Source organism: Gorilla gorilla, chromosome 22 (assembly GCF_029281585.2).
Source record: "Gorilla gorilla gorilla isolate KB3781 chromosome 22, NHGRI_mGorGor1-v2.1_pri, whole genome shotgun sequence".
NCBI classification, from domain to species: Eukaryota; Metazoa; Chordata; class Mammalia; order Primates; family Hominidae; genus Gorilla; species Gorilla gorilla.
Genome location: NC_073246.2, coordinates 45,315,692 through 45,600,811, shown reverse-complemented (window position 1 = coordinate 45,600,811; position 285,120 = coordinate 45,315,692). Strand labels below are relative to the sequence as shown.

Below are 285,120 nucleotides of genomic sequence, written 5' to 3'. Positions count from 1 at the left end.
TCACCATGTTGGCCAGGCCAGTCTCGAACTCCTGACCTCAGGTGATCCACCCCCTTCAGCCTCTCAAAGTGCTGGGACTACAGGCGTGAGCCACCACTCCAGGCCTAGGTTTTGTTTTTTTGAGACAAGGGTCTCACTCTGTTGCCCAGGCTGGAGTGCAGTGGGGCCATCATAGCTCACTGCAGTCTCGACCTCCCCTAGCTCAGGTGATCCTCCTGCCTCAGCCTCCTGAGCAGCTGGAACTACAGATGCATGCCACCTTGTTCTGCTAATTATTTGTGTTTTTTGTAGCGATGGGGTTTCGCCATGTTGCCTAGGCTGGTCTTGAACTCCTGAGCTCAAGTGATCCACCCACCTCAGCCCCAAAATGTGGTGGGCTTACAGACGTGAGCCGCTGTGCCCTGTGCCTGCAGGTTTTGCCGGCCATGTGTTCCCGATCTGGCAGAACAGGGCAGCCAGGCTCTGTGTTAGCTGAGGTTCTGTCTGTGTAGACAGGGTCTGGGTGGGGGGAGCCAGGCAAAGCCAACAGTATCCTTACCAGCCCAAAGGAGCTGGGAGATGCCACCACAGCCTCACTCAGTCTCTCCTCTAACTGCTGTCAGGAAACGTGCGTTATGAAGCAGGGCCAACTGATGGAGATGAGATTAGATTCGCACTAGATTAGAGACAGAATAACATACTTGGATGCAAATTGTGCAAGAGATAAAATTGTAGGCTTGAGTAATCTAATCATTCCACTACCAGGTAGAGCGTCTAAGATTTCCTAATTGAGCTGCCCAGAAGCGGTGTTAATTCCCATTTTCTATCCCATAAAAGTCAGGGTCAGGACTCCAGCATTTGGATGCTCAGAGTTCCGAGAGCACCCCACGGCACAGCCAGGCCCTGGTTGGGCACAGTCCCTGACCATCGACTGAGCTCACACTCATTCCTTTCCAGGTCGTCTCTCCCTCCTCCCTCCTTCCCACATCTGAATGTCCTCATGCCAGGCACCCTGCAGGTCTGCTTGCAGAGCGAGGCAGGCATGGCCGCTCTCTAAGAGGCTTACAGTGTCATAGGTGGCCAGAGATGGGCCGGGCCTTCCCTGCCCAGATCCTTCTCCCCACCTCCCTTAAGGGTGAGAAAAACTATAGAATTTCGCAAGGATGGAAAAGACACTTCCCAGGCTCCTTTGCAGCACGTGTAGCCACATAACCAGGGGATGCTGATGCAGGCCCAGATCAAGGAGCCGTGCAGAGCTGTGGTGGGGACACTGGGATCTGAGGGCAGGGAGTGCCGTGGACAACGTGGGGCAGGGAGAGCTACGTGTGTGGAGCTGCCTTTAGAGAAAGCTGACCGCAAGGCTGACTGTGGGGGTGGGGAGAGGGTGAGCCCCTGAGAGCCGGCTGGAAGGACAAGAGCGGGGCTCGGTGCTGCTCAAGAGGCTGCTGCCCGGCCTGGGAGCAATGGGAGGGGCAGTTCAGACTAAGCAGAGCTGACTCGGCCACTGTTGGCCCTTCTTCCTTCCCTATTCTCCCCCATGGCTACGCTCACCTTTGTGCTCCTTGAGAAAATCACAGGACACAGATCCTAAGGGCTGCTGAGTCATGCCTGCCCAGCCTCGTGTGTCTGGGTGCGGCCCTGAGCCCAGGGATAAGAAAGAATTGCAGCCTGAATGAATGTACAACTGGCTAAATGTGGCCGGCCTCTGCGCCCACACTCCAGGGGTGCACATGTTGTGGCCGGCCTCTGCGCCCACACTCCAGGGGTGCACATGTACTTGACAGGGTTTCTGGCACGGGCAGGATGACCTCTTTTGGGGGTACAGGGTGTGGTCTCAGCCAGAGGGCCCCCTCCATGGCCCGACCACAGCCCTGGCCAGGGCGCTGCCGACGCAGCCTTGCCCAGGAGTGTGTCGTGAAGCCTGGGTATGACACAGAGTCAGGGCGGAGGGGGTCTGTCGAGAGGCCAAGATGCTGGTGGGGTCAGTGGCAGCCAGAGATGTAGGCAGACGGAGCTCAGGGATGGTGGGGCCTGGCCCACTTTCTGGATGGAGAGGCCACGGTCTCCATCAGAGACTAGTGTGCCAGCAGGGGAGGCAGCGTGGCCTGTGCCGTTTCCGTATGGAAACCTGAGGCAGGGCCCAGGGCAGCACATTTTGTGGCTACAAGCAGGAGATGGGGGAAGAAGGCAAAGGACTCGCAACTCCCACTCAGGGAGGGATCAGCCTCCGTGTCCTGCCTCCAGGAAGGGTAGCACCGAGGCAGGGAGGGTCACGGGGCAGAGCACAGGGTGCCCTCACTCAGAACACTGGGGCACAGAGCGTGCATGGGGGCCCCATCCCCCCAACAAGGGAAAGTGAAGACTGGACCCTCAGAGGCCACACAGTCAGGCCAGCCTCGGGGTCGCTGTGCTGCTCCTGAGAGTAACAAGGGCGTGAAGAACTAGATGTCTGGACACATCTGTGTGAGTGTGTATGCTTGTGTGTCCACGAGTGTGTGTGCCTGTGCATCCGTGTAGTGTGTGTGTCCGTGCATGTGTGCCTGTGCTTCCGCGTGTGCGTCCGCATGTATATGTGGGTGCGTTTGCGTGTGCGTGCATCTGCGTGTGTATGTGTGCGTCTGTGTGTGCATCCGTGTGTGTGTGTGTGCATCCGTGTGTGTGTGCCCGCATGTACGCATGTGTTTGCATGTGTGTGCCCACAAGGCTCCCATGTCCAGACGCAGAGAGGGTGGTGAGGAGGCTACACACACAACTGCTTTCTCAGGGCCATGGGTGTGAACTTGGGGCCACTAGCCTTCTGCGTCACTTTCACACTGTTCAGAGAAAATCAACCAGGTGGTGTCTGTGTAAACAGTCGGCACAGCCAGGCAGACGCGTCCTTCCAGTGAGCTCAGGGACCCGGCCCGGCTCTGAGGGAGGCCTATGATGCTGGGTCCTTGGAAGCCAGTTCCAGCCAGGCCATTCATCGTGACCTGTGAGGTCTTGGGAATCCCACCCGACCTCCGAGAGCCTGTAAAAAGGGGGTGTCATCCCAGTGTTGCTGGCTCGGCTGCTGACACCTGAGCATGCCCAGTGCACACTGGGCGTGAGCCTGCTCGCACCCCCAGGCCCTCCCCTTTCACAGAAAAATTTCCCGAGCCTGTTCAGTCTGCTCTTCCTTGGCGGGGGGGTCACAGGAGCTCAGGAAATTCACCACTTGCTGGATAAGGCATAATTTTCACGTTATTGAACCCAAAACATTATTTCTGAGATGTAGTCTCACTCTGTCGCCCAGGCTGGAGTGCAGCGGCAGGATATCAGCTCACTGTAACCTCTGCCTCCGGGGTTCAAGCTATTCTCCTGCCTCAGCATCCCGAGCAGCTGGGATTATAGGCGTGCACCACCACACCCAGCTAATTTTTGTATGTTTAGTAGAGACAGGTTTTCGCCATGTTGGCCAGGCTGGTTTTGAACTCCTGGCCTCAAGTGATCCACCTGTGTTGGCCTCCCAAAGTGCTGGGATTACAGGCGTGAGCCACTATGCCTGGTCCTCAGACCCTCGCTTTGAAGCAGCTGTTGTCTTGGTCTCCAGGGTGTCGGCGGTCCTCTGCCTGGAGCAGCTTCACTGCGATCGATCGACCTCGTGGTCACACGGCCTCACAAGGCCTTCTTCTTAGGAGTACACCAGGCCCTGGATTTAGGGTCCTCACCTGGGGCGACTGCATTTTATGTAACTAATTACATCCACAAAGACCTCATTTCCAAACAAAGTCACATTCTTTTTTTTTTTTCCAATTGAGATGGGGTCTCACTCTGTCACCCGGGCTGGAGTCCAGTGGTGCAATCTCCGCTCACTGCAGCCTCCGCCCATCCCCCGCCTCTCCCCCCCCCCCCCACCCCGCCCCCGCCCAGGCTCAAATGAGCCTCCTACCTCAGCCTCCTGAGCAGCTAGGACTACAGGCACATGCCACCATGCCTGGCTACTTTTTTTTTTTTATTTGAAATGGAATTTTCACTCTTGTTGCCCAGGCTGGAGTGCAATGGCATGATCTTGGCTCACTGCAACCTCTGCCTCCCAGGTTCAAGTGATTCTCCTGCCTCAGCCTCCCTAGTAGCTGGGATTACAAGCATGTGCCACCACGCCAGGCTAATTTTTTGTATTTTTAGTAGAGACGGGGTTTCTCCATGTTGGTCAGGCTGGACTTGAACTCCTGACCTCAGGTGATCCGCCCGCCTCGGCCTCCCAAAGTGCTGGGATTACAGGCGTGAGCCACCACGCCTGGCATCATGCCTGGCTACTTTTTTGTATTTTCAGTGTAGACGGGGTTTCACCATGTTGCCCAGGCTGGTCTTGAACTCCTGAGCTCAAGCAATCCACCCACCTCGGCTTCCCAAAGTCCTGGGATTACAGGCATGAGCCACTGCACCTGGCCTAATAAAGTCACATTCTGAAGTGCAGGGTGGACGTGAGTTTTTGCAGGACGTCAATGAATTTGGGGGGACACCCGTCCAGACTTAGGGTGGACATTTTTGCAGGACATCATTGAATTTGTGGGGAACACCTGTCCAGGCTCAGTGTCCTCAACAGTGCTACCTTTATAATCACAGCCTGAATGTACCCTTCGAATGGCTGAGTCATATGGAATGAATTGTAACTCAATAAAGCTGTTACCACAAAAAACAGAAATAAGAGCCAGGAGTGGTGGCTCACGCCTGTAATTCTGGCACTTTGTGAGGCCGAGGAGGGAGGATCACTTGAGCCCAGGAGTTCGAGACCAGCCTGGGCAACATGGCAAGACCTCATCTCTACAAAAAAATTGTTTAATTAGCTGGATGTGGTGGTGTGCCTGTGGTCCAGCTACTCGGGAGCCTGAGGCGGGAGGATGGCTTGAGGCCAATTGCTTGGACAGAGGTTGCTGTGAGTTGAGATCACACCACTGCACTCCAGCCTGGGTGACAGAGTGAGAACCTGTCTGAAAAAAAAAAAAAATAGAAATAAGGAAATAGAAGTCTGTCTCCCCTCCCTTCCCCCGGCTCTTTGGCAGGGGCACGGGCTTGGTGGGAGCTGGCATGGATGGGGGCATGGGCAGGGCAGTGCACAGGGGCCCAGGCCGGCCTCGTGGAGGTGACGGCTGTTTCAGGGCCAGCCTGAGTCCACACCTTGTGAGGGAATCTCCTCGATGCAGTAATTTAGGCAGAATTCCAGCTGGGGTGAGGTGGCCTGTAATCCCAGAGGCCTCCGGAAAGTGCAGCCTACCGGATGCTGGCCAGGCCCGACCTGTCCCCACAAGTGTCTTGGAAAGGCCCTACCAGGGTGGAGGACAGGGGTGGCAGCAAACCCTGAAGGTCAGTCCATCCCAGCGAGTGTGTGACGGGTGTTCACTGGGGCCAAAGGAGGACCCCGAGTCCCAGGGAGGTGTCAACAACCGCACTCTGCTGGTGGTGTCCCCAGAGAAGCCCCGGGAGCCTAACTGCCCATCAGGTTCCTTCTCTCCCTTCCCAGCCTCCCTCCCTCTGCCATCCCCACCCCCACGCCATTGGAGCCCAGCCCCTCTTTCCTAGGAACCCAGATTTGAAGCCCTAAGCCAGCATGGCCTCGAGGGCAGGTCCTGGACTTGAGGCCGGCCTTTCCCACCCATCGGGGGAAGAAGGCCCAGCCAGAGTCCTCACAGTGGCTGAGGCTTCAGGGCCGAGCATGCTTTCTGCTGGATATTTGGCTCAGACCCTCGGAGGGGGAGATGACCGAGCCAGCACATGCCCCACCCCTGGACATGCCACAGCAGTTCCAGCTTGGAGGCTAACCCACCCTGTTGGTGTCTGATGAACCCCAGTTCTAGGAAGGTCTCTCAGATTTTCAGCTCATCTATTGTTCCTTGTGTAAAGGCAGGTACTTACCCTAAATCCTGCCCTCAGGGCAAATGACTGGGATGCTGTCTGCTTCAACTGTCCAGCACATCCCTTCTGAACCACACGCACCCCTCCCCTACGGTACATAAGCCCTCGGCTTGGGGGTGATGGGTGGGCCCCAGACACAGACATGGCTTCTGTTCCGAAGTCCCTATTAAATGTTTCTTTCTGAGAAACTGGATTGGGCAGCTTCTTCTTCTTCTTCTTTTTTTTTTTTTTTTGAGATGGAGACTTTGCTCTGTTTCCCAGACTGGAGTGCAGTGGTGCGAACTCGGCTCACTGCAACCTCCGCCTCCGGGGCTCAAGCGATTCTCCTGCCTCAGCCTCCCGAACAGCTGGGATTACAGGCGCCCGCCACCACGCCCAGCTAACTTTTGTATTTTTAGTACAGATGGGGTTTCACCATGTTGGCCAGGCTGGTCTTGAACTCCTGACCTCGTGATCCACCTGCCTCAGCCTCCCAAAGTGCTGGGATTACAGGGCTGAGCCACTGCACCTGGCCAAGGGCAGCTTCTTTCTTCGGCCTCTCTGCTTCCCTGAACTTCGGGACAGGTCTGCACAGGCCCCCACTGCTGCAGAACACACTCCATCCCTCATCACCAGTCGTGGTGGGCTGGATCATGGCCCTCAAAGAGGCCCACATCTTCATCCTCAGACCCTGTGAATTTCTGACCTTACCTGGCAAAAGGGACTTGCAGGTGGGATTAAATTAAGGTTCCTGAAATGAGAGACGACCCTAAATTATCTAGGTAGGTCCAAAGTCACACAGGGTCCTTCTAAGAGAAAGGGCGGAGGTCAGGGTCAGGGAGAGGTGGAAAGATGTGACACTACTGGCTTTGGTGATGGAAGGGGCCATAAGCAAGGGGACGCAGGCGCCCTCCAGATACTAGAAAGGGCAGGAAACGGATTCAGCCCCTCTAAGCCTCCAGGAGGAACCAGACCTGCTGACTGTTTTTAAGACTCTTCTGGCCCCTGCAACTGTAAGAGAACAAATGTGTTCCTTTAAGCCACTCAGCTTGTGGAAATTTGTCACAGTAGCCTCAGGACATTTTCATGCCAACCAGGATTAGGCCTGTAGGCTAAGTAGGCCCAGAGTAGCCACTGCAGGGGACAGGAGCAGCGCAGGCAGCAGTGTGCTAGACGCGGAGCAAATCCCATAAACGAGGCAGCAGACACCCTGCCCCGGCCGCCCCGTGCCCTCCCCTGTGTGCTCTGTGGTCTGGGGTCTGTGGCTCCTGGTGTTCTCCATGGGGAGGGGCGTCCAGAGGGGGGCCTCGTTGGGGAGGGGCTGGTTCTGCAGCCCCTGGTTCCGCCTTCTCCTTGTTCTTGGCACACAGCAACCAGCCTGGCATTGCTGGAGATGGTCTGTGGGTTTATCGCACAGGTGCACATGAGTCAGGGAACACGAGATCTGCCCAGCCAGAGGCACTACAACGTCACCACCCAGGTGTGAAGGAGCCAGGTGGATCCCAGGAGGAGCAGACACCCTTGGCCAACACCCAGAGCTGGGCCTCAGAATTGCACAGGGAGGGCGGGGAAGGGAGCCTCCTATCCCTGAGGGCTCTGCCCTGGGAAGTCCTGCAGGAAGCCCATGCTGAGGCACCCAGGCCAGCCCCCAAGGCAGAAAACAGAGTGCAGGACGGGAGGGGGCCTGGGCCCAGCAGGCAGGGGCAAGGCATGCTCTTTCCTCCAAGGGGGAGGTTTTTAGGGAGTCAGCTGCCACCATTTCCAGCAGCAATCCCTAGCGTGGCTGGCGGGGTACTGGGTGTTCAGCCAATCACAGGTAGGGAGCTCCTGGGATGGGAAGGAACCATCACGCCTCAACACGACCGCCATGAAAATATTTATTTGTGGATATCATACAAGTCAACAGGACCAGCACGAAACAGATGCAGCCTACACAGTGCTGTAGGACCGAGGCTCACAAACATCCACACGGCACACGCAGGGCCAGCCACTCCAGGCAAACGAAGCCACCCCCGAACCTTGCAGAGGCCGCACTCCCTCAGCAGTGGGACCACAGAGGCGACAGGTGCTTTGATGCCTCCGAAGAGCTGAGCTCCATTCCAGGGAGGGAGCGGGCTGCGCCGCCGTCCTCCCGTTGGTCCAGTTTTGCAATCACTAGATGAAGCTCCGGTTAAAGTTCTAAATCAGGAATGATGCAGCCATGAAGTTAAAGGCATCCAGAAGGTCACCACACACCTGGCACCCTCCAAGGGCCCACGTGGAGCCAGCTGAGGACTCACGTCCATGCTCCAGAACGTCAGCACCTCTGCCTCCCATCACCAAGAAGGGGCTTCAGACACCTCATGTGGACCTATGACGGCTCGAGCTTGACACAGGCTCTCCCAGCTGCTCGACACGCCGTGGGATGTACTGGAAGGGTCTGCCAGGCCTGCTGAGGCCTCTTTTTGTCCCACCAGCCCTGCACCCACCCTCCTCCTGCCAGGGGCTGGGTCTTGGGTTAGAAAGTCACTCGAGGGCTTCAGAGCCGCTGACCCAGCTTGCAGCTCAAAATGAGGACAAAGGCGCTTCCATCCACCTTCATGGAGATGCTGGCTTTGCAGGCCAGTGGGCGAGGCGAGGCCCATAGTTTTACTTAGGACAGGTTTCCCAGGCAGTACCCAGGTCGTGTGGGGGATCCCCAAGCAGAGGCTTAGGACGGCATTCTCCCCTCTCTGTTCCCACCCACCTATCCGCCAGACACTGGGCTTGCCCTTGCTGTCCGTCCCAGCACTGACGGGCAGGACAGAGATGCATGGGGTGAGTGGCCCTGTGGCACTGGAAGGCATATCCCATCAGAAATGGGTTTCCTGTTGCACAAAGACCAGAAATGGCCCCGCAGTGAACTGGTGGATGGGAAGAAAGGAGAGGCTGGCATTTGGGGGTGCTGTTCCCACCACAGCCCTGAAGCTGGGGCCCCCCATCAAAGCTTGTCCCAGGCAAGGGTCAGAGATGGAAGGGGACATCTCTTGCTCTGGGACAGGGTCCTACTTGGCTCAGACAGTGGGAAAACTAAAAACATCTGTTTATTCTGCCAGAATTGAAAGAAAAATTCCGGGAAGAACTTCTTACTAATATAAATTTTTAAGATATTGACCAGTCATCTAAACTTACTCATTAAACTCTGTTTTAAACAAATGAACACACCATGTTGCAATGAAAGGCAGGAACGTGGTTTTAGACGCTGATTGAAAACCAGTGTCTTTGCGCACTGAGAACAGGAAACATTCTGCTCTGAGAACAAACTGCAGAGTCGACAGGAGACACACATGTGACAGAAAGCCCTCAGCAGGAGAGACCGTGCACCCTGGTGGGTGATGGGATGCCCGGGCAGTGGCTTGGACACAGCTGTCACACCACGATGCCTGCTGGGTCCTGCAGGGACAGGGGACACAGGCCACACACAGAGTCCAGCCACGCACTGCGGAGCGTGGCACAGGCCACACACACTGGCTCCTACCACCTAACAGAGACGAGTCGCACACTGAAAAAAGTCCCCTAGAAGGATGGCTCACGTCCATCCTACCGGGGGGGGTGGACGCAGGGACCTGGCCCTGGCTCTGGTCTGGTGGCAACCCCTGTTGGTAGAGGCAGGAGGTGTGCGGCTGGAGTCAGAAACTGAGGTGCTGTCTATAAAAATTCCAAGATTCCGCCGGGTGCACTGGCTCACGCCTGTAATCCCAGCACTCTGGGAGGCCGAGGCGGGCAGATCACTTGAGGTCAGGAGTTTGAGACCAGCTTGGCCAACATGGTGAAACCCCATCTCTACTAAAAATACAAAAATCAGCTGAGTGTGGTGGCGCATGCCTGTAATCCCAGCTACTTGGGAGGCTGGGGCAGGAGAACCACTTGAACCCAGGAAGCGGAGTTTGCAGTGAGCCGAGATCACACCATTGCACACCAGCCTGGGGTCAGAGCGAGACTTCATCTCAAAAACAAACAAACAAACAAACAAACAAACAAAAATCCAAGATTCCCACCTCCTTCCACCTGCAGATGGCCAGCACCTGCACCTGCCAGGCAGGAACACACGACAGGCCCAGCTCTGCCCAGGGCTACATGGCCACACAGGCTCAGGTCTCCTCCCCTGTGCTGGGAGTCCGGAGTAGGGACGGTGTCCACCCAGACCCGCCAGGCCACGCTCCAGGCTTCCCTGGCTTATGGCTGACAAGACTTCTGGGCAGTGGACTTGGCCTCCCACAGCCACCCTCCCCAGGGCCTGGGGTCCTTCTGGGAGCCCCCTCGGCCCTGGTGATCAGCATCCATCTGAGTGCTTGGTGGACGGACACGGGAGCCGCCTCTCCAGCGAGTCTCAGCGGAAGCCGCTGGCCTGGCAGTGAGAGGCGGCGTGGAAGGAAAAGGCTCAGCAGGCACATCCCTCTGGCGGGCAGAGTGGCATCGGGGGGCCACACAGCTCTCACCTGGACTCAGAAAGCCAGGTCCAAAGTTCTTGTTTCCCTGTCTGCACATAACCTGCTCTGCTCACTCACAAACTCCAGTTCCCCTGCTCTGGGCCCAGGCAGGCGATCCACAAGGAGGGGTGTGTGAAGGAGGCCCATGAGACCAGGCAGGCGGCAGGGGAGAGAGGGAGAGACTCCTGGCTACCCGGGCAGCAGAGTACAGTCCAGCCACACAGTGGGGGCACCTCTGATCTCCATAAACATGGACATGGCTGCCCCGACACAGGTGGCCCCATCGGAGGGCAGGAAGGACAAGGAAAAGAGCTCCAGCTGCCAGAACACTCTCAACCTCCTCTCTTTGCATAGTTAAACTAAAGAGAGAACGAGGTTGGAGCCAGGGCAGGTGGACGGGCAGAGTGGGGAGCTGCTCGGGGCCCTGCAATCTGAGGGCCATCTATACCACCTTCCCTGGCCAGTGCCCTCCCAGGGCCTTGCACCCGGCACCTACTGTGGGCTCTGCCTTCTCTGACACCAGGCACGAGAGGCCTGAGCTCAACCACATAGCTTTTATTGTCTTACCTCGGGTGGCGGTGGGGACTATTACCCCAGGGGCTTCGGCCTCTCACCTGGTGCAGGCAACTCTCTTGCCTGGTGATCTCAAGATGGAGACATCCCTCACTTACTCATCAGCGTGGCTAAGCCAAGCCAGCCTCCGTTCACGGTAAGACCAAATGTTTCAAAACTGGCTCTAACGAGCTTAAGAACAGGACATTAAACAAAGCATCATGCTGCAATTGTTTACATGTATTGGAAAAATAACAGATGCACATAATAACCTTGGCAGGACTAGGCAACAATTTAAAATCGATTTTAAAAAGGATCCTATTGTGGAATTCATCCTTACGGTCTACAAGGAGAAGTTTGAAAAACTGGATTAAGAAAGTATTAAACTTCTGTACCCTGATAATAAGCAGGCAATGTTGGACGAATATAGCTGTCACCTTAAAATAAATTCTTCTCATTATTTTGCATGTTATTAACTATGGAAAGTGAAAACAAAGATCAATTCTAATTTGGATCCAAGCCATAGGGAAACCCACTGCCAATGCCCATGGTTACCTTCCTGGATGAGAAACTGAAACTCAAGGCCACCAGGGGCCTCTGCCCAAGTCATGAGAGACGAACATGCCCGGGTGGAAACAGGCCGTGGACAGGGCAGGCTCCAGCTGCTCCGTGGTTTGACAGCAGGCAGTCTGGGGAGGGGATGCCGGACTCTGCCCGTAGAGGCTGACAATTTCCACAAAAGCCCTGCACCCACAAAGGCACCATCTGCTCTCAGAAACCCCCGATTTCTTTCTCCTTAGTCGCGGCCCAGGCCTCTCCTGGTTCGGCTGATACAGCCAAAGAAAAGAGAAGAGAAGTTTCAGATTGCGCCAGAGAGCTCAGGATTTACGGGAGGCGCCTGCAGGGACAGCCATTCTCCTAATTCTTGCTTAATACAGGGAACTCCAAGAACTAAAACTGATGTGGGGACTCAGCCTCTGAAACGAGCTCAAAGAACCAAGAATCAAAGCTTGCTCGCCAGGGCACACCGCCCGTAACACCCACTGCACGGGCAGAAGGAGCCCCACACCTGACACTGCGTTCTCATGCTGGGTTTTTCACCAGCTCACAAGAGAGAGAGACATTTAGGTTCTTTCCCCCATGCTATACGTGCTCTTGGTGTTTAAAAAAAAAAAAAAAAAGAAAAGAAAAAGAAAAGCTTTCCTGGTGGCTGGCAACGTGGCACACGCCCCAGTCTCCACTTGGCAGTGAGGGTATTTCCAGTTAAATGCCCTACAGAGGGCCAGGTGGTTCTGGCGGATCCCTGCACTCACATACTGGGGAGGACGCCTCCCCGCCAGGCTCCGGACACAGCCATCCTCCTTCCTGCTGGTGTGGCAGCGCCCTGTAGGGACGAGTGGCTCTGGGCTGCAACGGGCCTGCCACCCGTGTCCTCGGAGCCAGGAAACATGGCTGCGAAACCCGTGTCTGACTCACTGGCTGAGGTGGGGGAGCCAGGCGCCCTGATGCACGCTCGTGAAGACATTCAGAACGAACAGAGTGGGAGAGTGGGGGCGGGGGTGGGGGTTCCATATAAACCTGCATCTTTTCGCTTCAGGGCATTTTTCAACAAAGAACGCACTCCTGGCAAGCGAGTCTTTCCAGAAGACACTGGAATGGCCTCACAGGAGGGTGTGGGCTCCAGGAGGGGCCCGTCTGTGGGGAAGGTAGCGGGGTGGGGGTACCCCTTGGAGAGTCCGCTTCCTAGGGGCCCCATGGGCCCCCACTTCCTGCATCTCCCTATTTCTCTCCAGCCATGGGTTCCCTGGAGACACAAACCTCTGCACACCCCAGAGCTGGGATGCAGGGCTGCAGGGGTGTGGCTGAAATCAAGGCAGGCCAGGGACAGGCACTGCAGCCTATAGCTATACCTGGGGGGACCCCAAACTCTGGGCAAAGTGGGGCCAGGGAGGTCACTGCTGAGCAGAGGATGATGGGACTTGTCAGAGCTGGTGCTGTGGCCTCTGCCATCACCCCAGCCTGCCCAAGGGCCTGGGAGCTGCCCGCCCCCACCGTGCCCCACACCCACCTTGGAAGATTGGCAGCTTCCAGGGTGGCCTCTTGCCCCTGGGCATTTGGTGGGGCACAGAACTGAGGTCAGGGGACAAGGGTTAAATGTGCCAGCAGGGGCAGGGGGCAGGCACCCCTCTGTCCTGTCTACAAATGCTGTGGCTCAATGTGCTGTCACGGGCAGCACGTGGCAAACGCACAGTGCTCAGCCTGCTGCACCACGGATGAGGTGAGCTTCCACAAGGAACCTGACAAGGTGGTTCTCGGGAGCTTCAAAGCTGCTCTTGGCCCAGCATGGACCTTACTGCGTTAGCATCTTCCTCAAGTCACTCAGCGGATTCCTGGAAGATGCCGATGGGTTACAGGAGGTCCCGCGGATAGCTGAGAGGTCTGCAGACCGACTTGAATTTGCTGGGGCCTGGGAAGGTCCCTGACGCCGCACCGTGTGCCTCCAAGCAAGCTCAACCCTCCCATACGGTGAAACAACAGCCTAAGATCTGAAATCCCCAGGAACTAAACGAGCAGCAAAGTAAGAAACAAAAGTTCGAACGCAGGAACAAAGAGGCTATGGTCAGAATGACAGTAAAGATACTTGGCAGAATTCTTCCTGACCCCAACCGTTACCACCCGACTCCTCAGAGATGCAAAGACAGAGGCCACCCAGGCCCAGCCCACGCGCGACACGGCCTCTGTGCGCTAGTGGCAGCCAGGGCCCACTCGAGGCTCCACGCGCAGCAGGCTCGGCCTCACCCACTCACCCTCCCACATGGAACACCCCCGAGATGGCAAACAGGGGCCCGTCTTCCCGGAGGCCCAGGAGCCTTGTGGGGAAGGGAGCCGGGTTTTCAGATCACAAATTTCTGTGACCACTTTGTTATTTTTCACAAAGCACGACTGGCACGTTTCACAATGAAGACCAGCAAATGCCGGACACTCATGAAAGAAAAAAATATCAAGTTTCGGTCATGGCTCTAAGGCAGACGTTACATGTTTTCACAGGGACAAACACGGAGACACCAACGCGCTGCGTGTCACGGGCGAGCGGCGCGGCCCTCACAGCACCGTGGCCTGGACGACGATCTCTGGGTCCTCAATGTCCCTTTTGCTCTGCACCATCCGCAGCTCCAGCTGCATGGGGCTGGGCCTCACTCCTTCCCCGGCCTGGGCTGCGGGGCAGGCAGAGAGCACTGAGTTCCCATCTCAGAGGGGCTCCCGCTGCTGCCCCCACTCCCAAAGGCGAGGTCAGCAGGAGACACCGATCACACCTTCAAAACCAGCACGTGCCAGCTCTTCTCTCCCACCCACTTCGGGAGCCAGGAGCCCATGCAGCCCACGCAGCCCGGCCGCTGTACCTTTTGCACACCGGATGGTCCTCTGCAGAACGTGGTGCAAGGTAGACACGGTCTTCTCACAGGCCACCTGCAGGGAGGAGAGACTTGCTGTGCCCCTGGCCCACTCACAACACCCGACGTGCCCACTGCTGCCAGGAGGGGATTTCCAGTGAACACAAGGGCCGTCCTGCTCTCCGAGCCACCAGGGAGCCAGCTCTGCCAATGCACGTGCTGAACCCTGGAGGACAGGCTGCGGACTGCCCACCACGGAGAGCCCGGAGGGCTGAGCAGATGCCTGGTCCCAGCTACCTGCTCTGGACAAGAGATGGCTCACAGAAGGGACAGCCTCGTGACCTGCATTGAACTTGGCAGGCAGCAGGAGCTTGGTAAGAGTTCCCAGAATTAACTCCTTATAACGAGTCTACAAGGGGAAGTGCTCCTGCCGAAAGCCCAGCCAATCATCACTCAGTGATGCCTCAGAGTCAAAGGTGCTGGGGAAGCACGGGGAACTCGCTCCCCGACTCCACAACCCTGGGCTGGCCAAACCCAGAATGTGACCTTGGGCAGCCTGGCAGTGAGGCCTCCTCGGGGCGCCAGCTGGCACTTTTCCACTGCCCTGCACCACCAATTAAACACGGCAGGCCTACTTAATGGCCCTGTTTAATTGCCCTTGAGGGGCCAGAAGGGATGGAATGAGGGGGCTGTGCATTCCAGCTCAGGGTGTGCAGAGGGCTAGTCCCATGGGAGGCAAAGGGCCTCAGTCCACCTCTTCCATTTTACATACCAGGACACTCAGCTGAAACTGACTTGTTGGGGAGGAGGTGTACCCTGGGGGACACGTGGCCCCTTAAGCGGCCCGGCAAAGACAGCACAGGGAGAGCCACCTGCAGGTCCTGACCTCTGAACTCTTCCTTCCCCAGCGCACCCGATAGTGACAGAGGTGTCCTGTCTTCCTCCTGTCACTCCCATGGCACCCCCACCCTGCCCCACATTCCAAAGGGATGGCAGGCCCCTCCCTCCCACCTGAACCCACTGCGGACGCAGTGGGAAGCACCCAGGGGAGTTTTGGGGGCTGAGCCCAGGGGCTGGGGACCACCTCAGAGCACAGCAAGGCTCTGGACGGTGTTGTAAGAAGACACACTCCAGGGGTCCGCGGACTCAGCTGACAAAACCACCTGCCGAGGCCACAAGCAACTCTGCTGCATGCAGCACAGGAGGTCACGGATCTGAGCACCACAGTTGCAACAAAACTCCTCCGTCCCCGCTGAGCTGTGTGCTTACCCATGGGACACACGAGAAAGGCTCACGAGACCCCACATCCCAACCTGCCGTGTCAGTCGCCCAACAGTCCCACTCCCCCCAGTGTCTAAGCAAAGCCACCCGATCTCTACAAACTTGAAAAGCAGGCAGACATCCAGACAAAACGCCCAGAAAGACGGCTCTCCACACCTGCCTGGACCCCTGTCCTCAGCTTCCCACCTACTGTCCCCGAAGGGTGGCTCCGGCCTTTCCGTCCCTCAGGTCACTGCCGTGGTCACACTGTGGGAAATGCTGCAGGGTGCCACTCCTCCGCAGCAGCCCCCAAGTCACCAAGGACACAACAGCTCCATGCATCCCACAGCCCTGCGCCAACGCCAAGCGGGTGGCATCTGAATCCTGGTGGGACCCCCGTGGGTCTGTTCTGAAACATCTGTCACCCAAGCCCTCACAGACTCTGATCATCCCTAGCTCCCAAATAAGGGGAGATGGGAGGTGATGTGAGAGTGACAGGTGCAACTCCTGTCATGGCCCGGCCACTGCCCTCCCCCGCAACTGGGGCCAGCACTCAGGGCCATGCCATGTCAGCTCAGCAGGGACCCCCCACCAGGACTCTCATATCCTGCTCCCCATGAGGTGCCGTGGGAGTGGGCGAGGAGGGGAGCGGTGCGTGTGGCTGACCTTGAGGTTATTGGGGTGCTTGTGTGTCCACGCCAGGAGCATGGCAGCAAACAGGTCCCCAGTGCCCACAAAGACGGCGTCCACCTTGCGAATGTCCATCCGGATGCGTTCCATCACGACGGAGCCAGCGGGATTCCCTAGGGGGAGAAGATGGGCAAGGTCACTGAGATCTGCCGCTCCTCTGCCAGGGCCAGCCTCCCGTCCCTGATCCTCTCGGGCACAGCGGCAGGGAGGGTCACAGGGCAGAGTACAAGGTGGCCTTGCTCAGGACGTGGGGGCTCAGGGCATGCATGGGGTCCCCATCACCGCAGCAAGGGAAAGGGAAAGACTGCACCCTCAGAGGGCCACACGGTCAGCCCGCCTCGGGGGTCGCTGTGCAACTCCCGAGATTAACAATGGCGTGAAGAACTAGGATGTACCTGGACGCATCCGAGTGTGTGTGTGCATGTGTGTGCGTGTGCCCACGTGTATGCATGTGTGTCCGTGTGTATGCATGTGTGTCTGTGTGTCTGCATGTGTGAATCCATGTGTATGCATGTGTCCTTGTGTATGCATGTGTCCGCATGTGTGCGTGTGCCCATGTGCATGTGCCCGTGTCCATGTGCATGTATGCCTGTGTGTGCCCGTGTGTATGTGTGCATGTATGCCTGTGTGCCCATGTCCACGTGTGTGCCCGTATGTGCATTTGTGCCCGAGTGTATGTACATTTGTGCCTATGTGTGTGCCCGCAAGGCTCCCATGTCCAAACATAGAGCAACAAGGTCACAGCTGTTGTTTTGGGCCCATGGGTATGAACCCGCGGCCACTGGCTTAGTGCATGGCCCCAGCCTTCTGCGTCATTTTCACACTGTTCAGAGAAAATCAACCAGGTGGTGTCTGTGTAAACAATCAGCACAGCCGGGTGGACGCGTCCTCCCAGTGAACTCAGGGATCCCGCCTGGCTCTGAGGGAGGCCTATGATGCTGGGTCCGTGGAAGCCAGTTCCAGCCAGGCCATTCATCGTGACCTGTGAGGTCTTGGGAATCCCACCTGATCCCTGAGAGTCTGTAAAATGGGGGTGTCATCCCGGTGCTGGATAAGGCTTAAATTTCATGCAATTGAACCCAAAACATTCTTGCAGCCCCAAAGAACACCTTCCTCTGGGAAGAGCAGAGGCGGCCGCGGTGCACGATGGGGGCACTTACTCCTCCTCTGACTCCCCAGCACAATCAGGTAGTCGCTGCCCCGCGGGGAGGGCAGGTCGGAGCTGGTGATGACCACGGTGTCGGGGCCCATAGAGTGCAGCATGTCCATCACCTGGCAGTGGCACGGGGAGCGTTAGCCACGGCCGGTCACATGTCAGCCACGGCTGGTCACACCCCACTCCCCGATCCATCACCTGGCAGTGGCACGGGGAGCATCAGCCACCGCCGGTCACACCCCACTCCCCCAGAGCCCGTTCCCAATGGCGGCACTCCCGGAGGGAAGACAGCCACCTGGTCAGCCACCATCCCCCTCCAAACTGTCAGCCCAAACCGTGTGGCTCCCCACAGGTGACTGGCAAGGGCCTCCCCATCAGGGGGTGGACAGATGTGTGCCTGTCCTGCAGCGGGGAGGAGCTGGCCCCTCTGTACGTTGGCTTTTCTGTAACTGTCGTAGAAACTGTCTCCACTGCATGGTTGCCTCAGAGCGGGCAGCACGCGTGCGCGTGCGCGCGCGCGCACACACACACACACACACGCACACACACACGTGCTGCATCGCCACCCAGCACGTGTCCATAGCAGAATCTGGACCCTGCTCCAGGGTCAGCTGACTCTGCAGTCCCAGGACCCAATACCAGGTGAGCGAAAGGCCTCCGAGTGGGAGGAGTGGCTGCTGCAGTGGCCCATTCTCAGGACCAGGCTCCTGGGCTGTGAAGACAAAACTCAGGGCAGCGCCAGGCTGCTTGGGAACGCAGCCCAAAGCACATGGACTCCTGCTGCAGTCTGACAGTGTCCGCTCTAAAATGCATGTTGAAACATGGCACCCATGTGGCAATATTCAGAGGGGGTACTCTGGGGCATGATTAAGTCATGAGGGCTCCCCTTTCTCTGTGCCTGATGAGAGGGCTGGAGGGAGCAGCATGGGCCCCTTGAGCCCCCCGCCATCCACACATGAGGACGCAGCAACAAGGTGCAGTCCGGGTAGCAAAGTAGCCCCCGCCAGACCCTGAGCCTGCCAGTGCCTTGACCTTGGACTTCCCAGCCTCCAGAACTGTGGGGAACAAAGTTCTGTTTTTGTTTTGTTTTGTTTTGTTTTGTTTTTTGAGATGGAGTCTCGCTCACTCTGTTGCCCAGGCTGGAGTGCAGTGGTGCAATCTCAGCTCACTGCAACCTCCGCCTCCTGGCTTCAAGCGATTCTCCTGCCTCAGCCTCCCAACTAGCCGGGATTATAGGCGTGCACCACCATGCCCAGCTAATTTTTGTATTTTTAGTAGAGATGGGGTTTTACCATGTTGGCCAGGCTGGTCTCGAACTCCTGACCTCAAGTGATCTGACCGCCTCAGTCTCCCAAAGTGCTGGGATTACAGGCGTGAGCCACTGCATCCGGCCAAAAGTTCTGTTTTTTATAAATCATCCAGTCTCAGGCATTTTGTCACAGCAGCCCCAACAGACTAAGATGACTCAACCAAGGTTCAATGCTAGCAAGACACGCACGGGTCTCCAAGTCCCAGAGAAAAAGGACTTTGAAGAAACTGCACCTTGGGCTGCTGCATCTGCTCCTGTGTCCAGCCTCCAGCCTGCCCTTCCCAACAGCCGGCCCTGCAAATCCCAAACATGCCCAGGAGCCCCCACACAGCTCAAGCCACCGCCTTACAATAGCTCTTCACACACACGTGCACATGCACACACACACACACACACACATACACACAGGCACACACAGGCACACGCACACGTGCACATGCACACACATGCACAAACACGTGCACACATATGCGCACACACATGCACACCCATGCCCACACACGCCCATGGACACACATGCACACACATGCACAGATGCACATGCACATGTGCACACATGCACAAACACGTGCACACATGCACACATGGGCACGCACACACACACACATCCACACACAATACGCGCGCGCACACACACACATGCATGCACACACACACGCACAAACATGTCCACACATGCACACACACACACATATCCTGCTGATCTCTGGAGGCCCCTGACTGGTACAGACTGTTCAGTCACTGCTGGGGAGAAATGACGCAGTGGTGCCACTCAGGCAGCCTGTCTCCCGTCCCCACCGTGAGTGGCACATGTGCTCCGCATAGGCCCCAGAGGGCCTCCTTACCCGCAAGGCTTCCTCCTGGCTGTGGATCTTCCGGCCACTCAGTAACCTGGAAGACAGGCGGGGACAGGCGGGTGGGGACAGGTGAGCCTCTCCTCTCCGGGTTGTGTGTTGACATTCCCCAAACCGCAGCGGCTCTGGAAACCCCCATCCCCACACGCAGCTAACTCTTCGTCCACTGGCCACCATGGGCCGGGGCCCCTGCAACATGTGGGGTTTGGTTCTAAAGGGGACCCTCACATTACAGGAGTCACGTAAGGCCCAATCATGGCTGCTGTTTATACGTAACCGTGGTGATGGACAGCAGCCACGGCCCCCACTTAAGGCCCATGCCGCAGCGCAGGGTCTCAGCATGGGTGACTGACATCCATACAAAGTCAAAGAGCCGCTAGCGATTAATGCACGCATGGGCCACCCATGGCTCAGGGGCCTCGAGTGAGATGCCACCCCCAAGTTTGGACAGGCCCAGGTCAGGGATCCCAGGCCTCCAAGAGTCCAGGCGCCCCCACCCCTGCATGAATGGGGGGGCTCGAGACCTGGCTCAGGGCCAGGTAGAGCTAAGCTGTGACAGGCACCAGCCCCCTCCGCGGGCAGCTCCACTCTTCATGGCACTGGGGCGCTGGTGGCTTCCCCTGGTGTGTGATTCTTCAGCTGGGGGGAGCCATGCACCCAAAGAAAGACCTTTTCAAACTCGGTATCAGACAGGCAGGCCCAACACACTCCTCTTCCCCTCACAGGGCAGCAGGTGACCTGGCCGCCTGTGCTGCCCCCACACTCCCTCTGCTGTGGTGGCCCCGACAAGCCCACAGCTCCCCAGGTCGCCCCTCCTCTTCCTCTCCCAGGGGCCCTGCCGCTCAGGAAGGCACAGGGGCAGCAAAACCATCCCCATCACCCATGGCTGCCTACACCAAAGAGAAGACGTGAGCCTGGGACCCAGGTGGGCAGGGGCTTCTCCAACCCAGGCGCCCCCACCACATCCTGCTCCAGTATCAAGGGGCACTCGCCCCATGGCAGGACCTTCCTGAGAACCACTTCGTAAGCTAAACAGGCAGCCCGAGGGCAGAGTGGAGACCCTTCTGGCATGTTCTCTGCAGCTCTCCCTGGGGAAAGACTGGTAGCATTTGCCATTTAAAATAACTTACTCTGCTGGGCACGATGACTCATGCCTGTAATCCCAGCACTTTGGAAGACTGAGATGGGTGGATCACCTGAGGTCAGGAGTTCAAGACCAGCCTGGCCAACATGGTGAAACCCCGTCTCTACTAAAAATACAAAAATTAGCCGGGCGTGGTGGCTCACGCCTGTCATCCCAGCTACTCGGGAGGCTGAGGCAGGAGAATTGCTTGAACCCCGGAGACAGAGGTTGCAGTGAGCTGTGATCGTGCCACTGCACTCCAGCCTGGGCGACAAGAGCGAGACCCGTCTTGAAAAATAAATAAATAAAGTAAAATAAAATAAAATGACTTACTCGGCCTCAAACTGGTTGGGCGTGATAATGTCTGCAAGCGGCACCACTTTTTCTTTGTAGACGGGAAGGAGGTCCTCCGGGACATACTGGCCAACAAAGGAGACAGGAGGAGAGGCCGAGTCACCGGGAGGGAAGCCCGCCAGCGGCGCGGAGGGAAGCCCACCACGGAGTGCTCCCCCAAAAGCCCCCTGAAGTCCAGGCTCAGGGGCCAGGCCTCCCCGACTGTAGCGACAAGTTGTTCCCACCACGGGGGCAGCGTGTGGCCGAGGCACACTAGAGCGGGGAAGCCTAAGTGCTCTGAGGGGCCGAGGGAGGACTCAGGGCGCACAGTGGGTCCCCGCAGTGTCTGGGAGGAGAAGGAGGTGAAGGAGAGAGGGAGGGAGGGAGGAGGGAGACGAGGAAAGGGAAACCCCACAGGTGGATGGAGCAGCCCTGGTCGTCTGGGGAGGGCTGGGGGGTGCTGGCCATGCCCATCTGCGACTGGGAGCCCAACCCGCCAGCTCTTCCTGGCTGAGTCAACGCACCCTTCATCTACTTGTTTTTGTCTAAGTTGCCTGACAAACAATTCAACACTTTTTTGTTTTGTTTTGTTTTTTGAGACAGTTTCGCTCCTGTTGCCCAGGTTGGAGTGCAATGGCGTGGTCTTGGCTCACTGCGACCTCCACCTCCTGGGTTCAAGCGATTCTCCTGCCTCAGCCTCCCGAGCAGCTAGGATTACAGGCGCCTGCCCCCAGGCCCGGCTAATTTTTTTTGTATTTTTTTTAGTAGAGACGGGGTTTCGCCATGTTGGCCAGGCTGGTCTAGAACTCCTGACCTCAGGTGGTCCACCCGCCTCAGCCTCCCATAGTGCTGGAATTACAGGCGTGAACCACTGTGCCAGGCAACACATGGTTTTCTTTAGTGATCAAATTTAAGCCGGAGCCAGTGCGAAGCTCTGGAAGAATTTTGTGGGCTTCATGGAACATTTCACCAGCCCCTGCTGGCTGAGTGGCCTGAGTTTCCAATCCCTTCACTTCACTTTGCTCCCGGAAACCTCCCTTGGAGATCAGAGGCCCCACAGGAGGCACGTCTGCACCTGGTGCTCAGAGCACACAAGGTGGTCACACGCCGGCCGCTGCTCCAGACATGGCTTAGGAGGCACTAAGGATGGGTGGGTGGCACGTGGACGTCCCCAATCCCTGGACCAGGAAATCGAAGGAAAGCTCTTTAGAGCCCCATTTTGGGTAGGGAGGGCCAACACACCCCTTTAACCTCACGGAAAGGGGAGATACGGGGTGACCGCTCATCTGAGACAGGAGCTCGTGTTTCGGCCACTCTTGTTCAGGAAAACAAATGTGATCAAAATCGAGGGGCCAGATCCCGTAGCCACACTGAACTGGACAGTGGCCCCAACTCTTCGTGATCCAAACGCGAGTGTCTGCCGAGGGTCAGCAGAGCCCACACCAGGGAGCACCATGAAGGGAAGGCAGAGAGCTGCAAACTGGGGTCCTGTAGGCTGAGCGCAGGACAGGGAACCTTCCAGAGAACAAGCATGGGAGAAAGTGGACAGACAGACGCCGAGCACACCAGCCCGCCCCACCCAGTTAGATGCCCAATGACAGATATCCTGACTTCAACCACTGACCCAGCGGGGCAGGGAGGGCACAGGCCCAGGCGTGCCCTGTGCCAGTGGAGAAGCCCGCTGTGCTCAGTGAATATACAGCAAGCAAACAGACACCCTAGACACAACGACAAAGAAGGCAGATACTGAAATCGCCTGGGCGCTGAATGGCTGAGTTAAAAACCCACAGGCAGGATCACCTTTGGGTTCCTTCCGCCTCTAAAGTCTAGGCTTCTGGACTGGTCACAGTGGATTTGTTCTCCATCCACTTGATCCGACGTCCAGGTCTGTGGGCTGCAGCTGCTGCTGTTACTACACAGCTCATGGGTTAAGTGGTTTCTAGATTTTTCTTTTGTTTTTTGAGATGGGGTCTTGCTCTGTGGAGTGAGTGTAGTGGTGCAATCTCAGCTCACTGCAGCCTCCACCTCCTGGGCTCAAGTGATCCTCCCACCTCAGCCTCCCAAGTAGTTGGGACTATAGGTAGGTGCCACCACACCCAGCTCATTGTCTTGTATTTTGATTAGAGATGGCGGGGTTTTGCCATGTTGCCCAGGCTGGTCTTGAACTCCTGGGCTCAAGCCAGCCACCCGCTCTGGCCCACCAAAGTGCTGGGATTACAGGCGTGAGCCACTGCACCCAGTCTGGTTTCTACATTTTTAAATGGTTAGGTGAAAAAAGTCAAAAAAAGAATGACATTTTGTGACACATGAAAATTATAGAAAATTCAAATTTCAGTGTCCACAAATGAAATTTTATTAGAAAACAGTCATCCATGGCTGGGCGTGGTGGCTCATGCCTGTAATCCTAGCACTTTGGGAGGCCAAGGCAGGTGGATCACTTGAGGCTAGGAGTTCGAGACCAGCCTGGACCACACAGTGAAATCATATCTAGCAAAAATATACAAATTAGCTGGGTGTGGTGTTGCGCACCTGTAATTCCAGCTACTTGGGATACTGAGTATTAAGAATTGCCTGAGCCCAGGAGGCAGAGGTTGCAGTGTGCCGAGATCGTGACACTGCACTCCAGCCTGGGTGACTGAGTGAGACTCTGTCTCAATAAGAAAAGAAAGAAAAGAAAAGAAGTCATCATGTTTGTACACCTCTTATCTGTGGCTGCTTCTGTGCTCTAATGCGAACAGCTGTGGCAGGGCTATGCGGCCGGCAAAGGTGTCGATATTTATCTACCGTCAGGCACTTTACAGAAAACATGTCGGTCCCCTTTCTCCTTCCTAACAAGGTTTGTCTTTTTACCCCTGGACAGAGGAGTCCCACAGAGTTAGATACTTAGAGATGTGGGCCTGTCTTCCGGCTGGACAGGAATAGCTCCACTCACCACACTTTTAAATCACACACGTGAAACTACTCACCATCGAGCCTTCGCCGTCCCACTTGTCACCCAAGACTGGATCACACACTGCAGAGACACAAGGGCATCTTATCAGCAAAGGCTACAGCTGACGAGTAAGAAACCCTCCACATTTCTTTCTTCTTTTTTTAAGACAGGGTCTTGCTCTGTTGTCCAGGCTGGAGTGCAGTGGTGCAATCATGGTTCACTGCAACCTCGATCTTCCAGGCTCGGGCGATCCTCCTGCCTCACCCTCCCAAGTGGCTGAGACCACAGGCATGTAGCAGCACACTTAGCTAGCTTTTAAATGATTTGTACAGATGGGTTCTCACCATGTCGCCGAGGCTGGTTTTGAACTCCTAGGCTTAAGCGATCCTCTCACCTTGGCCTCCCAAAGTGCTCAGATCACAGGTGTGAGCAACCACATTTGGCTTTTTTCCTTTTTCTTGTTTTTTAAGCTGCCAAGTTGAAGTAGATATCTTCCCTTTTTAAATTTAACTTTTTAATATAGTAAAAAATATATACCATAATCTTTGCCAGTTTAAGCATGTTTAAGCGTACAATTCAGGAGCATTCAGGACATTCTCGCCGTGTATAACCACGACCACCATCCACCTCCAAAACATCTCATTTCCCAAACTGAAACTCTGTCCTCACTATACACTCACTCCCCACTCCCCCTGCCCTAGGCCCTGGTAACGTCTAGTCTGCTTTCTTTTTTTTTTTTTTTTTTTTTGAGATGGAGTCTCGCCCTGTCACCCAAGCTGGAGTGCAGTGGCGCAATCTTGGCTCACTGCGACCTCCGCCTCCTGGGTTCAAGTGATTCTCCTGCCTCAGCCTCCAAAGTAGCTGAGATTAGAGGTGTGCGCCACCAGGCCTGGCTAATTTTTGTATTTTTATTAGAGATGGGGTTTCACCATGTTGGCCAGGCTGATCTCGAACACCTGACTTCAGGTGATCCGCCCACCTCAGCCATCCAAAGTGCTGGGATTCCAGGCGTGAGCCACCACACCGAGCCTCCGTCTGCTTTCTACCGTGATGAACTGGCCTTTCCCAGCCACTCCGGGCCTTCGTCTGCTTTCTACTGCGATGAACTGGCCTTTCCCAGCCGCGATGAGCCTTCGTCTGCTTTCTACCTCTGAACTGGCCTTTCCTAGCTATTTCAGATAGCGGGATCATGTAACAGTCGCCCTTTTTGGTGTTTGGCTACTTTCACTAAGCATCATGTCCTCAAGCGCCATCCACATTGCAGAGTGTGTCAGAATTTCCTTCCTTTTCCAGACTGAGTAATACTTCATTGTATGTACGGACACTTTGTTTGTCTATCACCCATCAACGGACACAGCCTGTTTCCACCTTTGGTCACTGGGAACAATGCTGCTACAGACGTGGGAATACGCACATCCGCTTGAGTCTGTGTTCAGCTATTTCGGATATGTACGCAGGGCGGAACTGCTGGGTCACATGGTGACCGTGTTCCACTTGTTGGGGAACTACCAACGTGCTTTCCACAGTGGTCGCACCCTTTCATACTCCCAGCAGCTGTGCATGAGGGTTTCTGCATCCTCGCCCACACTTGCTATTTTCTGTGTCTTTGAAGACAGTCATCCTAATTGCTGTGAGGTGCTATTCATCACTGTTTGTCACCCAAGCAGGTGCAGCAGCTCCCTTCCTCTTCCTGGCCTCGAGCACACACAATCCGGGCCTCACACGTCTGTACCGACAAGCACTCTCCTTTTGGGCAACAGCACACAGCGTGGCAAACCATGTGCTAGGCCAGGCCTGTCCTTCTGCCACCCGGGAGACCTGTGCCCCAGAGAGAGCCTGTCTGCAAGGTTTGGTGACGCTGCCCCTTCTCCCAGGCGGCAAGATGGATCCAGCACTGCCTGGCCTCTAACGAAAGACCGATCAAGGCAGATGCCCCAAAGACTTGGCCACTCCCTAGCGGGCCCAGCCTGGGTGTGACCCTCCCACCCCCCACTCCCTAGCCTGGCCCTGCCTGGGTATGACCCTGCCCTCCCCCACTCCCTAGCCTGGCCCTGCCTGGGTGTGGCCCCTTGCCCCTTCCGCCTTTAGGGTGAGTGTAGTCACACAACAGTGCTGCCTGGGCCCCAGGCGTTCACACAGCAGCCCCGCTATATGAGCACACTGACACCCCTTCCTGTCTCACGCCAGCCACACAAGACACCAGTGTCACCTGCAAACGCTTCTAGCCCAGCGGACTTCAGCAGGCTAACATCTTCAGAGGCCCAGCAGGCACAATTCACTGGCCCGGAGAGGCGGGGCACGGAGGCGTGCAGAGGAGGAAGGAGGCTAAGACGTCCCTTCCCGGGCTCCCAGGCCAGCCCCACCCATGTGGGGCCACACAGCCAGACCCGAGGGTGGGCCCCTGCCTACCGTACACCAGCCTGGGGTTCTGCTGCTTCAGCTCCTGCACAATGTCCACCACCATGGCCAGGAACGACTTGTCCCTCGTATAACCTTTAGGGGGAGAATCCAGGTCACCCTCAGAAAACAGGAGACTCACCAAGATCAACTGTGGCACAAAGAAAGAGAAGCACCAGCAGACCCTGCAGAGGGGTGGCTGGGGAGGGAGGTGGGTGCAGGCAAGGTGTCCCCACAGTGCTCAGGGGCTGGGGGGAGGGAGGTGGGTGCAAGTGAGGTGTCCCCACAGTGCTCGGGGGCTGGGGGGAGGGAGGTGGGTGCAGGCAAGGTGTCCCCACAGTGCTCGGGGGCTGGGGGGAGGGAGGTGGGTGCAGGCGAGGTGTCCCCACAGTGCTCGGGGGCTGGGGGGAGGGAGGTGGGTGCAGGCGAGGTGTCCCCACAGTGCTGGGGGCGGGGGAGAGGGAGGTGGGTGCAGGCGAGGTGTTCCCACAGTGCTCGGGAGCTGGGGGGAAGGAGGTGGGTACAGGTGAGGTGTCCCCACAGTGCTTGGGAGCTGGGGGAAGGGAGGTGGGTGCAGGTGAGGTGTCCCCACAGTGCTCGGGGACTGGGAGGAGGGAGGTGGGTGCAGGCGAGGTGTCCCCACAGTGCTCAGGAGCTGGGGGGAGGGATGTGGGTGCAGGCGAGGTGTCCCCATAGTGCTCGGGGGCTGGGGGTAGGGAGGTGGGTGCAGGCGAGGTGTCCCCACAGTGCTCAGGAGCTGGGGGGAGGGAGGTGGGTGCAAACGAGGTGTCCTCACAGTTGAAAGACACGGAGGGCAGACCCGGCAGCATTTCTCAACAGAAACGCTGTGCTTCACAGGAATGAACCCACGGGCGAGAGGTGAAGGAGTGATCTTTCCTTTATTTATATTTCTACTTTCAGTAATAAGCATATGACACTTTAATCTTATTTATTTTGAGACAGGGTCTCATTCTGACCCCTAGTCCAGAGTGCAGTGGTTCAACCATAGCTCACTGCAGCCTGAACTCCCAGGCTCAAGCCATCCTCCCACCTGAGCTTCCCGAGTAGCTGGGACTGTGCCCAGCTAATTAATTTTTAAAAATTTTTTTGTAGAGACAGGGTCTCACTATGCCGCTCAGGCTGGTTTTGAACTCCTGATCTCAAGCGAGCCTCCCTCCTAGTCTTCCCAAAGTGCTGGGATTACAGGTTCAAGCCCCTGTGCCTGGCCTTATATGTGGCCTTTAGACATGTAGAGAGGCTGGGCGCAGTGGCTCACGCCTGTAATTCTAACACTCTGGGAGGCTAAGTGTTTCCCCTAACCATTTAAAAGTGTAGAAACCAGGCTGGCTGCAGTGGCTCACGCCTGTAATCCCAGCACTTTGGGAGGCTAGGGTGGGTGGCTGGCTTGAGCCTAGGAGTTCAAGACCAGCCTGGGCAACATGGCAAAACCCTGTCTCCACACACACCCACAAAAAGTTAGCTGGGCATGGTGGTGCACGCCTTTACTCGCAGCTACTTGGGAGGTTGAGGCAGGAGGATCACCTGAGCCTGGGAGGTTGAGGCTGCAGTGAGCTATGATTGCGCCATTGCACTACAGCCTGGGCCACAGAGTGAGACCCTGTCTCAAAAATAATAATAATAAACATGTATACAAATACAATTTTTTTTAAACCAGAAGGTTGACAAAGGATGGCAGTGTACCAGGTAGCAGCCCGTCACCTAATTGAGTGTCCCACCCACCTGTCCTGCCCCAGTCAGCGTTCCCAACACCCTGCCTGCACCCTCCCCTGGGCACTGGAACCCCAGTGTGGTCACAGGAGTGGGGGTGACTTGGCACAGCCTGGGCAGTCATTGTCCCGGCAGGCATAGTGTGGCCAGGAACCCCCAGGCTACCGGGGGTGTGATGGTGGCTTGGGCATGCCAAGGCCCTCCTTGAAGGGGCAGGGACCCGAGACAGGCCCAGGGTGGGGGTGCTCTGGACCTCCCTGAGCCCACCCTGGCTGGAATGGGGTGCGTAGTCCCCTGCGGCAGCTCGCTCCAGCACCTACCTGTGAGCACGTAGTCATATTTATTCATGTTGTTCAGCCTCAGGCCTTCGTACAACTCCTGGAGCTCATCTGAATTCAGCACTTGGCCCTTCCAGTGGGCATAGCCTAGAGGCAGAGGAAACCATGGGGGCTTAGACACAAGGGGGCCAGCTGGGGCCGCGGGCTTCCCTTGACACCCGCCCACTCTCCCTGAGGCTGCCTGGTGGACGGCTCCTCCCCATGGACTGGCTCAAACCCGAAGGAGATCACCAGGCGCAGTGCTTGGCAGGTCCCAACGGCTGCCCACATGGGATGCCTCGAGCCCCCTGCGAGCCCCCTGCGTGCCCCCTGCCCCTACACTGTCAGGGATTGTTACTACGACCTCCGTGGCCCCCACACTCCCACTGCCAGTTCCTGTGGGAGCTGCGTCCCAGGTACAGGAGGAGCGTGGGGAGAGACACACCAGCTCACAGCTGCTTTGCTCCCCCATTGCTGTCCGGAAGGCCCCTGGCTACTCCCTCCCCACAATGTCACAGCCTCTTGTTTCCCAGCGTCTCCTGCATTAGCTCCCAGCTATTCAGGCCGGGGTGCTCGGCCACTGGCACCCGGATACCCTGGCAGGTAGGGCTTGTTATGTCCCCACCCCCAACTCCTCCCCAACAAGCTTATTAAGGTGCAATTAGAGCCTGTCTTAGATCAACTCCTGAGCAAGAGATAAATGTGAATGAGAAAGAGGCCTCAGCCCAGGTGTATACAACCTGCCCTTGGCCCGATGGGTAGCCAGGGTGAAGTGTCCGTCCCAGGCAGACAGGCATATCAATGTGTGAGGACAGACGCATCGGCTTCCTGCAGGCGGGACCACCAGCCTCCTGGGAGCCCTTCCTGCACTGCGGAACCTGACCACAGCTCCAGCTCAAAGCACTGCTCAGGGGGCAGCCATCCACACAGGGTGGGGGTCCACCATGGATACCCCACATTCGCCCATGAGAAACACCTCACATCGAGGGGCTCCTGGCCTCCTCCCACATGAATCACCCCTCTAATGCATGCCTTTTTCAGCAAATAAGGAAAACTGATGTATGGGTTCCTAGAATAGCAAAGTACAAGTATTATGCACTGGTGGGTCACGGCCGGCTCTGCGCCCACGCGCCATGCCCTGTGGCTAAGATCCCCTGAATTCCCACACCAGAGGAGGGCTCCATGGCTCCTGCCCCGAGGGCCCTCCTGCGTACCAGTCGCTGGCTCCTGCTGGAAGGGACGCCTTTGGCTTTCCCCAGGAGCCGTCGCACGGGAGGACGTGTGGCGCAAAGGTCCTGAGACTGCCATCAGAAGCCACGCTCCAGGCACAGTGCGGCATCTGGGGGGTGCACCTGGGGGCGCCTAGCCACGCTCCAGGCACAGTGCGGCATCTGGGGGGTGCACCTGGGGGCGCCTAGCCACGCTCCAGGCACAGTGCGGCATCTGGGGGGTGTACCTGGGGGCGCCTAGCCACGCTCCAGGCACAGTGCGGCATCTGGGGGGTGCACCTGCCCTGTGCTCTGCCTGGGACACCAGAGTGTATGCACTGAGGGGTGGGTCTGCCAGAGACCAAGCCCCTGATGGACTCTGGGTTAACAGTCACTGGGGGTCAGGAGGGGCAGGTGGTGTCCACTGCGGGCGAGGTCAGTGCCTCACACAGCAGCCTGCCCCTCCGGTGGAGCGTGTGTCCTGGGGAGGCTTCTGCCAGGCTGGGGCGGGGTTTGGGGTGAGGGGTAGGAGGAGGGAGGCAAGCAATGGTCCCTCCTGGTCCTTTCTGCCCTCAGATTTTGAATATCTTTCCAGGCAGGGTGGGACTCACCACTGCTGCACATGTGCTCCTTTCCTGGGGAGGTGACATGGCCTGGCTGTGTCCCCACCCAAATCTCATCTTGAATTGCAGTTCCCATAATCCCTACATGTTGTGGGAGGGACCTGGCAGGAGGTCATTCAATCATGGGGGTGGTTCCCCCATCTTGTTCTCATGATAGTGACTGAGTTCTCACAAAAGCTGATGGCTTCAAGGGGCTTTTAAAACCCTGGGCCCCTCACTCTGCACTTCTCCTTCCTGCCGCCAATGTGAAGAAGGAGGTGTTTGCTTCCCCTTCTGCCATAACTGTAAGTTTCCTGAGGCCTCCCCAGCTCTGCTGAACTGTGAGTCCATTAAACCTTTTTCCTTTATAAACGACCCAGTCTCAGGTATGTCTTTATTAGTGTTGGGGACCAGCCTCAACACCATCCGTGGTGTACCCAACGTCCGGTAGTGACAAAGGAATGAGAAGAGACAGGTTAAGAGTTCATAAAGGTGGGGCCGGGTGCGGTGGCTCACGCCTGTAATCCCAGCACTTTGGGAGGCTCAGGCAGGCGGATCACCTGAGGTCGGGAGTTCGAGACCAGCCTGGCCAACATGGCAAAACCTCATCTCTACTAAAAAATACAAAAATTAGCTGGGCGTGGTGTGTGAGGTCAGGAGATCGAGACCAACCTGGTGAACACTGTGAAACCCCGTCCCTACTAAAAATACAAAAAAATTAGCCGGGCGTGGTGGCGGGTGCCTGTAGTCCCAGCTACTTGGGAGGCTAAGGCAGGAGAATGGCATGAACCAAGGGGGCGGAGCTTGCAGTGAGCCGAGATCGCGCCACTGCACTCCAGCCTGGGCAACAGAGTGAGACTCTGTCTCCAAAAAAAAAAAAAAAGAAAAAGAAAAGAGTTCATAAAGGTGGGAGCCAGGGGGCCAGTGGCAAAATGGAGGCTGCAAAAGGCACTGAGCTCTGGTCTCCACGCTATTTATTGAGTACAGTCACTTAGATCTGAGAAGCAGATGTTCAGGGCGAAACAGTGAAAGGCAGGCAGTACGTCACAGGCGTAATCTACAGCAATAGCGGTTTCAATGAATCTCCTTTGTGCTCAAACAGCGTATCTTTAACTTATCGGACAGGAGCTGGTGGGAGCGGGCTTAACCAGGAGCTCGTGTGTCTGTCCACAGTCCAGTGCTTCAAAGGAGTGTCCTTCTCCTTGAACACAGTGTTTACAGATAAGAGAGCGGGTCTCACTCTGAGCATGCGAACATGATGGCGATTAGGAGGCTTTCCTCCTCAGAGGCCTCTTGTGGCTTTCCACAACTTATTGTCCCATATTTTCATGGCCAGTTTATACAGGCACCCCACAAGCCCTTTTCCCAACAATTAGCAGTGTGAGAACGGACTAATACAGGGTGCCATCGGGAAGGACTGCAGCCAGGCGGCTCCAATTCTCCTACTGTCCTGGGCACTGGGATCCAAGGTCCAGGCGTCACCAGTGCTGGTTCCTGAGGCCTCTCCCCTGGGCTTGCAGACGGCATTGCCTCCCTGTTTCCTCATGGGGCTGTCCCTCTGTGTGTGTGTCTGTGTCCTCATCTCGTCTTCTTACAAGGACACCAATCAGCTTGGATCAGGGCCCACCCAGAGCCCTGATGGCCTCTTTTAACCTGCTGACCTCTGTAGGGGCTCCATCTCCAAACCCAGTCCCACACTGAGGTGCTGGGGTTAAGGCTGCAACATGAGAATTTGGGGGGACGTAATTCAGCCATAACAGCCATGAGGAAGGGGAGACGTCCAGCACTTGGCCGGGTCTCAGACACAGGCCCCAGGCCCCTCTGAGGCCCAGCTTCCTATCAAAACAGAGGGCATGGTCTTGCACCTCTTGGTGGCCTCCTGCCCACTGTGGGATGTGGGATGGGCCCAGAGCCCACAAGAACCTTCTCAAACAGGGGAGGGCACTTGGATCTTGTGTCCAACTCATTCCGTTTACAGATGAAAAAACAGAGGCAAACAAGCGGTTCCTCGGGCAGCCCAAGGAGCCTGGCACTCCTGTCAGACCCCAGCCGGCCAGGGAGTCTGGGCTGGCCTGGCCCCTCGCTGGTGTCCGTCGGCAGGCTCCTGGCCCCGGCCTGGCCCCTCGCTGGTGTCCGTCGGCAGGCTCCTGGCCCCGGCCTGGCCCCTCGCTGGTGTCCGTCGGCAGGCTCCTGGCCCCGGCCTGGCCCCTCTCTGGTGTCCGTCGGCAGGCTCCTGGCCTGGGCCTGGCCCCTCGCTGGTGTCCGTAGGCAGGCTCCTGGCCCGGGCCTGGCCCCTCGCTGGTGTCCGTCGGCAGTCTCCTGACCTGGGCCTGGTCCCTCGCTGGTGTCTGTTGGCAGGCTCCTGGCCCTGGCCTTCTCCAGCCCTGCAGCTCCTTGTGTTCACACCAGCTGCCCCTTCCCTGCGGCAGGGACCACCAAGCCCAGCAGCAGGGCACCTGTCCCATCCCCTCTGGCTCTACACTCCGAAAGCCAGGACAGCGCGACCCGTCCACACGCTGATCTCCAGCTCCGCAGGCTCCTTCCCAATGCCCTCAGTCCGGGAAGCTCAGACAGGGAGCTCCAGGAAATCCTCTCAAAGGGGCCACTGGGAATACTGGCCACAAGGCGGCTCTGCCAAGCCCAGCTCACGGTGTGGAAAAATGAACACACCTTGTGGTGCGGCCTCAAGGAACGGGGGCCTAGCCGGGGGAAGGGGCAGAAGTGCGAGCAGCAGCCCCGAGGTGGCGAGGCCTGCGCCAGGTGGGTTCTGCAGGCACTTGGGGACTTGGCTTTCCCACCTCCCAGCCTGAAGGGCGTCAGGGAACCAACAACGCGGCTTGCGTGGAACACCCGTGTCCCCGCCGGGAGTCTGGCTTTGTGGCCCATCCCAGGCAGAAGCTGCCCACGTGACCACCCCAGTAACAACCCTGGGCAGGAGGTGGGCGTGGTGGTGCACAACTATAGTCCCAGCCACTCGGGAGGTGGAGGCAGAAAGATTGCTTCGGCCCAGGAGGTCAAGGCTGCAGTGAGCTGGTTGCGCCACTTCACGCCAGCCTGGGCGACAGAGACCGACCTTGTCTCTAAAAAAGAAAAAAGAAAAGACTGGGCGTGGAGTCTCACACCTGTAATCCCAGCACTTCGGGAGGCTGAGGGGGCAGGATCACTTGAGCCCAAGGAGTTCAAGACCACCTTGGGCAACATAGTGAGACTCCGTCTCTATGAAAAATAGCAAAATTAGCTGGGTGTGGTGGTGCACACCTGTAGACCCAGCCACTTAAGAGGGTGAGGCGGGAGGATCTCTTGAGCTCAGGAAGTCAAGGCTGCAGTGAGTCATGACCGCAGGACTGCACTCCAGCCTGAATGACAGAGCGAGACCTTGTCTCACAAAAAAAAAAAACAGAAAAAGGAAAAGGAAAACCCTGGGCAGAGTCGCGAATGAGCTCCCTGGCAGCGTCATCCCAGCTCCCTGCCAAATCAGGCACAGCCTGTGCAACCCCACCTTCGACTCCTAGGTGCTCACTGGAGAACTGAGACAAACGTTCATGGCAGCATGACCCCAACAGCCAAAAAGTGGAAACGGCCCGAGTGTCCGCACGGCTGCTTGTGGCTGGGCTCACGTGGCCGGTCACACAGGGCATGAGCTGGTCCTGGGCACGCATGATGGGCCACGCAGCAGGAGGAACATGACAACGTGGCCCCTGAGACAGCCCGGGGAGTGCAGCCCCGGAACAAGGGTGCCCGGAGCAGAACAGCCCCTACAATGCGGGAGGCCCGTCGTGCATGCAGACATCTTTCTTTGTGCATAATCAGGACCAGTAAAATGCTTCCTGGAGGTGAGTTTGGTGAAAAATAAGCACCTCTAGCCCTTAGACAGAGGGTAGGGGGAACAAAAAGGAAAAACAACGACAAAAAAACTCAAAAAACAAAAAGCGCCTCCAGCTCTGTCAAGGTCTGCAGAACAGACAGTGTCATCATGGGCACTGCACTCACAGTGGGCGGCACGGGAGCCCAGAGGGGCTGAGGGGCTGCACAGAGTCCGAGTCCCCCGTCTTGACCACCAGCTCCCGTGGCACCCAGGGCAGGTACATGATGCACCAGCCTCACTCCCCAGCAGCACAGTGTGGCAGGGGTGAGGGAAGGGGAGCAGGCAGAAGGGCCCCGGTGCAGGGGAGAGTGACGCCTGCCCTCACTGCCCTAGGGAGTTGCCCCTGAGCCACAGAGACGGCCTTAGGGAAGCTACCCGGGGGCCTCCTGATCAGGCCGCACAGACAGCTGACCCCGAGAGTGTGGGTACAGGGGGCTGGGAGCCAGCCCACAGCCACAGACTGAGCTGGCTAAGGGGTCCTAAACCAGCAGGCCCCCCATGGCATCTGGAGGAGGCTGGAGTCGGGGCTCCCAGGAACCACAGGCTGGACCCCATGGGAAGGGACGCCCCCAGGCTGTCTGCCTGGCTCTGCAACTGTGGAGGCTCCCAAGCGCCTGGGGTCCTGTCCTCATCCCAGCCCCCTGAGGGCAAGCCAGAGACCCCTTTTCTATCTCTGGGCCCTCGGGTCAGCCAGCCCACCACCCACTGAGAAGCTTCCACCAAGCCTGGAAGGCATTGCCAAAGCCCGGGGCCCTCCCCGCAACCTGGAATCCATGCAAGGGCAGCCGGGTCGGTGTGGATGTTGAACCAGCACTGACAGAGCCCAACACAGTCCCCAGAAACACACTCAACACCCTGCTTTAGTGTCCAAGCCCACCAGCTCACTCACTGAAAAATAAATCCTAAAGGAGGATGGCGAGAGCAGCCAGGAAGGACATGTGGGTTCAGGGAGGCTTCTGGAGGGCCTGAGTCTTTGGGGACGTCTCCAAATCTCACATCACCCAGTGTGCCCCGCAAGCAAAGGCAGGAAAGGGTTTCAGCAAGAGCTGGAGCCTGTCCATCTGCACCGCCAAGAGCTGGAGCCTATCCGTCTGCACCGGCCGAGCAACTCTTTCCTCTCACTTAGCACGTGTCATGCCCGCCTCAAAAGAAACCACAGCATTCCTTCCCACTCCCAAGAGTAGGGGCCAGGCCCCTCCCCACCCCCCACCCCCACATATCGCACTGATGCTCTGCCAGGCTGTTTCTGGGACGTTCTGTGCTCCCAAGGTTCCGCCTGGGTTCAGAGAAATTTCAGGGGAAGCAAGGTGGGGTTTCAAAGAACAGAACAGCTTTGTTCTCCCGCCGACGAAGCAGTATACAAACCACAGAGAGGAGGGAGGACTCCACGCACCTCCATCTCCAGGCCTTGGGGCTGGGGGCATGGAAAGCATGGCCTGTGAGGGGCTTCTGAGGCCGGCCACTCTCAGTCCCCTGAGCCAGCAAAGTCCTCAGAGTACCAAGGCAGGGAGACAGAGGCACACACGGGCCCCTGCAGCACTGCTGTTAACAGAGAAAACCCAGAACCACCTACACATCCCCCAGCACGACCACCCCATGGGGGACCCTCCTCAGCTCCAGGAGGCAGGTGGACAGCAGGAGTCACACGGCTGTGCTCTGAGCCAGGCGTCGGTCCAAGCACTTTATGCAAGCGATGTAATGAACTCTGGCAACCTCACGGCAGGTGTTAGGATTGCCCTCCTGTCTTACAGAGAAGGAAACTGAAGCACCGAGAGGTTCTGCCACCTGCACTGGGTCACACAGCCTCAAAGCAGCCAAGCTGAGTCAACACACCCCCTCTCAGAGGCGAGGCCACCCAGGCCTACACCCTGATATGCTGTGCAGGCTCTGCCCGAGCGACGCCCAGGACTCCAGGTCCCCGTCCACATGAAAGCCCCGTGCCTCACACCCACACTCCGCCCCGTGCCTCACATCCACACTCCGCCCCGTCCCTCACACCCACACTCCGCCCCGTCCCTCACACCCACACTCCGCCCCGTCCCTCACACCCACACTCCGCCCCGTGCCTCACACCTACAGTCTGCTCTATGCCGGCTGCTGGAGCCAACGCCTTACCTGTGTGGTTTGAAAACTGGACAGAGTTCACTGCGTCAATCTCAAATCCCAAAACCTGCAAGACAGAGAAGGAACAGGTAGGCGTAAGAGAGCCAGGTATGGGGTCCCACGAACCCCAGCAGGTGCTGACTCAGAAGAGGGGAGTAAATGAGTCCCGGCTGGCACGGGGCCCCCAGCTGCAGGCTGGAGGGCTGACGCATCAGAGCAGGAGGCTCTCCCCGAGTCACACATGACATGTGCACAGGCAGGGCCTCGTGTGTCTGGAGCTGCGCTTCCCTCTCTGGGGAGCAACCAGCCCGGGAGGGCATCGCCCAGCCCACAGGACCTCCATGGGGAAGCACTTCACGCATCATTCCAGAAATCGCACCCAGCGAAAGCACTCAATAAGACTAATAAACAATAAAACGAAGGCAATACCCGTCTGTCCACACACTGAACAGAGGCTGGGAGGCTGTCTCTGCTGTGAAAATGCGGGCGTCTACCCCACCCCTTGGAAGAAGTCAGGCCAAGGGCCCCGCGGGCAGCACACATGCCTCAAAAGCTTGAGTGAGAGACAGGGAGTGGGTGCGTGAGGACAGAGAGGGAGAGGGTGAGGGTTCGAGACAGATGGAGAGGGAGGACGGAATCCACGGAGTGGGGGCCTCCTTCCTGTATCTCCCAGGGCCAAGCCCGGCCTCCGCTAGTTTGGGGGGCCATCCCCACCCTCTCCCGTGCACCAGCAATGCCCCAAACCCTCTCTTCCTGCTGCATCTGAACAGCCAACCACACTTGAGTTCCACCTTCAAGTTCAAAGCCAGGCAGTGCCACCTCTGGTGTCAGCACCAGGACAGCGGCTATTTCCAGGGCGGGGGGGGGGGGGGGGTGGGGATGGGGAGGGGCTTCCGGGGCTTCCCAAATTTGTTTCTTCACTGGGTGGGGTTTGCTTTGTGATGATGAGTTGAGCTATCTGCTTAGGATTTGTATTTGCCAAGGTTTTTCTTTGAAGCCGGTATTATCACTAAACTAATGAAACACATTAGCAGTCTTACTAATCTAAAAAGTTAAAGTTAGCACTTTAACTTCTTTTGCGGCCAGGTGCAGTGGCTCATGCCTGTAATCCCAGCACTTTAGGAGGCTGAGGTAGGAGTACAGTTTGAGGCCAGGAGTTCAAGACCAGCCTGGGCAACATGGCAAAAACCCTGTCTCTACAAAAAATACAGAAATTAGCCTGGCGTGGTGGCACATGCCTGTAGTCCCAGCTACTCGGGAGGCTGAGGTGGGAGGATCACTGAGCCCAGGAGGTGGAGGCTGCAGTGAGCCCTGATGGCACCACTGCACTCTAGCCTGGGTGACGGAGTGAGAATATGTCTCAAAAAACATAAAAATAAAAAATAAAATGGGCACTTTGCAAATGTACCAGCCCGAATCCACAGCCTCTATACACAGATAGCTTGCAGTATTTCAAATCCTTTAAAATTCTAACCGACTGTGAAGAAACAGATATTAAGCAACGATGACACAAATCCTGAAAATCCTGCCAAAATATTCTGCTCCACTGCTTCTGGGTGTGTAGATAATTAATCCTTTGGGGCTGGCAAACGTATCCGAGAATGAAGTCGCTATTTTCTGCTTTTAAATGAGAGCACGAGCGAGCTGAGCCCCTGGGCTGGCATCTCCGTTTCGCACACCCCATCAAAATCAGCTTATTCATCAGCATCGCAAGCTGGTCTGGACGCTTCCAGAGTCTACCCATCCAACTTCATGTGCCAGACAAAGCCAGACTCAGAAGACGACAATGCACGGGGGGCGGGGTGCCAAGGTCCAGGACGGGAGCCTGGGACCCCAGAGAAAGGCATCTCCTGCTGTTACACATGTCCTTCAGCTGGAAGCCACCGCTCTGTGCCGGACCATGCCTCTGGAATTGGCATCTCTGTACAGCAGTGGCTCCCTCCCAGGCACCACCAGGAGGTACCAAGAATGTGAAACTGAAGCCTGCGAAGAGAATGGGCTTCTGCCAGCAGTGCTCTTCTTCCCCCAGGGCTCTTCTCCCCACAGGGGCAGCGGTAGTGACCGTCCCTTCCCATAGCAGCAGCAGAATCCACTTTGTGGCTTTCCCTCCACCAGCAGAATTCCTCATCGCATGCCCCCCCAGACTCCCAGCACCAGCCAGCCGGCAGATACCTGCCTTCCCAGCTCCAGGTTCTAAAGAGTCCAGCAATTCTCTTATCCCAGGGTCAGCTGTGTGGAGCCGATGCTGGCAGGGGTCTCCTCCACGACACCTGTGTTCCCTTTTTGCCTTCTCTATTTTCTCAATACCTGGCTGAACAACGACCTCTACGATCGTTGCTCTGGTTTCTGTTTCTGGACTGGACCCTGCCTGATACACCTCATCTTTCCCCACCCACAAGGGAGCCAAGGACAGACTGGTTCTTGGCCCAAGGTTCAGCCCAGCGGGCTGCTGGGCTCTCCACAACGCTCACCTCCCACCCGGAGCTCCTCCACTGCCTTCACAGGAATCACCTTCAACAAGGACAGGCCAGGTGCCCTGTGAGCAGCCCTGCTGACTGATGGGATCAGCTTGGGCCCCTTTAGGAACAGCATTACTGGTCTGTGTATGTGAATCACCTTGTTTTACAGTAAACCCTGTCCCTATAATGGCCTATGGGGCTCTTCCGTGGCAGAATTCTAAGAATGACCTTCAGGGACCCCGCTCACCCTCGGGCAACCCCCTGAGTGTGGGTGAAACCTGTCAGTGTGATGAGATCTCTCTCCCATGAGGATCTTCTTATCCAGGAGAGTTTAATTGAATGAGATGAGCCCTTCAAAAGCAGAGTTTTCTCAGGCTGAAGGGCAGAAGGAAAAATCAGAGATTGGAAGTTAAAAGAAGGACTCAACGACTGTTGCTGGCTTTGAAGACGGATTGGGCCACGCGATTGCCAGATGCAATAGTGCAGGTCAGTTTTACAGAGTCATTATTAAAAACTGAGTCATATGGCCAGGCACAGTGGCTCACACCTGTGATCGCAGCACTTTGGGAGGCTGAGGCTGGAGGATTGATCACTTAAGCCCAGGAGTTCAAGACCAGACTGAGCAACATAGCAAGATTCCCATCTCTATTTTAAAAAAAAATTGAGACATAAAACTTACAATTATGTAAATTATATTATTATTTTTTGAGACAGGGTCTCACTCTATCACCCAGGCTGGAGTGCAGTGGCACAATCATAGCTCACTACAGCCTTGAACTCCTGGGATCAAGGGATCCACCCTCTTCAGCCTCCTGAGTAGCTAGGACTACAGGTGCGTGCTGCCACACCTGGCTAATTTTTATATTTTTTTGTTGAGACAGAGTCTCACTATGTTGTCCAGGCTAGTCCTGAACTCCTAAGCTCAATCAATTCTCCTCCCTTAGCCTCCCAAAGTGCTGGGACTACAGGTATGAGCCACTGCACCCAGACTACATAAACTATATTAAAAGTAAACATAATATATATTCTAGCCTCACCACTTCCTAGTTTACTAGCATTTTACACTATCTGTTGTCTACTCAGCTATTTGTGTCTATTGTGTCTGGAGGGAAGAACGCTACATGACAGAGGCTGCTGCACAACTCTTTCCTGCTCAGATTGGTAGTTTACGTTCAGCTATAGTGGAAGTATTCACACCACGGAGCTTGGCAGTACATACTCTAAATCAGATATGAGGGCTGGGCACAGTGGCTCACGCTGTAATCCCAGCACTTTGGGAGGCCGAGGTGGGAGGATCACCTGAGGTCAGGAGTTCGAGACCAGCCTGGACAACATGGCAAAACCCCGTCTCTACTAAAAATACAAAAATTAGCCGGGTGTAGTGGCTCGTGCCTGTAGTCCCAGCTACTCAGGAGGCTAAGGCAGGAGAATCACTTGAACCTGGGAGGCGGAGGTTGCAGTAAGCCAAGACTGCAACCAGCCTGGGTGACAGAGAGAGACTCTGCCTCAAAAAAATTCAAATCAACAAACCAAATCAATCAATCAATCAATCAATCAGATATGAGCAAGACTCTCTGATGTCCATACCTGCTGTGACGGTCCACTGAGGCCTGTGGACTATCACCTCATCCCCCTTCCTGGGATGGTCTTATTAGGCCGCCGTGCTACCGTTTTTTGTTTTGTTTTGTTTTGGTTTGGTTTGGTTTTCTTTTTTTGAGACAGGATCTCACGCTGTTGCCCAGGCTGGAGTCCAGCGGCACAATCTCAGCTCGCTGCAACCTCTCCCTCCTGGGCTCAATTGATTCTCCTGCCTTAGCCTCCTGAGTAGCTGACACTACAGGCATGTGTCACCATGCCTTGCTAATTTTTTATGTTTGATTTTTTGTGGAGAAATATTGCCTATATTGCCCAGGCTGGTCTTGAACTCCTGGGCTCAAGCGATCCTCCCACCTCAGCCTCCCAAAGTGCTGCAATTACAAGGCGTGAGCCGTCGTGCTTGGCCTGTGCTACTGTTCTGCTCCTAGCTCCCCTCAATGTGCATTCCCCACCCGCACCTCCAGATGTACCCCTCTAAACCCAGCCCTTGAGGGTCTGCTGCGCCCACAGGATGCAGCTCAGACTCCCGGAGCGTCCCACTCCCACGGCTGATGCCCCTGGCTGCTGGGTCGCCCACCACTCTGTGAACTCCTCACTTGGCTGCAGAACCCTGGGCACCTTCTGAACCCTGTAAAGCTCTGAAACCCCTGTGCCTGGCCAACTCCCCTCTCTCAATTCAGACCGTCCTTCTTCCAGCCTCCAAGACCCTGCTGCAACCGTGCCTACGGAGCCTCCGCGACAGCACGCGAAGAACCAGGGTTCTTCAGGATTGGGGTTCTCTGCCGGCCCTGGCCAAAGCCCCTGGCCTCTGGCAAACCCACTGCTGCCACAGGACAGCCTGGCTGTCTCCGCTGAAAAGTCTGAAGGACAAGCTCCTGCTCAGCCTCTACCGCAAGGTGTAACTCCGTAAACGGAACAAGGGCCGAGCACCCAGGGGAGCCAGGGTGGGAAGAGCCGCGGGGGCTGCAGCCAGGGGGCAGGATTGCGGGGGTCGGGTGCGGGATGGGGGGGCTGGGCTTTGCCCCGCTCATCCGTGTGACGTATTGGGGCTCCCCCACCTGCAGGCGTGCGCCCCGTCTCCCGCCGAGAGAGAAAGCCAGTCAGACGGCTACACTCTGCCCTGGCGGGTCAAAATAATCCCAGCAGAGTCCAGGCCAGTGGGATGGCTTAGAAAGGGTTCCACCTTCCTCCTGGGAACTTCCTGCGTGGGCCACAGCGGAAGCGCTTTCGACCTCATTAGTCAGCCGGCTGGACCGCAGGAGCAGCGGCGGCAGGACCAAGGCCGAGGAGCTCTCCGACTCCCTTCTCCCTGCCGCCCGCCACACGAGCTCATCCCCTGCCCAGGCGCAGCCCGCAGTCCTCCTCCCTCGGCCGGTGGTGTGAGCAGCCCTCCTCCTGCCCACGTGCGGGAGTGGCTGCCTCGGGCTCCTCCCAGGGCCCACGTGCGCGCCTTATCGGCAGCATCCCACTCTGCTCACAGTGAGGCAGACAGCGAGACACTACGTGAGCGCGGCGGCTCAGCTGATCCTCCTCCTCCTCCGGGGAGGCAGGGTGACTCAGAACGGCAGGACTGGGGGAAGCTCTGGAACATTCCAGCGCAGCTCCTCCACCCCAGCCTGACCACCCTAGTTCCAGGCGTTCCAGGGGAGAGCAGGGTGAGCGCTGCACAGAAGCCGAAGCCACCCACCCAGCAGAACCCTCCCTTTAGCTTATTTTGCAAAGAGACCTCTGACCACTTTAGGAAACCAGAATGAGGAAAGAGGACAGGAGAGATCATGTGACTGCTTCACCCTGATCAACCTGGGGCACAAGTCCCTCCCACCGTCTGCCACTGGTCAGCCCTACGATCCACATCAACCATGTCCTTTGTCCTACAAACTCCCAGGGGGAACTTCTGGTGGAAATGGCCCCGAGCCCCCCAGAGCAGTCTCCCCTCATCCCTGACCCACCCCTGCCTCAGCCTTCACAGCTCCAGGGTCCATCGCCTGGGCCCCCAGCCCTGCTCAGAGCACACGGACACCCAGCTCCCTACTTCCAGGCTCACAGTGCCGCAGAGGGACCGTGCACTAGCTGGGCAGGGGCAGAGGGACCGTGCACTAGCTGGGCAGGGGCAGAGGGACCGTGCACTAGCTGGGCAGGGGCAGAGGGACCGTGCACTAGCTGGGCAGGGGCAGAGGGACCGTGCACTAGCTGGGCAGGGGCAGAGGGACCGTGCACTAGCTGGGCAGGGGCAGAGGGACCGTGCACTAGCTGGGCAGGGGCAGAGGGACCGTGCACTAGCTGGGCAGGGGCAGAGGGACCGTGCACTAGCTGGGCAGGGGCAGAGGGACCGTGCACTAGCTGGGCAGGGGCTGCCAGGTGCTGGGCTCACTGCAAAGTGCTAAGGGAAGGCAGAGGTCATGGCTGGCTCAGAAGTGCCCAGATGGCCAGACAGCTGGGGGCTGAGTCCAGGGATTGCCAAAGCAGCATTCCTGACCCAATATGGGCTCCCTGGTGTGACCTCGGGCCCCGTCCACCCCCACAGCGTGCAGCAAAAATGCCACCTTATTCTAGCTCCAGAGTCCGCTCCACAGGGCCTCACACCCGCTGCACCCTCCTCCTGGATGCTGTTCCTCGCTGTGCCCCGGCTGGCAGAGCTCCACCTAGTGCTGGCTCCCTCCCACCCCTTGGAACTCGCTCCCACGCACAGCTACTGGCCCTTGGGGTCAGCCAAACCTGTGTGCACTGCACAGCTTCCTCGTTTAGCTGTCCTAGGGTGACCACATTCCCAGAGGCTTGGTGACTGTCACAGGTAAGGAGATGGGATAAGAGGCTAAGCAGGGCTAGCCACCTGCTTCAGGAATGGGGAAAGCTGCCGGAGGAGTGGCCAAGGACAGGGACAGGGGCTGGCAGGCTTGTCCTGGCCACAGAACCCTTTAAAACAGAGGCCCCATGCAGAGCCAGGGAATAGACGGGCACAAGGCGGCTATTCTGTGGGCAGGAAGGGAGGCGCTGCCGGCCCCTCTTCGGCTGATCGCGCGGTTTTTTGCTCAGCCCATCTTTGATAACTCCTTTCTTCCTTTCTCCTTGAGAAGTTCCCTCTGTTCTTATTCCTTAGTGTCACTCACTCTGAACTGGGCACGCATGATTCCATTTCAAAAGCTCTGTGTGGGTGTGCACCTGCAGACACCAAGGCCAACAAGCCACAATGCCAATCAGCAGCCCGTGTCCCCGAAGCTGCCCGTTCTGCGGATCCGCCCCTCCCTTTCCAGAGAATGCCAGTCACACCAAGCCTCCTAGGAAGGAAATCACTTACAGGAAAGACGGGGGGGGGGGCCGGCCAACACTGGGGCCTGCAGAGCAACACACCGTATACACACACATGCATGCCCATGACACACACATGCATGCCCAGATATGTGCCTACATGCCATGCACACATGCCCCATACACACATGCATCCCACATGCACACATGCATGCCATGTACACACAAGCACACCCACATACACACACACACCATGTACACACGCACACCATGTACACACATGCACACCCACATACGCCATGTACACACACACACCATGTACACACATGCACACCCACATACACCGTGTACACACGCACACCATGTACACACATGCACACCCACATACACACAGAGTACACACACACACCATGTACACACATGCACACCCACATACACACACCATGTACACACACGCACACCCACATACACCATGTACACACGCACACCATGTACACATGCACACCCACATACACACACAGTGTACACACACACCATGTACACACATGCACACCCACATACACACACACACATGCACCGATGTGGGCTAGAGCCAGAGGCAAGAGGGAAAAATAGATCAGAAAATGGGACCAATAGGCTGGGCGCAGTGGGTCACGCCTGTAATCCCAACGCTTTGGGAGGCTGAGGTGGGTGGATTGCCTGAGGTCAGGAGTTCAAGACCAGCCTGGCCAACATGGTGAAACCCCGTCTCTACCAAAATACAAAAATTGGCCGGGCGCGGTGGCTCACGCCAGTAATCCCAGCACTTTGGGAGGCCGAGGCAGGCAGATCCCGAGGTCAGGATATCAAGACCATCCTGGCTAACACGGTGAAACCCCGTCTCTACTAAAAATACAAAAAAATTAGCCTGGCGTGGTGGCAGGCGCCTGTAGTCCCAGCTACCTGGGAGGCTGAGGCAGGAGAATGGCGTGAACCTGGGAGGAGGAGGCTGCAGTGAGCCGAGATCACGCCACTGCACTCCAGCCTGGGTGACAGAGTGAGACTCCGTCTCAAAAAAAAAAAAAAAAAGAAAAAAAAAAAGGAAAACGGGACCGATAAGTTCTTGTTTTTCTCCATGACAGCCAAACAAGAATAACAGAAACCTCAGTCCCAAACTAAGGGAGTCAGAAAAGCAAAAAACTAGCCAATTTTGCTCCTTCTTGGAGAAAGATGAAAGAAAAAGAAGAAATACCAGAAACAACACCTGTTTCCTGGATTGGGACACATTCTGGCTCAGACCCAGGGACTGGCAGAGGCCAGAGAGAGAGAGAACCCCAGCTAGACGGGAGGAAAGCCAGCTGCCCAGCGTGGCCTGGAGAGCATGTGGGAACGTTCCGAGGACACTCAGAAGCGTCTCCAACATGCAGCATCAGCATCATCACCTCTAGGGAAGTTAGTGCGGGCCACTGGAGGAAGGAAGGAGGCACACTTTTCAGCACTGGCTCTTTTTCCTTTCCTTTTCTTTTTTTTTTTGTTTTGAGGCTGAGTCTTGCTCTGTCGCGGGGGCTGGAGTGCCATGGTGCAATCTTGGCTCACTGCAACCTCCACTTCCTGGGTTTAAGCAATCTCCTTCCTCACCCTCCTGAGTAGCTGGGATTACAGTAGTGTGCCACCACGCCCGGCTAATTTTTTGTATTTTTAGTAGAGATGGAGTTTCACCATGTTGGCCAGGCTGGTCTCGAACTCCTGACCTCAGGTGATCCACCCACCTCAGCCTCCCAAAGTGCTGGGATTATAGGCGTGAGCCACTGTGCCTGGCCCAGCGCTGGCTTTTTTGTACTGTTTGCAAATGCATGTCACCTTGAAAAATGTTAAGGCAAAAATGATGTCTTTTAAAAGGCAGGGTGGTATTCTTCCAGGATCTTAACAGTGCAGTTCTGAAGACAAAGAAGACTCTTCTATCCTAGGAATTCTAAGAAAAAAATGTAAAGATTTTTCAAAACACCAGGTGTTTTGTTTTGTTTTGAGTCGAGAGTCTTGCTCTGTCCCCCATGCTGGAGTGCAATGGCACGATCTCAGCTCACTGCAAGCTCCACCTCCTGGGTTCACACCATTCTCCTGCCTCAGCCTCCCAAGCAGCTGAGACTACAGTCGCCCACCACCACGCCTGGCTAATTTTTTGTAATTTTAGTAGAGATGGGGTTTCACCGTGTTAGCCAGACTGGTCTCGATCTCCTGATCTTGTGATCCGCCTGCCTCAGCCTCCCAAAGTGCTGGGATTACAGGCGGGAGCCACCGCACCCAGCCAACACCAGGTGTTTTAACCATTTCCCCAAGAGAACCCTCCAGTGATGCCACATCTCTGAAGAAGAGGCCACCTTGCAGAGCAGGGGATTTTTTTTTTTTTTTTTTTTTAAACAGGGTCTGCCTAGTGCATCGGTGTTCTCTGTCAACTTTCTGGTTAAAAATACATTGTATTTCCATACATGTTTATTTTTTACTTTTTTTTTTTTTTTGAGACAGGGTCTCACTCTGTCACCCAGGCTGGAGTGCAGTGGCACCATCACAGGTCACTGCATCCTCCACCTCCTGGGATCAGGTGATCCTCCCACTTCAGCTTCCCAAGTAGGTGGGACTACAGATGTGAGTCACATAGCCAGCTTTTTTTTTTTTTTTCTTGTAGAGCTGGAGTCTTGCTATGTTGCCCACGGTGGTCTCAAACTCCCAGGCTCAAGTGATCCACCCACCTCGGCCTCCTAAAGTACTGGGATTATAGGTGTGAGCCACCACACCTGGGCTCGGGGATGCTTAAATATTTGAGGATAGAAATCAGCTCCTGACTTGAGGGCCCTCAAGCAACCCCCTTGGGACCCCGTCACACGTCTCTGGGAGCCTGGGGTTACTCGCTGCTCGCGTCCACATGCTGCTGAAGTGCTGAGGTCCCAAAGCTCCACAGCTTCTGCTCCTGTCCGGAGAAGCGGGGCCCAGTAAGCAGGTGGGACCCTCGGCCTCTGCCACAGCTACTTTTGCCAACGTCACAGCAGGTAGGAGTCAGGTGCTGACATCCAGGGTTCCAGGGCAGGGAGCCCCCTGCCTCTTCCTGTGGGGCATTTGAGCCACAGTCCACCTGCCTAACGGGCATGGCGTTGAGGCCCCTGGACAGAGAAAAACAACCTCCACCAAGCCCCCTCAGCTGTCTCAGGTCTGCTCCGCACCGACGGACCAGGAGAATGAAAGCATGCGGCTGCCTGCAGGCCCCAAATGGAGCCAGCCACCTCACAGGGTCTTCTGGTGGGGGCTGCAGGAGTCCCATGGTCTTGCCTTCTGGTCTCTGCAATGTGGTATTTAAATGAGTCTTGAGGTAAGGCCCCAAGTGAGATTCTCAGAGCCATGGAATTCAGTCATTGAAGGTCTGATGTCCACGACCTCCTCCCTAGGAGCGGCCCTGTGAAAGCGCACCTGCACTGTGGTCCTACAGCACGGAGGTCACATGTGTCCCAGGTGGCAGTGCCTGGCACCCAGCCTCGGCGGCTCCAGAGGCTGACAGATGAAGGACACGGATGTCACCCAGCCAGCGGGAGTCTACTACCTCTCCATCTGGACGGGATGCACAGTGACAGGACAGGCTTGCCTCTCCCCACAGGGCAGCTACTGGCCTCAGACGTGCTTGGGACGATCTCTGCACAGCCCAGTTTGGAGACTCACAGCTGTGCTGCTCCCCTCACTTCCAAAAAGGACGGCTTGACGTCATCAACTTCTGGGCCTTTAATTCACCCCCTGGTTTATGCCACTTTCAAATTTCTCTGAAGGCTCCTTCCAGATTGAATGCTGGACCCTCGAAGGATATGTTTAACTGAAACCTGTGAAGGGGACTCTATTTGGAAAAAGGATCTTTGGGCCGGGCACGGTGGCTCACGCCTGTAATCCCAGCACTTTGGGAGGCCGAGGCAGGCAGATCAGCTGAGTCAGGAGCTCAACACCAGCCTGGCCAACATAGTGAAACCCCATCTCTACTAAACAGAAATACAGAAAAATTAGTCAGGTGTGGTGGTGCACACTTGTAATCCCAGCTACTCAGGAGGCTGAGGCAGGAGAATTGCTTGTACCTGGAAGGGGGAGGTTGCAGTGAGCCTAGATCGCTCCACTGTACTTCAGCCTGAGCGACAGAGTGAGACCCTCGTCTCAAAAAAAAAAAGAAAGAAAAAGAAAAAGAAGGCCAGGCGTGGTGGCCCCATGCCTGTAATCACAGTACTTTGGGAGGCTGAGGTGGGCGGATCACGAGGTCAGGAGATCGAGACCATCCTGGCTAACACGGTGAAACCCCGTCTCTACTAAAAATACAAAAAAATTAGCCGGGTGTGGTGACCGGTGCCTGTAGTCCCAGCTACTCAGGAGGCTAAGGCAGGAGAATGGCATGAATCCGGGAGGCAGAGCTTGCAGTGAGCCGAGATCACGCCACTGCACTTCTGCCTGGGCAACACAGCAAGACTCTGTCTCAAAAAAAAAAAAAAAAAAGAAAGAAAGAAAAAGTATCTTTGCAGATGTAAGATTCCAAGATGAGATCATGCCAGATTATCCAGGTGGGCCTGAATCCCATGTCAAGTGGACTTTTAAGAGAGCACACAGGGCGGAGGCCACGTGAGGACAGAGACAGAGACTGGAGTGTTTCGGCTATGAGCCCCGGAAGCCTGGGGCCACCGAGAGCTGGAAGAGGCCAGGAAGGACCCTTGTATGGAGGGAGCATGGCCCTGCCCACACCCTGGTCTCAGACTTCTGGCCCCCAGACTATGAGAGGTGAATTTCTGCTACAATGAGCCACCTGGTTTGTGGTACTTTGTTATGGCAGTCCGGGCAAACTCCTACATGACCCTAAGGCTGCATATGGTATTTTCAATCCAGCAAACTCATACGTAACCCTACAGCTGTGTACCTTAGGGTTACGGAAGCAATAGAGCAAAAGGGATTGGGAGGCTGCCCTGAGGGCCCCAGGATCTCCCCCATGCAGTGAGGCCTACAGAAACACGTGAGCTGCTAAACTGATGGCCGGGAAGGCTTTCCACACATACACACCTGGGGCTCCAAAGAGCCAAACCTCCCAGCCCTGGAAGAACCTAAGGTTTCCTACACCCAAGAGGAAACAGTCCTAGCAATGTGGAAGGGCAGACGGCCGCAGCCACTCGTTCCCTCCACTCCTTCCTGTCTAGAATCCAAGCCAGAGCAGCGGGGAAGTGCCCCACCCCAGGGCGCATCCCATGGCCTGTCTTGGGCAGGTCTGTACTTGACTTGGGCAGCCCCCCAGGTCCTCTTCTCCATGCACCCCCAAACCTCAAGCCTGCCCTTGCCCTCCGCGTTCTATCTGCAAACCCCAATCATGCTGCCTGACACAATGCACCTCCTGCCAGCACTGGTCATGCCAACATGTTCCCTCCTTTAGTTCCCCACCGCTAAAATGTACCTTAGGCTTAGGCCCAGAAACAAAATCCAAACACAGGCTCAGGGTTTTGCTCTGCCCAGGGAAGGTGGCTGCCTCCGAGAGGACCTGGCAGAAAACAGCTAGGGAGAACAGCTCTGAAGCCCAGATGTGCAGATGGTCCAGTCACAACAAATCTGTGCTACACTCACAAGGAATCAGTGGGAGCTCCCTGGCAATAGGTGTACCCTGAGCCTGGCATGAAGGGCACAAGGAGCCCTGGTGCTATCTTGCAAACAGGTATTGTGCCTAGTTTGCAGGTGGGACTCCGGAAGGCTCAGAAACCAGGGCCAGGTCCCTCAGCTGGAATTCCAAGATGTGGAGACACCTGCTTTGAGGTGGGACCCCCAGACACCTGGGTCAGTCCCCATAAGGAGCCTCTCCAGCAGCCCTGCTACATGCCACACCCCTGAGGCATTCTCCAGTCTCATTCCAAGTAGCCTTGAGGCAAATCTCTGGGGCCCGGCCAGAGGCTATGTTCTGCCAGTTTCTAAGTTTTCTTCCCTCACATTCAGCTATGTGAACAAGGCTTTGGAGTCCTAAGCCATATGGTGATGATCAAAATCAAGAACAAACTCTTGCAAGAGCAGCTCTAGACTCTGGGGACACGTCCCCTTGGAACTGCAGCTAGAAGCGGCAAACACTGGCCCCAAGGCCACTTCCAGGCTCTGTCCCCCAGTCCCTCCTGTGCCCACTAAGGCTGGTCCAGGCTCGCTGGGTCTCCAGCCATCTCAGCCCCTCGGTCATCACATTGCTTCTCCTTGTCCAGCCAGGCTTGGACATCGGGGTATGGGAGCAAAATGCCTGCATGGAACCCTGTGGAGCCCACAGGTAAGGATGCCGTGCACTGGGGAGACCCCAGGTAGGAACAGCAGCGCCATCCTTTTGAGGCTTCACCCGAGGTGAGCAATCAGAGGACACCCCTCCCTTGAGTCACTGGGAGTTCGAGAACAAAGAACATTGCTGGGGGATCCCGAGTGAGCCTAAGAAGGAAACAGTTTGCCCAATGAAGTAGGAGGTGGATGGGAGGAGGGACGGGACAGACACAGCAGGACCTGCACACTTCTGCCAAGAGAGTGGACGCTGTCCTCAGAGCCCCCTGGTTCCACACTGCCTGGCTGCCCCTGCTTCAGGCACCCTGCACCTTTCTTCCCAAGCCCAATCCTAACTCTGACTCTGCCCAAGCAATCCGCCAGCCTGTGGTGACCTCCCCCAACCCCCTCAAGCTAGGAGTGGTCCAGAGCAGTGCTTAAGAGCCGGGGCCACAGAACCGGTGCACCCTGACTGTCCCAGGCAGGGTCTGCCCGCAGCTGGATGGAACAGGGTCTCAAGTGAGACCACCTGTGAAGCACCGCATCCTTCCCAACAGGACCTCCACTTAACTTCGGACTCGAACCCCCTGCCTTTCCACGCTCAACTCTGCTCAGCTTGGTCCTCCTGGGGGCACGCCTAGGTCAGCCCTCAAATTCCACTGAAGCTCTGCTCCCCTCTTCCTGTCCTCCTCCCAGGCCAGCCCGCACCGCAGGCCCCGCCGTGCCCAGGTGGCCCTTCTTTACATCCCGTGGGGCCCAGCACAGGGACCAGGCATACCTGCTCCCATCCCCAGTGACCAGGCCGCAGGTGGGCAGCACAGGAGAGCACCACCCGGCAGGGCACCCCCAGCCCTCCTGCTGACTCGACAAAGCCAGGAACTGCCCGTCGTCCTGGTTCTGCCTCGGCCCTGCGTGACACCCACGCCACTGCACCCAGGCCTCTCCTACCCCTCCACGGGCCACTTAGCTGCAACCAGGAAGCCGTGGGCTAACGCGTTTTAAAAGGTGGCTCCCTAAAGCCAATCCGCACAGTCCCGAACTGCTCTCTGGGGCTTCTCCTCGTCAGAGCAAACACCTGCAGGGATGCCGCTCTGCTAGAGGGTGCAGAGCAGCCCCTGCCCCACCCTCTTCCCTTCGGCCACCTCCTGGCGTGGTCAGGCCGAGTGGAATCCACCCTCGTGGGCACCGTGACCTCACTCGGCGTCTTCTTCCTGACTTCCCCACCCACAGGGGCCCAGGAGGTGAGCGCGCGAGCGTCTCGAGCTCCACGGCCGCTTCTGCGTTCCAGCGGGGCAAGGTCCCGGCTCGCGTGACTGCTCCGGGACTCCTCGGGGCTCTGCGACATTTCCTCGCCTCCGGGAGCCGCACCGCCCGCCCGCCAGCCCGCCCCCGCGGCAGTTGGCCCGGTCGGCGGGAATGGGCGAGGACGAGCGGCTGCGCCATAGCTGGTGCACAGGGCTCCCTCCTACCCGCGCACCCCGACGCCGGACCCGTCCCACCCGCAGGGGCCCCCAGAGCGCTCAGCCCTCCGCTTCCGCCCCCGCAAGCCAAGCAGAGCGGGAGGCTCATCCCGCGCCTGCCTCCAGGGCGCCCGCGCCAGGCTCTGCCCGCAGCTCCCGAGCCTCCCTCGGGGAACTGAGGCTCGTCTCGGGCAGCCCCGCCAAGGTCACGGGCTCGGGTTACGTAAGCCCGGGCTGCGGGCGGATGCGTACCTGCAGCGGGAACGTGGCCGCCCGGTTGCCCACGTAGCCGCGGATGACGTGGCTCTGTATGGAGAGCACCCGGCACTCCTCCTCCATGCCGGGCCTGGCCGCGGCGGCGCGGGGCCGAGGCGGGGGCACGGTCTCCGCCGCTCGCTCGGGCTCCGGCTCGGCTCGGGCTCCGGCCCCGGCTCCCCTCGGCTGCGACTTCGGCTCTGGCGCGCGGCGGCCCCGATCAGCGCAGACGCCTCCTTCTGACCTCAGCGGGCGGCTCCGAACCCGCGAGTTCCGCGCGGCGCCGGGGGCTGGCCGGGGGCGGACCGGGGCGGGGACAGCCACGCAGGCCCCGCCCCCGGGCTGGGAGGAAGCGAAACCGGACCCTGGCCTCGCCGCCACGCCAGGTGGCCCCCGCCACTCTGCCGCCCGAAACGCTGGGTTTGCACTTTCATTCCGCCTGGAGAGGGCTCTGCAGCGCCGTTCATTCGTTCGTTCATTCATTCATTCATTCAACCAGCGTGCTCCGCCTCAGCCCTGCGCCCCGCGCCCCGCGCCCCGCCGCACGCAGGGGAGACTCGGGGGCCCGGGCTCCACGCCCCTGACCTCCGGGCGCGACACTCTCGCAACGCGGATGGCCACGAGAGTGCGCGCGGGCGTGGGAATAGTGCGGAGGCGCGAAAGTGACCCCGGACCCCGGATACCCAAGGGAACCGCGCTCTCAACTGCCTGCAGGGCCCGGAGCCCGCATCCGATCCGCGTCCCTTCCCAGGGGCCGCGCGGGAGCTGACAGACACGGGGCCGGTGGGACCCAGTCTCCCCCGCACCGGCCTGGGGCGGCGGGCTTCTCTGGGGGCGCCCCAGACCCTTGCGGACCCTGAGTACCCACTCTGGTGGCGCGGCCTGCAGAGGCCCCCAGCCGCTGGCCACATGCCCGGCCGTCCATCCACAGGTGCCCGGGCCTGGGCCGCGTGTCCGATCCCACCCCTACCCGGTTTTCCTGTGGAGGGCCTGCCTTCGAGGACGAACCTGACCCCCTAGGGGACCCCACAGCCTTCACTTCCCACCCCTACGCTCTCCACAGCTGACGCACTCCCTGCGGCTTCCCTGCACCACCCCGGGGAACGGAGGCCTTTGGGTTCCAGACTTGCAGACATGGTGATTTGGGGCCCTGGGGTCAGTATCACCAGACTAAAGTCTTGGTGACCTAACACAGCGCACCTAGGTCTCTGTAGCTTGGTGAGACCCAATGCCAGACCAGGCGGGTGCTGAGGACTGAGGGAGGAAGACATTACTTAGAGATCTAGGTTTTTAAAAGAAAGTACTTCATAATTAGTCATAATTGTCCATTAATAATAGCTAACATTGGCCAGGCGCGGTGGCTCACGCCTATAATCCCAGCACTTTGGGAGGGTGAGGCGAGCAGATCACGAGGTCAGGAGTTCAAGACCAGTCTGGCCAACATAGTGAAACCCCATCTCTACTAAAAATACAAAAATTTAGCTTGGTGTGGTGGTGTGCGCCTGTAATCCCAGCTACTTGGGAGGCTGAGGCAGGAGAATTGCATGAACCCAGGAGGCGGAGGTTGCAGTGAGCCAAGATGGCGCCATTGCCCTCCAGCCCGGGTGACAGTGAGAGACTCCGTCTAAAAAAAATAATAAAATAAAATAAAGAGAATTAATTGTAACACACCCCTAGATGCTACCACGAGGCTGGAGTCCAAAAGCGCTTGTCCTGGCCCTCGAACCCACTCGCCTGCGTGCTTCCCCTCCCACAAGGAGTTAGAGCGTGGTGCCAGGTAAGCAAGCCACACCCCTATCACAAGTCCAGCAAAAGGCTCCAGGGAACTCTCCCGTCTCATCACCTTAAAGGCTGTAACCCTTTGTAAGAAATAAAGTCTCCTGTCCTTTCCCAAACTTATAGATTGTGAAGTTAACAAACTAAGGAGAAGTCAGAGGTTACGGAGTTGGTGACAAGCAGTGCTGGGTGAGAGCCCCAGGAACCTACAAAGGCAGCACCAACAACTGCCCTTACTACCCTTTGCTCATCCTACTCTGTGACTCTCTCGTCCTTGGCTCTTAGGAGCGCCTGATGAATCCCTCCCTCTCTCTGCAGTGGATTTCGTCCTTCCACACTTTGATCCATCATCCATGGTCCCTTCCCCATCCCCAGCCCCCACCCCCCCATCCTATCACACCTTTGGTCCCAAGCACTAAGAGGAAAGAGCAGGGGAGGCATGGAAGAGAGCTGACCAGCCTCCAGGCCCGTGGGCTCCAGGACCCTCCTTCTCGACAGAGGGCTCTGATCCAAACTCTAAAAATGTCATTGTGGTGAGTACATTTTTGCCTGTGGTTTCTTGGGCTTTTCAAAGATCTGGTTGCCCGTTCCCAGCTGTTGTGCAGATGGCCAGTGCCTGTGGTTCTCACACTGGTCATTTTAGAGTCACCCAGGGAACTGGATACACACACCTAGGCCCAGCCCTGTCCTACCTCACTGAGCCTGGCGCTGAGCTCCTTTTTAGCTCTGCAGGTGCTTCTGAGACCACCCAAGGGTGAAAGGCACTGTGTGGGCAGATGAGCTAATTTGGTGTTTTTATGAGCACGTGTCAGTTGCCACTAATTATCAGTCTAAGAGCAAAGCTTTTTCCTTGATGACTCAGATAGTAAAGACCTTCTAGACACTACGAGTCTACTGAAAAGATGCCCAGTCCAGGAGACGAATGGGATGCCTTGCTTCAATTGGGTGGGCTGCCACCCCAGCCTGTACCCCTAGGTCAGCCTTTCCAGGGAGAGAGCCCTGGAGGGGTGGCCCTCAGCTGGGTAGTGGCCAGGGAGGCTCCCCTAGGGAGCAGGTGGTTGGAGAGACCCAGAGCTGGGTTCCACCTGTGGAGGCAAGTGGATGAGGTCCCGGAGATGGTGTCCAGGAAGTCATTCACTGAGAAAGAAAAGAGGGGACCTGAGAGGACTGACACCAAGCTGGTCTTCCACCAGAGCATTCGAGGCATGACCAGCTGAGTTATGGTGGCAACACAGTGTGCCCTCAAAGGACGGTGAACCTTGGAAAATGTCAACAAAAAGAGTCAAAATCTGTAAAATATTGAAAGAAATTTATTCTAAGCCAAATATGAGTGACCATGGCCCATGACACTGAAATGGGAGAGTTCCCTGACCCCCCTTGTAGGATGTGCAACGAGGGTGTGACTTGTCTGTTGAGCCGCCATGCATGTTCAAACCCCTTACAGGAGGGGGAGCACAGAGACGGGCAGGTGCAGGAACGGGGATGAGTGCCTCTGGGCTCCAGCCCTACAGCAGCATCCAGGGGTGGGTGTCTGCGACTCCCGAAGCCCAAGCAGACATGTGTTACAGTGCACTCTTTAGGCTTGCCATCTGCAGATGGCTTAAGTCTTAACCAGCCAGTGCCCTCTTGGTACCCAGGTCCTCGTCCAGCATCCAGGAAGAACCAAGTCGCACACAGACTTGAAGGATGAATGCGGGGGTTTTATCGAGTGGTGGAGGTGGCTCTCAGTTTGATGGATGGGGAGCTGAGAGGCGATGGAGTGGGAAGATGATCTTCCCTTGGAGTTTGGCCGTCCAGCGGCTGATCTCCTCTCTGACCGTCCCCCAGCTGAACTCCTCTTGGTGTTCAGACACTCCTTCTCTCTGCCCCACCATTCTGCCATCCTTCTGCTCTTCTGTTTGTCTCCTCATGGAGACAGGGATTTGGGGTTTATATGGGTACAGGACGGGGGACATGGCAGACCAAAAGGCAACATTTGGGTGCAAAAACAGGAATGTCTGTTCCCATTTAGGGCCGTGGGTTTCCAGGCTTGAGGGCGGGGGCTTTCCCAGGGAACTGCCCTCTTCTACCCAGTATTTCCCTGTCTCCTGTCCATATCAACACAGGCCTCAGGAGGTCCTGAGAACATGTGCCCAAGGTGGTCAGGGTGCAGCTTGGTTTTAGACATTTTAGGGAAACATGAAACTTCAATCAAATACATTTAAGAAATACATTGGTTTTGGGCTGGGCGCGGTGGCTTACACCTGTAATCCCACCACTTTGGGAGGCCAAGGTGGGCGAATCACCTGAGGTTGGGAGTTCGGGACCAGCCTGGCCAACATGGTGAAACCCTGTCTCTACTGAAAATACAAAAATTAGCTGGGCATGGTGGTGCATGCTTGTAATCCCGACAACTCAGGAGGCTAAGGCAGGAGAATCACTTGAACCCAGGAGGCAGACGTTGCAGTGAGTCGAGATCACGCCACTGGACTCCAGCCTGGGTGACAGAGTGAGATTCCATCTCAAAAAAAAAAAAAAATTGGTTTTGCCAGGAATGGTGGCTCATGCCTGTAATCCCAGCACTTTGGGAGGCCAAGGCAGGAGGATCACAAGGTCAGGAGTTCAAGACCAGCCTGGCCAATATGGTGAAACCCTGTCTCTACTAAAAATATAAAAATTAGCCAGGCATGATGGCGGGCACCTGTAGTCCCAGCTACTCAGGAGGCTGAGGTAGGAGAATCACTTGAACCCAGGAGGAGGAGATTGCAGTGAGCCAAGATCGCGCAACTGCACTCCAGCCTGGGTGACAGAGCGAAACTCTGTCTCAAAAAATAAATACATTGGTTTTTTCCAGAAATGTGAGACAACTTGAAGGGGGTTGGGGGGATTTCCAGCTTATAAGTAGATTTAAAAATTTTCTGGTTGACAGGGCAGATGCGGTGGCTCACGCCCGTAATCCCAGCACTTTGGGAGGCCGAGATGGGCGGATCACGAGGTCAGGAGATCGAGACCATCCTGGCTAACATTGTGAAACCCCATCTCTACTAAAAATACAAAAAAATTAGCCTGGCACCTGTAGTCCCAGCTACTCGGAGGCTGAGGCAGGAGAATGGCGTGAACCAGGAGGCGGAGCTTGCAGTGAGCCGAGATCGCGCCACTGCATTCCAGCCTGGGCGACAGAGTGAGACTCCCTCTCAAAAAAAAAAAAAAAAAATTCTGGTTGACAATTCGTTGAGTTTATTTGAAGACCTGGGACTGGCCGGGCGCGGCGGCTCACACCTGTAATCCCAGCACTTTGGGAGGCTGAGGTGGGCGAATCAAGAGGTTGGGAGATCGATACCATCCTGGCTAACACGGTGAAACCCCATCTGTACTAAAAATACAAAAAATTAGCTGGGCGTGGTGGTGGGAGCCTGTAGTCTCAGCTACTTGGGAGGCTGAGGCAGGAGAATGGCGAACCCGGGAGGCGGAGCTTGCAGTGAGCCGAGATCACGCCACTGCACTCCAGCCTGGGTGACAGAGCGAGACTCCGCCTCAAAAAAAAAAAAAAAAAAAAAGACCTGGGATCAATAGAAAGGAATGTCTGTGTTAAGATCAACGATTGTAGAGATTGAAGCTCTTACTTTCAAAGAAAGCCTTCAGGTAGCAGGCTTTAGAGAGAATGGGTTGTCAAATGTTTCTTATCAGACTTGAAGTCTGCATTGATGTTAATGCTGGAGAGGTAGAATAAGGCACATCCCATCCCCACTTCCCATCATGGCCTGAACCAGTCTCTCAGGTTAAATTTTCAGAGTTCCCTGGCTGAGGAGGAAGTCCATTCAGATGGTTGGGGGGCCTCAGAATTTTATTTTTGTTTTACATGACCATGGTTATGGTGACCACACGTCATGTTATCAATACTTTTTTTAAAAGCTTGCTTTTGCCTGGCACGGTGGCTCATGCCTATAATCCCAGCACTTTGGGAGACTGAGATGTGCAGAGCACAAGGTCAGGAGTTTGAGACCAGCCTGGCCAACATGGTGAAACCCCATCTCTACTAAAGATACAAAAAATTAGCTGTGTGTGGTGGCACGTGCCTGTAATCCCAGCTACTTGGGAGGCTGAGGCAGGAGAATTGGTTGAACTGGGGAGGCAGAGGTTGCAGTGAGCTGAGATGGTGCCATTGCACTCAAGCCTGGGGCAACGGGGCGAGACTCCATCTCAAAAAAAAAAAAAAAAAAAGCTTGCTTTCAACCAGTGGTAGTAGTTCATGGCTGCAATCCTAGAACTTTGGGTGGCTGAGGCAGGAGGACCGCTTGAGCCCAGGAATTTAAGACCAGCCTGGGCAATATAGTGAGACCCCATCTCTGCTAAAAAAAAAAAAATTAGCCAGGCGTGGTGGCACGTGCCTGTGGATCCAGCTACTTGGGAGGCTGATGCAGGAGAATCACTTGAGCCCAGAAGATTGAGGCTGCAGTGAGCCATAATTGTGCCATTGCACTCCAGCCTGGGTAACAGAGCAAGACCCTGTCTCAAAAAATAAAATAAAATAAAATACAAAACAAAATAGAAGGCTTTCCATTTGGACACAGGAATGGATATGTTACCAACCATGAGTTCTCGGGCTCTCAATTCAATGGAAATTGACATGGGGCCAAAAGAGTTTTCCCAGACAAGGCTTCATTGGAGCTTATGTCCAGGCATAAGGGAGGCGGCCCAAGGGAGAGAGAGTCCCTGACTGAGTCCTGGAAAGGAGCTGGTTAGGACTTTTTGTCAGGCAAAGGGTGGAAACTGATATCAGGGTAGGGTGTGCAGGCTGGGCTGGGGAAGTCCTCCGAGGACTAGGACAGGCTGATCAGCACTTCTGGTTGTGACGGTTATTTTGAGTCATGGGCCAGCTGGCTGGCTGGCTGGGGCAGCGAGGCTGTAAATCTGTTGCTCAGCATTCCTTTCCAAGGTGGGGACATTCTACAACCTTGGTTGATATTCTGGATCTTTTAAGGCCAGTTCCTGAAATTCTTTAAGTAAAAGGCCTGGTTAAATCTTACAAGAGCACAGAAGAGCACTATAAACGGCTGTTTTCTTTGTATGACCAAAGTCTCAGGGTTAGCGAGTTTGGTGTCAAGCCAGGTAGTGGTGTGGGGCGTGTGATCCGTGGAAGGCATGAGAGAATGCTTTAGTGGGAGGTTAACCGAGCCAGCCCCGTCCCTACTCTGTCTCAGGTATGACTTTGTAAATAAATGTCCGTCCACACCCTGGCGGCAAATGAAATGCCCTTGCCAGGAGACCATGCCCAGAGGTTGTTTGAGCAACTGCCTCCCAGCACCACAGGGTTCCTTAATTACCATAAAGGATGTTAAAAGTCATTCAGGATTTGTGTTTGGCCAGAAGTTTGAGCGGTGTCTCTTTTTTTTTTTTCTTTTTCTTTTTCTTTTTTTTTTTTTTTGTTTGAGACGGAGTTTTGCTCTTGTTGGGCAGAGGCTGGAGTGCAATGGCGTGATCTCGGCTCACCGCAACCCCCGCCTCCTGGGTTCAAGTGATTCTCCTGCCTCAACCTTCTGAGTAGCCGGGATTACAGGCATGTGCCACCACGCCCAGCTAATTTTTTTTTTGTATTTTTGGTAGAGATGGGGTTTCTCCGTGTTGGTCAGACTGGTCTTGAACTCCCGACCTCAGGTGACCCACCCGCCTCGGCATCTCAAAGTGCTGGGATTACAGGTGTGAGCCACTGCGCCCGACCCTGAGCGGTGTCTTAGTTAGCTGGGGATGCTTTAACAAAATGCACAAAGTAACAAAAGAGCCAAGCCATGAAAGAGAAAGCAACAGGAGAAGCAAGGAAAGCACAGATTTACTGAAGACATTTCAGAGTGGGAGCAGGCTCAAGCAAGCGGCTCAGGTGCCTCTTCTTTTGGGTTTTGCTTTGTTTTGTTTTGTTTTGTTTTTTGAGACTGAGTCTCTGTCGCCCAGGCTGGAGTGCCAGTGGTGCGATCTCGGCTCACTGCAAGCTCTGCCTTCTGGGTCCATGCCATTCTCCTGCCTCAGTCTCCCGAGTAGCTGGGACTACAGGCGCACGCCACTACGCACGCCTAATATTTTTGTATTTTTAGTAGAGACGGGGTTTCACCGTGTTAGCCAGGATGGTCTCCATCTCCTGACCTCGTGATCCGCCCGCCTTGGCCTCCCAAAATGCTGGGATTACAGGTGTGAGCCACCGTGCCCGGCCTAGGTTTTAAAGAATGTAGTGACTCAGGCAAGAGACATGGGCACCATGTGCTCCATCCTGTTGTGTCTTCAAAGCATCTGTCTGGAGAGCCGCATGGTCAGAGCCAGGGGCTCTGTGACATTTTGCAGGCAAGTGAGCACGCACGGCTCCTTCCGTCTGCTGCTTCCTCAAGCCACCTCTGACCTTTCTTTCTGTCTCAGGTAAGGGGCTAGGGGAGAAAAGACTAAGAAAAGAAGTGTTTCTAAGGGTCACAACCCAAGGAGAGCTCCTTTTAACATTTCTTGCAAGGTTGGTCTACTGACAAAAAATTCCCTGAGTTTTTGTTTGTTGAAGAAAATTTTATTTCTCTCTCTTTCTCTTTTATTTATTTATTTATTTTTTTTTTTGAGACAGAGTCTCGCTCTGTTACCCAGGCTGGAGTGCAGTGGTATGATCTTGGCTCACTGCAACCTCCACCTCCCGGGTTCAAGTGATTCTCCTGCCTCAGCTTCCTCAGTAGCCAGGACTACAGGAGCCCGCCACCATACCCAGCTAATTTTTTGTATTTAGTAGAGATGAGGTTTCTCCATGTTGGCCAGGCTGGTCTCGACCTCCTGACCTCTGGTGATCCGCCTGCCTCAGCCTCCCAAAGGGCTAGGATTACAGGCATGAGCCACCGCGCCCGGCCTTCTCTCTCGTTTTTGAAGGATAATTGTGCCGGATACAGAATTCTAGGTTGATGGGTTTTTTTCAACACATTAAATGTTACTCCACTCTCTTCTTGCTTGGATGAATTTTTTTTGTTTGCTTGTTTTGTTTTTTTGAGACGGAGTCTCGCTCTGTCCCCCAGGCTGGAGTGCAGTGGCGAGATCTCGGCTCACTGCAAGCTCCGCCTCCCGGGTTGACGTCATTCTCCTGCCTCAGCCTCCCGAGTAGCTGAGACTATAGGCACCCACTGCCACGCCTGGCTAATTTTTTTGTATTTTTAGTAGAGACGGGGTTTCACCGTGTTAGCCAGGATGGCCTCGATCTCCTGACCTCGTGATCCACCCACCTCGGCCTCCCAGAGTGCTTGGATTACAGGCATGAGCATGAATTTTTTTTTTACATGTAGCTTCCAGTACCCAGATCACATGATTTTTGATGGAAGTCCAGTGTGATCCATATTCTTGTTCCTCTATAGGAAGGTACTTTCCCTCCGACATCTTTCAAGATATTCTGTCTCTGGTTTCCTGCAGTTTGAATACGACATGCCAAAGTTTCTATTTTTTGGCATCTGTTGTACTTAGTGTTCTCTAAGCTTCCTAGATCTGTGGTTTGGTGTCTGACACCAATTTTGAAAAATGAGAAGCCATTATTACTTCAAATATTTCTTCTATCCCTTTCTCTCTCTCTTCTTCTGGTATTGCCATTATGAGTGTGTAAATTACCTTCTATAATTGTCCCGTAGTTCTAGGATATTCTGTTCAGTTATTTTTACTCTTTTTTCTCCTTGCATTTCAGTTGGGGAAGTCTATGGACATGTCCTCAGCTTGCAGATTCTCTCCTGGGCTGTGTCCAGTCCACTGACGTCCCAGGCACAATCCCCTGTGTGACCCTGCCTGGCGGCGGCCTCTTGTTGTAGCTGTAAGTCACACAGGCTTCTGCCTCTCCTCTAGCTGAGTGTCACTGTATTGCGTCCCACCACCAAAAGAATCTTTAAATCTTATAAAACATCAATACACAGGCTTCTGCCTCTCCTCTAGCTGAGTGTCACTGTATTGCATCCCACTACCAAAGGAATCTTTAAATCTTATAAAACATCAATAAAGGATTTGAGTCCTAAATATACAAGGATTTCTTTCTCTCTCTCTCTCTTTCTTTCTCTCTTTTCTTTTTTTCCCTTCCTTCCTTTGCTTTCTCTCCTCTCTTTCTCCCTCTCTCCCTCTCTTTCTCTCTTTCTTTCGTCTTGCTGTTGCCCAGGCTGGAGTGCAGTGGCGTGATCTTGGCCCACTGACACCTCCACTTCCCAGGTTCAAGTGATTCTCCTGCCTCAGCCTCCCGAGTAGCTGGGATTACAGGCGCCTGCCACCACACCCGGCTAATTTTTGTATTTTTAGTAGAGACGGGGTTTTATCACGTTGGCCAGGCTGGTCTCGAACTCCTGACCTCAAGTAATCCGCCCGCCTCAGCCTCCCAAAGTGCTGGGATTACAGGCATGAGCCACTGTGCCAAGACTTTTTTCCTTTTTTTTTTCTAAATAGGGTCTTGCTCTACCACCCAGGCTGGAGTGCAGTAGCACACATCAGCTCACTGCAACCTCTGTCCCCTGGGCTAAAGTGATCCTCCCGCCTTAGCCTCCTGAGTAGCGGGTACTACAGGCATGCGTCACCATGCCGGGCTAATTTTTGTACTCTTTTTCTATTTTGTAGAGAAGAGGTCTCACCATGTCGCCCAAGCTGGTCTCAAACTCCTGAGCTCAAGTGATCTGCCTGCCTCGGCCTCCCAAAGTGCTCAGATTACAGGTGTGAGCCACTACAACTGGCGAAAGAATTCTTAAAACTCAATCATAAGGGAACAACCTAACCAAAAAATAGGCAAAAGATGTAGACACCTCACCAAAGAAGATATACAAATGGCAAATACACATATGGAAAGTTCTGAACGTCATACCATGAGAAAAGTACAAATTCAAACAACAAACATCGCTAAGCACTGCTTACAATGGCTGAAATCCAAAACACTGACAACACCGAGTGCTGGCGGGACATGGCACTCTCCTCCATTGCTGGTGGGAATGCTGTAATGGTGTAGCCACTTTGGAAGGCACTTTGGTGGTTTCTTAGAAACTAAACATCTTGGCCGGGCGTGGTGGTTCACGCCTGTAATCCCAGCACTTTGAGAGGCCGAGGTCGGGGTGGATCACCTGAGGTCAGGAGTTTGAGACCAGCCTGGCCAACATGGTAAAACCCCATCTCTACTAAAAATACAAAAATTAGCCGGGCATGGTGGCAGGCACCTGTAATCCCAGCTACTTGGGAGGTTGAGGCTGGAGAATCGCTTGAACCCAGGAGGCAGAGGTTGCAATGAGCAGAGATCATGCCACTGCACGAGTGAAACTCCGTCTCATTAAAAAAAAAAAAAAAAGAAAGAAAGAAAAAAGAAACTAAACATCTTACCATATAATTCAGCAGTTGCACTCCTTGATCTTTACCTAAAGGGTTAAAAACTTAACGTCTACACAAAACCCTGCACACCAATGTTTATAGCAGCTTTAGTAATTGTCAAAAACTGGAAGCCACCAAGGTGCCTCTCAGTAGGTGAATGAATAGACAAACTGTAGTGTACATTTGCAATGGAATATTATACAGCAATGAAAAAGAGTGAGCCATCAAGCCATGAAGCGATAGTGAGGAAACGTTAGGTGCACATTACCAAGTGAAAGACACTGATCTGAAGAGTCTGCCTACTGTGTGACTCCAACCAAGTGACATCCTGGAAAAGGTAAAACCATGGAGATAACTAAAAGGTCAGGAGGCTGGGCGTGGTGGCTCATGCCGTCATCCCAGCAGGCGCGGTGGCTCATGCCGTCATCCCAGCAGGCGCGGTGGCTCATGCCGTCATCCCAGCAGGCGCGGTGGCTCATGCCGTCATCCCAGCAGGCGCGGTGGCTCATGCCGTCATCCCAGCAGGCGCGGTGGCTCATGCCGTCATCCCAGCAGGCGCGGTGGCTCATGCCGTCATCCCAGCAGGCGCGGTGGCTCATGCCGTCATCCCAGCAGGCGCGGTGGCTCATGCCGTCATCCCAGCAGGCGCGGTGGCTCATGCCGTCATCCCAGCAGGCGCGGTGGCTCATGCCGTCATCCCAGCAGGCGCGGTGGCTCATGCCGTCATCCCAGCAGGCGCGGTGGCTCATGCCGTCATCCCAGCAGGCGCGGTGGCTCATGCCGTCATCCCAGCAGGCGCGGTGGCTCATGCCGTCATCCCAGCAGGCGCGGTGGCTCATGCCGTCATCCCAGCAGGCGCGGTGGCTCATGCCGTCATCCCAGCAGGCGCGGTGGCTCACGCCTGTCATCCCAGCACTTGGGGAGGCCGAGGCAGGTGGATGTTTGAGCCCAGGAGTTCAAGACCAGCTTGGACAATATAGTGAGGCCCCATCTCAAAAAAAAAAAAAAAGAAAAAAAAAAAAAAAAACCAAAAATTAACCGTGTGTGGTGGCACACCCCTGTAGCGTAGACCTAGCTATTTGAGAAAGGCTAAGGCAGGAGGATTGCTTGAGTCCAGGAGGCAGAGGTTTCAGTGAGCCAAGATCATGCCTCTGCACTCCAGTCTAGGAGTCAGAGTAGACCTTCTCTCCAAAAAAAAAAAAAAAAAAAATGGTCAGGCATTGTCAGAAGGTTAGGACAAGGGGGAAAGGAAAGGATAGGAGAAGCACGGCGGGCTTTAGGGCCAGAAAAGGACACTGTGATGGTCTGCACATGAGATTAGCATTTGACAGACCCAGAGAAGGGCCCATCACGAGTGACCCCTGATGTGAACCAAGTGAACTCTCCTGTAAATAATCACATAACAGCAGGACGGCACCACAGAGCTGGAATCGGCTATAGGGTGTGCACCAACTCACCTGCTGAGAAAAGAAAAATAAACAGCAAAAGAAAGTAGAGATATTCATATGCTAATACGTTTAATTTTATTTTACTTTTTTGAGACAGGGTCTGCTCTGTCACCTGGGCTGGAGTGCAGTGGTGCCATCAGGGCTCACTGCAGCCTCAACTTCCTGGGCTCAAGTGATCCTCCTGCTTTGGCCTCCCAAGATGCTAGTATTACAGGCATGCTCCACCACGCCCAGCTAATTCTGTAATTTTCTTTGTAGAGACAGTGTATTAGACTGTTCTCATATTGCTATAAAGAAATACCTGAGACTGGGTTATTTATAAAGAAAAGAGCTTTAATTCGCTCACGGTTCTGCAGGCTGCACAGGAAGCTTGGCTCTGGCATCAGCTTCTGGGGAGGCCTTGGGAAGCTCGCACTCGTGGGAGGCGAGCAGGGAGCAGGCGCCGCAACAGGGCAAAAGCAGGAGAAAGAGAGTGAGGGATGGGGGTGCCACACACTCCTACACACCCAGTTCTCCTGTGAACTCAGAGCAGGGAGCTCAGTTGTCGCCAAGGGGATGGCCCCAGCCATTCTTGAGGGAGCCGCCCCCATGACCTCCACCTCCCATCAGGTCCCACCTCCAGCACCAGGGATCACATTCCAACATGAGATTTGGGCAGGGACCAATATCCAAGCTATATCAGACAGGGTTCACTCTGCTGCCCAGCCTGTCTTGAACTCCTGGCATCTCGGCCTCCCAAAGTGCAGAGAGTACAGGTGTGACCCACCGCGCCCAGCCTGTGACTGCATTTTACTCCAATATATGACTATTCTGTGGCTGTCTTCAGCCAGCTCTGCAACCTCTGCCTCCTGGGCTCAAGCAATTCTCCTGCCTCAGCCTCCCAAGTAGCTGGGGTTACAGGCATCGGCCACCCTTCTGGGCTAATTTTTGTATTTTTAGTAGATATGGGGTTTTGCCACATTGGCCAGGCTGGTCTCAAACTCCTGACCTTAGGTGATCCGCCTGCCTCGGCCTCCCAAAGTTCTGGGATTACAGGCGTGAGCCACCACACCCAGCCTATTTTTTTCTTTTCCAACTTTTATTTTTAATTCAGGGATGCAGGTGCAGGTCTGTTTCCTGGGTATACTGCGTGATGCTGAGGTTTGGGGTGCGAATGATCCCGCACCCAAGTACTGAGCATAGTCTCCGGCAGTTGGTTTCTCAGCCCTTCCCCGCTCCCTCTCTTCCTCTCTGCTGGTCCCAGTGTTTACTGTTGCGGTCTTTATGTCCATGGGCACTGACGTTTAGCTCCCACTTGTAACTGAGAGCATGTGGTCTTTATGTCCATGGGCACTGACATTTAGCTCCCACTTGTAACTGAGAGCATGTGGTCTTTATGTCCATGGGCACTGACGTTTAGCTCCCACTTGTAACTGAGAGCATGTGGTCTTTATGTCCATGGGCACTGATGTTTAGCTCCCACTTGTAACTGAGAGCATATGGTCTTTATGTCCATGGGCGCCGATGTTTAGCTCCCACTTGTAACTGAGAGCATGTGGTATTTGGTTTTTAGCTCCTGTATCGATTCACTCAGGACAGTGGCCTCCAGCTGCATCCATGTTGCTACAAAGGACATGATCTTGTTCTTTTTCGTGGCCGGGTCTGTGTTTGTGACAGCAGGAGTGCTGTCAAGCTGAGAGGCTCTCTCATATTTAAAGTTTTTTTTTTTTTTTTGAGATGGAGTCTTGCTCTGTCGCCCAGGCTGGAGTACACTGGCGCGATCTCGGCTCACTGCAACCTCCACTCCCCAGGTTCAAGGGATTCTCCTCCCTCAGCCTCCCGAGTAGCTGGGAATGCAGGCGTATGCCACCACGCCCAGCTAATTTTTGTATTTTTTAGTAGAGATGAGGTTTTGCCATGTTGGCCAGGCTGGTCTCGAACTCCCAACCTCAGGTGATCCACCTGCCTCAGCCTCCCAAAGTGCTGGGATTATAGGCTTGAGCCACTGTGCCCAACCTAAAGATGTATTTTTTTAATAACATAGCCTCTACAAAATACAAGTCAGATATTTTTTCTTGGCACTGGACCCAATAGAGAGCGCCTCCCAAAGGAGCTCCTGAGGGCAATCTTGGGTCTACCCAACTGCTAGAGACTGAGTGTGTCCCCCCAAATGCATAGGTTGAACCTAACTCCCAAGGTGAGGGTATCAGGATGTGGGGTCTTGGGAGGTGATGAAGTCGTTGCGGGGAGCCCTCAGGAATGGGATTTGTGCCCTTGTGAAAGAGGCCCCAAAGAGCTGCCTGGCCTCTCCCAGACACCAGATCTGCCGGTGCTCCATCTTGGACCTCCAGCCTCCAGAACTTTGAGAAATCAATTTCTGTTGTTTATAAGCAGTTTATGGTCCAGTCAAGTGCCACAAGTCCCATAGATAGTCCCATACATGATGACACCGTATTTTTTTTTTTTTTTTTTTTTTGAGACGGAGTCTCGCTCTGTCACCCAGGCTGGAGTGTAGTGGTGTGATCTCGGCTCACTGCAACCTCCGCCTCCCCAGTTCAAGGGATTCTCCTGCCTCAGCCTCAGAAGCTGGGATTACAGGCATGTGCCTCCATGCCCGGCTAATCTTTGTATTTTTAGTTTAGACAGGGTTTCACCATGTTGGCCAGGCTGGTCTCGAACTCCTGACCTCAGGTGATCCAACCGCCTCGGCCTCCCGAAGTGCTGGGATGACGGTGAGAGCCACCGCGCCCGGCTGGCACGTTATTTTTTACGCCTTTTCTGTATTTAGATACACAAGAGCTCACCACTGTCAAGGGGGCCCACGGTATCTGGTGCAGTGACATGCTTTGCAGGTTTGTAGCCTGGGAACAGCAGGTTACAGCACAGGGCTGAGGTGTGTCACGGGCTGTGCTAGCCGGGTTTGTGTGAGTGCATGCTGTGAGGTCTGCACGACGGTGATATCGCCCGAGCATGCATTTCTCAAAACAGATCTCACTAAGCGACCCATGACCGTACTTGCTATAGCAGCCAGCACAAACCAAGCCACTTCTGGGAAACCCCATCGCCAAATACCATCCCTCTGGGGATTAGGTTTCAACACATGCATTTGGAGGCCTAACAGCCTCCATGTGGCAGGCCTGGGGGCCCTTCCGGGGCCAGAGCTGGGCAGGAAGGGGGAAGGGCCTTCTGGCTGAAGGGTCCCCACAAAGAGGCCAATGAGCGGGTCAACAGCGTGGCGGTTTGAGGAACTGAAGACAAGCCCCGGCGAGGTGGGGCTGTGACTGGGGCTGAGCAGGCAACAAGTGGGGACTTTGTCCAGCAGGTTCAGAAAAAGCTGTCACGCAGAACACACCTGGCGGCCACCCCCGCCCATGCCCATCTTACAGCGTTTTCCTCAGCAGATTTCAGCACATAATCATTTAAGATAAAGTTGCCTGCTCAACTGTGTTAAAAATAAGTAGCACTGCCTGCAGTTGCTTGTGGGGAACAAAAGCGACGTCTCTTTTCACCCGCAGAAAGCCCGTGATAGGGGGCGGGGCTGAGTGTCAGTGCTGCACCTCTGCTGAGTTCTCAAGGTCGGCGTGAATGATTTGCCAGGACGTGGCGCTGCGGTGGCGATCGGGGCCACTCGGGAAAGGTACGAATCAAATAGGAATCAAATCCGGTAGCTGTCAGTTCAGTACATTTTCAACTTTTATTCTTAAAGACCTGGGTGGAGACATAATTGTAGGATTTAAAGATCGACGGACTGAAGCCTTAATCACCAGGCAGTGACTAACGCCAGAAAGAGCTGCGGCAATTTTTAGACTGGGTTCAGAAAGGCACCGAGTCCTAGGAACAAAAGGCGGGCGCGGGGCCCTCCGGGAAGACACAGGGGCTGAATCGCAACAAGACGCAGGCGGCTCACCGTTCTCTCCACACGGACTCTACTTCCTAAAAGGGAATCGCACCAGCATAACCTGCAGAGAAGGGGCTTCAGCTGCCGTCTGCGGACCCCCTACACCCCCACTCAACGCCACCTCCAGCCCCCAGGTAGGGCTGGCCTCCCTGCCTCAGCCCCTGCCAGAAGCCCGGGGCTGCCCTTTCCTGCAGCTGGGCCTGTCCTCCTGAGACAGCTGCCTGCTGGGCGTCGTCGTCCGTGCCAGCCACGGAGGCAGTGTCTCTTCTGGCACGTGCTCCCAAAGGAGCAGTGGAGAGAAAGTCAGAGGCTGCAGGGTGCCAAACCCCAGGGGGCTGGCCCTGGAAGCCTGGGATGCCTGCAAGGGCCAGGTTAGTGGAGGTGAGGACAGAGGCCCGCCTGCTGATGGGCTTCCCAGCTCTTCTCAGAAGGAAAATGTGCCCATGGAGATGAGGTGGATCAGGAAACGAGGAGGAGAGAGGCCGACACGCTCTAGAAGCCTCCCTGTCTTCTTTTCCCCATTCTCCCTGGGCCCTCCCCACATCAACCAGAAGCCGGTCCTCCGATCCTGCCCGCTGAGCCCAGGTGTGGGCCCCAGGCCTGGCTGCCCTCCTGCCTCTGGTCCATCCGGGCCTCTGACCCTTCCTTCCCCTGCTGCCTGGTGGGTGCTCTCCAGTGCACTCTCCTGAAGTGTGCACACGACAAAGCCCAAACCCTGCCCACGGCCCCCACGGCCCCCATGGCCGTCCCTGGCCAGCCCCCCTGCATCCTGGCTGCACTGGCTGTTCCCTCCTTTGTGCCTCTACTCAGGTGCGGTTCCCTCTACTGAGATCCCCACCCCGACTTGTCCTCTGGACAAACTTCCTCTCAGCTTTAGCTGTAGAATCGCCATGACCAATATCATAGCTGCAACCACATGTGACTCCAGAGTGCCAGGTGACGCACGCCATCAGCATACACGCCTGGTTTTGGATACTTACTACAGAAAAAAAGCCTGCAAAATATCTGAATACTTTTTAATATTAATTACGTGTTGAAATTATATTTTGGAAATACATTATTTAAAAAGATTGACAGTTTCTTTTTCTCTTTTAAAAAATGTGTCTACAGCCGGGTGCGGTGGCTCACGCCTATAATCCCAGCACTTTGGGAGGCCGAGGTGGGTGGATCACGAGGTCAGGAGATCGAGACCATCTTGGCCAACATGGTGAAACCCCGTCCCTACTAAAATACAAAAAAAAATAATAAGCCAGGTGTGGTGGTGCGCACCTGTAATCCCAGCTACTCGGGAGGCTGAGGCAGGGGAATCGCTGGAACCCGGGAGACGGACGTTGCAGTGAGCCGATTGCGCCACTGCACTCCAGCCTGGCAACAGAGCAAGACTCAGTCTCAAAAACAAAACAAAAAGTGTGCAGGGAAATTGAAAGTGACAGCTGTGGCTTGCATGGTGTCGCAGGTCTCATCTCCTCTCTGGTCCCTGGACTCCAAGCAGTCCCTGTTGTCTTTCTGGCCTGTATCCCAGCGCCTGGCACTGCCTGGGTACTCGGCGGGTGTGCCAAGCATTTTTATCAAAGGAGAGAGTGCCTGGGACTCCTTGATCTGCACCCACCTTCAGTGAGTCAGTGTGTGGGTGCGTCCGAGGATGGGGCCCTCACCTGGCTGCAGCTGTGTGTGTGTGTGGTTTTTTGTTTTTTTTTTATTTTATGAGATGGGGTCTCAGTCTGTCACCTAGGCTGGGGTGCAGTGGTGCGATCTTGGCTCACTGCAACCTCTGCCCACTGGGCTCAAGCAATCCTCCCATGTTAGCTTCCTGAGGAGCTGGGACTACAGGTGCGTACCACCATGCCCAGCTAATTTTTTGGGATTTTTGGTAGAGTTGGGGTTTCACCATGTTGCCCAGGCTGGTCTAGAACTCCTGAGCTCAAGTGATCCGCCCTCCTCAGCCTCCCAGAGTGCTGGGATTGCAGGCAGGAGCCACTGCGCCCAGCCATCTGCAGCTGTTGCATGTGAGTGTGCATGTGCGTTCTGGTCGGGGCACTGGGGGTGGGCGTTCTCTAACTTTGCAGGCAGCCCCTCCTTTCCGGAGTCCCTGGGAACTTCAAAGCAGGAACGGAACATTCAGAGGCAGCAGCAATGTCCTGGTTCCTGCAGGCTTTGTAGGCTTAGAAAACAAACCTAAATCCAGTCACGTTTCTGCATTTAGCTTTATGTTTTTAAACAAAACTTTGGCTTGGCTTATGTTTCATTTATAGAAAAGTGGTACGTAGCTGGGAAGTTGGTACAATAATAGTTTATTCTCAGGCGCTGCAAAAACCAGCCATGTGTCTGCTGCCTGCTGTGCTAACCCTGGAATTTACTGATCTCTGTGGTCCTAGGTAGATCCACAGTTTAGAGACTAAAGTTAGATGACAATTTGTGCTTGAGAAGCAGGAGCTTTGGGGAGAAGATGATGTCTTCTTGGAGTCTGCTGTGTCCCCAGGGTGCCGGCTCAGCACTCTGGCTGGGTTAGAACAGGCCTCCTCGGGCTGCCTGCCCGGACACACAGGAAGACGCCAGCCCATGTGCTGCCCTGAGCTGCACTAGGACCAAGTTGGGGAAACCAGCCTGTGAGCTCTGGATTTGGGTCCTGATGCTGGGCCAGGGGGGTTATCCCTTCCTAGAGAAAGCTGGAAAGCTGAGGTTGGAGTTGTCATAGCAACCAGGCCGTCAATCAGGGGCTGAGCACTGTCAGGGGCGTTGGATGTCCAGGACTTCCCACACAGGGGTCCCTGTGACAGAGTGGACAGGCCACAACCCTGCTAGATCATCCCTAGGGCAATCAGAGGCAACCCACTGGGCTGCGGGGTCAAAGTTAGACACACTCTTCAAGAATGCAGTATCAGAAGAAATGAGGGGCAGACGCTCTGGAAGAGAGACTTTAGACAAGAATCACTGCACATCCTTGGTTATTCCCCGGTAAGAAAAAATGTTTTGAGAACAACTAGGGGGAAATTTGAACGTGAACTTGTGTGAAGATGTCCTTGATCTAAGTTGGTTTCCTGTAACCATGGCGATGTAGTTATAGAGAGGAATGTCACCTGGTAATGCAGGCTGGAGTGTTTGAGGACACAATGCCATATTGCCCATAACTTATTTTTATTTTTTCCTTCGAGACGGGGTCTTGCTCTGTTGCCCAGGCTGGAGTGCAGTGGTGCAGTCATGGCTCACTGCAGCCTTAACCTCCTGGGCTCAAGCGATCCTCCCATCTCAGCCTCCTAAGTAGCTGGGGCTCTAGGCATGTGCCACCACGCCCAGCTAATTTTTGTATTTTTAGTAGAGACAGGGTTTCACCATGTTGGCCAGGATGGTCTTATCTCCTGACATTGTGATCTGCCCGCCTCGGCCTCCCAAAGTGCTGGGATTACAGGCATGAGCCACCGCACCCGGCCGGGAATGGCACCTTCTGAAACGAAACATGCATATCCTCTGCCAGCCCAGTCTCTCAGGAACCTCAGAGACATCCTCACACCAGGGGGCACAGGTGACGCGTTTGGCAAAACATTAATCCACATAGAGCACGAGTCCACGCTCATGAAATATCTAGAAACACAAAGTGCTGGCTGCCAGGTGCTGGCGCGGAGGGGAGCGGGGCTGACTGCTCAGTGAGTGCAGGCCTTCTCTTGGGGTGGTGAAATGCCTGCAGTAGATGGAGGTGTGGTCTCACAACACTGTGAATACACTAAATGTTGGAGACCAGCCTCAACAACACCCACAGGGTACCCGAAGTTCGGTGGCAACAAAGGAATGAGAAGAGACAGGTTAAGAGTTCATAAAGGTGGGAGCCAGGGGGCCAGTGGCAAAATGGAGGCTGCAAAAGGCACTGAGCTCTGGTCTCCACGCTATTTACTGAGTACAGTCACTTAGATCTGAGAAGCAGATGTTCAGGGCGAAACAGTGAAAGGGAGGCAGTACGTCACAGGCGTAATCTACAGCAATAGCGGTTTCAATGAATCTCCTTTGTGCTCAAACAGCGTATCTTTAACTTATCGGACAGGAGCTGGTGGGAGCGGGCTTAACCAGGAGCTCGTGTGTCTGTCCACAGTCCAGTGCTTCAAAGGAGTGTCCTTCTCCTTGAACACAGTGTTTACAGATAAGAGAGCGGGTCTCACTCTGAGCATGCGAACATGATGGCGATTAGGAGGCTTTCCTCCTCAGAGGCCTCTTGTGGCTTTCCACAACTTATTGTCCCATATTTTCATGGCCAGTTTATACAGGCACCCCACAAGCCCTTTTCCCAACACTAAATGCCACTGAACTGTACACTTTAAACAATGATTATGCCACTTGGCACGGTAGCTCACGCCTGTAACCCCAGCACTTTGGGAGGCCGAGGTGGGCAGATCACTTGAGGCCAGGAGTTCGAGTCCAGCCTTGGCCAACATGGCAAAACCCTGTCCCCACTAAAAATACAAAAATTAGCTGGGCGTAGTGGCGCATGCCTGCAATCCCAGCTTCTTGCGAGGCCAAGCCACAAGAATTGCTTGAACAACCCAGGAGGTGGAGGTTGCAATGAGCCGAGATCACACCACCTCACTCCAGACTGCGTGACAAAGACTGTCTTAAAAAAAAAAAAAAAAAAAGGTTATGTGAATTTCACCTCAATTTAAGAAAGGCTCTTGGCTTTTTTCTTTCAGCGTTTTGAGTATCTCATCCCTGCCTTCAGTGTATTTTTTTTTTTTTTTTCTGATGAGAAGTCAGAAAAAATATCTGAATCAGTTTTAAAAAAAATCTTAGTCTTCCTGAGGTTCTCTTGTATGTGATGAGTCCTTCTCCGGCTGCTTTGAAGTTTTGTCTTTCAACATTTTGAGTTTCATCATTTCAACTGTGTTTGGGGGAGGGTGTGGAGTTACTTAGATGTGTGCAGTTTTTGATCAGTGTACACATCTAAGAAACTCTACACACTCCAAGGAAGATAAACTCAAAGCTGGCAAGTTTTTGGCCATGATTTTTTTGAGTATTTTTTCTCCTGCGGTCCTGCTGCTGTGTGTGCTGCGGCATTTGGCGGTCCTGCATTTCTGAGGCTCTGTTCATCAATTTTTTTTTTCAGATTACATAATTTCTATTAATCTACAAGTTTGCTGATTCTTCTACCGCCTCAAATCTACAATAACTGAAATAAAAACTTCACTAGAGGGTCTCAACTCTATTGAAGTTTTGATTTCTCTTACTGTGCTTTTTAACGTCTATATCTCTATTTGGTTCCTTTTAAAAATACCTATTGGTATTATTTAATGAGACACTGTCATCATACTATCTTTTATTTATTTTTATTTTTGAGACAGGAGTTTCACTCTTGTTGCCCAGGCTGGAATGCAGGGGTGCGATCTCGGCTCACTGCAACCTCTGCCTCCCAGGTTCAAGAGATTCTCTTGCCTCAGCCTCCCCGGCTAATTTTTGTATTTTTAATAGAGACGGGGTTTCATCATGTTGGCCAGGCTGGTGTCGAACTCCTGACCTCAGGTGATCCACCCGCCTCGGCCTCCCAAAGTGCAGGGATTACAGGCGTGAGACACTGCGCCCGGCCCCATCTTTTATTTCTTTAAATATAGTTTCTTTTAGTGATGGGAACATATTGATAAGGGCTGGTTGAAGTTTGTCTGCTAAGATCAGCACCTGGGTGCCCTCAAAGCCAGTCTATTGCCTCTCTGCTCCTTGTGTATGTGACACTCTTTTGTTTCTTTGAATGTCTTACCTTGTTTTTGTTGAAAACTGGACATTTTAAATAATACATTACAACAGATTTCCTTCTTCCTCTAGGGCTTGTTTTTTTTTTTAAAGACAGGGTCTCATTTTGTCACCCAGGCTGGAGTGCAGTGGTATGATCATAGCTCACTGAAGCCGTGACCTCCCAGGTTCAAGCAATCCTCCTGCCTCAGGCCCCCAAGTAGCGGGGACTACAGGTGCACGCCACCACGCCTGGCTAATTATTTGTTTGTTTTTTTTTTTTGTAGCGACACGGTTTTGCCATGTCGCCCAGGCTGGTCTCAAACTCCTGGACTCAAGCGACTTGCCTGCCTAGGCCTCCCAAAGTGCTGAGATTACTGGGGTGAGCCGCCGCGCCTGTCCAGGGTTTGTTTTTGTTTGCTTGCTTGTTCAGTGTCTGTCTGTGGACTTGTCTGGGATCCAAAGTACAGGTGAAAAATTTGTTTTGGGGAACATGTGCCTATAAAGACTCCGCCATGCCTGTACTCTGCTTGCCCAACACTGACCATACCCACTGCCAATACCCAGAACAGGCTGTCTGCTGGGTACCAGCCCCCCTGTGCCCGTCTCACCCTAGCTGCAGCCTCCCTGTGCCCGCCTCACCCTAGCTGCAGCCTCCCTGTGCCCGCCTCACCCTAGCTGCAGCCTCCCTGTGCCCGCCTCACCCTAGCTGCAGCCTCCCTGTGCCCGCCTCACCCTAGCTGCAGCCTCCCTGTGCCCGCCTCACCCTAGCTGGAGTCAGTTTCTGGGCTGCAGTGGGAGATCTCCACCCGGGACACTGGCACTTCTCCGCTCGTCGTCACAAGCGTAGGCCTGTGGAGTGATGTTTTAGACACGATAGCGAGCATTTGTGCGCAGTCAGGCCTGCTTCAAGCACTCGGAGAAGATCCCCGGAGCAGCGCCCCCACCGGCTCTGGCAGCAGCAGAGAGGTGAAGAGAATGGTACCCAGAGTCTTGTTTTCAAACCCAACCAACACCAATCTTCCAAACTCTGCTGTGCTGGAACAGCTCCCAAAGAGGCCTATTTTTACCCATACTGAAAGTCAACATCAAACACAAATTGGAGGGCAAAGACTTTTTTTTTTTAATTGGAATTGGCTTTGACGAGTACTGACAAACGCTGCAGACACTAGTACAATTTGATCGTAAACAAAGTCCTTGCCAGCATAGTCCAGCAAATTCTGATAAAACACATACAAAAGTTAAAAGACAGCTCGATTTCATCTTCCGCCCAACACCTGCAACTGTTTCCAGATTTTCTGTGTAGTCTTCTTTGTGCTTTCAGTTCAGTAAAAATTAGAAAGGATAACAAACTTGTAAAGTCAGATACCTAATTGTACAAAATTGACCAGACCATGGAGAAGGGGGAAGCATCATTTTACAAAATATTATTAAGATCACCAGCATTAATTTAAATTATTTTCTTTTCTGGACTTCCAAGTCCACTTGGCAATTTTACTTAGGAAAATATCATGCGTAAATAGAAAACCGGTATTCTAAACACATTTTCTTTATGTGACATATTCTTGTGCGTCTATGTAATGAGAATTTTTAAAAAATTGTTTTCTTCCTGCTGTCAAAACTTAGGCATTAAAAATAAGGGACTGTAAACCTAGTTGACTTACCCATAAAAAGGAGTAAGTTCGGAGAATGAGAGAAGGACCAATAGAATCTAAGAAGCACCCTGTCACTCCCAGCCAGGACCTCTCAGGCGTGGTTTTGACAGGAGGTGCGTTTATAGGACATTCACTGGTTCCTCAGAATGGACAAATACAGAAATGCTAGGAAGAAACATTCCTGCAACAGTCTGCAGAACAAATGTGCCAGTTTTGCCTTAGATGTCCTAAGACATCTCAACAATGTTGGATTATATGGCCCGTTTGGCTATATGACCCATCTTTAAATCTGAAATAAAAATTGTTAGAAAAATATTCTAGGAAGAATGAAACTTAAAAAAAAAAAAAAAAAGAAAAGTTAAAACTATTTGCTCACCTTAATTGTTTCACTGTATCAGTTTTGGTTCTGAATGGGATGTGAGGATCCTATCCCGTGCAGCCATTAAACCATGCAGCCACCACAGGTATGCTGCACATAAGACTTCTCATTACAGTGACGATTAACAGCACAAGTTCATTAATTTTTTCATGGCTCATTACGACAAAACGATTACAGAGTAGGCGAAGAACAGAGTGCTTTCTCCTCACCAGGGCCTTCATCAGTGAGTCAACTGCTCTTGACGCCAGCAAGTCAGTCTGATGTTCGCAGGTGAAACCCCACCCTTGGCTCCATGAATGAATGAGACCGAGGTAAACCCAATGCAGCTCTGCAACTGCCCAGGGGCCGAAGCCACGTTGTCCAAAGCCATAGCTGGGACCTTGGAGAACCTGGGGCCCTCTGCTGGGAGGCAGCAGTGGAGAAGGGGACTGGCCGGGTTTTGCTGAAAAACCGAGGCTCCTGTATGGGGGGCATAACGGGAAGGAGGCGGCTTTCACTTCCAGGCCTGAGCAGAGCGTGGCTGGCTGGGAGAGCTGCACGCCAGCCCGAACCGTGTGCCCGTGCCCTCTCACCGTGCAGACGGTAGCTGCGGAAGCCACGGAGAAGGCGAGCAGCCTTGGCGGCTCTCCTCAGGAGCCGCTCACTTTGAATCTGCACCTTCTCCCGCTCTCAGGCCCAGGTCAGACACTTCCTCAAACAGATCAATGATCCAGCAATCGCTGCTCAAAAGAAGGCCTTATTTCTGTTTCTCCAACTAAAGCCTGAGTGCCTTCCGCCCGTGTTGGTAATGAACTTACAGGAGAACGGTCTAAACTGTAAGTGCACGCTTCCGCATTTGAGAGGAAAGGTCGCTGAGCCGGAGCGCAGGCTCCAGATGCGCAGGCAGCCTCTAGGGAAGATGGGGAGCTGCCATGGAGCCGGTCAGGCAGTGACTCGGCTGGAACGTGGACGGAGAGAGAGAGAAACGGGAGCGCAAGGGCTTGGAGGAATGAGTGTGCTCCACGCAAGGACCTCAGCAGAAGGCTCAGCACGGGGCGGGGTCCTGGGTAAGAGCCGGGGGCTGCGCTGGGCTCCCGAGAAGACACTTTGGGCTTGCCGTAGAGGTAGGAAAACAGGGAGGGAAACCGGGTAGGGGGAGGAGAAGAAAAAGCCCCCAGAACGCAGAGCCTCTTCTTTCCCCACCCCTACCTGTCCACACCCCCAGCTGAGCACATGTAGAAAAACTATGGTATTGCTGATTCTGTGACAAGAATCTTCCCCATCGGTAACCTGCCAAACACCCACAGAACATGGCAATGAAGCCCTACATGCTTTTAAAAGAAAACAGACTGTTAAGACTAACAGAAACCAACTTAGTACGGCGAATACGGTAATGAGTACCAAATTCCGCAGAACTGAGAGCTCAACAGAAGTGCAGTTCCACCTTTCATTGTGCCAACAGCACTGATTGATTTAAAGTTCAGATCAACGTGCTCTCCTCAGCTTCAGAGAGGGTCTCATTTCCTACACCAATGGGAATCACTGAGGTTACCCAAAAATGTAAAATCCTGGAGAGCTCAAACACAAACATGGTTTGTAGCAAAAGATTCAGCCAAGACGCCCGCAGCCACTACAGAGGGGCCAGGACGCAGCAGCCTGCGGGCACTCTCAGAACCTCCTGCACACAACTTATGGGAACTTATAAAATCATAAAAAAGGCCCCACATTCTTAAAGGTATAATTTATAGCGCATTCTGTACAAAAGCAGTCTTTTACAAGGGACTCTGCTGCTCCTCAGAAGAAATCCATAGCCCTGGGCCTTCTCCTTGGTGTGGTGGTCAGGGGCTTCTTGGCCACCAGGGGTGAGCTGGCAGGTGAGCTGGTGGGGGTCTTCAGCACCCCGTGGAGGGGCTTCTGTTCAGGGTCGAAGGCCACTCGAGAAGGGCCCGTGGGACTGACCAAGATACTCTTGTCTGTCTTCTTGAATTCTGTCCCAAATGAGAGCAAGGCCTCATATTAAGTGGGTCCGACAGCTGTCCCTTCAACAGCTTAGACAGCGTCCTGCCTGGGTGCCGACCCCGCCCACTTGCTAGGACGAAGCAGGGCCATCTCAAGGCCCTGCAGAGAGCAGGCCCAAGAGCCTTCTGAGGAAAGGAGGGCAGTGAGGCCACATCCCATGCCTCAACTCACCCTCCCAAGGGAGGGCCCAGGGCTGCCTGCACAGACCAAGGGGAGCTGCTGGTAGGGTGGCTCCTGGAAGGGTGAACATTGGGGGTGGGGGTGTTTTGGACAATGAGTGAACCAGGCATTTGTGTCTGGGACAAATCTGTGCTATGTGGAGCTGCAGGATTCGTACTGTTCATTTTCTCCAGTTGTAAAGGCTGGGTGAGCTCCTCAGGCTCTCAGAGAGTCTCTTCTCCCTAAACATACACACTCACGCATGTGTGCATGCACACGCACACACACATACTGGTGCGTGTACACACACTCACACATACACATACTCTCTATTACTTGCAGTTCCCAACAAGAGTCAGGTCCTAAATTCGTTGTAATACTTTTTTTTTTTTTTTGAGATGGAGTCTCACCCAGCCTGTCACCCAGGCTGGAGTGCAGTGAAACGATCTTGGCTCACTGCAACCTCCATCTCCTGGGTTCAAGCAATTCTCCTGCCTCAGCCTCTCGAGCAGCTGAGACTACAGGTGCTTGCCACTGCGCCCGGGTAATTTTTGTATTTTTAGTAGAGACGGGGTTTTACCATGTTGGCCAGGCTGGTCTCGAACTCCTGACCTCATGATCTGCCCACCTTGGCCTCCCAAAGTGTTGGGATTACAGGCGTGAGCCACCGCGCCTGGCCTATACTACTTTTTAAAATTTTGGTTTCCTTTGTAAAAGCAACTCGAATGGATGGCACCAATATGAAAAGTAGGAAGATAGGGGTTACCCTTCTCCGTCGCCTAAGAAGCAAGTGGTTCCGAAGTTTCGCAGAGAGACAGCTACAGCTGATGGACCACTATGATCTCAAATGGCCTCTCTGTGGGATGGCTTTCAGTATTTAGAAAGACACTTGGGAAAACGGCTTTTTGGATCACATCTCACCAGGTAGCCTCTCTTAACAGGTCCCAGGCAATTGGCTGCCCACTCACCACTGGCACCCCACTCACAGCCCTTTGAGGACGAGGGACAGACACATAGGTGCTTCCTTCTGACTCAGAAATGGGCAGTGAGGGGCCGAGCTCGGTGGCTCACGCTTGTAATCCCAGATCTTTGGGAGGCCGAGGCAGGCAGATCACCTGAGGTCAGGAGTTTGAGACCAGCCTGGCTGACATGGTGAAACTCCATCTTTACTAAAAATACAAAAATTAGCTGGACATGATGGCGTGCACCTGTGATCCCAGCTACCTGCTACCCGGCAGCCTGAGGCAGGAGAATCGCTTGAACCCGGGGGGGGGCGCGGAGGTTGCAGTGAGTCAAGATCTCGCCACTGCACTGCGGCCTGGGTGACAAGAGTGGCGAGACTCTGTCTCAAAAAAGAAAAAAAAAAAAAAAAAAAAGAGAAATGGGCAGTGAGGAGCTAGGACCCCCCCCCCCGCCTTCCCCGACTGCCTTGCAGAACCAGGCTGCAAACTGCGCCAGGAGCCGCAGCTGTGCTCCAGAGAAGCTTGCCGCCGGCAAAACCCCACTTACCGGCAGTCATGTTTCTGTTCAGCCCAAAGGTGACTTTCTTGGAGCTGGACGGTGTCTTGTTTAGCTGCAGAAGAGAAATAACAGGAACAAAAGGAGTGACGCAAGTGCAGTGGAGGTGCTTAGTCAGATTTTTCTGGAGAACCTGCCCTGGAGGGTACGCCGCCCACACTGCTGCTTACTGAGTGGCACATACAGAGAGGCCAAAGGGACTGCGGCCAAGACTGAAACCGACCCTCCTGTCGGGGCTTCACCAGGACCGCCCTCTGTCCTTCCCAGCATCCCACACACGCACCCCCACCCAGCCCAGGGTCAGTGGTGCCCACACTCTTGGCCCATCTGCGGTCACTGCCTCATCACCGCTGCAGGGTTCTATAATCCAGGGAAGAAAGGCAAACAGAGAGGATGCCTGAACTGTCCTAAAAACAGTTCACCACTGAGAACCCGTGAGGAAAAATGCCAAGACTCCCCTGCCTTTTGCTGGAGAGTTCTGAACTTCTAACTTGAAGACTCTATGACATCGATGAGACGATGCCTATGATGGAATCTCACTGCAATGGACAATGGACACACAGTTTCCAGCTTTTTGTGCACAAGGACTCCGAGCTATCTGCATATCCCAACAGTTCACCACAATCAACTATCTTCTTTCCTACTTACATTCCTGGAAGTGGATCCAGCCTCCATCAGGAAGCACTGCCTCAAGTTCCTGCTCTGACCCACATTTCTGTGTGGACCTCCTACTGCTGACTTGCACCACTTGTGTTTAACACTGTGACATTTCACGAGAGAAAACTGGTTTCTGCAAACCCTGAGCCGGAAGCCCTGGGAGGCAGAATGTGCGGATCAACCGCCTCAAAGTCCCCTTCCTGACTGTGATCCCTCAGGGTGGGTCCCAGACCACTCAGATCTTATGCTACCCTGGCCGCGGAACCTGTCCACTGTGGACAGGCTCAGAGGGCCACAGTGGGGCTCCAGGCCCGGCATGGGAAGCACCGTCAGCTCAAGCCCATCTGTGCCCTTGTGGTGAAATGTGCTGTGCCATTCTGGGGAGGGTGCGTACCTGGACGGCAGGGCCTGGAGGGTGAGTGGCAGTGCTGCTTTTGGCTCTTCTGAAGAACAGGGGCTTTGGTAAGAAGGGGGTGTCAAACTTCACAAAGTCGCTCTCTGCCCTCAGCTTCTGCTTCTTCAGGGAACTGCAAGTCCCACTGCTTCCCTATGTGAGCGAGGGGTGAGAAGTGGAGAGGAGGGGTCAGACGACAGAGCCTCCTGGGCTGCCCACACACACAGGAGGGGAAGGCAGAGCCCCAGGCGGATCCAGCCCACCCGACGGCCCGCGGTTTTCCGCACCGTGCTTGCAGACAGCCCTTCCATTCAGCAGAGCTCAGGCTTCACGCACAACACGACCGCTATCACGGCACCATGCCAAGAGGGGCGATGAAAACGCCTCGTCAGAGTAAGGACCCACTTTTATCTTCATCTTCAAAATGGGGATTTTGGCCTTTCAAAGCCGATCTGTTAATAAGATCGGCTCTCCCACTTGTAGCTGAATCGTCACTGCAGTGGCAGTCTGGTGTGAGGACAGTGATGCCCATGTGGGGCTGTGGGTCCCTCACAGGCAGGCCCAGGACACTCATTGCGTGTGCAGCAACTGACAGCCACCCAGAGAGAGACCGGGTCTTGTACTTGGCTCTCAGAGATGTGGGCAGCCCAGTGCCGCTGCCGACACATGGGTGGCTCCGGCAGGTTCAAGTGTGCCGCCTGGAGGGCAGGGAAGCCCGAGGAGCTTCTCCTGTGCGCCTTCCCTGTGCCATGACAGATGGCAGGGGAAAGCTTCCCTTGACCCTGGGACTTATTGAGCAACACCCCATCCTCTTTACAACAGGCTGCCAGGGGCCTGAGACAACAGCAAGAAAGGCAATGTCTCTGGCCCTCTTAGTGAGGGAGCAGCTCTGAGGGTACGAGGGGCAGGCTGCAGTCCAGGGAGGAGATGGCGGCACTGTGAGGTAGGAGAGACTCGAGGCTAGAAATGGGCCTCCTGCCGTCCAGCTCAGTGCACTGCTGCCCCTGGGTAAGACTTTCCTGACCATAAACTCACTCACTTGCAGATACTCTTAGCCCCAAACCAGCGCTTCACCAGGCCCACACATGTCCACTTAAACAAGAGATGTCATAATCTCCGCAAAGCGGTGTATGCAAAGCAAGAGCTGACCAAGGTGCGCAAACTCCGTGAAGGGCAGAGTTATTTTCTGCTTTACAGACCGCAGGTCTCTGTCTCTGCCACTCCCCTCTGCCGCTGCAGCATGAAAGTGGCCATGGACCTGCACATACAAGTGGATGTGGCTCTGTTGCAGTGACACTACGTTTGCCGGCCCTGGCCTGGAAGCCCAGTGCGCCCAGAGGTGGTGTGAAAAGCGGATCAGGGCCAGGCGCAGGGGCTGTCGCCTGTAATCCCGCACTTTGGGAGGCTGAGGCAGGTGGACTGCTTGAGCCCAGCCTGGGCAACAAGGCAAAACTCTGTCTCTACAAAAATAACAAAAATTAGCTGGGCATGGTGATGTGTATCTGTAATTCCAGCTACTTTGGAGGCAGGGGCAGAAGAATCGCTTGAACCTGGGAGGTGGAGGTTGCAGTGAGCCGAGATTGTGCCACTGCACTCCAGCCTGGGTGACACAGCCAGACCCAAGACCAGATCAACAGCTTGGTTCCTCATTTATATCTGGCTCTAGAGATCAAAGTGGAAGGAAAGTCTTTCCATTAAGAAGATAAGTGGTCCTGCTAGTGAAGTTTCTTGAGCGGGGGCGGTGGGGGGAAGCTAAGAAAAGAAAAGAATATAGAAAAGAAGGTGAGTGAAGCAAGAGAATTTTGGGCTTCCTCTTTTGCCTAAGGGGCCTGGACTGGCCATGCGCTGATGAAGAAAACCAGACCTGCCTTTGACGGACGCCCAGACTGGCCTGAACACGCCTGGGGCAGGAGTGCCTGGCCCAAGGGATAACCTTCCCAGCTTGGAGCGGGCCCTCCTGAACCCAAGCATGTGGCCTAAGGGAGTGAAGGTGGCCGATGAGGAGGACCGAAGTACTGGTCACCTGTGATTTCCTCCTTAGTGAAGGCTGTTATGAACACACCCTATTCTAACTGCTGCTGAGTCCAGAGGCCTTGCCGCCAGCCCCCACCCTTCCTCTCAGGAGGCAGTGGAGCCCCCTGGACGCGAGTGAGTGCCTCTGTGGCGAGCTGGCCTGTGGGTGTTCCCACCTTACCAGAGCCTGGGGTTGCCCAGCTTCGGACTCCAGCACCCCGTTGTGCTCTACCAAGTTTGACATCGCTCTCATTTTCTTCCTCTTTTTCAAACTTGCTGTTTTCTGGCTGGGCAGGCCACAGAGCTCCAGGCTGCCGGGCCCTGCCTTCTTCTTCTGCAGCCTCCTGCGCTGGGGCAGGGTGGTGTGGCTGTTCGCCCCCTCTGCGGGGCCTGTGGGAGGGCCTTCCTGCTGCAATGGAGGCCAGGCCGGTGTGGACAGGCCACTGCCATTGACGGGCACAACTCCAAGTTTCCGCTTCCTTTTTAGGAGTTGGGCTCCACCTGTCGGGGACCCTCTAGGTCCCTGAGGATGACTGCCACTCAGGCCACTCTGAGACATGTCCTCTGGGGGCAACACTGCTGATTCCAACATTTCCCTGTGGGCCCTCGGGCTCTTCTTCCGTGGCCGTTTCCTTTTATTGTGCATGGGGACGGCTGGAGGATGCTCGGAGCCACTCTCCTCCCCAGTGCTGGATGTGGCCTCTGCACCTGGCTCGGCCACACGTGCCTTCAGGGCTTTCGGCCCAGAGGCCTCGGGCTCCCTGCCCCGGTTCTGTTCCAGGGACGGGGCTGCACCCCCTGGGCCTGGATTTTCAGGCTGCAGGTGGTGCTTCTTCTTCTTCTTCCTTCTTCTCTTTTGAAGACTGCTTTCACTGTCCTCTTCCTCTACACAAAAGACTCTGCTTCCTAAAAAGACAGAAACCCATCAACAAGCACCCAGTGCCGGCTGGGCCAGAGTCCTGCTGGCGATTCTCAGGCAGTATGACTGGCGGATGCAATTTCCTGACATTCTACCACCAGGAAAGTTCCTGTCTCCCTTGAGGTACTTGGTGCGCCCACTACCTTTGTCGTCTGGTCCCACTTCCTCCATCCCCAACTGTGACTGGAAGCTTTCCTTCTGTCCGTTTATAAACACATATGGAACTGAAATAGTCCCATTTCCACTAATTTTAGGGCTCAAGGGTAAAAACCATAGACCTAGAGTGGTCATCAAACAGCCGCCCCCCAGTGCTCCCTGCAGCTCCTGCTTCCCTGCAGAGGTGCCGTGGAGAGCAGGCGGACGTGAGCGGGGTGAGGTGGGGACGCAGCTCCATCAAAAACAGCACAACACTTGGAAAACCGCCTTTACCTCCCAGCCATTAAAGACTGAAGCTTTGGGCTCTGCTAATGCTTTATGACGGCACGAGCTCAAGTCTCCGAGGCCTCCATGGTGCACGCCACTCCCCAAGGGCTGAGTCGTGCCCTTCTTTTTAGCTTTACAGCTTACCTTTCTCCTTTTCCAAGTTAGTTTTCTCTAAAAGTTTATTTCCTTTCTTCTTATGCTTTCCTTGACTGAGGATTTGGTCATCTTCATCAGCAGAAATGTCCTCCGCAAAACTGAGTTGAGATATACTGCTTCCTAGATGCCAGAGTGACACACTGTTAGCTTCCCCAGGTGCTCAAGACTCTGCCCCAGGGGCCTAAGAGCAGCACCCCTCCCAATTTCTGCCTCATCATCATTGTTCCTCACCGTTTCTCCCACCCAAACCTGAGCGCTGCTGACACAGGAATTACAGACTTAAAAAAGCTTTGTGGATTTCTCAACCAAGGCAAGGCAAGGGATCACAAGCCCTCGGTGACACCCTCCATGGCTGGACCCCGGATACTTGGCTAATGCGGTCTCTGCATTCCAACCAGCTTGCTGGTGCCTTTCCCAATTCCAAGTGTCCCTAGTGAATGAGGGGTATGGGGTAACTTCACTGACTTGTCCAAATGTAACGAAGCTTACAGCATCAGCCTTTCCCGGGGGGACCACTGACCATAACAGCAAATGAAAGGGATCCTGAGAAATTACATTTTTTACCTTCATAGAGTATCCAATTAAAACCTTCCTAGGCCATTGAAAATCCATCTAGTTAAAATAATAAAAACCAAATCAAAACATTGCAGTACCCACACATGAGAGCGGTCTGCCCTCTTGCTTTGGGGGTTAGGGAGAGCCCGGGATAGGAAGGTGGGCAGGCTGCAGGGAGCCCTAGGCTTGCATCACTTCCCACGCTGTACTGCGGTATGACTAGGTAAGGGCTGGTCTGTCTTTCTTAAAAGTTGGGGTCTTGTTGTGTCACCCAGGCTGGAGTGCAGTGGTGTGATTACAACTTACTGCATCCTGGACCTCCTGGGCTCAAGCGATCCTCCCCTCTTAGACTCCCAAGTGACTGGGACTACAGGATCACGCCACCATGCCTGGCTAATCTTTTCATTTTTAGTAGAGATGCGGCCTTGCTATTTTGCCTGGGCTAGGGACTATTATTTCTCATTAGAGGTTTTCAGTAAAGTTCTTTCAATCTTGTTTCTCAGCGTTTGGCATCAACACCCCCAGTGGGGTCCATATTCATGAAAAACATCATGAATGATGATTCTTGGCGCGCCTCACCTTCAGAAAGGTCTTGGAATCTAAAAATAAAAAAAAATAAAAAATAAAAAATAAATAACAAATGTTCATAAAGAAATCCCTTCTGTCTTCTGTAGACACATGTATTTAATTTTTAAAATACAAGCCATAGTTAAATAGTTGTTAATTCACGTTCTCCTCCAGGAGGGGAGGCTAGACAGGAAATTCTGTGAGGGAAGGGTGGTGCAATACAAAAGCCAAAAAGCTCAAGGCCAGTGCCACCCTCGGTTACCATCAATACCAGCAAGGACACGGCGGGCCAAAGATGCATCTTGGCACACCCAAATCAAACTAAGAAATTCAATTTTTGTTTCTGAAGGCAGAAATAGCTTAGATCTCTCTCATATTCAATTCTCCAGTGGACAAAGGCGAAGCCATGTTTTGCTTCACACAATTTTTGTGCATTAGAACAAACAAGACGCATCGAAGCGCAGTGTGGGGAGGTGCATGGGGGAGGAGACACTGGATGGCAGGGACCTCAGGCAAGCTAGGACCATCCTGTGCCCTAAGAACCAGCTGGGAAATGGGCAAAACTACAGGAGCTACTTTCTGGGGGCTTAACATGGAATACTTGAATGTATACAAAGTGCTCAGAGCAGTGCCCGGCTCTTAGAGTGTGATCAGACAGTTGTTGTCACCAATGACAGCAAGCCACACGAGGCCCTCCATGAATTCCAGGTCATCATGTCACTATGGTCAGAGTGACGTCAACACTGACAGCTGAATTAACTAACACTTTTGGCATAGCCATATGGGAGGGAGGGGAGAGGTAAAGAATTAACCCTATCTATCTCAGCAGCACACCAGCAGAAGACACCTAAATAGCAGATTCACATCAGTTTCTGGTTGGTTCATTTTAGACATGAATAGACTTCACATCATTCTAAAGCAGCTAAGAGATGAGTATGGCTGCACTGGAAGAATGGAACCTGAGGGGTGGGACTGCTGTTTCCATTGAGCTTTTCAGTTTACACGTGTCTATTACATTGCTATACACAAAAGCATTAAAGGACAAAAAAAGAAGAAAGAAAAAAGATGAGCATGCAGATGGCTTGTCCCACACCAGGAGATGAGAACTAAAGGAATGATGATGTCAGAACCCTCTCCCCAGTTACTGACTTCTTGATGAGTTTGGAGAGGCGCTTCCTGTTGAAGTGGGGCGTGTTCTTCCTGCTGGTCATTTCCAGGAGTCGATCAGCAACAGCCTTATAGTCAAACTAGGCAGGAAGAGAAACTAAACATAAGTCTGCAGCCAAACAACACTGCCTGACTTGGCCATTTACATCTGCTAGTAAGAGAAACCCTTACTGAAGCATTTGGCAACAGATAGGCTAAACAAGCTTGTGCTGGGACTTGGCAACCAGGAGCACAAGCACTACCTTTGAAAAATGCATGTTCAGGCCGGGCGCGGTGGCTCATGCCTGTAATCCCAGCACTTTGGGAGGCTGAGGCGGGTGGATCACAAGGTCAGGAGATCGAGACCATCCTGGCTAACACAGCGAAACCCCGTCTCTACTAAAAATACTAAATATTAGCCGGGCGTGATGGCGGGTGCCTGCAGTCCCAGCTACTCGGGAGGCTGACGCAGGAGAATGGCGTGAACTCAGGAGGCAGAGCTTGCAGTGAGCCGAGATTGAGCCACCGCACTCCAGCCTGGGCGACAGAGTGCGACTCTGTCTCAAAAAAAAAAGAAAAAAATTATTCTTGGGAAAAGCTGGGTAAGTAATTCTTAAAAAAAAAAAAATTGTGATAGAGTACCCACAACAAAATTTACCTGGGTGTGCTTTTTTTTTTTTTTTTTTTGAGCCAGAGTCTGTCACCCAGGCTGGAGTGCAGTGGCATGATCTCAGTTCACTGCAACCTCCACCTCCCGGGTTCAAATGATTTTCCTGCCTCAGCTGCCCGAGTAGCTGGGATTACAGGCGCGTGCCACTGTGTCGGGCTAATTTTTGTATTTTTAGTAGAGACGGGTTTCACTGTGTTGGCCAGGCTGGTCTCGAACTCTTGACCTCAGGTGATCTGCCCGCCTGGGCCTCCCAAAGTGCTGGGATTACAGGCGTGAGCCAATGCACCCGGCCGGAGGGTGTGCTTCTTTTTAAATTTAATCTAGATTTGCAATCTGTACTTGGCAAACTTTTTTTTATTTGAAAAGTGCCACTAGAGCTGGCTCTGTGGTAGAGAACAGAGCAGAGCTTAGCCATTCAAAATAAGTGCTACTATCTCTTTCAAAACTCCATCATATTTACATTTCCTTGTCTCCAATAAGGTTATTCTTCGGAAGGTGACATTTAGTGACTGAAGGGATTAAAAAGGAGTTTACACTTCAGGCCTTAGAGCTTAACTAGCTGTGACCCTAATTCTCCAGTCAGGCTACTCCGCAGCAGATCTATAGTCTATAAAAAGCAACAACTGCCACCCACCTGGAGAAGGGGCCCTGTGTCCTCAAAGGTTCCGCAGTCATCTCTTCCTCTTTCATCACTGAGTCCATCTTTTCTGGAATGATTTTTGCCCAGTGCTGTCAAAATATACCCAAAGACCAAATTCTTGACATATCAAATACACAGAAGTGACTACTTCCACAGGAGCCACTGTCTAATTAGGTGTCTCTTAGCAAAAAAAGAAGGTTGGGCATGGTGGCTCACGCCTGTAATTCTACCACTTTGGGAGGCTGAGGTGGGTGGATCACTTGAGGCCAGGAATTCTAGATCAGCCTGGGCAACATGGCGAAACCCTATCTCCACTAAAAATACAAAAATTAGCTGGGCGTGGTTGCGGGTGCCTGTAATCCCAGCTACTTGGGAGGCTGAGGCATGAGAATCGCTTGAACCCAGGAGGCAGAGGTTGCAGTAAGCCGAGATCATGCCACTGCACTCCAGCCCGGGCGACAACGAGACTCCGTCTCAAAAAAAGAAAAAGTGAAAGAAAATTTATTTAAGGAGAAAAACTCTGCAAAGCCATTTATAATTTCCCAGGACATTTTGATTGTTCAGGCTATGGGAATGAAGATAAGTCTGGAAAAAGCACATGTTTTGCCTTTTGTACCCATAAAACCCCAATTCCCTGCTGCCTTCGATGATTCCCTCCCCCACACATGGTCCCGTTAGGACGAAGGCTGTGGTGAATGGGAAGCTCCTGTCCAGGGACGTAGGCAAGCGGATGGGACACTGCATCGCCCTGGACCACCAGGGGTAGGAGCATGGACGCAGGAATCCGGCCCTAGTCTCAGGTCAGTTTAGGACCTTGGTGAGAACCTGTCACAGCAGTACAGTCACTTTTCACGAGCATGCTTCAGGAAGCACAAGTCAATATTAATGCAACTTTTAGCACTTAAAAAATTCAGAGTGTTACAGCCTATGAAGAAGCAGATTAAACAGACTCAGGAGAACTCAAAATTATCTTAAACGTGTACCGTTTCTGGAACCCTCTAAGCTTATTAGTGGTGCGACATCAGGGCAAGGCCTGGGGAGGATGGGGCAGGCGCAGCACACATTTCATGAACGCAACTGGGAGGGAATGTCCGGAACTGCACTTGGAAGAGAGTCTGTGTCCAGGTTAGGCTGACAGCAATGTGGGGAGCGGAGGGACCCAGAGACTACGCCCATGACCACATAAAATTTGCTCCAGGTCCTTAGTCAACTCTGTTATCTACACCAAATTTAAAATCAGACTATTTCTTTTTTTTGTTTTGTTTTAGAGATGGGGGGTCTCATTATGTTGCCCAAGCTGGTCTCAAACTCCTGGGCTCAAGTGATCTTCCCATCTTGGCCTTCCAAAGTACTAGGATTATAGGCATGAGTCTCCACACCTAGACTAGACTATTTCTTTTATTCTTTCTTTTTTGAGACAGGGTCGCTGGTAGCTCTGTTGCCCAGGACGCAGTGCAGTGACACGATCATGATTCACGGCAGCCTCACCCTCCCAGGTTCAACTGATTCTCCCAGCTCAGCCTCCTGAGTAGCTGAGACCACAGGCATGTGCCACCACGCTTGGCTAATTTTAAAATTTTTGTAAAGTCAAGGTCTTCTTATGTTGCCCAAGCTGGTCTCCAACTCCTAGGCTCAAGCGATCCTCCCACCTCAGGCTCCCAAAGTGATGGGATTACAGGTGTGAGCCACCATGCCTGGCCAGAGTATTTTTTCTTTCTTTTAAAGATTCTTGGCCGGGCACGGTGGCTCACGCCTGTCTGTAATTCCAAGACTTTGGGAGGCCCAGGCGGGCGGATCAACTGAGGTCGGGAGTTCGAGACCAGCCTGACCAAAAGATAGATACAAATTTTGCTAAGCATGGTGGCGCATGCCTGTAATCCCAGCTACTTGGGAGGCTGAGGCAGGAGAATTGCTTGAACCCGGGAGGCGGAGGTTGCAGTGAGCTGAGATTGCGCCACTGCACTCCAGCCTGGGCGACAAGAGTGAAACTCCATCTCAAAAAAAAAAAAAAAAAAATTACTTCCCGTCCACCAGGTCTAAAAATTAAAAAGAAAAAAAAAGGTTCTTGATTCTATCTATCTATCTATCTATCTATCTATCTATTTATTTATTTTTTGAGACAGGGTTTTGCTTGGTTGCCCAGGCTGGAGTGCAGTGGCATGATCTCGGCTCACTTCAGCCTCCACCTCCTGGGTTCAAGTGATTCTCCCACCTCAGCCTCCCAAGTAGCTGGGACTACAGGCGCACGCCACCATACCTGGCTAATTTCTGTACTTTTTGGTAGAGACTTGGTTTCACCATGTTGGCCAGGCTGGTCTCGAACTCCTGACCTCAAGTTATCCGACTGCCTGGGCTTCCCAGAGTGCTGGGATTACAGGCATGAGCCACTGCAACCGGCTTGATTTTTTCTGATTAAATATAATATATAATCACTGTAGAAAATAGAGAAGTACAAAGGAAACAGAAATCACCCATAATTCTGCCACCTACAGCTAACTATACTAACATTTTGGGCTAGGTGTGGTGGCTCATGCCTTTAATCCCAGCACTTTGGGAGGCTGAGGTGGGTGGAATGCTTAAGCCTAACAGTTTAAGATCAGCCTGGGCAATATAGTGAGACCCCTGTCTCTACAAAAAATAAAGAGGTGTGTGCTTGTGGTCCCAGCTACTTGGGAGGCTGAAGTGCGAGGATCACTTGAGCCCAAGAGGTTGAGGCCGCAATAAACCATGACTGCTCCACTGCACTGCAGACTGGGCAACAGAGCAAGACACTGTCTCTCTCTCTCTCTCTTTTTTTTTTGAGATGGCGTCTCCCTCTGTCGCCCAGGCTGGAGTGCAGTGGCTCGATCTCTGCTCACTGCAACCTCCGCCTCCCAGGTTCAAGTGATTCTCCTGCCTCAGCCTCCTGAGTAGCTGGGGTTACAGGCATGTGCCACCATGCCTGGCTATTTTTTTTTTTTTGTATTTTTAGTAGAGACAGGGTTTGAGCATGTTGGTCAGGCTGGTCTCGAACTCCTGACCTTGTAATCCGCCTGTCTCCGCCTCCCAAAGTGCTGGGATTACAGGCCTGAGCCACTGCGCCCGGCCGACCCTGTCTCTAAATAAATAAATAAAACATTTTGGTTTATCCTTCCAGATTTTTTAAAAGCACGAACAATCCTAGCCAGAGCAATCACACAAAAGAAATAAACGGCATCCAAATTGGTAAAGAAGAAGTCAAAGTCAGTGTTTGCCGATGATACAATCATATACCTAGAAAACCCTAAAGACTCATCCAAAAAGCTCCTAGAATGGTAAATGAATTCAGCAAAGTTTCAGGATACAAAACCAATTTACACGAATCAGTATGACGGCTATACACCAACAACGACCAAGCTGAGAATCATATCAAGAACTCACTCCCTTCTACAACAGCTGCAAAAAAACCCCTACCAAAACAACGACAACAAAAAACAAAACAAACAACAAAACCTCAAAAACCTTAGGAATATACCTAACCAAGGATGTGAAAGATCTCTACAAGGAAAACTACAAAACACTGCTGAAAGAAGTCACTGATGACACAAACAAATGGAAATACAGAAGCACATCCCATGCTCACGGATGGGTAGAATCAATATTGTGAAAACGACCATACTGGCAAAAGCAATCTACAGATTCAACACAATTCCCATAAAAATACCATCATCATTCTTCACAGAACTAGAAAAAAACAATCCTAAAATTCATATGGAATCAAAAAAGAGCCTGCATAGCCAAAGCAAGACTAAGGAAAAAGAATAAATCTAGAGGCTGGGAGTAGTGGCTCATGCCTGTAATCCCAGCACTTTGGGAGGCTGAAGCTGGTGGATCACTTGAGGTCAGGAGTTCGAGATCAGCCTGGCCAACATGGTGAAACCCCATCTCTACTAAAAATACAAAGACATATTAGCCGGGCGTGGTGGCGCCCGCCATTCCAGCTACTACGGAGGTTGAGGCATGAGAATCGCTTGAACATGGGAGGCAGAGGTTGCAGTGAGCTGAGATCGCACCATTGCACTCCAGCCTGGGCGACAGAGCAAGACTCTGTCTCTCCCCCCTCCCCCCCGCCAAAAAAACCCCAAAACACCAAAACACCAAAAAACAAAAAACAAAAAAACCCTCAAAAACCCGGAGACATCAGAACACCCGATTTCAAACTATACTATAAAGCCATAGTCACCATAATGGCATGGTACTGGTACTGGTATAAAAATAGGCATGTAGACCAAGGGAACAGGAGAACCCAGAAAGAAACCCAAATACTTACACTCAACTGATCCTCAACCAAGCAAACAAAAACGAAGTGGGGAAAGGACACCCTATTCAAAAATGGTGCTGGGATAATTGTCAAGAAGAATGAAACTGGATCCTCATCTCTCACCTTATAGAAAAACCAACTCAAGATGGATTAAAACCTTAAATATAAGACCTGAAACCATACAAATTGTAGAAGACAGCATTAGAAAAACTCTTCCAGATGTTGGCTTAGGTAAAGAGTTCATGACCAAGAACCTAAAAGCGAATGCAATGAAAACAGAAACAGATGTGACTTAATTAAACTAAAAAGCTTCTGCACAGCAAAAGAAATAATCAGCAGAATAAACAAACAAAATGGGAGAAAAGATTTGCCAATTATGCAGCCAACAAAGGACTAATATCCAGAATCTACAAGGAACTCAAACAAATCAGCAAGAAAAAAACAATCCCATCAAAAAGTGGGCTAAGGAAACGAACAGACAGTTCTCAAAAGAAGATATACAAATGGTCAACAAACACACGGAAATGCAAATGAAAACCATAATCAGATACCACCTCACTCCAGCAAGAATGGCCATAATTTAAAAAATCAAAGAATAATAGATGTTGGCGGCCGAGCGCGGTGGCTCATGCCTGTAATCCCTGCACTTTGGGAGGCCGAGGTGGGTGATCACCTGAGGTTAGGAGGTTGAGACCACCCTGGCCAACATGATCAAACCCCATCTCTACTAAAATGCAAAAAATTAGCTGGGCTTGGTGGCGGGTGTCTGTAATCCCAGTTACTCAGGAGGCTGAGGCAAGAGAATCGCTTGAACCTGCGAGGTGGAGGCTGCAGTGAACTGAGATGGCACCATTGCACTCCAGCCTGGGCGACAAGAAGCAAAACTCCATCTCAAAAAAAAAAAGATGTTGGCACAGATGTGGTGAACAGGGAAGACTTCTACACTGCTGGTGGGAATGTCAACTAGTACAACCACTACGGAAAACAGTGTGGAGATTCCTTAAAGAACTAAAAGTAGATCCACCATTTGATCCAGCAATTCCACGGCAGGGTATCTACCCAGAGGAAAAGAAGCCACTATATGAAAAAAGACACTTGCATACGCATGTTTATAGCAGCACAATCCACAGCTGCAAAAAACATGGAACCGGCCTGAATGCCCATTGACCAATGAGTGGACAAAGAAAACGTGGTATATATACCGTGAATACTACTCAGCCATAAAAAGGAATGAAATAATGGTATCCACAGCAACCTGGCTAGAGTTGGAGACCATTATTCTAAGTGAAGTAACTCAGGAATGGAAAACCAAATATTTTATGTTCTCACTTAAAATAAAAGCACAAATAAACGTTTAAAAACAAATCAGATGCACAACTATTATACAGCCATAATAATTAAAGAAAACCCAAACAATAAATCAGACTCCTTCTACGTAGAGTTTGTGCCCTGCTTTAAAAAAAAAAATATATGTCTGTCACATTTCCTTTGGTCCTTAGTTTTTAGGAGCTTTGCTTTTAAATGGGTATATAACACTTCAAAAGCATGGGTAAGCTGTGATCTAACCATTTCCCTCATTTTGTGCATTCGGATGCCATAAAGCACTGTGGTGAGCGTTTGGACGGGCCTGCAACTTCAAATGCACATTCTACATTAAGTCCAGACATAAAACAGTAGTAAGAATGATGTCAGTACACAGTAGGCATTTAAACATCCCAAGAAAAAGAAAAACATTCCCTGAAGGAAGCCATGAGTTGAGAAAGGACAGACACAGAAACAAGCGTACGTCCCTCGAGTAACCTGTAGAAACGAGGCCATGCTAAGGTGTTAGCGTGTCAAACAAAAAACAACAAAGCAAACAAAAAGCACTAGCAGTGACAATGGTAAAATCCTCGAGGAGAGTCCTGAGATGCTGGGAGGTACAGAAATGTGTGTATGCCACATGGGACAGATCTCAGGTCTCCCCAGAGCCCCGCTAGGCACCCCCCAGGCACAATGAACCCACCTCTGCTGCCTTTCTTGGGAGGGGCTGAGGCAGAGCCATCAACTCTAGGTTGCATTCAGTAAGATGCCAACAAATGTATTAAAAACTGTTTGTCTGAGGAGGATTTTAGCAGAAAGAAAGCTACACTGACCAAGAACATCCTCCTACCTGTCTTCTTTTTACTGACAGCTCTTCTCAAGGATACCTCATTTTCAGGTATCTCCTCAGCAGAGAGGTCACCATCACCCACTTTTGTCTTCTGTTCCTCCATCGTCTCTTCAGGCACAAAAGGAGACTGATCTACGATAGCTTCGAAGACACCCCGAGCTATGGTCTGCACCAGGGTGTGGCTGAGGGTAGAAGCACAGCAGAGAGCATGTGATGAGAACAAACGGCCTGGCCTTCTGGCTTCAGGGGCGCAGAGGGAAGCCCTGCACACGTTGCTGTGGTCTGGAGTGGCCCCCATGGGCCAGCAAGCATCTGAGAGGAACTGCCTAAGTGCCACCTGACAGGCATGGGATGCCCAGCGGTCAGATCTTTGGGTGTGGGAGGGCATTCCTGGAATGAGTGAGGCAAATACTGAAGCTAGAAGAGCCAAATCACTGCTCAAAGCTTCGGCTGTCTTCTCCAGCCGCTCTCTGCTGTGAAGCAGTGTCCTGGGTACCCCGCGCCAGGCTGCACGACCGCAAGCAACTCCCCATGAGCAAGTGCCACGGAGCAGGAGGAACGAACAGGGGAATCACTTACTCCTTCGTCTTCGCAGCGATTTTGCAGAATGGATCGATAAACTTGAGATTCTGATCTGCTAAAAGCTGTAATTTAGAAAAAGGGAAAAACTGAGAAAGAGCCTTTCCCTTCTTGACGTGTCCTTGAAAAAGGGACCATTCCCATCTTTTACAAAGGTGGAGTTAGACCAAGCAATGCCTGTCTCACACAGCCCCAAAGCGCCCCTGTGGAATGCCACAGAAGCCTGGAGCCAGGCTGAAGATTGAGGCCGCCCTCCAGCTACTTGGTATCTTAGTGCAGTGGCTGGAGGAAGCCACCCAGCCTGACCTGCACTATCCTATATGCCTAACATATACCACACGGGTGTCCAATCTTGTGACTTCCCCGAGCCATAATGGAAGAAGAACTGTCTTGGGCCACACCTAAAATACACACACACTAACAACAGCTGATGAGCTAAAAATAAAATAAAATAAAATAAAATGCAAAAAAAAAATCTCATACTATTTTAAGAAAGTTTATAAATTTGTGTTGGGCCACATTCAAAGCTGCCCTGGGCCCCACGCAGCTCTCAGGCCGCGGGCTGGACAAACCTGATACAGGACATACATATACTTCCTCTACAAGGGGTAACAGGGACAGTGCCTCCAAGTGTGAGACAAAAGAATTATTGTTTTGAATATAACATATTTTCTTTTAATCAAAAAAATACATGTTCCCTGCAAAACACCTGTGAAAGAAAAGTAAAATCTGTGCACATTCCCACATTCAGAGAATCATTTGCATACTAAAAAATGTATGTTTCCTTTCCAGCCTTTTGTCTATTTATGAGTATATACCTTAAAAATGTCTACCATTTGCATAGCTTTTCCCAGCGCTTTATAAAGCTCCCTAGATCCTGAGCACTCCCCTGTGTTAGTGAGTTCTTTATTGGAGTCTGTAGGTTGCTTTCAATTCCATTTTACAGGTAAGACTGTCATGTACATCCTCAGTGCACAAATCCCATCCCACCAGCTGCTTAGGACACATTCCCAGACAGGACTGAAGCAATTCATGCTGCTACAGTCGCTGGTCATGCGAAGGGCCACCCCACAGCACTTCACTGGCGACTACTGCAAACACTGGCGGCCCCCTCACCCCGTGGGCAGCCTGTCGGCAGCTGCTTACCTCCTTCCCCCCGACTTTGGAGAGTTCATCCAGGTAAATATCAATGAAGTGGAATCTCACTCCATTAGGAGACTGACTCTCAGGACACAGGACCTCCTTCATCAGGACATCCAAGAAAACCTTGATTCGGCTAAAGAACCAAACGCATGCTTCTGTGAATGACAGTATGCCAACACGTCCCACTTCCCAAAGAGAAACAAAAATACTCCGTCTAGAACCTACACAGCCTAACAATCAATGCAAGGCTGAAATCATTTTACAAGGAAAAAAGCAATCACTTAAATCAGGATAAAATGTTAACTGTCACATATACTTAACTGTTTTATGCCTTCTACTGGATTTCAATTCTCTATAGGTAACGATGTATCGAGCTTCTCATTGGTACTCTACAAGTTCAGAAAACTTGACACTCTACTACCTTTTAAGTTTTAAGGCTACCACATGCTAACTCAAATGGTTTACTGACCTTTCTTCCCAGCCATTTCGCTTCAAGACTTCAAAGGACTGCCTCAGGACCAGACGAATCAGCTAAAGAAAGGCAATTTTTGTTAAAAAAAAAAAAAAAAAAAAAGGAAAGGTAAGAAATATTAATCAGCTCAGCAGAATGAAGGGACCAATGAAATTGTTATGGCCTGGATCCCAAAAGTAAAAAAAAATTCACAACAGTCATATTTAACTTCTAGATCAAAAAACATATTCATAGCCAAGAACAGTGGCTCACGCCTGTAACCCCAGCATTTTGGGAGGCTGAGGTGGGCAGATCATTTGAGGCCAGGAGTTCAAGACCACCCTGGCCAACATGGCAAACCCTTATCTCTACTAAAAATACAAAAATTAGCCAGGCATGGTGGTGCACGTCTGTAATCCCAGCTACTCAGGAGGCCGAGGCATGAGAATCACTTGAACCCAGGAGGCGGAGGTCGCAGTGAGCTGAGATCGCACCACTGCACTCCAACCTGGGGAACAGAGCAAGAGAGACTCTGTCTCAAAAAATACCCAACATATTCACTAATGCTCCCCAAACTCATCCTTAAGAACTGCAAAAGCCAAAACAGAGAAGCTTTCCAGGACACATTCAAATTCTTCCTTCACACTAAGCCTGTGGCTTGTTTTGCTTCACAAATAAACCTTCCCATTGTTTTTAAGATAAAGGACATTCTTTTCTTCCCAGGAGTTTTTGAAGTCACTGTGGCAGATCTTACCATATAGTATTTGTCCAGGCGCAGCCTGTCTATTCCTTTCCATTCTCGATTCATGGTTTGCCAAAAGGTCTGAATGAACAGGTGTTCTGCAGTGAACAAAAGGCTCTAAATACTTGGCTTCCACATCAACATACTACCATACAGCAAGAAAATAATGAAGAGGAACAAACTAGCATTATTTATTATTCACTTTTCTCAGTAATTCTTGGGCAGCTAGAAAATCTGTTGATAATTAAATATACTCAATCATTTCTTTTACACTTATTTATTAAACATCACTTAGACTGTGCAGATCTTTTACTTTTTTTTTTTTTTTGGAGACGGGGTCCCACTCTGTGGCCCAGGCTGGAGTGCAATGGCACGATCTCAGCTCATTGCAACCTCTGCCTCCTGGGTTCAAGTGATTCTCCTGCCTCAGCCTCCGGAGTAGCTGGGATTACAGGTGCGCACCACCACACCCGGCTAATATTTGTATTTTTAGTAAAGACGGGGTTTAACCATGTTGGCCAGGCTGGTCTCAAACTCCTGGCCTCAGGTATTCCACCCACCTCGGCCTCCCAAAGTGCTGGGATTACAGGCATGAGCCACCACGCCTGGCCTTGATCTTTTGAATTTAAATAAAAACAGAATAATAGGAAGGGCTGGCAACACTGTAATGTCAGATTTGAATGCTCTCTGGAGCATTTTTCCTTTATCCATTGCAAAGCCACGTTTCTTTTAAAATCAAAAGACTCCTTGTTCCACTTCTAGTAACTCTTCCTACTGCATTGGTACCTAACAATCAGTTCAAAACCATTAATTCTGACACTTATATAATCCATATAGAAACTCATATTTTTGTCTGATTATAGGTGTCATCTGGGTGAGCTATAGTACAAAACTGAATTTTTCTCTTCTGACCCACAGAACTAGCACTTTTTTATTCAAAAACAATTTTTGTTGATTTTTCGGCTTTATTTCTTTTTGCACAATTCTTTTCTCATCTTTGCAAATCTATTATACATCATATGTAGAATTTTGTTCAATATGAGTCAGCTAATATTCAGAGCACCACTGGGGGTGGTTGAAATCATTAGGATGCTTTTCTGAAGAGCATTAAGCAGAACAAACGAAGTCTGCTACCTTTTTCTTCCTTTACAAGCAATCAACGCCTGACACAGAAGCACCCTAACTAATTTCTTTTCTCTATGGTTGAGAGGAGTTACTTCATAGTCTGTGACCGGTGGTGTCTTCTATGTATTTATTACCAGTGACGGCTCTGCTCTTGGGGAAGACGAACCTGGCATCCAGAGGTCACCGTGGACCCTGCATCTGGCTCTCCAGGCTCCAAGTGTTAAAGTAACTCAGAATTTGAAGATTCTGGAGGATTGTTATTTCTAAAAGCATTTTCTGAAATCTTTGAGATGTCAAATTGATTCTCCCCAAGACACTTTGCCCCCTCACCAAGTCAATGACTAAGTTTATCACAGCTTTTAAAAACAGGAATGGCTTGTCCCCTGACATCTACACAACACCGGCACAAGGTTCCCATTAAACTAGCAAGTCGGAAAACCTGGAAGGAAGCAGAAGAAACAACAGGACTTACGAGCCGCTGAGTTGTTAACAGCATGGACTAGCTGTGCAATGGTGTTGGCGAGCTCTTCCTGCAGAGGCGGGGTTGGGGAGAAACATGGGGGTTATCGTGGGGCAACATGAGATGCCTGTGCTGCGGCCTGCTTCCTTCTCCCACTTCTGCTGGTGGGAAGGTCTGCCCCTCTTGTCACTTCCACTAAGAAGTATGTATCCGAATATCTGAATTTTATCAAATGTGTAAGTTCCAATATTGACGGACTATTATGCTAACTTGGTATGTCTGCAAGAACTGTGTTAAGCTACATGTTTAAAAAAGCATCTCTAATTATCAGTTCAGATGAACTAGAGATGAAATAAATTAGTTATCAGTTCCTGGCTTTATAATATCTGGCCGTGTGCAGTGGCTCATGCCTGTAATCCTAGCACTTTGGGAGGCCAAGGCAGGTGGATCACCTGAGGTCAGGAGTTCAAGACCAGCCTGACCAAGATGGCACTCCCCACATCTCTACTAAAAATTCAAAAATTAGTCAGGCGTGGTGGCGTGTGCCTGTAGTTCCAGCTACTCGGGAGGCTGAGACAGAATTGCTTGAACTCGGAGGTAGAGGGTGCAGTGAGCCAAGATCATGCCATTGCACTCCAGCCTGGGTGACAGAGCTAGACTCCATCTCAAAACAACAACAACCACCAAAAAACCCCCATCTAAGCTGGGCTGGGCAGCTCATGCCTGTAATGGGAGCCCAAGCACTTTGGGAGGCCGAGGTGGGTGGATTGCTCGAGTCCAGGAGTTCAACGCCAGCCTAGGCAACACAATGAGACCCAGTCTCTACAAAAAATACAAAAATTAGCCAGGCATGGAGGCGTGCACCTGTAGTCCCAGCTACTCGGGTGGCTGAGGCAGGAGGATCAGCTGAGCAATAGGGAGGTTGGGGCTACAGTGAGCCATGATGGCACCCCTGCACTTCAGCCTGGGCAACAGAGTGAAACTCTGTAAAAAAAAAAAAAAAAAAAAGAAAACTTCATCATAATCCCAGAAATGATGTGAAACACAAAGACAGCAGGGCAGACCCCACAGAGGTGAGATGCTGGGGATGCTCACTGCACGCCATGGGAAAGTCCTCCCTACAGCTTGCTCAGAGACAAGGTGGAATGTGAAGGTAAACTCAGCCTTCTGGGCTCTGTCCTGGGTGAAGGGGTCCCTGAGAGAGCATGCCCTGCTGAGGTGCAGCAGGTTCACTCTGGGGAGACGCCCTCTGTTCCTGAGGTTCCGTGAGAAAAGCACACTCCTCATCAGTCTGACTCACACCACACCCGGTCTGTTTTCCTTCGTGGGAAAATGAGATTTCTGTCCATTGGTTTTATTCCTCCACTAAAGCTGCTGGTTGTTACTTTTGAATGTAATATAAAAATATTTTGCCCTGCTCCTACTCAAAATATGTTCAGTAAAATAAAAATAAATTAAAACAAGTTATTACGCAGCACGGGAGGAGTGGCAAGGCTGCACATTAAAACCCAGAAAAGTAAAATCTTGCCCTGAGGACCTGTCATCTGCATCAGAGACTTGCAAGCACTTCTCTTCAAGGCTGGTTCCTGTACCTCAGGGGTGTCCAGTCTTTTGCCTTCCCTGGGCCACACTGGAAGAACTGTCTTGGGCCACACACAGAATACACTAACACTAGTAATAGTGAAGAGCTTAAAAAAAAAAAAATCTCATAAGGTCCTAAGAAAGTTTCCGAATTTGTGTTGGGCTGCATTCGAAGCCATCCTGGGCCGCATGTGGCTGTGGGTTGGACAAGCCTGCTCTCCCTCTACAGAGGCAGATCGGATCTACTTTCATGGGTCAGAACAAAGCTTTTAAAAAGTGAAAGTCACTTCTTTACTGTTGGCTTTGGTGGTGGGCTCAGCGGGCTCAGCAGGCCCCGCACAGAGAGACCGAGCCTGCTGCGCGTTTGGGTGACTGCGCAGGCGCACTCGGCTTTAACAGGGAGGCTTTCGCTGAGCGCTACCGCTGCTCTCCATGGAACCCGAAGCCCAGTGACGCGGCTGCCCTGTCCTGGGTTTCACAGGGTCTTGACTAGTTAGTGCTCCTGTCATGCCATCCTTGACCACAAAAAATAAACTTAACAGAAGAGAGAAACTTTAAGTAATGTAAAACCTAGCGTGGAACCTATGAAATATTACAGAGAGATAGTAAATTGACAACGAATGCATATCTTTCGTTTTATTTGAAAAGACAATTCACCTAACTGTGTTGACCCTGCATCCCTTTCTGTACGGACAAGAGGTACGAAAATGACTCCTTGAAGCATGACTGTCAGTGTGCGTCAGTGTATCGGGGGACTGGCACAGCATGAGTGATCAAGTCTCTTATCCATCCACAGCAAGAACCCGGGAGCATGACAAAGGGAACGCATGTTACCTGTAGAAGGGGTTCATCCTGCACCCACATGCAATAGAAGAGCCCCTTCCAGATTTTCAGAAGTTCTTCCTGACTGAAACCTCCTGGAAGGCAAAACAATACAAACATCTTAGAGTCTATGCATCTCTTTTCTTCAAGTTTAGAAAGTGGTGAAGTATCACATACATTTTAATTCTCTTTCGTTTGCACGTCTTTTTAAAAAATTGAAGCAAACGTTTCCTTATTGTTATAAAAGAAACACAAATAAATTACTACTGTACCTGCAGCTTTATCAGCTACAGGGTAGGGTGGCAGTGGTGGCCCGGCCTCAGCGTGAGGAAGCAAATGTCATCACAACACAAAATTCATGAACAAAGTGGCCACTTATGAAATCAGCTTCTCATCAAGGCCCTCCCCGCCCACCACATGCAGCCATCCTGCACACCGACATTTTCGCCGATCTCGTGAAATAAAACTGCAAATCTTACAAGAGATGCGGGGGACTTGCTCAAGTCATAATGAAGCCCCAGCAACGGGCAGCCCCACTTCTGAGGAACAGAAAACCAGTCAGGCTGAGGACACAGGAGCTCCAAACAGTACATCTGAAAGTCAAAGGCCTAGGAAAGGGCCCGGGGACACTGACGCTGCTTTGGAATATTTTTGCAAAAATTACCTTTTAAGGATCCTAGTATGAGGTCAAAAGTGGCTGCCTCCCAGTCACCCTCCCTGCAACGGTGATCATTTACTGTGGTATCACCAAGTTGGCTTTGTCAATCACCCTCCCTGCAACGGTGATCATTTACTGTGGCATCACCAGGTTGGCTTTGTCAATCACCCTCCCTGCAACGGTGATCATTTACTGTGGCATCACCAGGTTGGCTTTGTCAATCACCTTCCCTGCAACGGTGATCATTTACTGTGGCATCACCAGGTTGGCTTTGTCAATCACCCTCCCTGCAATGGTGATCATTTACTGTGGCATCACCAGGTTGGCTTTGTCAATCACCCTCCCTGTAACGGTGATCATTTACTGCAGCATCACCAGGGTTGGCTTTGTTCTGACTCTAGCTACTCAGGGCTCTATCTCTGCCTTCATGATCTATGATCGAGTGACCAGTCTCGTTCAGCCTTAGATCTCCTGAGTAGGCCCGAGGTGTCATAAAGTATTTGCTGACTGACATAAAGAATCACAAAATGATAAGGTAGGTGTAAACTCTTGGAATTTCCGAGCCTATGGATACATGAAATTAGAACACAAACAGAATCCTCAAGTCTTGATGTGTGTTACAAATGGTTTTTATTAGGATTTTACTAGGAGATCCTAGGAGAAATCTTTTGGAGCAACAAAGTGCTATAAACTAGATGAATGCAAACAAATATTTAGAATCAATGTGATCTTAATACTCCAAAAGATGCTTAAAAAGTGACAAAAAGGGCCGGGCGCGGTGGCTCATGCCTGTAATCTCAGCACTTTGGGAGGCTGAGGTGGGCGGATCACGGGGATCAGATGATCAAGACCATCCTCACTAACACAGTGAAACCCCGTCTCTACTAAAAATACAAAAAAAATTAGCTGGGTATGGTGGCGGGCGCCTATAGTCCCAGCTACTCCAGAGGCTGAGGCAGTAGAATGGTGTGAACCCAGGAGGTGGAGTTTGCAGTGAGCTGAGATTGCGCCACTGCACTCCAGCCTGGGCAACAGAGCGAGAGTCCGTCTCTAAAAAAAAAAAAAAAAAAAAAAAAGTGACAAAAAGACCTTTTAATGGACCAAAGTTTATTTAGTGTATTCAGAGTACATTAACCTTAATTTACAGGTATTGATTTCCACTTTGCTAAGGGTCTTTCTCCCATCAACAATTTTATAATGGTACATTTTGATTCTTTTTTTTTTTTTGAGATAGAGTCTTGCTCTGTTGCCCAGGCTGGAGTGCAGTGGCACAATCTCGGCTCACTGCAACCTCTGCCTCCCGGGTTCAAGCGATTCTCCTGCCTCAGCCTCAAGAGTAGCTGGGATTATAGGCGTGTGCCATCACGCCTGGCTAATTTTTTGTATTTTCAGTGGAGACAAGGTTTCACCATGTTGGCCAGGCTGGTCCGGAACTCCTCACCTCAGGTGATCTGCTGGCCTCGGCCTCCCAAAGTGCTGGGATTACTGGCATGAGCCACCACGCCCGGCCTGCATTTTGATTCTTTCATGATAGTTTTCCATGTAAAACCAAGATATCAGGAACTAACATAAAACTAGTTTATTAAAGTATATTTCCTTTCACAGTTGGAGAGAAGATGTACCAACTGGTTCTCTTGCCCTCTTGTTATGAACAAGTCATGCCTGGGGATCCTCACGTGGATAACGTAAGTATGGTATGAGTAATAAACCCCACTAGAGCTGAGCCAACTGCGGTCATGGTTGCAGTAACTTTTTTTTTCTTGGCCACAGTGACCTGCACTTATATTTAATCATGTTCAAAGACCACATATATCCCCAGTGAATTGAAGGCTTTGGGCAAGGATCATAAATAGCTGCTAAAACATTAGATGAAAAGATATCACCCAGGCGTGGCGGCTCACTTGAGCTCAGGAGTTTGAGACCAGCCTGGGCAACACAGCAAAACCCAGTCTCTATAACATTGTACTCCACGGAGCTTGGGCGACAGAGCAAGACCCTGTCTTAAACACACACACACACACACACCAACAACAAAACCAAAAAATTGGCAGAGCATGGTGGCATGTGCCTGTAGTCCCAAGTACTCAGGTGGCTGAAGTGGGAGGATGACCTGAGCCCAGGAATTTGAGGCTGCAGTAAGCTATAATCATGCCACTGCACTCCAACCTGGGCAACAGAGCAACTCTGTCTCTCAAACAAACAAACAAACAAACAAACAAACAAACGATATTAAGAAACTTGAAAGTGGATGTGTCAGACCATCAACACCCAAACCCACCGACCGATCATTAACATGCACAGGCAATAATCACGCATCAGATGCCAGAGGTGATGCCAACAGGAAGAATGCTGCACCAACCTATGAAGTATTCTTACAAAAGTAAGTGTCAAAAAACAAACACCCAACTGTGTCAAATCTTAACTATTAATACTAGTTTATAGGAAATACAGGAGACAGAGGAACATGGTAAGTGAGACAATAGGATGCAGTCAACAAACCCCAAATATGTGAAACTCTACAAGGCATATGACCCAAGTCCTCCAACAAATAAACTACAGAAAAAGATGGGTAAGAACTGTTAGATTTTAAGAGCGTCTTGGCAGACATATTAACCAAATGCAGTGGGTGGTCCTCATTTGGATTGCTCATAAAAAACATTTGATGAGAAAAACTAAACAGATTGGATATTTCATGCTATTAAGGATTTTTTTTTTTTTTTGAGACAGTTTCACTCTGTCGCCCAGGCTGGAGTGCAGTGGTGCAATCTCGGCTCACTGCAACCTCTGCTACCCGGGTTCAAGCGATTCTCCTGCCTCAGCCTCCCAAGTAGCTGGGATTACAGGCACCTGCCACCGCACCCAGCTAAGTTTTGTAGTTTTTAATAGAGACGGGGTTTCGCCATGTTGGCCAGGACGGTCTCAGTCTCTTGACCTCATGATCCGCCCGCCTTGGCCTCCCAGCCTGTAGTGCTGGGATTACAGGCGTGAGCCACCATGCCTGGCAGCCATGCTAGTTTTAAGGGGGAAAGTGAAGCACAACTTTGTGCAGGAGCTCAACTGCTGGTGCCAGCACCTTTTTTTTCTCCACTGCAACCTCTGCTGCCCCAAAGATTGTCTCCATTCTCAGACAGTCTCCACCTGTGTTACAAGGTGGCTGGGAGCAGGTACAAACTGTGTGTTCTTTTCAAGTCCAGTACGGAGAGAGCTAGAAACTCCTAAGGACTGAGCAAGAAGATTTTTACCTGCAGAGGGTCACTTGGCTTTTCTTGAACCTGTCCTGTGGCCAAGGGAATTCTGCTGAATTGGCAGAAGCCCCCGCCTCTCCATGTGGGGTAAGCCCCACCCAGACCACAGAGTCCCTCCACACCCTGCTTGAAGGTGGAGAGCCTTGGAGGGAAATCCCAATGTAGCTGCCCAGCAAGGACAAGGAGTGCCCTGAGCCTGACCCCATGCAGTAACCTGGGTCCTTCAAATCCTCTTTTTGTGTTTAAGTTGGTTAATGCTCCTGCCCTTCCAGTTGCATCACTGTCTTAGTCTGTTACGCTGCTATAAAGGAACACCTGACGCCAAGAGGTTTATTTGGCTTGAGGCTCTGCAGGCTGTACAAGCATGGCTCCAACATCTGCTTCTGGTGAGGACCTCAGGGAGAGTCCCGTCTTGGCTGGAGAGGAAGGGGAGTTGTCATGTCACATAACAAGGGAGGAGGAAGGTGCCAGGCTCTTTAACAGTCAGATCCCACAGGAACTAGGAGTGTGCACTCATTTAATCCCAAGAGAATGGCACCAAGGGTTCCGCTGGAACCCAGGAGGCGGAGGTTTCAGTGAGCCAAGATCGCACCACTGCACTCCAGCCTGAGTGACAGAGCGAGACTCCATCTCAAAAAATAAACAAATAAATAAAATAAAATAAAACTAGCATGGCGTAGATGTTCTGTCAAGTTGCAACTGAAAGAGTCCTAACTAATAAAACCACGTTTATTGCAAAGAACCTTACCACCATCAAAGTGATATAATCACAAGCTTGTCTTGCTCCCTGCCTCCTGAATCCCAGGCTCTGAATCAGAGGGACTGATGCAACCTGTCTGATGTGCATCTTTCCAGATCTTTCCTGTGCATTTATTTACAGAACAGTTACAGGTAGTGCAGAAAAGCACAGTTGTGTGTGTGACCTAAATGGCATAATATTCTGTATTCTGGTCTTTCTCACTTAAAAACAGCACATTTATTTCCAGATGGTTTTGTAAGTATACCATTGGGTCAAGCCAACAGTAAGTGATAATGTGGTCTGCCCAGCATCTGCTATGGATAGCCCACACCTATAACAGGCAAAGGCACAGTATGATGTGCTACAGAGGCGTTCATAATGGAAAACAGTAGATTCTGACAGAGTGACAATAGACCCTGGACAGTGGGTAGCAAAGTGGGCTGAGTGAGTAATATGGGTTGGCTGTGTCCCCACCCAAATCTCACCTTGAATTGTAATAATCCCCACATGTGGTGGGAGGGACCCAGTGGGAGGTAACTGAATCATGGGGACGGGTTTTTCTCATGCTGTTCTCGTGAGACTGAATAAGTCTCATGAGATCTAACGGTTTTATAAAGGGGAGCTCTCCCGCACATACCCGCTTGCCTGTCGCCATGGATGACCTGCCTTTGCTTTGCTTCTCCTTTGCTGTCTGCCATGATTGTGAGGCCTCCCCAGCCATGTGGAACTGTGAGTCCATTAAACCTCTTTCCTTTATAAATTACCCAGTCTCCGGAGTGTCTTTATTAGCAGCTTGAGAACAGGCTAATACAATGAGAAAAGATATTCTGATTGTCTCTTTTCTAGGAGGCAGCAGAGTAGCACGGAAACAAATCTTGGCTCAGGCCCCAGCTTCCTGCTGACAGGGGCCCAGTATCAGAAAACTGTCAACTGACTTTTGGGCCTCAGTTCTATCACCTATACTACATGAAAGACTTATTGTTAGGGTCAAGCCCAAGACGTGTGAAACACTGTAAGAACAAAGCACTATTGAGTTGGTGAGAGATTACAATAATAATTGTCTCACTTTCTATTTCTAGGAATACATTTTACATTTTGTTCCCTTTTTTCTTTTTCTTTTTTTTTTTTTGAGACAGAGTTTTGCTCTTGTTGCCCAGGCTGCAGTGCAATGGTGTGATCTTGGTTCACTGCCTCCCAGGTTCAGGTGATTTTCCTGCCTTAGCCTCCCAACCTCAGGTGATCCACCCGCCTCGGCTTCCCAAAGTGTTGGGATTACAGGCGTGAGCCACCGCGCCCGGACCATTTTGTTCCCTTTTAAAATATCTATTTTCCATTTATGTCTGTGTGTGTGTGTTCACCTAGGAATCTAATAAAAACAAGCCACCAATTTTTGAAGTATTCAAAGTAAAGGAGAGAAATGCTCATTACTGAATTACTTTCAAAGCTCTGAAAGGCAAAGTACATTATCTGAAGCAGTTTGGTTTCATCAGTCTTGTCTTCTCTATTTCCTTCTTGGGGCTAAATTTCTTAAACTTAATACAACTATGTTTTTACAACAATACAATATAGGTTTATTTATTTCGAAATGAATGAGGTAAGCCAGGTACAGTGGCTCACTCCTGTAATCCCAGCACTTTGGGAGACCGAGGTGGGCAGATCACCTGAGGTCAGGAGTTCAAGACCAGCCTGGCCATCATAGAGTGAAACCCTGTCTCTACTAAAAACATACAAAAATTAGCTGGGCATGGTGGTGCACGCCTGTAGTCCCAGCTACTTGGGAAGCTGAGGCAGGAGAATTGCTTGAACCTGGGAGGTGGAGGTTGCAGTGAGCCGAGATTGTGCCACTGCACTCCAGCCTGGGCGACAGAGCAAGTCTCTGTCTCTCAAAAAAACAAAAACAAAGGCTGGGCACGGTGTGGCTCACATCTGTAATCCCAGCACTTTGAGAGGCCTAGGCGGGCGGATCATGAGGTCAGGAGCTCAAGACCAGCCTGGCCAACATGGTGAAACACCGTCTCTACTAAAAACACAAAAATTAGCCAGGCGTGGTGGTGGACGCTCCCAGCTACTCGGGAGGGTGAGGCGGGAGAATAGCTTGAAACTGGCAGGTGGAGGTTGCAGTTAGCAGAGATCGCGCTATTGCACTCCAGCCTGGGTGAAAGAGCGAAACTCTGTCTCAAAAAACAAAAACACACAAAACAAACGAGGTAAACATCAAAGTGAGACATGTAGACATGTGAAATATCAGTAAGTTTTGAAATGAGCAAATCCAACAGCTACTCTCACCATGCAATGAGCCCAGGAGCCATTTTAGATGGGGGTAAAGTGTTATACTTGAACACACCCCAGCGTCAGAACATCCACAACTCCTATTTATTATAACTCTTGGATGGAGAGAACCCTAACCCCATCATTATAAAAAAACTTATTTCCTCCATCATCTACACTGAATCTAATATAGCATCAACCATAAGATGTACTGTTATTTTGTATGCTGCCAAAAAGAAAGCAATGATACAAATGAAATTGTCACCGGGTTGATTTTGGGATGCCTCCCCATTTTAGTCAATATTTTTAAAGTTGCAGAACTGATAAGATAGGCAGGGATTGTCTGTTTTGTTCACTGCTATATTCCCAGTGCCAAGAATAGCATACATAATAGTACGCAATTGGCACTCCATAAATGTTTGCTAAATATATGAATGAATGAATGAATTGGGACAAATAAGCTCTTATGAATGAAAGCCATGGAGAGTGATCATTTTATGACTGTGAGCACCCAACTTGGAACAGTTAAAGCATGAGCGCAACACTCTGTTACTTAAAGCAATACAAAGATTTCCAATTTATTTTTAAAATGACAAAGCTATCTATTGATGTTGCTACAGAACAGCTCATGTTTCAGGAAGAGTGACAGCTCACATTTCCTTTATGATGCCTAAGACAAGATGCAGAAAAGTTGGAGCCTGTCATCGGGAGTCGAATGTCAGGCCAAGTTATTTCCAAACTTGTGTTGTAATTGTGATGGGGCATAGCTGTGGTGGAGACCTTGTGTTTTCTTGTCCCATTATCACTGTCCACAACGTTCACGCTGCAGAGTTATTTTCTGAAGGCCCACTGTACTCCATGCAATGTGGTGGTGAACAAGACATACAAGACAAGTCACTCTGGGTGTGATAGGCACTAACCAGACAGGACTCTGGAGCACTGGTGTAAACTGGTCTTAGGCCCCCGCATAACCTCTGCATTTGCAAATCCTGGGCTGGCTCACCAAAGGGTTTGAGCAAAAGGCTCTGTCTAGGCTGTCTTAGCACCATAAGTATTGCCTCTGGTCTTCCACTCTTGGATAGGCCAAGACCTTTTACGGTTGCATGTACTCCCACTTCTGGCTAAGAAAACAGATGGAAGCTTACGGTGTTTCGGGAGAAGGATGACACATTGATAATTAAGAAGCAATGAAGCTAAGTGCTACAACAGAGACACAATGGATGTTTTAGAACCCTGGAGGAATAGGGCAAGATGCTAGGGGAGGCTTTTTGAAGGAAGTGATACTGAACTGAATGCTGGCAGTGAAGAAGGTGTGGGATTCTTTGCAGAGTGAACAGGAGAAGCAAAGGCAGAGAGGTGAGAAATTGTGTGCTGTACACCAAGAACCATGACCGATTCTGTTGACGGAACATGAAGCAGTTACACGGGGCTTAGGCAGGAAGAGCACCTGAGGACAGATCATGACTTGCAGACACTGAATTTCAAAAAATATTGGTGATGTGGGATCAGATTTGTTTTAGGAAAATAACCCTGGGCTGGTCTGTGGAGGACAGATTCCTGGGGACACAAATGAAGTTAAGGAGACCAGCTGGGGAATATGCGGGCGCAGAAGTTTCGGTGAGATACAAAGAGCCCACGGTCAAGAATTTATTTCATCAGGAGGTGAAGGAGGGAGGACGGGGGTACACTGGATGTGGGCCAGGGGAAGAGGATGAGGAAGACAGAGGAGTCCAGGACAATCCCGTGTGTCCAGCTGGAATCTGAATGGCTGGTGGGAACCAGCAACCAAAAGAAAAGAAAACAGGTGGCAGCGGAGCAGCAGCAGAGAACAGGATTTCGGGGAAAGAAAACAGAACCTTTTTTGGCATCCTGAGTGTGAGGTGCCAGGTAGAGAAGCCAGGCTAGCAAGGCACATCTGAGCTGCAAGTAGGAAAGGGCTGGGTCAACAATTTAGGTTTAGAAACCACCAGCATATATGGGGTACCTGGAACTGTGAGAGTAAACAAAATCTCTTGGGGAGATTCTTAACAGAATCAAAGTCAGGAATTTTGGTCTTTATTCCTTTTTTCTATCAGACTTCCCAGGAAAGTGTATTTTCTTTTTTTGGGTAGTCTGGTGATTTCTCTTAAAAATAAAACAAACTGAGAATGTCAGTGATGGGGGAGATAATATCTGTTCTTTTAAGCAGATTCTAAATGTATTAGTACCATCAGTAACTAAATCAAACTTTATCTTAAAACCTCTATCACACATTGTAGTTCATATTGTATGGGCTCACTCAAGAGTTTCTAGAAAGTATTTTTGGATCAGGTAAATGAAATCATTCAACAGCAGTGCCGTTAAAATCTAAACTACAAAGCCCTGTGTGATCTGGCCACTGCCTACATCTCCAACTTCATCTCATAACACTCGCCCCCCCAACCCCAACTTATTGGTCTTTCAAACCACTCCTAGGGCACGTGAAGCTCTTTCCTGCCTCTGCATAGGCGGTTTCCGCTCATTTCTCTTCAGATCTGAGCTGAACATCACCCCAGAGAGGCCTTCCCAGAACAGCCTATCAAGAAGAGCAACCTCCTTCCGTTTTTGCTATTATCTGGTTTTCTTTTTCCTTTCCTTTTTTCTTTTCTTTTCTTTTTGAGACGGAGTTTCGCTCTTGTTGCCCAGGCCGGAGTGCAATGGTGTGATCTCGGCTCACCGCAACCTCCGCCTCCCAGGTTCAAGCGATTCTCCTGCCTCAGCCTCCCGAGTACTGAGATTACAGGCATGCACCACCATGCCCGGCTAATTCTGTATTTTTAGTAGAGCCGGGGTTTCACCATGTTGGCCCAGCTGGTCTCGAACTCCCGACCTCAGGTGATCCGCCCGCCTCGGCTTCCCAGAGTGCTGGGATTACATGCATGAGACACCGCGCCCGGCCTACTACCTGGTTTTCATTTCCTTTACTACACTTACACAAGGTCTACTTTATTTGCCTGTTTGCCTCCTTGCTTTATTACTAATAGATCCTCGAGGGTAGTGATTTTGTCTGTCTTCTCTCCTGCAGCCCCGTCACGTAAAGGTGCTGGTCAAAGGAAGGCGGCAATCACCGACCGGACACCAGGGCAAATCAGGGCAGCCCAGTGATTCGAGATGCCGGCTGGGGAATCGGACCCATGTGGGTCTTTTCTCAGCTTCCCCGCTTACTGTGACTTTCACAAGTAACGGAACCCCCTCAACCCGTTTCCTTAAGTGTAAAAAGGCACTAGACACAGCAAGAAGCGGTTCCGGCAGCGCGGAAACCGAAGCACACGCTGGGTGTCACGACAACACGTGGAAGCCGCATTCCGTGCCTGGGCCCTAGCCCCAGCCCCGGCCCCCGGCCCGCCATGTGGCGCGGCTGACCGCGGCCGTGCGCCCACCTGTCTCCCTCTGCGTCTTCACGCTGATGTACTGGCGCAGCTTCTTCACCGCTCGGTCCCGGATGCCCTTCTCGCTGGACGCCAGCCGCTGGGCAAATTGGATCTCGGCCGGCTGCATGGCGGGGGCCATCGCGCCCGCTGGAGCATCCCCGGCCGCGCAACCCGCGGTGCCGCTGCCGCCAGCCGAGCGCTGCGGAGCAGCCAGCCACCGTCCGCCCGGGCCGCGACTGCACAGAAGGCGGCGGCGGCGGCGCGCGGGCTGATGGCGTCACAAAGGCGCCGCGGCTCGCAGCGCGCTCTGGGAGTGAGCGCGGCAGTGGCCCTGGCAGCTGGCGGAGGGGCCCAGCCCGTGTGCACGTGGCGCCGGCGCTGCCTTTCGGTTGCCAAAATTCAGGCTGTAGACGGCGAGGTTAGCCAGGGTTAGGACTTGTCCAGGAAGAGACGGAAGGCTGTTTGTAAACGGTCTAGGATTTTTTGTTTGTTTTTGAGACAGGGTCTCCCTCTGTCGCCCAGGCTGGAATGCAGTGGCGCGATCTTGGCGGTGATCCTGGCTCACTGCAGCCTCGACCTCCCAGACTCGAGCGATCCTCCCATCTCGACCGCCCAAGTAGCTGAGACTACAGGCGCGCGCCATCACGCCCCACTATTTGTTATTTTTTTTGTAGAGACGGTGTCTCGCTATGTTGCCCAAGCTGGTCTCAAACTCCTGGGCTCAAGCAATCCTCCCGCGTCGGCCTCCCTGATCGCTGGGATTACAGGCTTGAGCCACCGCGCCTGGCCACGGTCTAGGATCTTTAATCCCATTTAGCACACCCCGTTGAGCCAGCAGCTCACCTGCGATCTCCGTGGCATGGAGTTTTAAACTGTGGAGCCCCCGGGCCCCCGGGTGGAGTTGAGACTGGAAGGAAAGGCCGGCACTGGGGCCTGTTGAGCGGGTGGAGGGCTCGCCTTCCTCCAGTGCCTGCAGAGGCTTGGGCAGATCGGTGCGCCCCTACCCCGGAGCCCTGGTGCCAGTGCAGGGGCGCCCGCGCAGGCGTCCCGAGGCCTGGCGAGCACGCGCGCTTCCAGGGGAGTTGGGCAGGGCGGGCTGCTTGCTAATTCCAGAGAGGGAAGAAATCTTAGCTTTGGGTTCATCTAAAACCCGAGGCCATCCTATATTTTGCGGACTCAGCGGGCGTGCTGGGGCAAGTTAATGGACTAGGTCACTCCACACGTAGCGGGGGTTATCTCAGTTGCTCCGCTCAGTTGTCTGGGCGACCTCCCGAGGTGCCTGTTGACACAAAAATTCAACCCTTAACGTAAAAGCGCCTGAATCCGAGCGAGGGAAGGCGAACGGCGGAGGCGAGGTTTCCAGCAAAGACTGCCCGTTTGAACGCAGTCCCCCTTAGTGTAGCATTCCTCGCCAAACAGGAAAGGACCCATCCGATTTATTTTACTTGACACTTAACATCAGGGGCTGACTTTCCTTCTGCTTTGCAGATAACAAGTTTAAAACCCCGGCTAAGCCAGAAGAGCCAAAGAGGGACCTCGCCAAGGCCACTCCTCGCTCTCTAGGCCGAGATTACTGCGCAAATTTTGTGAGGTTTGGGCCTGGCGGCTCTCCGTTCCCGACCCCCGGCGTGGATTCGTTCCCGCGCTTTCTGGCGTGAGGGGTCAGAGGGCGCGCCGACGCTCAGGCGAACGGAGCGGAGGCGGCAGCGGCCATGGGCGAAGCGGGCGCCGCTGAGGAGGCTTGCCGGGTTAGTGAGGGAAGCCCTGGCCGACGCCAGCATGTTTGAACCGTCGCCATTCGCTCCCCTCAGGGACTTGCCCCGTGCGCTCGGAGACGGCTCGCTGTCGCGTGCTTGGGGGAAGCCTGGAGACTTTCTCCCCTAACAGCGTGGGCTGGGCCGGAGCGGGGTGGAGACCTGGGCGGGAGGCGACTTCGCATCCAAACCCACGCGGGGACCCGGTCTGTGAGGCTGCGCGTGGTGGGGGCACTCAGTGGCGCCAAAGCGGGCATGGGAGCGTGGGATGGATGGTCACTCTCCTCTCTGCCCTGTGGAAGCCCAGTTCCCTTCCGAAGGCCCTGGCCCCCTGCTTCGGGACTTAGCGTCAGGCTTAGAGAGAATCTGCCCTCCATCGATTTTATAACTGTAACTGATTGCATGCGATGGAGAAGGCGTTTGGACTGGGGCCAGATCCGTGTTCACATCCTGCTTCCACCCGTTATTGATTGTGCTGCATTGACAGTCATCTAGCTCCCGTGCCTTAATTTCCAACTAGACAATCTTGGAGGCTTGGGGTGAATAGTAGATGAGATCATGGGCGGAGGGCTTGGCAAACCCAGTAGGAAACCAGATGACTTCCTTTTCCTCCTGATTGGTTTGGTGCTGCAATGATAAAAAGTTGCAGGCGTTTTCTTTGACTTTTAGGAATAGAGCTCTTGTATGACTTTTCTTTTTCGTGGTCTTGCTCTGTTGCCCAGACTGGAGTGCAGTGGCACGATCATAGCTCACTGCAGCCTCCAACTCCTGAGCTCAAGCCTTCTTCCCGTGTCAGCCTGCTGCGTACAGGCGCCGGCCACCACACCTGGCTAATTTTTGTATTTTTAGTGAGATGGAGTTTCACCATACTGGTCAGGCTGGTCTTGAACTCCTGACCTCAGGTGATCCACCCGCCTCGGCCTCCCAAAGTGCTGGGATTACAGGCGTGAGCCACTGCGCCGGGCCTCCTGGGCACGTTTTCATATTTTTGTAGTGACAGGGTCTCTCTATGTTGCTCAGACTGGTCTTGAACTCCTGGCCTCCCAAATTCCTGGGATTTCAAGTGTGAGCCACCATGCCTGGCCTGTTTGTCCTTATTATTTTTAACATCTGGCTCCCTTTTTGAAGGCTGAAGCTTCAGCTTTCAAAATGTTTATATGTACATAAAATATATCTATAGAAGAATATACAGTAAGTAGAGACATGATTTGAAACAACGATGCACATAAGAGGTGTGAAAGAAAAGCAAGTTAACTTGAGCTGTTGTTTTTTTTGTCATGTGAAGAGAAATATAATAAGATCTGCTTGTTCTTTTAGCACATGGGAACTAAAGAGGAATTTGTTAAAGTCAGAAAGAAGGATCTGGAACGGCTGACAACTGAAGTGATGCAAATACGGGACTTCTTACCCAGAATACTAAATGGGGAGGTGCTGGAGAGCTTCCAGAAATTAAAGATTGTAGAAAAAAGTGAGTCTTCATTTTCAGCAGTCATTGGTGGTAACAGTAATTTGTTCGAGCAGATTTACCCTAGGTAAATAATTGTAAACGAATTTTAAGGTACTCTTACAGTCCTTGTGATGTTATTTGGGAGAGTCTGATGACCTAAGAAAGGGAGGTTTCCTCAGTGTAGTGACTTGGACATATGTAAGTTGGTATAAGTTGGTTGCCAGTTTTCTGAGCATCTATTAACAGCTTCTCTTTCTCTCTCACTCTCTTCATTGGCAGAAGAATTTTATACTTTTGATAACTGAAAAGCTCTATTCTGAAAATTAAGTACTTACTGTGTAAGTTAAGGATCTTGCCAAATGGAAACCTTGCATGGAGTTTACTTGTCAGTAGAGATAGCTGGAAGTGTGTTCACTTATCTTTAGGTGGATGGGTGAGCCAGTATCTAGAACTGATTGAAGTTTAGGCTTTCTGGTGTCCATTCAGACTTTTGAGATTTGAGCTGGGCTGTTATGTTGAATACCAGTTTAGGAGCCTATTGAAGTTCCTGGACATACTCTGAGATTGTCTCAGCACTTGCTTGATTGAGGCCAAATCATGATTAAATCAGCCTTTGACGGTAAAGGCCAATTTACTGCATGACATTTGGTTGTTATCCCTCACTGTGTGCCCTCTAGAGAAGGTGCATCCAGGGGGCCCAGGTAGGTGTAGCACTCGTCCAGACAAGAAGATAGCTCACCCCAAGAATATGAGTTTCTGGCATGTGCAAACGTATCTGGTCAGTGGGCCAGCTACATCCAGTTAGAAGGGACAGTTCTCGTCCACCGTACCTTGTCCTGTTTATATTCTCTCCGAAGTCCTTGGATCCAGTCTTCTCTGCCCTGTTGGTGTGCTCTGGGAGGTAGATCCCTGCAGATGTGGCTCTCCTGGTTCCCTTGCTGGCTGCTAGTGGGGCTCACCAATGGAAGGCATTGCTGGGTGGAGAGAGAGGTTGGGGTGTTTCTTCCTGCTCGCTCCCTGCTTTGCTGCTGTTTTGTGGCAGTAGCTGCATCCCTCCACAACAGAGACTCCTGTCTAGAGGCCTCTTCCCATAGTCCTAGCTCTTGCTGGACTGCCCCTGCTCCTGTGGCTGTAGGGCTGTTGCTAGTCCCTGGGTACCTCGCTGTCCCTTGGTGGTTCTGTTATCTCTGCTCTCCCCTCTGTAAGTGGTCCCTTCAGAAAAGTCTCAACATCTGGGTTGATTTCTCTTTCCCACTGGGACTCTGCCAGATACATGGCGTGTCTTTGGTTGCCAAAATGCCAGGTCATTGACTTCGAATTTCTCTAGTTTTGATTTCATGCTCATCCAGCAACTTTCTGAGATTAGTCATTCCTTGTGCATTTATCTTCAGGAAAGGAAGGTAAATAGGCATACACCAGTAGCAGCGTATGGCAGCCTGCTGGTTGGTTATATTCTCACTGTAAATTAATAAACTGGCATTCTAAAAAATACATCAGGGTCTCATGAATTAGTTAACATGAGTGTCTTTAGTGATCAGTCCCGCTGCCAAAATCAAACCGAGTGAGGGCCACAAACAAATCTGTGGTCACTTGATCACAGTCTGACTTTGGGAGATCTTATCTCATAGTCCCGGCCTCTCCCAGGCTATAGAGTCACCTTTTTTCCCATAGTCTCTCTGGCAATTCCTGCTTATTCCCCTTTGCTGAAATTTATCCCTCTCTGCTTTGCAGCCTTCAAAGAGGGCTTGAGGCTCAGGCCTAGGCCCCGCTTCTTGCCTCACCCCATGGCTTCTCCCTAGGCAGTCTCATGCACACTCACAGCTTCAGTTACCATCTTGATGCCAGTGGCTGCTGGATTTACTCTCTAGCCCAGAACTCTCCAAGCTCACGGCCTTGTGCCTGACTCCTACTTGGCATTTCTTCCTGCTTGTTTCATGATTATTTCAAATTCTAAATGTCTGCCCTAGCCTAATCAGTCTAAGGTCACCAGGAACAGACCCACAGTCTGACAGAGTGAGGTTTATGGCTCTTTGCAATGAGGAAGACCATACCAGAACACCGAGAAACTGTGGGGCATCTCAACAAAAAAGAGGATAGAGTTGTTGTAGGACTTGGAGACAGAGTGGTATTAGGTGAAGCATAAATGAAGCAAAATAGAACTGTGTCTAAAGGGACCAATACTAAGTCTGACTGCGAAGTGGACCCAGGTCCCGTTTCCTTGAAAACTACAGCGTTCAAATAGACGTGAAACATTGTTCTAGAAATCCCTTACTTGAAGCTCTGCAGTAGCTGGAAATAGGGTTCTTTTCTGTGTCACAGTGACTTAGATCCTGCAGGCAAGAGTGGGATCTTCTTACTTGTATAATATCAAACAACAAAATTTCTGCGAGTCTGGGATTTTACAGAATAAGGCTTCTCAGTGAATAAGAAGTTAGCAGTCACTCAAAGAAGAGGTCATTATGACACTTTACAGTTGCATTGTCTTTGAGAGATATTTTCTGTTAACTTGGCACCTGACTTTATCTGTGTTTGTTATTCCAGCCTGACAGAAGTCAGGACAGACTTTTGCTTTCTCGGTGCAAGCTAATTTTTACTTCCTGTTGTCATATCTGCCTCATGCTATCTGTTCCCTGCCCCTGTCTTACACTGGTCTGCCTCAGTCTCCCCAGAGCACCAACACCCAGACTAGAGACCCAGGAGTCTTCCTTGTTACCTGTCTCTCTTCCTCACTACTCCCCATGAAACCTGTCCGCTAGTAAGTCTTGTGAGTGTTACTTCATGGATGCATCCTGAATCATCAGCCTGCGTCTGTCTCCACTGCTGTGTTCTGCCTCCTGGCGGTCTCCTCACTGCCACTCTCCAGTCCCTCAGACACACTGTAGCCTGAGTAGTTTCTGGCAATTCAATCTGATGATGCCATTCACCTGCGTAAGTCTTCAGAAGCTTCTCTTTGTTTTTAGGATAAAGAACAAAAACCTAAAAACCCCACCCAGACTCACTATCATCCAAAAACCTAAACAAAACCATACTACGGCTTAAAAGGCTTTATATTATTGGGCACAGCCCTGGCCCAGAGTCACTGCCTAATCTGACTACCTCGACATGATCAATCTTCCTTTGAAATGTTGTCATGGTACCCTATGCTTCTCCTTCAGACACATGGTTTTATTTCCATTTTACTTTATAAGCTGTTGGGAGTACAGGGCCCCTGATTTTATCTATCATTATCTCGGCCCCGATTTTGTCTGTCATTATCTCCCTGGCTGATTATTTGGTCTTGAGGGAGCACCCTACTGTCTCTGCGTGCCCTTCTTTCTTTCTCTCTCTCTCTTCCTTCCTTCTCCCTTCCCTTCCCTCCCCTCCCCTCCCCTTCCCTTCCCTTCCTTTCCCTTTTCTCTCTCTCTCTCTCTCTGTGTCTCTCTTTCTCTCTTTCTTCCGAGTCTCAATCTGTTGCCCAGGCTTGAGTGCAGTGGCATGATCTCAGCTCACTGCAACCCTGCAACCTCTGCCCCCTGGGTTCAAGCGATTCTCTTGCCTCAGTTTCCCGAGTAGCTGGGATTACAGGTGTGCGCCACCACGCCAGCTAATTTTTGTATTTTTAGTTAGAGACCAGGTTTCACCACGTTGCCCAGACTAGTCTTGAACTCCTGACCTCAGGTGATCTGCCCGCCTCGGCCTCCCAAAGCACTGGATTACAGTTATGAGCCACTGCGCCTGGCGTGATGCCCTTCTTTCTAGTTTGCAGTCCTATCTCATGAAACTCACATGTGCTCCAGGAAACGTGGTGTTAACAGAAAGGAAGGATCAGATTGGGCTGGGCTGGTTCCAGGAGGGTTACTGTGGCCTCCTAAGGCATCTTTTATCTGATTTTGGCTTTTGAGTTTTTACCATTTAGCCAACATCAAGAAAAATAAAAATTCTTCTTTTTATAAGGCCTAGATCTGATGGCCCTCCCCAAGCCTTCCCACGAGCCTGTCTTCCTAGACTAATCATGCTAGACATGACTCTAAGAATAGAGCTCTACAGAGGAAATTCACGATTGTACTGTGGCAGCAAGAGCCGTTTGACATACTGATTCTTCTACTCTCCCACTAGCCCTATGGTCCAGTATCCACTCCTTTTGCTTCTAGAGGTTAATGTGCGCTTCCAGTTTTTTTTTTGTTTTTTGATGGTGTCTGGCTGTCTCCCAGGCTGGAGTGCAGTGGTGTGATCTCAGCTCACTGCAACCTCTGCCTCCCGGGTTCAAGCTATTCTCCTGCCTCAGCCTCCAGAGTAGCTGGGAATACAGGCACCTGCCATCACGCCTGGCTAATTTTTGTATTTTTAGTAGAGGCAGGGTTTCACCATATTGGCCACGCTGGTCTCGATCTCCTGACCTCAAGTGATCTGCCCGCCTCGGCCTCCCAAAGTGCTGGGATTACAGGCATGAGTCACCATGTGCTTCCAATCTTAAGCAGTGACTAAAGGAAACCTGAAGGTAGGAATGAATACAGGCAGGGAAGGAGTAGACCTGACTTGAGAAGTTTCTTTTAGAGTGTGGATATAGTTTTGTTTGGATGGGCTTAGGCTATACAGTAACTTGTAAGCCAGCTAGAGGATTGAGGTGACACATCAAGTAGCGAATGGGGCTTGATTTTGATTCTAGCCCAGCATCTACCTTTGGGAGGACTGGGCAAGGTAAATGGCAGTTTGCAATAATACTGATGAAGGTGTTGCCTGAGAGTCTTAGGGAGTTGATGGGTACTGGGGAGAGGCATGATTTGTTAGGAGGAGAAGGGGAGATATTCTAGGCCAGGGTGGTGGCATATGAAAGTCACACATGGGATTGAGCAGGACCGATTGCAGGTTCATCAGCTAGTGTTTGATTGCTGTATGGAATAAGGATTGGGGGTATAGCAGAATTAGGGATGGAAAATGAGCAGTTTATGGAAGACAATCATAGATTGTTTTTAATTTGAGATGAGAGACAACTGGAAATTACCACATGGAAATAACCATCAAAATAGTGATCAAAATGACGTTTTTTAGGAGAATGGTTTTTATAGGTGAGTGTAGGATAGGTTTGAAGAATTGGGTGGAAGATGAATTAGAGCATTCGTCAAGGAAGGTCGTGAGTTCCATTAGTGTGTGGGACTGTGGCTGTATGGATGGAATGGAAGGGACGTTTGATTAGTCTCGGTGGTTAAGTCAGGACAAAGTGTCATGATTTATGATCGGCAGTGAGAGTATGGAGATACAGGATCATCTATATACTGCCTGCTGATTAGTATCTACAAAATGTGGACAGTAATGCTTACCTCATAGGCTATGGCAAAGCTTAAAATGAGATAAGCTCTGTAAGGTGTGTGCCACTGTGACTGGCTCATAGGAGTCCCTGGTAAATAACACCTCCTCAGATGGTGTGGGAAACTATGTGAACCCTTGGGGAAATGAAGAGAGACTCCAATTCACAGCCCAGCAGCTTAGCTTCTGGCTCGGCCATTGTCACTTCATGAGTTTGGGAAAAGTTTAGGGAGGTTTGAGTAAGACTCACCTATGTTTGCAAGAGATGTAAACCAGGCCGGGTGTGGTGGCTCACGCCTGTAATCCCAACACTTTGGGAAGCCAAGGCTGGCAGATCACTTGAGGTCAGGAGTTCGAGACCAGACTGGCCGACAAGGTGAAACCCCATCTCTACTAAAAATACAAAAATTAGCCGGGTGTGATGGCATGTACCTGTAATCCTGGCTACTCAGGAGGCTGAGACAGGAGAATCGCTTGAACCCAGGAGGCAGAGGTTGCAGTGAGCTCAGATCATGCCACTGCACTCCAAACTGGGTGACAAAGTGAGACTCCATCTCAAAAAACAAACAAACAAACAAACAAGCCTGAAAACACTATAGGAACCTCCATTTGACTTGTTAAGGTAGTGGCACTTAAGTACTTGGTAAGATATCACCCTCTGTTTTCTTTCATCCCTTCTTGTGCTTTATTCACCCAACAGTGGTGAATAAATCAGTGGGTATCAAAAATTTGTTTAAAACTAGGAAAATCCTATTTTTTATAAATAAAATTTTAAGGGCCGGGCATGGTGGCTCACGCCTGTAATCCCAGCACTTTGGGAGGCCGAAGTGGGCGGATCATGAGGTCAGGAGATCGAGACCATCCTGGCTAACATGGTGAAACCCTGTATCTACTAAAAATACAAAAATTAGCCAGGCGTGGTGGTGGGCGCCTGTAGTCCCAGCTACTTAGGAGGCTGAGGCAGGAGAATGGCATGAACCCAGGAGGCGGAGCTTGCAGTGAGCCGAGATCGCACCACTGCACTCCAGCCTGGGTAACAGAGTGAGACTCTGTCTCAAAAAAAAAATTATATAATAGTATGTGATGGTTCTAGATGTAAAATAGATGAAAACTGTATTTTCTGGATATTTGTTTTTAAAATTAAGTTTTAGAACATTTACTTATAAAATCAGTAAGTACAATGAAGGTGGTGTGATGAAAACAAAAATTTAGTATCAGGGATTTTGGAAGATATTTGGATGATCACTTTGAGCATCCAGTTTGTTTTTAGTTTTGCTTGTGAAGTCGCAAGAAGACACAATCCCACAGATAAGGAGTTGCAGATGGTGGGTTTGAAATAGTTCACCTAGCAACATGAAGACACTTTCTAATTAAACTGATATGAAGCTTGAAATAAGAGGAGTCAGATATTTTTGTTTTACAATTAAATCGCTAAGATCGAGCAATTCTTTGCTTTCCTTGATTGGCAATTGTTCATTTTGGAGAGAAATAATAAGAAAAGCCATTCAGTCTGTTTAAATCTTCATTGTCTTACAGAAAACAGTTTTCATGCATTATGCTGCATTTGACAATTTGGCACCTTAGTGGCAGTCAGATATTCACTGACAGTCTCAGAGGAGCTGGAATTATTTTTGTATGTTGACAGCACACCTAAAATTTTGTCCTCATTTCTGAAATAATTAAAATGTTAAATAATTTTAACCTTTTAAAATTTGTTTATATGTTTTTTGATGTTAATGTGAACCAGCCTTGTTTTGGTCATTGAAAATATCAGCAGTGAATGCAAACTAGTGCAGCCATGATACGCTGGTGAGATATTTGACCAACAGATTTTTCTTTCTTTTTTTTTGAGATGGAGTCTCCCTCTCTCACCCAGGCTGGAGTACAGTGGCATCATCTTGACTCACTGCAACCCCAGCCTTCCTGGTTCATGCCATTCTCCTGCCTCAGCCTCCCGAGTAGCTGGGACTACAGGTGCGCGCCATCATGCCCGGCTCATTTTTGTATTTAAAATTTTTTTTTCAAAAAAAAAAAACCCCAAACTGAAAAACAAACAAAAGGCCAGGTGCGGTCAGCACACCTGTAATCCCAACTACTTGGGAGGCTGAGGCAGGAGAGTCGCTTGAGCCCAGGAAGCAGAAGTGACAATGAGTTGAGATCATGCCACTGCACTCCAGCCTGGGCAACAGAGGGAAACTCCATCTCAAAAAATTTTTTTTAATTAAATAAATGAATAATGAGCAAATGAGGCAAACAAAATGTTAATAGTAGGTAAGTCTGGTTAAAGAGAGATAACAGGAATTTTTTTTTGGCATTAGTTTTTGTGAATTTGAAATTACTTCCAAATAAAAATTGTAAATAACATTGTAAAATGGAGATATTAATTGAATGTTTATGGGACTGTAATTGTTCCCCAGGTACTCTTAGATTCTTAGCAGTAGGATTTGAAAACCACTGTGCTATGTGATTTCTAAAGTGTAGGATATTTTGAGATTAATTTCCTGAGAGTTTGATATGGGGTACCCCCATTTCAGTTCTGGGAAGAATTATTTGTAGTCTGTAGAAATAAGAACTTGAGAAATATCCATGAAGAGTAGAACCAAAGAGTCAGCACCAAAAAAGGATTATTACTTTGACTTGGAGTTTATTGTGGCCCAGATGAAAGAACATGAAGAGTGTGTCACATCCATATCCTGGCAGGGAACAAAAGGAGTAAACAGTAAAGTGAAGAGATTAAAGTGTGATCAGGGTTGGGGGAACCAGTGCCTGGAGAAAGAAGCATCCAGGAACTAATGAGTGGAGCGCCATTGCCTCCCCTGGGCTGAAGGAGCAGAAGGGAGAGAGGTACCAGACGTGGTGAGAGGCGTTGCTCCAGACAAGATGCTTGACAGCACCTGTGACCTCACCCAGAAGGATGAAGCCCAGCAGGGAGGATGGAGTGGGGAGACATGTCCCATCCTTAGTCATCTTCTCCAGTCCTCCAGTTTCCTGCGGGGCTGCTACTGCATCCAACAGGAAGCCATAGGACGAGGGAGCCTTGTTACTGTGGGTCTTCACATCTGCCTCTTGGGGCACAGATCAGGGTGGAGATTGTCCAGAGCATAGGAAAGTAGAGGAAAAAAAAAAACTTGGGGAGCTTATGGACAGAGAAGGTGGAAAGGTGGTCAAGATGGAGGGGGAAGAGGTGTGTAGTGTTTTAATATCACCCGTGACCGCTCTGCTATTCATGTCATATATGTGTGTCAGTGAATGAAAAGCAAAATTCCCTGATTCTGGTTTGGGAAATCAACAGAATTAATTTGAGTTCAGCAAGATTTTTTTTTTGTTTTTTTTTTTTGAGATGAAGTCTTGCTCTGTCGCCCAGGCTGGAGTGCACTGGCGTGATCTTGGCTCACTGCAACTTCCGCCTCCCAGGTTCAAGCAGTCCTCATACCTCAGCCTCCCAAGTAGCTGGGACTATGGGTGTGTACCACCACGCTGGGCTAATTTTTGTATTTTTAGTAGAGATGGGGTTTTGCCATGTTGTCCAAGGCTGCTCTTGAACTCCTGACCTCACATACCAGGTGATAAAGAAATGGTAAGATAAATTGACGCCGTTTGTGCAGTTTTCTTTGATTAGTGTTTTAGAAACCCTTATTTTCGTTTCTAGCTTTCTGTACCCTCCCGGTGAATAAGTTGAGCATCAAGAGACACAGCCACTCATGTCATTAGACCTGTATTAAGAAAGGATTATGGACTGCGTGCAGCAGCTCACGCCTGTAATCCCAGCACTTTGGGAGGCCAAGATGGGCAGATCACTTGAGGTCAGGAGTTCAAGACCAGCCTGGCCAACATAGTGAAGCCTCATCTCTACTAAAAATACAAAAATTAGCCAGGCGTGGTTGGTGGCGGGCGCCTGTAGTCCCAGCTACTTGGGAGGCTGAGTTAAGAGGATCACTTGAACCTGGGAGGCGTTGGTTGCAGTGAGCTGAGATCGTGCCACTGCACTGACAGAGAGACACCGTCTCGGGGAAAAAAAAAAATTGTTGTTTCAGAAGATACATAGATGTTTAAATGGTCTATGATTTAGGTTGTTTGTAATATTCACTGTTCATATTATTTCTGTCTCTGGGCTTAAAAAAATATAAAAGTAATATATTCTTATTGTATGAGAATGAGACATACAGATAAAGTAGCCATGTGTTTTTTTTGGTTCAAAGATTAGCAGAAGGAATGTATAAATAAGTGAAATAAATTTATGTGACAAATATTTATGTATTGCCTACTATATTCCGTATAGACATTTGGAGGGTAGGCATAGAAGAAAACCTATGCAAATCCCTGCCTTCAGGGTGCTTTTAGGTAGCATGCATGCAGTGGGGCCAAGTTGAAAATGCAAGGTCAGGGTTCTGTTCCGAGGCAGCAGCAATGCTCCTATCTGGCCACAAGGTGGCGGCCTCATACAGCAGAAGGGCACTTGTCACCTCCCCTGGAGCCTGGCGTAGATGGGTGTGGCCTCCCTGATGACTGACTGGAATTCTGAGATTGCCTATCGTAGAGTGGGATGTTTTAACCCTGTCCCTTTGGTATGTTAACTTACACTAGGGTTGCGTACAGCTGTCTGGAACAAGTGATTATGAAATTACCGTAATGCAAGAGAGCCCTTTTGGGTGGTCAAAGTTAATCCCCACAGGTTTTTACACATGATAAGGCTTGTAGAGATTTCCTATCGCTTTTACCATGTTTGAGTAATATACAGTTTAATAGTAGAAGACAAATTTAACAGTTAAATGCAAAGAAAAAATTTTAAATCACAAATTTCATCTTAGTTTTTCAGTTTGTTCATTTTTGTCTATGACCATAGGTGGTATTTCATATGATTGTAGTGTGTATGTGTGTAAATAATGTATTTCCATTTAACTTTGTTACAAATAATGCAAGTATGTAGTTTTTAAAGCATAGTGCTTCCTAGTTGATTTTTTGGCTGGGATTAGGATAAAATCAAGAATTCCAGTGAAAGTCATTGTGGCACAATATTTCTTAAAAGAACAGAAAATGAAACTGTGATTTGAGGGAGAGGAAATAGTCCAAAGGCACTTTGCTCTATTTCTGAGAACCACTTTTTTTTTTTTTTTAAGAGACGGGAGTCTTACCCTGGCTGGTCTCGAACTCCTGGCCTCAAGTGATCCTCCCACCTCAGCTTTCCAAAGTGCTGGAATTATACAGGCATAAGCTACCGAGCCGGGCCCCTAAGAAACACATTTTATGAGAAGCTTTGCCAGCCAATTTTATGATGTTTAGCTGGTCTGAATATTTACTTTTAGGTTCTAATTTTTCTTCTAGGACGGGGTCTCTAGAAAATTTAGAGACTAGCTTGCTTTCTTCCTTCCTTTGTTAACGTTTCCTTTAGAGCTTTGGGGATACACGTGTGGTTCTAAGCAGTCCCCAGAAGTGTCTTATTCTGGCTTCCTCTTGTCCTCTCAGACCCCTAGATTCGAAAGCCCTACCCGCTTCTCGTTTGTTTGCACATAGTTGAGGAAGTGTCTGTGAGCTTTTTCTCCGCTAGGGTGGAGTAATGTTCCGTTTTCCAGGCGCCTTGCTCTGAGGCTTTCTCACTCATCGCAAGTGTCAGTAGAAGAATGAAACAGATAACCAGAGTTGCCTTGTGTTTTTCTCAGTTCAAGGATTAGGAGAGGGAATGTGTAAAGAAGTGAAATTCCTTCATGTGACAAATATTAGGTAGCTGCCTTCCATTACTCTCCATTTTTTTGCTTTTTCACATTCCTGTGGATGGGTTCCCTTGTTTGCTGTTGCTGGTCATGTGTTGCATGTTCATTTTATTTTATTGGTGGTGAGAGACCAGGTTATTGCCCAGAAGTAGTTCTCAAAGTGTGGGTCCCAGACAGGCAGCATGAGTCTCATCTGGGAACTTGTTAGAAATGTAAATTCTCAGGCTCACCCCAGACGTTCCAAATTGGAAACTGTGAATGGGACCCAGCCGACTCTGTATTATCAAGTCCTCCAAGGATTCTGATGTATGCTAAAGTTCGAAAATCACTGTCCTAAAGCATCGCTACTTTAATCAAAGAAGTTAGACCATTAGCTCTTAGCACCCTCAAATCTTGGTATATGTTGGCATAAAAACTGATAATTTCCTAGCTTTTGAGATCAAACACTTAAAAATTTGTATTATATATTTGTTTTTTTGAATGTCAGTATTTCTGCAACATAATATTTTAAATTTAAAGTTGATAATACTTTTGCTTGATTTATTGACGTGGATTTTTTTAGGATTTTTGTTGGCTGTTGTTGACTCATCAACTAAATGAGTGCGGTGGAGAGGAAGTATTATGTAGTTTCCACTCTTTCACTATAGCATTTTCTCATTTTTATCACTGTTCTTTCCCTCCTCCAGTGCCTACTACTGCAGTTGTTCCCATTGAGTCAGTCTGCCAGTGGGTGACACTAGCTTTGTGAATCAGCCTGTGCTGGCGCCGTGCACTCCCTGAGCTGCCTTCTGCTTTTCATGGAGTAGCGACAAGTCTGTGCCATGAGACAGTCGAGCTTCTCAGCTCTGCCTTCCATCCTTTAAATAACATGTTTTCTTGAAGCCTTGAGTACTAGTCTGGGCAGTAAAGTGAAACCTTAAAAACACAAAACAGAAAACAACCAAAGTCCTTTGTGCTGTGGGCTAAAAACTGAGATGAACTTAGTGAACAGGGCTTTTAGAATATTGGTTATTCAAGGACAGGCTAGAAGTCAAGAAATGCAAATATTCTCACCTAAGAAATCAGTACACATTTTACTAAGTCAAGACTGGGCAAAATAGATGCTTAGGGAGAGATTAGTGACTTGAAATATCTTGAGTAATTTTATGTCTTTCTCCTAGACCTGGAAAGGAAAGAGCAAGAATTAGAGCAGCTGAAAATGGATTGTGAGCACTTTAAAGCCCGCCTGGAAACCGTGCAGGCCGACAACATAGGAGAGAAGAAGGTACCATGCTCAGGGACAGACTCTCACCAAGCCAGAAAGTGGGGCTGGCTTACAGCCTTTCACTTATGATAAGCAGTGGGACTGAATTTTTTACTCTTAATCCTCAATAAATTGTATTTGTAAATGTATGTATTCTGAGTGGGTTGGAATGTAGTTGAACAGATGGATTTTATAACCATTTAACACGTAGATCATTCACTTGGTATCTTTTAACTTTTATGTTTAAAAATCTGCCCTACAACATAAAGGTTCATAATTATCTTAGTTCATTTTGTGTTGCTATAACAAAATATCTGAGACTGAGTAATTAATTTTTTTTTTTTTTTTTTTTTTGAGACAGAGTCTTGCTCTGTCGCCCAGGCTGGAGTGCAGTGGTGCAATCTCGGCTCACTGCAAGCTCCGCCTCCTGGGTTCACGCCATTCCCCTGCCTCAGCCTCCCGAGTAGATGGGACAGGTGGCCGCCACCACGCCCAGCTAAGTTTTTGTATTTTTAGTAGAGACGGGGTTTCATCGTGTTAGCCATGGTCTCGATCTCCAGACCTCTTGATCTGCCCGCCTTGGCCTCCCAAAGGGCTGGGATTACAGGCGTGAGCCATCACGCCCGGCGAGGCTGAGTAATTTATAAAGAAAAGAGGTTTATTTGTGTCAAGATTTTGGTGGCTGGAAGGTTCAAGATTGGGCATCTTTTTCTGGTGAGGGCCTCGGGCTGCTTCAAATCATGACAGAAGGGGAGCAGGCTGTGTGACGAGATCACATGATGAGAGAAAGCAACAGGGAGAAACTGAGGAAGCCAGACTCTTTACCAACCTGCTCTCAGGGAAACTAATCCATTCCTGTGAGAGCAAGAACTCACTCACCCTCCAGAGAGCACATTAATCGCTTCATGAGGAATCCACTCCCATGACCCATACACCTCTCACTAGGCCCCACCTCTCAAGGGTGCCACATTGGGGATCAAATTTCAACATGAGTTTGCAGGGGGACACGCCATAGCGATGAGAGTCTTGGAGGAAAAAATCGTGTACGTAATATCTTATAGTTGGACATAGATGTATTAAATCAGAAGTACATGTAGTTAATTTGGGGATTATTATATTTTAGCCAGTTATAGTTTATATAAATATTAGAGAAACTAATATTTCTTAAAAATTGCTTAGTTTAACTTTTTGTGTGGCATAACTTCCTTTTCCATAGAGCTAGAACTATTCTGACACTTTTTATAAAATTTGGGGCCTGGATATATTTTTATTTTGGATAATAATAGTAGTAACAGGCCAGGTACAGTGGCTCAAGCCTGTAATCCCAGCACTTTGGGAGGCCAGGGTGGGCGGTTCACTTGTGGTCAGGAGTTCGAGACCAGCCTGGCTGAGGCAGGAGAATTGCTTGAACCTGGGAGGTGGAGGTTGCAGTGAGCCGAAATCGTGCCACTGCACTCCAGCCTGGGCAACAGAGCGAGACTCTGTCTCAAAAAAAAAAAAAAAACCAAAAAAAGAAAAGAAGCCATTCCAGTAAATGCATACTGAGAAGAAGGAAACAGCCATGGTAAAGTAGCATTGAAATCGCTAGGGTTTTGTTGCCCTGGAACTTTGACCTTAAAATGTGGGAATATTTTACCCAACTATTCCCTATTTATAGTTAAAAATCTTGTTGAATAGTCCAATTTAATATAGAGGGAAGCCCCTGCAAGGTGAATACAGAGGGAAGCCCCTGTAAGGTGAATACAGAGGGAAGCCCCTGTAAGGTGAATACAGAGGGAAGCCCTGCAAGGTGAATACAGAGGGAAGCTCCTGCAAGGTGAATACAGAGGGAAGCTCCTGCAAGGTGAATACAGAGGAAAGCTCCTGCAAGGTTGCTGTAACAAGGCCATTTCTCTTCTAGCAGCTGCCTTATCTGTAGCCTTTGCTGTAGTCTCTGTCGAGGCCTGTACAGATCATGAGGAGGGACTCTAGAAACTTATTTTATTTATTTATTTATTTTTTGAGACAGGGTGTTGCTCTGTTGTCAGGCTGGAGTGCAGTGGTGCAATAATAGTTGCGGTAGCTTCGACCTCCTGGGCTTAAGCGATCCTCCTCCTTGGCCTCCAGAGTGGCTGGGACTACAGAGATGTGCCATGACATCCAGCTAAATTTAATTAATTAATTAATTTTTATTTCTTACAAGAACAATTCTATTGTATAATTTTTAAAACAATTTTTAAATTTTTTTTATAGAGATGGGGTCTCACTATGTTGCCCAAGTTGGTCTTCAACTCCTGGGCTCAAGTGATCCTCCTGCTTTGGGCCTCCCAAAGTGCTGGGATTACAGGCATGGGCCACTGCACCTGGCCCTGGAAACTTATTATAGAATTGAGGACCCAGGAAAGAATCCAGAGACTAGATCCTAAATTAGATTACTGCTAGTAAGTACTTTTTTTTTTGAGACAGAGTCTTGCTCTGTCATCCAGGCTGGAGTGCAGTGGCACAATCTCAGCTCACTGCAACCTCCACCTCCTGGATACCTGGGATTACAGGCACGTGCCACCATGCCTGGCTAATTTTTGTATTTTTAGTAGAGATGAGGTTTCGCCATGTTGGCCAGGCTGGTCTTGAACTCCTGACCTCAGGTGATCCATCCACTTTGGCCTCCCAAAGTGCTGGGATTACAGGCGTGAGCCACCGCGCCTGGCTGCTAGTAAGTACTTCTGTATGAGTGAAAAATTACTAGGAAAAGGCAGAAGTTATTGAGTTCAATATGTAAGAAAAGGTCAGAAACAAAGTATGGAACCCAAATCATAAAGTGTGATGTATGAGCAAGCAGCTTCTGAACCCCTAGAGAAAGGCTACTCAAACAAGGAAGACTTTGTTACTGGCCATGGTGGAGATGTTTCCTCCACAGAGATTTTGTTGGGTCAGTGGAGGAGGTGCACTGGGTCTTGATACCTGCTTATGATGTGAGGAGGCTGGGCCAGGAAAGAGTCCTGGCAGTAGCAACGTTTGAACTTTAGAGGAAAAAGATCCCAGCTTCCTGGTAAAGGCACAACTGTTGGAGAATATTGGCCGGGCGCGGTGGCTCACGCCTGTAATCCCAGCACTTTGGGAGGCTGAGGTGGGCGGATCCTAAGGTCAGGAGATCGAGACCATTCTGGCTAACACGGTGAAACCTCGTTTCTACTAAAAAAAGAAAATACAAAAAATTAGCCAGGCATGGTGGTGGGCGCCTGTAGTCCCAGCTACTCGGGAGGCTGAGGCATGAGAATGGCGTGAACCTGGGAGGCAGAGCTTGCAGTGAGCCAAGAAACTTTTAAAAGAAAAATTGTAGTTAAGCTAAAATACAGAATGAACTACAGAAAGATATTGAGGAAATCTTGGGAGTTTTGTGCTTGATAAACTGTTATGTATGAGTATTCCTTTAAACAGGAAATATATCAGGGTTTGATTATTGTTTCTTTAAAACAGCATTATTGAGGTATATTTTGTACCACAAAAATTTTTTTGCATTGTAATTGTATAGTTTGATAGTTTTTAGTAAATTTATACAGCTTTTTTTTTGGTTAACATTTTTTGGTCCAATCCCACTGGAAACAAAAAAATTTTTTTGTGTTTACTTATAGATTCACTAGAAGTTTCAAAAAGTCCAGGGAAGTTACCTATACCCTTCACCCAGTTTCCCCTAGTGGTGATATCTTGCGTAACTATAGTAGAAGATAAAAACCGGGAAATTGGGATTGGTACAATTAACAACTTTCAGGTTTCACTAGTTTCACCTGGTCTTCTTTGTATTTCATCAATTCTGTATGTACTCATTTGTGTGTGCACGTATGTACATAGTTCTGTGCAATTTTATGACATTTGTAGATTCATGTAACCGCCACCACACTCGGAACTGTACCATTGCCATAAGGCTCCTTGGTGCTACCCCTTTATAGCCACATCCACCCCATTCCCTCTGCCTTGCCCCTGGCAATCACTAATACATTTTCCATCTCTAATTTTGTTATCTCAAGAATGTCATAACGTAGAATAACCTTTTGCGACTGACTTTTCCTTGAGACAGAGTCTCACTGTGTCACCCAGGCAGTGACAGGCAGTGGCAGGATCATGGCTCACAGCATCCTTGACCTCCTGGGCCCAAGCAATCCTCCCATGTCAGCCTCTCAAGTAGCTAGGTCCACAGGCACATGTCACCATGCCCAGCTAATTTTTAATTTTTTTTGTAGAGACAGGTTCGCTATGTTACTCAGGCTGGTCTTGAACCCCTGGGCTCAATTGATCCTTTGGCCTTGTCCTCCCAAAGTGCTGGGATTACAGGCATGAGCCACGGGTGCCTGGCAGAGACTGACTTTCACTCAGATACATCCAAGTTGCATGTATCGTTAGTTACTTTTATTGCCTCATATTCCATGGTATGTATATGTTGCAATTTGTTTGCAATATGTTGTAATTCCTCCACTGAAAGAAGTTTGAATAGTTCTTACGGTTTTTTTTTCTATTACTGATAAAGACACTAGTAACATCCATGTATAGGTTTTTGTGTGAATGTGTGTCTTTATTTTTGTGTGATAAATGCCTGAGAGTACAATTACTGGGTTGTATGGTAAGTGCACATTTAGTTTTGGAAGAAATTGCCAAATTGTTTTCCAGAGTGGCTGTACCATTTTATAGTCCCACCAAAAATGTATGAGTGATTCACTTTCTCCATGTCCTAACCAGCATTTGGTGTTATTCTATTTTGAATTTTAGTCATTTTGATAGGTTTGTTGTGGTTTTAATTTGCATTTCCCTAACAGCTAATGATGTTGAACATCATTTCATGCATTTATTTTCTGTCTGTGTATTCTCTTTTATGAAATGTTTTTTTCATGTCTTTTACCCATGTTCTAATTGGATTTTTTCTTTTTTTACTTTTGCGTTTGAGCTCTTGATATATTCTAGATAGAAGTCCTTTGCTGAGTATATGTTTTGCAAGTCTTTTCTCCCAGTCTGTAGCTGCTCTTCTCATCTTCACAGGTTCTTTCAAAAAGCGAATGTTTTAAATTTTAATGAAGTCCAATTTACTGACTTCTCCTTTTATAGACTGTTTTCTTGTTGTTATGTCTAAGAATTTTTCACATAGCTCTAGGTCACCACAATTTTCTCCCATTCTTTTTTCTTAATGGTTTTATAGTTTTACATTTTACATTTAAGTCTATGATTCATTTTGAGTTAATTTTTGTAGAAGGTATGAGGATTAAGTTCAAGTTAATATTTTTTTCCTTTGGCTTATCGTTGTCCAGTTGCTTCAGCACTGTTTCTCAAAAAGACTCTCTCTCCTTCATTGAATTGCTTTTGCACCATTGTCAAAATTCAGTCATACTGGCCTGGGTCTGTTGTGGATTCTCTACTCAGGTACTTTGATCTGTTCCTGCACCAATAATACATTATTCTGATTACTGTAGCGACATAGTAAGCCTTAACACTGGATAAAATGATTCTTCCCATTTCATTCCTCTTTTTCAGAGTTGCCCTAACTATTCTAGCTTCTTTGCTTTTCCGCATAAATTTTAGAGTAAGCTTGTTTATGTCTACAAAAACCTTGCTGGGATTTTAATAGAAATTGTGGTACATTTGTAGATCAGTTTGTAGAGAATTGATATCTTTACTATGTTGAATCTTTCAATTCATAAACATAGCATGTCTCTCCATTTCTTTGTCTTTAATTTCTTTCATCTGCAGTTTATAATTATATTTTCAGCATCTAGATTTGTGTTAGATTTTTACCTAATTATTTTCAGCATACACATTTGTATTAGATTTTTACCTAAGTATTTAATTTTATTTGGAGTAACCGTAAATGGTATTGTGTTTTTAATTTTGGTTTCCATTTTTTAGTTAGCACATAGAAATGTGGTTGCTTTTTGTTTGTTTATCTTGTCCCCCAGGCTGGAGTGCAGTGGTGTGATCGCAGCTCACTACAACCTCCGCCTTCCAGGTTCAAGCAATTCTTCTGCCTCAGCCTCCTGAGCAGCTGGGATTACAGGCGCACGCCACCACACCCAGCTAATTTTTGTATTTTTATTAGAGACAGGGTTTCACCATGTTGGCCAGACTGGTCCTAAACTCCTGACCTCAAGTGATCCGCCTGCCTCGGCCTCTCAAAGTGCTAGGATTACCATCGCGCCCGGACACATTTATATGTTTTCTTTGGTTAAATATCTCTTCAAATCTTTTGCCGATTTTTAATTGGGTTGTCTTATTGATGTGTAAGAATTCTTTAATCTGGACACAAGTCCTTTTTTAGATATGTGGTTAGAAGTACTTTCTCTTAGCCTGTGGCGTGTCTTTTTACTTTCTTTATAAGGTATCTTTTGAAGAGTAGAACTTTTAAGTTTTGATGAAACTTACTTTATTATTATTTTTTAATAGGTCATGATTTTGTGATATCTAAGAAATATTTGCCTAACCTATGGTCATAATGATTTTTTTGAGAAATTTTACATTTATGTTTATGATTCTCTTTTTTTCCCCTTCCTTTTTTCTTTTCTTTTCTTTCTTTTTTTTCTTTCTTGAGATGGTGTCTTGCTCTGTCACCTAGGCTGGAGTGTAGTGGTGTGATCATGACTCACTTCAGCTTCGACCTTCCAGGCTCAAGTGATCCTACTTCAGCCTCACCATGCCTGGCTATTTAAAAAAAAATTTTTTTTTTTTTTTTTTTCTGTAGAGATGGGGTCTCACTATGGTGCCCAGGATGGTCTTGATCCTCCCGTCTCAGCCTCCCAAGGTACAATTAGCCACTGTGGCCTATGATTCTTTTTTTTTTTTTTTTTTTTTTGAGATGGGGTCTTGCTCTGTCACCCAGGCTGGAGTGCAGTGGCACGATCTCGGCTCACTGCAATCGCCCCCTCCTGGGTTCAAGCGATTCTCCTGCCTCAGCCTCCCGAGTAGGTGGGATTACAGGTGGGATTACAGGCCCGTGCCACCATGCTCAACTAACTTTTGTATTGTAGAGACGGGGTTTTACCATGTTGGTCAGGCTAGTCTTGAACTCTTGACCTCAAGCAATCCACCCACCTCAGCCTCCCAGAATGCTTGGATTGTGGGTATGAGCCACCGCACCCGGCCCTATGATTCATTTTGAATTATTTTTTTTTTGCATATGAATATTCAGTTGTTTTAGCATCAGTTGTTGAAAAGACTATCCTTTTTCCATTGAATTGCATTGGCACCTTTGTTAAAATCAGTTGACATGTCAGTGTTTCACTGATCTATATGTCCATCCTTATAGCAATGCCACAATGGTTCTATTTTGGTAGGTTTATAGTTAGTTTGTTTTTTCCTCTAAATCAGGCACTGTTAGTCTTCTAACATTGTTCTTCTTTTTCAGACAATTTTTTAGATATTCTGTCTTGAATTTCCATAGAAATTTTAGAATCAGATTATCACTTTGTACAGAAGTCTGCTGAGATTTTGATAGGGATTATGTTGAATCTGTAGATCAGTTTGGGAAGAATTGACATCCTACCAATTTTTGAACATGGTATATCTCTTTATTTAGCTCTACTTTCTCTCAGTAATGCTTTGTAGTTTTCATTGTATAGGTCTTGCACCTTAAAAAATTATTCTTATTTTTGATGTTACTGGGAATGCTATGATTTTCTTTGAGGTTTGTTTGTTTTTTTTGATATTATTGTACTATGTGTGGAACCCTGCGTTGGGGAATATCCTCCTGCAACTACCAAATGTGACTGTAGTGAGCAAAGTCCTTCCTGGTTCTTCTCAGTAGTCTTTTTATGGTCATGCAGAAGAACCACCATATCCTGACTAATTGAGATGCAGACAGCTTAAGTTGTGAGAAAAGCTAGAATTCCAAAAGGAAGTGCTGTGACAGTTTTCTTTCTGTGTCACCATGACTTGTGTTCAGCTACATACACTGGAAGGATGAATCTAGGAGTCCAGATTGTTGCTGTAATGAAGACATTAAAAACCCAGAGTTGACAGATCACATGATGCAGTATTAGCACGTGCCAGAGGCTCAGTGGCCATTTTTGTCTTAAATACATGTGTGCATATACGTATGAATGTGTATGAATCTCTGTGTGCCAAACGCATTGTCTCCAGGTAACTATGAGTGGGCCACCCTGATCCAAGTTATGAGGTCAACAGTTTTGATTTGTGGCTCCAAAGCTCCCTTTTTCCTCCAGGGGGTGAAAAGCCCCCTCTACTTTGTCTTGTATTTATCTCTCTAAAAGAAAATCTATAGCATTTAATATACTTTAACTTTGTGGTTTATGTAACTAATTACATTTGGTATGAATGAATTTAACTGGGGTTTTATATTTTTCAGTTTTTGTCTTATTAAGTCAGGAAATGCTATCACCTTTTAAGGGAATTTCAGGTACCTGGTGCTGGTGGTTGGAGAGGACAGGAAGCCCCCCATCACTCTAGCAGTACACTCAAGGTGAATCCTCGAAGTGTGCTTGTGTTGTCAGGAGGGCCATCAGGACGGCCTTTCCTTGTGTTTCCCTTGTGAAGAGTGCCATGGCGGAGACTTGCCCAGCTACAGGTCACCTCAGACACTGCTGGTGGGAGAGTAGGAAACTCTTCCTAGCCTCCGTCTTCTTCTTAGACTGGCACTGGCTTGCTGCACCAGGGCATGAATAGGACTCCCAGCCTTCACACTTCTTTTTGCCCCTCCTCCCATCTTTCCTACCTGGTCTTAGGTTTTAGGTTTTCTTTCCCTGTTTAGCTTCACAGATTGTATTTTATATTTACTGGCACCTTTGGCAATATTCTCATGAGGACTTAAGGATACGTTTATACAGAATGAGTTTTTCTAAAGTACTTGTTTTTTTACAAATCCTGATGTCCAAGTGCCTTTTATTTGGTGTCTGCCTCTGGCAGATGGCGTTTTTTCAATGGAGTGAGCCATTTGGAGGAGGCAGTCTCCTGTCTTAGAAATGTTGCTTTCTGGGTAAATTGCTTTGTGAGGTTGTTTTTGTCCAGAAGCCTCGGTTGGTACTGGTTCTGGGTATAGTTACTTGGGGCTTGAGATATTTCATGTAGTTACTTAAAGCAGATGAATTCAGCTCTGTGGGTTTATCAACCATAATGTGGTAGTATGTTCTTTCCTCAGATATTTCTCAAATATTTTTGCCTTTGAAATTTCTTTTGTAGATACAGATTATGGCTCTCTTAGGACTAGCTTTCATTTGCAACTATTTTCTATAATTATACATGCATTTCTTTAATAAATATCTTTGTGAAAGAGGAAATGTAATAAAGATATATCAAGGTTGAATGCTATTATTTATTTTTCAATTTTGTTTCGCTTTTAGGAGAAACTGGCTCTTCGACAGCAGTTGAATGAAGCGAAGCAGCAACTCCTGCAGCAGGCAGAGTATTGTACAGAAATGGGAGCAGCAGCGTGTACCCTCTTGTGGGGTGTCTCCAACAGTGAGGAAGTTGTCAAGGCCATTTTGGGAGGAGTAAGTATGGTCAGTGGGCTCTCTAGATATTGTTGATTACTGCTTGTGTAAATTAGAGCATATAGCTTATTAAGGCATTTAAAGACTAAGTCCATATCTTTCCATTTTCTTTTGTTCATTCATCAGCTAGTTATTGAATACCTATAGTATATGGTTCATTGTAACCTGATGCAAAGTGAATGAAATAAGATCCCTTCTCTCCAGGAGACCTTGTGGTATATGTGGACATATTACCACTTCAGTATTAATACTTTACAAGTGTTTAAGAAGATCAAAAGTGCTTTTATATATATTATTTCATGGTTAATATAGTATTTGAATATTATGTTATCTAACATATACATGTATGTAGATGTGTGTGTGTTTATACATACACAAACACACACACACACATATAGATGCAGAACCTTGAGCAACATGGAGGTTAGAGGCGCTGACCCCCTGCACAGTCGAAAAGCCACATAGAACTTTTGACTCTCTCTACTGTTGGCTGGAAGCCTTACTGATAACATAAATCGTTGATTAACACATTTTTTGTATGTTAGATCATCATGAAGGTCTTCCCCCTCATCATCTTCAAATTGAGTAGGCTGAAGAGGAGGAGGAAGGGGAGTGGTTGGGTTGGCATTGCTGTCTAAAGGGTGGTAGAGGTGGAGGAGGTGGAAGGGGAGGCTGGAGCAGCTGACACACTTGGTGTAACTTTTACTGAGAAAATTCTTGTGTAAGTGGACCTGTGCAGTTCAAACCCTTGTTTTCAAGGTTCAACTGTGTGTGTGTGTGGCAGCGTGTGTGTGTGAGCGTGTGTTTGAGCATGTGCATATGTGTGTGTGTGTGTGAGCGTGTGTGTGGGAGCGTGTGTGTTTGAGCATGTGCATATGTGTGTGTGTGTGGGAGCGTGTGTGTGGGGGGAGTGTGTGTGTGTGGGAGCGTGTGTGTGTGTGGGAGCGTGTGTGTATGTGGGAGCGTGTGTGTGTGGGGGGGAGCGTGTGTGTGGGAGCGTGTGTGTGTATGTGGGAGCCTGTGTGTGTGTGTGTGGGGGGGAGCGTGTGTGTGGGGGAGTGTGTGTGTGTGTGAGCCTGTGTATGTGGGATCGTATGTGTGTTTGTGTGTGTGTGGGAGCATGTGTGTGTGTGGGGGAGTGTGTGTGTGTGTGTGTTTGTGTGGGGGAGCGTGTGTGTGTGTGGGGGAGCGTGTGTGCGTGTGGGAGCATGTGTGTGTATGTGGGAGCGTGTGTGTGTGTGGGGGGGGAGCGTGTGTGTGTGTGGGAGCGTGTGTGTGTATGTGGGAGCCTGTGTGTGTGTGGGAGCGTGTGTGTGTATGTGTGAGCCTGTGTGTGTGTGTGTGTGGGAGCGTGTGTGGGGGGGAGTGTGTGTGTGTGTGTGTGAGCCTGTGTATGTGGGATCGTGTGTGTGGGAGTGTGTGGGTGTGTGGGAGCGTGCACACGCACATGTATGCATGCGTGCAGGCGTTTGTCAGGGAACTTCACAGAAGGGGATAAATTTGAAATGGGCCTTGATGAATAGGTAGAAATGGCAGAAAATGGGTGGGTTTGTTTTAGGACAGTGAGTAGGTCAGTTGACACAGTGGAGAGTTAATGTCATAGAGTAGTGGGGAGGTAAAGCTTAAACGTAGGTTGGGATGTGACTTTGGGACCTTGAATACCAGGTTGGTGATTCATCCTGTAGGTGGGAAGACTGGATTTTCCCTAAGGGTTTTTCAGTAAAAGAGTGATAGGATAAGAGCAGAATTTTAGGAAGATTCACCTGACAGTGGGTGAGGATGGATTAGGAGGTGGAGTTGTGGCACATCGCGTCTGGACAGGATGACTGATGAGGTGGTCATTCTAGCTGGTCTGGCTGGAGTGAGCTCGGTCCTCTGCAGGGGAGATGGGAAAGAAGGAACATGTATGAGAGCTGTGGCAGTTGAGGCAGATGTGATGGCCGGGCAGAGTGGGCACCTGGAGGGGACAAGAGGAGCCAAAAAAGATTGGTGTTTGACTCTGGGAGCATGGCGTGATCATGACTGGAAATGAAGGTGAAGAGGGGGACGTGTGGCAGGAAACCAGTGAGAAATTACTTACTGCTAATAGAAAGTTGTGTTTGACTTTAGGTGGAAAGACTGTGTTTTTAAAAGTTTGTTGAGCTTTATTAGGTTTAATTTATATACTGTAAGATTGTAAATGTACAATTTAGTGGTTTTTAGCAAATTTTTAGAGTTGCATTAACCATCACCACAACCCAGTTTTAGATTATTTGATCATTCATGAAGTTTTCTTATATCATTTGTAAATGCAAATATTTCCAATTTTTTAACCGGGTTAAAATGTACATTGGTTTTAAAATTCTTCTTCAGAACTCTAGCACCCCAAAGGAAGTAACTCAAAGGTTCAAACTTGGAAATGCTTTTTGCCAAGTGATGAAGATCTAAACTACCAGAGGAGCCAGTCTTTACCTCTTTTACATGTTTTCATTAAGATTTTTTTTTTTTGAAAAAAGTTATGCTAAAGGTTTGAACACCTCTGGTTTAATGCCCAGAGCAAATAGACAGCATGTTTTTCTAGTATATTTTTATTACATTTTGAGTGAATTCTTCCCATTTACTTTCATCATCATGTACATTTGTCCTATTTCATATTTATGCGTGTGAAGAGTCCACCAATCTTCAGGGTAGTTTTTGTTGTTCCTGCATGCCTCAAGCTGCTTTCTCTGTTCTTTTAATGGGAACTTTTCATGAGGGAATAGATTTTACAATATTCTACAATTAAAACTAGAATCTTCTGTATCCTGCACTTTTAAAATGTTTTCACACTAGTGTCTGTAAAAAGATATGACACTCTGATTTTCAAACTTTCAGGATAAAGCTTTGAAGTTTTTCAGCATCACTGGTCAAACAATGGAGAGTTTTGTGAAGTCGTTAGATGGTGATGTCCAGGAGCTGGATTCGGATGAAAGTCAGTTTGTTTTTGCTCTGGCTGGAATCGTCACGAGTAAGTGCAGGCGCACTCGGGAGATGTTGCCTGTTTGCTTCCAGACCACTGCAGTAAAGCAAATGCTGCAATAACACATGAGTCACATGAATGTTTTTGGTTTCCCAGTGCATATACAAATTATGTTTACACTATACTGTAGTCTGTTGTATGTACAATAGCATTATGTCTAAACAATGTACAAACTTTAATTAGAAAATTTGTTATTGCTAAAAATGCTAATGATCACCTGAGCCTTCAGCAAGTTACAATTTTTTGCTGGTAGAGGGTCTTGCCGTGTTATTGATGACCGCTAACTGATCAGGGTGGTAGTTACTGAAGGTTGGGGTGGCTGTGCCAATTTCTTAAAATGAGGCAACAATGAAGTTTGCCACATTGATTAATTCTTCCTTTCATGTAAGATTTCTCTGTAGCATGTGATGCTGTTTGATAGCATTTTTTCCGCAGTAGAACATCTTTCAAAATTGGAGTCAGCCCTCTCAAACTTTACTGCTGCTTTGTCAACTAAGTTTATGTAATATTCTGAATCTTTTGTTCTTATTTCAACAATGTCTTAGCATCTTCACCAAGAGTAGATTCCATCTCAAGAAACCACTTTCTTTGTTCTTCCATAAGAAGCAACTTATCTGTTTTTTCTACCACCACGTCTGTAGTTACTTACTCCACTGAAGTCATGAACCCTTCAAAGTCATCCATGAGGATTGAAATCAACTTCTTCCGAACTCCTGTTAATGTTGTTATTTTGACTTCCTCCCATGAATCATGAATATTCTCTTGTTGCCCAGGCCGGAGTGCAATGGCGCGATCTCGGCTCACTGCAGCCTCCACCTCCTGTATTTAAGCGATTCTCCTGCCTCAGCCTCCCGAGTAGCTGGGATTACAGGCATGCACCACCGTGCCCGGCTAATTTTGTATTTTTAGTAGAGACGGGGTTTCTCCATGTTGGCCAGGCTGGTCTTGAACTCCCGACCTCAGGTGATCTGCCCACCTCTGCCTCCCAAAGTGCTGGGATTATAGGCATGAGCCACTGCGCTTGGCTGAATCATGAATATTCTTAATGGCATCTAGAATGATGAATCCTTTTTAGAAGGTTTTCAGTTTACTTCACCCAGATCCATCAGAGGAATCACTGTCTATGGCAGCTGTAGCATTATGAAATGTAGTTCTTAAAAAAAATAGGACTTGAAAGTTGAAATTTCTTTTTGATGTATGAGCTGAAGAATAGGTATTGTATTAGCATGCATGGAGTCAACATTACTCTCCTTGTACCTCTCCATCATGGCTCTTGATTGACCAGGTGCATTGTCAATGAACAGTAGTGTTTTGAAAGAAATCTTTTTTTCTGAGCAGTAGGTCTCAACAGTGGGCTGAAAATATTCAGTAAACCATGCTGGAAACAGGTGTGCTGTCATCCAGGCTTTGTTTTTCTATTTCTAGAGCATAGGCAAGAGTAGATTTAGCATAATTCTTAAGGGCTCTAGGATTTTCAGAATGGTTAAATGAGCATTGACTTCAATTAAAGTCACCCGCACCATTGGCCCCTAACAAGAGAGTCAGCCTGTCTTTTGATGCTTTGAAGCCAGGCATTGACTTTTCTCTAGCAGTGAAAGTCCTAGATGGCGTCTTCTTCCAATAGAAAGCGACTTTGTCTACATTGAAAATCTCTTGTTTAGTGTAACCACCCTCGGCAGTGATCTTAGCTAGATCTTCTGGATAACTTGCTGCAGCTTCTCCATCAGCACTTGCTGCTGCACGTTGTTCTTTTATGTTATAGAGACAACTTCTTTCCTTAAACCTCATGAAGCAACCTGTACTAGCTTCCAGCTTTTCTTCTGCAGCTTCCTTACCCCTGTCAGCCTTCACAGGATTGAAGAGCATTAGGGCTTTTCTCTGAATTAGGCTTTGGCTTAAGGGATTTTTGATGATTTTTGATCTTCTGTCTAGAATACTTGGGCTTTCTCCATATCAGCAATAAGGCTGTTTTGCGTTCTTATCATTCATGTGTTCACTGGAATAGAGCTTTTAATTTCTATCAAGAACTTTGCATTTGCAGTCATAACTTGGCTGTTTGGCACAAGAGGTCTAACTTTCAGCAGGTCTCAGCTTTGGCCATGCCTTCACTAAGCTTAATCATTTCTAGCTTTTGCTTTCAGATATGTATCTTTTCCTTTTGCTTGAACATTTAGAGGTCATTGTAGGGTTATTAACTGGCCTAATTTCAGTATTGTTGTGTCTCAGGGAATAGCAAGTTCCTAGGAGAGGGAGAGAAATGGGAATGACCAGTCATTGGAAAAATCAGAAGATAAGTAGCATGTATTGATTAAATTTGCTGTCTTATATGGGTGTGGCTCATGGTGCCCTAAAACAATTACAATGGTAACATCAAAGATCATTGATCACAGATGACCATAACAGATGTAATAATAATGAAAAAGTTTCAACTGTTGCAAGAATTACCAAAATGTGACACAGAGACATGAATTAAGCACACACTGTTGGAAAAATGGCACCAACAGACTTGCTCAATGCAGGGTTGCCACATTCCTTCAATTTGTAAAAAAACAGTATCTGCAAAGCACATAAAGTGAATGCAATAAAACGAAATGTGCCTGTAATTCTTTTCAGCTGTAGTGACTGTTATAGAGACTGGTGTTTACAGTCAGGGTTGAGAGTGTGTAAACATCTCTCAGGAGTGTTTTCAGATATTAATGCTGGGGAGCACCCTGGATAATCTGATTCCATAGATCTGGGATAGGTACCGGGTATGTTTATTTTGGAAAATCACCCCAGGTGATTCTGATAAGTATCAGTTATTAAGAATGAATGATCTGAAGGAAACAGATGAGTTTGCATGTTCTGTGTAGTTATGTACCTTGACAGAAAAAAACAACTAAGTTTAGCTGCTTTTATTCAGAATCATAATTTTACTGTGTGGCTAGCTAAAGTAAAAGCCTTAAGCTAAGCTTAAGCTGAGCTCTTTGCTATTGTTTTAGTATAATAATTATATAATTCCAAAAACCTAAATTGCCTCTTCAGTAAAATTCTCCTAAAAGATAATAAAGTAAACCTTTCCCTGAGAGTTATGATAAAATTCCATATCAGAACTATCATAAGGGATAAAGTCCAGGGACTAAATAATTTCTCAGTATGGAAGCAAGGCATGGTGGCTTACGCCTGTAATCCCAGCATTTTGGGAGGCCTGAGGTGGGTGGATCACTTGAAGTCAGGAAGAATTCGAGACCAGCCTGGCCAACATGGGGAAACCCTGTCTTTACTAAAAATACAAAAAAATTAGCCAGGCGTGGTGGCGCACACCTGTAATCCCAGCTACTCAGTAGGCTGAGGCAGGAGAATCGCTTGAACCTGGGAGGTGGAGGTTGTAGTGAGCTGAGATCGTGCCACTACACTCCACCCTGGGTGACAGAGCAAGACTCTGTCTCTAAAAAAAAAAAAAAATTTCTTGGTATAGAAAGAGGTGGAATGTACTAGTGAGTATTGAGGCTCTTTGTTCTGAAGTCAGTGAAATGGTTCAATACATTGCTGTGACTTATCAGCCTTAAACAACGAGATTCAGAAAATATGACTAAGTACAGAGTTTATTTGTGCACAGAGCTTGACAGTGGCCACTCAGAAACACCAACTTCAAACCAGTGGGGTCAGGGTTCCAAAGTGAAGAAGATATCACTGATATAGGCAGAGACAGAGAAGTCCCAGCAGGATTAGAACATTTTCCATACAAGACCAGTGTGTGTGCCACAGTGATTTGACTGTTTATAGATTGCTACATTCCAGGGAGGGTTATCTGAGGAAGTCTTATCTTCAGCAGTTTGGTCTTAATTATTTACAGGAAAGAAAAATGCAGAATTTGCAGCCGCATAGCTACATTCCTCACAATGGTTGGGATAATTCAAAGTCCCAACAGCTTTAAGTTTGAATTATTTAATTTCAGACTTTTTTTTTTTTACATTGATCTTTAATCTCTGCTTTATTTGCTTTATTATTATTTTCCCATGCTGTTCTTAGGAAAATTCTCTGCTGTTAAAGTGAGAGAAAATTTTATTTTTCTTTTGGTGTTATTCTTTTATTGAAATCCTAATGGGGTAGGTCTGTGTAGACATTTGTTTCTTAATCCTTTAAAACTTGATGATAGTTCTTGCGGGATGGATGCTGAGACTGTGATGTTTTCTGGCTATTCCTTACTCCAGTGCAGGGCAGCATTCTATACGTTCATCATGACACCTACAGTTGTAGCAGGCTTGCATTGCCCTCCCTTTAAAAACATTGTTTGAAGGTTGTCTTTTAACAGAAGGCATTTGCAAATTAAATAATTTGCGTTTTCTTCTCTTTGCAAGTGACCCCAAAGGCGTATGACCTATGTGACTTGTCGTGTTGCTGGTTGTGAATTTGAGCTGCCTGAATTGCTGGCTGACATGCTGGTGAGGCAGTGGGCTGTGAGTGAAGCCGCCCTGTTGCCCAGCATTCAAGCTCCGCGCGGCTTTGTTTTCCTGTGTTTGTGGTGGTTTACATAGGAACTCTTATGAAGAGTTGGATAGTGGGCACTTATATTTGCATGTTAATGAATTTGACTGGGAAGAATATTTTATTAAAGTGCTGATTTGCAGAGGCTTGGGGGCTTATGAGTCTCAAATACCAAGACTATTCTGTGGGGATAGGTAATAGAGACCATGGGTTAGCTCTCAAATGGATCCTTTTCCTTCTGAAACAAATGTTCTTTTTAAAATTTTACATACAGTGAATTCATTCTTTAGTTTTTTTTTTTAAACCTTTTGCAGTTCTGTAAATTTCTACAAAAGTATACAGTCATTTACCCACCACAATTAGGTTGTGGAACTAATTCATTCCCCCAGACTTCCTGCACCCCATCCTTCTGTAGTCCAGTTCTCCACTCATCACCAGCCCAAGGCAACCACTGATTTTGTGATTTGTTCAGTATCTTAGCTGGGGTTTTTTTTTTTTTTTTGCTGCCTTGTATGGTGTCCAGCATATGCCCCAGGTGAGCAAGTGCTTGCTTCATGTATCTGCTTGGAGGCTGTTGCCTTTCGTCATTTTTCAGATTGGTTGGCTGATGTCCAGCCTTAGCTCTCTAATGTGTTCAAGAAGACCTGTGATTTTGGTAAATTATTCTCCCTCTGCCCCCGGAAAGAATGGGGTAGCTGTTACCAGTTTTCTGTATCCTAAGCTAAAGCTGGAAATCAGGAATTTATTTAAACCTTGAAATTGTTAAATTTCTACTCAACTGTAGTCACTGCTCTTTAATGATAGGTTAGTGTAGTGCAGAGGAGGTTTGGCTCAGTGAATCTACTTCCCAGGATGTCAGTTCTCTGGACATCTGTAAGGTGGAATAGTAACATCTGCTCTAATTACTTTACATATTGTGAATTTTCTACTGAACCGTAGTAAATGATAGCACATTGATATCAATGTGATTGTTTCCAGTAACTTCGATAAGAGGGCAAATGAAGAGCGTGAAAGAGATGGAAATCTTCACAGTCCTGTGAAGATTAACTGTTTAACTTGCTAGTGAAATCTTTTAAATGCTTTTTCTGCTTTTCAGTGATTTGAAAATCATGATTGTACTCCTTGTCTCTGGTTTATGTATTCAAATAATATTAGATAATAATTGCAGCATCAAAATTACTTTTTGATGATGGATAATTTGGGGGCAGGACTGGATCCAGCTTAGTCTTCCAGGGACCTTCCTAGTTACACAAAGTTACCAGCAGAGCACCTTTGTGTCAGTGACCGTGGCTGCTCTTGGCCTGCCAATCCCTCCTCCTCCACACGTTCACACCAACACATGGAGGCAGTGTGGTGTGCAGAAAAGGCCAGGTGGGGCTTGAGGCCTCATGTCCATTGCTGCTTCTGCCACTGACTAACCCTGTATTCTTGAATATATGACCTTTGGTTTTTGTCTTCTGAGAAGAATCTGACACTAGATGACAATTATGGTATCCCAGTCCTAGAATTGTGTGACTCTGCATGTGGAAGAATAAGGTGCCAGTTTTGAGCTTAAACTTACTGGTCTTCTGTTGTCAGAGTCTAAGTCAGCAGTGAAGGGTCAATAAACAGGCATTTGGGTTGTTTCCACCTTTTGACTGTTATGGATAATGCTGATACGAGCATTTGTGCAGAAGTTTATGTGTGGATGTATGTTTCAGTTTTTCTGGGTATCTACCTCGGGGTGGAATAACAGGGTGTAGTAACTCTGTTTAGCTTTTTGAGGAACTGCCAGACAGGTTTCCACAGTGACTGTACCATTATGTGCTGGTGGCTCCCTTTCCCCATGTCTTCAGAACAGCCCATCTTTTTCTAGGTGTGCAGGAGTCTTTGTTGCTGTTTTTGGTTCTTTGAGCCCCCATTTGTTTCTCATGTACCTTGATCTCTAGGAGAGATCATTAGCATTGTCCTGTTTCCCCCATTGTGGTTGAACCTCCTGAAAGGTGAGGTTAGTTTGGAGAGAGTTGATTTACAACTTGAGCACTGATCAACATTATTTTTTCGTCTTTTTTTGCGGAATCACCTGTTGAATCATCTGTCAGGACAATAGCTGAACAGAAACTTTTAATGCAACAGGTAGCAAACAAATATAATTTGAGGCACTATAAGAAGGAAGACCACTCTGGAACCTTGACCCAGGTGACTTCATCACCAGCCTTGTATTGACTCTGTACTTTTAAGATGAGACCCTCTCAACAAACAGCATAAAGTCAGGCTTTGGTATGGGAGTGTCGTCTACAAGATCTCTTCCGGGCATGGACACTTGTTGGACTATGGAGATAACCTTGAGGCTCTCGAGGTTTCATTAATCTTCTGCATTTTTTAGTTTTAATTTCATGTATTTATGGTCTGATCTTTATTATTTCTTTCCTTCTAGTATTTTTGAGTTTAGTTTGTTCTTACTTTTCTATTTCCTTGGTGCATCATTAGATTGTTTATTTGGAGTCATTCTACTTTTTTGATACGGCATTTATTGCTATAAACTTCCCTCTTAGTATCGCTTTTGCCATGTCCTAGAGATTTTGGTATCTTGTTTTTCCATTTTCATTTGTTTCAAGAAAATTTTAAATTTCTTCCCAATTTTTTCATTGACGCATTTGGTTGTTCAGGTGTATGTTGTTTAATTTCCATGTGTTTATATAGTTTCTGAGGTTCCTCTTGTTATTAATTTCTAGTTTTATTGTATTGTGGTCAGAAAAGATACCTGAGCTGGGCATAGTGGCCCATGCCTGTAATCCTAGCACTATGAGAGACTCAGGTGGGAGGACTGCTTGAGGTCAGGAATTTCAGACGAGCCTGGGCACATGGCAAGATCCTATCTCTACGAAAAAAAAAAAAAAGAAAAGCTGTTTGATATGATTCTACTTTTTGAATTTGTTGAGACTTGTTTTGTGGTATAAGATGTTGTCTGTAATGGAGAATGTTCCATATGCTGATGAAAAGAATGTATATTCTGTAACAGTTGGGTGAAATGTTCTGTGAAGATTCAGGTCTATTTGGTCTAGTGTGTAGTTTACCTCTGATGTTTCTTTGTTGATTTTTTTTTTGGTCTGGACCATCTGGCCATTACTGAGAGTGGAATGTTGAAGTCTCTACTGTTATTGTACTGCAGTCAATTTCTCCCTTTAGATTTATTAATGATTGATTTATATACTTGGATACTGCTTGTTGGGTGCATAGATATTTACAATTGTTATATCCTCTAGCTGAGTTGGTCCATTTTTCATTATATAGTGACTTGGTCTCTTTTCACAGTATCTTTGACTTGTAGTCTATTTTATCTGATATAGATGTAGCTACTCCTGTTTTTTTGGTTTCCAGTTGCATAGATATCTTTTTCCACCCTTCACTTTCAGTCTGTATGTGCCTTTATGGGTGAAGTGGGTTTCTTGTAGGCAGCATGTAGTTAAGTCTTGTTTCTTTCCATTCAGCCACTCCATATTTCTTTTAATTAGAAAATTGAATCTGTTTATATTCAATGTTACTATCGATAAGTAAGGACTTATTACTGCTAATTTGTTGCTTGTTTCCTGGTTGTTTTGTAACTCCTCTTCTTTTTTCTTGCTTTCTTACTGTCATCCTTTATGGTTAAGTGATTTTCTCTGGTGTGTTTTTAGTTCATTGCTTTTTATTTTTAGTGCATCTATTACAGATTTTTGCTTTGTGGTTACCATGAGGCTTACAAAAAAATCTTTAGATATAACAGGTTATTTTAAAGAGATGACTTATCTTTGATCACAAAAAATAATAGAAACAAAGAAAAAACTAAAAATACCTCTATACTTTAACTCCATCCCCCATATTTTGACTTTTTGTTATCTCAATTTACGTGTTTATATTACCTGTCTTTTAATAGGTCGCTGTAGCTCTGATTGTTTCTGTTTCTAGGCTTCACACTAGAGTTTTGCGTGGATTGCACATCATGAGTACAGTATTCGAGTATTCTGGGGTTGTCTCTGTACCAGTGTGTTTTATATTTATTTTATATATTATTTAAGTATTTCTTTTTCCAGTGGGTTTTATACCCTCAATTTTTTTTCTTTCTGCATGTTAGTGTGTTTTTCTTTCAGTTTGAGGAACTTCCTTTAGCATTTCTTCTAAGATAGGTCTGGTTGGTGTTAAATTCTCTCAGTGTTTGTTTGGGAAAGACTTTATTAGTCCTTCATATTTGAAGGATGGCTTTGCTGGATACGATATTCTTATATAGTGTTTTCTTTCTTTCAGAACCTTGAAAATATCATCCCACTCCTTCCTGGCCTATATGGTTTCTTCTTCTCCTTTTTTTTTTTTCTGAGACAGAATCTTGCTCTCTTGCCCAGTCTGGAGTGCAGTGGCACAGTCTCGGCTCACTGCAGCCTTCAGCTCCCAGGTTCAAGTGATTCTCTTGCCTTAGCCTCCTGAGCAGCTGAGACCACAGGCATGTGCCACCACGCCTGGCTAACTTCTGTTTTCTTAGTGGAGACAGGGTTTCACCATGTTGGCCAGACTGGTCTCAAACTCCTAACCTCAAGTGATCTGCCTGCCTTGGCCTCCCTAAGTGCTGGGATTACAGGCATGAGCTACTGTGCCCAGCCTGGCTTGTATAGTTTCTGTTGAGAAGTCTGTCGCCAGATGAATTGGAGTTCCTTTGTTACTTGTTTCTTTTCTTTTGCTGTTTTTAAGTTTCTCTCTTTATTTCTGAATGTTGAGAGTTTGATTAGTATGTACCTTGGGGTACACACTCATTTAAGCTGACTCTGGTGTTCTGTGGTTTTCCTGTAGCTGGATATTTGTATCTTAAGTTTTGGAAGTTTTCTGTTATTTCTTTGAATAAGCTTTCTACCCCTTATTGTTGCTCATCACCTTGTTGAACACCATAATTCTTAGATTGGGTCTTTCGAGGTAATTTTCTGTATCTTGTAGGTGATCTTCATTCCTTTGGTTTTTTCTTTTTCTCCTCTCTGTGTTTTTGATAGCTTGTCTCTGAGCTCAGTGATTCTCTGCTTGATCCATTCCGCTGTTGAGAGCCTCAAATTAATTTTTCAGTTCAGCAAATGTGTTTCTCAGTTCCAGGATTTCTGTTTGATGGTGATGATGGTGATGATGGTGGTGATGATGATGATGATGATGATGATGATGATGATGATGTTGATTTTTTAGAGATGGGATCTTGCTCTGTTACCCAGGCTGGAGTCCGGTGGTACAATTCTAGCTCACTGCAACCTCGAACTCCTGGGCTCAAGCAGTGCTTCCACCTCAGCCTCCTGAGTAGGTAAGACTACAGGCGGTCACCACAGTGCTTGGCTAATTTTTTATGTTTTTTGTAGAGATGGGGTCTTGCTGTGTTGCTGAGGCTGTTCTCAAACTCCTGGCCCCAAGGTCCCTATCTCAGCCTTCCACAGTGTTGGGATTACAGTCATGAGCCACTGTGCCCAGCAGTTTGATTGTTTTAAGTTTCAATCTCTTTATTAAATTTCTCTGACAAATTTCTGAATTACTTTTCTATGTTATCTTGGAGATCACTGAATTTCCTTAAAACTACTATTTTGAATTCTTGGTAAGAGAGCTCATATATTGCCATCTTGTTAGAGACAGTCACTGGTTCCTTGCTTTATCTGTTTGGGGAGGCTGTGGTTCCCTGTTTCCTGTTGTTTCTTATGGATATATGTCTATGTCTTTGCATTGAAAGAGTATTTATTCCAGTCTTGTCTGTCTGGGTTATTTTGGTTTTTATTGGATATGTTTACTTAGAGATTCTTTGTAATTTACTTGTTGAATTTATTCCTTTTTTTCTGCTAGGTTGCTGCCTCTTTATAGGCACTAGATGGTGCCTTAAGCCCAGGTTTACCTTGGCTCTAGGGAACCATCAGAGTGTTGCCCATCCCGAATGGGGGAGTTCACAAAGAGGATAACCCGGCAGTGTGGGAATACTGGCAAGGCATCTGTGCCCAGGGGACCTGTGGGACATACCTTCTACTGTGTGCATCTGCTGAACAGCCACTCTGATTTGGTGTCTTCTCTGGCCAAGTTACAGAGCAGCGTTTCCAGGGCTGGGAATAGTAGTTCTGCTTCCCCACTTTGCCTCTGGCTATCCTCAGGGGTAGTTTCCCTTCAGGTACTTACAGTGGTTCCCATGGGTTGAAGCAGGGACAGGTCTTCCGCCAGGGAACCTAAGATGGTGGGACAGTAGTTGTTCACCTCCATCTGCTTTTTCCAGTGCAGCAACTGAGTTGTGGACATTTTCCTCACGCTTGGTGCTGGGCACATTATGGAGACGGGTGTCACAGGTATGAAAGTCCGGTTGTCTTACTGTCCAGAGTTTTTTTCACTTGTCTGTTGCCGTGAGAGCTGTCTGAGCCTCATATTTAGAGTTCTGGGATATTGCTGCTGATAATCTTGGAGCTGCTGTATGTTCGTTTTTGGTTTTCTTTTGGGAAGCAGTGAAGCCAACTTGCTTCTATGCCACCATTTGGAACCAGAAACTCCTTGTTGCCCATATTTTGATTGGGTTACTTTCCTTTCTGTTACTGAGTTATAAGAGGTATTTGTAATATACTAGTACCTTATCAGAGATATGATTTTGAAATACAGCCATACCTCAGAGATACCGTAGGTTTGGTTCCAGATTACTGCAGTAAAGCAAATAGCACAATAAAGTGAGTCACATGAATTTTTTGGTTTCCCAGCACATGTAAAAGTTGTGTTTACAGTGTACTTTAGTCTGTTAAGTATGAAATTAGCTGGGTGTGGCGGTGCAGGCCTGTAGTCCCAGCTACTCAGGAGGTTGAGGGTGCAGTGAGCTGCGATTGTGCCCACAGCACTCCAGCCCAGGTGACAGCGTAAGATTCAAAAAAAAAAAAAAGAATTTTATAGCTTTAATTCTTTCTTTTTTTTTTTCTTTTTTTGAGACGGAGTCTTGCTCTGTCACTCAGGCTGGAGTGCAGCAGTGCGATCTCCACTCACTGCAAGCTCCGCCTCCCAGGTTCACGCCATTCTCTTGCCTCAGCATCCTGAGTAGCTGGGAGTAAGGCACCTGCCACCGCGCCCGGCTAATTTTTTTTTTTTTTTGTATTTTTAGTAGAGACGGGGTTTCACCATACTAGCCAGGATGGTCTTGATCTCCTGACCTCATGATCCGCCCGCCTCAGCCTCCCAAAGTACTGGGATTACAGGCGTGAGCCACCGCGCCCGGCCAGCTTTAATTCTTATATTCAGATCTTTGATCCATTTTGAGTTAATATTTGTATATGGTGTGTGGTAGGTATCCAACTTCCTTCCTTTGCATGTGGATATCCAGTTGTTTTAGCACCATTTGTTCAAAAGATTATTCTTTTATCATTTCTCCATTGATTTGTCTTGGCACCTTTGTTGGAATTCAGTTGACTATAAATGTGAGGATTTATTTCTGTACTCTCAATTCTATCATTGATTTATATGTCTATCATTCTGCCAATACCCTATTATTACTTTTTTTGCTCAAAATAAGATGAAACTATTACAGTCTAAAGCAAAAGTATCAGACATAGTACGTCTCAACTCTGTATATCCTTTTCAGCACGAATAATTGACACCAGATTCTTTTTTTTTTTTTTAAATGGGGTCTCACTTCAATTGCCCAGGCTGGAGTACAGTGGCGTGATCATAATTCGCTGTAGCCTCAAACTCCCGGGTTCAAGCAATCCTCCCACCTCAGCCTGGGTAGCTGGGACTATAGGCATGAGCCACCACACCTAGCTAATTTTTATTTTTATTTTTGTAGAGATGGGGTCTCATTATGTTGCCTAAGACTCATCTCAAACTTCTAGACTCAAGTGATCCTCCTACCTTGGCCTCCAAAAGTATTGGGATTATAGGTGTGAGCCACTATGTTTGGCCCAGATTTATTTCCTTTTTTGTTTGAGACTGAGTTTTGCTCTGTTGCCCAGGCTGGAGTGCAGTGGCACCATCTCAGCTCACTGCAGCCTCTGCCTCCCGGGTTCAAGTGATTCTTCTGCCTCAGCCTCTTGAGTAGATGGGATTACAGGTACATGCCACCACACCTGGCTAATTTTTGTATTTTTAGTAGAGACGGGGTTTCTCCATGTTGGCCAGGCTGGTCTCAAACTCTTGACCTCAGGTGATCCACCCGCCTTGGCCTCTGAAAGTACTGGGATTACAGGTGGGAGCCACCGTACCTGGCCCCATTTCTTGAATTATGTAATTACTATACTAATCTCTAGAATTACCTATAAGCACTTTTAATGAAAAATGAACCTAGAAAAATCATTTTAACAGAAAAATTAACTGGCAGTTTTTTAGTTTTGGTAGATGGTAACAAAGTCAATTCTGTAGGCCTTGAATTGACTCACAAGCATTCTAGATAGATTAAATATCAGTAAGCAAAGTACAAATTACCATGTAAAACAAAGAAATTCCAACAGATTGACAAATACCAAAGCTGTGTAGGAATTTATTCACATTTATTTTACTTTGTAGTTCATGTTTTAGTGATATTTAATGAAATGCAGCACTGGCATTTGCAGTTAAAATACTGGATATATGATACAGACTTCATTTACCAGTACATTTGTTGTGTTGGGCATTGTTGCTTGCTATGATATATATATATATATATATTTTTTTTTTTTTTCTTCAGCGATGTATTAGTAATGTTTCTATTTTCTATTGCTGTGTAACAAACCTCCTCAAAATATAAAGTCTTAACATTTATCTTGCTCGTGGGTCTACAGTTTGGTCAGGCTTGGCAGGGACAGTTTGCTGCTGCTGCTCTCCAACATCTGGGGCCTTAGCTGGGATGTCTCAAATTGTTGAGGGATGGAACAGCTGGGGGCTAGTGGGGTGTCTTTCTCTCTCTTCTTTCCTCATAGAGTCTCAAGGCTTCTTCACTGTGCTATTTCTTATCCTTTTTTTCCTTTTTTCTTTTTTTTTTGAGATGGAGTCTTGCTCTATCACCCAGGCTGGACTGCAGTGGTGTGATCTCAGCTCACTGCAAACTCTGCCTCCCAGGTTCACGCCATTCTCCTGCCTCAGCATCCGGAGTAGCTGGGACTACAGGCACCTGCCACCGCGCCCGGCTAATTTTTTGTATTTTTAGTAGAGACGGTTTCACCATGTTAGCCAGGATGATCTTGATCTCCAGACCGCGTGATCCGCCCGCCTCGGCCTCCCAAAGTGCTGGGATTACAGGCGTGAGCCACCGCGTTTTTTCTTTTTTTTTAAAGACAGAGTTTCGCTGTGTCTCCTAGGCTGGAGTGCAGTAGTGCAATCTCGGCTTACTGCAGCATCCGCCTCCTGGGTTCAAATGATTCTCCTGCCTTAGCCTCCCAAGTAGCTAGGATTACGAGTGTGAGCCACGACGCCTGGCTAATTTCGTGTTTTTAGTAGAGACAGGGTTTTGCCATGTTGGCCAGGCTCATCTCAAACTCCTGACCTCAGGTGATTCACCCACCTTGGCCTTCCAAAGTGCTGGGATTACTGGTGTGAGCCACCACATCTGGCCTTCACTGTGCTATTTCTGTGTGGTCTCTTCATCATGGCAGCCTTAGGGTAGCTGGACTCTTTCATAGTGACTCAGGAATCCTAGAGCAAGTGGCAGGATACCAAAGTGGAAATCTTAAGGCTTCTTCCTGTCCCTCCTTGGAAGGCTCATGGTGTGCATTCTGCTGCGTTCTACTTGTTACAAGTGAGTCGCAGTGTAGGTGACTACTCAAGGGTCTGAACATGAGGCCAGGCCCACCTGGTAGCCATCTCTGGAGTCAGGCTACCAAACAGTTCTATGTTGCTTGCTATGATATATATATATATATATTTTTTTTTTTCTTCAGCGATGTATTAGTAATGTTTCTATTTTCTATTGCTGTGTAACAAACCTCCTCAAAATATAAAGTCTTAACATTTATCTTGATCGTGGGTCTACAGTTTGGTCAGGTTTGGCAGGGACAGTTTGCTGTTGCTGCTCTCCAACATCTGGGTTTCTGCTGGGTTTCAGTATATTATCTGAAGTTATTTACATGAATAATGCTTTCCCCTGAAAGGCTATCTAAAAGCTATCTTTTATGTGTTTCTGATGCCAAATGCTTACTTGCTTTGTTTTTCTCCTAAAATATTTCCTTAGTAAAACTAGAATGTGTCATATTCTGGAAAATGTACCTATCAGGTTAAAATTCATTGACCAAAGAAGGTAAGTTTATGTCATTGAAAGGTTCTGTCAATAAAGTTATGGCTGTCATCAAAGCGTGTACTTGAAGACACTGCACCAATGATATGGTTAAAATGCTGCAAAGACAAGTAGAAAGGGGGAAACAGCTGTTAGGTTTAGTAGACTTTACTATCCCTCTTGTGGTCCATCTGAGACCAGGTGAACAAAAGTAAATAGTAATGTCAAAGATCTGAGTTCATGAAGCTGGCTTGGTAACATGAAATTTTATATTCTGCCATCAGATTACATCCAGTCAAAGGCAGAAGAAATAAGTGATAAAATTCAGCTTCCATTTTTGATAATTCTTAGCAAGCCAAAAATAGAAGAAGACTTCTTTAAACTGATAAAGGGTATCTACCAGAAACAGATCAGACATCACACTTAACTGTGAATTTTTAGAAGCGTTTCCATTAAAATCAGGAGCAAGGCAATGCTGCTGCCCCATCTCTTTTCCACCTTGGTCTCGTCATTTGGCTTAGAAATCTTAGTCAGTTTGAATCATGCTTTACTGTCAGACCCAACTAAAGAAAACTCTTAACAAACACATACATAAATGCACTTGGATCACTGGATACTTCGAGGTATTTGGAAATGTTGATGGAGCCAGTAATGGCTGCAGCACTGCCCATTGGGAGCAGTGTAATTACTCGGTCTGGTCTTCAGGCCGATTCGCAGGGCCTCAGGCATGAAGAAATGGGATACTTGCTGTTCCACAATGGGACATACAATTGACAAAATAAGTTTTCTTCAAAATCCATTTTCATACTCTTTTTTGACTACATATAATTTCAGTTTGTATCATGGCTAAAAGTTATTAGCAAATATAGATTGAATATTCCTTATCTGAAATGCCCGGGACCAGAAGTGTTTTGGATTTTGGAATACTTGCATTATACCTACTGGTTCAACACTCTAACTCAAAAATCTGAAATCTGCAATGCTCTGTGAGCATGACCTTTGTGCATCTTTGTCAGTGCTCAAAAATTTTTAGATTTTGGAGCATTTTGGATTTTGGGTTTTCAGATTACGGATGCCATTAAAAGTGAATTTTCACATCCTCAGTCCCAGATAAGATAATCAGCCCCCACCTTATGTTTGGACCCTGACTGCCCACAGCTGTTTAATGCAGCACTCTAGAGCATAGTGACTGCAGACTTGGTTAGATTCCAGGGCTCTGTTTCCCTCTTTCGGCGCTTGCTAATCACACTGCACATTACTTGATATTTTGGTAACTCTTGTGGTTGTCAGTGATTCTTTCTGAGCTGTCATTTTTGTTGATAATACTTTTTTTTTTTTTTTTTTTTTTTTTGAGACAGGGCTTTGCTCTGTCACCCTGCTGGAGTGCAGTGTCATGATCATGGCTCACTGCAGCCTCTACCTCCTGGGCTCAAGCAATACTTCTGCCTCTACCTCCTGAATAGCTAGGACTACAGGTGCAAACACCATGCCTGGCTAATTTTTAAATTTTTTGTACAGATAGGGTCTTGCTGTGTTGCCCAGGCTGGTCTTGAACTTGTGGTCTCAAGCAGTCCTCCCACCTCAGTCTCTCAAAATGTTGGGATTACAGGTGTGAACAACCATGCCTAGCAATTTCATTTGTAAATGCCTCATTGTCAGCTGTGTTTTCATTAGGTCTTTTAGGAGAAAATACTCTGTTCTGCACAAAATTGTCTAGGTTCTGAGTCATAATGATCTTGATGCTTTGTTTCATTTTCTGTTGCAGATGTTGCTGCTATAGCATGTGGTCGTGAATTCTTGGTTAATTCAAGCCGGGTGCTCTTGGACACCATATTGCAGCTTCTGGGAGACTTGAAGCCAGGACAGTGTACCAAACTCAAAGTGTATGGTGGATAATGTTAAAAAGTTAATTCTATTTACATATTAATTAGACTGTGCTGATTGGGCCTCTCTTCAAGTAAACACAGTTAATTTTGGTGGTAGTTTTAAAAACTAGAAGAAATAAATTCCTGGAGAAGTTAAGGGCGTGCACTGTCTCTTAAATAGCATTTTAGAAAATAAATTTAAGGAAGGAATGTTCTCACCTTAGAGCAATCAGTGAGTCCCAGTACTATCACATGGTACTTCATGGGTATGTCAAAATGAATTTAAATAGGTATCTGTTATGGTAGCACCACACTTCCAGGTACTAAAATCTGTATGTGTTTTCTATTTTTATGTAACAAATTATCACCAACTTGGTGGCTAAAACAACACCATTTATTATTTCATAGTTTGGCAAGTCAGAAGTCTGAGTGGGTTTGAGAGGTTCTCTGCATAGGTCAAAAGTGAGGTGTTTTCCAGGGTGGGATCTTTTCAGAGAATCTGGGGGAGGAATCTGCTTCTGGGCACTTTGAAGTGGCCGGTGGAGTCCAGTGTCTTGGTTTCTAGGAGCGAGTTCCCTGTTTCCCAGCTGGCTGGTCAGCTGTGGGTCAGCTGCTGAGGCAGCTTGCATTGCTTCTCACAGGGACCCCATCTTCAAGCCACAGTCGCTCATTGAATCCTTCCCATGTTTCCAGTCTCTGAGACTTCCTCTTCTGCTACCAGCAAGATGAAACTCTCTCTGCTTTTATTCTTTTGTTAAAAAATTTACTTCAAGAAGGCAAAAACTCTGCTTCTTATAGATTTGTGTGTTTAGATTAGGCATACCTGGATAAACTCCTTTTGATTAACTCTTGAGTCAGCTGGTTAGTAACCTTAATTACATCTACAGAATCCTCTTTTCCAGGCAATGACATAATCAGCGTGTGATAATTTATAGTCCCAGAGATTAGGGCAGGAAATCTTGGGGAGAGGGGCAGTGTAGGATTCTGCCACTCACACTGTTCGTTCTGAGTGTTGCCTTTGACTTCTTAGAGCATCTTTATTTTTTAATTATTTTTTTAAAGAGACCGAGTCTCTACAGACCTTGCCCAGGCTGGCCTCAAACTCCTAGGCGTTCAAATAATCCTTCCACCTCAGCCTCCTGAGTAGCTGGGACTACAGGCATGTGCCACCATGCCCTGCTGTGGAGCACTTTTTTTTTTTTTTTTTTTTGAGACGGAGTCTTGCTTTGTCACCCGGGCTGGAGTGCAGTGGCGTGATCTCGGCTCACTGCAAGCTCCGCCTCCCGGGTTCACACCATTCTCCTGCCTCAGCTTTCCAAGTAGCTGGGACTACAGGCGCCCGCCACCACGCCCAGCTAATTTTTTGTATTTTTAGTAGAGACGGGGTTTCACTGTGTTAGCCAGGATGGTCTCAATCTCCTGACCTCATGATCTGCCCGCCTTGGCCTCCCAAAGTGCTAGGATTACAGGCGTGAGCCACGCGCCTGGCCTAGCACTTTTAAAAAGTAAGAGCTTCTGTAAAGTCTGTGCCAGGTGCTTCCAACACCTGTGTCATCCTGGCCTCGGTATCTCTTGATTGTTTTTTCCCATGAGAGTTGAGATTTTCCTGTTTCTTCATATGCCAAGTAATTTTGGATTTATCCTGGACATTTACGTGATCACTGGTCTTGTTTAAATCCTTGGGAAATGCTGGTGTTTATATTTTCACAGGCAGTCAACCCCTTTGGGTCAGATTCCAGCCAGCCTTTTCTCTGTTTGGTTTCAGTGTGTCGTCCTGTTTTCAGTCTTTACAGTGCTATTGGAACTGCCCCTCGTGAGTGCCGCCCAGTGGCCAGTCTGAGGCCTGGGTGGTCTGGATCTTAGGTTCAGAGTCTTTCAGATACTGTTTATGATCAGATCCACACAGGCACAACTTGGGATGAGGCCAGGAATTTATAAACAACTTTTTGGGGTCACTTTTCTGAGCTGTTAACTCTCTGGGTACACTTTAGTTACCTGGGACTGCCTTTTTCAGTCCCCCACCTGGAATGCTGGGGCTTCATATACCCTGCTGTGTCCAAGTGCCTGCAACTCTGCCCTCATCCCGCCCTGCGGCAGGAGTTGAAAAGCTCTTAGAGCTTTCAGGTGTAAGGAAAAAATGCCTTTCCCCCAGAGTTTGAGTTACCTGGGGGATGTCCCCACTGCTACCGTGCTTGGTTGCTGGCAGGAGACCCCTTTCCCACTCCTTGAGCCTCACTAGAGACCTTCTCCTGGTGCTCTCTGTGTGGCTCAGGGCTACTTCTGGGTTTTGGAGCTCCCTCGAGTCCAGGCCAGGGACACTAGAGGAAAAAGTGGTAAATTCTCTGCTGGTTTAGTGGTTCTTAAAATTTTGATCTTCTTCCCCTATCTGCCTGCTACTGTTTACTTTTCAGAGTCCTCAAATAGCTGCTTCATGTGTTCTCTTTGGAATTTATAGCTGCATTCAGTGGAGGCGAGACTGGAGGGTGTGTTCAGGCCATCTTATCCAGAACCAAGCTTTCTAGTCCATTTTAATATTTTGTGCTAACAAATATATATACATACATAATACATATAATACAGTGTAACATATATGCAAAAAAAATTTTTTTTTGAGACAGAGTCTTGCTTTGTAACCCAGGCTGGAGCACAGTGGTATGAACATGGCTCACTGCAGCCTCGACCTCTTAGGCTTAAGTTATCCTCCCAGCTCAGCCTTCTGAGCAGCTGGGACTGTCGGTGCATGCCACCATGCCTGGCTAATTGTTAAATTTTTAAAATTTTTTTGTAGAGACGGGGTCTCTCCATGTTGCCCAGGCTGGCATAGATGGTTTTGTTTGGGGGTATAATTTTACAAATTGCTTGTGGATCTAGTTCATTCCTTTTAAGTACCTTGCATCAAAGGAGATGTAATATTTGGATTATCCTTTCCTGACTGATGGGCATTTAAGTTACTTTCGGGTTTTACTTGACAAATATAATGCCGTAGTGAGCATCCTTGATAAACTCTTTGCTAACCTGTCTGAGAGTTCTCCAGGAGTTTTCCCAGAGGAAATATTTGAGAAGTAGGACATGGACATTTTCAATTTGATAAGATACTGCCAAATTGGTCACCATAGTGTACATTTCTACCTACACCATGTCAGTGTTTGTGTTTCCCACGTCCTTGTCAGCACTTTGCTATTTATTATATTCCTCTAAAGAAAAAAAATATATGTGTATATGGAGAGAGAGAGGTGCCGGGGGAAGAGGGGGAGAAACAGGGTCTTGCTGTGTTACCCAGGCTGGAGTGCAGTGGTGCAATCACGGCTCACTGCAGCCGCGACCTCCGAGGCTCAAGTGATCCTCCCATCCCAGCCTCCCAAGTAACTGGGGTCCCAGCTACTCTGCACGCCATCATGCCCAGCTAATTTTTTTTTCTTTTTTTGGTATTTTTTGTAGAGACAGGGTCTCACCTTGTTGCCCAGGCTTGTCTCAAACTCCTAAGCTCAAGTGATCCACCTGCCTCGGCCTCCCAGAATGTTGGGATTACAGCGTGAGCCACTGCACCTGGCCTTAAAGAGTATTTTTATCATCCATCTATCATCTGTCTGTCTTTGTCCTTCTCTCCCTTCCTTCAGATTTAGATTGCCAGTGAGGTTGAGGCTCTTCACATGTTTGTACCATTCCAGTTTTTCCTTTGAGTTACCTGTCTGTGTCTTGTGCCCACTTTCCTGTTGGGCTGCATTTTTCTTAGTGATCTGCTGTAGGTCTTTGTGTGTTCTGGATACTAATCCATTGCCTCTTTTGCTTCTGTGGTCTGTACAAGGTCCATATTTATGGGCCAGCTAAAGTCCCCCTTCAACTTCCAAGGCAAAGCTGTGTGTGAGGGCTGGGTCACTTCTAGCCTCTCCGGTTCCAGTCCCTGGAGCTCTGTGCCTTTGGGTCCTGGTGAGCTCTTGTTGATTGCAGTGGGAGATGGGGAGAATTGCCTTCAGAGCCATTCACTGACTTTCTTGGCAGTCTTCCATTTGGCCACTGAGCAAAGCCGCGTGTTTAGCCTCTATCCTGACTCGGGATCTCAGCATGCACCAGCCTGAGAGGGGCCTTCCCCCTGGGATCTTTGGCTGCCTTCCAGCATGCTCATGGCTTGTTCCCTCTCACCACATCTCCAAGGCACTCTTCTCCCCTCTTTTCACCTCCCCCACTTCACTAATGCCCACCCTTGAGTCCTCTGGAGCCCCAAGACCTTTCTCATACTATAAATCAGCCTCTTTTCTTCCTGGCCTCCCCCTGCCTTGTGTATAGCTTGCCTCTCTCTGGGGAGCTACACTTTCACTGCCACTTTCATGATCGAAAGTCACTCATTTTCAGCAGTTAGTACCTTAGACCCAGAGATAGGGGTTATTTTTTTCCTAGTTGCCCATTTTTTTTAAAAAAATTAAATTTAAATTTTAGATTCAGGGGGTACATGTGCAGATTTGTTACAAGAGTATATTGTGTGATGCCAAGGTTTGGGCTTCTGTTGAATCTGTCACTCAGATAGTAGATATAGTACCCAATAGGAGATTTTTCAGTCCTTGTTCCTCTCCCTCCCTCTCTCCTTTTGGAGTCTCCAGTGTCTCTTGTTCCCATCTTTATGTCCGCGTATACCAAGGGTTTAGCTCCCACTTATAAATGAGAACATGCAATATTTGGTTTTCTACTTCTGGATTAATTCACTTAAGATAAGTGGATGCAGCCGGAGGCTGCATCCCTGTTGCTGCAAAGGACATGGTGGTGGTCTTTCTTTCTGGCTGCGAAGTATTCCATGGCTTGTATGTACCACATTTTCTTTATCCAATCCACTGTTGATGGACACCTGGGTTGATTCTATGTCTTTGCTATTTTTGTTTTGTTTAGTTTTATTTTTGAGACAGGGTCTGGCTGTTCCATTCACACTGGCATGCAGTGGTGCTATCTTATCTCACTGCAGTCTGAAAATCCTGGGCTCAAGCAATCCTTCTGCCTCGGCCTCCCAAGTACTTGGGATTACAGGCATGTGACATCACGCCTGGCTAATTAAAAAAAATTTTTTTTTTTTTTTTTTTAGTAGCGATAGGGGTCTCACTTTCTTGCCCAGGATAGTCTTGAACTCCTGAACTCAAGTGATCCTTTCACCTCAGCCTCCCAAAGTGCTGGGATTTCAGGCATGAGCCACCACTTATCTTTGCTATTGTGAGCAGTGCTGTGATAAACTTATAAGGGCAGGTGTCTTTTTGGTAGAACAATTTTATTTTCCTTTGGCTATTTACCGAGTAATGGGATTGCTGGGTTGAATGCTAGGTCTGTTTTTAGTTTTTTGAGAAATCTCCAGACTGCTTTCCATAGGTGCTGAATTAATTTACATTCCCACCAACAGTGTATACGAGTTCCCTTTTTTCAGTGGTTTTGCCAACATGATGTTTTTTGACTTTCTAATAATAGCCATTTTGACTGGTGTGAGATAGTACCTCATTGTGGTTTTGATTTGCATTTCCCTGATGACTAGTGATGTTGGGCATTTTTTCATGTTTCATTGGCTGCTTATATGTTTTCTTTTAAGAAGTGTCTGTTCTTGCCCTTTGCCCGCTTTTTAATGAGGTTGTGTGTTTTTTTCTTGTTGATTTGTTTAACTTAACTTCCCTATAGATTCTGGATATTAGACTTTTGTTGGATCCATAGTTTGTGAATATTTTCTCCCATTCTGTAGGTTGTCTGTTTACTCTGTTGATAGTTTTTTTGCTGTGGAGAAGCTCTTTATTTTAATTAGGTCCCAATTGTCAATTTTCGGTTTTGTTGCAATTGCTTTTGAGGAGTCAGTCAAATTCTTTGCCTAGGCCGATATCCAGAAGACTATTTCCTAGATTTTGTTCTAGGACTTTTATAGTTTGAGGTCTTACATTTAAGTCCTTAATCCATCTTGAGTTAATTTTTATCTGTGGTTAGAGGTAGTGGTCCAGTTTCATTCGTTTACATATGGTTAGCTATTTTTCCCAGCACCATTTATTGAACAGGGAGTCCTTTCCTCGTTGCTTATTTTTGTCAATGTTGTCAAAGATCAATTGGCTGTATGTGTGCAGCTTTAATTTCTGGGTTCTGTATTCTGTTCCATTGGTCTATGTGTTTATTTTTGTACCAGCGTTATGCTGTTTTAGTTAGTGTAGCCTGGTAGTATAGTTTGAAGGTGGGCAGTGTGATGGCTCTAGCTTTGTTCTTTTTGCTTAGCGTTGCTTTGGCTATTTGGGCTCTTTTTTTGGTTCTATAAGAATTTTAGAAGAGTTTGTTCTAATTCTATGAAAAATGATGTTGGTAATTTAATAGCAATAGCGTTGAATCTGTAGATTGCTTTGGGCAGTTTGGACATTTTCATGATATTGATTCTTCCAGTCCATGAACATGGAATGTTTTTCCAGTTGTGTCATCTATGATACTTCTTTCAGCAGTGTTCTGTAGTTCTTCTTGAAGAGATCTTTCACCCCCTTGGTTAGATGTATTCCTAGGTTTTTTTTGTGTGTGTGTGTGGCTGTTGTAAATAGGATTGTGTTCTTGATTTGGCTCTCAGCTTGAACCTTTTTTTTTTTTTTTGAGACAGGGTCTCACCCTTTTACCCAGGCTGGAGTGCAGTGGCATAATCACAGCTCACTGCAGCCTCGACCTGCCGATCTCAAGCGATTCTCCTGCCTGAGCATCCTGAGTAGCTGGGACTACAGGTGTGTGCCACCACACCTGACTAATTTCTGTAGTTTTTTGTAGAGACAGGGTTTCACCATGTTGCGCAAGCTGGTCTTGAACTCCTGAGCTCAAGTGATCCGCCTTCCTTGGCTCTTCCCAAAGTGCTGGGACTACAGGCTTGAGCCACCACACCTGGCCTCCAGTTCTGTGTTGAATAGGTGCGATAAGAGTGGATATCTCTATGTCTTATTCCAGTTCTTAGGGGAAGTGTTTCTTCTAGCTGCCCATTTTTATTTTTAATGAAATGTCCCAGAATGCTCATTTTTAAAAGGCTGTTTCTCTTCCAATCTCATGCAAATTTTTTTCCTCCTTGAAAATTCAAGCAACCAGTTGCTCTCTTCACATCCAGCCTTTCTCATCACTGTACTTTTCTGACCATCCAGGCATTTCCCTTGTTCACTGAGTGCTGGCTTGTTGGTGTCCCCCTCCCCATTTCCTGCTATCTTGAATGACTTGAACATGTTTAGGGGTGATTCATTCAACAATCTAATTTCAAGGTCACCTGCCTTTCTCAGCTCCCAAGATTTGCTGTGCCCTTCACTGTGGCAGTAGTCTGCCTTGGGCCAGACCCTGCACATTGTCATCAGGTGGACTGTCTGGTAAACATTGCTGTAGCACTCAGGCCATACCTCCTCTCCTCCCTGCCTCCTTTTCCTACCATTGTTCCCTCTAAACTGCAAGACCTCCTGCTCCTCCTCCCTCCTCTTTCCTCCTGCTCACACCGTTGCCTCCATGGCCTCCCCTCCCTCCAGCTCACCCAGCCCCAGTGTGCATCACATTTCCCGATGCTTTCAACCTTGGATCGGCCCAGCCATCCTTCTTCTCTGTTCCTACAGCTGGGGCTGTTTAGTGAGGTTTGGGAAGAAGCTTTCTTGTGTGCACGGACTCTAGTCATTTCTCCTGGTTTCCAGCACCCTGGAATCCTCTTCTATATCCTTTCTCAGCTCCCACTCATTTCCACATTGGTGGAGGCAGACCTCGGGTGTGACCCTCACGGCCTCCCTGCTCTGCTCTTCCTTGGTAGGTGGGTGTCCCAGCAGGCGGCTTTACTTCCTGCCGCACAGAGTCAAGGGTGTGAGTGTGGCCGCCTCAGCTTGGCCCTCCCTTGTTTATTCCACTCACCTTTGCTTTTTCTTCTCACGTGTCAGAGGCACATATGGCCTGGATGTGTGTGTGTGGTGTGGGTGTGTATATGTGGCGGGGCGTGGGGAAATGAGGATGTATTTGGGTGTGGTGTATGTGTATGTGGGTATTTTTTGGGGTGTCTGGTGTGTATGGTGTGTATGCGTTTGTGTGGGGCATGTTTATGGTGCGAGTGTGAGGGAATGTGTGTGGTGTGTGTGTATATATGTTGGGGGGAGGTGGGTGTCATGTGATGTGTGTGACTGTGGTGTGTTTGTATATGTGGGACTATGAGGGATTGGGATGTGTGTATTTTGTGTGTGGGTGGAGATGTGGGTGTGGTATGCATGGTGTGTGTGGCTATGTGAGGGGGATGTGTGTGTGTGGTATGTGTATGTTGGGGGATGTTTGTGGTGTGTATGTACATGTGGAGGGTATGGGGTATGTGTGTTTGTGGGAGGTGCGTGGGGGATATGTGTGGGTGTGTGTGTGGTGTGTGGGTGTGGCGTGTGGGGGTGTGTGGGCTGCATATGTGGGGGTGTGTGTATGTGTGTGTGTTGGAGTGTGTGTGTGGTGTGGGGAATGTGTGGTGTGTGTGTGGTGTGTGTGTCGGGGGATGGGTGATGTGTGTTTGTGGGCTCTTTCAGCCAAGGCTGGGGCAGTTAGTGCAGTCAGCTGGTGTGTTGTGTGTGGGGTGTGATGTGTGTGTGATCTGTGGTGTGTGATGTGGGTGTGTGGTGTGTGGTGTGTGTCTGGTGTGTGGTATGTGTGTGGTGTGGGTGTGTGGGCTCTGTCAGCCAAGGCTGGGGCAATTAGTGCAGTCAGCTGGTGTGTGTGTGGTGTGTGTGATGTGTGTGTGGTATCTGTGTGGTGTGTGTGTGATGTGTGTGATGTATGTGTGTTGTGTGTTGTGTGGTACGTGTGATGTGTGTGGTGTCTGGTGTGTGTGTGGTGGGTATGTGGTGTGTGTGACGTGTGGGTGGTGTCTGATGTGTGTGGTGTGATGTGTGATGTGTGTGTGGTGTGTAGTGTGTGTGTGGTGTATGGTGTGTGATGTCTTTGGTATGTGATGTGTCTTTGTGTGTGTGTGGTGTGTAGTGTGTGGTGTGTATGTGGTGTGTGGGTGTGGTGTGTGTGATGTGTGGTGTGTGTGGTGTGCGATGTGTGTGGTGTGTGTGGTGTGTAGTGTGTGGCATGTGTGTGGTGTGTGGTGTGTCATGTGCGAGTGGTGTGCGTATGGTGTGTGAGTGGTGTGTGGTGTATGTGGTGTCTGAGATGCGTGTGCAGTGTGTAGTGTGTGTGTGTGGTGTGTGGTGGTGTGTGTGTGGTGCGGGGTGTGGTGTGTGTGGTGTGTGCTGTATGATGTGTGTGTGGTGTATGATGTATGTGTGGTGTGTGTATGGTGATGTGTGTATATTGGTGTGTGTGCGATGTGTGTGTTGTGTGTGGGGTGTGTATGGTGTGTGTAGTGTGTGTGGTGTGTGTGTGGTGTGTGTGTGGGGTGTGTATGGTGTGTGTGGTGTGTGTGTGTATGGTGTGCGTGCTGTGTGGTGTGTGTGTGGTGTGTGCGTGGTGTGTGTGTGGTGTGTGTGGGGTGTGTGTGGTGTGTGTGTAGTGTGTGTGGTGTGTGTGGTGTGCGTGCTGTGTGTGGTGTGTGCGTGATTGTGTGTGTGTGTGTGTGGTGTGTTTGTGGTTTGTGCGTGGTGTGTGTGGTGTGTGGTGTGTGGTGTGTGGTGTGTGCTGTGGTGTGTATGTGTAATCCTCCTGCCTCTGTGTTGAGCCTTCCTCTGGGATGTGCCCTGTTGCCTGTCATTTCTTGCTCCAGTATTTCCAGCGCTCCTGCTCCACTGGCTCCTGTTTAGCCTTTTGTCTTTCCAGGCCACGGCTGCCCTTTCAAACCACTAGCCAGCCTGGGTTTACCATGACATGTTGCATTTTCCCAGAATGCAGAGCTGGCTCATGGTGTGTTCTTTTTGCCTCCCCGAGAAATCCCTGTGGGCCCTGCAGGTCAGTGGTGGATCAGACTGGATTCTGCTATTGGGCCACATGTCCATGTCTTTTGTGGCAAACATTCATAGGGTTGTACATGGGACATTGTTGTGACTCAGCCTCTGTGAGTTTTTTCAGTGGCATAGCCTCCCCAGCCATATGGTTTCGGGCTGTTCCTAGTTTATCTGCCTTTTTTGTGAAGACCCTGTTTTTAACTCTCCAAATCTAGGAATTTCCAGCATATGGTGGCCAGACACACCAGTTGACCTTGGAGGCCCCTCAAGGTGGTTGGTGCTGCCAGCAGGATGACTGGATTCTGTTTACTGTAGTGGTCGTAGCTTTTCAGTCTTAGCCATACCTCGTGGGTAATTTTCCCCATTCCCATCAGCCTCTCAGGTGTCTGCTGGAAATGGCCACTTGACAGAACTGTGTGCAGGGTGAGCTCTGTCAGCCAAGGCTGGGGCAGTTCAGTGCAGTCAGCTGGTGGCATGCCCCTGGCAGGGTTCTGTCTGTTTTGTCTCTGTGTGTTTCTCCTTAGTCATTCAGCCATGGAATGACATGTGTCAGGAGTGTCCCCCTTCGTCACCACCTCAGTCCATTTCCTTCCCCTCTGGCCACTGGTCACCCAGGCTTGTGTTCCCAGGGCCTGGTGTGGGCAGGATCTGTGCTGTGCCTGGACCTTGGGATTGCGGGGGGCCCTGAGCGCTGTCCTAAAACTGAGCTGCATGTGGAGGGCCCAGAGTCTCCTTTCTGTGGCTCCTCTTTCTCCGCTGCTGTGACATGACCCTGGCGTTTCCATTCTCCTTGATACTTGGTAACACTTAGGCAACTGCAATTATTATTTTTTTTTATTAGACTTGTGGATTTCTCCAGCGTTTAAAGTTTCCCTTCCTTTTTTTGTACTTCCTTATGGAGGCCGGGTTATTTTTTTTCCTCACTGCCCACGCTGCCTATGATTTTACCAGTCCTTGAGTAGGCCATGAAAGGCCTTTTCACATCTACACTAGCGGCTTCTCAGGTCAGACCTGCTGGAGGTGTTATTGAAGGGGATGGCAGAAGGCCCAGAGTTTAAGGTGGTTCTTCATCCTGAGTGAGGAGAGAGGCCTCTGGGGTGGGAGCTACCCACATTCCTGAATGGTCACTTGGTTCTCAGGATAACACTCTCCTTGGATTTCCAGTTGGGGTGTAGTGTCTGTGATGAGAACACCTCTGCTTTTACTAAGCTGAGGTAACTGACACAGTGCATTTCACTGTCAATGGGCCAGAGAATATTTGGCATGTGTGGGAGAACAGTGTCTCAGCAAGGTTTTCTCATCCAGGCACAGGGTAGAGGGTTACAGAAATGCCTCTTGGAGTTTGGGCTCTATGTGGTTCCTGTTTCTCGAAGTTACTGTTGGTTTATCCTGCCCAGCATCTTCCCCAGGTGTTACCAGTTGAATGTCATCAGTGAGAGTATGGCTTGTGAAAGTTTCTGGGTTCTTTGTGCAGATGACTTCAGAAGCAGCTCTGAGCTCTGCAGGAAAACCAGCTCACCTTTGTGGGCAAATGAGGGTGATGGTATCGTCCCATTTCTCTGTGGAGTAGCTGTGTGGCTGCATCTGCAGGTTGGAGCCACCCACAAGCTCCCGTTTTCCAAAGAATTCGTCTGGAATAGTCACAGTGCAGATTGCATTTTTCGAAGATGCTTCTAGAAGTGTTTCCACAAAATGTCTTAAGACAATAGCAGCCTTTTAGAACTAAGTGTGGAGAGGAAGCTGTGAAGCTTGTACCACACTTTGTTCACTAGTTGCTTTGTTTGTCTCTCTCCCGTTTCCTGTAAACTTCTGGAGAGTGTGGAGTCCAGGACAGAGAAGATGCTCAGTAAATGTTACATGATGAGTGAGAGCAAATCCTCACTTTCTGGGTGTGGTTCTCCCTTGTTTGTTATTAAAAGTTCTACAGAGTGTTACTGTGCATTTTGGTGGCCCGATCCCTTTTTCACATAAGTATTGGCTGAAAAGAAATCTTCAGACATGATGGGGTTTCTAACCAGTTTCCAGTCAAAGCTTTAGTAACTCTAGATAGGAAAGTTATCATTAGGGATCTTGTAAGATAATTTTAAGACATTGCATTACAATTAATTGTCCTAATGAAGGAAGTATGTTTTCAAGACAAACTCTATCTAGATAATGTTCAAATTCCTAAGTTTAGAGTCCTCATCATTTCCAGATATTAACAAAAGTCAATATCTGGAAGTCATTTGGGGCCTGTGAACTAATGTGTATTATTTCCATGTGGTACAGCTTTCAGCTACAATGTGCTTACCAGCCATTGAATTAGTCTCTGTTGAGTTATAAATTGGTAGATGGTGCTGTGAACATCGGCTCTTCTGAAAGGCATTTTTGGGTTTTACCCTGTCTAGTTTGGTCATTCTGTGTACATTTTAAGTAAAAACAGGTATAACTAAGTAATTTGCTTATTTGGCCTTTTCAATAAGGAAAAGGCAAATAACCAAATACACAAATAGGCAAAAGAAAAAAATCAGGCAATTTACAGAATAAAACACGCAGCAGCTTCATAAACATGGGAAAGATTCTTGCTCTCCATAGTAATCAGGGGAAAGCAAATTATAACCCTAATAAGATGCCTTTTCGGTGCCTCTCATTGAAAAAAAAATCACAGTCTGATGATTACAAGCTTCCGATTGGACGTGAAGCCACAGTGAAGCTTACACCTGTCCATGTGCTGCTGGAGGGTACGTGGAGCCAGCTGGCCTGTGTCTGTGGAGGCTGTGTCTGCACATGCCGAGGACAGAGTCCCCGTCTGCATGTGTACTCCAGAGAACATTTTCCTTAGGACACCAGGATGCTTGTACAGAAAATGTTATAGCAGTGGTGTTTGTAATAGCACAAACTAGGAAATTACCTAAATGTCTACAAGATGGAGAATAGATAAATAAATTGTGATTAGTTAAAATGTTGGCATATATCAGTGGAAATAGGTTGGAGCTATAGAAATCAACATAAACAAATTTCACCATGGCGTGGAAGATTGCCTGCAGTATGCTGCTGTTGATGCAGACGTGCAAAGAAAAAAGATTCCATACCTAAAGTATTAGCAATGCGTGGCTAGTTTAAATATCAGACATAGCTGTGGTTATACCTCCCTGAAGCACGCCTTTGGGTAGCGTTCACCAAGGGAATTCAACTCTGGTTATAGGGTTTCTTTCTTAACCAGGGAGGTGGGTATTGTATTATTCTTTATATCTTTTTGTATGTCTTCATTGTAACATAATAGATACAAATTGACATACAGATATTTGAGGATGACATGATATAGCCCACAGGTTTTTAGGTTCTAACTTGACTGAGGAAAGAGGCACAGAATCTAAAGTCTGTTAAGTCATTAGTTACTGTACTCTGTCTAATGAAAAATTGGTAGGCCTCTTAAGTTTCTGTCAAGAATAATTTGGTCTAAAAATGTAATATTGCTGTGCCAATTGCTTTCTCAAATTACATGCAGTCTTTTGTAAGAATTTTATTACTTATTGTACTGTAGAATTACTTTATGGTGCTAATTTGACTACCTTAGATTTTGGTCAGTTTAGCATCACTGATTGGCTTGTTTCTGGGCAGTGAACTTCACAGATACTCCTTTTTCTTGCTTATTTTTATTGCTAGTTTGTTTTGAAGTACTGGGCGTGTTTATTCTGTTACTCATAGGTTGCAAGTTATATTTTCTTTTAAGATGAAGAATAAGGTGGTCAAGTTGTCACTTTTACCTTTAGTGACTCAGTTGTGTTGGCCTGTGGAGGAGTGCTTTCTTGCTTTTCACACCTTGTGCTTGTTCAGCCCTGAGACCTTGTATATTTAGGTAAAGAGAACTTGCTTTTTATCGAAGATGAGTTACTCGTGTTGCTTATTAGCATTTCGAGTTCACCAGTACCTTTATTTTAGCCATATTTTCAGTCCTTTTAAATGTCAGATGTGTCTTAGATGATCAAGACTGCAGAGACTGGGAAGTTGCTCTTTTGGAGCCCATTAGCCCCATTTATAACAGGTTTTCTGCTGAGGTTTGTGGCAGGAAGCAGAATGTGCCTACTTTTTTTTTGTCATTGGAAGAAAAAGTCTAACACTTAGTACACTAGTTTGAGAAATAACATTTTCTTTCTTCCTTTGTTTTTTGAGACCGAGTCTCACTTTATTGCCCAGGCTGTAGTACAGTGGTGCCATCTTGGCTTGCTGCAACCTCTGCCTCCCGAGTAGCTGGGACTACAGGTGTGCGCCACCACGCCCAGCTAAGTTTTGTATTTTTAGTAGAGATGAGGTTTCACTACGTTGGCCAGGCTGGTCTCGAACTCCTGACCTCAAGTGACCTGCCCGCCTCAGCCTCCCAAAGTGCTGGGATTATAGGCATGAGCCACTGCATCTGGCCAAGAAATAACATTTAATATTTCAATACTAGAAGAGTAAAATGAATGGGCAGTCTCTTTAGACTTGATAATTGGAAACTTGATACACTATTTACAAATATTTTTGGTTGGAATAGAAATGTTATATTAGACGAAACATTTGCATAAGAAACAGTTTTTTGGGTTTATTTTTTGCTAACTCTTGTGTGACCTAGAAGCCTTTGGTCTTCTGTGAGATGTATCTTGGCAGTGACGTGAGGTCTCAGGTGGCGACATGGTTGTTGTAAGTATGTGTTTCATTTTAGCTTCTTAAGGATAACTGATTTTGACCAAATATGAAAATTTAAAGACATCTGCCAACTTGGGAGTTGTTTTTGCCACCTTAAATCTAAATGGCAGTCAGCAAAGAATTTCAACTGGCCATCTTTTCAGAAGGTTGCCCTGTATTACAGTTATTACCAGATGCTAGCTTTGCTTTTTAAGACATACAGAAGATTGGTTTATCTTAGTTTCATGCTGTAAGGCAGAGGTCAGCAAACTTTTTCCGTAAAGTGTCAGACAGAAAATATTTTAGGCTCTTGGGGTCGTACGATCTCTGTTGCAGTGACTCAGTTCTGCTGTTACTGCCTGTGTGAAAGCAGCCTTGGGCAATATATTTAATTCTAAGGAATTCCAACTCTCTGTGTTTGTGATCTGAAGCAGGAACTTTTCTTGGAATACTGGATTCAACACCTCACTGAATTCTAGTTAAGGTGCTAAATTTTCCTCATGAACACTACATTTGAGTAGCCCTTAATACCTCATTAAATAGGTTACTAGTGAGTAGCTTTTGAATTCATGTAAAAATTGTCAGTGAAACTTGAAAGAACTTGCAGTGTGGCTTATTTTGTAGCCTGCTGGGAGGCTGAGGACCTTGTTTTGAGAACTGAGCACCCTGCTCTGGAGGGTGCTTGCATAGCTCTGTCTTTTCTGGCTCCAGAGCATTGCCAGGGACTTTGAAAGTACCCACGGTCGGCCAGGGACGGTGGCTCATGCCTGTAATCCCAGCACTTTGGGAGGCCGAGGCAGGTGGGTCACCTGAGGTCAGGAGTTTGAGACCAGCCTGGCCAACATGGTGAAACCCCGTCTCTACTAAAAAACAAACAAACAAAAAAACAAAAATTAGCCGGGTGTGGTGGCGCACGCCTGTAGTCCCAGCTACTCAGGAGGCTGAGGCAGGAGAATTGCTGGAACCTGGGAGGCGGAGGTTGCAGGGAGCCGAGATTGCACCACTGCACTCCAGCCTGTCTGTCTCTCTCAGCGACAGAGCGAGACTCTGTCTCAAAACAAAAAAACAACAAAAAAGAAAGTGCTATGGTCACATGGGCGAGAAGGAAGACCTTAGCTTTTATATATTTTGATCTTTAATCACTGGGAGTTGATTCACTTTTCAGTAAATAAATTGAGTGCTTATTGTGTCCAGTCTTACTATACTAGTTTGTGAGATGATAAAGATAAGGCACGGAGCTTGCTTTTGACAAAGTTTAGTGGGGAAACCAGAGATTTTAATAGAGAACTACAATAGAAATTTTCTATGGCATGCATGTGTTACATGTACCATCGTGTATTTAGTTAGTCCCTTTATAATGGACTTGGTCAGTATTACTGATTTTTCCTTTTGCCTTAGGCTCCAGTATGTGACCAGTTCCATCTTTATTTAAAATTTTGGGCTGGGCACAATGGCTTATGCCTGTAATCCTAGCACTTTGGGAGGCGGACGTGGGAAAATTGCCTGAGGCCGAGAATTCAAGACCAGCCTTGGCAAGATGGCAAGACCTCATACAAAAAATTAAAAAATAAACTGGGTGTGGTGGCACATGCCTGTAGTCTCAGCTACTCAGGAGGCTGAGGCAGGAGAATTGCTTGAGCCCAGGAATTCTAGGTGGCAGTGAATAATGACTGTGCCACTGCACTCCAGCCTGGGTGACAAAGTGAGACCCTAGCTCTAGGAAAAAAAAGTAAAAAATTAAAGTTTTGCTTATTAGGGCATTTTTAATATTATTTTTTAAAATATTGAATTACAGCGTTAAAAAATATGGGCTACTGGGCATTTTGATACTCCCTTAAATTTACACCCAAAGCAAGTGGCTTACTCTCCTCATCCTAGCCGGCTGTGCTAGTTCAGTGTTTATTTGATAGTGTGTGTACTGGAGGTGGCAGAAGGTAGGTTGTGGGGGCTCTGGACTCTGTTATCTTTTCCTGAAGGGAATTATGTGTGTCCTAGCTGGCTGTCAGCTTTGCCTGACTCATACCTGAGCTCTGGCTCTCTGGATGTGGTCTGCAGCAGAGCTGTGCCTCATTCCTCTGCCTTGCAGCTCTCCCTCTTTCTCTGCCTCACACTTGTGCCATTTAGAGGCCAGGACCTTGGAGGGTTTTCATGCACACTTTAGTGGTCCCTTGTTCTGAAACCCTCCTTTCTAGGTATCTTCTTCCCTTTCTTTCCACCCTGGTGACCCTGGACTCTGTGGTTTTACTTCTCAAGCTGGTCATCCCCAGGTTTCTGATTGAGGGTCGCTGCCTGGTGCTATGTGGCCTTGTCTAAACCTCAATATATTTGCCTCTTTATAAAAAAAAAAATTCTCTCTCTTTTTTTTTTTTTTTTTTTGAGACAGGGTCCTGCTCTGTCATGCAGGCCAGAGTGCAGTGGCTGGCACCGTCACAACCCTGCAGCCTTGACGTCCCTGGGCTCAAGTGATTCTCTTGCCTCAGCCTTCCGAGTAGCTGAGACTCTAGGCATGTGCCACCATGCCTATCTAATGTTTTTTTTTTCTGTTGTTGTTTGTTTTTTAATGAAGAGATGAGATCTTGTTGTGTTGCCCAAGCTGGTTTTGAACTCCGGGCTCAAGCAGTCTTCCCATGTTGGCCTCCCAAAGTGCTGGGATTATAGGCATGAGCCACCCCTCTTCTTTCAAGGGGGCACTTCTCTTCAGTTTCTGCCTGCCTTTGGCTGCTTTCCATTCCCCTTAAATGGTTCCTATATTTTGTTCAGAATTTGTGATTCTTATTGGTGGAGGGTTAGTCCAATGCAAGTTACTCTGCCATTGCTGTAGCTATTTTTTTCTGGAATAAGTATTAAAGGCTGTGTGTGTGTGTGTGTGTGTGTGTGTGTGTATTTCACTAGCATCACAAGTTTTATTTTTGTATATTCATTCTTGTTCAGTTGCCCAATTTTCCTCATAATTTCTTTGACTTATTCTTATAGAGATGTACTTTCAATTTTCTAAATGTTGGAGTTTTAAAACTTACTTAAAAAATGATTTTTAACTTAATTATGTGGTGGGTCAGAGAATCAGCTTAATGTATTAAGTGCTATAAGAGGTGCCTTAAAATCTACCATTATTGTGGACTGGTCAGCATTTTCTTGTAGTTTTATCAATTTGTGCCTTTATGTATTTTTGAGGCTATATTATTAGGTACATACAAGTTTAAAATGCTACCCTCCTGATGAACTGAACTTTTCAGTATTAAATATTTAGCCTTGCCGGGCGTGGTGGCTCATGCCTGTAATCTCAGCACGTTGGGAGGCCGAGGTGGGCGGATCATGAGGTCAGGAGTTCGAGAGCCTGACCAACATGGTGAAACCCCATCTCTACTAAAAATACAACAATTAGCTGGGTGTGGTGGCATGTGCCTGTAATCCCAGCTACTCAGGAGGCTGAGGCAGGAGAGTCACTTGAACCCGGGAGGCAGAGGTTGCAGTGAGCCGAGATGGCGCCACTGCACTCTAACTCTGTTTCACAAAAAAAAAAAAAAAAAAAAAATTAGCCTCTTAATTTTTAAAGATGCTTTCCCTTCTTTTAACATTATTATTATTTTTAGTTATTATTTTTGAGATAGGGTCTTGCTCTGTCACACAGGCTGGAGTGTAGTAGCACTGTCACAGCTCACTGTAGCCTCGACCTCCTGGGCTCAAGTGATCCTCCCACCTCAGCTGCTCCAGTAGCTGGGACCACAGGGGCACGCCATCATGCCCAGCTGTTTTTGTATTTTTTTGCAGAGACGGGGTCTTGCCATGTTGCCCAGGCTGACCTCCAACTCCTGGGCTCAAGCTGCCCGCCCACCTCAGCCTCTGAAAGTGTTGTGATTATAAGCCTGAGCCACTGCACTCAGTCTGTTTTCTTTTCTGTTAATGTGGCTACCTCAGCCTTCTCTTTCTTCTTTTTTCATTAGTATTTGTTTGATATATCTTTTCCCATTCTTTTACTTTCAACTTTCTGCAAACTTTTTTTTTTAGAGTCTCACTCTGTTGCCCAGGCTGGAATGCAGTGGTGCGATCTTGCTTCACTATAACCTCTGCCTCCTGCGTTCAAGAGATTCTCCTGCCTCAGCCTCTCTAGTAGTTGGGACTACAGGTACACATCACCACATGTGGCTATTTTTTCATATTTTCAGCAGAGACAGGGTTTTGCCATGTTGGCCAGGGTGGTCTTGGACTCCTGGCCTCAAGCAGTTTGCCCACCCTGGCCTCCCAAAGTGCTGGGATTACAGGTGTGAGCCACCACTCCTGGCCCCTTTCTGGAAACTTTTGTTTCAGGTGTGTTTCTTTGAAACAGTCCGTGGTTGCATTTTGTTTTTCCTTTAATCTAACCATCTATAATCTATGCCTTTTAATAGGAGTATCCTGTTCATTAACATTTGTGATTAATGAAATAATTGGGTTTATTTATTCTGTCATATTTTGTTTTTCTTTTTATTATGATTTTTCCAAGTTATCTTTCCCTCCCTACCTCTCTTTCTCCCTCGCTTCCTCCCTCCCTGTCTCCCTCCTTCCCTTCCTCCCACCGTCTTTCTTCCTTCTCTCTCTCCCTTCTTTTTTCGTTCCTTTTCTATTCTTTCTTTCAACAGGGTCTTACTCTGTTATCTTTCTTTTAAAGTCACTAAGATCTTTTCTGAGTTCATTTTATTCTTCTAGTGTCTTGAAAGTTTACCCTTGTTTCTTTCAGTGATAGCCCCTTTTTTAAAGCATGATTTGATGTATTTGGTATACTTGAAAGTAATTAATGTCTTTCTCACCTAAACAGTAGAAGGATCTTAGAATGCTCTAATACTTACATCCTGGATTATATGCATTCATGGACTGTATCTTAGCTCTGTTGAAAAGTTTCAAAAATCCCATAGAGTAGACATTTTAGTGACTGCTTTTACCCCCAGTGTTTACTTCTGTACACTCACATCCCTTTACTTACTCCCTCCTTGTGTCTCAGAACATTCTTCCAACGTCATTTTCCTTTTTCTGAAGTCTGTCCTTCAAATTCTTTCAGTTCAGATATGTTTAAAAATGTCTGAGATTTTCTTTGACAACATTTTTACTTTACCTCTTTTGTTGAAAATATTTTTGCTGGGTTCACAATTCTAGCTTTATTATTATTTTCTCTTTACCCTTGGTAGATATAGAGAGCCCAGCTTTTGGTGTAATTACTCTTTTATAGGTAATATGTCCTTTCTCTCTGGCTGCTTTACAAAATTTGTCTTTAATTTTCTAAAGTTTGATTGTGATGTGTGTAGATTTGTATTTATTTTTTATCTTTCTTGAGTTTTTTTTGTGCCTCCTGAATCTGAGGGTTTATATTTACTCGTTTCTGGAAAATATTTTTGAAACATTTTTTTCCTTCATTCTTTCTGTTCTTTCTTTGTGGACCCTATTTGGAAGAATGTTCAACTTTTCCACCTTTGCCTCCTTGTACTTTTATCTTTCTTTAATCTGTTTTTCTTTCTTGCTGTAGTTTCTTAAGCTGTCTTTTCTGTTTAGTATTTCTCCTTTTCCATGTGTCTAATTACCCTTGAGTTTTACATTTTAATTATTGTTTTCATTTTTGTACATTCTGCTGTTATTTTTGAATTGGCTGGTCATTCAAAATAGTAATCCTAGCTTCTTGATTATGTTTTTAATTTCTTTTAAAATTATCTTCACCCATTAAACATACCAGTTTTATATTCTGCAGTTGATACTTCTAGTATGTGAAAAATTTTTGGTTCTAGCCCTGTTATTGGTTCTTTGTGTTGGCTGTTGCTTACCTGGTCTTCTTTTTCTCATGCGTCATATTATGATTTTTGTTATGAACTCCCATTTGCTAGGATGTATTTGTGGGAATTCTTTGAAGACCAGGTTGAGGATCCTTTCCTTTAATGTCCAGGAAGCTGGGGGAGCTTCTATCCCAGGTCTGTTTTATATTAAAATTACTGGCTTGGGGATTTTTCAGGCCTGCCAAAAATGTGAATTCATGCTAAGCTTGAAAGTTTCCTCTCTTCTGGTTTCTGCAGGGCCTGTGAAATGAATGTTCGTGTCTCTCTGAGGCTTTTCGCTCGGTCCCTCTGCGTGAAGCCACTGTAACTGAAGCTCTAGTCTTTTGGAATTGTAGCATCTTTTGCACTTTACTCTGAGATTTTGTGCTCTTACTTTGTTCCTGATCAGAGATGTTTTCCTTTGATTTCTTGCAAACTCATTCATTATTTCAAAGGCTTTGCAAAAAATATTTGTCTAGCCTTTTTATTGCTCTGCAGTGTAAAGTGTTTGGGTTCTCTGTATTTTGCAGTATTTGCAGAAACCAAAGTCCTGTAGTTTCTGACTTTCATCAGACTCTGCACGGTTCAATCCCGAAACAGCTTGTAAAGTCCTGTCCTATTCAGTAAACTGCTCTGTTGGTTGTGAGGGATGGTTGGGTTGTAGTATTCTTCATTCCTTGTACTGTGATTATGTAGTCCTGTGGCCTGACCTGGCTACCTGGATGTCATGCGTAATGTTCATTGAATGAAAATATGTCATTAGGTTTTAGATGGCTGAATTGAACTTCGAGAGTACAGTACTCTTACAAATTGAGGGTAACCTGTATGTTAATGCAGGATTGGTAATAAAAGAAATGAATCAATAAATATGGTTTGTGAGGTTTCCCGTGGGACCCTCTCTGCATTCGAGACTCTTGATTATGTGAGCCTATGAAAGGCGGTATTATGTGATATCATTGCTGAAGTTTCCCATTTTCCTGTAGCCTCACATAGACAGATATTATTAATTCACATTATAGAATTGGACATCTAAAATGTGAGGGAAGCTCTAAATACGTTAAGTTCCTCTTAACTAGTAGGTATGTTTAGGGTGAAATGTAGTGTGGATGGAGCATTCCAACACCTTTTTCTTTTACATTTCAGGCTAATGCTGATGTCCCTATACAATGTAAGCATCAATTTGAAAGGCTTGAAATACATCAGCGAGAGTCCAGGATTCATCCCTTTGCTGTGGTGGCTTTTGAGTGGTAAGGGGGGTGGTTATCTGTACAGCTGCTTGTACGGGTTATGCAGTAGTCCTCCCTTATCCACGGGGCATACGTTCCAAGTTTCCTAGTAGATGTCTGAAACCAGAGATAGCACCAAATCCTCTATATATACTATATTTTTAAACATTCATACATCTGTATGTGAAGTTTAATTTATAATTAGGCATAGAGGTTATCAACAACTAATAATAAAATAGAACAATTATAATAATAAGCCAGCACCGCTACTCTTGTGCTTTAGGGCCATTATTAAGTAAAATAAGGGTTACTTGAACAACAGTGCTGTGGTACTACAGCAGTTGACCTGATGACCTAGATAGCTACTGAGTGACCTAAAGGGCGCATAGCGTATGCTGGACAAAGGGATGATTCATGTCCCTGATGGGATGGACTGGGATGGCAGCATGAGATTTCATCATGCTACGCGGAATGGTGTGCAATTTAAAACTTAAGAATTGTTTATTTCTGGATTTTTCCATTTGATGTTTCCAGACCATGGTTGACTGGCTAACTGAAACTGTGGAAAGTGAAACTGTGGATAAGAGGGGCCTACTGTATACCTGTTCTTCTGTAGCTGAAGGAAATTTTAAAGTATTAGAAAGTAGGATTGATTGTAAGATGTTCTTTCTTTTAAAAAAGTCAAATTTTAGAAAATTTCTTGGTATGTTAAGTTTACTCTAGTTCTGTTTCTGAAGTATTGCTTTCAATTTGGTTATAATTTACTGGTGTCCCTACAACACAAAGAGAAATTGTCTCTTATAAAACAGCTGGTAAACAGCATCAGCCTATCCCATTCTCTATTACAGCACAGTACTCTATGTGGGTATGTGGTTCTGTCAGATAAAAGAGAAGACCCATTGTTAAATAATTTGGGTAAAAAGAAATTGGAAAGACACTGCAGCTATGAAGAGAAGTACACATGTATAGTATGTGTGTGTTTTAAAATTTCTTTAAAAAGCTATCTTTACTGCATCCTTTCCTCTTCACCCTTAACTACCAATCTAACCTAAAGTTCTGTCCCAATTTAATCATAATTTTTAACACTATATGTTGTTTAATGAGTATACATTTCACCCATGTATAAAAATAAATTAATTTTCCTTATTTTTTTATAATTCAAATTAACCTCTTTTTTTAGTGTGAGTTCCATTTGGTGGTGAATGCTTTTTTAAAAAAATAGCTTTATTGATGTGTAATCGACATGTAATAAGTTGCATATATTTAAAGTGAACAATTGATAAGTGTTGATATCAATGTCTACCTGTAAAATTATTGTCACAATCAAGGTAATGTGCAAACCCATCACCTCCAAAGGCACTTTGTGCCCCTTTGTGGTCCCTCCTTCCTGCTCCTCTCCCTGCTTTCCAGAGAGTGACTCGCCTCCTTTCTGCACTGTAGTTAGTTTTCATTTTCTTTGATTTTATAGAAGTGGAATCATAGTTTGTATTCTTTTTTGCCGTGCTTCTTTCACTCAGCATAATGATTTTGAGACCCATCCATGTCCATCCATGTGTCTATTAATAGGTCATTATTTTTTATTGCTAAATAATATTCCATGTTGTGGATATGCCACAATTGTGTATTCATTCAGCTAGTGATGGACATTTGGGTTGTCTCCAGCTTTTGACTACTATACATAAAGCTGCTGGGAGCATTCTTGTACAAGTCTTTGCATGGACATATGCTTTTGTTTCTCTTGGGTAAATACCTAGAAGTGGGATCACTGAGACATGTGGTAGGTGCATGTTAGTTTTTATGAAACTGCCACCCTGTTTTCCAAAGTGCTTGTACCATCTTACATTCCCAGCAGCATTGTATTAGTGTATGGTCATTCTCTTTAATTTTAGACATTCCAATAGGGATACCGTGATACTTCACTGTGGTTTTAATTTGTATTTTTGTTGTGACTAATGATGTTGAGTATCTTTTCATGTTTTGCCATTCATGTAACTTCTTTGATGATATCTGTTCGTATGTTTTGTTTATTTTAAAAAAATTGGATAGATTCTTACCGAATATTGAGAGTTCTTTATGTATTCGGTTTGTGTCCTTTGACAAATGTGTTGGAAAAATATTTTTTCCCAGCTTGTGGCTTGTCTTTCATTCTCTTAAGAGCATCTTCTGAAGAGCAGAAGACCTATCTTAATTGTGATAAAGTTTATAATTCTTCTTCTTCGAAGAAGCATGCTTTTGTTGTAGAAATTTTTTCCTAAATCAGTGTCACAAAGGTTTTCTAATGTGTTTTCTCCTAGTAGTTTTATAGTTTTGCATTTCACATTTAGGTATATGATTTGTTTTGAATTGGTATCTGTTTGTGGTGAGAGTTTTTGTTGTTGTTGTTTTTATTTTTATTGTTTGCTTTGTTTTTTGCATGAGACTTTCTATCTAGTTGATCCAGTACCATTTGTTTTGAAGACTTTGTTCTCCAGGGAATTGCCTTTGCACCTTGTTGACAGTCAGTTGACAATACATGTGAAGGTCATTTTGGATTCTGTTCTGTTCCATTCATCTATTTTTGGATCATTATGCCAATACCATGCTTTATAATAAATCTTGATAGCTTTATAATAAATCTTAAAGTCAGGTAGTATAAGTCGTCCAACTTTGTTCTCTTTCAAGGTTGTTTTGGCTATTTTTAAGCCCTTTGCCTTTCCATATGAATTTAAAAATCAGCTCGTCACTTGCTACCAAAAAGAATCCTGTTGGAATTTTTATTGGGATTGTGTTGAATCAACAGTTCATTTTGGGGGATAATTGACGCTTTAGCAATATTGAGGCTTACAATCCATGAACACAAGTATATGTCTTCATTTATTTAGATATTGTCGAGACACAAGGGTCTCTCCTGTTTCTTCATGTGTTAAGAGCAGAGGAACTGACCTCCTTTGTTTCTGGCTAGCTTTTCAAGGATGTGTGTATAGCAGACATCCTTAGAGGACAGAGATACTGTCTCCTTCCAGAGCAAAAAGGGTAGGTTTGTTTACACCTGTGTAGTAAAGATAATGTTTCCCTCTAGGGCAAAGTTCAGCCAGAGCTTGGGGTTCCTCTCCTGTGACATAGCCCACACAGCATGTATGTGGCCTTGTGGAATTGGGTCTTAAACTGGCATAAATGCTGCTGCTGTGGCTATGGCTGTTGCTATAACAAGTTCTTGGTCTCAGACTCAAGAGTTTGTGTCTTCTGCCAGTGTCTGTAAGACTCTAGCATGCTAGCTTGTTAGCTTGCAAGCTTGCAAGTAGGGTAAAGCCCTAGACCCTCCACAGTTTGAGGGCAGGTCCAGGGGGCTATGCTTGTACTCCATTGATAACACTTACCCACCAGGGTTGGATACTTGACCAGACAGCTTTTTTCCTCTCAAGAATCATAGAATCAGAGGTGGTTCCTAGACCTGACCTATAAGGTAACTATTCAGGCTGGTCGTTATGGGCCATGAGCAAGCGGACAGCGTCAGTCTGTGGGAGAGGATGCTGGTGGTGCCAGGGAGAGAATAATTAAATAAGAATACCTAATACTTCTTGAGTACCAGTCATGGCTTTAAGTGTGTTACGTTTGTTACATTTATGTCTGTCAGTACCCTGTAAGGTAAATACTGTTTCTGTATCATAGATGAAGAAACTGAGGCACATGGAAGTGAGTAAGGTGCCAGGGTTATATAGTTATGGGGTGGTGGAGCTGAGATTTGAGACCCCGACTGCCTGGCTCCAGACCCTGTTTCCCAACAACGCTACAGGACTGCTGCTCAGCAGGACATGTCTCGGGTGGAAGCCTTAGTGCTGGATGACTTCTTATTTATTTATTTATTAATTTTTGAGATGGAGTTTCGCTCTTGTTGCCCAGGCTGGAGTGCAGTGATGCAATCTTGGTTCACTGCAAATTCTGCCTCCTGGGTTCAAGCGATTCTCCTGCCTCAGCCTCCCAAGTAGCTGGAATTACGGGTGCCTGCCACTACACTTGGCTAATATTTGTAATTTTAGTTGAGACAAGGTTTCACCATGTTGGCCAGGCTGGTCTCAAACTCCTGACCTCAGGTGATCCACCCGCCTCGGCCTCTCAGAGTGCCGGGATTACAGGCGTGAGCCACCGTGCCGGGCCAGTACTGGATGACTTCTCACGTTTAGTTGACATTAGGTCTGGCTTTGCTTGGCTTCTGGGTCAGTTGCCCTGAAACAATATGCCAGTCTCTACTTAGGCTAATTTGCAGCCAGTAATCCTACTTTCTCATAAAAAGAGGAGTTTAGCCTAAATGTTCTCTATGGCCCTTTTAGCTCTGGTCCTCCGAAAGTTTCCGGGGGTGAGTGAAAATTGTAATGAGTTTCATCTTAATTTATGCAGTTCTGTCAGTAGCAAGCAACCCAAGTTTCTGCCACTCATCAGAGATTGTGTTCTTTGACTCAGGTGGACTTTTCCTGCTTAAGCTTTGGCTTATGGATAATATGAGGTGCTTGTTAAGTTTTGTTAATGCAATTTTTTTTTGCTTCTGGGACATCATCCCAGGCTTTCCTTTTTTTTTTTTTTTTTTTTTTTGAGACAGAATTTCGCTTCTGTTGTCCAGGTTGGAGTGCAATGGTGTGATCTCTGCTCACCACAACCTCCGCCTCCCGGCTTCAAGCGATTCTCCTGCCTCAGCCTCCTGAGTAGCTGGGATTACAGGCATGCACCACCACGCCCGGCTAATTTTGTATTTTTAATAGAGATGCGGTTTCTCCATGTTGGTCAGGTTGGTCTCGAACTCCCGCCCTCAGGTGGTCTGCCCACCTCAGCCTCCCAAAGTGCTGGGATTATAGGCGTAAGCTACCGCGCCTGGCCATCCCAGGCTTTCTTATCCGTGAAAATAATTACTGGTTCTTTCAACACAGTGAGCACAGCCCAACCCCTCATAAATCCATTGCAAGGTCATCTTACTTTAGAATCTTTAGAATCATTTGTTCTAAAGTCAAACAAAACAAGATCTGTTTAAGCCTAGGATGTTTGACTCCTGAGTTATGTATGGGATTACTTTAAATCTTAAATTATAGAATTTCATATGTGTTTTAGAAGGTGAATGTATAGTTTACTATAGAATAGGAAAATAGGAACAAAAATAGTTCTTGGTGCTTGGTGGTGGTGCTGGTGGTAGTGGGACTGTTTTCAGAATTTAGACTGTTTTCAGAATCTAGAATCATAACTGCTTAGGACTAAGAGATAATTTGAAAACTGGCTTCTTCTATTCCTTTGGTTTTAGGTAGATCTAGTTTATGAAAATATTCTGGACAGATAAGAAGCTCTTCTAATTTTTAAAAGATCGAGGAAAAGGAGAATTGTTTGAACCCAGGAGGCAGAGGTTGCAGTGAGCCAAGATCGTGCCACTGCACTTCAGTCTGGGCAACAAGAGTGAAACTCCATTTAAAAAAAAATAAGATCAAGGAAAAAAAAGATCTCATTATCCCTTTCAGTAATCAGTTCCTACTTTTATCAATTTCTGTTAAGAAATTTGATATATTTTAATAAGAACATGAGCTTTGGAGTCATTCAACCCAGATTTGAATTGCAGCTTTCCTGCTTGTGAACTTACCTAACCTTTTAGAATCCTGCTTTTCTGATCTATAAAATGAGAATTTCTACCTCAAGGATCTTAATGTATATTAAAATGCAATAGTGTTTAGGCCAACACCTAATGTAGTAGGTGTTAAATACGTGCTAGTTTTCCTCTTTTATTTCTAATCTAAATATCTCATGCTTTAGGGATAAAAGACTTGAAATGAAAAAAAAAAATCTCATGCTGCAATGAAAACTCATTTTCTTTTGTTTGCTTGCTGTAAAGGTGGCAGGTTACTTTCAAGTATCTAGACTTCCCTGATTCAGAGTACGAGACCAGTTGCTATTAATCATCCCTGACTAAATCATCTCATTTCCTTTAACGTTTGCTAGATTTCATTTGTCTTCCCTTTGTTCAACTACATGGCTGGCTTTTTCCCAGGCTTTGTCCACATTCTTCACATTCCTCTTAAGCCACAGAACTGGCATAGAACTCGAGCAAATAGCCGACGAGGACAGAGTGTATTGAGATGGTGGCCACATGTTACGTAACTGTTAATGCAGACTAGTATTGTGATCACAGGAAACTGCATTTCCTACCATGTTTTCAATGCTAAAAGGGCAGATAGGTGGTTATTTCCATCTTACATCTATTTGGCTTGTCTGAGTAACACAAAGCATTGATGAGGTTCTACCAGATTTGTGCCTTCAGCCCAGACCTCTGTCCCGAGCTCTAGCGTCATAGATTGAACTGTCTACTTGATATCTCCACATGGACATCTAATAAACATTCACATTCAGTGTGTTCAGACTAAACCCCTAATCTTCCCTCACACCAAATTCTAATTTCTATTGATTACAATTCTATTTTTCTAGTGTCTCAGACTTTTAAAAAACCTTCGAGTGATTCTTGACTCCTTGACTCCTTTTAATCTCTTACGCCCTCATTCAGTCTGTTAGGAAATCCTGATGGCTCTACTTTCAAAACATCTCCAGAATCTGATCACCAGCTAGCACTCCTGCCTAGGTGTTTTTTTTTTTTTTTTTTTTGAGACAGAGTCTTGGTCAGTCGCCCAGGCTGGAGTGCAGTGGCACAGTCTTGGCTCATTGCAACCCTCTGCCTCCTGGGTTCAAGCGATTCTCCTGTCTCAGCCTCCCAGTAGCTGGGATTACAGGCACCCATCACCATGCCCAGCTAATTTTCCCACCCAGTTTTGAGCCACCATCACCTTGGGTTGAGAGCTTCCTATAGGTCTCCCTATGTTCCATCCTTCCAGGCCATGAACTGGGAGCCAGGGGTATGATGGAAAAATCCCTGACCACCTCTCCTTACTGAACAGTCAAAATGCTGAGTGAGACACAAAAAAACATTTTACTTACTTATTTGATACAATGTCTTGCAGTGTCACCTAGGCTGGACTGTAGTGGAGTGATGCTAGCTTACTGTAAATCGAATTCCTGGGCTCATGGGATCCTCCTGCTCCAGCCTCCTGAGTAGCTAGGACTACAGGCATGCACCACCATACTTGGCTAGTTTTTACAACATTTTTTTGTCGAGATGAGGTTTCACTATGTTGCCCAGGCTGGTCTTGAACTCCTGGTCTCAAGTGATCTTCCTGCCTTGGCTTCCGAAAGTGCTGGGATTACAGGTGTGAGCCACTGTTCCTGGCCGCAAAATAAATAAATAAATAATTAATTAAATAAAATTATACCTAGAGCATGAAAGTCAAGTGAAAGTGGGAGGACAGAGAGGTTAACAGAGAACTTAACTTCTTGCTTTGAGGGTATTTTTCAAACTTGTCCTTTAGTTTCCATGGCTCCCAGGGTGTGGGGGATAGACAAAGCCCTGGTCCCACCTCAGGTGAGCATCCTGAGAGGAAACTCCCAAGGGTCTTTCCCAGCAGTGTCGGGGTAAACTGAAGATACTCGCTTAATCCGAAAGTTTTTTAAGGAAAATTGTTTTGACCTTTGGCTTTGAGTGTAGTGGGGGGAAAATCTCTTCTGAGAATTAGTAGGCTGGTTTTCATGCAGGTTTGAAGCTTTTATTCAAGCCACCTAGGTGGTCTCTAAGACAGTTAATTTTTATATCAACTTGATTGGACCATGAGATGCCCAGACATTTGGCCAAACATTAACTCTGGGTATGTCTATGAGGATGTTTCTGGATAAGATTAACATTTGAACCAGGAGACTGAGTAAAGCAGATTGCCTTCAGCCAGTTGGGTGGCTCTCATCCAGTCAGTTGGAGCCCCAACAGAATAAAAAGGCTGAATAAAAGGGATCTCTGCCTTGACTGTTTGAGCTGGGATGTGGGCCTTTTCCTGCCTTTGAACTCAAACTGAAACACCAGCTCTTGGGTCTCGAGCCTGCTGGCTTTCACACTGGCACTACACATTGACTGTCCAGAGTCTCCAGTGCATGGACTGCAGATATTGGGACTCCCTCATCTCCCTCAGCAGGCCTTCATCTCCCTCAGCAGGCCCTTCATCTCCCTCAGCAGGCCCTTCATCTCCCTCAGCAGGCCTTCATCTCCCTCAGCAGGCCCTTCATCTCCCTCAGCAGGCCCTTCATCTCCCTCAGCAGGCCCTTCATCTCTCTCAGCAGGCCTTCATCTCCCTCAGCAGGCCTTCATCTCCCTCAGCAGTCCCTTCATCTCCCTCAGCAGGTCCTCATCTCCCTCAGCAGGTCTTCATCTCCCTCAGCAGTCCCTTCATCTCCCTCAGCAGGCCTTCATCTCCCTCAGCAGGCCCTTCATCTCCCTCAGCAGGCCCTTCATCTCCCTCAGCAGGCCTTCATCTCCCTCAGCAGGCCCTTCATCTCCCTCAGCAGGTCTTCATCTCCCTCAGCAGGCCTTCATCTCCCTCAGCAGGCCCTTCATCTCCCTCAGCAGGCCCTTCATCTCCCTCAGCAGGCCCTTCATCTCCCTCATGCCCTTCATCTCCCTCAGGCCCTTCATCTCCCTCAGCAGGCCCTTCATCTCCCTCAGCAGGCCTTCATCTCCCTCAGCAGGCCTTCATCTCCCTCAGCAGGTCCTCATCTCCCTCAGCAAGTCCTCATCTCCCTCAGCGGGTCCTCATCTCCCTCAGCAGGCCCTTCATCTCCCTCAGCTGGCCCTCATCTCCCTCAACAGGTACTCATCTCCCGCAGCAGGCCCTCATCTGCTACAGCAGGCCCTCATCTCCTGCAACAGGCCCTCATCTCCTGCAGCAGGCACTCTTCCCCCTCACCAGGCCCTCATCCCCCACAGCAGGTCTTCATCTCCCTCAGCCGGCTCTCATCTCCCACAGCAGGCGCTCATCTCCCGCAGCAGGCCCTCATCCCCCACAGCAGGCCCTTATCTCCCTCAGCTGGCCCTCATCCCCCTCAGCCGGCCCTCATCTCCCTCAGCTGGCCCTCATCTCCCTCAGCCGGCCCTCATCTCCCTCAGCTGGCCCTCATCTCCCTCAGCTGGCCCTCATCTCCCTCAGCTGGCCCTCATCTCCCGCAGCAGGCCCTCATCCCCCACGGCAGGCCCTCATTCCCCACAGCAGGCCCTCATCCCCCACAGCAGGGCCCCTCAGAAGGCCCTCATCTCCCGCAGCAGGCCCTCATCTCCCGCAGCACAGACCCTTCTGACCACTGGCCAAGGTGAGACTTGGCAGTGCCAGCTATATGGCTGTGGCCACAGCAGTGATTTTAGTGGTGGGTGTGTGCTCTGAGCTGGGCCATAGTCTTTCTCCAGGAGTTTTCTGGCATCAGCTGCTGAAGAACAGTGTTTTTTCGCCTTTCTTGGGCCGTGAAACTATTGGATGTGACTCTAGAGGTGCCTGTGGCCGTGTTCCTGGCCACCTGGAGAAAATTTATCTGCGTTGTCAGTTGCTGAAGCTAAGACATAAATGCTGACTTGAGATGCAGAGGAGCCCTATGGCTTGCAGTCAGCTTTATCCCTGTCCAGGTGGGCTGTATAGCTTTTCCTCAGATTTTGAGTTATCCCAGCATCTTTCATAAGTGACTCCTTTTATCCTTCTTTCTTTTCTTTCTTTTTTTTTTTTTTTGAGACAGAGTCTCACTCTGCCACCCAGGCTGGAGTTCAGTGGCGCGATCTTGGCTCACTGCATGCCCCGCCTCCCAGGTTCACGCCATTCTTCTGCCTCAGCCTCCCAAGTAGCTGGGACTACAGGCACCTGCCACCACGCCCGGCTAATTTTTCATATTTTTAGTAGAGACAGGGTTTCACCGTGTTAGCCAGGATGGTCTCGATCTCCTGACCTCGTGATCCGCCCGCCTCGGCCTCCCAAAGTGCTGGGATTACAGGCGTGAGCCCCTGCATCCGGCTGCCTTTTACCTTTCTTAAGCTAATTTAAGCATCATCTTCCTTCCCTTGAGGGCAGTGTGCCCACTCCCCCAACTTTGATTCCACATCTTTTCCATGGCACCAGTTGCCTTCTGATATGGCATCTGATTCCCTTCAGTGTCTGGAATTTGGCTATATCACGTAACACAGAGAAAGGCCAGAGAGTTTAGTAACTAGTGAATATTCAGTGATGTGTCTTCATAATTCTTTTCAACCCAAATATGTGGCATTGTCAGAGTACTGTATATGTTATGATTCTAGTAAGCAACTTCTTTATTACGTGAGCTGTGGATGGCCATTTGATAGAAAAGCAAAATATTTAAGATCTTCACCGACAAAGAATTTTACATGTAAATGTTTTATTATGTTGGTCAAGTGTTTCTCTTAATAGTTTTGTATTAGGCCAGTGTTTAGCCTTTTAGTCTAAACACTGGGCTAATACCGTGAGCTAATACAAAATGTGGTTTTTATCTTTTAAAAAATTTCTCAAACATTATTGACTTGAGACTTGTCCTTCAGAATGTCCAATAGAACAAAGGTGTCAGCCTTTCCACAAGAGAGTGCTGGGACTGTTTTCTTTGATTAATCAATGCTTACATGATAACTTTAATAAGAAACATAATTTAAATGTTTGAATTTTCACTGTTGATATAATTGAGTGGTCAAATGGCCACTTCGTACGTCAAAGGATGTCAAAAAACATTTGGCCTGCATATGTCCAGTCTGACAAGCTGAGCGCAATAGAAACTTTAGTGTAGTCTGGTCAGGATACAATTAACTCATAGGCACATTGAGAAAGGGGAGTGAGTTTACATGAAGATGAATTTGGTGTGTGACATGGTCAGTCTGACATAGTAAAAAAAAAATCCAAATGGAAATGTCCAAGAAGTAGTTGGAGACAAGAAGCTTAGAGTTCACAAGAAACTTGCTAGTGACATGGGTTTGGGAGTCATTCTGAAAAAGGTGACAAACAGAAAGACTGGCAGTGTAGGGAACATGACACGGGGAGGCTGGCCGAGAGGCCTGAGCAGAGGGATGTAGGGCTCATCAGAGCCCTGAGCTAGGAGACAGGTCGAGGCATCAGAAGGCAGGCTGGCCCCTCTTCTCCTGTATTCTGGTTTGTGGTTCTAGGTGAGTCCCTTCACTTCCGTGATATTCTGTCATCCACAAAATAGAGATATAAACACTGTTCCTGTCTGTTTGGAACAGGGTGGCTGTGAGAATTGAGTGGAACAGCAATTGCAAATGCTTTATACATTTTAAAAAGAGGGACAGAAACCATTTCTTTGAGAAGAATACAATGGCTGTTAGAGTCGGAACTCAAAGAAAACAAGAGTGAAGAGAAGCCTTTGGCAACAGAGAGTTATTGATGAACTCTGAAAAGGTTTCCCATAGAGCACAGGGTCAGGCACAAGGATGGCTTAGGAGGAATGGGCAGAGAAGAAAGAGGGGCGGGTAGTAAGGGTGATGCTGCTTTGGGGATTTGTTGGTGAAAGGAGAGTTTTGTGTGTTTGTATTAAGGGTAATCAGATTCTAATTTTCAGGATTTCAGTCTAAAATGAAAAATAAGAACAAGAATTAACTATTTTACTTCAAAATACACTGTGGCTTTCTTCATATTTTCTTGGGCTAGGAGTTCACCGTCCCCTGCAGTTCATCTTTAGACGGTGGCATCTGTGGCATCAAAGTAGGCTACTAAAATGTAATTCTTGCTCCATTTTTGTTGTTTGTTTTACTGTAAGCCACAAATATTGGAATAATTTTTATAATAATTCTGCATGAATTCTTCATTATTCTTTAAGGAAAGATGTCATCGAATGTTCTTCATTAACTCATTGATGAAGGATCTGGGTGTTTAGGATTGTTATTGTGAGATTAGGAAACCGCAGCTAATGAAATCTTCCATATGATTTGTAAGCCTTCCAGCTGTGCATACAGTCAACTGATGACAATCTTAGTTACATAATGTCTTGGAAACCCTTTCTATTCAGATGTCAAAAGAAACCCTTTAGGAGATGAAAATTGGGGAGTTAGCATTTGTCAAATATTTGTGGGTTATGTTTCTTGGACACAAATATACCATTTGTGTAAGTGCTGAAATTGTTAAGAAAAACTTGGACATCCTGGGCCCTGTCAAAGTCCTGACATCCCAGAGGCGGTCCTGGCCGGGCTGGAAGGTACACAACTAGTCTTCTCTTCTGGCTCATGCCCCTCCTAAGCCAGAGTGCCCTGCCAGGCCACAGAGACCTGGGTGGAGCAGACAGCCATGGCCCTGGACAGCCACACAGCTTCAGCCCAGAAACAGCACAGGTTAGGCGCCCTAGCCCCATCTAACCTGGGAGGCTGTGTAGGAGAGCTCTGCTTACATTCTGTGGGGCTGTAGGACCCTTCAGAGGCTTTCTTATAGTCGTGTCAATGACAGCATGCTAAGGTTATCACCTGTGTGTTGTGCAACACAGAGCCATCCATGAGAGAGCGGTGAGGGTGGTACACTGCCAAGCCTGGCGCAGTATGGAGAGGGACCTATGTTGCCTTTCTTCATGATTGATTCGGTTGTGTCTGTGTAGAATGGACACCATGGATGGCTTCTTCTGCACCCTTTTTCCCTTTCTTCATTTCTAACCCCAACTTTATTCCGGGCTCCATCCTCCCTTTCGTGGATCATATGACTCAGGAAAAGAGAAGGGAGTTTCATAGAGAGAGAGAAAAAAAGAGAATGCACACACACACACACACACACACACACACACACACACACACACACACACACACACACACATATCTCTAGGGAATCTCATCCCTAGAGATTGTATTAATTGGGCAGGAGTGTGGAGCAGGGCCCAGGCATCAGGATTTGTAAGTCTCTCTGAAGGATTCTAATGTGAGACAGGGTTGAAAATGAATGGTCTGAACCAGCCCTAGCCATCTTACTGTGTGCCAGTGATGGGTTTAGGGTACAAGGCATAAGGTGGTCAGTACATGGCATCCTTCTGCCAACAGTGCATGGTCCATGTGACGCACGTTCGTGTGAAGAGCGTCCACCAAACAGGCTTTGTGTGAGCAACAAGGTGCAGGCAGGCTGAGTCCAAAAAAGGAGTCAGCAAAGGGTGGTGGGATTATCATTAGTTCTTATAGGTTTGGGATAGGCGGTGGAGTTAGAAGCAATTTTTTGTGGGCAGGGAGTAGATCTCACAAAGTACATTATCAAGGGCGGGGAGAATATTATGAAGTACCTTCTTAAGGGCAGGGGAATATTACAGAGTCCATTATTGCAAGGGCAGGGAGGGTGTATTGTCATAAGGTCAGTTGATCGGTTAGGGTGGGGCAGGAACAGATCACAATGGTGGAATGTCATCAGCTAAGGCAGGACCTGGCTATTTTCACTTCTTTTGTGGATCTTCAATTGCTTCAGGCCATCTGGATGTATACGTGCAGGTCACAGGGGATATGATGGCTTAGCTTGGGCTCAGAGGCCTGACAGTCCAGAGGTGGGCACATGACCTGATTAGCTACATCCAGATCCAAGGGATGGGGGAGAGACTTCTTCACTGGAGTTGAATGAGGAAGCCTGTGGCCCTGAATGCCAGCCTTACAGTTGATGCTGTTGGGGCAAGCAGAGAAAATAACCCAGGCCTTCCATAACATAATTGAGACATTGGATCCAGCCCTGGACTTCTCGTTTTAAGAGATAATAAATGTGATTACGTTTAAGCCACTTTGAGCTGCAGTTTTGTACTTTTAGCTGAAGTATTTTGTACTTCTAGTTGAAGTATTTTGACTGTTTGTGTAGTAATACAGTCACTAAGTGTCCTAAGTCAATTCCAGATTTATTGATATGCAGAATAAAGGGAAATGAAGGCGTGATAATTGGAGGTAACATCTTCATTTTCTTAAAAACATATCCTGCCAGCACCAACTTACTTGCTTTGCTTTTCTTAAAATATGAAGACACCAAATGCAAATAAAGAGGTGAACAGAGCCCCCTGCATGTGGTTGAGAAGTGGAGGTCGAGGGATGGGGTGCTGGAGTGCCAACCTGCATGTCAGCTGTGGGTTTGGGGCAAGCTCCTTGACCACCTGAAGAATGGTGTCGCTGACATCACTTCAGAGCAATTACGAGAATTAAATTGGTTGACCTACATAGAGTACCCAGCACAGGCACTGGTGATAGGCTTAGGCTGAACCACATGAAATTGCCAGTGTTTATCCACTTTAGACCAATGAAAATGACAATTTCACATGGTTTAGCTGAATAATTTCTTTAATAATGATAGCTGTTATTAATAATAAGTGAAATTGGGAATTGAGGATGTCTGTGAGCATAACTAAAGCATTAATTTGGCTTCAAATAATGTTCAGTGAAAGTTTTTAAAAACTGAAATTTGCCATGTTTCACTTCACTTTGCATGTTTTAAGACCTTTAGTCAAAGAACCTAAAATTTAATTTTTCAAGATTTTGCAGAGTATTTAATTTGTAGGAATACAGAAGATTATAACTGTGTCATCCTTTAAAATGCTTAGTGTTACCAAGGCAAGCTTTTCATCAATGTGGTGTGGTAGTGGAGGGTTGCCTTCTATATAGTGTTGTGTAGACTGTACATGACTGGCGCCTTTGTCATGAACAGCAATGGAAGCAAACGTGAATATAGCACGTTTACTTGTGCATTTACTATGTGACAGCTGCTGGACTAGAGCCTTTCCTTATGGGATTTGGTGTAATCTTTATGCCAGACATAGTTTATATGTGGGGACACTGAGGCTTAGTAGTGTAGAGGCTCTGTGTAACCACTAGTAATGACTAGTAAGAGGTGGAAATGACTTAAATTCATGGTTTATAGACAAGTTTAAGGCTTGCAGACAATTAGGAACTCACAAAACAAATAGGAAACCATTGACTTATTTTCCACTTAGAAATTGAAGTCACTGATGTCTTGGCCCAGGAAGATGGCCTCACATCTGAGATTGATATCATTACATACTGTTGAATATGAGAATTTAGAAATGACTTTTTTTTTTTTTTTTGAGACAAAGTCTTGCTCTGTCATCCAGGCTGGCGTGCAGTCACGCGATCTTGGCTTACTGCAACCTCTGCCTCCCAAGTTCAAGGGATTCTCCTGCCTCAGCCTCCTGAGTAGCTGGGACTACAGGCACACGCCACCACACCCAGCTAATTTTTGTATTTTCAGTAGAGATGGGGTTTCGCCATGTTGGCCAGGCTGATCTCAAACTCCTAGCCTCAGTGAGCCACCCGCCCCAGCCTCCCAGAGTGTTGGGATTACAGGCATGAGCCACCGCGCCTGGCCGACTTTTGAATGATATTTTAAATATCCTTAGCACTTACCACTGTCTTTTAGTGTGCACTAATCTTGGCTATTCTTTTAACTATAAATAGGAAGAAAGCTACCTTTAGGAGTTTTTTAGTCTATAGTGGGATCCTAACATTAGCTCACGCTGTTGTCCAGCTGAGTTTGTTAAGATGCACTTCCTATTTATTTGGCAGGATTACTTAACAGTAGTGTGTTTCATTTTCTTTTGGGCTAAAGACTTTCCTCCCAAAGTAAAAATGCAGTAATATGTGTGAAAGTAGTTTGTAAGTGGTGAATTGCTAGTCAAGTGTAAGTTATTTTTATCATCCTCTCCTTCTGGAAAGAATCAGGCCGGCAGTTTGTCCCACAGTGTTAGGTATCAGCTCCCCACTTCTTGCAATTGAAGAGCTACAGTGTCTTCTCAAGTTTTTAAAGGGAGTCTGAAAGCTTAGGTGGCGGGTGTAATTCTCTGTGACAGGTTTATGACTTTTTCCACGGAGATGTGCAGGCTTCAAAATAAATTGCCCTTGTTGTCAGCATGAAGGGATGAGGCTGCGTCACCTCGAAAGGCGAGCGTGCTCATGCAGCCCAGTGGAGCGTCGTGTTTTCATATTCTGTAACTTTTGTGGCTGACTTAGTGCACCTGTTATCAGAACTGTGATATAAATATCCTGTAACATTCGAGGAATTCCAAACCCCGGAGGTCCAAACATTTTGAGTTCCATTTCTTAAAACGGGAAGAAGACATGAAGGAGCTGCCTGAAAAGCACAGCAGGAGCCATGTGAGCAGCAGGAGGGGAGGGAAGGCTCTGCTGCTCCTGTGCCCTGGTTGCCTGTGCGCATGCGGTGAGCCCTGTGGGTTCTGTCTGGCCTGGGAGTGGAAGGAAGCAGAGCCTGAGGCCCTGAGCTGTGTGTCTGCCATGGCTCGTGCTGCTGGCACTTTTGAGCCATCCCTTCATCGGGAGAGAAGAGGAAGCAGCTGGGTTGACGGCACCCCCTGTCCCGAGGAGGCTGAGCCGAGAGGAAGCCATCTCAGAGGAAGGAAAAGCAAGATCAGCCTCGAGGACAGCTGCTCCCCATGGAGGGCGGCCCTGTGTGCCCTGTGCTCTCAGTGTGTGTGGATGTTGGGGTCGGGGAGGACTAGGCCACAGCTTTTATCAGAATTGAAAAAGGGCTTAAGGCTGGGTGCGGTGGCTCAAGCCTGTAATCCCAGCACTTTGGGAGGCCGAGGCGGGTGGATCACAAGGTCAGGAGATCGAGACCATCCTGGCTAACATGGTGAAACCCTGTCTCTACTAAAAATATAAAAAATTAGCCAGGCGTGGTGGTGGGCACCTGTAGTCCCAGCTCCTTGGGATGCTGAGGCAGGAGAATGGTGTGAACCCGGGAGGTGGAGCTTGCAGTGATCCGAGATCGCACCACTGCATTCCAGCCTGGGCGACAGAGCGAGACTCCGTCTCAAAAAAAAAGAGAAAAAGAAAAAGGGCTGAAACTCAAAAAAAGGTTTAGGAACCATTGCTCCCAAGATAATCACCCGACGTGTAGATTTGCTGATGTCTTCAGAGGAGTCAGCCAGTGCATGGCAACTGACTGATTTTTTTATTGTTTCAAATTTAAGTGCTGCATTGAATAAGTTGCAGGTTGAAAGGGCGAGATGACGTAGCTGTGCTGTTTTCCAGGGGAAGGCAGGATGCTGGCAGTCTGGTAAGAGATCCTGCTGGGCCTGTGGTCTGGCCTCCTCCCCCTGTGAGAGCGCCACAGTGGTCTTGGTCATGAAAGGCTGCCTCGGGCCCTGCTCACTCACAGAGGCTCATGGAGCAGAAGCCCGTCGATGGCTTGGCCTCGAGGCTGTCTTCACTAGTGACTGGGATGCTCTTGTCCCATGCAGACAAGATGACATCTTCCTAGTTTCCAACGACTTAGCAAACGAAACTACTCATCACGAGGTTGCCCCGAAAGGTTGGGAATCGAGCAAAGTGGAAGGAAGTGGGGAGCCAGATGCAGATGAGCCCCGAGATGCCCAGGTGTCACCCTCCCCCAGCACAGTGCCAGCTCCACTGATGACCCCTTCCTGTGCTGCCCTCCACACCCTCCCCCAGACTGCCAGGTGCCCCTTCATTTCACAGGGCCTTACCCCCAGGATGCCACCAGCACAGTTTCTCTGTCCCCTGTGAGGGAGAAGGCAGAGACCAAGTCCTGGTCATTGCCCTGTGCTCAGTTGTGACCCAGAGCTGGGGAAGCAGCAGTGTTTGATCTGCATTTATCACATGAACGAAGGTGTTTTGGTCTGGCCTTCTGAAGATTACAGCAGGGTCATTTTGATTAGAGTTTTGGGTAATTCAGGACTCTTCATATGTTACTGGTTGGATTTCTAATTTATTTTCCAAGATTTCTAATTATGTACATTCTAAGTTTGTGGGTTTTCCTAGTTTCACTCTGAGATGGTAGCATTGTTGACAGTTCTCAAGGGGAGCCTTGGGCTCCTCTAGGCTGTCCCTGTAGCTCTGTGAATGGAACACCCTGCTATGGGCCCACCACACAGCTGGCTCGGCAGTACAGCTGCAATGGGAAGTGGGCAGCGTCAGCCCCCCGTCACACTGGGCAGCAGCATTAGAAAGGTGGCTCTTCTGGGGTCACAGAGCTAGTAGACAGGGGAGCCAGGATCAAACCCTGCTTTTTCTGATTCCAGAGCACCATGCTTGGCTTACCCATGCAGAGCCGTGGCAGCGGACAGCTGGGGACACACACGTTCTTTCATTCACTCACTCATGGGCTCATTCATGTATTCACCAAACACTTAGAGCCTCGTAAGGACCAAGTGCACCGCTAGTGTTGTAGAACAAGGGAAACTTCTTACTTGCACAGGTTTAATGACTGTTCATTGGTATACTCCAATCTTAGTGTGTTTTGTCATTGTTTAGCATTGTGAAAGTAGAATTGATTTGGGTGTAATCCAAAAGTTTTATAGCATAGAGAAGAAAAGTCAAAGATACCAAGAACATCTAGTCCCCAAAGATTGGAACTTTTTCACTTTGCTAAACTTTCAAATACAGGAAAATGTGTGTGTGTTTCAGAGGGCTCTGACTCTGAAGACAGCTCGTTGGAAAAGGCAGCATCTGCAGCTGTCATTTTTGCCAGACATCGTTGGTTAGTTTTCCAACAGAGAGGAGAGAGCTCAGCAGCACTCGTCCTTGTCCTCTCGGACACCTGAGTGCCAGGGAGCAGCTGGAGAGGAGGCGTTGCTGCGGAAGCCCTAGGGAGTTCTGTCCACTGGCTTTGTAGTGGGCCTTCCCTGTGTGCGCTTGTGCTGGATGTAGGAAATGTGGGCAACTTCACATGCTCCCTCTCTGCTGCACTTCACACCTCTGTTTCTCCCTCACCTGCTTTCCTGAGGGTGCGTCTTGTCCCAGGGTCCTGTCCACAGCAGGCCACTTCTCCAAGCTTACATGTTCTCCAGGCAGTCACGTCTACACCTATGACTGTCACTGCTTTCTTTATTACAGTGGCACTGAAGTATCTAACTCAAGCCCAAGTCTTTCTCCCAAGCTCTGGGCTAGCACATCCAGTGCCTGTGCCTTTCCTTCACATGGACCTCCCACAGCCACCTCGTGACTCCCAGAGCTGGACGTGTCGTGTTTCCCCTGGGGCTCGCCCTGTGTTCTCTCTTGCACATCCTGGCTGATGGTATCCCCTCTCCTCCCCCAAGCCTGGCCTTTCCCTTCACTCCCACTGTGGAGGTCCAGTCAGGCCATGCGTCCTCTTGCTCCTGGCTGTTGTAACTTCCAGAATGTCTGCTGTGTCCTGCAGACTCTGATTGGGTCCAGACTGTGAGCATTTCTGGTTGGGTTACCAGGGGATCTGTTGGTGGTTCCCTCGGCTTTGGACCTAGTCGCTCTGATTCAGCCCTCTCTCTCCCCGCTGTTTTGTTAGACTGATCTTTCACAGTCAGATTACACCACTGACATCCCCACTGAAAACCGGAAGGGGCTGTGGTCAGGGTCCATGATCCGACCTCCTCTGGCCTCACCCCTGGGCATCCTCCACAGGCTGTGGTCACGTGTGACCACATCCTCATCACCGTGTCCCTCTGTTCACACTCCTCACATTGCCTTGTTGGGTTTGGACTCAGAAAGGTGAGAGCTTTTCAGGAGAGAAACAGACTCAAAATGTGAATCTGAGAGGGCTCTATTTTGAGCTATGATATGAAGCAGAATTGATTCCATCTTCAGGGTAGAGCATGAGGGTGGCAGTGAATAGAGGGGCTGAGCCGCTGCACACTCCCCCGGCCTATAGAAAGGGAAGGCAGAGTTGCTGAGGGGTTCGGAGTTGCTTGGTGAAGGGAGAGCCTGGAAAAGGAGCAGAAAACAAGACCAAGAGGCTGAGGACTGAGTAGAGGCCCTGAGAGCCAGTGTCCAGATGTCTGGGCTCCTTGAAGAAAGCAGAACCAGTAGCATTGTGGTGCTAGAAGCCATATTGAAGGAAGGCTAGGGATGACAAGCACAGAGGGAGGGCCCCACGAGGTATGCAGTGGCAGCAGGTAGGAGGGAAATGACACAGTGTCAGGGCAAAGCTGCGTGGACAGAGGGCGGAGGGGCTGTCCAGGAGTGAGTCAAAGCAGAGGGGCTTCCACAGAGTGCTATGGAGGGGAGAGGCTTCGTGGACTTTGTGGGGACAGCATTTGTATCTGGGTACCTCTGGAGGATTTCTGATCTAATTTGCGATGAAGAGAATGCTTATATGTCTTTGTTTTAAGTATACACCAATAATTCAGTATACATGACTAATAGCATATGTACATATATTTAAAGTAAGGGACATAAGTATTGCTTTGTCCCACATTGTGTTATCACAATAAACAAAAACATATTTGCTGACACAAACTCTAATATTTAAAACGTATTCTCCATAAACTGAACTTCCCAGAAAACCAAACCAAAAGGTAATTCTTGAAAAGGTAATTCTTTCAGGCCATAAGTATGTGATAATCTGCATGGCCAAAGGAAGCAGAGTAGCCAATGAGAGCCCTAATAGTTATTATTGCATTTGTACCTGTTTTACATGTATTATACAATGTGCTGTATAAAACTCTTTGAGATGGATGTACTTTGTATTATATTGACAAGGAAACAGGCTCAGAGAATGTAAAAGATTTACTTGCCAAGGCCAGTTAGTTAGGCAGTACCCCATTTGGCATTCATATCCTGGCCCCTGACTATAAACCCTCTACCTCAGCTTGTGTGTTTCCTCCTGTGCCATGCCGAATTTATAAATTAAACCACGTTTAATTTGAAATGTAAAAATTATGTGTTGCCTTCATTTTAATAGATGAGGAATTCTGAGAATTCTGTTTGCCAGTGGTATTTCTGTTATGGTTACTGACATCTGCTTATTTTAATGTATTTTGACATGTGTGGAAGTGGGACTAATCTGGTTGTGATTCAGGCTCTGCATATGTATCAGAGCTGACCCATCTGCCATGCAAGTATGTTTTAGAAAAGGAGCAAATTCCTGGCTGGGCCAAGTAACACCTTTTCCACTTCTCCTCTGTGTGTGATCTGTTGTCTACAGTATCATGTTGAAAAAGTTGAGAAGCGATTTTGGAAAGAGAGAAGTGAGGAATCTGTTGCCAGAGTGTAATTGAGAAACAGATGAGCTAATGGAAGAAGCCAAGATGTTACATTCAATTATAAGGGAGTTGTAATTTACTGTAAAGGTTGAGGGAATAGCATCTTTTTGGAAAGAAAAAAGTCAGAAATATAAAATAGCCTACTATATAAAGTTTTATGACTCCATCTCATAATCATTTAAATGGGTAGATACTTTATGTTCCTATACCTTCAAAATCCAGCTTGAAACCACCTTCCAGAGGGCCTTTCCAGATTTCACATCCTCAAGTCTGATCATTCCTTCTTCTGTATCCCATGGTGAATATTACAAATAGAGTCATAGTTGTACCTTCTGAAACTGTTTCATTGTAAAATCCCTTGCCGGGTGTGGTGGCTCATGCTTGTAATCCCAGCACTTTGAGAGGGTGATGCAGGTGGATCACCTGAGGTCAGGAGTTCGAGACCAGCCTGGCCAACATGGTGAAACCGTGTCTCTACTAAAAATACAAAAATTAGCTGGGTGTGGTGGCGAGCGCCTGTAGTCCCAGCTACTCAGGAGGCTGAGGCAGGAGAATCGCTTGAACCTGGGATGCGGAGGTTGCAGTGAGCCAAGATCACACCACTGCACTCCAGCCTGGGGACAGAGGGAGACTTGGTCTCAAAAAAAAAAAAAAAAAAAAAAAGAAAAAAAAAGAAAAATCCCTAACTAGGTAAGAAAGTAAGGACTTGGTAAGAGAGCATTGTGTTTCTTTTTTGTCTTCCACAGAATACAGTGAGGGAGCTTTGTGTCCCCTCTTCAGACAATGCTGCTCATCCAGGGTGCTGAACCTGCCCTGGTTGGGGATGGTGCCATGGGAGGGTGCACTTCAGCTTGGAGTACACTCATGAGAGTTAGTCTGCAGGGAGTGGGCCGGCCTGTTTATTACCATTGTTGTTGAGCTCCCAGCACTCGGGTGGGTCAGAATGCAGGGAGTGGACCAGCTCCATTTGTTATAGTTGTCAGGCTCAGAAGTGAGCAAGACAGAGTTCTTTCCCTATGGAACTTATATTCAGGTGAGGAGACTTGATAGTAAACAAATATAATGTAAACAAATATAATGGCATATATCATATAGTAATGCAAATAAAAATGGAGTGGCATGAGGAGCAGGCTAGAGAGTGTTGGGCGGAACTACTCTTTTGGGTATTTGAGTGGATACCTGAAGGAAGCGAAGGACAGCCTGTGCTGAGATCTTTGAGCAGAGCATCACAGGCCAAGGGTGGCAGGGGAAGGGTCTGAGGCAGCTATGGGCAAAGGAGTATTGTAGGAGTGACTAAAGGCCAGTGTCGCTGGAGAGGATAAGGAGGGAATGTTAGGGGTCGGGGCCAGAGGAACAGCTGGTGCTAGGAATCATCATAGTGTAGAAGGTATTTGTAGCCATGGCAGGGGACTGCATTGCTGAGGGAGTGATACAGGGCTGAGGATGAAGCTGTGGGGCCAGCATTTTCAGTGCAGATGAAGATGATGAGGGAGCACAGAACAGCCAGGTGAGGTCGGAGGAAAGCCGGGAAGATGCAGTGTCCTCCAGGGCTAAATGGAAACAGTGTTTCCACATGCAGCTGGGGACTGTCCTATGCTACTGAGCTGGGCAGGTAAGCCTACAGGCGGGCAGGTGAGAGGGCCCAGCTGTGTGAGTGGGGCTTGGGGGAGCCACTTGGTCTCTTCACCATCATTAGTGGCTCATAAATGAAGCTCACAGTAGCCAGCATGACTTTTATTTTTTATTTTATTTATTTTTTTGAGACGGAGTCTCACTCTGTCACCCAGGCTGAAGTGCAGTGGTGCGATCTCGGCTCACTGCAACCTCCACCTCCTGGGTTGAAGTGATTCTGCTGCCTCAGCCTCCTGAGTAGTTAGGACTATAGGCATGTGTCACCATGCCCGGCAAATTTTTTTGTATTTTTAGTAGAGACAGGGTTTCAGCATGTTGACCAGGCTGGTCTCGAACTGCTGACCTCCGGGCCCCCCAAAGCGCTGGGATTACAGGCATGAGTCACCACACCTGGCCACCAACGTGACTTTTAAGACACTCTCAGTCTTAGAATCCTGATTGGGAGGTGGCGTCAGAATCTAAGATGGTAACACTGATGTTTGTGTGTGGCTCACAGATTGAAGGTAATTCTAGGAGGAGTTCCAAAAATGTTCTGAACAATGACAGTATTTTGAGGATGAAGACATAACACCTCATCACACACACAGCTGAGTGCCTTGAAGGGGAGAGCAAACTTTGGGTTTCTGTGAGTTCTGGTACTCTGGTGAAAGGGTAGTGCCCTGGAGACCTCCTGGGCTGTTTCCATTTCAGATGTTGGTCATAGGGCAGGACTCTCTGGAAGGGATAGGCAGTTTTCACAGCAAGGGAGAAACAGCTGCCAGCCCACACTCTCTTCTGCCATATTGAATTATTGAGGGAGAGACCAGTTTTCTTCTGGATGGTTTTATTTTGTTTAGCAGATTCTTGATGAATATTTGATTTTGGTGGAGAGAATTTTTCTTCTGTGGAGGACTTTTCAGTTTATTATTACTTGTTCTCTTCATCCTCCTTAGTTCCACACAATGGCAACTACCTATTCTTTTTTTTTGAGAAGTTTGGCTGGAATTCTTTTTGTAATCTCTAAATTCTTTTTTAAGAATTAGCTAGATAATTTTTCGCCAGGGAAGGGATTCTTTTGTTTTACATAAGCATATCTTAATAGATATGATTTTAAAAATCAAATTATGTTCTAATTGTAATTTAACGGATCTTATGGTCAGTACTTTTGTCGATTTGCCTTGAAATTGATCTGTTTTTATCAAAGGCCCTTTTTATAGTTTAAATGTTCTCCAAGAACAGGCTGAAAGCACACCTGCCCTCCCATTTCCCATGCTTGTGTGTCAAGGATTGTTGTTAATTTCCACAGGCATGTTGCCTTTTTGTGTTAGTTTCACTGTTTGTCAGCCCTTTTAGATAAGACAGGGCAAGGCGTTGAACCCTCCAGAACTCGTTCCCCTCATTGCAGATGGCAGCAGTAAGACCACTGCACTTGGGTGAGGGTCACTCATAAAAAGGGCAGAAGTAAACATCACCTATGAAAGTATTGTTCTTATATGATAGCACTAAATGTACTCAAATTGCTACTTTAATACAAAGGTTCCTATGGCAATATTAAATGTGAATCTGATCTGTTTTAATGTTTAAAGCTCAATAACTCTCTCTTGGTTAGAGAATCAGATAATTAGTTTTGGTTGGTGATATGGTTTGGCCCTGTGACCCTCCCCCCCCCCCCCCCCCAATATCTCATCTTGTAGCTCCCATAATTCCCATGTGTTGTGGGAGGGAACCGGTGGGAGATTATTGAATCATGGGGGTGAATCTTTCCTGTGCTGTTCTCATGATAGTGAATAAGTCTCACAGGTCTGACGGTTTTAAAAATGGGATTTTCCCTGCACAAGATCTCTCTTCGCCTGCCGCCATTCATGTAAGATGTGGCTTGCTCCTCCTTACCTCCTGCCATGATTGTGAGGCCTTCCCAGCCATGTGGAACTGTAAGTCTATTAAACCTCTTTTTCTTCCCAGTCTTGGATATGTCTTTATCAGCAACGTGAAAATGGACTAATACAGTTGGTTTATAAAACTAGTTTTAAAAAATTCAATGGGATTTTTTTCTTGGCCCATTTAATTTTTTCTTCTTTACTGCAGAGAAGTAATTGTAGAGATGTCCTTCATGTTGTTTCCAGAGTAACACACATTGACATTTATATGTAAGAGCTGGTGGGTACTGTAATCATCTGAGAGAAATGATCAGATGTCGGTGTAGGGCAAGGGCAGCTGCCATCAGAAGAAACAACACCGTGAAAGGCCAAAAAGATTTATGAAGAACTTGACAGAAATAAAAGATTTTTAAAAATGCTCGCTGGTCACTTGGAACAAATAGCAGTGTACAAGGCATGATTTGAATGACTACTTAGATTGTAGTTGAGAACATTCGTGGCTTTCAGGATATTTTAAAATCACTGTTTGATGCTCAAGGCACCTATTTCTTTAGCTTAAAGGAAAAGGATCTGCAAAGAGCAGAGGAAAACCAAGTAGATTTTATTGCTTGGCTGAGTGTGCTGCGGCAGATGACATGTAGCTTATTTCAAAGATATGTTTGGCATTATTTATTTTTAGAATTTACCTGATATCAGATCTTAGTCTACTAGACAGTGTGGGAGCACGCATTGACAGACAGCCTGGGCTGGCACACCCCATGAACGTAGTCCCTGATGCAGGGTATGGACAGCAACTCCTACTTGACTGGGAAACTCCAGGCATTTCACGTGCATTAGGCCTCACTGTGATGCAGGCACATCTCAATGGATCCAGCCAACCCTGCTCACCACAGTGGTATGTGTTCAGGTGCAATGTCAGCTGGGAGTGTACACAGCACTGGTTTGGATCTGTGAGGGTTACCGCCTTGCATACTGTGTGACAGAACTTGAAATTTGCCGAGAAGGCAAGACTTAAATGAACTAGATTCAGACAGTACAAAGTACTTGATGAGGTGATGGTGGTGATCGTGAGCAGTTCTCAGTGCTTCCTCTGTGCTGAGCCCTATTGTGAGCACTTTCCATGCATTAACTTGCCAGCCCTGCCAGGTCAGTGCTGATTCACCCAGGGAGCAAGTGGCAGAGCAGGATGTGAGCCCAGGCCATGAGGGTCCTGGTAGAGCCAGGAATCGGAGTGGATGTGTCAGTAAGGGTTAGGGTGGGTAGGCAGAAGTTGCTGAACCCTGTTGCCGAGTTCATGGGTCTGGGAGAACACGAGTTCAGTTGACCAGGAGATATGGGAAGGACTTTGGCAAATGTTTCTTTTTCTTTCTCTTTTCTTCTCTCTGTCCTCCCCTTCCATCATCCTTCTCTTCCTTTATCCTTCCCTTCATTCTGTTCTCAGGCTTTTTTATATATAATATTTTATATATTTATGGGGTGATATGTGATATTTTATTGCACACGTAGAATATATACTGATCAGGCTGATCAAGTCAGGGTATTTGGAGTATCCATCACCTTGAGTATTATTTATATGTATTGAGAACATTTCACATACTTCTAGCTACTTTGAAATACAGTATACATTGTTGTTAACTATCATCACCCTACTCTACTCTCAAACATTAGTACTTACACCTTCTATCTGACTGTGTTTGTATTGACCAACCTCTCTCATCCCCCCTTCAACCCACAGACCCTTCCCAGCCTCTGCTATCAGTCACTCTACTCTCTACCTTCATGAGATCCACTTTTTAGTTTCCACATATGAGTGAGAACATGCAAAATTTGTCTTTCTGTGTCTGGCTTATTTTGCTTAATGACCTGCAGTTCTATCCATGTTGCTGCAAATGACATAATTTCATTCTTTTCTAAGCCTGAACAGTATTCCACTGTGTATATATACCACATTTTCTTTATCCATTCACCTGTTGACAGACATTTGTAGGTTGATTTTGTCTCTTGTCTATTAGGAACAGTGCTGCAATAAACATGGGGGTATCCCTTTGATATATTGATTACTTTTCCTTTGGATAAATATCCAGAAGTGGAATTGCTAGATCACATGGTAGTTCTATTTCTAGTTTCTTGAGAAATCTCCATACTGTTTTCTGTAGTGGCTATTCTAATTTACATGCCTATCAACAATGTGTGAAAGTTCCCTTTTCTCCACATCCTCGCCAGCATCTGTTTTTTGTCTTTTTAGTGATAGCCATTCTAACTGGGTAAGATGATATCTCATTGTGATTTTGGTTTGCATTTCCCTGATGATTAGTGATTTTTTTTTGTATACTTATTGGCCATTTGTATGGCTTATTTTGAGGAATATCTGTTCAAATCTTTTGCTCACTTTTTAATGGGATTATTTGTTCTTTTATTTGAGTTGTTTGAGTTCCTTTTAGATAGATCCTCTTGTCAGAGGAATAGTTTGCAAATAGTTTCTCCCATTCAGCACATTGTCTCTTCATTCTGTTGTTTCTTTTGCTGTGCAGAAGGTTTTTAGTTCAATATAGTCTCATTTGTCTATTTTTGTTTGTTGTCTGTGCTTTCGAGGTCTTAGCTATAAAATATTTGCCTGTACCGAATGTCCTGAAGTGTATTCCCTATATTTTCTTCTAGTAGTTTTTAGTTTTGGGTCTAACATTTAAGCTTCAATCCATCTTGAGTTGCTTTTTAAATATTTGGTGAGAGATAGGGATCGAGTTTCATTCTTCTGCATATGGATATCCAATTTTCCCAGCACCATTTATCAAAGAGACTGTCCTTCCCCCAAGGTATATTCTTGCACCTCTGTTGTAAATACGTGGATTTATTTCTAGATTCTGGATTCTGTTCCATTGGTGTGTGTGTCTGTTTTTATACCAGTACCATGCTGTTTCGGTTACTAAAGCTTTGTAATCTGTTTTGAAGTCAGGTAATACGATGCCTCTTGCTTTTTTTTTTTCTTTTCTTTTTTTTTTTTTTTTTTTTTGGCTCACAATTGCATTGGCTATTTGGATTCTTTTGATTCCATGCAAATTTTAAGATTTTTTTTCAATTTCTGTGAAAAATGACATTGGTATTTTGATAGAGATTGCGTTGAATCTGTAGATGGCTTTGGGCAGTATGATTATTTTGAGGCTATTAATTCTTCCAGTCTTTGAACATGGGATGTCTTTTTGTTTATGTCCTGTTTAATTTCTTTCATCTGTGTTTTGTCATTTTCCTTGTAGAGATCTTTCACCTCCTAGGATAAATTTATTCCTAGGTATTTTAATTTTTTGGTAGCTGTTGTAAATGCGACTTCATTCTTTATTTCTTTCTCAGCTTGTTCATTGTTGGTGTATAGAAACACTGCTGATTTTTGTATATTGATTTTGTATCCTGCAGCTTCACTGGATTTATCAGTTCTAACAGTTTTTTGGTGGACTCTAGATTTTTCTAGGTAGAAGATCATATCTTTAGCAAAGAAGGACAGTTCGACTTCTTCTTTTCCAATTTTGCTGCCTTTTATTTATTTATCTTGTCTGATTGCTCTGGCTAGGTCTTCCAGTACTATGTTGGATAGGAGTGGTGAAAGTGGGCATCTTGTCTTGTTGCAGTTCTTGGCTGAAAGGATTTCAGCATTTCTCATTTAGTATGATGTTAGCTGTGGATTTGTCACACGTGGCCTTTATTTTGTTGAGGTATGTTCCTTCTATCCTTAGTTTTTTTAAGGTTTTTATCATAAAAGGATGTTGAATTTTACCAAATGCTTTTTTAGCATCTGTTGAATGATCATATGGTTTTGTCCTTTGTTCTGTTGATGTAATGTATCATGTTTATTGATTTGCATATGTTGAACCATCCTTGAATCCCTGGGATAAGTTCCATTTGATAATGATGTGTTATTTTTCTGATGTGCAGTTGGATTCAGTTTGCTAGTATTTTGCTGAGAATTTCTAAGTCTATATTCATTAGGAATGTTAGCCTATAATTGTCTTTTCTTTTCTTTTTTTGTGTTGTTGTTGTTTGAGATGGAGTCTTGCTCTGTCACCCAGGCTGGAGTGTAGTGGCGCGATCTCGGCTCACTGCAACCTCTGCCTCCCAGGTTCAAGCAATTCTTCTGCCTCAGCCTTCCAAGTAGCTGGGATTACAGATGCATACCACCATGCCTGGCTAATTTTTGTATTTTTAGTAGAGACGGGGTTTCACCGTGTTGGCCAGGCTGGTCTTGAATTCCTGACCTCATGATCCACCCACCTCGGCCTCCCAAAGTGTTGGGATTACAGGCGTGAGCCACTGCACCTGGCCTAGCATATACTTTTCTTTTTTTGTTGCATCCATGTCTGGTTTTACTATCAGGATAATGCTGACTTCGTAGAGTGATTTAGGGAGAATCCCTTTCTCTTCAATTTTTTGGAATAGTTTTAGGAGAATTGGTGTTAATTCTTTGAAAGTTTGGTAGAAGTTTGGTAGTGAAGCCATCCAGTCTTGGACTTCACTGGGAGACTTTTTATTACTGATTCAATTTCTTATTTATTTATTTATTTATTTTATTATTATACTTTAAGTTTTAGGATACATGTGCACATTGTGCAGGTTAGTTACATACGTATACATGTGCCATGCTGGTGTGCTGCACCCACTAACTCGTCATCTAGCATTAGGTTACTGATTCAATTTCATTTCTTGTTATTGCTCTGTTCAGGTATTCTATTTCTTCCTGATTCAATCTAGTAGCTTGTATGTGTGTAGGAATTTATCCATTTCCTCTAGGTTTTCTAGGTAGTTAGTGTATAGTTGTTCACAATAGTCTCTGGTGATCTTTTGTATTTCCATGGTATCAGTTGTAATGTCTCCTTTTTAATTTCTGGTTTTGTTTGTGTCTTCTCTTTTTCTTGGTTAGTCTAGGAAGTGCTTTATCAATTTTATCTTGTCAAAAAAACAACTTTTTATTTCCTTGATCCTTTGTGGGTTTTTTTTTCTCTGATCTTTATTACTTGTTTCTTTCTACTAATTTTGGGTTTGGTTGGTTTTTGTTTTTCCAGTACCTCGAGGTGCAGTGCTAGATTATTTATTTGAAATCATTCTACTTTTTCTGATGTAGGCATTTGTTACTATAAACTTCCATCTTAGCATTGCTTTTGCTGTATCCCATCTGGTTTTGGTATGTTTTTCAGTTTTCATTTGTTTTCAAGACTTTTTAAAAATTTCCTCCTTAATTTCTTTCTTGGCTCATTGGTCAGTCAGGAGCATATTGTTTAATTTTCATGCATTCGTAGTTTCCAAAGTTCCTCTTGTTATTGATTTCGAGTTATATTCCACTGTAGCCTGAAAAGATACTTGATATGATTTTGATTTTTAAAAATTTGTTGTTGCTTGTTTTGTGTCCTAACATGTGGTCTATCTTGGAGAATGTTCTGTGTGCTAATGAGAAGAATGTGTGTTCTGTAACTGTTGCATGAAATAGTTCTGTAACGTCTGCTAGGCTTATTTGGTCTAATGTGCAGTTTCAATCCAATATTTCTTTGTTAATTTTTTGTCTGAGTGATCCAATGCCGAGAGTGGGGTGTTGAAGTCTTCAACTATTATTGTATTGCATTCTGTTTCTCCCTTTAGATCTAATAGTACTTGCTTTATCTAGTGCTCTGGTGTTGGGTGCTCTGGCGTTGGGTGCTCTGGCGTTGGGTGCATATATGTTTGGAATTGTTATATCCTTTTGCTGAATTGATACTTTTATCGTTATATAATGACCTTCTTTTGTCTCTTTTTACAGTTTTTGACTTAAAATCTGTTTTATCTGACATAAATAAAGCTACCCCTGCTTGCTTTTTGTTTCCATTTGCATGGGATATCTTTTCTTGTCCCTTTATTTTTAGTCTATATGTGTCTTTACAGGTGAGATGAATTTTGTGTAGGCAGCATGTAGTTGGGTCATGTTTTTTTTTTTTTTTTTAATTCATTGAGCCAGTCTGTATCTTCTGAGTGGAAAATTTAATCCATTTACATTCAAGGCTATTATTGATATGTGAGGTTTACCCCTGTCATTTTATTACTTGATTTCTGATTGTTTTGTATATCCTTTGTTTCATTCTTTCTCTCTTGTTGTTTATTATTGTGGTTTGGTGGTGATCTGTAGTGGTAACATTTAAGTTTTTTCTTTTTTTCTGTGTTTGCTCTACCAGTGGTTTTTATATTTTCATATGTTTTCATGATGATAGTTACTGTTCTTTCACTTCTGGGTGTAGGACTTCCTTAAGCATTTTTTACAGGACTGGTCTAGTGGTGATGAATTCCCTCAGCTTTTGCTTGTCCAAGAAATACTTCATCTGTCCTTTATTTATAAAGCATACTTTTGCTGCAAATAGTATCCTTGAATGGCAGTTTTTTTTTCTTTCGGCACTTTGAATGTATCATCACATTCTCTCCTGGCTTGTAAGGTTTCTGCTGAGAAATCTGTTAGTCTGATGAGGGTTCCTTTGTGGGTGACTAGATGCTTTTCTTTTGCTGTTTCTAAATTTTTCTCTTTGTATTTGACTTTTGACAGTTTGACTGTAATGTACTGTGGAGAGGATCTTTTTGAATTTTATCTATGTGGGGATCATTGAGACTCTTGTATCTAGATGTCTAAATCTCTTTCTAGACTTGGGAAGTTTTCATCTATTGTTAAATAAGTTTCTGTTTGCTTTTTCTTTACCTTCTGGGACACCAAAAATTTGAATATTTGATTTATGGTGTCCTATATGTTACAAAGCCTTTGCTGATTCTTTTTAATTTTTTTTTTTTTTTAATCTTTGTCTCTCTGGGTTATTTCAAATGGTCTGCCTTCAAGTTTTGAGATTTTTTTCCTTTGGCTTCTCTAGTTATTATTGAAGCTTTTGAATTTGTTTTGTATTTCATTCAATGAATTTTTCAGTTACAGAATTTCTGTTTGGCTCTTCTTTATGATACCTGGTAAGGTTCGGCTGTGTCCGCACCCAAATCTCATCTTCAATTGTAGTTCCCATAATCCTTACATGTCTTGGGCGGGACCCGGTGGGAGGTAATTGAATCGTGGGGGCAGTGACCCCCATGCTGTTCTCGTGATAGTGAGTGAGTCCTCACAAGATCTGATGTTTTTATGAGGGACTTTTCCCCCTTTGCTGAGCATTTCTTCCTGCCTCTGTGTGAAGAAGGATGTGTTTGCTTCACCTTCTGCCATGATTGTAAGTTTCTTGAGGCCTCCTCAGCCATGCTGAACTATGAGTCAATTAAACTTCTTTCAGTTAAACCTCTTTCCTTTATAAATCACCCAGTCTTGGGCATGTCTTTATTAGCAGTGTGAGAAAGGACCAATACAATATCCATCTCTTGGATAAAATTTCTCATTCTTATCCTGAATTGCTTTTTAAATTCCTTTGTATTTTTCAGCATTCTCCTGTATGTCATTGAACTTCCTTAGTATCAATATTTTGAATTATTTTCCTGGTATTCCATAAATTTCTTTTTGATTGGAATCTGTTGCTGGAGAATTGTTTTCTTTAGGAGATGTCATATTTTCTTGCTTTTTCATGTTTCCTGTACCCTTGCATTAGTATCTCTGTGGTATAATGGTCATTTCTTCTAAGTTTTTTGAATTTACTTTCGTAGGAGAGGACATTTTCCCGAAGATGTATCTGTGGTATTGGTAGGTAGGGCACTTTGGTTTTGAATTTGGGTGTGTGCAGTAGTGTAGTCTCTGTATGATTTCTTTGGCTGTAAACAGCATTAATGGTATCTATGATTTTCTTAATGGCTTAGGGTATGGTTGTTAGTGGAGGCTGTGGTGAAATTTTGCTGTTGACCTGGGTGCCAGGTAGGCCAGTCTTTTGGCCCCAGTGGTGGCAGTGGTGGACTGAGCATGCCTGTCCTCAGGCCCCAGGGTGGTGTACACTGGCACCAGTGTTAGCAGGTCCAGGCAGGCCAGTTCTTGGGCCTCCAGGTGGCTTCTTTGGGTACTAGGAATGGCAGTGGTGGGTTCGGTGGGTGGGTGGGTTCCTGAGCCCCTGAGCAGCAGGTGTGGTGTGGTTGATGGCAACAGCAGTTGTGGTGTGGGTGATGGCAACAGCAGTGGTGGGACAGCCCTTTGGGGTCTTCATCTCTGGTAGCTTATGCTGGGCTGTTTTCCAAAGTGCTATGTTTGTGACGGCTGTGACAGGTTGGGTGGGCTGGTCCTTGGACCTGCAGGCGGCACATGTGGGTGGGTGGCAGCGGTGGTGGTAGCAGCAAGTTGAGTGGGCCTGACCCACTCTGGGAGACTCTGCTGAGATGCTACTGGTGATCCCCAGGCCCCTGGACAGTGTGATCTGGTTCTAGGGAGGGATGGTGGAGGCAGGCTGGCTGGGCCTGCCCTCAGGTCCCTTGGTGGGGAGTGTAGTTATTGGCTGTGGTAAGTAGCATCGAGGTGATTCCTAGGCCTCCCGTGGAATGCTCAGGTAGGGGTGGCCAGAGTTTCATTGTGTCCCTGCTACTGGGGAGGGCAGGGTTTCTTTCCCTGGGAGCAGCTGTAGTCAGGCACCTAGGGGGCATGGGCTTTGATTGCACCTTACCTTGGGCCTGCAGCAGCTCATAGTGGTAGCAGTTGCAGGTAGTCGACTTTGACCTTGGAGCTCATGAAAACACATGGCTACCCATCTGCAGGGATGGTGTGGGGGATCACTCCCTGTGGTCCCACCTCCACCCTGGTGGCGGGGCAGGCTGCAGTTCATTGGGGGTCGTACTTTCCAAGTGGTGCCATGCCACAGCAGCTTAGGGTCTGGGGGGTTGTGGCACCCAGCGTGGGCTCTCTGTGGAGCAGTGCCTTTGCACAGTCTTCAGGCAGCTCTCCGTAGTAGTCTTGGGGTCCTCTAGAATTGAAGGACTCTTCCAGGGCTGTGGATTGTAGAAGTCCACAGCAGCAATGTGAACGCTAGGAAGGGTCTTTCACTTACCCTTTCCCCCAATTAGGGAGCCACTCCTGACTCTCAGTTGATCCCAGCCTAGCAGGCTGCCTTGGTTTTCTTTCCTTCCTTGCTTTTGGTGCTTCTCAATGTTTCTTTGTTGAATTCCAAAGTTCTCTCTTAGGTTATCTATTTGAAGTGTGATTACTTGCTATTTTGGTTCTTCTCTGTGGAAGAGGTGAGCACCAGATGTGTCTAGTCAGCCATCTTGAAGCCTCACAACACTTTTTTTTTTTCTTTTTTTGACACAGAGTATCACTCTGTTGCTCAGGCTAGAGTGCAGTGGTGCAATCTCAGCTCACTGCAAACCCCTCCTCTCAGGTTCAAGCGATTCTTCTGCCTCAGCCTCCCCAGTAGCTGGGATTACAGGCATGTGCCACCACGCCCAACTAATTTTTGTGTTTTTACTAGAGACAAGGTTTTGCCATGGTGGCCAGGCTGGTCTCGAACTCCTGACTTCAAGTGAAACACCTGCCTCGGCCTCCGAAAGTCCTGGGATTACAGACATAAGCCACCATGCCTGGTCTCAAAACATTTTTAATGAGAAGCACAGCATACCTAGAGAAAAGTACAGAAACATAAAAGTGAAGCTCAGAGAATAATTACAAAGGAACATTTGTTCACCACCACCCAGGCTGAGAAATGGCATGTTGCCTGCACCCAGGAAATGTGTGTGCTTCTTCCTCATCACTACCCACTCCCATTTTCCCATTTTTGAACATTATATAAATGAAACCATACTTTGATGTTGGCTTTTTCATTGAGCACTTTGCTAGTGAGGTCCATCATGCTGTTGCATGTAGCTGTGGTTCATTTTCACTGCCACCTCGTAGGGTTTCTCAGCACTGCTGACGTTTCAGGCTTAATGATGCTCTGCTGTGGGGCTGCCCTGTTCACTGTAGGGATTTTAGCAGTCTTCCTGGTCTTTACCCACCAGATACCAATAGTGTCTCCCACTTGTGACAATCAAAAATGTTTCCAGATGTTCGGATTGCCCTCTGGGATGGCAAAATGCCCCTCGCCCTGGTTGAGAACCACTGCTCTATAGTACAGGTCGAGTATCCCTTATTTGAAATGCTTGGGACAGGAAGTGTTTCAGATTTCAGATTGTTTTGGATTTTGGAATATTTGCATATCCATAATGAGATACCTTGGGGATAGGACCCAAGTCTAAACAGGTTCATATGTATTTCATATACCTGTGATAGACATAGCCCGAAGGTAATTTTATATAGTACTTTTAGTAATTTTGTACATGAAACAAAATTTGTGTATGTTGAACCATCAGAAAGTAAAGGTGTCACTCTCTGAGCCACCCATGTAGACATTCTGTGCTTGTTTGCATCACCATCATTTCTGACTCTGAATTTATAAGTGGCTGACAAGCAGTCATTTTCTCTCACTTATGCACACCTAAGTATTTAACAGTATTTTCCATGGCAATGTGGGGAACCTGCCCTTGGTGCACTGGCCTGCACACACACCATTTTATTACCTTTGTGGGTGTGCTTGCATTGGGGAATTCAGGCCTGCATGGAAAAGACATCGCGGCCAAAGGGACCTGAACGGTCTCTTTTCCCTTGGTGACTCTGAATAAACTGTGTGTTGTGTGCCTGCCTTTTGATTGTAACCTGCCATGTGAAGTCAGGTGTGGAATTTTTCACTTGTGTCATCATGTTGGCACTCAAAAAGTTTCAAACTTTGGAGCACTTTGGGTTTTGGATTTTCAGATTGATGATGCTCAACCTGTATTCTATTGTATGAATTTACCAGTTTAGTTATCCATTTTACTATTGATACACATTTGGATTATTTCTAGTTATTGGCCTTTACAAATAGTACTTCTCTAACATTCTTGTACTTGTCGTTTGGTAAAGGACATGTGCATGTTTTCCTGTTGCATTTATCTTTAGGAATGGAAGTTTGGGGTCTATAGAAGTGCATGTCTTCACCTCTAGTAGTTTATGCTGGGCTGTTTTGCAAAGTGGTTATATCAGTTGTGAACATTTACCAACAGCAAAGGAGCATTCTGGTTGCTCTTCTTTCTTGGAAACACCTGGTATTGTCAGAGATCTTCATTGTAGCCATTCTGTGGGGATGGAGGGCTGGCTCATTGTGGTTTTAATTTGCATTGTTTTTATGAGTTCTGAAGTGGAGCACCTTTTCCTGTGTTTACTGGCCATTTGGATATCCATTTTTGTCACAACCTATTCAGAGCTCTTGCCTTTTTTTCTTTTAGGTTGTCTGAATTTGTATATTCTGGATACAGAATCTTTTTTGATTTTATTAAAGTTGCGCATTGATTTTACCACTCCATGTCTTGCTTTATTTCTCTTAATGGTATGTTTTGATGAACAGAAGTTCCTGATTTGAATGTAGTCTGAGTGCTTAATGTATCCTGTTAAGAAAATGTCTGCTTACCTCAAGGTCATGAATGTATCTGCCTATATTGTCTCCTCGGTTTCTCTTTTTGCCTTTTGCATTTATCTTTGGGCATGCTCTGTGGTAGGGGTCAAGTTAAGCGTTCCCCAGGGTTCTCACAGACCCAGCACTGACTGCGGAGGGCACAGTGCTTTCCCCACTCTCCTTGGTGCCCACACGTGTGTGGGGTCTGTGTCTGTGCTCTCCATTGCACTCGGCCAGTCTCCCATCCTGCAGTGCTACATTGCCTCTTGTCAAGATGGATAAGTTTTTGATACCTAGAACGAACATTGTTTTTCTTCAAAAAATGCCTTCACTATTATTGTCTCCTTTCCATATAAATTTTAGAATCTGCCTGTCAAATTCCACAAAGGACACCGTGTTGATTTTGATGGAAATTTCATGGAATCTGTAGATGAGTTTGGAAGAATTGACGTTTTTAGAGTGTTGAGACCTCCAGTACATGATATGATACATTTCTTCACTGCTTAGGGCCGTCTTTCTCTCAACAGGGTATTGTAGTTTTCTGAATGGAGGTCTTCAACATCTTTAATCAGATTTACACCTAGTAGTAGTCCTCCTTCTTTCTAATTACATAATTAGAAACAGTGTCTATCACTAAACATCACTAATTCACTCACCACTACGTGCCACGTCCTGTTCTAGGCACTGAGGCCACAGCAGCAAGCCAGACAGCCCCAAGTCCTTGCCTTCATGGAGCTAGCCAGTGAGGAGAGACAGCAGCGCCAGCAAAGCAGTGCAGGGCACTGTGGACTCTGCGATATTTAATGCCATGGAGGGTAAAAGGCGGGAGACCTGAGAGGGGTAGCTTTTGTGTTTTAATTTTAGAGTGGTCATGGAAGACCACTGAGCAGTTGACATCCACACGAAGACCTGAAAGAAGAGGGAAGTGAGCTCTTTTTTTTAAGGCAATTTTATAACTTTATTTGATGTATTTGATGATCAGCTGTTAGTTCTCATCCACATTGACTGTCTATAGATTTTTGAAAGCAGTAACGGGTACATAAGTAATCAAAGTATAGAGTTTATTTGGTGAATCTTCATTCTCTTTACATTTTCTGGACAACCGCACACGGATGCGGTATGGGATATTCCTTATTCCTTTGGTCCAGACAGCTTTGTTGAGCCTGGTATCAATGCACATATCTGGAGTTGTCATCTCCTTCATGGCAAATTTCCAAATCTGTTTGAGTGCCTGAGGGGCACGCTTCTTGAAGGCCACTCCGTGGATGTGCTGTGAATGTTGATGGTGTATCTCAGGTCACCACCTTGTTGATGGTAGAATGGCCATTTTTCTTCTCGCCACCCTTTGTAGGAGCCATTCTGCCAGGCCCAAGTTGGAAAGGAAGCGAGGCAAGCTCTTAGGGTGTCTGGGAAGGCACGTTCCAGCCAGAGGGATCAACATGTACAAGCGCCCGAGGTGGGGTGTGTTAGCAGAGCCAGAGGCCCATGTGGCAGGCATGGGGTGTTGGAGGAGAGCGTGGGGGTGGGGTGAGGCTTTAGTTGGTGTAATTTGGAAATTACTGTTTATGGAATGCCTACTATCTATCAAGTGTGATAGTTTTGCTGGTATCTCCTCCTTTATTTAGTCTTTATAATAGTGGCGTAGAGAATTTAAAACCAGTTTATAGATGAGAAAACAAAGGCCTAGCAAGGTGACATGGCTTTGCCGAGGGGCTGCTGGTGAGTGACTCCAGAGTCTGTGTTTGCGCCTCCACATGGTGCTGCACACTCAGTGTGCCTCATGTGTTATTATAGTTTATGCATTTAATGTGTGAATCTTAGAAAAACAGACAATTAGCAGATAAGTAAAGATAGATTTGTTTATTGTCATTTGAAGGTGTGGTTGAGAATAGGGCCCTGTGAACATGTGCCTGAGGAGCCCACCAGCAAGTACCAAGGAGCCAGCACAGCTGTCAGGGTGTCCTCCAGGCCGAGTTCGGTGAGTTTTCTTTGTGTTGGCATGAGTGCCGATGTCTGAGAAATGTGGCAATGGGAAATCAATGCCTGCGACAAGAGCTGTCACAAGGGCATGTGGAGCTAGGGTGTCTCAGTGCCATCTCCTTGTTCTCAGTTAGCTGTGACTTAACTCTGAGTGCCGTTTTGTCTTTCCCTCCCTTCCCTTTCCCACTGGGTGTGAGCGTGGGACATATGAAAACCCTCTTACCATTGTGGGGAACTAGTGTCCTGAGGGACCCAGTTTGGGAAACATTGAGCTACCTTGATGTTGACAGTGAGTGTGACATGGAGAATAGGAAGGGGCGGTGAAGAGAAGTATGGGCAAGGAGGGAGTTTGTAGACCTTGCTTCCTATCAGAGAGATGCCCGTGCCTGGTGGAGCCTTCTTTCTAAGGAACCTAGGTCAGCGTGCACCAGCTTTAGGATAAGATGTTTCAGTTTGGCTGTGTGTATAAAGAAATGGGATTTTAAAGTTCCTCATCATTCTATTGAAGCATGGTTACATCTTTACCTCTCATTCTGAGTTTTCTCCCCAAATCCCTGCAGAGAGTGGGGAAGAATGTTGCCTGCTAGTAATGATAACCAGTCATTGCCCAGCAGTACATCCTCTGTCCGGTGGCTGGGCCTGCAGTGGATGCCTGTGAATTGAACTGGCACAGCTGGCAGAGTCAGTTGCTTCTCAGCTGTTCAGCGTGGATTGGTGCAGTTATTTAAGCCTAGCCACAGGCACAGTTCCTGCCAGATGCTGCTGCTGCTAATAGATGTGACTGAGTGGCCGTATGCTTACCAGAAGCATTTGTCCATGGCAGACACCTGTGACTTGAGACCTTCCAGCTGGAGGCCATCAGCCAGGGGAGCTTTCCGAGTGCCTGGTTGAGATTGTTTCAGTGTTCAGAGTTGTTGGTGGCCCTCTTGTTACGCCGGCTGCTCCAGGTCACCAGCGTAGATTCTCTGCCCCATACTCCTTCCCACTCACAAATGGTTTAATGAGTGAGCACATTAACCTAAAAATCTGTCTACTGTTGGGAGGAAACGTGGTGAGATACAGGCAGGGTTTTCATGTCCATCCAAGCTCTTGATAGAACTTTGTGAGGAGAAAATAGCCCCAGAATGTCAAGAGGGGACTAAACTGAGAAACTGTAGAAGAAACCAAGCAGAATGTAATTTTATTTATTTTCATTTGCCGGAGCTTTAATAGTGAAATAGTGCTTTGTTGGGGTTTGTTTTCTGTGTGGCTCCATTCCTGTGATTTTCAAGAATAAGCAGAACTAATCTAGGGTGGTAGAAACCAGAGCATCAGTCACTTACGGGTTGGGCTGCCTAGAAGGGACAGGAGGGCATGAAGGAGCTTCATGGCAGGGGGAGAGAGACACTGTATCTTGACAGCGATGTTTTTTGTGGTGCATGCATTTGTGTTAGACCTTAATTTTACTCATAAGATTTATGCAGTTTACCCTATGTAAATTTTAACCTTATTTTGACATCCAGATTTTTTTTTTTTTTTTGAGACAGCCTTGCTCTGTCACCCAGGCTGGGGTGCAGTGGCATGATCTCAGCTCACTGCAACCTCCACCTCCCAGGTTCCAGCAATTCTCCCACCTCAGCCTCCAGAGTAGCTGGGACTACAGGCGCCCAGCTAATTTTTGTATTTTTGGTAGAGATGGGTTTCACCATGTTGGCCAGGCTGGTCTCAAACTCCTGACCTCAGGTGATCTGCCCACCTCAGCCTCCCAAAGTGCTGTGATTACAGGAGTGAGCTACCATGCCTGGCCCCACTTTATAGAAAAGTTGGAAAAATAGTAGCAAGTAACTCTCACCCAGCTTCCCCTAATGTTAGCATCTTACATAACCATAGAACAGTTACCAAAACCACAAAATTAACATTGGTATGATATTTTTAGATAATCTTTAGCTCTTGTTAGAATTTTTCTATTTTCCTCACATCATTTTTCTAAAAATGGCTTTATTGAGATATAATTTGCATGCTGTAAAATTCATTCATAATACACAATTCAGTGGTTTTTAGTATGTTCACAGAGTTGTGCAAGCATTACCATTGTCTAATTTTAGAATATTTTCATTGCCACCAATAGAAACCCCCATACCTATTAGCAGTGACTCCATTCCCTTTTCTACCCATCCCTGGCAATGACTAATCTGCCTTCTGTCTCTGTGGATTTGCCTATTATGAATATTTTATAAAATTAGTGTTGTACAGTATGTGGCTTTTTGTGTCTGGCTTAGTGTGTTTTCAGAATTCATCTATGTTGTATCATGTATCAGTACACCATTCATTTTTATGACCTAATATCCCATTATGTGTATATATGACATTTTGTTCGCCCATTCATCATTTGATGGACGTTGGGTTATTTCCACTTTTTGGATGTTATGAATCATGCTGCTAGATTAACATTCCTATACAAGATTTTGTGTGGTCTAGCCATTCTTGTAGAGTAGTGTGATAGTCTGTTTTTTTTTTGTTTTTTGTTTTTTTTTTCTCAGGATTGCTTCAGCTATTTGGAGTCTTTTGTACTTCCATTATGAATTTCAGGATTGTTTTTTCTGTTTTTTTTTTTTTTTGTGAAGAATGTCATTGGTATTTTGGCAAGGATTGCATTGATTCTGTAGATTGCTTTTGGTAGTATGGTCATTTTTACAATATTTATTGTTCTAGTTTATGAACATGGGATGTCTTTCCATTTGTTTGTGTCTTCAGTTTCTTTCATCGGTGTTTTATAGTTTTTCTTTTTGAGATCTTTTACTTTATGGTTAAATTTGGTTAAATTTATTCCTAAATATTTTTTGTAGCTATTGTAAATGGGATTGCCTCATTGATTTATTTTTGAGATTGTGTTATTGGTGTATAGAAATGCTGCTGAATTTTGCATGTTGATTTTTGTGTTCAGCAACTTTCTTTATTGAATTCATTTATTTTAACAATTTTTGGTGGACCTTTTAGAGTTTTCTGTGTATACAATAATGTTGTCTGTAAACAGGGACAATTCGACTTCCTCTTTTCCAATTTGGATGCCCATTATTTATTTTTTTCTTGCCTAATTGCTCTAGCTGGGACTTACAGTACTATCTTGAATAGGAGTGGTGATGGTGGGAATCTTTGTCTTATTCCAGATCTTAGAAGAAAAGCTTTCAGCTTTTCCCTGTTCATTGTGATGTTGGCTATGGGTTTGTCATATATGGCCTCTATTGTGTTGCTTCTGTACCTAAGTTATTAAGAGTTTTTGTCATAAAGCGATGCCAGATGGTATTAAATGCTTTTTCTGTATCTGTTGAGATGACCATATGGTTTTTGCACTTAATTCTATTAATATGTTGTATAATATCTGTTGATTTGCATGTGGTGAACCATGCTTGCATCTCTGGCATAAATCTTTTTTGACTATGGTGAATGATCTTTGTAATATGCTGCTGTATTTGGTTTGCTAGTGTTTTGTTGAGAATTTTTGCATCCGTGTTTATCACGGATGTTGGCCTGTTGTTTTTGTTGTTGTGTCCTTATCTGGTTTTGGTATCAAGGTAATGTTGGCCTTATAGCATAAGTTTGGAAGAAGTCCTTCCTCCTCAATTTTCTGGAAGAGTTTGAGAAGAACTGGTATCAGTTCTTTAAATGCATGGTAGAATTCTACAGAGAAGCCATCCCATTCTGGGCTTTTCTTTAACAGATTGAATCTTGTTACTTGTAACTAGTCTCTTCAGGTTTCTGTGTCTTCTTTGTTCTTCTTGGTCGGTTGTATGTGTCTGGGAAGTTATCCATTTCCCCTAGGTTTTCTAATTTGTTGGAATAGAGTTCTTTTTAATAGCCTCTCATGATCCTTTCTATTTATGTAATATCAGTTGTTATGTCTCCTTTTTCATTTCTGATTTTATTGATTTGGGTCTTTTCTCTTTTTCTTGGTTCGTCTAGCTAATGGTTTTTGATTTTTGTTTAACTTTTCAAAAAACCAACTTTTTGTTTTGTTGATATTTTGTATTGCTTTTTACTCTTAATTTTGTTTTGTTTTTGAGACATGGTCTTGTTGTCACTCAGGCTGGAGTGCAGTGGTACAATCACTGCTTACAGCAGCCTTGACCTGCTGGGGCCAAGCAATCCTCCCACCTTAGCCTCCTGAGTAGCTTGCATTATAGGCACACGCTGCCACACCTGACAAGTGGGTGTTTTTGTTTGTTTGGTAGAGACGGGGTCTCGCTTTGTTACCCGGGCTTGTCTTGAACACCTGGGCTCAGGTGAGTCTCCCATCACTGCTTTCCAGAGTGCTATGATTACAGGCATGAGCCATCACATCTGGCCTTAATTTTATTTATTTCTTCTCTGATCTTTATTATTTCTTTCCCTGTACTAGTTTGGGGTTTGGTTTGTTCTTGCTTTTGTATTTCCTTGAAATACATTGTTAGCTTGTTTATTTAAAATCTTTCCACTTTTCTGATGTAGACATTTATTGCTCTAAATTTCCCTCTTAGCACTGCTTTTGCTATATCCTATTGGTTTTGATATATTGTGTTTTGATTTTCATTTGTTTCAATTAATTTTAAAATTTTCCTCTTGATTTTGTTGTTGACTCATTGATTGTTCAGGAGCAGGTTGTTTAATTCCCACATACTTGCCCAATTTTGAAAGTTCCTTCTTGTTGATTTCTAGTTTTATTCCACTGTGGTCAAAAAAGATACTTGCTATAATTTTAATTATTTTAGATTTGTCGAAACTTGTTTTGTGTCCTAACATGGTCCACCCTGGAAAAGGTTTTGTGTGCTGATAAGAAGAAAGTGTATTCTGTAGCTGTTGGATGAAATGTTCTGTAAACATCTGTTAGGTCCATTTGGTCTAATGTGTGGTTAAAGCCAAAGTTTCCTTGTTAATTTTATGTCTAGGTGATCTGTTCCATGTTGAGAGTGGGGTGTTTAAATTTTCAACTATTATCATATTGGAGTCTATCTCTCCCTTTAGATCTAATAACATTTGCTTTATATAGCTGGGTGCTGTGGTGTTGGGTGCATATATGTTCAGAATTGTTATATCCTCTTGCTGAATTGATCTTTTTAACATTATATAATGACCTTCTTTATAGTTTTTGACATAAAATCTATTTTAACTGATATAAATAAAGCTACCCCTGCTTGCTTTTGGTGTTCATTTGTGTGGAATATCTTTTCTTTATCCCTTTGCTTTCAGTCTATATGTGTCTTTACAAATGACATGAGTTACATGTAGGCAATATGTAGTTTCCTTTTCAGTGGGGTCTGTTACTAGAGAGTTAATATTTTTTCAAATTAATTCAGCTAGTCTATATCTTTTAAGTGGGGGAATCTAATCTGTTTACATATAATTTTATTAGTGATAGGTAAGGACTTACTCCTGTCATTTTGTTGTTTTGCAGTTGTTTTGTATAGTCTTTGTTTCCTTCTTCCTATCTTGTTTTTTATCATTGAGGTTTAGTGAGGTTTTTTAGTGATAAGGCTTGATTCTTTTCTCTTTCTCCCTTGTGTATCTGCTGTACCAGTATGTTTTATACTTTTGTGGGTTTTTAAGAGAGTGTTTTATCATCTTTTCACTTCCAGATGTAGGATTTCCTTGAGCATTTCTTGTAAGGCCAGTCTAGTAGTGACGAATTCCTTTAAGTTTTTGCTTGTCTGGGAAAGACGTTATGTCTCCCTCATTTCTGAAGGATAACTTTGCTGGGTATAATAATCTTGGCTGCCAATTTTATTCTGCCATCATTTTGAATATTACATCACATTTTCTTCTGGGCTGTAAGGTTTTTGTGGAGAATTTTATGCTAGTCTAATGAAGATTCCTTTGTATGTGACTTGATGCTTTTATCTTGCTGCTTTTATAATTTTATCTTTGTGTTTGATTTTTGACAATTTGGCTACAGTGTGCCTGGGGAATAATTTTTTTTGGTTGAATCTATTTAGGGACCTTTAAACTTCCTGGACCTGGATGTCCATATGTCTTCCCAGACTTTTGAAGTTTTTGGCTATTATTTAAGTAGGATTTCTATACCTCTTCCCTTATCTCTCTTCTCCTTCTATAATTCTCATTATATGAAATTCATTTGCTTAATAGTGTCCCATAAGTCTTGCAGACTTTCTTCACTCTTTTTCATTCTTATTTCTTTCTTTCTCCCCTCTGAGTGGGCAGTTTCAAATGACCTGTCTTCATATTCAGAGATTCTTTCTTCTGCTTGATCAAGTCTGCTGTTGAAGCTCTCTGTTGTATTTTAAATGTAATTCATTGAATTCTTCAGCTTCAGGATTTGTTTAGTTCTTTCTTATGATTTCTGACTTTTTGTTGAATTTCTTGTTTGGATCATGAATTCCAGATTTTGTTGAATTGTCTATATGTATTTTCTTGTGTCTCACTGAGTTTCCTTAAGATCATTTGGAATTTTTCTTTTTGGTAGTTCACTGATTTTCTCTTTGATGGGGTCTTCTATTCCTAGAAAGTTATTATGTTCCTTTGGTGGTGTCCTATTTCCTTGCTTTTTGATGTTTCTTGTGTCCCTGCATTGATGTCTGTACATATGGTGGAATAATTGCCTTTTCCAGATTTTCTAGCATGGCTTTTGTAGAGAGAGACTTTTACATGAAATTGGGTTTTAGTGTGCCATTTAGGAAAGGTGTAGTGACTGTTTCTGGTTAGGTGCAGTGGTATAGTCTCCATGAACCTTTTTCAGCTGTGTTCAGTGTTAGCCTCAGTGGCCCAGGCTATAGAAGTTTGTTACAGTGGTGGTGACAGTGTAAGTTGTTAATGTCCTTGGTATCAAGGGCTTTTGGAGTCCTCCTGGTCTCATTTTCCTTGCAATGGGGAGACTTAGCTGAGGGGAATTCCTTTGATGTCAGCTCTGACATGGCCTACAAGCAGCTGCCATGGTGCTGGGTTCCAGCTGTAGGTGCTTGTAATGGTTGCAGGGCTGGGTCGCGACCCCTGTTGTGGCATGTGGGTCTTGGGGTACAGGTTTGCTCTCTTATGGCAGGGTTGGATGTAGGTGGCCCTCAGAGCCAGGACCTGTGACTCTGAGGCACCCTCTAGCAGCTCGGGCCCAGGGGGCCAGGTTGTAACTGTGATTCTACCCCAGGGGGCGGGGCAGGGTACAGCACTGGCCAAACTCTGAGGAAGAAGGGGTGCTCTGGGGGCTTGGGCCTGGGGAGCCAGGGTATGGCTGCAGTTCCGGAACCGGAGCCAACAGGGCTCAGTGGCAGCTCTGGTCCCAGGGGATGTGACACTGTGTAATAATGACTCAAGACCCTGGGATGGTGGGGCTTGTAAGTATCCCAGACTCTGTGAGGCCATGTGTGGCAGGAGAACGTACCCCAGAATGACAGAGCACACCTGTCACTGGGGCCCTGAGGAGGGTGGGAAGCAGCGTATCCATGACTCCACTCTGCAGGGAGAGAGGTGTCTCAGCAGCTCAGACTGGGGTGGGGGGCTAGTTCAGCTCTAGGGAAGCAGGCAGTTGAGTTGTTTGGCCTGTAAGGTGGGATGTCTGGGCTCAGCTCCTGCTCTGTTTCTCTGGGATGTAGGGCACTGCATCAGCTCAGCCCTGGGGTGTGCAGCTGCTCAGCTCAGCCAGGGCACTGATTCCCCTTGGGGTGGTGTGTCGCTTCCGCTCAGGCCTGAGGGACGGGACTGTCCTGGGTGGCCCAGGCATTTCCTGGATGCAGAGTGCTTCTTCAACTTGGGTTCCAGGAGGCATGACTGCTCTGAGCAACCAAGGTATTGTTTTCCCTGGAGGCCGTTTATGGCTTTAGCTCCAGCCTGAGGGGGCAAGAGCGGGTAGTGGAGTGGCCCCACCTTTGCTTGGCCCCACAGAGAAGGTGTAACAGCTCCCTGCAGCTTGGCTGGGGGATGTGGGGCCACTGGGCTGGGATGGTTGGGCAGCGGCTTAGCCTCAGGGGTGAAGGGGAGCTGGGGCTGCTACCCCAGGAACAAGATACAGTCCAGCAGTAGTTCCAGTTCCAAGAGGGCACCGCGAGGGTCACGGGGGCAGGCACAGTGTCGATTCCTTCTCCGGCGGGAGCACAGTGGTGTGGCCTCCAGGCAGCTCACTCCACCCTGGGCTTCGTGCCTGTGAGGACTGCAAGGGACCCCAAGGGTGAGGGCGGTGGGTGTCGACGGTGTTGGTGGGGGCTGCTGGGGTCCTCTTGATTACCTCCTCACTGAAGGGAGGTATTTTCCTGGGTTATAGCTGACCCTGGTTAAGGGATGGGGTGCCAGGGGCCCGGCATTTCCTTCTGTTCTTTTTGTGACTATCATGAATTTCTGGGCTCGCCAGGGTTTCTGTTACTCCTCTAATGCACTTTAGACTCTCCCTCAGTTGTTTTTGTTAACATGTAGTTGTGTATTCATTGTTCTGGCTGTCTCTGTGAGGGGGATGAATGCTAGGCACTTCTAGCTAGCTGTCTTGATAATGTTACCCAGAATGGGTAGTTTCTGTCGTCCTATCTTCCAATTTACTGATTTTTTTTTTTTTTGGCCTCTGTCCCCTCCATTCTGTCTTCACCCAGATTTTAATTTCAGTTATTTTATTTTTTCTGTTTTAATTTTTCCATTTTGGTTTTCTTTATATGTTGTTTTTTTCTCATTGGTTTCTAGCACAGTTGCTCACTAAAGAAATTTTTTGATGGCCAATTTAAAACCACCATAAATCATATCAGATAATTTGAACATCTGTGTCATCTTTCCGCTGATGTCAGGCAATTTTCTTTTTCATTTAAGTTGCCTCATGTGTCTTTAAACCCAAAGTTCAGCCATGACTATCGTAAATGTTCTCAGTCTCAAGTAATGAGGCTTTTCATGATTAGACCTGAGCTCTGTGTTATTCTTCTACCTATGCTGTGAGCAGAGTTTTGGTGCGTTATCAGCCATTCACATTCTTTTCATCTGCGTTCCCCTCAAAGGCTGTCACCCTGCTGCAGTGTTTTCCTTATGATGACGTCCTCATGAGGTTGTTCCATGTTTTCCTTAGGATGATGTCCTCATGAGGTTGTTCCATTTGGGTTGTGCCCTTGACAGCATTTGTCTCATGACTAAAGTGGCCTGTTTTATTTTACCCTTTCAGGGGGCTCACATAGCTGTCTCTTCAGCTTCACTAGTGATGCAATTTGTCCAGAAATTTCCTTATCATTTGTATCCCTTGTATCCCATCAGCCTTAGCCACATAAAATAAATCCTTTCCATTCATTTAGCAAATATTTACTGAGCCCTTACTGTAAGGTGGTGAACAACACAGCCAATGTTCTGCTTTCATGAAGCTTTCAGACTAAGGAAGAACACTTATTCCTATTTCGTAGAATAATTATTATTGAGAGAACTAAAATAGGTTAATGGGCTTGACAATGAGTGGGCGATAAGGGATGGCCTATGTGAGGAGAGAATATGTAAGCTGAAATGTGATTCTTTTCTGGAATTTCCATTTCTGTTTATATTATACATCTGTTCTTTCATATTTCTACTTTGCCATTAGAATTTGTTATATATTGAATTGTGTTCTCCCCCTCCCCACCCCCCATTTATATGTTGAGGTTCTAACCCTCAGTCTCTCAGAATGTTAATGTATTTAGAGATAGGGACTTTTCATTAGAGTAAAATTGGGCCATTAGGGTGGACCCTAGTCCAGTGAGACTGGTGTCTTTATAAGAAGAGAAGATGAAGATACATGGAGAAACCCCAGGGGCCTGTGTGCGCAGAGGGATGACCACATGAAGAGGCAGCAAGAGGGTGGCGTCTGCAAGCCAAGGAGGGAGGTCTCAGAGGAAAGCAGGCCTGCTGAGAACTTGATCTCAGACTTCAAGCCTCTAGAGACTGTGAGAAAATAAATTCATGTTGTTAAGCCACCCAGTTTGTGGTATTTTGTTATGGCAGGCTGGGCAAACTAATACAAAGCCATTAGCGTATTAATCATAGATATTCTGAATTCCCAATCTGATACTTCTAAAATCTGTCATCTGTGCAGCTGGTTCTGATGCTTGGTTTGTCTCGTCAGACTGTGATTTTTCTTTCCTTTTAGAATGCCTTGCAATTTTTGGTTGAAAGCTGGACATGATTTATTGTGTAATGGGGACTGAGGAAAATAGGGCTTTAGCGTGAGGTGTTTTGGTAATCTGGCTAGGAGTTGGGCTGTGTTTACTGTAGGGGACAGAGGCTTTATACTCTTCTAGCATCCTTGTTTATTCTCCCCTGTTCCCTTTGGGTTTCCCTAAGAATTCCTCCTTAGATGGAATTGATGTCTTTCAGCTCTCTCAGCTATAATACCGTTTTAAAAATCCCTGTTGCGTGTTATGCTCTCTCATCTCTGTTGGTATGATTTAAGGTGTGTGTGGAGAGGAGAAGTATTTATCATCTCAGTCTTCTAGTGGGCCTGTGTCTCTGGGCTTTGATCTTCAAAAGTGTTTCTTAACCCCCTCCCCTGCTTAGGTAAGTCAGGGATGGCAGAGAGGCCTGGAGTGGGAGAAAAGCCCTTCCCTTTAGGTGAGATAAGGCTCTGGTGAGGCCTTTCCCTGGAAACAGGGTGTATTCATAATGGCTACTCTTCCTGTCCCCCTGCCAGAGCCACGAGGGAGCTTTCTTCGCACTTTACTTTGAGAACCTCATGGGGTTCCTAGAGACAAAATCCACAAAAATATGGGGCCCCCCTAAGACTGCAACCCCCAGGAGTTCCTGATTCTCATGGTTGTCCACCCTCAGCTTCCAACAATTTGTCATTTAAATGTTCCCACCAGTATGGCTACAGCAGCTTTTCCTCCAGGGAAGCAGATCTTGTTGTGACTCTCCAGATTTCATGGTGGCCTTAATTCTTTGATGGGTCCAAGAAAAGTCATTGATTTGTTTGTTCTGCTTTTCTTAGTGAAGGATGGAAGTGCTGATTTCTAAGCTCTTTGCATTGTTGACAAAAAGTGTCAAACTCTGTAAAATATTTGAAGGGATTTATTCTGAGCTAATTATGAGTGACCATAATGAGGGCCTGTGACACGGCCCTCAGGAGGTCCTGAGAACATTCAGCTCAAGGTGGTTGAGGTACAGCTTGGTTTAATGTATTTTAGGAAGGCATGAGACATCAATCAAATATGTTTAAGAATTACATTGGTTTAGTTTAGAAAGGTGGACAACCCAAAGCAGGGGCTTTCAAGCGATAGGTAAATTTAAACATTTTCTGGGTGACAATTGGTTGAGGTTGTCTGAAGACCTCGGATCAATGGAAAGGAATGTTCAGGTTAAAGATAAAGGATTGCGGAGACCAAGTTTTATTGTGCAGAGGAAGCCCTTAGATAGCAGACTTCAGAGAGAGCAGGTTGTAAATTGTTTTTTATCAGACTTAAAAGGGTGCCTGGCTCTTAATTGATTATCTCCTGGATCTGCAAAGAAAGGAAGGAAAATAAAAGAGGAAGGGGATTCTCTGTAGAATGTGGATTTTTCCCACAAAAGACTTTGCAGGGCAATTTCAGGGCATGGCAAGGAAATATATTTTGGGGTTAAATATTTTGTCCTTGTCTCATAATGTTATGCCAGAGTCAGATTGAAAGTAAGTCACAATATATAGGGTCGAATACAACTCATCTGATGAGAATCCATGGTTTGTAGGGCATGACTCCCCAGACCCCTTAGGTAGGAATTTGGGCAAGATTTAAAAAATCGGAGCTTAGTCCTCAGCATGTTGGAGCTGGAATTGCTCTACTGAGTGAGATTTGAAAGGAGCAAGACATGTGAAGATTGGGGCAGGAACATTCTGGTTAAGAAAATGCAGAGCAGGCTGGCGCTCCTGGGGCATGGTGCAGATGGATGAGTGATGTGAGGGGAATGCCGGGAAGCAGGAGGGCTTGATCTGGCGGGGCTTCATCAGCCAGAACGAGGACTTGGGTCTCCATCCTGAGTGCAGTGAGGATCTGTGGGAGAGCAGGGAGGGTATGTATTCTGATTTCTGTTTAAAAAGTTTAAAATACAAAAATTAGCTGGGCATGGTGGCATGTGCCTGTAGTCTCAGCTACTCGGGAGGCTGAGGCAGGAGAATCACTTGAACCTGGGAGGCGGAGGTTGCGGTGAGCTGAGATCATGCCACTGCACTCCAGTGTGGGCAACAGAACCAGACTCTGTCTCAAACAAACAAACAAACAAACAAACAGTTTAATTCTAGCTGCAGCATGGCAGATGGATAGGGGCAGGAAGAGGCAAGAATGCAAAATTAAATAAGCAAGCCACCAAGAAGGCTATTACAGTAGTCTGGGGGAAGCAGGATAGCTTAGACTAGGGTGGTGGTTATGGGCTTAGGGCGTGTTGGGAGGTAGAGTTGATAAGATGTGATGTGAGAGAAGAGACGAATCAATAACAATACCTGCCATCTTTGGGTGGGTAAATGGTAATGCTGTTTACTGAGAATACCTGCATCTTTGGGTGGGTAAATGGTAACGTTGTTTACTGAGATGGGGAAGATGAGGGAGGAGCACAGAGAATCAGGAGTTGGGTGTTGGCCTTGTGAAACCTGAGTTGGCAGTAAATTCCCAAGGGGAGTTGTCCGGGCAAGTTTTTGTGGATATGAAGTCTGGAATTCCAGGGAAAGACTGGGGTTGGAGAAATGGATTTGAGAGTCACCGGTAGATACATGGGATTTGAAGTCATGGAGTAGACGAAGTCACCTAAGGAGAGTAGAAAGAGAAGGAAGCCTAGGACAGAGCCCTGGGCTAGCATCTAAAGGAGAAGTATAAGGAGGGACTGGTGAAGGAGTGCTATGGAAGCCAAGAAAAGCCAGAGGAGTCAAGTGAGACGAAATCTGAGCAGTGACAACATGGAGGACATTGGTGACCTTGAGAGAAGCTGTCTCAGCAGTGAGCAGATGGTAGCGTGACTGAAGGGTGAAGGTGAGGTGGGGCGGTAGCAACAACAGACCACTCTTGGAATATTCCTGGGAAGGGAGTCAAGAACTGGGCAGAACTGGAGGCCAGTTTGGGGTCAAGGAAGATTTTTTTTTTTGCCTTCTTGTTCTTTGAAGCTTGTAAGAATGGGCTTATGTTGCTGCTGGATGACTCCATGTTCCTAGGTGCCCAAGGAGCCTGGGGCATTGCCTAAGATGTGGCTGACATGGTCCAGAATCCATATGTGCTTTGGAGGTGGCCAGGAAGCCCATAGGAGGAGGGAATGCTCAGTGTGTGCCCTGAGAGCTTTGCCACTGTCAGAAAGCACCTGACAGGAACAAGTTTGATTGTATTTGACACATGTCGGCATTACCACAGAAAGTTTTAGCAACAGATAAGAGGGGGCATCTGTACTCTCAACTTCTTTTTTCATACTTCCTATTGAAGTTTTCATCTCTACTCTCAGGCATTTAATTTCTAAGACTGCTGTTTATTTTTAATTGTCTTAAAAAATAGCATCCCATTCTTGTTTAACGGATGATATAGCTTCTTTTACCTCCTTGAGGAAGATATTAATAATAGTTTTTTAAAACTTTTCTTCTCACTGCACAATCTCTTTTCTTTGTCCTCCTTTTGTTCCTGTTTAAAATGATAGCCATTTATCTTTTTCTCAGGTGTCTGGTGATGTGTGGTTGTCTGGTCATGTTTAACAGTGGGATTTATAATGCTGATTGGAAGCTGTGAGCATATGGGTGGAGCTTCTGAACTTTTCTGCAGTGTGAGCTGGTGCATCAATTAATTGGGAACCCATAGGTCAGTATCTTCGACTGTGTTGTCTTGGGTTGTTCAGATTGTCTGGAGAAGACTCACCCACCCTTATTTCTGGAGGGATGAAGGCCTATAAACTCCGGAAACAAAGTAGGTATAGAGGGAATGTCTTAGAGCTTGTAGGTATGTGTTTATCTAATCCACATGTTTTCCAGACAGAACCTCCATCCTCAATTGTGCCTGATGTTTCATCTCCAGAGATTCTTTAGAAAATAAATGTCCAGGCCGGGTGGGGTGGTTCACACCTGTAATCCCAGCACTTTGGGAGGCCGAGGTGGGTGGATCACCTGAGGTCAGGAGTTCGAAACCAGACTGGCCAACATGATGAAACCCCGTCTCTACTAAAAATACAAAAATTAGCTGGGTGTGGTGGCAGGTGCCTGTGATCCCAGCTACTCAGGATGCTGAGGCAGGACAATCACTTGAACTGGGAGGCAGAGCTTGCGGTGAGCCGAGATTACGTCACTACACTCCAGCCTGGGTGACAGAGTGAGACTCTGTCTCACAAAAAAAAAGAAAAGAAAAGAAATGTCCAGTCTCTACTAGGGAAGGGCATTTTTCCAGAGGCAGGGAATAGGGGAGAGGGTCCAGGGATCTAATTTCTTCTTATTATTTTTATTTTTTTTTAGTTTTGAGATGCAGTCTTACTCTGTCGCCCAGGTTGGAGTGCAATGGCGTGATTTCAGCTCACTGCAACCTCTGCCTCTGGGGTCCAAGTGATTCTCCTGCCTCAGCCTCCCAAGTAGCTGGGATTACAGGTGCCTGCCATGACACCTGGCTAATTTTTGTATTTTTAGTAGAGACAGGGTTTCACCATGTTTTTCAGGCTGGTCTCGAACTCCTGACCTTAGGTGATCCACCTACCTTGGCATCACAAAGTGCTGGGATTACAGGCATGAGCCACCAAGCCTGGCCTTCTTCTTATTTTTAATATAAAGCCAGATTTGTTGAGTTATAATTTACATGGAACAAAACTCACTTGTTAGTAGACAATTGTATGAGTTGTGACATAAAACTATCTCAGCATATAACTCATATGCTGAATTATGTGGTAAGTATGTGTTTAAATGTATAGGAAATTGCCAAATTGTTGTCTCAGGTGGTTGTACCATTTTATTTATTTTATTTTATTTTATTATTTTATTTTATTTATTTATTTTTGAGACAGAGTCTCGCTCTATTGCCCAGGCTGGAGTGCAGTGGCACGATCTTGGCTCTCTGCAACCTCCACCTCGTGGGTTCAAGTGATTCTCCTGCCTCAGCCTCCCAAGTAGCTGGGATTACAGGCGTGCACCACCACGCCCAGCTAATTTTTGTATTTTTAGTAGAGATGGGGTTTCACCATGGAGGCCAGGCTGGTCTCAAGTTCCTGACTTCAGGTGATCTGCCCGCCTCAGCCTCCCAAAGTGTTGGGATTACAGGCGTAAGCCACTGCACCTGGCCTGGCAGTACCATTTTAAATTTTCACCAGTAATCTATGAACATTCTAGTTGTTCCTCATTCTTGTCAACACTTGGTATTTTCAGATTTTTATTTTTTAATTTTAGCCATTCTAATAGGTGTGGATTTAATTTCCATTTTTCTAATAGCCATGATGCTGAGCATCTTTTTGTGTGCCTGCCATTTGTGTATCTCCTTTGGTGAAGTGTCTTTTCAAACACTTTCCCTATTTTTATTGGGCTGTTGTGTTACTGAGTTTTCAGAGATGTATGTGTATTCTGGATTCAGGTCCTTTATCAGATACGTGTTTTGCAAATGTTTTGTCCTCATCTAGTGGCTTGTCTTTTCATTGTAACTGTCTTTTGAAGAGCAGAGTTTTGAAATTTTGGTGTGGCTAATAAATTATTTGGTTGTATGGATTATGCTTTTGGTTTTGTGTCTAGGAAATCATTACCTAATTCAAGGTCACAAAGATTTTTCTCCGTTTTCTTCCAGAAGTTTTAAATTTTGGGGTTTTACATTTAGGTATGTTATTAATTTTTGTATGATTTTTGTATGTTAGGCAAGGTATAGATTGAAGTTCTTTGTTTTTGCATATGGATGTTCAATTTTTCCAGCACCATTTGTTGTAAAGGTTATTCTTTCTTGATTGAATTGAATGTATACCTTTGTTGAGAGTTCACAAAGCTGTGGTCTGTTTTTGGATCCTCTAATTTTATTTCACTTATCTCTTTGTCTGTCGCTCTGTCACTTGACCAGTACCACACTCTTTATGGCCATAAGTGTTGAAATCTAGTACTGCAATTCCCCAACATTTCTCTTTCTCTAAATTGTTTTGTCTGGTCTAGTTCCTTTGTTTTTCCAAATAAATTTGAGAATCACTTGTTGATTTCTGCTAAAATTTCAACTTGGATTTTGGTTGGCATTGCATTGATTATATAGATGAATTTGAGGAGATTTGACATTTTAACAATATTGAGTCTTCTAGTCCATAAATATGGCATATTCTCTCCATCTATATGTCTGTGGATCCTTATATCTGTGTTTTGTTGTTTTCAGCATAGAAATCTTGCACATAGTTTCATGAGATTTATACTTAAGTGTTTTATGTTTTGGTGCTATTATATAATACATGGTAATTTTTAAAAAACATTAGATTTTTAATTTTTTGTTATAAGTATGTGGATACAATTGACCTTTGTATGTTGAATTTGTATTCTGTGACCTTGCTAAACTCAATTAGTTCTAATAACTTTTTTTCTAGTTTCTTTGGGATTTTCTGTATAGACAATCATATCATCTGCAAATAGAGACAGTTTCATTTCTGCCTTTCTAATCAATAAACCTTTTATTTCTTTTTCTTGCCTTACTGCACAGGCTAGGATCTCTAGTATGATTTTGAATAGGGGTGATAGGATATTCTTGCCTTGTACGTCATCTTAGGAAAGAAGCATTCAGTCTTCTACCATTAAGTATGATGTTAGCTGTGTGTTTTTTGTAGATGCCCGTAATCTGGTTCAGGATGTTCCTTTTTATTCCTGTTTTGTTGAGGGTTTATTATTATTATTACTGTTATAAACAGATGTTGAATTTTGTCAAAAGCCTTTTCTGCATTTATTGAAGAGATAATTTTTTTTTCTTCTTTAGTCTATTGTTATGGTAGGTGATGTTGACTGATTTGCAAATAATGAGCCAGCCTTCCATTCCTAGAATAAGTGTCTATTGGCTGTGAAGTATTATCCTTTTTATATATTGCTGAATGCAATTTGCTATTTTTTTGTTTAGGATTTTCGTGTCTTTGTTTATGAGGGATATTGGTCTGTTCTTTTATTTTAACATCTTTATCTAGTTTTGGTGTCAGTGTAATTCTGGCCTCATAAAAAAATGTTGACTTATTTCCTCCTTTTCTGTTTTCTGGAAGACTTTTTTAAAATTTCTGTTATTTCTGTTTTAATTTTTTGATAGAATTTGACAATGAAGCTCTCTGAAATGTTATACATTGCATGACTGTTTACCTTTAAATAATAATCCGCTGCTTCAGGTATAGTGTAAGTACCTTAAAACAGTGTTTTCCCATCTATTGATCATATTTATTTCAGATTCTTTTTCTGAAATTCCTGTATTATTATTCCAGGTTATCTGTGTGTCTGCTTCTGTTGATTGTCACTTGACAATGAGCCTTTTGTTTCCTTTGCCTTCTTTTGTTTGTTTGTTTGTTTGTTTGTTTGTTTGTTTTTGAGACAGAGTCTCACTTTGTCGCCCAGGCTGGAGTGCAGTGGCGCAATCTCAGCTCACTGCAACCTCTGCTTCCTGGGTTCAAGCGATTCTCCTGCCTCAGCCTCCTGAGTAGCTGGGATTACAGGCGTGCGCCACCACACCCAGCTAATTGTTATATTTTTAGTAGAGATGGGGTTTCACTATGTTGGCCAGGCTGGTCTCAAACTCCTGACCTCGTGATCCGCCCACCTTGGCCTCCCAAAGTGCTGGGATTACAGGTGTGAGCCACTGCGCCTGGTCTCCATTGCCTCTTCATTGTAATTTTTGATTTCAGTGTTGGACATTGTGTGGAGGGCAGTAGGCAAGGTCAACAAACTTTTTCTGTAATGGGCCAAATAAATATTTTGAGTTTTGAGGGCCACGTGTAGTCCCTGTTGCATGTTATTCTTCTGGTTTTTACTTTTAAAAAATTACCCTTAAAAAATGTAAAACCTGGCAGGGTGCAATGGTTCATGCCTCTAATTCTGGCCCTTTGGGAGACTGAGGTGGAAGGATTGCTTGAGCCCAGGGGTTTGATACCAGCCTGGGCAGTGTGGTGAGACACCGTCTCTACAAAAAAATGTGAAAAATTAACTGGGCGTGGCCACATGTACTGTGGTCCCTCTTTCTTGGGAGGCCGAGGTGGGAGGATGGCTTGAGCCCAGGAGATTGAGACTGCAGTGAGCCATGATTGTACCACAGTACTCCAGCCTGGGAGACAGAGCAAGACCCTGTCTCCAAGAGGAGGAGGAGGAGGGGGAGGGGGACGGGGAGGGGGAGGGGGGGAGGGGGAGGAAGAGGAGGAGGAGGAGGAGGAGGAGGAGGAGGTGGAGGAGGTAGTAAAACCATTCTTAGCTTGGAGGCTGTACAGAAACGGGTCATGGGCTACCTTTGGCCTCTGGGCCATGCATACCCTCTCTGTAGAGGGGAATGAGGTGGGTAGATAGTGTTATATTCAGGAATGGCCACTCCTCTTTTTCCGCTGGGTTTTCATTGTTGGGGAGTTAAGGTGGGTCTGGGTTTGTTGTTGTGTATGTACCTTCCATCCCACTGGCTTCAAATTCCTCTAACCTTTCCTTGAGCCTAGGATGAGGGCTGAGTTGCCAAAGCGTCTTCACCCATGGCTTTTGGCCTTGCCTCTGTGTCTGCCTTAGCTGCCCCTTATCTTTGGCAGGTCTCTACTAGAGAAAGTTCCCCTCCCTTCCCCCAAAGTAGGAGGACTCTAACAGTCTGGCTTAAGATGGCTCCTGGACCCTCCCTGAGGGCTAGAGCAGATTGCCTTTTATCTTCCCTGGCCACAGCAGTCTTCTGATTCTGTAGGTGAGAAGCTTCTTGTTAGGGCTTAGTGCTGTGGCAGCTCCCACTGAGAGACTGTTCAGTCTGCTCTTTCAGTCTAAATCTTAAAAGGTTTTTTTTTTATTTTTTTATTTGTTAAGTAAATGTGCTAAGAAAGAGGTGCTGATTTTGAGCCTGGTTCCAATTGCAGTACCCAGTCAAGGAGTGAATTTACGGCATCGTAAAGGCTGCCAGTAGAGAGGAATGGTAAGGAAAGTTGGCTCCACTCTGGTGATGGATTGAAGCTTCCAGTGGGTTTGTCTAGCTATTTTTTAGTGGTTGCTACAATGTATGCAAGGCTACCAGATTCTATAACTCCTGGGGCCATTCCCATGGAAAATAAACAATGTGAATTTTATATACCCAGTGACATTGTGTAAACTCAGTGGCCCTGATAAGTGCTGTATCTGTATGTGGTCCCTGAGGGATTTGCTGCAATTGGAGTGAAAAAGAAGTAATACTTTTTAAAACAATCTTATAAGTGGACAGAATGCTACTGTCGTCAAAGAGCCAAACTCTGCAAAATATTTGAAGAGATTTGTTCTGAGCCAAATATGAGTGAGGTCCTGAGAACATGTGCCCAAGGTAGTTGGGTGCGGCTTGGCTTTATACATTTTAGAGAGGTGTGAGACATCAATCAAAAACATTTAAGAAATACATTGGTTTGGTCCAGAAAAGTGGGACAAAGCTGGGGGGCATGGGGCTTCCAGGCTATAGGTGAATTTAAACATTTTCTGATTGATAAAGTCCTGGGATTGATAGAAAGGGAATGTTCAGGTTAAGGTAAAGATTGTGGACATCCAAGTTCTTTTGAAGTCTTATGGTGGCTGCCTTAGAGACAATAGATGACAAATGTTTCCTATTCAGATCTTAGTTAATCTCTTTAGGATTAGGAGGGTCTCGAAGAAAAAGATCTAGCTATGTTAGTAGAGATTCTTTACAAATGCAGATTTTCCCCCACAAAGAACAGCTTTGCAGGGCCATTTCAAAATATGGCAAAGAAACATATTTTGGGGTAAAATATTTTTATTTTCTTTCTTGTCTCATAATGTTATGCCAGAGTCAGGTTGGAAAGTCACGATATATAGGGTTAAATAACACCCATCTGATGAGAATTTGTGATTTGTAGGGCATGACTCCCCAGACCCCTTAGATAGGAATTTGGGCAAGATAAAAAAAATCAGAGTTTAGTCCTCACTAGCAAACAGAGAAAGCCCTCATCTTTCTAGTTTAGCACTTTAAAATTGTATGACTGTAATATTTGAAGATGATGGTTTTTAGACTATTGAGTTTTTTGATGCTGCTTTTATGAGCTAAGCTTTTATATCAAGCAGTGACTGTGTTTCTAGATTAGCCTGTAGTTTTCTAAACTGTCAAACGTGTTATTCAGAAAGGCCAGGAACCCCTTGAGGGGTAGATTGCAGTAGAACATTTTATTCTAGGCCTCACGCCTGTAATCCCAGCACTTTGGGAGGCCGAGGTGGGTGGATCACTTGAGGTTAGGAGTTCGAGACCAGCCTGACCAATATGATGAAACTCCATCTCTACTAGAAATACAAAAAATTAGCGAGGTGTGGTGGCACACACCTGTTATCTCAGTTACTTGGGAAATTCCTGCCTCAGTTATAGAGGAAAGCTGAGGCAGGAGAGTCTCTTGAGCCTGGGAGGCGGAGGTTGCAGTGAGCAGAGATCATGCCACCGCACTCCAGCCTGGGTGACAGAGCGAGACTCTGTCTCAAAAAAATAAAACAAAAAGAAAAAAGAAAATTTTATTCTAACCAGAAGCATTACCTCTTTCCCCTAGATCCAGATGCAGAGGTGTGCCTTCATGTACTGAGGCTTGTCCAGTCTGTGGTTCTGGAACCTGAAGTCTTCTCTAAGTCGGCCTCTGAGTTCCGGAGCTCCCTGCCCCTGCAACGCATCCTGGCAATGTCCAAGAGCCGCAACCCCCGCCTGCAAACCGCAGCCCAGGAGCTCCTGGAAGATCTCCGCACTCTGGAGCATAATGTGTAGGTGTGCTCGGCCACCAGGGTTTTGGTGAAAATGTCGGTGTCCCTTCTCCCCAGATCCCTCATTTGATACTCCAAAACCATCACCATGTGCCATGTGTTAGAGTTGGCAAAATGTGATTGACTAGAGATGGACATGAATTGATATGTATCCCACATAACTTTGTCTTGGAAGTGAGAGTGCTTGTAGGTGGTTGGTTAAGCTTGCCAAAGGAGAGGCCATGAAAGAACCTGTCCTTCCGGAAAAGTGGTCCATGTCTGTGCTGGCTGGAAGAGGGCTTGCTTAGGGCAGCTTCTTGCTGCTCAGCAGACCATGACCTGTAGGTTCACCTATAAAACAGGGAAATTAAATAACCATCTACCCCATTAGTCAGCATTTTCTTGAGATACATTTCTTTGAAAAGCAATTCATTCTGTCTCTAGTAATTGTAATTAATCCCCCCAAAATGCAAGTTTACTTTTATAACCTTTTGGTGAACCTGCTATTTCAGATGACATTGGGCATTTTAGTTCTATATTTTTTGTGCCTCTTTTATTTTTGAATAAAGAAAATCAGAAGAGTTGTATTACGACCCTTGCTGTCTAAAATCTAAACTTGATACTAGGAAGTTGATCTCTGCATATTACCATGCTACTCTTGGTTGGTGGAAAAAAAAACTCTTCCTTAAACTGTTCTGGGCACTTTGGCTATAAACTTAGAAGTCCTATTTTTCTTATAACAAATGCTGTAAAAACAACTTGTATAATAGATTAGAACACATGCAGTTAGTTGAGATTCCATAAATGAAATGATAGTTCCAGCTCCCTTTTTGTGCATGGGTGTGCCTGTATGCCAGGGCCCTGCCATGTCTGTGTTATCTACCTACTGGTTGCCATCCAGCTTGTTTTCTAGGCCACTGGCAGAGAATAAGGGAGAATACACTTCACTTCTCATGGACACCGTGATTGGTGAGAGTTGCCTTTTGTATTAGTCTGCTGTCACACTGCTGTGAAGAAATGCCTGGGACTTGGTAATTTATAGAGGAAAGAGGTTTAATTGACTCACAGTTCACTGTGGCTGGGGAGGTCTCAGGAAACTTACAATCATGGTTGAAGGGGAAGCAAGGCACCTTCTTCTCAAGGTGGCAGGAAGGAGAATGAATGCAGGAGAACCTACCAAATATTTATAAAACCATCAGCTCTCTTGAGAACTCACTATCACGAGAACAGCATGGGGGAAACCGCCCCCATAATCCAGTCACCTCCACCTGGTCTCTCCCTTGACACATGGGAATTATGGGGATTATAATTCAGGATGCGATATGGGTGGGGACGCAAAGCCTAACCATATCACCATTTAAATCAGTCCTTAAAGTCACATCACATGAACACATTCCCTTCTTTTCCTGGGCTGCTTCCTTCGGTGTGATGCTGGAGGGCTGCTGGGCTCTGGGCATGCTGTAAGAGCAAAACAAATGCAGGTGCACCCCACCAGTGGCAGCCCCATCTACAAGAATAAGCTGTTTTGTTGCATATGGCATTTTAGAGTAACTTCATTTTTCTTTTAAGTAGATTTTTATAGGCAGTGTGCAATTTAAGGCTGAGGCTGAGTGAAGAAGTGTAGAGGAAGGCACAGTTGCTTGGATTTCACGAGCCAGCATATTGTGGAACACTAGCTCATCTGAGCCAGAGGAATGTTGCAAAAGGCAATTTAAAATTCATGGAGGCAGAAATCGATCCATCTGTGCTGTGTGGTTCTGTAGGTCCTGATTATTGGTGAATAAAATTAAGAATGTTGTGTTTCTATACTTAATAGCATGGTGCTATCTTCTTTTTGATTGCTATTTATTTAATAAGGTAATGGGGAATGCTGCCTCTAGAACTACAGGACCTCTTTCTGCCAGAGATGGGGTCAACAGTGTATAGAGAGGAGTGAGTGTTGGCCAGACTCTTGGATGTTGTGTAGTTTAGCTAATTAGTGGATGGATGTGATTAAGAAGGATCATTTCTTTTCTCCTGATTTTGAGGTGCTAAGAATAGCAAGAGTTCTTACGAAAACTCTTTTAGGAAGAAACATGTGACAACTCCATATTTTAAATGTATATCCTAGGAAAAGTACATAAGGCCAGTTTTAAGGGGTGATCTGCCTCCTGCTCTTCATATGAAGGTCAACAGGAAAACACAGGTTCTTTAATTTTTCTACAACTAATTATCTAAAGAAAACCTACTCAGTTTTTTAAAAGGTATTCATAAAAAGCATGTACTTTGCAGATCTCGTGAATTTTAAAATCAGACAAAGTAAAATAGTGCATATATTTTGAAATGTTGTTTGTTTGTTTGTTTTAGACGGAGTTTCGCTTTTGTTGCCCAGGCTGGAAGCGCAGTGGTGCGATCTTGGCTCACTGCAACCTCCGCCTCCTGGGTTCAAGCGATTCTCCTGCCTTAGCCTCCTGAGTCGCTGGAATTACAGGCACCCGCCACCAGGCCTAGTTAATTTTTGTTACTTTTAGTAGAGATGGGGTTTGGCCATGTTGGCCAAGCCGGTCTTGAACTCCTGATCTCAGGTGATCCACCTGCCTCGGCCTCCCAAAGTGCTGGGATTACAGGCATGAGCCATGGCACCCGGCCTATATTTTTATTTTTTGACACAAGAGTCTTGCTTTGTCGCCCAGGCTGGAGTGCAGTGGCTCCATCTCGGCTCACTGCAGCCTCCGCCTCCTGGGTTCAAGCGATTCTCCTGCCTCAGCCTCCTGAGTAGCTGGGATTACAGGCGTACACCACCATGCCTGGCTAATTTTTGTACTTTCAGTAGAGACATGTTTTCACCATGTTGTCCAGGCTGGTCTAAATTCCGGATCTCAAGTGATCCGCCCGCCTCGGTCTCCCAAAGTGCTGGGATTACAGGCGTGAGCCACCATGCCCAGCCTTGAAATGTAATTTTAACAGGATTCCTCTTACATTTATTAAGTTAAGGAACTATTTTTCTCCTTGGTACCATCAGTTTGTATGTAAAGGTGTGAAACCTGGCAGGCCAGACGTCAGACTTGACTCCTTCCTTCCTCACCCCTTCCCCCACACGGCTCCGAGCATTCCTCTTGCTGTCTGGCAGCTCATTAACCATCAGAGCTGCTTTCTCTTCAGTCCGAAAAGAGCAAATCCTTGTTCTGACTGAGAGCAATATGGAGACTTCGTGGGGGGCTTTGGAGACCCATGCCTCCTCATGGCATAGCTTGGGATAAGCCTCATGCCACAGAGTTCTTCTAGTTCCATACAGTTATATCGCCTGTGCCATTCACTCATTCCAGAGGATTTTAAAGTTAATTAAAGTACCAAGCATAGGATCACAGGTCTGGAGCCTGAAGAAAATTAGACCAAGGCTGGAAGTCAGGCCGGGGTCAAGGAAGTGTTGATGAAAAGAGTCAAACTCTGTAAAATATTTGAAGAGACTTATTCTGAGCCAAATGTGAGTGACCAATGGCCTGTGACACAGCCCCAGGAAGTTCTGGGAACATGTACCCAAGGTGGATGGGCCACAGTTCAGTTTTATGCATTGTAGGGAGACATAAGACATCAATCAATAGATGTAAGATGTAAGATACATTCGTTTTGTCTGGAAAGGCAGGACAATTGGAGGGGGCGGGGGGCGTGTTCCAGGTCGTAGGCAGATTCAAAGATTTTCTAATCGGCAATTGGTTAAAAGAGTTAAGTTATTATCAGAAGACCTGGAATCCCTAGGAGGGAGCATCTGTTGTGGAGACCAAGGTTTTTATTATGCAGATGAAGCCTTCAGGTAGCAGGCTTCAGAGAGAATAGATTGGAAATGTTTCTTACCAGACTTAAAAAGGTACCAGACTCTTAGTTAATTCTCTCCTGGATCAGAGAAGAGGAAAAGGATTCTCTACAGAATGTAGATTTTTCCCCACAAGAGACAGCTTTGCAGGGCCATTTCAAAATATGTCAAAGAAATATATTTTTGGGTAAAATATTTTGATTTCTTTCATGGCCTGGTGTCTGTCATGTGATGCTATACTAGAGTCAAGCTAGAATTTGGTGTCTGATTGCAACAAAAAGTCTCAAGATCTCGTTTTAATGTTTATACCAGTCAGTTGTACCTGAATTCCAAAGGGAGGAGGGCATAATGAGGCATGTCTGACCTCCACGTCCCATCATGACATAATGAGGCATGTCTGACCTTCACTTCCCATCACGGCCTGAACTAGTTTTTCAGGCCAACTTTGGAAGGCCCTTGGCTGAGAGGGGGGGTCCATTCAGATGGTTGAGGGGCTTAGAATTTTATTTTTGGTTTACAGAGGTTTTGAATAAAGCTTGTAAATGTGCCTGCCCATTCCATTGATTCGGCTGGACCTGCCATTAGCTATTGTGCCACACGTTAATATAAATGGAAAAGGTTGATAAAAACTTTTGCAGACTTACTAATTTCTGAGAAGTCCTGAAGTTTGTTCTGTTTTCTTCCATGGCATAGATGCTGAGAATGCCTCAGAACTTCTCCAACCAGTGTAGGATCCTGATTATAGGCCCTGATATAGTGTAGGATGTAGCATCCTATAGGGCATTGAAAGGTCTTTGGATGCTTTTTGAGTCCAGGCTCAGGTAAGAAGGGCAAGAGATAACTGGTACACCTCTGTCTTCACAAACTCTCATCTTTAAGAGCCATGGCTGCCTCTCTGCCCTGAGAATGCGCACATTTAAATTTATCTCCAGATGTAGACTAAGAAATCGGAGTCTTTGTGCTAATTAGTGCATGCTACGAAATGAAAAGTGTTGTTACTGTCCTTTTTAATTTGTAATTTTAAAAGTTTTAAAAATTGTTAAATATACCTAATATAAAATTTATGTTTTAACCATTTTAAAGTGAAGACTCAGTGGCATTAAATATGTCATAGTGTTTTATAATCATTACCATTATCTATTTCTGAAACTTTTCTTCATTCCAAACAGAAACTCTGTACCCGTTATATAACAACACATTCCCTAAACCTTTCTCCCCTGGCCCCTAATATCTGCTCTTCTTTGTCTCCATGCATTTGACCACTCCATGCATCTCATAGAAGTAGAGTCATATGATCTTTGTTCTTTTGGGTCTGGCGTATTTCACTTAGCATCGTGACCTCAAGGTTCATCCGTGTTGTAGCGTGTGTCAGAACTCGTTCCCTCTTCTGGCTGTATCATCCAATGTGTGGACGCAGCACATTTCGTTCATTCATCCATCTGTTGAGGGACACTTGGCTTGTTTTCACCTTTTGGCTGTTGTTAATAGTATTGCTGTGAACATTGGGGTACAGGTATCTGTTTGAATTTCTGCTTTCAATTTTTTGGGGTGTGTACTTAGGAGTGAAATTGCTGAATCACATGGTAATTCTGTGTGTAGCTCTCTGAGGAACTGCCAACCGCTTTCCACAGCAGCCGCACCACTTTACATCCCCACCAGCAGCAGTGCCCAAGGGCTCCAGTTTCTCCACGTGTTCATCAACATTTGTTATTTTCTGTTTTATTGATAATAGCCATTGATAATGGGTGTGAAATGCATCTTATTGAGGTTTTCATTTGCATTTCCCTAATGGCGAATAATGTTGAGCATCTTTCCTTGTGCTTATTGGCCGTTTGTATCTCTTCTTCGGAGAAAAGTCTATTCAGGGCCTTTGCCCATTTTTGAGTTGGGTTGTTTGCTTTCTGTTGTTGAGTTACAGGAGCGAACGCCTTATCAGATGTGGGATTTGCGGGTATTAACTCCTATTCTCTGGGCTTCTGCACTCTATTAATAGTGTCCTTTGATGTGCAAGAGTTCATTTTGGTTAAGTCTAGTTTATTGATTTTTTTCTTTTATTGCCTGTGCTTTTGGTGTCATATCCAAGAAATCATTGTCAAATGTTTGGTCACAAGGATTTTCTCCTGTGTTTTCTTCTTCGTTTTATAGTTTTATCTCTTCAGTTTAGATCTTTGATCCATTTTGAGTCCATTTTTTTCATATCGTTCAGCTAAGGGTCTGGCATCATTCTTTTACATGTGGATATTTCAGTTTTCCCACCACTACTTGCTGAATTTTATAATTATTATTTGAAAATGTTGTTACAAATGTGATTTTCAAAACTCAAACCCTTATGAATACTATGCTCATATGCTCACCATATGTTTAAATTATTTGGTTTCATGAATAGCCTTTTTTTTTTTTTTTTTTGAGATAGGATCTCATTCTATCACCAAGGCTGGAGTGTGGTCTCGGCTCAACGCAGCCTCTGCCTCCTGGGCTCAAGTGATCTCCTGCCTCAGCCTCCAGAGCAGCTGGGACTCTAGGTGTGTGCCACAATACCTGGCTAATTTTCTGTATTTTTGGGGGGGAGATGGAGTTTCACCATGTTGTCCAGGCTGGTCTCTAACTCCTGGACTCAAGTGATCCACCTGCCTCAGCTCCCCAAAGTGCTGGGATTACGGGCATGAGCTACTGCACCTGGCCATGAATAGCCTTTATTATAGGATTTTATATTGTTCCAGTGGAGCTCCCTAAGTTGCTGCTTTTCCAGCCATAAATGTACATTTAATGCTCTTAGATCATACTCAGCACAAAATGACTGTTAGCTGGAAAAATGACTCCCACTCACATAGTCTATTATATTTTTTAATTGAAGTCATACTTGCAGCCCAACTTTTCAGGGTAAATGGTGTTATGCAAAATATTACTGTTTCGATGTCTGAGAGCAGTGCAGGCTTTGGGAAGAAGTGCAAAGGCCCTGTAAGTGTGGGCTTGGTGTATGTTTGAAGGGCAGCAGAGAGTGCTCAGGTGCTGGCTGGGAGACCTCTCGCCTTGCTCTGTGCGATGACTGTGGGGCCTGGGGCAGGAGCAGCCTCTGATTCACACTTAAAAATGTAAAAAAAAAAGTGGAACCTGCTCTTAAGATTGTCAGATGACCACACTGTCAGCCTCTAGTCATTGCTGCCCTCCCCACCCCCAGCACCTCAAATGGCAAAAGTCCTCGAGATTGCTGAAGTAAGTTTCTTTCCAAACATGCCTCCCCAAGATGAAGCTTTCACTCTCCCCACAGACTCCAGCCACACCCAGATCTGAGGCCCAAGTGTGCATGTTCTCACTGGACACTTTGCCAAGCTGCCATACACACACTTGGTCCTGCATAGCATGGGCTGACGTGAAGGTGATAGGTCCCTGCTGGAGTGGGGCCTGCCACCTGCCCACCGGGGAGGAAAGCATCTCCTCTGCCATCCTGTGCCTTCATGCTCAGTCGCTGGCACCAGCAGCCTTTCCTTTGGCCATGGCTCATACCTACTCTCTTTTTGGATCATAAGCCCGAGAACTGTGGTTCCTAGCTGTTACAGGGTCATGGGCCACTCTGAGAATCTGAGAAACCTTCTGTATACAAAAGCGTATGGACATGCTTATCTGATGTTTCATCTGCAGTTTCTGGGAGTTTGTAGGATTCCCCCCAGGATCATTTACTTTTTGGTAAGGAGCCGTTTGCCCTGGGCTTGTGGAATTTGTGTGGCCTAGTGTAGTACCAGGCACATAACCAGGCACTTGAGCATTGAAAGCATTTAATGATGTCTCTGACACTGTAAGGCGTCCCACATTAACGGTAGTCCCATAGCTAAAAACAAAGCATTGGCTTCCTGGTGGCAGTTCAGAACCTCTGCCTGATTTCCTTCAGCTCAGTCAGTCCTCACGGCCACCCCGTGAGGTCGGCATCACCAGTCACACTCTGCAGGTGAGGATACTGGACTCTAGTGACAGAGTTGCGGTTACAGTCTGTGCCTCTTGGTGTCACCTCCCTTTCCCTGGGCCCGTAACCTCATCTAGGGTCCTTTGCCTTCAGGCCAGTGTCTGTCCTGCGCCTGGGCATTTGCAGTTCTGGCGATGAGCTGCTTCACCCCCTGGCAGAGGGTCTGCAGCCTCTCTGGCCAATGTGCCGCTCTCCTGCCACCAGCAGGCCCATGGGGTCAAGAGGGAGGGAACAGAATGGGAAGTAGTTGGTGTGGTGGGGGGCAGTAACCCCTGCTCCCCACCAGGCTGGTATTGAGACAAGATGTGCTGATAAGTGACAGGCTCCTGTGGCTGCCTGATCACACAATAACATTTAGAAAGAAGAGGGAGAGTTGGCCGGGTGTGGTGGCTCACCCCTGTCATCCCAGCACTTTGGGAAGCTGATGCGGGTGGATCATTTGAGGCCAGGAGTCCAAGACCAGCCTGGCCAACAGCAGGAAACCCCGTCTCTACTAAAAATACAAAAATTAGGTGGGCATGGTGGCACATGCCTGTTCCAGCTACTCAGGAGGCAGAGGCAGGAGAATCGCTTGCCCTGTGGAGGCAGAGGTTGTAGTAAGACGAGATCACACCACTGAACTTCAGCCTGGGCAACAGAGCAAGACTTCGTCTCAAAAAAAAAAAAAAAAAAAAAAGAAAAGAAAAGAATAGGGAGAGACAGATTAATTATCAATATCAAAAGCCTTGATTTTTAAAAGGTTCTGTTCAGTATCTGCAGCAGTTTATAAAATTATCATTCCTGTCTCCATGAGCTGCATGCTCAGGGATCACTACAACCTATCTTTTACCTTGCTTAGAATCATTGAGTAGTCCTCTCTTTCAGTCTTTTATTTTAGATTCCACAGAGCTGAGACAAACCAGGGCAGGAGCAGGACAAATTCTCCTCCCTGCTCTAGGCCAGAAAGCCAGCACAGGACATTGCTAGGCTTAGAGTTAACAGGACCTCTCCCTTCGAGATGTCCCCTGCTCTGGGCAGGCAGGTGGTCACAGCCCAGGGCTGACATGACCAAGCCAGAATGGGCAGGGAGAGGGGGGGGTAAGAGCATACCTTGCAATAGCGGATGCTTCTGCTTTGTTCTTTTCTTTTTGTTTTTTTTTAGTCCAAATACTGATAGAAGAGAAATAAAGGGGCAATCTGAAACTTAGACGAGGTTAAGATTACTTAAGGACAGAGTGGAGTGAGCCTACAATTCACAAAGTGTGCATTTCTGCTGGGAGCTGAAGCTCACCTGTTAGGCATCAGAGCTTTTTTTTGAAAGAACCATTTTAATGGAAATTCTTAAAAAATATATTGCATGCTTGCTCCTTTATACATTGTACTTGGAACATTTTCCTCTTCTTGATGAATCAGTGTCCTTCCCTCCACCACCGTCAGCCAGGGAAGTAAGTTTTCCAGAAACTTAGTACTACACTTTGGCATTTGAGCACACTTCCTTCAATTATGAGAGTAGAAGGCTGTTTTCTTACATTTGGATGAAATTTCTCACCTCTCTGTACCTAAGGTTCTGTGAAACTTGTTGTAAAGGGGCTGGGGGTGCATGTGTTGGCTTAGATACCTGTTCCTTAGAGGTAGCTTAGGTTTGGCCCTGAGCCCAGGGAAGGGGAGGCAGCACCTGAATGTCCCATGAGCTGTTGTGCTGCTTGGAGCAGCAGCCTCAGTGTGTGCCGTGTTGGGGTGTGTGTGCTGTATTTGGGGGTATGTGGGTGTGCTATGTTGAGGGTGGCAATCAGCAGACTGGGGCCTTTCTGTTCTCTCATCAGGTTGTGCACCCAAAAGTATCTGAGACTTGCCTCAATCCATTTAGAAAGTTAATTTTGCCAAGGTTAAGGATGAACCCGTGACACAGCCTCGGGAGGTCCTGACGACATGTGTCCAAGGTGGTCGGGCCACAGCTTGCTTTTGTACATTTTAGAGAGACATGAGTCATCAGTCAAGATGTGTAAGAAGTACATTGGTTCAGTGCAGAAAGATGGGACGACTGGAAGCTGGGAGGAGTGGGAGGGCATTCCAGGTCATAGGTAAACAAGAGACAAAAGGTTGCATTCTTTTGGGTCTTTGATAAGCCTTTCACTGAATATACAATTTACATGTGAGAGGTAGGTAGAGAGGAATAGTCACTTATGCCTAAGCCTGGCTCAGTGAATCTGCACTTTTTTTTTTTTTTTTCCAGATGGAGTTTCACACTCTTGTTGCCCAGGCTGGAGTGCAGTGGTGCAATCTTGGCTCACTGCAACTTCTGCCTCTTGGGTTCAAGTGATTCTCCTGCCTCAGCCTCCGGAGTAGCTGGGATTACAGGCACGTGCCACCACGCCTGGCTAATTTTTAAAATATTTTTAGTAGACACAGGGTTTCACCATGTTAGCCAAGCTGGTCTCGAACTCCTGACCTCAGGTGATCCACCCGCCTCAGCCTCCCAAAGTGCCGGGATTACAGGTGTGAACCACTGTGCCTGGCCAAATCTTCATTTTTATACATAAACAATAGGGCAGAGGAAGCCATCAGATATGCATTTGTCTCAGGTGACCAGAGGGATGACTTTGAGTTCTGTCCTTTGTCCCATACCTGTGAAGATAACTTACCAATTTACATTGCCAGGGTGAAAATCAACAGAACTGTTTTAGGGTATAGATCTTGAGGCAAATTGTGAAGGAGGTATGTAGCTTTTTTAAAATCTTTGTAGCTATCTTATTTAGGAATAAAATGGGAGGCCTGACGCAGTTCCCAGTGTCGACAAAAAGAGTCAAACTCTCTAAAATATTTGAATAGATTTATTCTGAGCCAAATATGAGTGACCAGTGGCCCATGACACAACCCCAGGAGGTTCTGAGATCATGTATCCAAGGTGGATGGAGTACAGCTTGTACATTTTAGGGAGACATGAGACATCAATCAAATGCATGTAAATGTACTTTGGTTCGGTCTGGAAAAGCGGCACAACTGGAAGGTGGGGGCTTCCAACTCATAGGTAGATTCAAAGATATTCTGATTGACAGTTGGTTGAAAGAGTTAAGTTATTGTCTAAAGACTTAGGAATGTCTGGGTTAAGATAAGGGTTTGTGGAGACCATAGGTGAAGCCTCCAGGTAGCAGGCTTCGGAGACAATAGATTGTAAATGTTTCTTATCAGACTTAAAGACCCTATTCTATCAGTAATTCCAAAAGGGAAGAGGGTATAATGAGTCATGCCTGACTTCCCTTCCCATCATGGCCTGAACTTGTTTTTCAGGTTAGCTTTGGAATGCCCTTGCTGAGAGGAAGGGTCCGTTCTGGTCGGGGGACTTAGAATTTTATTTTTGGTTTACACCAGCTTGACTTTTCCCTTTGGCTTAGTGATTTTGGGGTCCCGAGATTTATTTTCCTTTCACAAAGTCTTCCTGGTCTTCAAGAAGGTGCCTTGAGAGCCCTTCCTTGTGCTGCCTTCTCCTCGGGGACCCCTGCCCCTGTGGCTGCGGTTTACCCTGGGTGGAAAAGGCACCCATGCCCAGGCTGGCTAGAGCCCCTGCCACTCAACTGGCTGGGCCCCCATATTCCTTGGGTGCTGCTTCCACTACCTGTCCAAGCCACCCACCAGGGCCCCAGACTCCCCTAGCACCTCTCCTGGGCTATGTCCTTCCCTGGAGGCTGCTGAGCTGCCCTGGACTCTCCCCACAGTCACACCATGGTGGGATCCACCCATAACCCCTGCCCTGACCCAAAGACACTTATTGCCTGAATCAGGTGTGGACAGAGTTCAAGTTGTTTCAGTGATGTCCCTGGCAATTCAGTGGAGATGGCCACAGATCTGTGTGTGTGTCTGTGTGTGTGTGTGTGTCTTCGTGTGTGACTGTGCCTCTGTGTGTGCCTATCTGTATGAGTCTGCATGTATGTATGCATGTATGACTGTGTGCCTGTGAGTGTTGTTTCTGTATCTTGTCTGTATGTTTTTGTGTGTGTCTGTGTGCATCTCTCTCTCTGTCTGTGTCTCTGTGTGTGGGGACTGTCATACCTTCCTTCCCATGCTAAACATACCTGTGTCTTGACTCTAGTCCGGCAAGCTTCCCTCGCTACACCTCTGCCTCAACCCTAAGGAATTTGGCTGACACGCATACTAAGGTTTTCTAAGGGGGAGTTGGCTTTTGGCTGTGTGGGCTGGAACTAGGGTTTAGGGGAATGTTTCTCTCCCATTTGCTTCTGGCTCTGCACCCCCGTGTATGAGGGGGCAGGAGGGCACTGTGACTGCAGCTCTCCCATGAGCCCAGAAGATACATTTTACTCTGTGGGCACTGAAGACAGAGCCAGGTTTCTAGGGCTCTATAATCTTTTTAACTATTTTTGGCTACAGGACAAGTGTAGATGTGTCAGGGGTCATAGACCTCTGAGTCCTGCAGGACAAACCTGAAGCTATCTGCTTCATGGAGTTAAATGTTCATCAGATTTGCATTTCTCCCTTAAAACCTTGTCACTGGAAACCTGGGTAGAAGTCTGGCCCAGTGCAGAAGCCACCAGACTCTCCTGCCAGCTCCAGAGCTGTCTTAGGATCCAGAGCCCCTTGCTTAATCCTGTTTTCTCTGCTGTGCTGGGAGAAAGTCCCATTCCTGGGTAATTGCCAGAAGAAAGGCTCCGTCTTAAGGTTAAAGGAGCTAGAATCACAAGGGGAATCAGTAAACCCAGTTCCCAGGCCAGGGACCCATGGGATGAGCGATCTGGTCTTCAAGGCCAAAATGCTTGCTCACCAGCTTTCTTTCTCCTCCACACTCTGTCCAGGTTTGGGGGCACTGTCTTAGGCCCCTTTGACGTCATCAGCACAAGAGACTCAGAGCAAGGAACAAAACTGCCTGTACTCGCCAGGGCTCCTGATGCTATCGTCTCGTAGGAAACCCCGAATGAGGTCTGGGCAGGTGAAAAGCCTTCCTGTTTGTCCTCTCAATTAGTCACACTTGGTTCTGAGCCAAGCCGTCTGCTCCCATGTTAATCCCCAGCCTGGGAGGGCAGGCTGCAGCCGGCAGGGTTTGCACAACCCACAGTCCAGGCTGCAAGGTGGCTTCTCTTCCCTGTATTTTGCAGCCCCTGCCCTTACTCAGCACACACTTTCTTGTTTCTGAGTCCTTCCAAAACATTCTGGTCTGGGCTGTACTTTGTGCTGTTTGGGAGAGGCACCCCTCACCTCAGAGGGCAGCTGGAGACCTCCTGTGTGAGGAGGGCTTGGCCTCCTTCCTGGGGTCTCTGCTGCTCAGGCAGGGGGCTCCCTCTCCCTCTCCATGTGCTTGTGGGTGGGGGCAGAGCTCCTGCCCTTGTCTCATGTAGAAGAGATGGTTCCAGGCCACATAGGCCTGAGCTGGTCTGCTGCATGGAGTGGCCTGACCACCAAGCAGAGAGCAGGAGCGGCAGGGACAGTGCTTGTGCTTCGGGGTTTTTAGGGATTTATGAATGTGCACACCAAGAACAGCAAACAAACCAAAGTTCAAGTTATTTCTCTTTCTTACAAGTCTGCATGAATATAGTCTGTTCCAGAGGAAGTTGATTAAACTCTATTGCACCAGCCTCTGAAGAAGGCATAGTATGAAATAGCAGAGCATTTCTTGTGGCTCCCAGATCTGCCACCTGCAGTGGGGCCAGGCTACCCCACAGCTCCCAGGCCTCTGGGCACCATAGCTGTCTTCAGGTGCTCCAACTCAGGACATGGCCATTCAGAAGCAAGAATCAGCAAGCTCTTTCCAGGCTGGGGCACATCCTGAAGCCCCATCAGAGCAGCCCCATACAGTGGCTTAGGGGTGTGGGCTTGTGTCCTCCTCATGGAGGAGGGGAGCATGTTTTCCCAGCAGCTCAGGTTTCCAGGGCCCCCCCACCTTCCAGGTGTGACAGTTTTTCATACTTAAAACATCACTCAACTATCAGAGTGGTATACTGGGGAAAGGCAGGGCTGTGACAGAGAGCTGAAGTGGTGTGCGACAGTCACAAACAGCTTTCACCTTTGACCTTGGAACATGTGATGTGTTTTGCCCAAGTTTTCATTTCTCCCTGATTGCATTTAGCTTGGGATCTTGTTAAAATTCGTCTGCATTTCCATAGCATACCCTGAGCACTCAAGAGGCAGGACAAGGGGTTCTAGCCAGGGACCCAGATGTTCCTGCAGACATTGCACACTGGAGGCAAGCGACGCCCACCAGGGTGAGGCTGTCCTGATGCAGCATCCCCAGAGAGGCTGGGCCAGGGCAGCAGATTTCCCCTGCAACAGGGCATGGGGCTCCTCCTGTCACCTGCCCCTTGGGCCTGGGCCTCACAGTGTGGACTTGTCTGAAGTTTACCTGGTGCTCCATGGCGTCATGAAAGCCTGTTCCTCAGATGTCTCTGCCATTTACCCCTCTGTCCTCTAGAGAGCACCCATTCGGTGACAGGCCGACAAGGGTCTTGCAGAATCTTTGGTCTGGCACCCTGAGAGCTTGGAGCTCTAGGGTCTTTCTCCACATGACACCAACAGGCCTGTCTCTTGCGGAGTGATGGGTCTGGGCGCCGGACACTTCTTATGCCTCCTCACAGCTTCCACACTTATCTTTGCGCCAGCCACTGCTGTATGCAGGTATGACCAACAGCCCCTTTTGCCCTCTCCTGGGCTTCTCAGATTGGGCAGGGTGGGATACCAGGACCATACCAGGCCAGCACTCCTATAAGCAAGGCATATGCAGACAAGCTCCATTCTCCCCAGCTCCTCAGAGGGTCGCTGAAGGACAGAGCCTCAGTTGTCCATGGAGGAGACCAACTCAAGAATGCAACTTTGGGGCTGACATTTCCTCCTTTCTGCTCCCCTGGCCATTCCTCTTCCTGGGGGTGGTTTCTAAAAACCACAACAGAGCTTTCTGCGTAGGAAGAGCCCTGCCTTGGGCTCTGCTCCGGTGGAAGCCAGGTCCAGGAGGAAGTCCTGTGTTCCTGCTCCAGTGCAGGTCAAAGTATGTATCCCTGATCATTCATGCACTGGCTACATAATTTACACTTATCAAGCCCAAACAACCTGAGGAATGAAATGCACAAGCCAGTAAGCACATGGGGCAGCAACCCAGCTCTCTACAGGGCAAGTCCCCCTCCTCCTCCCCTGCTGGGCTCTCCAAAATGCTGGGCACAGTGAGTGTGACAGATCAATATCAGAACTCTGTGCTCTGGCCCTGGGTCAGACCCTACAGATTCAGGGATCCACAGATCAGGGGGTTGGACTCAAACCAGTCATCAGAATACTTGGCAGATGTTTTCTAAGAGCTAGTGTGTGCACGCATCACATATGGCCTGTTATCTGAATGGTCTCACGTGCGCCTCCCTATACACATTCAAATTCAGTTGAATACAGGTATTCAACTTAGCAACGATTATTATTCTATAGATGAGGACACAGATTTTGAGGTTAAATTCTAGAAAGAGTGGCTGGGGTTTGAATTGGGCAGTTGGTGGTAGATGCTGGCCATAATGGAAAGATTTTGGGGCTTGGAGTGAAGCACTGATGCGGAGGGGACATTTTTGGTAGGAAGGGGCTCTGGCAGTCAGGGTGGTGTCTGAGCTGGACTTTGAAGGACACACATGCTCTGCCAAGGAGTCAGAGAAGGAGCTGTGGTAGGAAGAGGGGCTTCTGGGCAGAGGGGTAGGATGTGCACCCTCAGGGTGTCACTTGGAGGGGAGGTTGGGGCCAGTAGGCTGGGAGGGCCAGCGTGGCCTCATGGTTTCTGTACCTTGTGCCCCCACCAGGCTGTGTTCTTTACGTCCCCAGTGTCTGGACCAAATAAGTGCCGTGTCCAATAAATGTTGCTGAACTCAAGTGAAGGCCGCTTTCCAGGAGGACAGAAAGTTCTAGAGGGAGGCTGTCCCAGAAGGAAGTTGGGGAAACAGGAGGATACCTAGCTTTGGTCTTGTTCTGTTGGGGTTGGATTTTTCTTTTCTTTATTTTTTTGTTTTTTTCTTTTTTAGGGACTGGGTCTCACTCTGTCTTCCAGGCTGGAGTGCAGTGCCACAGTCATAGCTCACTGAAGCCTTGAACTTCTTGGCTCAAGCGATCCTCCCACCTCAGCCTCCCAAGTAGCTGGCACTACAGGTGTGTGCCATCACACCTGGATAATTTTAATATTTTTTTGTAGAGATGGGGGTCTCACTATGTTGCCCAGCCTGGTCTCAAGCTCCTAGCCAGGGCCTCCCAGAGTACTAAGATTACAGGCTGAATTTTTCTTTTCTTTCCTATCTTTTTAGAACGTCTGAGATATATTTCACAGTGGATGGCCAGATAAATTGGTCTGTTGAGGCTTAATTTTTTGGATAATTACCAGGCCTCCGTTGGTCACCCAGTGTGGATGACTCACCACCACATTGTGGAAGAATGATTGTATGTGTTGGGGTTGTGAGCCCAGAAAAGGGAGAAGAGCAAGGCCTCCAAGTTCTCTCTCCAGAAATTCAAGGTCATTGGACCAGCTTCTCAACCCAGCATTTCTTGTCTTGCCACCTGGGAAGCAGTGGCTGTCACACTTTGACAGGGTTAGTGCAGCAGGAATGACAGAAACAAGCCCATGGTTGCCTTCTTTCTTGGCAAAAATCACCTCAGCATAAATGCTTTTTCTCTCATTATGGCCGGGTATAAAGGGCTGAGCAACCCTGGCCCCGTGTGTGGGAGAAACTGGCTGGATGTGAAGAATGGGGAGGACAGAGAGGCCAGCTGCAAGGTCATGAGGGCTGGCAGAAGCCTGTGTGGAGGGCACTGTCTGAACTTTATATAGAGGGCGGACCTTCTCCTTGGCAACAGAATGTTCTAGCATCATACTGGAGCCTCCCACTGCCCTTGGACAGGCTGCACCTGAGCTCAGTTCCTCCTGGAGCTCAGCCATCCATTCCCAGCCCTCAAGACCAGCCATCACCAAAGGCCTGCTCTTCCTAGAAAGTTGTCACTAGAATTTTTTGGAAGGCCTAATCCTTTCTTGGGATTTGGGAGGGCTGAGTATCTCCATAAACATTGGCTTAATACCTGCATCTGTTTTTCATATTTAGGATTATAGACCCATTCAAGTTGGTGATGAATGGTTATTGCAGCATTTTGGGGCACTCATTTCTTATCCCCTTGTGTCCCAAGCCCCTCTTCTCCAGTTCACTGGTTGGGATCTGCCCTGGCCCTGAGGATCAGGAAAGGGTCTGTAAACTGGACGCGGCTGAGGGAGGCCCCCAGAGGGGCCCTAGCTGGAGTCATGCTCTGGGCAGTCTCGAGGGCGATTTGGGATGAGCATAGCTGGGAGCTGGGGCCCTGGACAGGCTCGAAGACCTGTGCCCAGGAACCTCTGGAGTTTGAGGGTGGGTACCTGGTGCTGGGTGGGGGTGGCTGCGTTTACGTATGAGTGTATGCACGTGTGTGCATACACATAGGCTTGTGAGTGTGTGGGGGTTTGTGCATGTGTGTGCACGTGTATGAGTGTATGAATGTGTGCACGCGTGTGTGAGTTGCAACTCCACAGAGAGCTTCACAGAGCCCCTCTGTCAGGAGCCTTCTTTCCCAGTGTGCCACCATGGGGTGCTCTGAAATGGGGTTCTCTGTGCCTCTTGTGCCTTGCCTGCTCTCGGAGGAGCTGCTCCATGGCTACTCGCCTTGTGCACAGATGTGTGTCAGTCATGGTGCTTTCATCTGAGTGGGGACAGTTCAGAAAGGAAATGCCCTGGCTGCCCCTGTCGCCCCGCATCAGCTTCTCTTTGTGGCCTCAGCCACCTGGTGCTAGCTTCTGGGCAACCTGAACTAATCCTGGTGGCCCTTCCAGGCCGCCCAGCCCCTTGGCCTTGCCACCCCTCTGAAAAGTCCCTTTGGGAACCCCTTGCCTGCCCGTTTCTACTTTTCTTCTCACTGGTTCTAAGACCACATCCCAGCAAGCTGGCTCCACACCCGGACCTGGCACAGCTGGTCCTGCCCATTGGCACAGCAGCCCCCTGTGCCTCACCCCGGCTGGCCCCCTTCCTCCCTAGAAAACTTCCATGGCAGCACCGTGTTAGAGCCACTCTGTTAGGAACACCCTTCATGTTCTCACTGCTTGCCCACTGTTGCGCTTGTCTGGCAAAGCTAGCCCTAGTGTCACTCAGCTCTGCCTCTTCTGGGCTGTCCTATGCAGCTGCACCATGGCTGGGAACAGCTGCTCCATCTCAGGAAACATTGACAGCACACATCCCCCATCAGTCCACTCCTGCCCTTCGGATACCAGCACCCCTTCTGCCACCCCCTGCCTCCCCTGACACTCGGATACACTGGGGTCAAAGTTCCCCTGCCCCCAGCACCAGTGCTTCCTCCTCCTTTCGCCTGAGCCAGCTCCCTCCCAGGTCTCCTCCAACCACGCTGGCCTCCTTTCTTGGGTATCTCAATATGGGCACTGCCCTGGGCTGGACCCATCTCCAGAGCAGCCCCCACACTCAGCTCCAGCATCAAATGCCACCAAATTCTGATCAGTGTAAATCTTTTTCTTTGGCACATTTGGATGCTAAACAGACGTTCATGCTTAATGTGACTGCATCATATATGGCGAGGAACTGGCTTATGCAACTGTGGGGGTGCTGGTTAGGCAAGTCTGAAATCCAGGGCAGGCGGGAGGCTGGAAACTCTCAGGCTGGAGCTGACACTGAGTCCATGGGAGGAATCTCTCCTTCCTCAGGGAAGTTTCCGTGTGGTTCTCAAGGCCTTCAGCTATTGACAGGAGGTCCACCCAGATGTTTGAGGACAAGCTCCTTTACTTGAAGTCACCCGGAGCTACCACATGCCCTCCCAGCAACTCCTAGAGTAGAGTTTGACTGAGTAGCGGGGTTCTGTGTCCAGGCCCTGTGGACTCAGAAACAGCAGAGCCATTTGGTTTCCTCCTTCAGTTTCTGTCTCACCAGACTGTTTTTCCACCCTCAGTCATTCTCTCTTCAGCGGCTTGTTGGATCTTTTAGAAATAGAAATCAGAGCAGTCATTCCTTCCCTGGCTGAAACTTCCCAGTGCCTCCCCAGGGTACCAGGAGTCAGCTGGGCTGAGCCTGTGCTCTGGGCCACACTGTACCTGCTGACTCAGCTAGCCTGAATGGTTTGGGGTTTCCCTTCCCTGCTGCTGTCTGAGTCAGTGTCGGGAGTGAGCATGTGTCACCCACCAAGGACCCTGCCTGTTGGCTCCCTCTAGTCACACCTGTTCAGACTTGTCTGTTTTGGGGCTGTAGCAGGGAGGGGGTTGGGGCTGAGGGAGGAAGGCTCTGACCCAACGCAAGCTGCTGATGGGCCGAGCACTCAAGCTGAACAGACCTGCCTGGCTCCTCTCTGGCTGTTGGAACCTCACCAGACCTCACATCCTTTCTGCCCTTGAATTGTGAAGGTTCCCCTGGGGACCTTCTGGAAAAGTCTGTAAAGCACCCCCTTCTCCCGCATGGATAGCCCCATCCTGGGCCCCGTCCTCTCCTGTACTGATCACCTGGCTGGTATCAGTCAGTGGCTGCCTTGCAGGGAGGCTGTTAGAAGGCTCATGGGAGCCTGAAGTTTTTGTTTTGAAGCAGCTCTTCCTGCCTTCCTCCTGTGGCCTCGATTTGTTCTCTGGCTCCATGTAAGGGCATCTTCTGAGTCTCAGCAGAGCCTCAGCAAGCGGTGTTGGTGCCGTAAGGGACCCTCATCAACTGCGTCAGCCGATGTCTCCCAGCCTGTGTCTGTGAATGTTAGCTTCTTGGGACTGTGGAGTCCTAATTAGGGAAAAGGAGTCAGGCTGGCAGGACCAAGGGCAAGCAAAAAGAGAAAGCAGATAAGCTATAGAGCTGACTTTCTTCATGGTCCAGGACACGCAGGCCTCCTGCTCAGGTAACTCATGATCTTCCTGGGCCGAGCTATGGCCAGACACCTGCAAGTTAGCTCCTGGCTGCCTTGGCGTTATCAGTTCTGCACGTCGCCCTCTGCAGCCTAAGAACCACCCTATAAAATCCCCAGCAAGCCTTTGTTTCTTTGCACTTGGCTCCTCTTCTGCTGATTCTGCCCATTGCAACCTTGGAATGCGTTTTCATACTTTCTCTCATAAATCTGCCTTTCTTTGCCTACAACTGTCTTGGTAAATTCTTTTACCCCAGTACCACCAGCCCAGATTGTTGCTGCTCACCCACCACAGGGATGTTACCTGATGTTGCAGATCAGTTAGCTCCAGGGGCAGAGAAGCCTAGAAGCCCTGTTGCTCTCTCAGAGATTCACAACAGGTGCCAGTTAAAGGCTCTGAGAAATCCACAGCAGAGACACCTGCTTACTCTGCTTGGCCCAGCATTTCCCAGGCCCGTCTGACCATCGGGCCACCCTAGTCCAGCCCCTTCTAGTCCGTGGAGCATGAGTTGGGAATCACTGATCCAGACCAGACTTTCAATTTGCAGGAAATGTAAAGGAAACAGAGGTGTCAGAGGTTCAGGGACTCCCCGAGGCTTGTATAAAAGTCAAGAGTGACGTCGGCCAGGGGACAGTGTGCAGTGGCAAGGAAGGCATCCACAGGGTGTCCCAAGGAGGTCATGCCAGCCGGTGTGAGGATGCAGGGCAGATGGCAAGCTCTTGTGCCCAGGGGACAGTACAGGGCTGAAAAGGGACAGTATGATGTGCAGCTGCGGATCTAAGACTCACAGGTGAGAGGAACTTCCAGCTCATCCTGTCTGTTCTTGGAGCGTTCTCACTGTTTAAAGTTCTCAGCACGGAGTTGAAAACGCCTTTGTCTAACTCTTCCCCCGTCATCCTGGCTATGTCTTCAGGAGCTGCAGAGACGGGTTTTGGTCCCTCTCACACCTGGCAGATTCTTGAGCATCTGAAGATGGCTTTCCTCTCCCCTCCTTCTCACCAGCAGCAACGGCGCTTCACAGAAGACACTAGGGAAGACAGCCCTGGAAGAGTGACTCCTCGAGAATAATTGCCTCCTGGAGGGAGTGCTGTCCTGAGGCCCTAGCTCTGACCCACAGCAGGGTCTGGTCCATAGGAAAGAAAAGCCACCTCCCCTACTTTCCCCACACACCCCTGGGCTGGGCAGAGAGTAGAGGATCCTCGGCAGGACTTTGCATTCGCTCTGTGGACTTGCATGGGCTCTTCTCTTGTGCGTGCACATGCAGGATGTCACCACCAGACTGTACCCACCTACCTCCAGAGGGGCCTCTGGAGCACACGTTCAGAAGGATGCTCGTCAGGGGGCCTCTCCTGCTGGACACCTCTGTCCCTGGGGGGCCTCGCCTGCTGGACACTGGACACCGGACATCTCTGTCCCTGGGAGGCTTCTTCTACTGGACATCTCTATCCCTGGGGGTCTCACCTGCCAGACAACGCTGTTCCTCGGGGGCCTCTCCTGCTGGACACCACTGTTGTTCAGGGGACCTCACCTGCCAGACACCTTTGTTCTGGGGGCTTCACCTGCTGGGCTCTGCTGTTCCTGAGGGCCTCTCCTACTGGGCTCTGCTGTTCATGGGAGGCCTCACCTGCTGGCCTCTGCCGTTCTTGGGGATCCTTGCCTGGGAGTTTGAGCATCTCATGAGTCTGGTTTTCATTCTGTTGAGGCCAGTGGGGTAGACAGAGGGTGGCCCCATCCAGGTGTTCCTGCCAGGGTTGGGAAAGAACAGAGATGCCTGATGAGGGGCCTCCCTGCCTAGCTCAGGGCCCTACCAGCCACCCACTGCTGTGCCAGGGCCAGGACATTTCCTGGGCTCAGGAAGCCGACCTGAACGCTAATGCTGTACCCTGCAGAGTGGGTCAGAGCGTTTCATCATGGGTCTTCACCACGTGTTTCTGAGACGGGCTGGAGAAAAGGAGATGAGCATTAGGAATGGTTGCCACAGCAATAACTCAGAGTGGGATCTGAGAGAAAGGACTTCCTTCTTCCTGCATGTGCGTTTGCAACTGCCTACTCCATGGGCACAGGGGAGGCTGCTGGCCTGGGTTCCAGGTGTTCATTAGGAACAAGGGGTCACACAGGCTAGATTACACCCTGAAATCTCCCTCTGGCTCTCAGGTGTGACGCTGCATCTGTGACCAGGAACTCAGGGATGAGGGACAGAGTGGGGGCCTCCTGATGCCCCAGGCTTCCAGCACTAAGTATGGAGTACACCTCGCCCCTGGGGCTCCTGGAAGCCTTTCCCATCCTGGGCACAACCACGAATTCCTCTCTGGGTAATTCAGCAGTGAAAGGCATCTGCTCTTCATTGAAGGTAGCTGTGCACAGACCTCAAGCCTGAAGGGTCTAAGGTGTCTTGTGAGCACCGGGTCAGCTCACAGCAGTTGGGAGACGATCCCTCAGGCTGGGTGGGAGAGACCTCAGTGTGAAAGACACAGCCCAGAGCGGACGCTGTCTTGTAGCGGGATTTTTTTAAGGAATCAGAGAAACTGATGGGGTACAGGAGGATATTTATTATTTAGGTGCACCAGCCCAGTCGGATTAACATCCAAACGACTTAGTCCCAAACAAAGAGTTGTTACCTTTTAAGCATCTCATGGGGTGGGGGGAGATCTGTACAGGGGGAAGCATATTATACAAGTGAGAAACAAAGACAGTTATTTAATTAATTGAGACATGCATTATGTCATTTCTTACTTGTTAAGGAGAAACATGTTTTGCGACTTGAGTTTATCTGTCTGTGACCTTGCAGCTGCACAGCTAGGGAATCAGGGTCTCCACAATGCCTGGGAAAGGGAGAGATAAGGCTAACTAGCCACAGAAAAACAGGCAGTTAATTTTTAAAGGACTCCAGCTCTTTCTCTTTCTCAGGGGGAATTGGGTTTTCTTACAACTGAGTTTCTGCTTACACGTTCTTTAATTTCTTTTAATTCCTGTTCCGGTCTCACAGGGGCGTTTTAAAGTGAAAGAGCCAGGTGACTGCTGTCTCAGCAGTGGAGACCTTGCCACGCGTGCTCTGTGAGGGCAGGACCGGCTGTCCTTTAGCCTGGCACAGCAAGGAGTGGTCCAGGGTGGTGCAGTGCCAGGGTGCTGTTGTCGCCGTCTCTCAGCCTGCAGAAGGAGTCGGGGGTGGTGGAGCCAGGCTGTCTTGGCGGGTGCTTGCCTCTGGCATGTTGTGCTTCTGCCCTGGCCTGTCTAGATGGGATGAGTCGTGGTCTTCTGGAGAGAGCCTTGCCTGCCCTTGTGCGTTGTTTTGAATGGCCGTGTCTGTGTGCCTCGGGGGCCTGCGGTGGCTGTGGGGCATCACTGATGTGCTTCTATCTTGTACAGATGCTGCAGCACTGAGTTACTTGGCTGAGAGGGAGGGAGGGGCGGTGGGTCTGCAAGCTGTTCTGATGCTGATGCTGCCCAGGGCTTCTGCACCCACGGGGCTGTTCTTGGTGTTTCAGTTCGCTTGTTCCTTGAGGCTGCAGTGTCCTGCTGGCCACAGGCCTGTGAGAACAGGGCTGGCCTATCCTGGCTCTGACCTTCGAGTGCCAGTCCAGGGTCTGTGTTGTCACAGGCCACATGTGTGTCTTGCTGACTGCGCCTGTGAGGGGCCAGTTGGCCGGCCTGGCCTTGTGGTCACCATAGTCTGGCCGGCTCTGCCCCTGCCCAACGCTCTGTCCTCCCGAGCCTGGGCTTTGGTGCACACTGGCCTCCTGAGTGCTGGGTACCCCAGTCCACTTTGGGCCACTGAAGAACCCTGCCATTTGGGTCCAGCTTGCATTTGTTCAGTTTGTTTTGGGGTGCCCCTTGAGGCCCCTCCCTGCCTTGTGAGATCAATGACTCCCCACAGAGGTGTCCTTTGTGGTTGTCATTTGCGCAGACGGGTCCCTTGGAGCTTGTGGTGTGTCCTAAGTCACGAGCAGGAGGCAGGGCCTCTCCCCAGTGGTGCTTTTCTGGGAAGGGTTTCTCCCGCGAAGGAAGAGCCGGCACACTCGGCAGGAGTGGGGCAGACCCGGGCTGCCTTTCCCCAGAGCAGGGCACCAAGCGAATAGCCGCGGACCTGCAGCAGCGAGGAGTCTTCAACAGGACCCAAGAGTGCCAGCCAAAGAGGAAAGGGTTGGTACGATCTGAAAGTTTGCCAGCTAAGAACACATGCTTACCAAAACCACCTGAAAGAAATTTAAATAAAAAATCCTACCAATCAGTAAGAAAAAGACCTACAACCCAATGGAGAAACATACATATGTGACTGGCAGGCATTTCTCAGTGATTTGGCTGGCAAACATGGGAAGAGATGGTCAACCACATTCGTCTCCAGGGACACGCAAACCTGGATGGTAAGGAGACCACTGTGCACCCACCAGATTGGCCGAACCTCGGAAGTCCAACCTGTCGAGCCTGAGCAGGGTGTGGCTCTCTCCCAGTGCTGCTGGGGGAGCAGCGGTCTGAATATTTGGGAAACCCGTTTGGCACTGTGTGTGACGTTGAACATCGTGTGCCCTTTCTACAGCAGGTTCCCTCCAGGCACCCCCAGGAGAAGCTCAAGCATGTGCTCACATCTCAGGGCAGTTCTGTTGGGAGCAGCCCCAAGCCAGACACAGCCCAGTGCCATCCCAGAGTTAAGGAGCACTTCATGGCGCGCTGCACGCGGAAACCCCACACAGCTCTGGCCACGGTGAGCGAAGGCCACAGCGACAGCACCAGTGCTGCATAGCGTTAAGACTGAGTGAAAATGACAAGTCCCGAAGACTCTGTGTGACTCCGTCCCATACAGCTTGGAAACAAGTACAACAAGCCGTGTTTTTCAGCAAGTGTGTGTATATGTGTTAAAACTTTTAAGAAAAAGGAGGAGAAAACTCCAGATGGAGGTTGCCAGGCAGGGTGGGAATGGGAGAGAAAGAAGCATGTTGATTGCTTTCTCTGCTGTCCACTTCTTGGAGTGGGGTAGGTTCACAAGTGCTCATCACGTTATTAAAATGAATGAATGAAAATACAAGGGAGCCTTACATGAACAAACGATGAACCAGGGTGGCATCAGTTCACTTGAGCCCCAGGATCCCGAGAGAAAGGCAGTGAGGATGCGCGGGTCCATCCCGAAGAAACGGCCACAGTGTGTTCCTTTGCGGTTTCCCATTATCCGCCATGGCAGGGCAGGAGTACAGAGGGCCCCGCCACATGGGGACCCACAGCCTCCATCTTTACTTCTTCCCCTCATCTGCGGGCAGGGGGCTTGTAAAGTCGGGGCCTGTCCTCTGCCCTCCCCCAGAATGGCTGATGCGTGTGAACGAATGCCTGGCTCTGGTAGGGGCTGCCTGCCAGGCCTATGTTCTGAGCGTCTCCACCCTGTGTGCCTGCATGAGGCTTCGGTGGATTGCTTTCTATCCTCAGAGCAACTAGGTGAGGGCACAGTCACCATGTCCCGAGACGGGGAGATGGAGGCCGGGCGAGCTCCGGGGCAGGCGGGCAGATGGGAGCCCCTGTGATGTGGGCGCTGGTGGGCTGAGCGCCACCTCATGGCAGGCAGCACCCCTCCGTCCTTGGTTTCTCCACAGCGGAGGCCCTCAGTCCTCCTGCAGCCTCCACCACTCCTCACACCACAGCCAGAGAACTGTGTAGGCCTTCAAAAGCCCGAGCGAGTCTCCCTTGCATCCAGGTGGGGGTTCTGGGTGACACAAGTTCTGCAGGCTCTGGGCCTGTTCTCTCTGGAAGGTTCCAGGACAGAGTGCAGGATCCAGGAGGGGAGGGGAGACTTGTCCCCGTTTGTGGCTGGGGAGTGTGAAGCACAGCAGGGTGGTGGCGTTCCCCCAGGGCCCAGGCTGCTGGGAGGCTCATGATTCTTGTCTCTGCTCCCTGCCGGTTCTGGGAACAAAGGAAACCGGGGAAGCTGGGCGTTTCCGAGAGAAGTTTCTTCAGAAACCCAGATTGGGTGTTGGACGTAAATCTGGAGGAGTCTGCCTCGTCTCCTGGGCTGTGACCTTGTGGAGCAAAGGTGGCGGGAAGCGGAAGCAGAGGCAGGCGGCCCAAGGTGCAGAGCGGGCCAGCGGGGTCCTGCTACCCCTACTGTCCCCAGGAACCACTGCCTGGGAGCAGCTTCCGTCAACACCCCAGGCCAGAGGCCAAGGCCTCCCTACCATAAACCTACCATAATCACAGTGTGGTGTTGAAATTAGGATAGACAGTGTATCAGTGGAACAGAATGAGTCCACAAATAGACCCACAGATACAGACACACATTTCCAACAAAGATTCAAAGACAATTCAGTGGAAAAGGGAAGTCTTTTTAACAATGGAGCAGAGACAATTGGGTATCCACTGGCACAAAAATGGAACTGCATACTTTTCACTGCATACAGAACCTTAACAGATCATAGACCCACATATGTGATCTAACACTATTAAATTTCTAGAAGAAAACAAAATTTTTGTAAACTTGAGTTAGGAAGAGATTTCGGTACATTGCTGTCAGAGAACGTTTGCAGAGAGCTCTGGTCACTGCAGGGGGAGCTGCAGGTCTGCACTGCTTTGTTCTCTTGGGGCAGCCACCCAGGCGCCCTCTGCTCTTAGGGGAAGCTGCCACCCTGGACTTCAGGGCTGACTGGAGGCACATATCACTGCTTTGCGTCCTGTCCACCCGTGCCCAGCTTTATATACCTGCAGCAGGGGCTGTGAGGGGCGAGGCACCAGCTCAGGGCTGTGTGACCAGCAGGTGGATTTAGATCCTCATCTGTTTGTGCCAGCGCCTGCCCCTGGCTGCTGCCCACCCCCTCGTCTTCTCCTGCTCTTGCTTAAGAGGCCAAAGTCTGACTCCACGGAGGGCACAGCACATTCCTGAGTGCCATGCTCACTTGGCATTTCTGAGCTGCATTTTCTGCAGCTCGAAAAGGAGGTGTGAGGGATGTGTCCTTTCCCGGCAGCTAGCGCTTTGGAAGGCACCACACACCTTCCTCTTTGCTTGTAGACGTGGCTCTTTCGAAAAACAAGATAGTGTTCCCCAGAGCAGGCTCCTTGGAGACAGTGGGAGGAGGCGATGCCACTTGTTGGACATGGCCATTCATAAGCGCAGGTCGTGGAAGGGGACGGCAGCCAGGATGGAAAATTAAAGCCTGCATCCCTGGGAAGACGAGCCAGGAGGTCTCACAGCTGCTCCACCTGCAGCAGGTACCGGTCTTCGCAGTGTCCACAGAGCCCTGGCCTGGGAGCTAACGACTCACTCCCCTGTAGCCCTGGGGCTTGCTGTGGTGGGGAGCACCACAGACCCCAAACTTCCTGATTGCTCTCAGTACAGACGAAATGCGCCCGAGTCTTCCAGCAGACGTGGGTAATTTAGGCAAGAAGCATTATGAACGAGGACAAAGAGGACTTTTGGTTGCATGTTGTTTTTTTTGTCCAGCGTGGCTGCCTAAGGTGACCACGAGTTCTCGTTCAGCTGGCTGAATCACTGCAGGCAAGGGGAAGGACAACACCCTTTGCAAACACGTCCTCTTTTGGCCTTGGGAGGCAGCATGGGAGTGTCTGCTGAGCTGCCATGGCCTGTTGGGGGAAGGGCTGGTTGTTGAGCCTCAGTCCCCTGCCCTTGCTGTCCAGCCTGCCCGGGGCTCACTGAGGTTCCTGTGACGGCCGTCCATGTTCCTCAGAGTTCCGCGTGAGACCCCAGAAGCAGAGCAAAGAGCCCCAGGGCTGTACGTGGGCAGCAAGGAATGAAACGCTGAGTCCTCAGGGGATGTTTGAAGATAGAGGGACAGAGGCCAGTCCAGGTGGAAGGATAGAGAACGGTCTTCCAATAGCAATGTGTTCTGAATATTTTGGAACATAATTAGGTTGCCTTGGTGAATTCCCCTATTTTCTCCAGAGCACTTCTCAATCTGAAGTTACATATTTACTTGGGAATTTACTTACTTATGGATCGAACTGTATCCCCTTGATACTGAATTCCTAACCCGCAGTGCCTGTAAATGTGACCTCGTTTAGAAAGAGGGTCTTTACCGATGTAACCAGGTTAAGATGAGGTCAGCCCTGTCAGTCACTACATGACAGACGAACAGCAGTTGAAGCCACAGTGCCCAGGTGCAGTGCCCTCCCTTATCCTCAGGGGATGCATTCCAAGATCCCCGGTGGATGCCTGAATCCGCAGATAGTATTGAACCCTAGATAGAACCCTAGATAGACCATGTTTTGTCCTCTACATGCGTATGTGTGATAAAGTTTAATTTATAAATTAGGCACAGTAAGAGACTAACAACAATAGCTAATAGTAGAACAATTAGAACAATAAGCCAGCATCACTGCTCTTCTGATTTGGGGCTGTTATTAACTAGGATAAGGGTTACTTGAACACAGGTGCTGTGATACCACAACACTTGTTCTGATCATCAGGACAGCTACAGTTGGGCGCGGTGGCTCACACCCATAATCCCGTAATCCCAGCACTTTAGGAGGCTGAGGCAGGCAGATTACTTGAGGTCAGGAGTTTGAGACCAGCCTGGCCAACATAGTGAAACCCCATCTCTACTAAAAATACTAAAATTATCTAGGTGTGGTGGCGTGCGCCTGTAATCCCAGCTGCTCTGGAGGCTGAGGCAGGAGAATCACTTGAACCTGGGAGGCAGAGGTTGCAGTGAGCCGAGATCGTGCCACTGTGCTCCAGCCTGGGTACAGAGCAAGACTCCGTCTCAGAAAAAAAAAAAAAGAGAGCTACAGAGTGACTAGCAGGCAGGTCAAATAGACACTGTGGAGATGCTGGATAAAGGATGCTACACGTCCCGGGTGGGACAGAGCAGGACGGCAGGGGATTTCATTACGCCACTCAGAATGGCGGGCAATTGAAAAAACTTATAAATTGTTTATTTCCGGAATTTTTTACTTAATATTTTCAGACTGCAGTTGACCTCAGGACACTGAACCATGGAAAGCGAAACCGTGGATAAGGGGGAACAACTGTGTTTCCCAAAGTCACAGTGCACTTAGAGGGGGTCCTCCCACCCCATCCTCCCCTCAGACAGAGACTGGGTGTTGTGTGGGTTTCTACTGGGTCCTCTGAGAGGGCAGCGCCTGGGGTGAAGAAGTAGCCTCCAGACTCTGTCCACCCCCTCCCGCCTCTGGAATGTATCAGGGGGAAGACAGGCCTCCAGTTCCATGAGTTCCTGCCCTGGCCCCGCCCAGCACCCTCATGCCCACCCCCATTCTCACTTGGCCAGCACCACTGACCCCAGCGCAGTCAGGCACAAGCGTGTTCCCTGTGCATATGCTGTCCGTGCACATACATCCTGAACCAGGCACACAGATGCACACACATACACACACATGCACTGTGTTCACACCCCAGAAACACACCTGTGTAGACACGTGCATGCACAGACATGTTTCTGTACTCGAAGTGGGTTCTGAGACAGTGAGCAGCAGGCACTTGGGTTTTTGGCCAGGAGCGCTGCTGTGCTAAGGCTGGGAGGGCCTGGGTCCCTGCAGGCGTCACGGCCTTCCTTCTTACAGACTCGCTGTAGGTCGCCCCTGCTGTTGACACCCGTGTCAGTGCAGACACAGCCCTCCCAGCTGGGCAGCCGAGTCCGAAGGCTGCCTGCGCGCTGGCCCTTCCATCTCTGCTCCTGCACACAGCTCCTCTGCAGACCTACCTCATCGCTGTCACCTGCTCTCTCCCGTTCCAGAAGCCACCCCTGAGCCACGGGAAGCTCCCAGCACCTGCTCTTTTACTCCCAATTTGCTCCTCCTCTTCTGCCCTCCTCTTTTATTTCTATTTGGAGAAGTATGGAAAGTCAAAAAGTACAGTGAATAAGAGCAACCCCCATATTCCCATCACCCAGAATGAATAACCTGTTAATGTGTGTAGGGTGGTGGGAGGTGGTATGCATGTGTGTGTGAGGGGTGGGGGGTGCATGTGTGGTATGTAGAGTGTGTGTGTGCGTGTGTGGTGTGAGGGTATGTGTGTAGTGTGAGTGCAGTGTGTGGTATGTGGTGTGTGCATGTATGTTGTGTGGTGTCTGCACATGTATGGTGTGTTTGGGGTGTGTGTGGTGTCTGTGTGTGTGGGCTGTGTGGGGTGTGAATGTGGTTGTGTGTGGGTGTGTGTGTGGTATATGTGTGATGTGTGTGCATGTATGGTGCATGGAGTGTGTGGGGTGAGCGTGGTATAAGTGTGATCACGTGTGGTATACATGTGTGCTGTGTGTGATATGTGTGCATGTAGTGTGGCGTGTATGCATGTGTGGTGTGTGATGTGGCTGTGATGAGTTTGGTGTGAGTGTGCATGTGTGGTGTGAGCGTGTGTGGTATAAGTGTGGTGTGTGCTGTGAGTGTGGTGTAAGTGTGTGGTATGAGTGTGTGGTGTGTGAGCAGGTGGGGGGCAGGAAGGGATCAAGCCAGCGCCGCTGTTGTTACAGCACTGACTTCCCCATAGGTGATTTCCGCTGCATCCCAGACACCCCCTAGCTGGCCCCAATTTTTGGAAAAGTAAGTGATTTGGGGGTGAATTGCACTACCTTTAAGTCATTCTGAAGTCCTCGGTGGCTCAGAAATGCAGGGAGATGACATTGGAAGCTTCCCTCCCTCTTGTTAGGACAAATCCTGTGATTTGCACACCTTGAAAGTCTGGATGTGGGACCTGGACAGGCCCTGGCACCCCCGGGGCCCCTGCAGCAGGTGCGGGGAGGGGTCTGGTGGGGCAGTGCACAGGGATGGAAGGTTGCAGGGTGGGCACAACATCCCCTGCAATCCCTAGCACATTCCTGTGGTTCCGTGGGTGGGTGGGCAGGACAGGGAGAGTCACAGGTGGGAGGAGGCCTGGTCCCCTGTCCTCACCCTGCATCAGTCCTGGCTGGTGGCATTCTGACCACCCTCTCCCATAATACCAGGCTCGCCCCTCCCCCAGGCCTGGTTGTGTCCGGAGCTGCCCTCTGGGCTCTGTGGGCAATGTGAACATGTGGCCGCCAGGAATAGCGCCTCATATTTAGACAGCAGCCTCCTCTGCTCCCGGCCTGCCCTTCCAGGCCCTCTGCGGGCAGGCTGGCCATTTGTCCCAAGTCCCTTTCAGGGTTCTGTTGGTGGAAGGGCCTCCATCCTGCCCACCCCTTCAGCTGAAGGCTTCTGTCCCAGGATCACACCCCACGCTCCCAACAGGACTCAGAGGGCCTCGCCTTCCAGCCCAGAAGCCACCGAGTTCTTTTGTGTAAAGTGTAAAAAATGTTTGCACACCCAGCTATTTGTGTGTGTGTGTGTACATTTAAAATTATGTATTTGTTGTATTCTCATTAGCTAACGTCTTAAGGCACAGTGTGTGTTTACGGTGAAGTTTATAACAGCAGATGTTAACCCACCACGTGAAAGTGTTAACCCGATCATCTCAGAGATGACTTCCTAATCCTGGGTTCTCAGACTGGCCTGAGTCTGGGTGGCGATGGAGACAGCAGTGGCTTCCGGGAGGTCCCTGCACTGGCCCCACCCAGGGGACCATGGAAGGATTGGATCTGGGCCATCTGGGTCTCCTCTGGCCCCTTGTCCTGGTGCCTGGGAGCAGGGGTGTTGGGAGGAGGAGGCTAGGCTGCTCCAGGGTGCTGGGCCAGGGCCAGGGCCAGGGCCAGTGGCTGTGTCTCAGAAGTCCAGGCTACGTTCCTGCCCCATGTTCCAGAAAGCTCTCCTGTCCCCAGGCTGCCCTCATTCAGGCACCTTTTCACACTTGGATGACTCCAACGGGCTGATTCAGTACCGCAGAGTGTCCCAGCAGCTGACAATGACTGGAACTTGGGGAACGTCTCCATGGCCAGACAGGGCCCTGTTGAGGTGGCTGAGGCCACAGCTTAACACCAACAAACCATTTGCTGGTGGTCACAAGACGGGGTGAGTAGCAGCTGCACATTCCTGCAGAGTGAGCAGGCATTCCCAGCTGGGTGGATGAAGGCCCTGCAGCCTGGATGTGGGAGCTGGAACTGTCCGCTTTGCCCGGCACACACTACTACACCCCATCGGCTAAAATGCGTTGCCTACCATGGGGTCTTCACCCACCCACAGCTCTGCTCCGATTCCAGGTTGGGCCCTTCTTCCTCTGACCACTGTACCTTTATTTTTTTTAGCCTTTGGCATATTTATTACTGTAAAATACACAATACAAATTTTACCATTGTGGCTGGGTGCGGTGGCTCATGCCTGTATTCCCAGCACTTTGGGAGGCCAAGGCGGGCTGATGACTTGAGGTCAAGAGTTTGACACCAGCCTGGGCAAGATGATGAAACCCCATCTCTACTAAATATACAAAAAATTAATTGGGCGTGTTGATGGCTACATGTAGTCCCAGCTGCTTAGGGGGCTGAGGCAGGAGAATCCCTTGAACCTAGGAGGCGGAGGTTGCAGTGAACTGAGATCGTGCCACTGCACTCAAGCCTGGGCGGCAGAACAAGACTCCATCTCAAAAAAAAAAAAAAAAAAGTTACCATCTTAAACCTTAAGGCTCATCCATGTTGTAGCATGTGTCAGAATTTCCCTACTTTTAAAAACGGAGTAATATCCCATTTTGTGGATGGACCACGTGTGTTCAGGTGAGTACCTAGGACTACAGACAGAGATGGGGTCTTACTATGTTGCCCAAGCTGGTCTCAAATTCCTGGCCTCAAGTGATCCTCCCACCTCAGCCTCCCAAAGTGTTAGGATTACAAGTGTGAGCCACCATGCCTGGCTGAGTTAATTTTTGTATACGGTGTAAGGTAAAGATCCAACTTCACTTTTTAAAAAAATTTAACTGGATTTCCAATTTTCCCAGCACTATTTGATGGAAAGACTGTCCTTTCCCCATTAAATGGTGTTGGTACTCTCATCAAAAATCATATGGCCATACATGCCAGGGTTTATTTCTGGGCTATTGTATTCCACTGGTCCATATGTCTGTCTTCATGCCTGTATCACACTCTATTGATTACTGTAGCTTTGTAGTAAGTTTTGAAATATGAAAGTGTGAGTCTTCCAACTTTATTCTTCTTTCCAGATAGCCTTGATTGCCGGGCGTGGTGACTCACTCCTGTCATCCCAGGACTTTGGGAGGCTGAAGTGGGAACATTGCTTGAGGCCAGGAGTTTGAGAGCAGCTTGGGCAACATAGAGACCTTGTTTCTACAATAAACAATTTTAAAAAAATTGGCCGGTCACAGTGGCTTACACCTGTAATCCCAGCACTTTGGGAGGCAGAGGTGGGCAAACCACGAGGTCAAGAGATCAAGACCATCCTGACCAACATGGTGAAACTCCATCTAGCTGGATGTGGTGGTGGGCACCTGTAGTCCCAGCTACTTGGGAGGCTGAGGTAGGAGAATTGCTTGAGCCTGGGAGGCGGAGGTTGCAGTGAGCTGAGATCACACCACTGCACTCCAGCCTGGGCGACAGAGCGAGACTCCATCTCAAAAAAAAAAAAAAATTAACTGGGCATGGTGGCATATGCCTGTAGTCCCAGCTACTCAGAAAGCTGAGGCAGGAGGATCAATTGAGCGCAGAAGGTCGAGGCTACAGTGAGCTATGATCATGCCACTACACTTCAGACTGGGTGACAGAGCAAGGCCCTGTCTCTTAAAAAAAGATGGAAAAAAGTTTTTTAAATAAAAAAAAGATTGTCTTGACTATTCAGAGTCCCTTGCAATTCCATATGAATTGTAGAATGGATTTTAAAATTTCTTTAAAAAGTGCTGTTGGATTTAGGTAGGTAGTTATTGCGTTGAATCTATAGATTGCTTTGAGTAGTATTAACATCTCAATATTAGGTTTTCCAATTCGTGAACATGGGATGTCTTTTAATGCCTTCTTTAATGTCTTTCAGCAACATTTTGTAGTTTTTATTGTAGAAATCGTTCACCTCCTTGTTTAATTTCTAAGTGTGTCATTCACTTTGATGCTACAAATGGACTTGCTTTCTTCATTTGTTCTTGGGTTGCCATTTGTTAGTGTATAGAAATGAGCTTGATTTTTGCAGGTTGATTTTGTATGCTGCAACTTTGCTGAATTCATTTATTAGTTTTAGCAGATGTGTGTGTGTGTGTAATCTTTAGTTTTCGGTGTACAAACAGGATTTTACTTATTTTCCAATTTGGATGCCTTTGTGTGTCAGCATGTGTGAGTGATAGTGTGTGGCAGGGGAGTGCTGTGTGCGTGTGTGTGTGTGTGTGTGCACGTGTGTTTGAGAGAGAGATGGGTGAAATCAGCTGGCTGGCCTGGGTGCTCTCTGGGGCTATAGAGCACCACTCCTGGGAGTCCGTGCTCCACAGGGCAAGGGAGTGAGCTGGAGTTCGGGCAGCAGGTTCACATTAGGGGTGTTTTCATAGATGTCTCTGGATTTCAGTAGCTGGATCCCAACCAAAGCAAGTGGTAGCAGCTTTGAATTGTTGTAAAATTTCACTGCTTCGGAAAGACCTCTCTTTCTGTGTGTCTTCTCCACATCCTAGTCGAAAAATCATTTCAGAGAGAATCTCGGGAAGGGCTGCTGCCCTGCCACTGAAATGTGGGCCAGTCTGCCTGGGACAGATCCCTCTTTCAAGCAAGCATCTGCTCTTCTCCTAGTTCAGTTGGAAACTTGAGTTTGTCCAAGTGAGGTGGCCTCCGGGAGAGGCCAGGTGGAAGTCCTGATGTGAGCCGATGACTTTGGTCTCCTTCTCACAAGCAGTTGCCAGCCACGGGCACATGCACATTCTCGCCTTCTCCATCATTCTTCCCCTTTGGAGGGAGAACCCAGGAGTGCTGTGGCGCCCCACGGAGGGGGAGAACCCAGGAGTGCTGCGGCGCCCCACGAAGGGAAGCTGGGGCGGGAGATGTCCATGGGCAGGGGGGTTCTGCCCTGCCCCGCCGTGGGTCTCTGCGCCTGCCTGGTCAGATGGTGGAACTTTCTGGGCACGGAGTGGGGGCTGTAACCACACTTACTGCACAGTTGTTGTGAGAATCAAATGTCAGCTGCTTGGGGCCCAGGAGCTCGGTCCAGGTGAAGTCCTTTGTCGGAGGCAGATCCTGCCGTGAATCTGAGTGGATAGAGGCTCGTGCAAGAGGCCAGGCCTCCAGCAGCACAGGGTACGCAGGTGGTCTGACACCTGCCCTAACACACTTCTGCTTTGTTCCCCAGACCCAGTGGGTTGATGGAAGCATTTCCGTCCTCTCCCGATGGGTACCCCTGTGCTCTTCACTGCAAACCTCCTTTTTAAGAAGGTTGAGTCCTGAGAAACTCTGTGTGCACACACATCCCCTTGTGGCCACCTGTCAGGGTAGCCTGGGTGTCAGTGTCGACAGCTGGGTGGCACTGCCCACGCCGGACATTCTGCTAATAGCCAGGCGGCCATGCCTTCCTCTTCCGAATCAACCTCACTCGGAAGCTCAATGCAAACCCTGCCAGTCACCCAGCAGCCACGGATGGGTGAGTCACTGTGATAAACGCACGATGAGGAAATACAGAGTCATCTCCCCACAGTTCTGTACTCTGTGTGTGAGGGAGACAGAGAGCGGGGTGGGCAGAGAGACAGAGAACTCTGGGGAGGAGGAGGAGGAGTCCAGAAGGAGCTGGAACGGCCTTTCTGGGTGAGAACACAGCATGTGCCAGCCTGGCCCTGTGGACCACAAGGCTCACGGTGGCCACCTTCATGGGCCTTCCCTGGACTCGCCTGGTGGGTCCTGAGGGCTTGTGTGCCCCCGTCACTCTGACCCAGGACAGCCCTAGGTATCCTTCGGCCTCAGACCTGTTCAGGCAGGACCCAGCAGAAACCCCTCCCCCGTCTCCGCCCACAGGCCTCTTTGCCCTTTACAAAGTTTAAGGGTCACTCTGGAGTTTTTCCTTAGGGGCTCAGAAAGTCAGCCACACTCGCCGATCAGGGTCAGGCTTCATGGGGTCAGACAGGCACGGGGCATGTTAGGGAGTGTCTAGCAGCCACTCTTGGGGTGTGAGGAGTCCTGGTCTGCTCCCCCAACAGCAGGCTTCCAGCTTCTAACGCAAACTTGCTGGCTGCAGAGTTGGTGTGAGATGTTCGCCTTGGAAGGCAGATGCACCCTCAGGACGTCAGGAAGTCTTGGTCAGGGGCATTGTGTTGGGGGAGAGACCACCTTAGCTGAAGGGGGTTTCCAGTGTGTGGTTCTGATCCGGGCTGCTACACAGGCTCAAGGCTCACAGGACATCCTTCCTCCAGGGTCACGTGGGCCCCTGCACTGCAAATCGATGGCACCCATGGGCAGCAGGGCCTCCCTAGACAGCCCATCACACAAAAGACCACCTGTGGCTGGCCCCTCACCTGGAGGTGGTAGCACAGCCACAGCCACACTTTACCACCGGCTGGGGCAGAGACTGAGGGCCCTATGGACGGCCAGTCCTTCCCAGGCTCCCACTCGGGGGAGCCCCAGAAACAAGCACACGTATACTGTTAGAAACATCCAAGGGGAGGCCGCGTAACTGGAGGACCAGGAGGAGCATTGCGGCATCTTGGGGCATTCCATCCTGTGCCCTGTGGCAGAGCTGAGCCACGTAGCAGAGCTGAGTCACATGGCAGAGCCGAGTCACATGGCAGAGCTGAGCCACGTGGCAGAGCTGAGCCGCGTGGCAGAGCTGAGTCGGCTTCTGAGAGGGAGCATCCTGTTCCCTGCAGCCCTGGCCAGAGCCACTAGGCCAGCTGGTCCCATCCGGAGGAGCCTCCCTCAGGCGATGGCTGAGGGGTCCCAGGGTCTCTGCTGATGGTCGGTTTATCCAACTATGCTGCTGACCCTGCCTTCTCTTGCCACCCAAGGGCTAGGCTGCAGTGGGTAGGGGTAGTGGCAGGGATTGGTGAGGTCCCCCAGGGTGTGGCAGCCACTGGAGGAGGGTGGCTGGGCTCCGGCTGCCCTCGCGTGGAATCTTGGGCATGCTGCTCAACCTTCAGCCTCGGTTTCCTCTTCCACGAAAGGGGAAAACAGTGGCTCAGGGGCTGGCAGTTGGACTAAGGAGGTGACGCCTACATGGTGGCTGCTGATAACACCACAGTCGCTCTTTTGCTTTAGGAAATTGTCTCAAGGACGTTCCTGTTAAAATGCAAATGTTGGTTGTAAATTATCCCCCCTCCTACCTGGCACCAGCTGACTCATCAGAAGGGCTAGGGGCACAGAAGGGGCAACAGTGGGGGGCACAGGGAAGCCCTGGCTCGCAGCCTTGGGGAGATGGCACTGCCCCTCAGGGACTGCGAAGCTGCCACCACGCATCGCCCCTGCCTCAGAGCTGCCCATGAGGCCCTCCCGAACTGTCCAGCCAGCCTGGCTGCCTTGGCTGGGCCCCTCAGTGGCCCCTTCACGGTGTTTGTTCTCCCCAGCTCAGCCACAACGCCTACTGGTTTCCCATGGCCCTGGGGTGCTGTTGCCCTGGCCCTCCCTTCCCTCTTCTCCGTTCAGGTTGCATGGCTGTCATGTTAATCACCATTTGAGGGACCCTTAACTTCTGTGTCTCTCACTCCCCTGGACTTGCCTGGAAAGCCTCTCCCTCGAATTCTCCGTGCCCCGGGCAGCAGCTGCAGCTCTAGCGCAGGCAGAATGGGAGCCGAGACGAGAGCCCCGAGTGTCTTCTCTGCCCGTGTGGCTGTCCCTCAGGCTCCAGCCACCTCCCTTGCTGTGCCAGGTAACCTGTCCCACACGTCCATCTTCAGGTCCCCCCTGCCTCGGGACCTTGGCATGTGACGTCCCCTTTCCTGCCAGGCTCAGGCCCTGGCTTCATTGAGGTCTCCATGGCGCGGTTTCCTCCCTGGACTCCCTCTGTGGCTGTGGCCTCTGCACACCTAGGCCACCTTGCCTTATGCTGCATGGCCTGCACCGCTGCTTGCTGTCATGGGTATTTTTTAAAAGGTGATTAATAACTCCTTCACCTTGAAAGAGTTGGGGGATCACCTTATTCTGAAAACTCATAAAGGGACAGAATCAAGTATGTATCCTGCTTGTTCTGGCAAACAAAGAGTTGATGATGGAAAGTTCTTCATAGAAGGTTAGCTAATAGGCCGGGCGCGGTGGCTCATGCCTGTAATCCCAGCACTTTGGGAGGCCGAGGTGGGCGGATCACAAGGTCAGGAGATTCAGACCATTCTGGCTAACACAGTGAAACCCCGTCTCTACTCAAAATACAAAAAATTAGCCGGGCGTGGTGGCGGATGCCTGTAGTCCTAGCTACTCGGGAGGCTGAGGCAGGAGAATGGTGTGAACCCGGGAGGTGGAGCTTGCAGTGAGCCGAGATCACGCCACTGCACTCCAGCCTGGGCGACAGAGAGAGACTCCGTCTCAAAAAAAAAAAAAAAAGAAAAAGAAAGTTAGCTAATAAATGAAGAATGAATTAAAATATTGCCATTTTGCAACTTCCAGTGAAATCTCAGACGTGGGCATTGGTCCTCAATGGCTGCAGAAATTAGGAGGCGACAGGCTGTCGGGGGCCTTCACGGTGTGAGGCAGGCTGGCCATAGATGGACCCCAATCGATCTAATCAGAAGGACAGGGACAACCAGACGCCGTGCGCCTTCGGATGGGACGTGCTGGGAATCACACGGCCCCACTGGGACCAGCCTGAATGAGGCCAGCCTCTGGTTCTACGCACTGGTGTACCAGGCACAGAGGGGAATGTGCTGAACTGCACCCAGCCACACAGAGGCCATGAGACCTGGCAACAACCTGGTGTCCTGTCGTCAACAAATCAATGAAAGGAAAAAGAGAAGGAATCTTGTTTATTGATTTAAAAAAAAGGTAGATGAGCTCTAGCCGCCAAATGCAGCACGCAGACCTTGTGTGGACCCTGATTGTCATAAACTAACCAAACAGACAGAGGCTACCGAAAGCATTGATGAGGCAGTTGGGAACTTTGGTGGTATGAAGGAATTACTTATTTTTGGGTGTGATAATGGGATCGTGATTATTTTTTAGAAAGCTGTCATTTAGAGATTCTACTGCACTGTTGGTGGTGCAAGGAGAGGTTTACTTCAAAATACGCCAGTGGTGCTCGCGTGGGGACGGGGCTCAGGGTGCCATGGGGTACAGATGAGAGGCCACTGGTCACCAGCCACTGTGATGAGGGCTGCAGGGCTGACAGGTACAGGGTGTTTAGTATACTTTGCTTTCCGTTGGTATATATTTGGCAATTTCCTAATAAAAAGTCAAAAATTGGCTGGGCCCTGTGGCTCATGCCTGTGATCCAGCACTTTGAGAGACTGAGACGGGAGGATCACTGGAGGCCAGGAGTTTGCGACCAGCCTGGGCAATAGAGCAAGACCCTATCTCTATGAAGAAAAAATTGGCCAGGTGTGGTAGCACATGCCTGCAGTTTCAGCTACTCAAGAGGCTGAGGTGGGAAGACTGCTTGAGTCCAGGAGTTTGAAGTTTCAGTGAGCCAGGATTGTGCCACTGCGCTCCAGCCTGGGTGACAGAGTGAGAGCCTGTCTCGAAAAGATTTTTTTAAGTTAAAAATCAGCCAATAGGTGGATTATTCATCCCATAATCACCATTAGGCTGAAAAGGTAACATTTTTCCTTTGGGTCACAAAGGTCTTCTGTAACCCCAGCAAAGTATGAACGTAATATTACTTAAACTCCAGGAAGTCTTCAAAACAGGCAGTGTTATAAGCTAGGGTGGTTTACACAAGCAGAGAAACAAATAGATGACGCAAAGCCTGATTGTGTGGAACCCAGTTTATATGTTTGTGTGTTTTGTTTGCTTTCAAGAAGTTTAAGGTGTTTGGAAGAATCACTGACCCTAAATCATTGATTATGGTTTTAATGGTTTAAGGAGATGTAGTTACACCAATAAGCCTTAAATGATAAGAAAACTGCTTTTTCAAAGTTCCCCTTATTCTTACATTAACTTTATTATTTTTTATTTTTTATTTTTATTTTTGAGACAGAGTCTCATTCACTCTCACCCAGACTGGAGTGCAATGGCGCGATCTCGGCTCACTGCAACCTGCACCTGCCAGGTTCAAGCGATTCTCCTGCCTCAGCCTCCGGAGTAGCTGGGATTATAGGCATGCACCACCACACCCAGCTAATTTTTATGTATTTTTTTTAGTAAAGATGGGGTTTCGCCATGTTGGCCAGGCTGGTCTTGAACTCCTGACCTCAGGTGATCTGCCCGCCGTGACCTCCCAAAGTGCTGGGATAACAGGTGTGAGCCACCATGCCTGGCCACATTCACTTTAATAACTAAAACATTATAGAGCTGCAGGGCTCTGTTGAACACGCCCAGGGTTGGTCCCGCCTTGTGCTGGCTCTGTTTCTCCTTCTTTTCGTTTGGTGTTGGTGTTTCTCCCTCTTTTCGTTTGCTGTTGGTGTTTCTCCTTCTTTTCGTTTGGTGTTGGTGTTTCTCCTTCTTTTCGTTTGGCGTTGGTGTTTCTCCTTCTTTTCGTTTGGCGTTGGTGTTTCTCCTTTTCGTTTGGTGTTGGTGTTTCTCCTTCTTTTCGTTTGGCGTTGGTGTTTCTCCTTCTTTTCGTTTGGTGTTGGTGTTTCTCCCTCTTTTCGTTTGCTGTTGGTGTTTCTCCTTCTTTTCGTTTGGCGTTGGTGTTTCTCCTTCTTTTCGTTTGGCGTTGGTGTTTCTCCTTTTCGTTTGGTGTTGGTGTTTCTCCTTCTTTTCGTTTGGTGTTGGTGTTTCTCCTTCTTTTCGTTTGGCGTTGGTGTTTCTCCTTCTTTTCTTTTGGTGTTGGTGTTTCTCCTTCTTTTCGTTTGGTGTTGGTCTCTGGCTGCTCTGAGCAGCACACAGTGGGCAGCCTCTGCTCCTCCCTGTTGAAGAGGGCAGTATAGCTTGGATGTCCCGCTCTGGTCTCATGTGGGGATGTAGTCCCCAGTGCTGGAGGTGGGGCCTGGTGGGAGGAGCTGGATCATAGGGGTGGCTCCTGGCTTGGTGCTGTCCTTGTGATAGTCAGTGAGCTCTCGAGAGAGCTGGGAAACAGTCTGTGGCATCTTCCCCCCGCCACCTGCCCTCCCGCTCTTGCTGTGCGACACATAGGCTCCTCCTGTGCCTTCTGACATGATTGAAAGCTTCCTGAGGCCTCACCGGAAGCCAAGCAGATGCCAGTGCCGTGCTTCCTGTGTAGCCTACAGAACCTGAGCCAATCAAACCCCTTTTCTTTATAAATTACCCAGTCTCAGTTTGTTTCTTTATAGCAATGCAAGAATGGCCTACGTACCACAGGGGGGAATGGGCCCGTGGGGGAGGGGGGTAAAAGCCAGGACCTGAGGGCTCCTCAGTGTTGTTATGGATAAAATGGGGGATGGACATTTCCTGGGTCCTTGCCACCCCCTGCGAAGTCATGGGGTCTTCCTGAGTGTACAGGACGCTGCCTGGCCTGGCCTCAGCCCTCCCGTCTCCACCCGTGCAGGACGATGCCTACAGAAGTGTCCCTGGGTCACAGCCCATCAGAAGGAGGATTGGGCAGTGGTGTGGGGGCCCGCAGGGCCAAGAGCCTGTCTGCACAGAGATCCTTGGGGGCTCAAGACAGCCCTGCACCCCGGCCAGGAGCTCCGTGTGTCACCCCTTTTGTTGGTTTATTTGTTTAAGATTTTCTTGTTTGAGTTGCAGAAATGAGATTGAGAAAGGGGCGTGCTGTGGCTACCCTGCTGTGTCCTATGCAAATGTCGTGGAGCCCAGTCACCCAGATAGCTGTGTCCAGGCATTGGCAGCCAGGCCTTTCCGGGAGGACTGCCCGCAGGGGCTCAGCTCACCCAGTTCCTGCCAGCAGGAGCAGGCAGTGCCCGCCGCTGCCCCCACTTGGAGGTTCTGAGGTGTCAGTCACCTTTTTGTTGTTGTTTTTAAAAAACTTTATTGAGGTGGAGTTTGCATGCTACACAAGTCACCTGTCTCAGGTGTATGATTTAGTGGTTGTCACTGCATCACGCAGCCACCAGCACGATCCACCGTCGCAACATTGCATCCTTCCAGATAGACCCTGTGTGCCCCTTCACGGCTCATCCCGTTCCTGTCCCAGGCCCTGGCAGCCCTGGCATAGCTCCTGTCTCTGTGGATGCGCCTGCTCTGAATATTTCGCAGCAGCAGAGTCAGACAGGATGTGGCCTGTCACTGAGCAGCACGTCCTGAGGCTTGTCTGTGCTGTGGCGTGAGTCAGAGCCTCCCTCCTTTCCATGGCTGAACAGGTTTCATCGTATGCATGTCATGTGCATCTGCCCAGCAGCTGATGGATGCTGGGATGCCCACTTTGTGGCTGTTGGGAATCAAGTGGCTGAACACGTCACGGCACTTGTGTTTCCGCTTCTCTCGCGCAGACGTCTAGGAGTTGATGTCTTTTATGAAAGAGTAAGTTTTTGAGTAAGTTAGGTATGCCCAGGGAACAAGTTTCAGAAGGCACAGAAGCAACTAAAGGAAGAGTGAGTAGTAAACGTCCTACTGGTGTCTCTCCAAAGGCGGTCATTGTCGCCAGATTCTTGTGTTTCCCCTGAGGGCCTTTCCACGTCTGTCAGCAGAAAAACACACTGCATTTGATGTAAAAGAGATGTGTCTTGGTTTGGGTTCCCCTGAAGGCAGAGCCCAGGCAGGGGCTTGGGTGCAGGTGGATTACCTGGAGGTGACCCAGGAAGCCCGAGGGGACAGGAGGGAACAGTGGGATGGAGAGGTGAGAAGAAAGGAGTCTGTGCAGCTGAGTTGCTGAGCGGTTCCCACGGAGGGCAGCCGTGCTCAGTTCCACCAGGCACCTCCAAGGGCTGTGCCTCTGAAGGATGGGAGGTTGGGTTATTTGTGGGAGGACCCGGACCCCTCCTGGCTGAGGCCGGCCCCAGGGATTGCCGCCTCCACTTTCTGTGGCTTAGGCAGGATCTTTGTGTAGATGTTTGCACAGATGGTAGCTTTGTCTGTTCACGGTTCTGTACTTTTCTATATTCACTTGACCAAGTATCTTGGGAATGTACCTCACTTTTTTTTTTTTTGAGTTGGAGCCTTGCTCTGTCACTCAGGCTGGAGTGCAGTGGTGCCATTTTGGCTCATTGCAACCTCTGCCTCCCCGGTTCAGGCGATTCTCCTGCATCAGCCTCCTGAGTAGCTGGGACTACAGGCACGTGCCACCATGCCTGTCCAGTGTTTGTATTTTTAGTAGAGACAGGATTTCGCCCTGTTGGTCAGGCTTGTCTTGAACTCCTGACCTCAGGTAATCCACCCCCCTCAGCCTCCCAAAGTGCTAGGATTACAGGCGTGAGCCACCCACCCCCCCCAGCCCCATACCTCACTCTTAAATGGAACATAATATTCCCTTGTATGGATATGCTGTGGTTTATTCACTAGTCTTGCCTAGTGATGGACCTTTAGATTTGTTTTTTCTGTGAGAAATGCTGCAATAACTCACTTGGAAATGCATCAGAAGTAAGATGGGTGGATGGACCTGGACTAGGCAAGTGTAGTGCGCTGTGCATGGGAGCGTCTGGGGGCGCATGGGTCTTCACTGCACAACTGGTTAAATAAATTGCCATGTGTTTGAAAGCTTCAAAAAGTAAAACGGTGGGGAGAGTGCTGGTCTCTTAAGTGTTAAGCCCCGGGACAGTGGTATTGTGGGGTGCAGGGTCCATCAGCTCAGCTTCTTCCCAGACAGGCGAGCGCAGGGAACCTGAGACCCCTGGACCGTTGGCAGGAGGGCACCTGGAAGGGCCCTGGGAAGCCCTGGAGTGCCTCAGAACAGGGAGCCCAGTACACAGTGTGATTCTGATGCCCGAGCCTAGGGCTTGGTGAGGCGGCCCCTCATGGAAGCCCCAGCCCCCACTCTCTGCCCCACTCCTGCTGGACGGGAGCACTTGAAATTCAGGGCCTGTCACTGTATCCGCAATAACAGGAACATGTGGAGACCCCTCACCACGCATGGAGGTCACTCCTGCTCACAGCGAGCCTGTGGGTGCGGCCCCCGCAGACCCCATGCATAGGTGGGGACGTGGAAGCCCCAGGAGGTAGGGGGACAGGTCAGTGGGTGGTCCTGCCCAGCCTGCTCTCCTGCCCTCATGTCTGCTGGGTGACTTGGCAGTGTGCAGCATCAGTGCTGGTCCCCCTAGTGGGCCCGGGGCCAGCTGACTCTGCCAGGGAGGGGGTGGGTTTTCAGGCTGAATAGGCTGGGAGCAGGGACAGAGAAGGAGAGGTGAGATGGGACTGGGGCTGGGTGGACTGTGCCTGTGTGGGGTTTGTGTCACCTGCTGTGACATGACATTGTGACATGACATTGTGATGTTGGCTGCAGCAGCAGAGGGCAGCTGGGAGGTGCTGTTGTGGCGGCTGCAGCTCCCAGCCTGGGTGTGGCATGGCCTGAGCAGGCCTGGCACCCTGAGCACCCAGGCCAGTCTCAGCCAGTTGTCCAGAACCTGCAGGAAGTGCTGGCTCCACCAAGAAGGGGAGGTGGGGCCTGGCCACCCCTGATGATGGGGATAGAAGAGGCAGCTGCGGGAGTGGGAACCCGTGCATGGCAGGGGTAGAACCAGCCACCTAGAAACTGAACACCAGACAGGCACCGAGTGACGCAGATTTCCCCCTATGTTGGTGGCACCTGTGCTGCTGGCTGCCTTGGGGCTGAGTTATGATGAACACCACCAGCTCCCAGCAGGACGTGGGACATGCAGGGCTGAGCTGGATGTGTGAACTGGGCTTTCCTCGTGGGATCTGAATCCTTTCCTGTCCCTGCTATGGGAAGGGCTGGGGTGCCTGTGGATCGCTGGGCAAGAGCAGGGGGGCGGCAGGCTTGCGGGTCACAGTAACAGCTGCTGAGGGCTGGACGCTCATGTCCCCCAAAACTCAGGTGGAAATCCTCACCCCCAAGGCAGTGGCATTAGGAGGTGGGGCCTTTGGGAGGTGATTAGGCCTGAAGGACAGAGCCCTCATGCTGGGATTAGTGCCCTTAGGAAGGAGAGATCCCTTGCCCCTTCCACGTGTGAGGACACAGTGAGAAGATGCCCATCTGCAAGCCGCAGGTGGGCCCTCGCCAGAGCCCGGCCACGCGGGCACCTGGTCTGGGACTTCCAGCCTGCAGGACTGTGAGAAATAGGTTTCTGCTGCTGAGAAGCCGCCCGCGTGTGGGATTTTGCTATAGCAGCCAGAATGGACTAAGACAGTAGGGGAATGGGAGATTCCCGCTGGAGCTGAGAGCCTGACCTGGGAACGTGACAGGCCAGCGAGGCTGTAGACGTGGCCACGCATCACTGCTCGCAGGGCTCCCGAACTTAGAGCACGGTGAACCAGACAGTGATGAAGCAAAGCCACTGCCACGCAACTCCGAGGTTCAGCCAGCAGGCACTGAACATGCCAGCAGCTCGGTGGCACCCAGCATGCTCGGTGGCATGTCCCTTCAGCGGACGGGGCACCAACCCAGCATGTGTGCAGTGAGAGCGTGTGGTGTGAGCACACCCGGCGGGAGCTCTTCTGGTGCCGTTGTATGGCAGCAGCAGCTGCGCACAACGCAGCTGACTTTGCCCCCTGCGCCCTTGGTGTCCCCATATCTGTGTCCGGTGGGCAGCTGTGATGGGACATCTGGAGCTGCTGTTGCCTGTCACGGGAGCAAGCATTGGTGGGCAGACCCTAGCCCAGAGGAGGCCCCAGGGGCAAGCCACCAGTCTGGGGGCCAGAAGGTAGGGAGGGTGAAGGGCCAACCCTCTTCTGGTTCCTATCATGCATGGATTTCCAGTGCCCACCTCATTCCTGGCAGACACCGTACTATCAGGGGTTCACTGGGCTTTGGGAATGCCTACATGGCTGATTGCAGGGTGGCCTCGGGCAGCCGGTGATGGGGTCAGGTCGGAAACAGGAGAAAGAGAAGCTGCTTTAGAGACGCTGCCACTAGAAAGAAGGAAAGGCAGAGACTGTCAGTCTGGGGCTGCCAGGAGGGAGTGGTGGCCAGGGTGGGTGACACGCTGCTGTCATGTCCCTGCATAGGTCCACCGATCAGGGAGAAGGAAGGGAGGAGAGCTGTGCTCCTGGGGGCTTTTGCGAGCTCTCCCCTGGCTTGCCTCCTCCCCAGGGCTGGGCAGGGGGAGCTTCTACAGAGGTAATTTTCTCCTGAAACCCAGGGCCCAGAGTGGCATCAGCTTGTGAGGGGAGCAGGAAGGGCCCTGAGGGCTGATGGTGCAGGCCCTGGACAGCCTGGAGAGCTCTCCCACCAGGAGTGTTACTAACCTCCGCCAACACCTAGGCGACCTCATTTAATCCTTACAGGAACCCTGAGGGGCAAACTGAGGCACAGAGAGGCTCAGCGACTTGCCCGAGGTCACACAGCTAGCAGAATTTTGTGGAAAGCCAGGACTCCACCGCGCCCTCGACGTCTACTTGCCACTTTGTCTTCAGAATTAGATCAATTTGCTACAACTCTGTTTGCCTAGACCTGGGTGGACCCGAGCCGACTCACAGAGTGATCTAGTTAGTGAGTAAAAAAATGGCCCCCAAAGGCTTCTCGCTGTTTTATGGCAGCCACTTTTCCTGATATGCATTGGTCCAGCTCGACTGAATGTCTTTTCTTCTGAATGTGCCCTTAACCCTGGCTCACATATTTTGCTGGAATTTTCAGCCCCTGCTCCTGCCTATGTTGCCAAATGGCTGCGGCCAACTGCCCAGACAAGGTTTAAAGTTTCTGTCTGAAGTCTTGGAAAATGGATCGTTTAGAGAATTGATTTTCAGCAAACTGACCAATCAAGGTCATTTTGTGAACTGACTTTCAGAGAATTGATTTCCCATATCCTGATCCAGTGACTAAACTTCTAAAAATGAGTCTGCAAGCCCCAGTTCAGAAGCACAGGATTTTGCATGTTAAGAAACAGTTATGGGTACACAACATCCTGAGTGTATTAAATGCCACTAAATTGCACACTTTTAAATGGCTAATTTTACGTTATCCTAATTTCATTGAAATTAGAAAAGAAACAACCAACAAAATTCATACCCAGAACATGAATTCATTCCAGATGGAGTAAAGTTTATGGAGGAATCTAATAAATACTTAATCTACCAAAGAGATAAGAAAAAGGACCACAGCCATTAAAGTAAATACATTACAAAAACCGAATGGCAGATTCAAGACAAGAACAGATAGTTATGAAAATGGCACATCCTGGAAATGAAAAATACAGTCACTGAGACAAAAGGCTCAGAAGATGGGATAGGATGAAGTACACAGTTGAAAAGAGAATTAGTGAAGTAGAAGAGAGAAATACGGAATTTGACCAGAATGCAAAACAGAGAGACAGAGATGACAATTTCTTTCTTTCTTTTTTTTTTAAACAAAGTCTCGCCCTGTTGCCCAGGCTGGAGTGCAGTGGCACCATTTCCGCTCACTGCAACCTCCACCTCCCAGGTTTAAGCAATTCTTGTGCCTCAGTCTCCTGAATATCTGGGACTACTACAGGTGCGTGCCACCATGCCCAGCTGATTTTCATATTTTCAGTAGAGATGGGGTTTCGCCATGTTGGTCAAGATGGTCTCGAACTCTTGGCCTCAAGTGATCCGCCAACCTTGGCCTCCCAAAGTGCTGGGATTACAGGTGTGAGCCACCATGCCCGGCCTGAGATGTAACACGTGTGCATGCATGTGCACACACAGAGACATGTGCACACACAGAGACATGTGCACACACGGCAACCGAAAGCCCTGGCAGGGCCGGACGTGGTGGCTCACGCCTGTAATCCCAGCACTTCGGGAGGCTCAAGCAGTTGCCAGTCCTTGGGATTTTCTGCTGTGTGTGTGGGGACACCCCTTGAGAGGCTCCTGGTGATGGGGCAGTGACCCTGCTGGTAGGGCAGTGAGAGGCCGTGGCTATGAAGCCCCCTAGCACGGGGGCTCCTGGTTCTGCCCTTCCAAGGGTGTGGTCTGGATACTGCTGGAACCCATTTCCTGCCTGAGAAATAGGGCAGGGGCGTCCATCTGCAGAGTCACTGTGGAAGTTGGAGTCACCCCACTGTGCCCCCGAGGGCATCTGCAGTAACTTCAGAGCCACAGCAGGCACCCTGCCCCTCCTGGCCCTGGCCCCACCCCTTTACCTGCCTTCTCCTAACTGTTCCTCTTCTGGAAGTGCCTGGAGCCCAGGAGAGGCCTGTGCTAGGGGCTCCTCCCTGTCTGGGCTGCCATCTGCGCACTCGCTGGCCCCCCTTCAGTGCAGACAACACACTGTGTCCGGCAGTAGGGCCTTGTCCTCATCCTCACCTGTCTGCCAGTGGCTTTGCTGTCCCTGGTCTGGGCCTGACTCCGATACGCAGCCCATTCTTGCCTTTTGTGAGGGGCAGCTCCGGCCCCTGCGTCTTTGTAAGATGAAGACGCCAGAAATAAATAAATTTATTTATTTATTTATTTTGAGACAGAGTCTCTCTCTGTCACCCAGGCTGGAGTGCAATGGTGCAATCTTGGCTCACTACAGCCTCCACCTCCCGGGTTCAAGCGATTCTCCTGCCTTAGCCTCCTAAGTAGCTGGGATTACAGGCACGCACCACCACGCCCGGCTAATTTTTATATTTTTAGTAGAGATGGGGTTTCACCATGTTGGTCAGGCTGGTCTCGAACTCCTGACCTTGTGATCCGCCTGCCTCGGGCTCCCAAAGTGCTGGGATTACAGACGTGAGCCACCGTGCCTGGCCAGACTCCAGAAATTAGGCCTGCAGGAGATTCTGGGCTGTGTTGAGGCCTTGGCTGCTGGGCCTGAGCTAGGAACCACGCCACCACCCAGTGGCCCTGCTCTGGCCCCGGCAGGGACCCACGAGCAGGCCCTGCTGCCCCCACCATGCTCCCCTGGAAGTCAGACCCACCTCCCCTACCCGGCAAGGGCTGTGGCCAGGCACGAAGCCTGGCTCCCCTGGTCCCTGTGGACTCCTGGGCCTCAGGGGTCCCCATCCAAACGGTGGGAGGGTTGGGCTGGAGCTCACCCAGAATGTTTGGCAGGGCCTGCAGCGGGGGAGTGTCTTTATGTCATCGCTCCTGAGGGTCCTTTGGAGCCCGTTCCTCCTGGTGCGTCGGCAGCTCGGAGCCACATGCCTCTCCCGAGGGTGCCCTGGCTGCCCATCTGCCCCTGTCCCTCCCTCCATCAGTCACCCTAACAGTTGCACCCGCAGCACAAGGTCCCCTGAAAACGCACAGCGAGGCCGGAGCTGCTGCAGGCAGGGCACGGCCCTGCGGGTGTTTCATCTCGTTGTGAGGGCTTTCCAGTTGGCACAGGTAGTGTCTGCTTTCACCCATCCTTCCAGAAACAAGGGGCCTTGGGCCACGGGAAGAGCGCGTCCTGCATTTCCATGCCTGTGTGGGAGTGGCCCGTCCACTGGAGACAGCCTGTGCCCCCCTAGCAAGACCACCCTCATTTTGTGAGAGCTCCCGCCATCCTGTGGCTCTTGGGCCTGGAACTCGCATTCCTGCTCCATTCTGAGGGCCAAGTGATGTGGCTAGATGCAGAGAGATGGGGGCCTGCGGCAGCCGACACCCAAAGCATCCTTGGTGGCTTTTTTTTTTTTTTGAGACAGGCATGGCAAGGTCCCCCTCCCGCCCCCTGGATCTGCCTGTGAGCACAGGGTGCCCCTGGGGGTGTCCAGAGTGAGAACAAATTCCGTTTGGGACAGAGTCTTACTCTGTTGCCCAGGCTGACCTTCAGTGGTGCGATCATGGCTCACTGCAACCTTGAACTCCAGGGCTTAAGTGATCCTCCCACCTCAGCCTCCTGAGGAGCTGGGACCACAGGGACACACCACCACGCCTGCCTAATTTTTTTTTTTTTTTTTTTTTAAGAGACGGGAACTTGCTATGCTGCCCAGGCTGGACTCAAACTCCTGGCCTTAAGTGATCCCACTCAGCCTTCCAAAGCTGGGTAGCTTTTGGTTGCAGATTCTAGCTAGGTTGCAGGACGTGAGGAAGTGGGGGTGTGGAAATCACAGCAACACCCTCCCCCAAGGGTGCTTTCCGTGGCCGTGTACACAGCCCACCTGGCCGGCTCTGAGAGCAGGGACCCTTCTCTGGATGCTCCAGGCCATCGCTGTGCAGGAACCCGGTGTGTCATAAGTGAAGGACAGTCGTCTTTACCTTGGGGGAGACAGTTGTGGGTGCCTCCCTGCAGGCTGTGGCATCTGTAATTCCCCAAATGTAGGTGCTAGGTTGAACAGTCCCTTAGACTTCACCGCAGCACCGTGTGGTCACCGTGCACAGCCTTCCCAGGCCAGCTGCAGAATTCCATGGAAAAGGTTTTGATGAATGATTACAACTCAACGGTCTAGGCCCTCAACCTTCTCTTTTTAGAACAGTGCCCCCCATTGTGGAAATCCTCGGTTCAGCCACTGGGAACTCTCCAGTTTTGAGGGCAGGTGTTGGCAGTTTCATTTGGTCCAACACCAATTCCA

General features: G+C 48.3%; 3 protein-coding genes and 1 long non-coding RNA gene across 11 annotated transcripts; 1 reads left to right on the top strand and 3 right to left on the bottom strand.

Annotated features, from left to right (window-relative positions):
* Positions 1-7,695: 7,695 nt before the first annotated feature.
* Positions 7,696-51,676, bottom strand: PDXK (pyridoxal kinase). 2 transcript variants are annotated; one of them, XM_055373687.2, is made up of 12 exons: positions 51,376-51,676; positions 36,114-36,168; positions 28,327-28,431; positions 26,291-26,374; positions 23,916-23,962; positions 22,750-22,926; positions 20,950-21,035; positions 19,485-19,530; positions 17,335-17,446; positions 16,151-16,287; positions 14,234-14,300; positions 7,696-14,047 (listed from the first exon to the last, which is right to left on the bottom strand). In XM_055373687.2, exons 1-12 carry the CDS (start codon positions 51,460-51,462, stop codon positions 13,935-13,937), a joined length of 1,116 nt encoding a protein of 371 aa, XP_055229662.1. In that variant the 5' UTR covers positions 51,463-51,676; the 3' UTR covers positions 7,696-13,934. The 2 variants fall into 2 exon arrangements, with proteins under 2 accessions (XP_055229662.1, XP_030860972.1); XM_031005112.3 differs by lacking the exon at positions 22,750-22,926 and having other exon boundaries at positions 51,376-51,670.
* LOC101125101 (uncharacterized) lies at positions 28,630-36,104 on the bottom strand. The gene has a single exon (XR_008674712.2). It is a non-coding gene; the product is annotated as an uncharacterized lncRNA (long non-coding RNA).
* A 22,911-nt stretch (positions 51,677-74,587) lies between the features above and the next one.
* RRP1B (ribosomal RNA processing 1B) lies at positions 74,588-111,118 on the bottom strand. 2 transcript variants are annotated; one of them, XM_004062881.4, is made up of 16 exons: positions 110,980-111,118; positions 100,684-100,766; positions 98,281-98,338; positions 96,696-96,781; positions 95,960-96,021; positions 95,494-95,623; positions 94,348-94,412; positions 93,769-93,950; positions 87,332-87,426; positions 86,031-86,128; positions 84,894-84,913; positions 83,748-83,879; positions 82,443-83,167; positions 80,249-80,401; positions 79,189-79,252; positions 74,588-77,489 (listed from the first exon to the last, which is right to left on the bottom strand). In XM_004062881.4, the coding sequence occupies exons 1-16, from the start codon at positions 111,107-111,109 to the stop codon at positions 77,296-77,298; spliced, it is 2,277 nt and encodes a 758-aa protein (XP_004062929.1). In that variant the 5' UTR covers positions 111,110-111,118; the 3' UTR covers positions 74,588-77,295. The 2 variants fall into 2 exon arrangements, with proteins under 2 accessions (XP_004062929.1, XP_063558692.1); XM_063702622.1 differs by lacking the exons at positions 74,588-77,489; positions 79,189-79,252; positions 80,249-80,401 and adding an exon at positions 80,597-82,000.
* A 75-nt stretch (positions 111,119-111,193) lies between these two features.
* On the top strand, positions 111,194-266,642 carry HSF2BP (heat shock transcription factor 2 binding protein). Of its 6 annotated transcripts, none has more exons than XM_063702623.1 (10): positions 111,262-111,388; positions 112,459-112,718; positions 114,042-114,192; positions 126,323-126,426; positions 135,717-135,875; positions 138,720-138,852; positions 155,271-155,388; positions 176,786-176,889; positions 235,058-235,262; positions 266,504-266,642. In XM_063702623.1, the coding sequence occupies exons 2-10, from the start codon at positions 112,683-112,685 to the stop codon at positions 266,538-266,540; spliced, it is 1,047 nt and encodes a 348-aa protein (XP_063558693.1). In that variant the 5' UTR covers positions 111,262-111,388; positions 112,459-112,682; the 3' UTR covers positions 266,541-266,642. The 6 variants fall into 6 exon arrangements, with proteins under 6 accessions (XP_055229654.1, XP_063558693.1, XP_063558694.1 ...); XM_063702624.1 differs by having other exon boundaries at positions 135,717-135,866; positions 266,504-266,641; XM_004062880.2 differs by lacking the exon at positions 266,504-266,642 and having other exon boundaries at positions 135,717-135,866; positions 235,058-235,828.
* Positions 266,643-285,120: the final 18,478 nt, after the last annotated feature.

Coding starts and splice junctions, on each gene's coding strand:
- PDXK (XM_055373687.2), bottom strand. CDS start 51,462: ATGGAGGAGGAGTGCCGGGTGCTCTCCATACAGAGCCACGTCATCCGC. Junction 23,963..26,290: donor GAACCCCAGGCTGGTGTACG/GTAGGCAGGGGC, acceptor GTGTCTCTGCAG/TGTGTGATCCAGTCTTGGGT. Junction 21,036..22,749: donor GAGGCGGAAGGAACCCAAAG/GTGATCCTGCCT, acceptor TTTGTTGGCCAG/TATGTCCCGGAGGACCTCCT.
- RRP1B (XM_004062881.4), bottom strand. CDS start 111,109: ATGGCCCCCGCCATGCAGCCGGCCGAGATCCAATTTGCCCAGCGGCTG. Junction 83,880..84,893: donor ATTCCAAGACCTTTCTGAAG/GTGAGGCGCGCC, acceptor TCTGGCATCTAG/GAAGCAGTATATCTCAACTC. Junction 77,490..79,188: donor GAACAGAAACATGACTGCCG/GTAAGTGGGGTT, acceptor CATTTGGGACAG/AATTCAAGAAGACAGACAAG.
- HSF2BP (XM_055373679.2), top strand. CDS start 111,242: ATGGCGTCACAAAGGCGCCGCGGCTCGCAGCGCGCTCTGGGAGTGAGC. Junction 111,389..114,041: donor TTCAGGCTGTAGACGGCGAG/GTTAGCCAGGGT, acceptor TTGTTCTTTTAG/CACATGGGAACTAAAGAGGA. Junction 176,890..235,057: donor GCTGTGGTGGCTTTTGAGTG/GTAAGGGGGGTG, acceptor TCTTTCCCCTAG/ATCCAGATGCAGAGGTGTGC.